This window comes from Phalacrocorax aristotelis, chromosome 9, assembly GCF_949628215.1.
Source record: "Phalacrocorax aristotelis chromosome 9, bGulAri2.1, whole genome shotgun sequence".
NCBI classification, from domain to species: Eukaryota; Metazoa; Chordata; class Aves; order Suliformes; family Phalacrocoracidae; genus Phalacrocorax; species Phalacrocorax aristotelis.
The window spans coordinates 9,792,156-10,022,317 of NC_134284.1; the positions used below are offsets into that span (position 1 = coordinate 9,792,156).

General features: G+C 42.6%; 6 protein-coding genes across 17 annotated transcripts; 3 read left to right on the top strand and 3 right to left on the bottom strand.

Annotated features, from left to right (window-relative positions):
• Positions 1-31,112: 31,112 nt before the first annotated feature.
• Positions 31,113-54,415, bottom strand: LOC142061837 (uncharacterized). 7 transcript variants are annotated; one of them, XM_075103361.1, is made up of 9 exons: positions 54,031-54,128; positions 52,831-52,928; positions 42,571-42,692; positions 41,355-41,512; positions 40,376-40,497; positions 38,587-38,697; positions 34,256-34,362; positions 32,799-32,889; positions 31,113-31,333 (listed from the first exon to the last, which is right to left on the bottom strand). In XM_075103361.1, exons 3-9 carry the CDS (start codon positions 42,657-42,659, stop codon positions 31,217-31,219), a joined length of 795 nt encoding a protein of 264 aa, XP_074959462.1. In that variant the 5' UTR covers positions 42,660-42,692; positions 52,831-52,928; positions 54,031-54,128; the 3' UTR covers positions 31,113-31,216. The 7 variants fall into 7 exon arrangements, with proteins under 7 accessions (XP_074959462.1, XP_074959463.1, XP_074959458.1 ...); XM_075103362.1 differs by lacking the exons at positions 52,831-52,928; positions 54,031-54,128 and adding an exon at positions 54,292-54,415; XM_075103357.1 differs by lacking the exon at positions 52,831-52,928 and having other exon boundaries at positions 41,355-41,493; positions 54,031-54,210.
• Positions 54,416-54,444: 29 nt separating this feature from the next.
• On the top strand, positions 54,445-92,523 carry LOC142061835 (signal recognition particle subunit SRP54). 4 transcript variants are annotated; one of them, XM_075103353.1, is made up of 17 exons: positions 54,603-54,776; positions 57,985-58,093; positions 59,557-59,648; positions 60,228-60,312; positions 61,133-61,237; positions 62,440-62,506; positions 62,591-62,648; positions 63,358-63,508; positions 64,414-64,562; positions 65,964-66,064; positions 66,177-66,263; positions 66,667-66,740; positions 66,991-67,099; positions 67,845-68,015; positions 68,443-68,538; positions 89,361-89,458; positions 90,273-92,523. In XM_075103353.1, exons 2-17 carry the CDS (start codon positions 58,016-58,018, stop codon positions 90,483-90,485), a joined length of 1,734 nt encoding a protein of 577 aa, XP_074959454.1. In that variant the 5' UTR covers positions 54,603-54,776; positions 57,985-58,015; the 3' UTR covers positions 90,486-92,523. The 4 variants fall into 4 exon arrangements, with proteins under 4 accessions (XP_074959451.1, XP_074959454.1, XP_074959452.1 ...); XM_075103351.1 differs by lacking the exons at positions 89,361-89,458; positions 90,273-92,523 and adding exons at positions 56,452-56,751; positions 69,205-69,662 and having other exon boundaries at positions 54,608-54,776; XM_075103350.1 differs by lacking the exons at positions 89,361-89,458; positions 90,273-92,523 and adding an exon at positions 69,205-69,662 and having other exon boundaries at positions 54,445-54,776.
• A 761-nt stretch (positions 92,524-93,284) lies between these two features.
• PPP2R3C (protein phosphatase 2 regulatory subunit B''gamma) lies at positions 93,285-112,691 on the bottom strand. 3 transcript variants are annotated; one of them, XM_075103356.1, is made up of 13 exons: positions 112,674-112,691; positions 111,722-111,849; positions 110,503-110,607; positions 109,789-109,901; positions 108,852-108,949; positions 103,160-103,230; positions 102,338-102,470; positions 101,122-101,177; positions 100,973-101,048; positions 100,163-100,299; positions 98,406-98,543; positions 94,902-94,961; positions 93,285-93,724 (listed from the first exon to the last, which is right to left on the bottom strand). In XM_075103356.1, the coding sequence occupies exons 2-13, from the start codon at positions 111,812-111,814 to the stop codon at positions 93,536-93,538; spliced, it is 1,269 nt and encodes a 422-aa protein (XP_074959457.1). In that variant the 5' UTR covers positions 111,815-111,849; positions 112,674-112,691; the 3' UTR covers positions 93,285-93,535. The 3 variants fall into 3 exon arrangements, with proteins under 3 accessions (XP_074959457.1, XP_074959455.1, XP_074959456.1); XM_075103354.1 differs by lacking the exon at positions 112,674-112,691 and adding an exon at positions 112,490-112,620; XM_075103355.1 differs by lacking the exon at positions 112,674-112,691 and adding an exon at positions 112,205-112,344.
• A 25-nt stretch (positions 112,692-112,716) lies between these two features.
• Positions 112,717-165,797, top strand: PRORP (protein only RNase P catalytic subunit). Its single transcript, XM_075103348.1, has 8 exons — positions 112,717-112,847; positions 113,420-114,838; positions 117,164-117,211; positions 122,628-122,760; positions 136,611-136,718; positions 161,830-161,978; positions 163,486-163,681; positions 165,393-165,797. Exons 2-8 carry the CDS (start codon positions 113,835-113,837, stop codon positions 165,522-165,524), a joined length of 1,770 nt encoding a protein of 589 aa, XP_074959449.1. The 5' UTR covers positions 112,717-112,847; positions 113,420-113,834; the 3' UTR covers positions 165,525-165,797.
• Positions 165,798-167,923: 2,126 nt separating this feature from the next.
• PSMA6 (proteasome 20S subunit alpha 6) lies at positions 167,924-180,181 on the top strand. The gene is made up of 7 exons (XM_075103365.1): positions 167,924-168,243; positions 172,574-172,668; positions 173,421-173,502; positions 173,758-173,913; positions 175,843-176,021; positions 178,199-178,293; positions 179,973-180,181. Exons 1-7 carry the CDS (start codon positions 168,168-168,170, stop codon positions 180,028-180,030), a joined length of 741 nt encoding a protein of 246 aa, XP_074959466.1. The 5' UTR covers positions 167,924-168,167; the 3' UTR covers positions 180,031-180,181.
• A 28,639-nt stretch (positions 180,182-208,820) lies between these two features.
• On the bottom strand, positions 208,821-212,678 carry NFKBIA (NFKB inhibitor alpha). The gene is made up of 6 exons (XM_075103347.1): positions 212,236-212,678; positions 211,779-211,887; positions 211,062-211,272; positions 210,483-210,571; positions 210,093-210,353; positions 208,821-209,560 (listed from the first exon to the last, which is right to left on the bottom strand). The coding sequence occupies exons 1-6, from the start codon at positions 212,505-212,507 to the stop codon at positions 209,513-209,515; spliced, it is 990 nt and encodes a 329-aa protein (XP_074959448.1). The 5' UTR covers positions 212,508-212,678; the 3' UTR covers positions 208,821-209,512.
• Positions 212,679-230,162: the final 17,484 nt, after the last annotated feature.

Consider the following 230,162-nt stretch of genomic DNA (forward strand, 5'->3'; position numbering starts at 1 on the left):
TCACCTCTGAATCCAGCTCTGTTCTTTAAAATCCACAAATCCAGGCTCTGATTCTGCTCCCACTAAGGTCAGCAGGAACTACAACAATTTTTTATGACACCAGATAATGTCCACTAAGTGGGCACTGAGAATTCAATGGAAATTAATTCTGAAATCAGAAAAAGGTTCATTTCCTTCCATGGGAATATTTATTGTATTTTTGCACTGAGTTTTATTTTTGCAATAATTTGGGCATTTTAAGACATCATTGAAAGTATAGTTTTGATTCAAGATACAAGAATGGAATTATTGATGAGATTCAGTGTGTCTGTTGATGTGGATTTTGCCACAAAGTGGCAAAAAAGAAGCTGCTTTCTTTTTAAAAGATGACTTGTACACTAACAGCCATAATAAACAGAGTTCCCTAGCCAGGGAGGCTGCAGTTCTCATTCACAGAACTTGAAAAATAGTTGTACTGGGAACATAAAATCCTATAAAACGCTTGGTCTCTTATGGTTTACAAGGGTAGAACAATTTCCTAGGGAGTGTCAGCCCAGGCTCGGGGCAGCACCCCAGCTGCTCCTTCAAAGCTCCCCACAATTTGCGAATTTTAAATTTCTTTTCACTTGTTCCCTGCTTTATCACAGACTTCTCTCCCTGTCCTACCCTACTTCTTCCTGTCTTTAAACCACCAGGAACTGCTTTACACAAAGATACTCCAAAATATCTATTCATATATTCCAAAATATCTATTCAGCTACGTCCATTACCAAACAATTCTGCACGTGACTATTGTTATTCTGGAACAAGTAGAGCACATGGAATTATTTTACTAGAGCATTGCCACTTTAAATTCACACCTAACTTTATACTGGAATAACTGATGTTTAGCCAATTCATATACTTGGAACCATGTGAAAGCAAAGATCTTACTCAGTTTTACCTGTATTTTTTTTTTTCTGTAGAGTAGCTACTTGCCCACTTGCTTTTTTGTGCTTTTTATTTTCCCCCCAAAGTTGCCACTTTGTTCTCCCAGGGTTTGGCGGAAGTCAGAGAAAAAAAATTATTTGGTTTCTTCATAAAGAGCTTCCTCGGACTTCGAATGGCATGCTAGGTTCTCAACTCTAATTTTTGTAAAAACCATATGGTTAACAAGACAAATGTTGAAAAATGCACTTAAATGATAGAGTGCTAGTGAGTTGCTCAGTCAAATGACATATTATCAATAGTCATTCATGACATAATACCAATCAACCTTTTTGTCAGTGGACTGCAGCGTGTAAAAAAGAAGTGTAACATATATGAAAGCATCGACTCATTTTAATGTACTGAGTAGATTTTTTGGGGAATAGTATCATCCCTTTTCTTTCCAAACACTGTTTTGAAAGTCCTTCTTTTCAGTAATGCAAACAAACTGTAGATAATTTCTTCAAAGCTTACAGCACCCAGCAAAACCACCTTATTTATCTGATTATGCATTTTATAACTTACCGATATAGCTTTTTTTCACCTTTTGCCCTTTCTCCGCCACCTTGCTGAGCCATTTTACTCTTTTGATCATATATCTTTATTTAGACTTTAAACTATGTGAGCAAAGACAATATGCTGGTTTTATCAATCCGCTCCAGCTGTGGGTAACAGTAACATTTGGTCTATTGTCTTTTACTGGCTGTAAAGTGCTAGGCTCAGTTTTTAATAACACACTCACTTATAAATAACATACTTCAGTCAGAAAAAAAAGGAAGAGATACACAGATGATTTTTCACAACACATTTCATTTTTGTTTATTCTAGCTCAGTTGTATTTCAACATGCTTTTAAGGCAGTTCTGTAATCACAAGGATAGGAGGTTCCTTATTCTGCAGCTGCTGGACACATTCAACACTTGTTGCTTTCACATGAGTCACAAATAAAGGTAAAGAATCAATCCCTGTGGTCAGTTAATTTTTGGTATAGTCACATTTTTTGGTAGTTTCTTAATACCTAGGCATTCCACAGCTGCAAATGCAGGTATAATCTTTGGGTCTGTTACTATCATAGAGGGCAGTAAGCCATGGCCAGGGTCTGCTTCACCTATAGCTGAAGTTAAATAACACCCAATACAGCAGGGCCCATCCCTCAACAAAGCCCTCAGGGAGCACCGAGGTGTTTCTTAGATCATCAGAGTTTTTCTACAAAAAGGCATTCCATCCTCTTCATTGTTTTTCACAGTTCAATAGGATTTAGACATACAGTTCTCACTGCTTTTAATGGATATTGCATGTTTAATTTCCATGCAACTCCAGAAATGAAGAGATGTGTTCCTTTAAAGTTTACTTTAATCATATCCTATTATTTCCCTCTTAGAAAAGGCTATTAAATGTATTTAAGTTGATAACCTTACACTAGTGGGGAAGAACTCCGACCTCATCTACTTTGCAGCGATGACCATGTATGATTGGCCTCTAACCTGATTACAAAATGGTAAAATGATGTTGTGAAACCACTATCCATTTCCTAATAGTGTCTCTGAAACCAGCTTAAATTCTGAAAGGATTGGTACTGCATTTTCTTTCTTACAGTTTTAGTGCACAGCATACAGAGTATTGACACTACTGTAATTTTCTGACACTAAAATGTGCTGAATTTCTTATTGCTAACCAATATTTAGAATGAATGATGACTGATGAATGGTTTTGAATGAATGATAGGTGAATTTGCTGTCTTTTGCTACATATGCACATTGTCACTACGGGAGTGATGTATAGCATTTTACAATAGATTTAAATACCCTGCATCAGCCTTCTTGAAACCTGATTCTGAATCAATAAGATATTCTTTATGCAGTCAAATTTAAGGTTTAAAACTCTCAAACTGCATAATACTAACCTACCATTTACTAAGTTTGCATTAATCTTATTTGAATTACTTATATTGAACAACTTCTCTGTCCACTTGATGAGTAGAACCAATAATTTAAAGGATTTTACTTTATGATTTTATTACATGACTGTACTGTCCCAAGTTTGTTGTGGGTTTCCCTCCCCCCCCCAGTAATATTGGGATTAGACAAACCTGCGTGTGTATTGAAAGAGATCCCATGCAGCGTAGTTTCTATTGAGGAGCACATGAAGAGAAGTTGGCCCAGTAACTGATCTGGCTTATTTAGTCAAAGATTACAGTGATGAGCCAATCTGAAACATATAATCCTGCTCAAATACAGACCATGCTGGATTTTCATAGAGTCATTCATTCGACAAATGTGATGACTCACAACTATGACTAGCATTCTGACTTACTTAACCATTTAATATGAGACTCCTTTGGCCCCCACCCTATTTTCTTCTGTCCTGATACTTCAGAGGGCTTTAGGAAGGATAAGGTAAAGAGATTAACTATCTAGGCATTATTCTGATGGTAGATGCCAAATAAGAGCAGAGTTGAAAAAGCCAGTAGCTGGCTCAACGTGGACTCTGGATGTCTCCCCAGTTGACAACACACAGGCGAGTCACGGTGTGTGCAGGTGGAACAGCCCCAACATGATGCTCCTGCATGTGCTTAGACCCTGGCCACCACTTCAGCCCAGGTAGACGAGGGCTGGAGTAAAGAGGTAGCTTGCCCTGGGTACAAAATAAGCTGCAGTTTTGATTTCATGCTTTTGCAGGACACTGCTTTTCCATAACTGCTTGTATTAACAGGGTGCTGGCTGAGTCCTAAAGATGGAGGGAAGCCCACTATACTACACCACAGCCACAGAATATATTCCTTAGGGGAACGCTATACTCAAGGGAGGTCCTCTGAAAGGCCTACATGATCATTCTCCCCTCTCCCACAGATCCAGGGACAGGCATGTCTTAGGTAGACACTGCTGTCCCAGCCCATGTTGGGGCCTCACACCCAAGAGGAGGTGAGATACTGATGGAATTTCTACATTTCTTAAAAGTCAGGCACTTGTTAATGTGTTTCAGTTGTATAAAGCATGCATGTAGAGCAGAACTAAAGGAAAAACACCTTCAAAGGTGGCAAATCCAGTGTGTTCTTTGGTCTTGCTGGCTTTGGAAGACCTAGGACAGCTGGAAAGTTAGTTGGATTGTTACTGTACAGTTGCTAAGCATTCACAGCAAGGAAGAAAATGTAAGCGTTTTTGTTTCTGGTACCAATTTAGCGCAACAATTGATAGAATTAAATTGTTAAAGATTCAGTAACTTGTGAATTAAGAACTGAAAATTATTTCAGTTGTAATTTCCAGTCATCCAAGAAGTTCCTAAACAAAAAGCAAAGGCAAGACTTCACAATCCTAAGACCACCTTCACACATGGAAGTTGTAGTACCTAATACTTCATTCAGTGCAACCCTACAGTGTGGACATAGATATAATGTTGTAAAAATGCATATATCCACATAGATTGTTGTTCTATGGGAACACTTCCTAGTGATACAATTGATCATTATGCATCTCTAACTGTACTGATGTTTAAGGTTGAATTGGTATAAATATCTCAGGATAAAATACTTTTTAAAAGTTTGCACCCTAGTTACCGTAATTACAGAATGTCATAGAAAAAATTGTATGCAAATCCAGGTTTACAGAAACAGTAACACTTAAAACAGCATACTGACTATCCTGTTGTCCCCCAGAAATCAGAAAGTTACTTTTAACAACAAGCCTCCTTAAGAGCAAAACAAAAGGTCAGCTACAGCTCTGCTTAGTCCCTAATAGGTGCAATGTGTTAGACCCCTCCTTCAACAAAGCTTTTAGTTACAGTCAGTACCACTGACTCATCAGAGGTCCAGCAACAGAAATGCAGCTAATAGCGAGAAAAAGGAGAAAGTGTGCAAGATGGTTCTTTTACACCTTGTCTCAGTAAGTACCCTCAGTAAAGTCAGTACCAAGGACAAAGGTTAAAAAGGTCAGATCAGGTTTAAAAATGCCCATGCCTTCCCATCACTGCCCTGAACTACCGTGATTTTTGTTTTCTTATGTCTGTGAGTGGGTGTGTTGTGCCTCTGTGACAAAACTAAAGTTCAGTGAGAGAATTTCCTGCTTCATAGATAGGTTTTTAACCATGCAAGGCATACGCATGACCTCAATTCTCCATTTCTTGCCTGTTGTGCAACTGAGAGTTTAGCAGCAAAAGGAGTTACAACCTCAGCATTATCTAATACATGCACATATTGCATGCGCACATGCTTGGATAAAAATGTTTAACAGCTGACATAAGTTGAAATAAAACACTCCCCCCCCGCCCCCAAATTATACTTCATTCACACAGTCTGAAGGAATCTCCTGGCAGGAGGACAATTTGTTGTAAAAATTGGGAGGAGGAAAGGGAAAGGTATGCCAGGAAATGCAGCTTGGGTCTGTGCCGATGGTCAGATTCTCAATGAGTTCCACAACAGCCTGTGACTACAGCCCATCTCTGAGGCCAACACATACAAATTCTTCTTAATGTTCACATAAAACCTGGTTACAAAACCTTGTGACTTTACAGAAGCAAGCAGTAGCAGTGATCTGCTGGCTGGCAAAGCTCAGTCCGACTGTGTTAATGAGTAAATGCTGCCAGAGAAATTGTCTTTGCTGCCATCAACTTGTATCTTAGCGTTAGGCCCATGCTGCCACCCCAGTGGGCACCAGCTCTTCAGGCTGGCCCATCAGTGGGATTTGGACAGAGTTTGGTGCTAACTGTGGGATCTGGAAAAAAACCACTTTGGGGAACCACACGTTTTCTGACGAGTGCGGAAGAGGCCAGAGCAGCTTCTATGCCAGTCAGTTTTTAACAGCCGGGGTACCGCCGCAGTGCCTGTGTGATGGAGGGAGCTTCCAAGCATGGCTCCCAGCTTCCCTGAGGAAGGGCTGGCCATCTGGCTGTTTTTGTGCCCCTCCTTGCCATTTCACATGTGCTTAAACCACAAGCAGTTTGGTGCTGGCGTGGGGACAGGAACATCCATCCGCCACAGGGCCTTGAGTCCTTCAAGCCACCAGTGCAGTGAGCGTCTGGGGGTGGGCAGCAGGGAGGAGGCCAGGCTGGCAGAGCAGGCTGCTGCCTGAGGCTCTTCGCCTTCCTAGCACCAGCCTTGTCAGCAACCTGGCCATGGTTGCGCATGCAATACCAGCAATGGCAGCCCCATGGTGTAGCCCCTCACAAGCTGCTCATCCAGGGCAGCCTTGTGGTGGGTGGAGTGTCCATGTGCTTGCCTGTAGATAAGGCGGCTGGTTAAAGCTTAACCTGAGCAGGCTGAGGAGGTGAGCGTCAGCAGGAGGAGGTGTTTTAGGGAAAGCCCTCACAGTCTGTCTGACCCATCTTCCACGGGGTGCACGGGAGGCTGAAAGTCACCGCTCCCCAGGCAGCCTGCCTGAGGAGGAGGGCTTGGGGCTGCATCTGCCACGGAAAGGCCGCACATTCTGTCACCCCAACCTCCTCCGTGTCTCTGGTGCATGTCTCCAAATGGGGGGGCTGGGAGCCTGGGCAGCCGCTGGGGCTGGTGCCAGCCCCGGCGCAACAGCCGTGCACAGTGGTCCACCGTGAAGTAGGTCACCCTGCCTGAAGGAGGGCCACATCCCTCTCCACCTTTAAGGCTTTTGCCAAAATTGGGTAGGAAGTGTCTTTTGGCTCCAAGCCATGTGAAATCTTTGAAGCCCGTGGATTACATGCACTGGGTTTGGCCACCCTTCCAGTTGATGGTGAAAAAGTGGCATTTGGATCGGTGCTGCGAGCTGCACTATTCCCCATAAACCAGCCAGATGATGTCCAGCGCTCGGCATCAGGGCATGGTGTATATAAAACCTCTCAGAATTAGGAGGTTCTTCTACTGAGAGTTGTAAAATGTAATCAGTTCCAGTGGGGGTCAAAAAACAAAATGCTGCTGGGAATAATTTGGACTTTGTTTCTTCAGTTAAACCAGAATTAATCTATATAACTACTCTTTCATATTTGCATGATGTATAGACCATGTGCATGTGTCCATCCTTTTTTGCAAAATTAAGTCTGTCCCTTTATTTTATAAACTATCAATTCATAGGGATTTAGGGAAGGATAAAATCCCCTGTAAACTGCTACAATTTCACAGTTTTAGGGGAAGTAGGAGGGAACTTCCCTGACTCCTCTTTTTTTTAACACAGTCTACTCCTAAATCCTACTCTTAGATGTCTTCTGAGCTTTGCATGCAGACCAGACCATGAACTAGTTTAACTAGAGTTCTTTTGGCATCAGTTTAGCTGCTGTGGTGGGAACTGTCAGGTGGACACACTGAGAAATGAGGTGTAAATGTTATATTAGCACATTAACAGAGGGTTTTAAAGGTATTTAGTTGAGTAGGCATAAAAAGTGATCCAGATGAGCCAGTGCAAGCTTTGTGTGTAGACTAGTTTTAGCATTATTTGGAATTAAGTTCCTTTTGTCTGGAGTTTGCCTGTGTAGGAACTCTGCCTAATTCTGTATCAGATGACTGGTGTAAGTATATGCTTGTCCCACCAAAGGGAGATTTGCCTTGAAGTATCTGAAATAGGTGATATGCTTTCCTCCTATAGTCTTAGTAAAGCAAAAAATCCAGCTCTATCAGCTGACTTACACGATATTTTCTTTATACCTGAATGTAATTTATTAATTCCTTTTAGATAGTGACAGTCATGTACTTCAAGATGTAAGTATTTTCCCCATACAAGTATGTTCCAGAGCCTTTGCAAAAAGTCTGTGAGAAGAAAAGCTCATTAGTGTGATTGAACTCCTAAAGAAGTTAAAGGTAGACTGAGGAGTAAGACAAAAAGGTAACAAGAAGGAGGGAATGTTACCCCCATAAGTCCAATCATACTAAAATTGCTCTTTAGTTCATTATGAAACCTGATTATTTCTTCCTAATAAAAATAATATGGATTAATATGATCTGCAATTTTTCTGAAGGAGTATGTGAATACACACATACACACAAACCCCTTGTGGGCAGGATCTTTAAAGATTCAGTGGTGTTCAGTACGCCAAAACACTTGAGCAGCTGTAAGATCAGAACCCAAAGGCCTATAAGCAAGGATGCAGCACCTGGGAGGGTGATTGCAGTAAAGTGAAAAATGCTTGCATGGGTCCTATTGTAGTTGATATTTAAATAATCCTATCTGAACTTAACCATTGTACTAAAAAAATAATCAAGTCTTGCAGGTTACTTGCACTTACGCAACTTGAAAACAAAATCTATCAGTTGAGCCAGGTCCTTGGCACTACTCCAATAGTTCAAAACAGGTCTAGAGCCACTTAACTGCCCCAGCCATAGCTATTTTCACTTCTCCCAAGAATAGCTTTGCAGGGCATAGACCCACTGAGACAGCCTACACTCCCCTACTTCTGAACTCTGACTTCCAGAAGATCAGCAAAAAACCAAACGGCACGGGCAGCATGTGCCCGCTCTCCAGTGCCTCTCTGCCTCAGGAACACTCCCCCGGGCTAGGAGCAGCTGATTAATTCATTAAAAAACAAAACAATCCCCAAGATAGTTAAAAAAAAATGTTCACTGTACCTTTCCTTCCCTCACCCCTCCTTTTTTTTTTTTAATTCTTCATCTTTGGAGATAGGATAGAATCAGCATTGAGAAACTATTATTCTTTGAATGTCAATTGATAAGGTGCGGGCATGTTTGCTTTTCCTTGGTCCCTAGTAAATAAGCCTAGGTATCACTTTAGAGTTCCTGTTGCTTTTTTTATACAAACACGCTCTCAAAACTTCTGTCTGGTGAGGAAGTAATGAGAATTTGTGGAGTAATAAAAGAGAGTCAACATTTTACAATGTTGAAAACTGTTAATAATCAACATCAAAAGGCTTTAATCTATTGACAGTCATAGACTTGATTTATACAGCTGGCTGCCCTACTGGCTCTTCTTTCAGGCTAACTGGAGGGTGCTCTGAGATACATGTCTTTGTACAGTGATAACTCTGGAAACATTGAGGTAGCAGCTATCCAAAGCAATGGGTTGAATCTGAAGGCCTGAGCAAGAAGTAGTTCAGGCACTATGTGTGATCACTACGTGTGATTTTGCAAGGTTGATGTGAATGAATTAAGAGCAAAGGCACTGCCTCCAGCAGCCAAAAAAAAAAAAAAAGAAAACAAATCCAGCCTCAGAACAAAAGAGAATGAAAACCCAACCCTCTGTCTAGCAGTTCCCTCAAGCAAAGGGACAGAAATTTTGGTTTTGTGTTCCTGTTACCTGGAGTCATGTAAAACCTTTGCCCTTTTACAGCTAGTTACAAATCCTGGGGCTGACTGGGTATTAACCTGTGTGAGAAGGAACAGGAAAGAAAAGAGAGAGAAAGAACCCTTCAGGGCTTTGAATGGGCCTGAGGGCCAAGCACAGGGTTTGGGAACAAGAAATTGCTTACTGTCTATTTTCAAAGAGTTTAGAGGAAGGGCTAGAGCTGGTACTACCCCTTTGTCCTTCTGACAGACACACTATTTCAGAGACTCCAATAATAACTTCTAAAGCCAGGAGGAAAATGTTATCTTCCCCTTTTACGACAATCAGATGTTTGGTGGGAGGAACACTCAATGTGCATCTATGAGATAGGTGATGCCAGTTACAAGGAGAAGAGTACTTCACATTCTCAAACTAAACTAGTTTGCCAGTACAGTAAGCTGCCTAAACAATGCAGAGGTAGGCTTACAGTCATTTAAAGTGTAGTAGGTAACACATAAAAATCTTATTTAGAGACATCATAAACTTGCAGGCCTTGCTTAGCAAAATGAAATGATGTCTAAGGTTCTCCAAACATGGGCTAGTCTCTTTCCAGGTTTGACTGAGAAGGGAGCAGAACAAGGATACCTGAGAGAGATGATTATTTCAGCTGGTTTAAAGCTGCTTCACTGGTATAAGTGATGATCACATCCTGTCCTCTGTTTCTGCAGGTGCATGAAAACCTGTTTCAAAGAAGGATTTTCATCAGTACTGTATTTTGGAAGGTCAGGCAGCAACAAAGATGAAAACGTGACAGACAAAAAATTAAAAGGCAACACAGGTACCTGTTTGAAAGTACTCTTTTCATCATTTCAGCATTCATCTTCTCCTAATTTGCTCCATCTCCTTATTGCTTCACATGAACTTTGTCTCATGAGAAGATAAGAAAAAGATTATGCACCAAACGATTCAGCTGACTCCCTATTCTGACACTCTGCAAGGAGAGTGGTATATAAATGTTATTTGTACAAGGTGAACTTCACCTTGCTTTTCACCATCCAATTTCAAAAATATTGGATTTATAACACTTCTGTTAATGCTGCCCTTTTCAGCTTGCTGGTTTTGTTTTTTTTTTTTAATGTCTTTGAACATGTTAGTTTCCTAGAATTTCTAGTTCCAGAATAATTTATATCATTAGGAAAAATAAATTGCTAGTATTACTTTAAGTACTTTAATTCTTATCAATCAGAAACACAGCTCAGTGTTGGACTGTCATATCCAGTTTTACAGCAGTAGCGTGTATCAAAAGTTAGCTTGCTCTGATGTTATAAAAAGTTTTTGGGGGAGAAAGAAGTCACAGTTCCTTGGGATATTTATAGTATTTAAGAATCCTTTTAAGTAACTTGTAATAGCAGATGCCATCGGGTACTCTGTCATAAGTGGTTTTCTTATTCGTAACATGTAATGCATATTATGGCACATTTCAAGCTAGGCCCACATTAAACTTTGTAGAAAAAATAAAGACCATGTCTGTATTACTGCATGAATTCCATTTGGATTTTGTTAATGCCACATTGTATTTCACTTTTTATTTTGAATAGAGCTCTTAAGTGGGGTTTTTAGTCATCAGTTTGGTAGTATAGCACATGATGGACTTCAATGGATTATGTTTAAAGCACCAACACAGGTATCAATAGCACACACTGAACGGTGTTACCATGGGGTAGAAAAAGGACTTGTTACGACAGGACTAACCTTTGAATGGCTTTGGCAAGAGGCCTGCAGAGTGAGATTCCTGCCTTTCCAAGTGCTGGCCCCTTTCTCCCTGTCACAGGAGGCTACCTCCTCCCACCTCTACTATACAGCCTCTTCCCAGGAGTGCATTCTCTTCCCCCGGGGTACGTGGTGGTGGATTGCTGCCCCAGCAAACAGGGAGATGGCTACAGCACATCCTGGCTTGGGTTAGAAGAGCAAGAGGGACTTGGAAGACCACTGAGAACTCGGAAGGGCTGGGATACCAGTTCTGGGATCTAAACAAGCTCCCACTGTTCCAGAAGGATCCCAGATGTGGAGCTAACAGTTGGCAATGCACTGGAAAGAGAGAGTTAGGAATTATTGACCTGTAAGTGATAGATCAATTCACAACACAATAAGTCTTCCTAGAACATGACCAGGCCACATTCTAAGAAAAATTGCCAAATTTGACCAGATTTAATGTTTCATTCAGGCTTCTCCAGGCTAGAAAGCCCCACTCCCTTGGAAATGACAGTGGCTTCTCACACTACATGTGTGAGTCTCCTAGCACTACTGCAAGAGTTTTTACCTTCTTTCAAACAACACATTTCTTTCCTGTATGCCCCACTCCCACTTACTGTCTCCCTGGCCTTACCTTTGCTTCCAGCCCTGATCTCTTCCAACTGCTGCCCTTAAGCATCCACTCCCTTTTAACACATATTCTCCATTGCCAGCTTGCTTTTCTTCTTCTAGAATGGCTGTGGTCATTGATTATTCAAAGTTATACTGTAAATGGCAAGTAACAAGTGATTTCACAGCTGTTTCAAAAACTTCCAAGAAAATAAAATTGGAACTTCAGGGGCACGTAGATAAAAATATTTACAGTTGTTGTTATATAGGTTTAAAAGTAGGTCATTCTTCTTTTTATTTCTTCTCTTTCCTCTGCCATTTAACATCGTCCGAGGATTTTTCTTTTTTTAAGTTACAAAGCTGCCTTAATCACCACTTCTCTCCCTTCTCATAAAACCCAAAGAAACTGGACTGGGAGCTTCTCACAATGTTCTCAGTTGAGGCTGTAGTCCAAATTCCATCTTAAGCACTGTTATATGATCCTCTCTGGGAAGATGCAGTTCAGCTGATTTCTGGATTTTTCTCTTTTTTTTTTTTGTTTTAATTCTTTTACATAGAACTAAGCAGATAAGTCTCTGTGTGGTGTGCCTCGACATGCTATTTGAGTCATTCTGACTTTGTTGAAGGACTGAATTGACATCTGTCTTGGTTTACTGTGCTATTTGTAGCTGCTGGGTCCTGCCTATCACAATCATTCCACAGCCTCATAACTCAACAACCTGTCCTTTTTCCTGTCAACACCTCAGTTCTCTAAAGAATGGTGTTGACCAAACAAATACCTGCAGAGAGGATGAGACTGCTATTGCATGTGTAGCTTTTTAAAAAAGTCAGTCATCTGCTGAGGTGATGGGAATTTGGAGGATTCTGTGCTATAAATACACAGATGTTTATACTACATATATGGCTTGCTTGTAGACAAAGCCAGCACTCAGGAGACTTCAGCATATATAGCGAAATATAAATAGGAGATGTTTAGTTCTGTCCTAGTGAATTACGTACCAGACACAGAGACTGGGGATTCTAGGATTATTTCTGCAAAGTCCAGTGTTTGAGTCCTACCCCATTCCTAAATTCCCTAAGTGAAGCAGGGGCTGAAAGAAGAAAAGTCAGATTCCAGTGGCAAAGGAAATTTTTACATTGCTGCTAGCCTACAGTTTTCAGTTACTGCCTTTAATTATTCTTGAATCGTATCATATTAGGCATGGCTTATTCACATGTTTCTCAAGGGCAATGAGTGTTTTGTTTCAGCAAAGTGTAAGGGTTACCGAAAAAGTGACTCCCAGCAAGTAATAATTCAGTACAGAAATGTAGATTTCATTCAGAGGAAACTATTTTTGAGATGTGTCATCACCGACAGAACAGACTTTGGTTGGTATAAGCTAGTTATTAATGGCTTTCTGATGTTAGGCACGGTATAGGTCTGAATGTGATTAAGTTAGCAGGAATTCTGCCACTCTTTGGCGACAATGACACCAAGTCCTGAACTGAAAAATAGGAACATCTTAGCAGAAGAGTCGCTATTCTGAATAATTCAACTAAAACATTAGAAAATTTCTGGGTAAATGGAAAGAGCAGACCTCATCACGAGTGATTAAAAGGAACTACAGTTGTTAAGATCTAATTATTATGCAAATATTGAGAAGCTTAAAAAATCCCTAATGTTGCAGTTTACCATTACTAGCCTTTTGAGTACCTTATTTTTAGGTGATGGCATGATTATCATCTAACTATGAAGGCAGCTCAAATTCCTTATAATACTGCTTTAGCTGTTAGTAATGATATCAGCTCAAGCAGAATCCCCAAACCTAGTTTTCAGCATATTAGTACAGGAAGCATTTGTTTCTCAACTGTTACTTTGAAACATATTGATTTTTCAGCCTACAGGTTTTTACTTGTTTGTGATCTTATCTTATTCAAATTTCAGAACCACACAATTCACCGCTAAGATAAAGAATGCAAAATTATCCACCCAGTTTGGCTTCAGACAAACAAATGCAACTCCACACAAACAAAGGGAGTTGTATCCAAGCGTTATTTGCCAGTGTTCTTAATATTCAATACTCTGTGGAAGAAAGCACGTTGGGTAACAAGCTCTTTTGACTTCATATCCAGTACACTTTCAGGTTTCTCTAGTCTCCAAAGCCAAGAATCTAGTCTAAAAATGCCACAAAGATTCAGCATGCTTAAGGCAAGGCAATGCCATGCTTTTTTTCAGTCTTTGTTGCCATACTTTGGAATAAAATAAAAGTTTTACTGTAGATAAAAAGAAAAGCATGTCTGAGATGTAACCTAAAACTTCTACACCTTTTCCATATGAGTTATGCTTGGAGGAAGGAACCTTGGGTTGGAGCTGGTTAGATTTGCTTTTTCTGCTGACCCAAGCTATGAGCTTGAAGCATTTCATTGGAAGCACCCTGCTTTGATGAACTTTGAGCAATCCAGGCTGAAACCAAGCTCCCCAAAATGGGGCACTGCACCCGCTGGGTCTCCGGTCTCCAACCCGCTGATAAATGGTTTGTGGTGATGCAGCACCCAAATCATCCATCTTGATACCAGCAGACACAACTTCCTGAAAGGGCAATTTGTGACTTTTCCAGGAAAAGCTCAAGCATCACAAGTGTGGACATTGGCATGTGACTGTTTCTCTTGCTGTCATGTAGGAAAAGGGGTCAGCATTGTAGAGAGCAGCCTCTTGAGTGCTCTGGGTTATTAAACCGGCAGCTTGAAAGCAAGCCTCCCGCAGCCCCAGAAACATCCTCACGCGAGTTAGCAAGCCTGAACTGCAGCCCTGTGATGGACTGCACTTTCTAGCTAAGTAAACGCCTTTTTGATTCCTTGTCTTTTAGTGCAGTTTTATTTTGGAGTGACTTGTTTGTCCCCATCAGTACCAGGGAGGACAGGACCTGACTTTTTAAATAACTTTTGTTTGTCCCCAGCAGGACTTGACACTTCTTGCCCATCTTATGCAAGGCTGTTCTACCCTACATGTGACAGCACTGTTTGGCAAGATCTACCCTGACCTTTCTTTACAGACAGGGCCAGTCTTTCAATCCTGACTGAATGGAAGGTGTTTGCCAGTTTGTGTGTTTTAATTTCCTCTGCACAGATCTGGAGAGTGCCTGCCTATAAGTGCCTGCTTATAGGGTGCTTGGGGAACCACTGTTTTCTCCAGGGACTAGATCCATGTTTTCAAAGTCATATCTCGCCATGGAAACAGACAGGTAATGAAGGATCTGAACTGGATTTCTCTGCATCAGAATCTCAGTCAGTCATTCAACCAGGTGGCAAACCCTCATTACAAAATAAAGGCTGCAGTCCAAAATGAAGGCTACAGTCCAAAATGAGGGCTACAGTAAAAGCAGGACCCCAAAACCAAAGGGTTCACAGTTTAATAGAGATAAGCAGTCTTTTCCAAGTCAAACTAAGTAGTGCAGTGGTACCTACTATATATGATAAGGAAATTTTCAAGTCTTACTATAACAAGGTTTACAATCAATTCTGAATGCATTTCAGATTGGCCTATGAATTAAAAAATGTATATTAAAATAGAGACCAGAATGTGTGACTGAATTCTGATTCAGTCTTTGCAACTGAATTTCAGACATCATAGAATGATTTTCAAGATGTTATTCAACGCAATGGAATATGTATTTTAAAGGGAGCTTAATCTTGCCCAGATTTTGCACAAAATCATTTGGAAATGTGTGCTATTGCAGTTTTTTATTAAACCTTAATTTGTAACAGTATTCAAAAAAGCTATTGGAAATTAAAGGCTACAATCCTGCAAGTATCACCATTAATTTTGACAAAAAAACCACCAGTGTGTTATTAGGGGCTGCTAAATACCAAGAATTAATAAATAAACATTTTCCTTAAAAGTTCTTGTTGAACCAGAACAAAACTATGTCAGCATTAACAATAAAGTTGTTCAGATTTTTCAGGATGCTATTGAAGTTATAATGAATTTCTGAATATACAGATCAATCAAAAGAACCAGTTTAAAAAATGAGGGTTTTGGGAAAGACCAGACCTTTATTTGACAGTATACCACACTGAAACGCCTAGAACCCCTGCAATGGATGTAAAAGGTCTTCCACAGTACATCTCTCTGTGCTCTTGATCAGAACAAAAGACAAAGTGTATTCCCAAAAAGTTCACCATGTGTTTGACAGCCCTTAGTGAAGACTGGAGAAAGACTTTAGAAACCTGACTTTGTCCAGGCAGAGCACACGGTTTCTATCAGCTTTAGTAGACCTTGTTATAATAAATCTCACTGCATTATTTTAAAGATTATCTAAGAAACTTAATCTATAATAGTAGCTTACGGCACTGTCGCTTCCGGGTAAGAATTACTAATTGCTTGGTGCTGTTAATATATGTTAGCTAACTGGAAGGTGTTGCGGAGATCAGAGAGAATGTCAGTAGAGAAATAATCTTCTTATCTTTTGCTTTGCTTAGCCCCTTTCCCTCTTTTGCATAGAAGAGTAGTGGTAACATTTCATTCCTCATGCTCATTACTCCACAGAATTATTATTTTGTGTCTGATCATCACTCAGCCCGGTTTGTTCCTTGCTCATGACACTGGCCCAGTCAAAAGGGTGGTAGGAGCATTCTGCCAGAAGGTAAGGAAAAAATCGATAGAAGGACTACCTAAGTGAAAATGTTTGAAAGTCAAAGGAAGGGCACATGTCTGACTTCACAAAAGAAAATGCTGGTTTCTGTTGCAATGTTGGTTACACAATCACATAAGGTTTTATTTTTAAAAGCAAGTAAAAAAATTATAGTGCATCAGCTCCTTGACTGGTGTAAATCAACATGGTTTTATTGACTTTGATGGAGCTATGTCGATTTATACCAGATGAGGATTTGGCCCACTGTGTGGAGATATTTTTATTTCTCTTCTCACTCTATCAGTTAAGGAAAGGGTAATAATCAGCAAGCTGGAAACAATTATGTGTGTGTGAGGAGGGGGTAGTTTCATAATAGCTAACTTGATATTATTTCCTGTAAAATGCATCAGGAGAATAGAGACTGGAGCCTGCTGACCAGTTTGTTTTGTAAAGAAATACTTGTTCAAATCTGTTTGTAATGATTTGTCAAACGATGGGCACATGCAGCTCAAGCACTTGCCTTCCACTGACACCAGAGGTGGCAGTTCTGGTGCTGACCAGGGCACCAAGTGGCAGCTGGTGAGGAAAGACCCAGGCAAAGTTTGGCTTCCCCTCGCACCCGCGTAAATCTGGAGTGATTCTACCAAAATCAGTAGAAATATTTGCTATTTACAATAGTAAGCCTAAAAGCAAAATTTGGCAGAGTTTTCAACTGAGCATTTATAAGCTGTTTCTGGCAGCAAATAAGAATGGGGGAGGGGAAAATTATTCATTGCAGATGCTTTGTAAGATTAACAGAGGCTTTCTGGTGACAATAAAGTCTACTAACATAGTCACTTTTGGAAAATGCTTTTTAAGATGTGATTTGAGGGAGTTTTCTGTCATCCTTTAATTCTTAGAACATTTCATGGTGGCAAAAAGTGTTAACCAAGACCTCAAGTGAAATGATCTTGTTTCTCTTTACCCTGGTGAGGCAGAAGAGTCCCGACCTGTGATACCAAGTGGGCTAAAGCAGTTGATGGGAAGCTTAAGATTTCTACGAAATAATTTTGGATAAATGCATTTCATAAGGTTCAGCTTCAATAACTGTTAAGCAGCCACATATTGACATGGGATGATTTAAACATACTTTTGTAATGTTTTTAACTTACAAATATCATTAAAATTACTTCACACCCTGTTAGAGTGGATGCACTTATACTACGCTAACAGTGCTTCTACCACTGTAGCTTATACCCATATGGCTACCTCTTTCTGAACTGATCTACAGTTAAATTAATCCCAAAAAAGGCACGTGGGTGAACCCTTAAGCATTAGCAGACAACTCATAAAAGACTGGAGAATACACAGTTCAGAAATTATTCTGGAAAGATGCATAAATGGAGTTCTTGCCCCGACTACGGAGACCCCCATGGAACTGTGCAGCCCTTCTTCCCCACACCAGCCTGCTCCAGCCCTTCCGGCTGTCTTTCCCTGAGAAAGGTCAGGTAGCCTATTAATCATGCTCTTGTCTTTGATTTGTGGCCTATATACATCCACCGCTTCCTGGATCCTTTTGAAGCATGGAACAATGAGCAATGTTCCAAGGAAAGAGTAGGTTTGCTTATTTTGGGATTCAGTTTTCATAGCTCAACTACAACCTCCTTAAAACCAACATAAGGTAAGGCACCATTTCGGCTAGGGCAGGTGACAGTGATCTGACACTGAACTTAAATCCACTTTCCCGTAGTGAACACTTAACTTTAGGTATAAGCCGCTACTTTTTTTATTCTGTCTGTTGTTACAATGCATCTTTCACCGGTTTTGTTACTCAGCTTTTCAACTACTCATGGAAATTAATGGGGTGTTTTTTCCCAGTAAGTTTCAAATGTCAATGCTGTTCTGCACTGGAAAAGACAACTGCAGGGTCATCTTTTCTAGTGAGAACACAGAATTGAAAAACAAGTGCAGTATTGTAACCACCACTACCTCTTCATTGACTGAGTTTCTACGGTTATGTGGATGGAGCGAAAGAATTATTCTCTTTTTTATAAATATATGCACCAGATCCTTTTTGCTATTTAATATATGGCACAAAACATAACTGCTTACGCACAGTATTCCTGGAGTCAATACCACAAAATCAATTCACACTAAGGATAATTTAAAAAGGATGAGAAAACTTTGAGCATGACACGTCAGTGAAATGAAGGTAGGCTCTTTTCATTATTTTTCTGCTTAGGTTTTAGATCTTTACAGAAAAAAAAATGATTAGAAGATCATTTTCAAATCTGCTATGCGCTGTGAAGACGATGTCCCAGCTAATTTTGATGTGGACAGAGATTATGACTGAAGTCAGGAATACACAGAAGATTAAATCCTAAACCATAACCCTGTTTTCACAGAAATGTATTAAGGAAACAAAATAGAATTACATACCTAAACCAACGCATTTCTAAGTGAGGCATCTGTCAGATTTTTCCATGAGGTGTAGGCAGTTTGAGATGTGCTGTGACAGTATTTGAGATTGTTGCATTTTAGTATTGCTCAGCTTGCAGGCTAAGGGTGGTCCAAAGCCTGAAAATTAATTTCAGGGACAAGCTGAGCAGTAGCTGGGAGAAAGGTTAATATTACAGTAACTACCAGTTCATATGTGTCAGCTAATCTTTAACTTGAGAAAACACTAGACAAGGTCATCATTAAACCAAGCAAAGCTTGAATGTATGAATGAACTTGAGTTTGGTGTCAAACTACATAGAGGATCAGGTATTATACCAATATCTGATCCTGTACATGCTACTGGAGTTAGTGGTCAGCACAGCAGAACTTCAGGCTGTAAGCACAAATTCTTATAGGCAGTATCTGTGGGATGCGGTGCATCCCTATTTGGTCTTGATCAGGGACCAAGATAACTGTGTCACCAGACAGAACTGAAGCCTGCTGAGAGATCTCCGTAAGGCACCTCTCAGGGTTCTGCATGAACTGGCACTAATCACTTGCTGCTTTATTCACTCGCTGTTACCCAGGCACAGGAGGGAGGGGACCCAAGTACCAGCTGAAACCCCCAGCCAGGCAGGACTAGGGTAAAAATTGACAGACTACCACAAGTTCCCTTCCAAGTGCTCTAGCCTGATCTGACAAGAAATATTAATCACATCTCTGCTGTCTAAAATAGAGCTCAGCTATTCTGAGGTACATATTTAAGGTTCTGGAAGACTCCTAAGGTTTTTTGTGGGTTGTTTTGGGTTTTTGTTTTGTTTTACTACATACGTAGTTAATTGGTTTACCGGTTGGAAATATATCTTTGGAAGCAAGAGGCACCCACCTCTGATCATCATGTTCCCATAGATATTATGAAGAGTGGAAAAAGTAGGGCTGGAAGGGATCTCTGAACGTCATCTAATCCATCCTCCCTTCTAAGGCAGGTTGAAAAGCCAAAGAAAAAAATGCTGGAATATCTTCTCTCACATTATCTGTTTCTAGTGTGCAGCCTGTGTCTGACTCTGCTACAAGGTTTTACAAAAATAATTCGTGTGGGACTTACAGCTCCCTGGGGAAGAAATGAAAACAGGAGTGGAAGTAACAGAATGACTTCTAAAATGCAGTTGCTCAGCTTGGCCTCCGAGTATCAGTTTAGTAGAACTGTTAATTAAAAAAACCTTAATTTGATTACTCTGGTTAGTCCTGAAATTTAAGAAGCTAGTGTCAAGGGCCACAGAGCCTGAGACCAGCTGCAGTCTAATTACTAGGCTGGAATTTTTAAATTACTACAGATAAGAGTATTGGGGGAAAACTGTCATGATTCAGAATTCAGAAACCACATCCTCCCGATTTTCTAGCCATCCCACTCAGCCTCTGAGAGGGAGTGTTGAGAGTGTAGTAACTGGAGGCAGATAACCACATCCCCAATCTGCTGTCATCCTCAGACAGCAGAATTTCCGATGTGCCTTCTGCTTAACAAAGAGAAGTGATGAAAACAAAGAGGATGTAAGTAACCTCACTCGTTAACAGGTGCCTTCACAATAATTACTTGTAGCTGGCCTTTTGCCAACAGGCAAAATTTCCATTGGCGTTTTAGCAAATTTCTGCCATGTGTCCACTTACAAAGCTCAAGATAAATCAGCTAAAGGCATGATGACAACATGAACAAGTTAAGACATCTTAAACCCTATGTAAGTGCTCTCGTTCAGGAGCAAAGGGTCTGCAGAGCTCTGATGGATCTCCCCTTCCAAATGTCACCTTTGTCAAAAAAGGTTTAAGCTACCATAGTGATGAAAAGTTACTGCCTCTTTTGCCAGGTAGCAGAGTGGGATTGAGGCATTTGAGAGGGACAGCAGCTTGGTGTCTTAGCACAAGCTCACCTTTATTATTCTCTTAAGCTGAAACACTGGGCTGTGAATGGGAAGGGGCAAGGTGTGGTACCAATCCTGTACTGCTCTGGGGGAAAGAGTAGCAAGTTGGTTGTGTTAATGCATTAAACTGCCTAGCTAGATGCGGCAGAGGGTGCTTGTCCAAGTTTTTGGTTCATTATAAGCAGACCCTACTAAACAGCATCACACTAAAGCCACTTGATTTGTAACAGCAACCTCTATCTTGGGACTGAACACATTTTAAGGGCTCTGGCAGATGGGCTCTGTTGGCTTGAACAGCAGCAATCTTTAACACTTTACATCCCTTGCATCTGCTGTAACCCTCTTCCAGTGCCATCTGTCCCAGGAGCAGGGGAAACGAGCAGATGCTGATGACGGTGAATTTTGCTGCCAAGTCTGGCCTGGGGCTGCATGGGCTGAAGCAGCAAGCCCCTGCTTTGGCCACTGCTGGTGCAGAGGCAATGACGCCTGGCAGCAAGGTGGAGGAGATGGGAGGTAAGCAATGTGTAGCCGTCACTGCTCAACCTGAGAGAGTGCAACCATGATGTCTCACACTCAGCTGATTTGCCAAAAGCTTCCATAGCCACATCATGCTGGCAGCTTCTTCACATGCATAATATTTGACCACAGTGAAAGTTTTTGCTTAAAGCAAAGCATAAGAGAGTGCTGGTACAGTGCAGGCAGAGAGCAGAATGGATTTAAAAGCCCTTTCACAGCTTTGATCTTAAACTTTTTGGGTTCCACTAAACCCCTTTTGCCCTGCCAGCAGCGATCCCCCCCAGGAAAATGAACATGGGCCCTGTCTCCTCCCTCTTGCAACACCCACCCCCCTTGCGTCTGGGCATACCTGCCAAGTTTTGCGCATCTCTGTGTCTGGCACCTATGCAAATTAAGCAATCTGTATCTAATTTATATGGGGTCATAAATACAGCTTCTGAAAAACACTGGCTTTAGGGGTGGTTAAAAGCATTAGGCTGAGCCTAGGCTTTGCAGGGAGAGCTCCTTCAAGTACCGGGGTCTGAGCACAGGGGAGATGGGAAGGAGCCTTCTTGCTAGCCAGCCTGGAAAGAGCAAGTTTTTGTGGAAAACACAGATCACAGGTGAAGACCAATGAGCACAGCAGGGGAAAGACAGAACCTGAAAGCGGGCTGTTCCCTACAGGAGGAATGCTAGCTGCTATCCCATGCTGCGTCCACGTTAGGTGCTGCCAGTCCTCTGCTGGCAGAGCCCTCCTCCTGCCAACCGGCTCCTTGGCCCCTCTTCCCTCTGCATTGGATGCCCAGTGCCATAATACTGCCCTGGGAATGGGAAGCACCCAGAGGAGGAGAGGAAGGCTGTCTGCCAGCTGTGCATCACCCCAGCTCCTAGGGAGAGATGCAGAAATCACAGCCCACACCAGCCTCCTTGCCTGGAGCAGTTTTCCCTAGTTCTTTCAGAACAAGTCTTGCTGCTCCCGTTTTCTCCTGCTTTTCCTTCTCACCTTGCCCCTCTCCCACCTCCCAGGGAGGCTGGCTGGGAACCAGCATCCAGGTGAACCAGTTTGGGCAGAAAGTGATCCCAGTCTGTTGACCTCTGTACTCCCAACTCCCCTTACTGAGGTGCGGGATAATGGGACAGCCTGCATGCATCTCCGAAAACACTGGAGAAGGAGTAAAGGAGGGAACATGATTGGGAGATGTGGGACAGTTCTGCAAGGCAGGGGAGAGAAAACTGGATGGATCATGCAAGAAGCGAAGTGGGAAGCTATGGGGAGAGGCCCTAACTTAGCAAACCCCGTGGCTGCGGCAGCAGAAGGTTGGATTCTTCAGGGCTATGAGTGGGCTCAGCTATGGTGCGGCGCTAAACAAGGCTCATCCATAGGCTCAGGTCATCACTGCAGTTGTAGACTTTACCTCATCTCTCTGGGGCATCGAGCAGTAAATTGCTACTTTCCCCACCAGATGACCACCAAGGTGCTCTGGAGATGGTGAGAAGTTTGCACCTTATTTCTCCTGTGCTGTAGTCACAGCAGTGAGGTGAGCCCATTCCTATGGGCTGGAAATACTTGCTTTGGAGCCTAGATAGCTCTGCCAGTTAATCTAGGCTGTGAGCATGGATGTCATCCACACATACAGGGTACTTGTCTGCTCTCCTCTCTGCCAGGGTGCTTTACCACCACTGAGGCCTGCATGGGGCCAGGGGGAATTAGTTTCTGACCAGCTGTGTGACTTCTTCACTCCCGTCATGCCCTTACAGTCCCTTGCAGTAGGACAAAGGAATAATATCAAGTCTGGATATCATAACACTATAGTTACAAGACAGTAAAAAAACATAAATCAATATTACTGAAAGGCCAGTAACTCTGGGTTGAATGGTCGTCTTCTAAGTCTCAGTAAAATACCTCTTTCTAGCTACTATATAAAACCTTGGCCCTGTTTTTGTGAGAGTTAAACCATATGTACAGTTATGATGAAATGTGGGTGCTGCAACTAACTTCTGTTAATTCAGAGCATGAATATCAACTCAAACCAATGAGTGGTAAGAGGAAAAAATAGTAAAACACGTAAAAACATCCTTCTGTTACCAGAGAGTTTCAGGGTGGCATCAACTGTTCTGAATACAAAGTTTGGGCAAAATAATTGACCAGAAAAAACCCCACCAAACACAAAAACAACAGACAAAACCAAGAAGGGCAGACTGCAGTGGCTCAGAGAACATGGAGTGTTGGACTGTGTGTCATAAATGTACTGTAAAAGAGGATCAATTTGAAAGGGTTTGGAAAATTTCACAGAAACCATCTTGTTATGTCTGTAAGTAAAAATGACTCTAATTCTCATGCTGTGCTCAGTCATGCTGTTCCTGTGAGCAAAGCCCTCTCAGAACTGAACAACAAACTGAGTAATTTTAAGGTTCTTCTTACCTGCAGAAAAGCCTGAGGAGGTTGGGAAGTAAGAAAATAGTAGCCTTAAGAGGTGCTTTCAGCCTTCTAGACATTAGCTGGCAGTAGAGACCCTGGGATAGCTGATAACCAGCTCGTATTTGGCTATTCTGCAAGTTAAAGTGTTATTTATTTTAATCAGAGCAAGCAAAATAATACAGATATGGAAGAACTTCAAAGGTAGCTTAAAGCCATTTTTTTACTTTCTCCCTCAGCCCACACCGTTGGCTGTAGCTCAGGATCCGAGTATCTGTGCCTAAATAGGTTTAAAGATCCATCTTCAGAAGTCTCAGTGCTCTGAGTAAAAGGTGGAGAGCCAGACATTCAGCTGATAAGAACTGAAGGAAATTCACTGAAGTCTTGCAAGCATGGAGTTACACCAGCAGGCACCTGAACTGGCACCCTCCTCTTCACTTTTATCTATCAACTTCTGTGCTCAGAACCATCTGATAGGTCACGGTGGCTCTCATAAAGGGCAAATGCTTAAATTGTGCAGACTTCGTGCTGCACAGAGATGCTTCAACTCGGTTACCTGATGGGAAGTGATGAGCAGCCTGCAGCAACCTCATTTGCTGGTGGCAGTCTTCTGGCACCTGAGCCAGCAGCTCTCCCGTTCCCATGCGCGCCTCCGAGGCACCGGTTCCAGGGCCGCAGGGCAGCGTGCTTCACTGCAGAGGCACACCACCATCCGAGACGAGGCACGGAGCAGAACACAAGCTAAAAGCCTGCACTAGGCGTGAGCTGAGGCTCTTCTCCAAAGCTGGCACTTGTCAGAAAGCAGTAAACTAGAGCCTGGGGCTTCGGAAACAACCCTGCAGGGAGGCAGGGTACAGCAGAGCAGGCAGCAGCCAGGAACGGGCCAAGAGGCAGGGTCAAGCCAGCAGGTAAGAAATGCTGAGAGGTAAAAGCCAGGACAGTGTGGTGGCAGCAGGATGTGGCCTGAAAGTCACCTGGGAGGAGAGGACGCCATACTTGGAGCCTGCATGAACAAAAAAAGTTAGCCAAATCTGAAAGGTAGCTCCCCAGCTATATCCCACAACTGTGCATGCACAAGTAACGCGGCAGGGGTAGCACTAAAAGCCTGTATAACACCACCACAGCGAAGCGTCAGCAGTAGCCTGAAGAGGGAACTTCACTCTGAAAAATGCATAGCTGTGAAACCCATAGACAAAAGTGATGTCTGCTTCTATTAGCACCAAAACAGCAGTTTGACCTGAATAGCAATTTCTGTTTGGCATTGAAAGACAAACAGAAATAAGGTCCAAAATATGAGTCATTAAAAAATAAAAAAAAACGCAACAACATGCACTGAACTCCACAATCAGCCCCTTTCTGAAACTGGGCCAAAAGCTGTACGTATTCTGGAGTCTTCTCTTCCACAGCAAATCTTAGTGCGGCTTCAGAATTTTTGGCTGACACCTTGATGACACTGAAATAGAGTTAGTCTACGAAGCACAGATTTTTAACTAGGCAGTGGAGGTCCTTACTAATACCAGGAAGTGCATTAGAATTACAGATTCACAGTATTGCACCACCACATGTTGTACTTATATGTGCAATAGTTTTGATCATAAAATCCTTGAATGCTTACTGTGACCCACTCATTGCCTTGCTCTATTCTGGATTTTTTTTGCTGATGACCTCCTGGGTTATTGCCCTGCCAGGAACAGAGCTGTAACAATGACCTACCAGTCATCGGTCCAGTCTTTCTAACGTGCCCAAGTGGGAAAGGATTAGGGAGAATGTCTGAGATGCTCCTGTGCAGACTTCTGAGGGAGACACCCCTCGTACACATACATAGTGTAGTTCAAGATTACCTGAACTTACTAGTTTGAGTAATCATTTTCCCTAATTGTCACAGTTCCTAACTGAAACTTACTTAATATTCAAAAATCTTTTTAAAATTACCAAGAAAATGTACCAGTTTATGGACGTCCTCAGCTTGCACAGCTTATGCAGGACTGAAAGAAAACATGCAGGCATCTACTGTCTCTAGTACAGAATACTGCTCCTCTGCATCCAGCCCTAGCTAGCTGGCAAGCCTGCGACACCATGCTTCGTTTTAATTTTAAGACACTAAGCCTCGTGTTTTGTTAGCTTTCTGTTTAACTTACTACTAAAATTGTTAATTTTTTCCTTTGTTTGTTTCTTTGTTCAAGTAGTTGGAAGCAGACTGCTCCGCCCAGATTCTTCTTTTCATTACACCAGTGCCCTTGCAATGTTTATCTGTGTGTCAGCTTGGTGCCTGTATTCTAGTGTCTTAAACGTTTTGCCAGGAAGCTGTCAGTGATTCTCCCCTCCCCTCCACTCCTCCCTCCCCAGTAAATTGTGTACTATTTATCTTCCTAATTTATTTGTAAAATAGAGACTGTTTATCTTAACAGCTATGTGTATATTTTCATGCTCACAATTGTAAGTGCCTGAATATATTGACCACAAAAATTGCACTCACCGATCCTACCGCAGACCATGTGCGTGCAATTACCTCATCTACACAATCACAGTAACGACACAGAATTCAATGCCCCATCTGGAAGATAGGAAATAATATTTCCTTTCTTCTACTTTTGTCCATGTACATAGTAGACTCTTGAGGATAAGCAGAGTCTATTCCGTGGGTGGATATATACGCACACATACACAATACACATGCTCACACAATACTGCAGGCAGTTGGGCCCTGATCTCTGTTGGGGCTGCTAGCAACTCTGGTAAAACATTCTGCTTCAAATTTTGGCATGAAATCTCCTGCCGACTGTCCCGATCCTTGCTATTTCCAGCCTGGGCTGACAGTTTTGGCTGTCTGCCTTCCACGCTCCGGCAAACCTGGGAAAGCACAGCTGAGCAGAGGTGGGAGTGAGAGAGGCAGGGGTTCCCCTCTCCCCAGCTTGCCCCACGGGCCTTTGGTACGGCTTGGGGCAGGTGATGGAAAAGCGAGCCCTCCTGGCCATTTTCATACAGAAAGGGGCAGATCAGGAAGAGCCCAGGAGGACTCTGCTGCACCCTGTGATGACAAATGGAAACTATTTTCCTCTTCTTTCTGTCCCATCAAGCAGGAGAGGAACCTCCTGAGAAGAACAAATCCAAAAATCCCTGAGATAGGGTCTACAGGTAAAGAAGTACCACAGCTGCAGGAGGGGCTGGGACATCATGCAAGTCATGCAGCAGAAATAAAAATGGCAGGAATGCAAAATGCTTCATAGAAAAGACCTGCAACTAATAGGGGACTTTTGGGTTTGGGTTTTTAAGATCTTTGTTTGCATTCCTGAAAGAGAGAAGTGGGGACTGCCTCCAGCATGCGTTCACATAGAGGAATCCTACATTACTGCAAGGGACTGTGGTGGTGATCAGCTCCAAGCCTTCAAGCATACTACCGTGCTTCTCTCGGAAAAGACTCATCCCTAGGGCTACACAAATGTTTCATTTTTTAAAATGTGGCAATCTGCATTGAGTTGCAGGAATTAAAATACATATATTTAAGCATAACATTCCATCTCTCTTCCTACCTCAAATCACTGTGCCACATTAATCTGCCCTCAAATAATGAGTGGAAGTGGACATTTCCAGAAACAGCATTTAACATGCATTTGTTGGCCAAGCAGCATTGCCTCCTCTTCCACTTATTTCTACAAATACATGCCCCTTTACTGCAGAGGGATTGTGACAGCCCGAGGGCAAATTTTGAGAGGCCATTTGTTAAAATGCTGGCAACAAGCAGTGCCATTGTACGTAACAAGCTGGCTTTACTGAGGTGGGGGAGCCAGAGCCTGGTCTGTCATGATGCCTCAGAGATGAGATGGAGCTGGTTTGGCCCGTTTCTGTGGAGTCCCTACCAAGAATTCCTGGAGAGTGTGAAGCAGCCCCTTAAAAAGTCTTCCATCATTACTCCAGTCAGTATTCACCCTTAGAAGTTGCTCAGCTGAAGTTACTGGCTACATTTGCTATTGTTGTCTTCCAGTAAAGGAGCAACATGCAGGCTGCAGCCACGCTCAGGTGGAGCTTCTGCATGCCTCCTGATGCACCATGGGCCAGCCCTGGCCCTGGGAGCGAAGAGAGAGAAGTCAGCTGAAAAGAGACAAGAGACAGGAGAAACCTAAGAAAGAGAAAGAAACGACAGAGATGGTGAGGAATGAAGGAGATGGATTTGGTTTTTTTCAGGCTTGCCCCACTGTCAAGTTTTCCCAAGCATGGGGCATTAGACCCTTCCAGTACTGCTTACTGGGAAAAAGCACACAAAGGAAGTGACTCACCTTTGAGAGCTAGGCTACCCATACCAGGCATCGCATGTTTTTTCTTTTCTAAAAACACAGTCCTGAGCGAAAATATTTCCAATGTTTTGTCTGCAAAATTAATCTATCCTTCTTACCACCTGACAGTTTTTGCCCTGTTACAGTGGATCCAGAAAGTCTTCTTTGGTTTACGGAAGTAGTTCTTGACGGATTTAAATTTCAGATAGCTTATCCTGCAGAAGCCAGAGTACTACAGGGAAAGTTATGCTGCTAGGGAAGAGCGGAGCTGCTTCCCGTGTGTGCCAGAAACTCCCAGTGATTACAAGCAGCACTGCAGATGCACAGCTCCCTCAGATTAATTTGTTCTAATTCAGGCCTACAAATGTGAAATTTTGTGATTTATGAGTTCTTCACGACCACAGGGTTTCCGTATTGTAGCTGGGGTTAGGATCTCCGTCAGGTCCTACACGGAGCGGTCTTTCATGGGAAGATGTAGCACACTGGCTGTGCAGCCCAAGAACTGTTTGGAGAGCAAGCGGCTCAGGGGCTGGCAGCTTGCAACAGCCACCGTGCCATCTGCGGCAGCTGTCACGGAGCTGCCCTCCACACAAAACCAAAAATCTGGGTACCAGTGGGGGTCTGGGGGGTTTGTTTCTCCCCACCTCCCCTCCTCCCAACACCAGTGGTCATCGAACAGCAAGGACAGTGTAAGAACTGAGGGCACTACAAAATAATTATTTATGCATTTTCAACATGGTAGTGTGGCTAATCTAGGCTTCCCTTTCAATGCCGTCTTGTGAAAAGGGCCAGAGAGTTTATCGCAGAGAAGCACTGATATTTCCTTTGCCTTTCAGGTCTTTTCAATTAGGTCAGTTTACAAAGAACAGCTTGACTGTTTAGCACTTCTTATGTGACAATCTCAAAGCAACTGATATTAAATTAATTCACAACCTTGCTCTGATTTTGGATTTGTTATTCCTACTTTCACAGTAGACACTGAGGCAGAAAAAAGTTCAATCATCTGCCAAATACTGCATAATACAGCAGCAGCAGAACTGAGAACAAGGACTCAGCACACTGCATATACCCTTGGCAGCTTCCTTGAGCCAAACAAGCAAAGGTATTGGCTGAGGCAATACACACACTCTTGGGAGGATTTCAGCTGACACCCGAGGCCTTCTGAGCGCATACAGTGAGGACAGATTTGCCCACTTTCACACAGGGTTTTGCAAACCTCCTCACACCTTACTTTTGCTACCCTTGTGTGTGGGAATCGGTAGCAGGACTAAAAGGGGCCAGATAGTGAAAGTTAAAGCTGGAAAAGGGACAAACTCAGTTAATTCCTTCTTTCACACACTAGTTGTTTCTAGCTCTTCAGCAGACGAGTTAAGCAGCTCATACCATCCTTAAGACTGGCCCTATGTGCTCTGGCCCTATGAAGCCCAGTTAGCAAGAGATGTCAAAAGGGACAGAGAAGTTGTATTTCTGAGTATCAGTTCAACAAAACCAAACTGAACTACTGCCACCTCTTCTCTGTGAACATGCCAGGGTGTGGGTTTAAATCAAGGACCTGTGAAGGGCAGGAGAGGAAGACAGAAGTTTCAGCAGCTTGAGCTCACCTCTTGAGTTTCTCCTGATGTCTAAAAAAGACTGGGGGAGCTTCCCTGTTGCACCCTCTAGTTGCATATGAGCTCCAGATGCGTGCATGCTATTTCCAGAGTCAGAGGATACAGATGTCATTAAATATGCTGGTGATCTGCCCCAGTCTATTGAAATTTTTTTTATCTAAGATCAACACCCAAAAAAAGTATTTGAAGACTCAACATGAAGAGGGGAAACAACTGCAATGAAAACTATAGTTCCCATATTACCAAAACAAGGTGCAGGGCACAGATTATACCCAGTATCGTGAGCCAAAAGTCCTGACAATTGATTCAGGAGATCTTGCAGAACCTCTAGAATAAGTAAGCAACATTCCGACTTGGTGTTTTCTTCTCACATGATAGTAGGGTTATGAAGTAGCTTTTTAAGACCCAGTCAGTTTTCCTTTTATAGCAGCCTATTTATACACTCCAAATTCAGTCACAGCTTCCACTGTACTGTACTGATTACTACAGTGCTCATTTCCTCATTCTGAATTGCGCATGCATTTCTTTTCTCATTTTTTATTCTCTCCTTCTTAGATCTACCAGCCTTGCGTTACCTTCACTCCATTGCTTAGCCTCTCCTAGGTTCCCTTTCTAGGGGCATTTGTCTCATTGACAACTAAGTAACCACAGTTCGGTTCTTGTACTTCAATAAAATAAATGTTTTAAGAAAAGCTTTCCATCTTTGTTCATTTTGAAATGCATGAAGAATAGATTTAACACAGTATTTGAGCAGCAGTTCAGTATTGCTCAAGTTAAAACATCCTCCTCCACTCCAAACAGACCATGAAAAATAAGACTTCTTAAAACTCCCTTCACTTTCTACAGTACCATTTACTTACTATGTCAGTGAGTGCCTAATGGCCACTGCTCCTTTTTGCTTACAGCATATATTGTCAAGTTCACTGACCTGTAAATCATTTGAAGACTGAAATCCAATTTTAAATTTTCCCATTTGCACTAGACATAAGTTGTGTAACAAACTTTTAGGCACTAACAATGCTTCTAAATGCACAACTCAGTCCAAAACTCTTGAAGTTAATATTTTTGCACTTGGATTGTTAATGTTTGCTAAAAACCGAAACATTCTTCAGCTGACTAAAAGCTTCACATCCTTAGAACGTAAAATCTAAATATAAATGTGGTGGGCGTATGTGGATCTTTTCTCTCTGAGGAGGCTCTGTTACGAATTTCCAGTGTTTTACGCCACCACCAAACCTCTGCTAAGCCGTGACACCTGTTCAGAATTTTCAGCTTCTTAACCCCTTATTACACTTCCTACCATCCCCAGCAGAAATGCAGGAAGCGGAACAGAGTTCTGTCGTCCCAGACTTGCTGTATTAATTCTCAATAGCTCCTCGGTGTCCTTCGTTATTTTATGTTTATAGCCACCTTAAGGACAACTAACTAAATGGAAGGACTTGCTTCTCATAACTGATACCAGCAGATGCTCTGGTTATCAACCAGAGCCTGGGAAGAAAACCTACAAATTCCACAGGAGGAACATTAGAGATAATACTGTTAAAAATAAATATTACTACTGATAATAATAAATGGTCTATACCAAAACAAACCAGCAAGCTCTAATGTACTGCAGCTTTTAAGTAACGTTATGCTAAATGCATTCTTATAATTCACATTAATAATGATCCGCTATTCTTAGGTTTGATATATTTAGCAAGTGTTAGCAGTGCATAATGCTAGTGAATAAAAATTCTTTAAGCATCAGTATGTAGCCACTCGTTCTAGCAGTTCGGCAAAGATTAAGCCATAAGGATATCTCCTAGCTAAAAGTCAATATACTCTGTTGAGACAGAATGCCTCCATAAGAAAACTTGTTTCAAAAGACTCTTCTTCATTACAAACCACAGATACGACAGATTAATCACAATAAGAATTTTGACCTGATTTATTCACACAAATCAATCCAAATTCATTTTAGATTAAAAAAAATGATATTACAAGGATACTAGTAAATTTTTCCAGGTACTAGAGAATCTTGTATAAATGTATTTGTTCAAGTGCTTCTCTGTCAAAATCCTTTTCCATATACACATCATAGTTTAGCTGCATCTCTTCGACCCATTGGCTGAGCTGTATATCTGTCTGAAACAATGAAAACAGACTCTTAAATTAACACAACGTTGAGAAACATAGCAGGAGTGTCAAGGTCAGTACAACATTCAGAAGGCAAGACATAATAAGAGAGATTAGTCATTCCACATTATGCAGCAATGATAAATCAATTTCTGGAAATGCCATTTAACTTAAGTAGGAGAGAATAAAGATAACTTTTAAAAATTATCTCAGTCAATAGTCTAGATACTTGCTAGCATGTTACAAGGACTTCTCTATATGCATTTGTGTAAGCCTTAAGCATCTTGATCAGAGGGCAACATTCTGACAGCGGTGTTGACGGAGCAGCTAACCGTACCATGGAAGAATCACAGGTACTTTCTTGTTTTACACCTAGGGAGTATTGTATTAAGGGCTTCTCAGCTGCTGTGTAACCACTGCCTGCTCCAAGAAAAGGTCAAACGACACCACTGCTGCTCCTGGGGCTTCCATCAGCATACAGGCAACAAGTGATTCGATTTCTCTAAAGCAGACTACTGTGGTGAGGAAGTCACTTTATAAATAACCTTGTCATGTATGATCAGCGTTTTGTTTCCTAACTAATGCCAGCCCACATAATGTGTCTAGGCATCATACACACAACAACTGTAATCTACCAATGACCTATGGCAGAATGGACACAGAGCAGAGGTTGGTCCATTGGGAGTGGTGACTACTCAGGGAACAGCAGCAGCACAGGACATTCAACACCTTTGAAAGCTGCACTGTCATCGTGTTTGTTTCCAACTGCAATTTAAAGCTATGTCACTGATCCAAGGCACCTGATGGTAATCACTTGGCTAGTTGGGAGACCACATCTCTCCCTAATCTGTATTTCTAACAGCTCATACTAGCATATTATGAGTCATTTTCTACGCTTCTGACAGCAGGTCAGAAGACAGAGTATCCTCAGGGATCCTTCTTTAATATGACCCTTTCTCCCACTGGCTTAACAAAACAGTTTGCCATGTTTCAATGCAATGTGCAGATGTAGAGCTACGTAAAAGAAAACTTTTCAAGGTTTTGCCTCTAGAAATTTGTAGATACATCTATACTTCTGAGGTTCTACACTTATACCTGGACGAAGTCTGATGGAAGTGGATATCACAGAACTTACTCACATCATAATATGGCTTGCTAATGTTTTGTGGGTTTTTTTTTGTAACCTCACAGCTAAGGTATTGTTAATAATACACACCATAATACAATGATTCATGCAGCCTATTGATATAGGCTGGGATTTCCATTTTACAGGTGGGGACAACCAAAGTGCAGGAAGATGTGTTGGTGGTCAACCCGGAAATAGAATCCAGAGTCCTACATCTTTTAATCTACACACAAAATTATGTATCCTTCCTCACAGCAATACTGGCAAGCAGCTAACCTCAGCTACAGAACTGCTGCTTTCATAAAAAGAGACAAAATGTGTTGGCTAAAAGTGGCTGAGGGAGCTTACCTGGAGCTTTGAGAGCGATTCTTTAAGGCTTGGAACTGTCACTAATAAGGACCCTCTTTTCCTTACATTACAAGCAATAAATTCCCAGGCTCTGGAACATATTTAAAAGTAGGTCATCAATTTTTAGGAAGAACACCCCACATTTGATATAAAACGAATCTAACGCTTCTACAGTTTAGTGGCCAGAGGTAGACTGCTGTATGTGCTTATCAGTCACTATTAATATCTATGCAAATACCTTTTTATAAACAAAATCAAGCTTTATATTAAAAGCAGAGAGAATATATGGTCTTACAATGTTAGATTTTGTAACTTTTCAACTCTGACACAAAGTTGCATGTCATTTTGTACTGTCAACACCTTCACTTGGGACTACGATTAAACATCGACATTTGGTCCCTTTACACTTTCGAAGAAAATCCAATCTCTGAGTGCACTGTTTTATTAAGCTTAACAACAAGCTGCTCCTTACATACATACTTTGCAGTCATGACAAAATACTTCTCTTAAGACATTGGCAATCGGAGTATTTAAATACAGACCCCAGCATTCCTTTTTTCTGATTTTGCAAGTCAGATCATTTCTTACAGCACAGCAATTCGGGCTAAAAAGGATTTAATTTCCAGCATTCTTCAAATGTCATTTGTCTTCATGGTATTAAAGCAACATTAAACCACTACCCCTGAGTTCTTGAAGAAACAAATGAATTCTCAGTCATGTGCCTGGAAACAAATCTGGCAATTCGAAACACCCATTACCCTTTACCCATCCAGTCTGTGCCTCTCTGGTTGACATTACCACTTGGTATCAAGGGCAGTGGGACAAGCCTGAGCTGAAACTGCTAGCGAATGTCGGACTGTTGACTGGGATGGCGGAGACACAGGGACCCTTCTTTTTGACTACCTGCTCTAAAGGCACAGTAACTTTGGATGGTAAAGTTACTTATGCTTTAAACTGATACTGCTGTATTAGCAAAAGCTCATCTGTGAGTGTCTTGTACCTGAAAGAGAAGCACCTTAGCCCACGTTTGTTTGCTACCACATCCTGATGAAGATGTATTAGAAATATCATTAATAACCATGTTTTGCAGTGCATCTATAGTACAGCTCTGACATCCCAAGTCAGTGACCTGTTTTCTTTCTGAAGATTAAGCTTTATGATGATACAGTAATTTCAGATCCTTTAACAGCAAGATACTATTTTAACAGATCAGTACAAGGATTCAGGGCAAGGTTTGGGTAAACAAAGCAGCAGTGTTTAGTCGGTTTAACAACAAACAGCTGCCATAACACCTTAGCAGTTAAGTATAACAATTAAGTGTAGGCAGTTTAAAACAATTTCCTTATGTAATTTATGTATGTGACTTCAAAAAGCACAACCTTAAGGTTTTCCATAACTCACAAGGTTACACACACACTGCCAAAGAAATAGATTACTTGTTTGGACACATAGCTTACCTGGCTTGTTCCTGTCTGTCAAGAAAATATTCAAAGACATTATTCATTACAACAACATCAGCCTTCTGAAGAAGTGAAGCCTGAGTACAAATGTCTGCGTGAACCACCTGAAGGAGAAAAATTTCACAAGGCATAAATTAATTTAAGAGGCAAATACAGCCTTCAAGTAGCCGTGAAGCCTGTCAACATAAAGCAGCACTTGCTACCACCATTTTGAACCAGTCACAAAAATGGGTATTTCACTGGCTTCACAGTAGATAAAACTGAAGTAAATAACCAGAATGAGCGTTAAAAAAAATTAAAAAATAAAAATCAGATTTATCTCCTCTAGTTAAAATAGTCGATTCATTACATTAGAGTGAAATAAACTACGTCTGACTTTTGGTTTAGAACACTGTGTGCCATAAAAGAGGAGATGATGTATGTGATGGCTGTCACATTTCGCTTACCTATATTTTATCACAAATGCTCATTGATTTCAGGAAAGGCACTAAGCTGGCTAAAGCTTTTTTGAGGATATTAGAAGGCATCTCAGGCTCACTGGGTTGCTGAAGGATTGTAGCTAGAAAAGACACTACAGACCCTGGTTTGACAGCTGAATTCTCACAACATATATCGGGACTGGGAATGCTGGAAACGCAGGATGCTCAGTGGCACTGGAGGACAGCAAGTGGTTTGCCTTACCAAACAACTGCCTCTCCAGTCAGCATAGGAACTGATCTGATTTCATCTACCTTCACCTACCAATAAGGTTATTAGCACATCATATAATTTTCAAACAGGTGAGATTATAGTGATAGGAGAATATGGATGCTCATTAACACTCTGACAAGATGTGTTTGATTTCTTCTTAAACACGTAGAAATACATCACATCCTAAATGTGAGGCAAAACATAAATTGGAACATCTTTTGAAGGCATAAGGGAGAGAAAGCCAACCCGAGTATTACTAGTATTCCATATTTTTTTCTGAAAGTGCATCCCTATATGTTGAAAATGGAGAAAAAATCTGAACAACTTCTTTTCCTTTCTCTGTGACCTATTACTAGGTTGTGCTGGGAATATACTAACCTGATGGATTCAACATTTCACATTTTGCCAAATTCCTTCAATATTGAACAGACATAAAAAGGAATTCTTAATTCTGTCAGGAAAGCTGAACATTTTTATAAAAGACTAAAAACACTTACCTGTTGAAAAACCTTTTGCCCACTTAACAGTATTATCAACACTTATTGGGACGGTAAATTATGAATTTCCTCCTCAAAACGAACACACAAAGCATGCTGTTCTGGTTGACAGAGGAAACGGATACTACCACCCCTGCAACTTTTAAGGGTTCAAGCGCGGAAGAGATAACAAGCTGCCACAGTTTATGACTCCAGTTCATGCTATCAGAATGCATTAGAGCAATTCCAATTATAGCCAAATATTTCAGTATCAGTAATAACAGAAACAAAACTACCATTCATAAAATATTAGGTATCACGGCATTTAATCTCTGAGAACTATATTCCATGGGTTCTCTGGAAGTGCTCCAACTCTTAACAAACAGCTTTATCTCTTTAAACATATACAAGTTTTTCACCACTGCCTGTAGTAAGTAGAAAGGAAGCAACTGTGTTCTTGTACCTTACCCAGAACTGGCAGGTTAGCATTTGAAGGCCCTATCTCGTTGAGAAATAGGGACAGATTAGTTGTCAGAATGACTGGTCAAATTTCTACTTTCTCCTCTAGTGTGTGGACATTATCCACTCCTTCATGAAAGTTAGAGCTTTTTAGGACAATTAAGATCAGCAATAATTTATCTTAAAACAGTGCACTGTAAATTGTGGCATTACAGAAGCTGATTAAGAAGTTGTTCAAGCATTCAGTCAGCAAAGAAAGAAGACAGACCAGTCAGGCCACCATCAGCAGTAGGTCCTGGTTGTCAACTCATGTCCTCTCCATAAAGCCACTGCTAACTGTAGATTAAAATGAAAGACCATAAACTGGGGTAGTAGAGATATTATGGATACAGGCTTGACTGCTGACATGTACTGCAGGCAACAGCCTCCTGCAGTGGGGCAGGACAGACAGCTAGGGGCAAAAGATGCCTCTACTAGATCTGCCAGAACTCATGTATCAGAACCCAGATTTACCTAGCCTGTAAGTGGGATTTGGATCACTGTTTCTGAGCCTAAGGAGACATTTTACTTTACTTTCTTCTTTTCAAGGGGCAAAAATAACAAACCCACAATATTTCTGTACAAAAGACCTGAGCAACAGTCCTTTAATCCAAATGCAAGTGACTAGTGGATTGTTCCACCAGTGGGCTTCCGGCAGCGCAGGAAGTCATGACTAGCACTAAACTTTCTTAATGTCCTATTGATGGCAGTCCTAATATTTTAAGCCTCAATTCAGAAAGATGCTTAAACTGCTGGGAAGCTTGGAACATGTGTTGATGTTTCCTTGGCTTGAATAACACTTAAACCTTAACTTAAATTTAGTCTGCATTTACAGAGTAGGTGACCGTGCTGACTAAAGTCACTTAAGCACCCCGTTCTCCCCAAACACATCCTCATTCCTATTGGGGAATGTAGGACCACATCAGCACGTGTGGCTGCACCACAAGCCAGACGTGGGTATTGCTCCAGCCAAAACACCACTTTTTTGCTGGGTTCTTTTTCAGCTGGACCAACCAGTTCCCTGACCTGCCTGGCTGTGGGCTGGCACAACAGAGGGGGCAGCAACTGATTTTAAAACAGCCCTGTTGCCCAATGGAATACACACCAAGCCTTTCATGATTACAGGCAATTTCTGAATTGAGGTCTCAAGTTTCCTAAGATCTGTTGAACTGTTTACTTTCCTCCCAGCATCTAAGTGTTTGCTCAAATGGCAAAAGATGCTGAGCAACTTTCTATGTACTTTAACAAACCAAATGTTGACCAAAGGAACACAAGGTTCACTCAGAGATTTAGCCACTAAAGATATCATTCCACCCTGCTGTCCTTTGGGAACATACTGTAATAAAAATTCAGAATATCCTGAAAAAACAATCATTGTTTAAGAAGGGTCTCTTAAGTGTTTTTCCAATTTCTGTCATAAATAATGATTAGCAACTGGATTCTGACTATTTTTCAAGCTGGTATGTATCTCTAGAGAGGATTCATTTGGGGGCGAAACAGAAGTCTAAGATTGAAATGTTCAAAGCAGTGTGATAACAGGAGTCACATGACTAAATTAGCATCTAATGAGACTCAAATAGCTCAGTCCTCAGGCACTGCTTTGAAAACGTATTATTTTCTTATCTTTATGCTCTGAAATGAATACTTCAGCAGAATTAGAAGGTGTGAAGGAAAAACAAAAAGGCTTATATTAAAGAATATATAAGGCTGAAAAGCATACATATTGATCTCCAGCTCCACTGAATTAACTTGACAGAGTTCCTAACTGCACTTTTAGTCTCATCACAATAAGACGTTATGGACACAAAACATATGCAAAAACCAAAGGTTATGGATAAACTGGCAGCAACTGGGATTGAATTGGGCAACCCAATGATACTGCTTACCCTTTATTATTTCTTTCCAGTTTAAAATTGGTCACTTTATTTCCCAAGAAATTATTGCACCCAGCAGTTTGTGTGATTCCATTCAAAAGCACATGCATACAGCACAGGATTAAGTCAGTATTCTACTCATCATATTCTACTTACCAACTTTTGCTGGTAACAAAATAACTGGTATTCCCCAGAAAGGGAAAAAATATTTTTTTCTCATTAAAATAGTAGTAGTTATTTCCATAACAGGACTAGGGAAATGGTTCCCATAATGATATCCCATTGTTTTAAGCCCATTTGGTTTGTGGAAGGTACATATGCACTGGCATTCCAAGAAAGGAAATACCAATAGCCATAAGTCCTTTAGGTCTCCTTACATGCAAATTTGCATATCCTACAACCATCTTCCCGCTAACATTAATGAAACCCAGGCATTTAGTTTTGTTGTTCATGACATAACTCTTTATACACTCAGTTTCACAGAAGTTAATGGCAATAGCATCATTGATTTCACTGAGAGAAACAGCTAAGATATATCTGTTTTGCGTGAGCCAGTAGGTAAGTCCACTCAGGAAAAAGGCTAAGCGATTCAACACGTTATCATAGTTTGATAATTTCCCTCTTCCTCTCTGCTATGAGATTTTTTTTCCTAATGCAAAGCTTTTGTTTAGGACCAAAACAAGCAAAGGCAACAACAACTCAGAATGCTAATTTACCAGCCACTCACATAAACAGGATACCTACTACACAGTGGTTAAAAATATACTCACTAAACCATATACTTAGTTACCTTTATTCTGTCAATGAACTGGTATTTTGTAGTCATCATTTCTTGCAACTGGCAAAAGTCTGCATTCATTTCTACTCCATACAGTTGGGATGCTGAGCTATAAAGATAACCCTACATTAGGAAAAGGACATTTAGTAACTGTGATGCCTTTAAAACAAATTCAAAAATTTCAATTAAAATGGAGAAGATAAAACATGGGTTAAGATTAAGAAAGCATTTTAAAATAGCAAGCTGAGAAATATCTTTCAGTGGACATGACATGCTTTTCAGAGCTAAGCCCCTGATTTGGCAATTCTCACTCCAACTTCACTTCAATTGCAAAATAGATAGAAAATGGTCTAGGAAGGAAAAAAGCAGAACAAACCAAGTTACAAAAATAGTGTGAAAAGAAAAGACTCTACACATTTTTGTTTCTTGGGAGAATAGAAGAAGAAAATAGCAAGAGAAAAAAAAAACAACCATGAGACATACACATAGTCAAAGTGAGTGAAAACGAAGGACAATGTACCAGTAATTTAATGGGATATTTTGGTACAGAGTCTTTGTTAGCACCCCTGAATATTGTATTACTGCCATTTTCAGGTGCTTCATACAGGTACATATGAAAAAAGATAAATTATCCCTTAATAATAATACCAGAATAATGGTTCAGTTTCATACTGAGATTTTGGAAAGTTGTTGGGAAGTGTTAGGAAAAAAGAAAAGTACAAATACTTGACCCTACAGGGCCCTTATGAAGATACTGCTTTAGGGGGCCATTGTCTCCATGGAACACCACAACTACACTTCCCTAACAATGGCAAAGGCAAACAAACAATGCTAAAATACAGATTATCTGAGATAGCTATGTACTACAACCTAATTTTTAATGTTTTCCGAAACCATTCCACTCAGAGAGTAGAAAAGCAACCTGTGAAGGTGAAGTCACACCCTTCCTCCAATACAAGCCAAGAACATGATTACGAAGGAGAACTGTTTTTTAAAAATGTTTCCCCTGCTTTATCTTGAGACTATCTTCTACTATAACAATACAAGCATGTTAGTACTTTAAAACAAATTCAGGCTAGCAAAAGTGTTACCATTTAAGGACCCAACGCTGCAAATATTTACAAATGTGAGTAACTTTCCTCATTTGAGTAGTCCCAAAATTAGATTATTCAGATGAGTAAAATTACATGCTCAAGCATTTCCAAGATTGAGCCCTAAACAGCCATTGACTTTTGTAAGAAAGTTGTAATGCGTACTTTGCATTGCTGTTGGCCATATGTTGCACCAGCCATGCCAAAAGCAATCAAAATTGCACTCAAGTTTCTCGATGAAGTATTTTATGTGCATTTTAAAACGCAGAGCAGGACAATATGTTTTTGGAGACAAATTCATATCAAAGTCTTCCTTTGTGCAATTTAACAGTTTTTCAACTTCATAAAGGAATTTAACATAACTAATCTATATATATAGACATGGTCAAGACACAGAGGACAAACTTACTTACAAAGGAGGGACAGAGCAGGAACTAGCAAAAGAGCAGCATGTGTGACAGCAATATGCTACTCTGTTGGACAAATAGACTTTTCCTCTCCATAAGCAAGATCATTTGTATCCCCTCTTGTGAGGAACAGAACAAGAACTGAAATCACTAGTAAACAGCACCTTATACTGTTCAGAGGGTCAGATCAGAGGTGCCTCTTAGAATGACCCGTCCAAGATGGAGTAACGCAAGTAGGCAGTCAGAGAAGAGGGAAAATGTTTGTCACAGTAATAAAATATGAATTCCTGTGCTGGAAGTTACCGCAAATAGCACTGCACCAAGCCTGGAGCCAACGTCAACCACTACCTTTCCTGTCAGGTCAGGCAGTACATGTTGATAAAGAAACTTCAGTTCCATGAGGGAAAAGGAATGCGAAATAAACTCTGGGAAATAAGAACAGAACAAAGGTGTTGGGTGGGCAGTACTAACTACTGTGTTATTAACCAATGAAATATTAATCTGAAGAGTTATCATCACTGAAAACCTGTACTGTTTCCTGCCTGAACTAGTGATGGGGACCCTGGAAAACCAGGGTTTGCTGATCGGAGGTAAGCTGGCCAGTAGTCTGTCCTGAGTCTGGGGATTCCTTGCCTTACATGGAAAATTTTTAAATCCTTCATGAAACGGAACTACTTTTTTCTGCACAGTGACTATATGAAAGAATACAAAACAAAGTAACTTGGAATTGCTTAAGTGAAAAAGGAAACATCGTACCTAAGGCTCAACACAATTCATGCAAACCTTTTTATGGGCAGACATATTAATAGCTTGAATTTCAACTCCAAGGTTTTAAGGAACAGAATGTTCTCCATATAAACCATTCCTCCTTCAATGCCTGTGCTATACTGGTGACAGCACTGATCTGTACCACACCACACACAAGCTTTAAGACAGATGGTGTTTTCTACTGCTTTTCAGCGTGTGAGAGGAGACTGAGGCTACTGCATGGACTCCTATAGTATTGTCTTCCTCTTGCATCTTCCTTTTCAGTGGTACGTAGCCCTGCCTCTTCCCTGGCCAGTTTTTGTAGGCAACTAGTTCGCTCAAACACTGCAAATTAATTCAACTTACATGTGTAGGAGTCTCCTTCCATTGGTTACGGGAGATAATTCTGGTCTGTGTACTGTACCAGTCTGGACAGTCCTCCATCAGCTGGATGTTATGCTGTCCAGCTGAGTCACTGCAAAACCAGTTTAGTTAAACCGAATTTCTTTCTCGTGTTCCCAAAAAGAGCACTTACCTAAAGATGCGGTCTTGTATGAGCCACACTCTGTGCAGTAGCTCCTACTCATTTTCCCCTCCTCACACAATGAATCAACAAAATCATCATCATAAAGGAATGCATCAACATGAATCATGGGCAGCGGATGCTCGTGTATCTGAGAAGAGGAACAAAACCTAAGAAAGGCAGAACCAAGTCTCTTAATTTCACTTACACACTGCTACACAGTTAATTGTCCCACCATCTTACCTTTCCCAAAGTCCCTGAGAACCAAGGTTTTCCCTACTCAAAAGTTACAAATCAAAATTAAACCATAGAAATCCTGCGTGTAAAGTGGATCATCAAATCCCACTGAAATAACTGTAAGTGGAAGGTGACAAAGGAAAGCAAGCTGAGTGGGAGATCTGCTATGAATTTTGTCTCCTTAGTGCTTGCTTGGCTATAGAGGAGGCATAGGGTAAAGGAAGCTTTTTCTCTTCCACTTTAATGAGGAGAATGTAACTTAAATTTAGGAGAAATGGCGATTTTGATTCTCAACTTCAACTGTCTCAGTATTTTCATCTTCATGCCTTATGTCTCAATCTAGAAACACCCCTGATTAACATGGGTATCATTTTCAATCAAAAGCATACCAGTTGGGATGCCTGCCTTCTCATCGTTTCAAGGGGTATCATCTTCTTCCTCCTACTCCTCTTTCCTCCCTCTCCTGGGCTTGCTGCATGTGGCCAATCCACCTCTCCCGTTTAAGAGCCACACACCACTTCTCTGGGAAATGCGTTAACTTTCCACCTATATCGACAGCTCAAGTAGAAAAGGTGCTCTCCCCTCCTACACGACTCACAGCCCACCCCTTTCTGAGCCATCAGAATCTGAAGAGAGCTGTAAATCATTTCTGGGCTGCCCACATTGTGGCAACAACAAAACACAGGCCCTGTATTTCTGTTTTCTTGAAGGGGGCTGTTAGAATCTATTATGGAGCTAGCGTTAAAAAATCACTGTGACAGGTGCCATACCACACAGAATGAAAGCTATGCCAAACAACTTAAGATCAAAGCATCAAGAACTGTGAAGCAACTTTCTTGGGATCACACAATCATGCAGCAACAAACTGAAATTAGATATACCTCAATCCAGTGCTCATTCTCTATTACGAACTACTACCAAAACTGATATCAGCAGAGTCCCCAAATAAATTATGTGGTTCAGCAAAAGGCGACCATAACGATTAGCTTACTTTCTGAATAGCTTGATGTTCTGAATTAAACATTGCCTCAATGGGTAAACAATTCCGCAAATCTTCAGCGATATTTTTGAGCACAACATCGTTGTTACTCACCACAAGCTCATCAAAGTCATCTATAAATAAAGATAAAAAAAAAAACCCTGAACAATCATATGTACATCATGTGCACTAAGTGATGACCAGTACAATACAGTTGCAAGACATAAACAATACCAGATGGATAAGGTTTTTACTTGAAATGCATTTTTCAGCCTTTGTTAGCTTTTCCAGCCAATGACAGATTTGGATTGTAATAACTTTGCCACTTAAAATAAACGTAGTGCTTTTTTGAAATCTCAAATTGTTTTCATATTTATAAACTTATAACTCACATATGATGGTCTGGGCTGCCACCAAAGTGATACTGTTTCAGCTTAAGATATAAAAACATCAAAGATGTTTTTGAACTATTGGAGAAATTACAAAACTCAGTTGCCTGGATGCAGGCTTTTTTTTAATACAAGTTTCTTTTTATACATACCATCTTTCTAATAAAATGGTTACCAAAAAATCAGGGATAATGCACAGTTCAACAGTTCAACTCACAATACATTTTACATGACTTAAGACTATCAAAATATTTCAAATGTGAAAGAAAATAGTAATGGATGTAAACCAGTATGTTTTTGCAAAACCACACTGTAAATTCTTGCTGTTTTTCCAGGATATTCCTGCATTACTTTAACACCACTTTTTTTTTTTTTTTAAAGACATCTAGAAAAAAGATCAAGAGGGAACCTTGGGAAGCCACCAATCCTTTCTTCTTCCAAGGTTGAATCAATAATAAGTGTCACTGCTTCTCCAAACTATTCTTTTAAAAAAGACTGTTAATGCTGGAAACTCCACAGCCTCTCTTAGCAATCTATTCCAGTGCTTGACTACACTTACTATTAGAAAGGAATACTTTTCTTAATAACTGATCTAGATTTCCTCTGCCACAATTTAAACTCGGTACTGTCTGTCCCACTCAGAACAGAAAGAGAAAAGTTTGTTCCCCTCCTGTATATAGCAACTTTTTACTTCTTTGAAGACTTATCATGTGTCCCATCAGTCATGTTTTCTAGAAGAAATAAGATCCATTTATGTAGCCCTTCGCTGCATCCATTCTAGAAGTCTGATCATTCTCATCACTCCCCTTTGGATCTCCTGGACTTTCTCATCCTTTATGACCTGCCTGCAGGACTAAGAACCAGACACATTAGTCCACCTAATGGTTTATTTGCACTAACCAGACTTCACATCATGCAGCCAACATCCTGCTTACACAGCCCAGTTTCATGTTAGCCTTCTTCCCAGAGCATGATGTTCCTAACAAGCATTCAGCACGAGATCTGCTGTACACCTGTACTCTCTTCCTTTTCTATTACATTTTCCTCAAAAGAAGGACTGGATTAAATTCTTTTTGTCTGGACATCTCACGGCTCTGAGAGCAGTGAACTGGTTCTAAACAAAGGCACATCTCAGGTCAAAACTACATGCCTGTAAAAGAAACAAAAACCACACAACGAAAAGGAACCACAAAGCTAATCCTGAAAAATATACCAAACCCATCTATTGATTCTTGTCTAAAAATAGACATGTTTGTCCTCTCTTCCCCACCCGTTCTGGTTTGTTTTGTGTCCTATTTAGACTGCCACCGTGTTGGGCAGGGAGTGTCATTTTTATATATACTTATATCACTCACCAAAAGAAGATGTGACAGCTTTTAGAGGTGTTCAGAAAAAGATAATGTTTGTTAGCATTGCTGTCCCAGGTGGGAACATTAGTATAGACAAGCTTGATGGCAAACAGGTTCAGAATAAACCTATAAAACATGCTACAAGTTTTTCTGTGCTAATATACTTAATCTTCCCTGTGGAACACAGGCAATGCTAGAAACAGTGAGAAATTTTAAGGCTAGTATAAGAAACAGACCAGCCGCTGTGAAACGCTTCTGAAATGCTTTTTGCTTAAGCACTGTAGTGAGAACAATATGATTAAAGAAACCCTCATTCATTAGTGCAAGACACTCTTCTTAGAGTGTAAATCATAGAATCATAGCATCATTAAGGTTGGAAAAGACCTCTAAGATCGTCAAGTCCAACTGCCAACCCAACACTCCCATGCCTCCTAAACCATGCCCTGAAGTGCCACATCTACAGTTTTTGAACATCCTTTTTTGAACTTCCAGGGACAGTGACTCCACCATCTCTCTGGGCAGCCTGTATATCTTAACTAACCAGATATTTTACTTCTGTGAAATTTATTGCAAGTAAGGTCAGTTTAATGCTCCAACAAACATTAGCTAACCACAGGTTCAGGACGCCAGGCAGGAACTATCGTTGCACAGCCAACTTAAGAATTCTTAAGTTTTAGAATGTAAATGGTTCTTTCAACACATCCCCAAACTGACTCCAACGGATAACCCTGAATCCCTCAGAGTAAGCAGCAGAAACTTGAAATCATCTGGATTCCCTTAACATATATTTGGTTTATTATTTATTAAATGTATAGCACTAATGCCCCAAGGCCCCGATGGGCACAATACCATTGGTAGCTGCTACACACAGGAAGACAATTTGCTGTTCCAAAGAGCTCACAGTTAGGTTCTCCAGAACCTCCGCTCCTGAAGAGATGCAGACTTCGCATTGAAGAACACAGGAGGGATAGAGGCGGCGGCAGCTGCAACAGCAGCAGCACGAACAACACAACAGGTGCAATGCAGCAGCTCCAGCTTGTCAGCATTTTAATTTGAAACCTCTAACAAGCACCCATCTCCTGTTAACCTCAGTCCATCCAACAATTTGCAGATTTGTTATGAACATCCCAGAAGCAGTAAGTGATTTTTTTGTTCAGCTCAGGGAAGATTTCTATGAATCTGAAGTAAACAGAAGTAAACCCAGAGATTATGGGAAGGGAAGGTGGACAGATTTAACTATTACTTAACTGGGACCATCAGCACCATGACAGGCCCTCAGAGTGCAAAGAAGCCAGAGTTTGCTGAGGTGGATAACATCTGAGGAAGCATGAAGGAGAAAAATCATGCTACAGACAGAATGAGAGAGCAGAAAGCTGATATTAGCAGCTGTACAGACCAGTGCCTGTGGGCAATAAGCCCCTACATCTGGCACATGCTTTAAAACAATACTATTACTATGCAAGAGAGCTCATCCAGCTGTTATACTGCCTGTTAAGAGTATCAAATTCATATATAGCATTTAATGAAATGCAGGAAGTGTTCATAGACCACCAGGCCAGCCACATCACACTGTGAATGCGGAACTTCATCTCCCTTTCTCCCGAGCTGGTGCGTCAATAGGATCTGCTCCCTCACGGCCTGGGTGACCTTTTCTGGCCAACATTAGCGTTGGGCAGCTCTCTAGACTATTCAGTGTCCTGGCTCTACAGTAGAGAAATGGATACTTCCAGTGGGAGACACCCATCTTCCTCAAATCCAGCATGCCCCTTCCCTGCTGTGACTTCCATTTGTACAATACTTGTCACAACACTGACCATCTTACACAGGGCCCTCTGAGCTCTTCTTACGAAACAAAGGATGACACACAAGAGTTCTTGTGGATGCTCTATATGAAACAGGTCCTAAGGAAAATCTTACAACACATATGCAGCTCAAATGAAAAACTGTTGAAACACCGATACTCAAAAATACATAACAAATGGAAATGCTCCTTCCCAGCTATCAGTTAATACTGCAAAGCTTAAGCATGCAGGAACAAAAAAATGAGAAGGTTTGAACACACTCCTTCCGAGATGACAAAATGGCAGCTTCAGCAGAAGCTGCACATGCAACTCTGCACTTGTGTGTTACAGTCTGTGACTGAACTCAGTCGCCGAGTGTCGCCTCATTCCTGTCAAAGCAAGAAACAGCAACAGCTACCACAGTAACTCATTTACTTTTGCAGTATGTAAATATTTATAGATTGCCATCAAGTACATAACACAGGTGCCAAACATGAAAATATGCATTTCTCTCTCTGCTGGTACAGTTTTATCAGCTCCACCCTTGTGTTTAACAAATTGTTCGCTCTTGAGAATCTCAGTATCACCTTACAAAGCATCGTCAAAGAAGAAACGAAAATAGAAAACTATTTTTGATATAATTTTAGTGCCTGTTATGAAATGGAGAGTGTGCAAGCCAACCCCTGCGTTCATTGAACAGACAACTAACCAGGAAAGAACCGTACAGTTCATGAAATACTGCAAGATGAATCACAATCATTTGTTTATGGAGGAAGTCTGAGTGCATAGTGTTTGTATTTTACTTCAAAAACCGGTTCCACTGGATCTGCTCAACATGCATTTATAAAACTTAATTAACACATTGCAAAAAGCCTAATTAACACCCTGGCGCTGGTCAACCTTTCTACAGCAAATATAACACAAGCTAAGAAAACATCACAAAGCCTCACACCAGATAGAGAGCACCGCTACAGCAACATCTAAATATCCTGGCACTGCAAAATACATTACTGAAGACGAGCAATGTATGATTTCCAAATGACAACAGAAGTTTACACATCACACATAAAGAAGCAGATTTATCAAAGGCGACCGTAACAGCAAGCACCTTATGGTCTTCTAGATATATATTCAGACTCACAGAAATAAAAAGCAAACATTAACATCCATGTTACTTAAGAGGAGTTTAATTTAATCACTCAGTGTTCTTTAACAATACTGAACTGAGAGGTCAAGTACGAAGTCTCACATCTCTAAAGCCTTACTATCTCCATTTTCACTAAACGATTTGAGGAGCAAGCTGTGACCTCAGTAGACCAACTTCTTCAGGAACTCTAAATACTATTTCTATCCCTAAGCATACTTAGCTATTGGTAGAAAGTAATCAGCTTTTTCCAATAGGAATATAGCCAGAGCTTATTTTATTAGTTCTTCTACATTCATAAATTGAAGGAAGCTTCAAAGTTAAATTTTAAACAAGGTAAGCCATATACCTATTTTACAATCACTAGTTTTCCCCATCATTATTAACTTTCAGTGACTAACAACTTAGAAATCAGTATTCTTGAGACCTCTCTCACAGCAGTATCATTTGTCACAACAAAGAAAATTAATGCCAATTTCCAAAGTTGGTGATTCATCAAACTACAGGTAACATCCCATTTTAGTTTACCAAACAGCAGAGTAGTGGAAAAGATTTTTGGAATGGCATAACTTAGCAAAGAAATGCATTCCAGTTAACATGGCTCTGCAACGCTAATTTGATCTCTTCTGAAAGGGTATTTTACTTTGATAAATCACTTCTACCAATTTGGGTACGAAGCCTTGTACTAAATTGCCTTACACACACACACACAAAATTACATACTATACTGATTGTATTGAAAAACCTATGTTTTCACCCTTTTAAAGAGACTCATTCCGCTTTAGTTCCAACCTGCAGTAACAATAGGACTGAAAAGAAACATTAAAGACCAGTTCCTGTAAAAGGGCCAAGCTTTTTCTTATACTACTTCCTATTCTTGTCTTGTGAAAATTATCATTGGAAATTTTACCTAGCAGGTTTGGGCACACAATAATGCCTAGATCATAAAGTATGTAATAGAAAAAGCTGGACAAACTTGGCCTGTTCCTAGAAGTATGATAGGAAGTTTATCCTCTATATGCAGAACACTGTACTAAAGCAGCATGTCCACCACATTCTGGTTAAGATAATTTTGTTGGATACCCCTCCCTCACTGCCTGTTAAAAGCCTGAACTTACAGCACTGACTGCCCTCAACTTTCAAATCACAAGACTAAATACTACGCCAATCTCTTAAAAAGCTAGTGTGATCCCAGTACAAATGAATCCACAAGAAAAATTAATTTGTACTTATTATTTGTACTCATAGTAATAACATTATTGTATGTTGTTTATCCTTAATTTAGAGGATTTGCAATATTTTTTTATTCAATGATTGTTTTGAGTAATACATCACCATATGAACAATCAGCAATGCAGACCAGTACATCACTTTGAAATCTTAGCTTTACATTTAAATATTTTTAATGAAATGCATAGAATGGAAAAGTTTGTATGACTGTTTTGTTTTACTGTTACATGCCTGAAAAAATATTTTAAAGCTAGTATTAGAACCACATCAGTTTCATCCCTGCTGAAAAAAATATTTTTAAATCCATCTTACACTCTGGGACAGTATAGCAAAAAAACCAAAAAGAGGTCTTTTTTTCACCTCATCTGTGCTTCACTGACATGAATTGAGAGACAGGCTTTTGTAATTTGCATTAAAGCTCCAAGTACAGCAAAAATGTTCACTAGTTGCGAGTAAATAGAGTGGTTTGGTGACTTCAATCTCAAACTTGAAATTAGGATTCCTGTGTTTACTTTCTCTGATTCCTGTATTGCTGTTCATGTATATAGATAGCTTGATCAATTCTGCTTTCACTGCTTGTCTTCTCCAGCACCCATTCTTACCAAATGCAACATCTCCTGCTACCAAAAATTCTTAAGAGTTTGGGTACTGGAGGAGACAGAGGCAACACGACCATGCACACATTTATATAGAGGCTATACATCAAATGCTGGGACCCAACTGAGGAGGGCTCTTCAAAGGGGGGTTTCCCCAAGTGGTTTGAATTAGCTCTTGGGCTTCACCCAAGTTTTCTTAGCCAGAACTTCTGGAACGTGGTTATTGCAGAAGGATATTAAAGCATTAATCATTCTATTATAAAAAAGTTCACTTAAGACACCAAAGATTCCTGTTATTCTTTCCAGCTCTTATTATTTCATTTTCTTTGAGATCTAAGACTAACTCAAAAGAAAAGCTGGAATGCAAGTCACCGTGAAATGACGTACATTTCACTGCAGTGCGTGGGAAGAGCTGGCTGATTGCGAAACAGCAAAGCAGTGTTGCTAAGCAGCTGCCTTAAAACAGTAATGTCTTCTTCCATCATACATAAAGATTTGGAATTTCTAAATTTGCAATACCAGAAATGAAAAAAAAAAAACAACCCAAAAAAGCACGACTGGTTATTTTGTTCTCTATTCGTACAAAGAAGAAAATGAATAGCATCTTGCATACACTTACATTCCTGTAATTACTAAAGAAGATTAGTCAGAAATCATTAGGGTGAGAACTTGTTCAATGCTTTCTCAGTTGCACACTTCTAAGGGTCTCTACTTTACATCAGATAACTTGCTTTCCTATGAAGTAATTTGTCTCTTCCATGGAAAAGTTCTCAGTAACATTGCACGCATACAGCACGCAAGTCAGAGAACTCCAAGATAAATCAATAAACAAGGCTGTCTTGCGACAACGCTTATCCTAAAGGGCAACCACTATATGCAGGGCTTTACTCTAAGGCTGCATGTACACCTTACTTGGGGGACAGGCATGAGGGAGGAAAAAAGCCTGACTACAGCTAACACTGGAATCATGCCCAGTCCTCCTCAGCTGGAAGTAAAACTGTAAGCTCAACGTCTTGACAGAAACAGGAATAGGATGGCAGTAAGGGGCGGGGGGAACCCACACACCACAGAAAAACAACTTGTCTGTGCAGATGCCATTTTTGTTTCCATTTATCCTATACATGTTTGCTTACAGTTTTTTTCATTCAGAATATTATCCCCCCCATCCTCACAACTTTTTTTCTTTTGTTCATCAGAGGTTTGTTTCTTTCCTATATCACTACTACCAAAGACTAGGCATTTATTTCTGTGTGGTACAGAGATCCTGTAACTTTTTAGCATCTCCCATAAAACTGTTTTCTCTCTGCACAGAGAGAACCCCAAATTCCCTAGCTGTATTCAGGGTACAGCAGCAGAAACCTAGGTACCAGCTCCTCACTATCCTCTGTCCAACCAGTATTAATTATTACAGCACTACCTGGGTGTATGGTGGGCAGTGTAATCACTCAAGCACAACAATTCTGAGGGGAAAAAAACCCACAGTAAAATTTACTGTTAGTATGCAGCCACAGAAGCAGCACACAAAGAGAAGCATCGCCAAGAATGTTGTGTTGGGGACATCACCCAAAATATTTGCAACTCTGGGGAAATTGCAAAAAGGGTTAATGGAATGTGACCTTCTGGACAAATGCCTCTGCTTACTTACTGTTCAATGCTGCAGGAAAATAAAACCAGTAAGAGAGAGACTTTTACCCCATTCCTGTACTCGCTCAGGGTAAAGAAAATGAATGCTGGAGGTAAACCAGAAGGACACAGCCATTCAGAAAAAGCAGAGTGGAAAAACATGAGCAGGTAAATGGCCCAAAGAGGCAATGAAACATATCTTAATTGGGTAACAACGAAAAGGTCTTACAAATAGGCACAAAGCTTTCTAATTCCTTCTCTCTAACATATACCTACATGTGCACATATATGTACATTAGAGGGGGAGGCTGCTGCACCTCAAGATAGCACAAAAATTGGGTAAGCATTAACACTTCTACTTAAAACATCATAAGCAACAGATTCAGAAAATGCAAACTTCTACAAGCCGTAGCATGAGACCAAATTCTACAGGCTCTAAATTTTTTCACAAATGTGGCTATCTGGGAAATAAAATTAGCCTAAGTCACACGTGTCCCCGATGACTCATCTGGGAACAAATACGGTTACCTATAGCTTTATACTGCATCAGCACTTGGCAAAATACAATCACAAGCTGTAAGGAAATGCCAAAGATGCAGATGCCCAAAGTGCAACTTCATTTATCAAAAATAAATAGCATCCAGGCAGGACATTAACAATAACTTTTTTCTGAAAAGAGAGAGAAAATTAGTATAAATTGTTATCAGAGCACAAGCCTGTAAACAAGGGCAATAAAGTATCATGGATTGTGACTACGAGAATCCTAAAACAAAAAAAAATTATTTAGACCGTCTGTCAAGGAGACTACAGAGATTAAATTATATTCATTACTCCAGCTGCTTGATCCTGACTGCCCTACGTATCCTGTCTACTCTGTCCTCTGATCTGCAGCACATGAGCTAAAATGCCACTGAATGGCAACTACAAAACTAATTATGTTAGTTTTAAGATGATGCACATAGTGAAGCAGCAGCCATCAGCACTGATGCGAACAATACAAAAATAGAAGGACACGGATTGCTCAGATACACCAAGCACAAAGTAGTCCAAATTTTGGAACCTGAGCTACACTTTAGCTTGTACCTTAATTATGAAGAGTAAATATGACGCAAGAACATATATTTCCTTTCAAAGACCTAGGCATGGATCTTGATCATTCAAGTTCAGAAAAAAGTGTTTGAGAGATCACAATCTAATAAAGGCTAGGAACCACAGCATACTTGTCTCTCACAGAAACTATGAGAATTTTTGGAAGCCGTAGCATAAAAAGAAAGATTTTAAACGTTACTGACAAAGGATTTTTGCAAGTCTACACGAACTATGCCATTGGCTAAAAATTCCTTTGGTAGAGGTAAAGCACGATCACAGAATCAAAAAGGAGCCAATAGTAAGTACGTGTTTCCTAACTGAAAGAGTTTAGCATTTTCAAGTTTCACTAGTAAGTTCCCATGTGCTTTACTGTATTTGTAAAGGAGCCAGTAAGCTGAGAAAGCCATATATCCACATCACACAAACTAACACAGCATAGAAGGAGCTGTAAGGATTTACGTTAAGTGAACAAGCAATATGAATGATTGCATATGAAATTCAATGAGATTTTTAAATTAGAGCATATTGGATCGAAGAAAAACACTTCTTACAAGATTACTTACAGGAACCCAGGCACTGTTTAGCAAGCAGAGCATGCTGCTGCCTCCAGACAAGGATTCAAAAAGGAAGGGATGAAATACTGCTTATAGCACATTGCTCAACCATTATGTTTATACACACATATGTGTAGACATATACACGTGTATATGCATGTGCATACATATACGCACACAGAAAGTAAGAACGTTTAGTTACAATTAACACTAACTACATCCATCGAACTTCAGCCTTCAAGTCTACAGTAGTCCCATCTCTGCTCTAACCGTGAAGGCTGACTCGCAGATGCTCTAAAACATCTGGCAACGCCTTTCCTAGGCCAGAACCGGTCGGGGGGGAGGGCTGCGTGCCCACCGAGGAGGGCGAACGCCCGGTGTTCCCAGCCGGCTCCTTTCCCGTCATGCCAGCAGAGGGCCGGCTCCGCCAGCGAAGGACCTTTCCTGCCTCTCTCCGTCTGGGCGGCCGTGGGAGCTGCAAACCACAGGGCAGGAGTAAGTTTGCAGTTCCAAGTACCTGGATAGCCGTACCACTTCTAGGTGTCATAGCTGGCCTTTGTGCAACGGTCCTCGTGTGTTTGCTTATGAAGATGCTTCTACCTGAAAGCTGAGGTGCTGGAAGAGAAGACCCGAACAAGAATAACCCTAGCACAACAGGGCATGACGTGGGCAAGTAACATATTGCATGACAGTTTTTTCCCACCTGACACATTATCAGCCAGGAGTGGGTTTACTGTCCCGGCAGGAAATGATTAATAAACGGGACACACATTTATTGGCTGCTTGCGACTGGATTAAAGGATTCGGGGGGGCCTTGAAGATTCCTATCTGCAATAGCAAAATGCAAATATACCCACAGACTAAGCAGCACTTAATCAGTTTATTCAGCACGATGTGCCCACAGCTTTAGTGCACCGCCTATATTCAGGTTTCCCACATCATCGTTTTGTTCAGTTGCAAATTAGCAGCTTGTGCGCTGGCCCACATTTCCTTTCTTCATCTGTCGCGTGATGCTCGATTGCAGCATGTTGATGAAATTATGCCGCGGCACAAACAAGAAAGTAAACATAAAGCTATGTTAAGGTGACATGAAGTGGGGAAAGCAGCGTTTGCGAATTAGCGCTTTTCAAGCTTCTAAAAGGCTGCTGTGAGGATGGGTGAAGTTGAACAAGACTAACGTCTAAAAACCTCTAGATGAGGCAGGAGCCGAGCACCTCCCTACGAGCTGACGTGCCACGCTGGGCAGTGCGACAGGTCGCCGCCGCAGCCCCCCGGCGGCGCAGCGGGCAGGACGGCCAGGCGCCCGCGCCGCCGCCGCCGCGCCCCGAGCCCGAGGCACGCCGCCACCGAGCCGCCAGCCCGCGGCGGCGGGAGCAACCGCGCCGGCGCCAAGGGGCGGCTGCGGGCACCGCAGCCCCCGCCGGCAGTCGGAGAGGGCCACGGCTGCGGAGCTGCCCGGCCTCCCCGAGCGCCCCAACCCCCCGGACGGCCCCCTTGCTCCGGCCAGGCCGACCCGACCCTCGGCCTGACGGAACGGGGCGCCCAGGCCAGAGCGCCGGGCCCCGGCGGGGCACGGCTCAGGCCCGCTGCGTCCCCCGGGCCTCCTCCGGCCACCGGGACCTGCCCGCGGGGCCCCGCCGGCTCCCGGGCAGCGGCCCCCGGAGCGCAGCGCCCCAGCTGGGCCGAGCCAGGCCGGGCCTGGCTAGGCCGCGCTTACTGGTGTTGCGCATCCAGTGCAGCAGGCGGGGCAGGTCGGCAGCGCACGTGCCCCGCACGGCGGCCAACACCGCACGCCGCGCCGCCGCCAGCTCCATCGCACCGCGCCGCCGCCAGAGGGCGCCGCCAGCCCCGGGTGTGGGCGGAGCCTGGCGCCGCGCCTGCGCGGACCGCCCGCCGCCTTCCACCACCCTCACGTGCCCCGGGCGCGGCGTGCTAGGGGAAAGCCCCGCCCCCCCGCGCGCGCACCGCCCGCACCTACCCGCCCGTGCGCGTGCGGGAGGGCGCCACCGCCCCCTCCGCGCATGCCTAGCCCGGCCATTAAACGCCCTCTCTCCGCGGGTGGCCAGACTGCCGGGCCTGCGGCCGGCCCCGCCTCAGGCCCCGCCTCCTGCCCCTCCTCCTCGCCGGCCGCGGACGCCCGTGGGGAAGCCCCACCCTCTCCCCGCCCGCCCCTTAAGCCGGCGCGGCCAGGCCTGGCCACCCCCCCCCCCCCCGCTTCTATCGCCGGCCGGCCCTTCCTCGGGGCCACCTTAACGCCACAGCGGGCGCGCGCGCCCCGGAAGTGGAAGTGAGGTAGGGCCCGTGGGGGTGACGGCGAGTGGTGACGTTTCCCTTGGCGGCGGCGGTAGCGGCCGCCGGTGGAGTCTCGCGGTTGCTGCGCAGTGCTGGGTGGCCTCGCCTCGCCTCGCCTCGCCTCGGCGGGCTGGGCCCCTCTCCGCCGGCGGACCCCACGCCGTGCTCCCGGTGAGTGCTCCCGACGCCGCCGCCACTGACTGCGGCCGGTGGCGGTTTCCCGAGGCAAGGCCCCTCGGCCCAAGGCTGGTAGAGAGGGCAGGCGGGCGACCGGACCCTGTCGGCCGCAGGAACGGGCAGCGGGTCCCATCTCTGGCAGCCCGGGCCGAGCCGGGACCCGCGGCCTGCCGAGCCGCTGGGCGGTGGCGCCGCCCCGGCCCCGAGGGAGCGAGCGTTGGGGCTCCTGGGCGAGCCCCCGCCGGCTGCGGCCGGCCCTGGGGGCGCAGGGGGAGAGGCAGGGGCCGGGCGCGCACCTGAGGCTGGGCCGTTACCGGCTTTTACTTTTTCCACGAAAAGGGAGGCTTCAGGCTGTAAGCGGGACAGCTGGTCCCTGCTGCGGCCCGGGGGAGCCGTTCTCCTACTCTGTCAGGTAATCTTAGAAGGTGGAAACTGGTAAATTGGGGTTGAGTGTTGCTGCAGTAGCTCAAGCTATTTCGACCTGTGAGTCAGCCAGTTTTGGGGCTATAAGACTTAAAGCAGCTCTTAATCCGTGTATGTTTAGTATAACTTTAAAGACTTTAAGAAAAAAGAACACTTATTATCTTTCAAACAGATACTATCTTTTAAAACGACTGTTTAAATAGCTGTTATCTAGTAAAAAAATACCGTGCATTGAAGAGTGCTGCTAGGTTAGCTAGGCAAATTTTAGTTAGATGTGTATATGAGATGGACAGGCAGTCTGTCTCTTCAGAGTTGCCTCACTGCAGTTTTGCTGTGGCATAAGAAAATCCCCACTGCTTGTGCTGCCCCGGTATTCCTGAAGTGCCTGCCTTCCAGCAGCAAGTGGAGTGAGCTTGGGGCTCTGTGCAGGAGAAGGATGACCTGGGAGTGCAGCAGTGTGGTGGTGCCCAGGCTGCTTCTGCTGAAGGCAGCTTGGACTGTGCAGAGCTCACAGTCTTGCTCAGCATGAGGCCTGCTTGATACAGCCTGGCTTGTTTGCTGTGGGGCTCTGCCAGATTTAAATATGTTCAGTGCATTTGCAGAGTGCTGCATCAAAGCTAAAAAGCTTTTCCAGGACTACAGATGCTTTGAACCCAGCATATACGCATTCTGCAGCGCAGTTGCTGCTGCCCTTCTGGCTACCTGCCAACCCAAGCTGACTACCTGCTGAGACAGCTTATGTGACTTCTTGTCTGTAGTGTGGCTCACAACTTGGGTGGGCTGAACCTGAAAAATTACATTAATTTCTATACTTGGTATCCCTTAGTAATTCTGATGGCATATAAATCCTTAATGTGCTGGAGAAAGCAGTTGATACTGAAATGCTTCAACTCATCGCCTTAGCATAGTATGTACATTATTCTATTCTAAGGCTGTGTCGTGGTTTAGCCCCAGTTAGCAACCAAGCCCCACGCAGCCGCTTGCTCACTCCCCCCTGGTGGGACGGGGAGAGAATCGGAAGAGTAAAAGTGAGGCAGCTCATGGTTTGAGATAAAGACAGTTTAACAGGTAAAGCAAAAGATGCGCGCGGAAGCAAAGCAAAACAAGGAATCCATTCCCTCCTTCCCATGGGCAGGCAGGTGCTCAGCCATCTCCAGGAAAGCAGGGCTCCATCACACGTTAACAGTTACTTGGGAAGACAAACACAATTACTCCAAACGTCCCCCCTTCCTTCTTCTTCCCCCAGCTTTATATACTGAGCATGACGTCATATAGTATGGAATATCCCGTTGGTCAGTTGGGGTCAGCTGTCCCGGCTGTGTCCCCTCCCAGCTTCTTGTGCACCCGGCAGAGCACGGGGAGCTGAAAAAGTCCTTGACCAGTGTAACTGCTACTTACCAACAACAAAAACATCTCCACATTATCACCGCTGTTTCCAGCAAAAATCCAAAATATAGTCTCATACTAGCTACTACGAAGAAATTTAACTCTATCCCAGCTGAAACCAGGACAGGCTGTTGGAAGAAGCTTTTGGAGTTCTCTAGAGGTAACATTTGTTTATTAGGACATAATTAACTTTCTGTATTTGGAGATATGTAGAACTTCGGAAACTAATTTTAAATACTGAATGTTCACCTGGGTGCTGTATGTGTACGTGTATCATCCGATTAAATTTCTTGGATATGAGAGCTAAGTGTTCTTAAGTTTTGTCCATGGCTGCAGTTTTAGCAGCTCAAAGCTTACTGAGATGCAATACTATTTTAAAAGGGATTTTTTTTTAGCATTATTTTGATTTTAATGGGAAACGAGCTTGAACATTTTGAACATCTGGTTTGCTGACACTCTTTGGTAGATTATGTAGATGATAGTGCTTTTTTCAGATTTCTTCTGCAAGAATGTCACTTGTATGCCCTGTAAGGAAAACCTGGAGTTTTTCCACTTCAGGTATCAGGTAGAAGTCTTATTCCAGCAAAGTAAGGAGTCGGACATTCATATCTGTTCATGTACTTATCTGCAAATATTTTGCAGGCAGAGTTCTTCAGGAAGCATAGAATAATCTTTTATGAAATATCGACATGTCATGGTAGTGAATGTCACTTTGGAATTGCCTGTACATTCAGTGTACTTTAAATCTACAATGTGTGAATATATATATAAGGAGACAGACATTCATATCTGTTTGTGTACTGATCTGCAAATTTCAGGGAGAGACTGGTTTTTCCAATGAAGCCATTAAAAAAATACAACGTGAATTTTGCTTATTAAAACACAAGTATGCTCACAGGTTTACTAAAATGAGAAATTCGGTTTGATTTAGCGTAAGGTAGAGAAGATAGAACTGATCAGTAATGTTCTATTTTGCTAGCAAAAAGTTTTGCTTCTGATGATACTGTCTTTGCAAGATGCAGAGCTTCTAGGCTATTCTGCTTGATTTTAGTCTGCCACGTAGCATATTGCTGATAAGAAGATAAAAAGCAATCAACATTCTTTCTGGAAGTCTGTCTGGACTGTTTTTTCATGGTGAATTCAATGCATGAATATTCCAGACAGTAAAATACTTCCTAATTGCAGTGTGGTATCTCTGTTTTTAAGTAGGCCATCGGGATAGCCTAAAATTAACTTCAGGCCAATATTTGCTAAAAATAACTCTTAAAAAAAGTAAAGTCTGTGCGCTTTCTGGAATGCAAAGCAGATTTCTTAACCCAAAAAGTACTGGAATAATTAATTTGCAAAGGCATAGCTTAACTAGTTTTAAATTTAATTTTTAATTATTTTCTAGATTCTTCTGAGTTGTACTTGAAGCCGCCAAAATGGTTCTAGCAGATCTTGGAAGAAAAATAACTTCAGCATTACGCTCACTGAGCAACGCCACGATTATCAATGAAGAGGTATGTAGTACGTGTGTGTGGTGGCACTAACGGTTAGAAAGCAGAGTTCTGAGAAGTTGTCAAAGGCTGATGAGAAGATGGAAGTAGGTTGATGTTACGCTGAAGCTCTCTTCTTCCTTCAGGTAGAATTTCTAACTAGAGGTTTTAACTCCCTGATAGTACTGCCAAAACTTAGAACCAGATTTAGACATGTATGATCACTTCAGGCATAGTGGGTCCCACAGTCAAAGGGTCCTTGAGCCTGGTGGCTGTGCTTAACGGAGATTAGTGCTCGCTAATGAGGTGAACGCTGGAGGAGGTGATAAGTGCCGAAGTGCGGGTGGAAAGTAGACAGTGGGACTACTTGGAATGATCTGACGTGTGTGTGTAGCCAGACTATGGAGATGTGTACTAGGCTGCTAGAAGCTGAAGCATGGAAGAACAAATACCTTTCAGTGTGAACTTTGCTGTCTGAAATGTGAGGGTTGTATTATGTTTGCTGCCCTTATATTCAAGTCAATACAGTGTGTGGTTCTGGAAGCTGTCTGACTTGGTATAGTCTTTGTTTTCTTTAATTAAGAATTTTCAACTATGAATCTGTTATATGGACTGAAAAGCAAGATGCAAAACTAACTGATGTGATGGCTTAGAAGTGCCTCTGAATAAATAAATTGCTAGAAGCTCTTCTCAGCTAGGCAGACAGGTGGCTTAAAGTAACTAAAAAGTAGGCTTATCAAGGGTTTTAGGGTTGGAACTTGTGCATAGAGGAAAGGTTTTAACAAATCTTCAGCTGGGAGACAACAAATCCTTAACTGAATCAAATATAGCACAATTAATATTTTTTTTTTTCAGCAGTAGAAAGCTCCTGCAAGAGCTCAAGCTGTGCAAATGAGGCCAGTTATGCAGGTGTTACTTTAAAAAAAAAAACAAACCTTTCTGTTCAAGACTTCTCACTTTGAAAAGTCTTAGAACTACTGAACTAGGTTCCTGAGGCACCTGTTTGCCTAAAAGGCGTACGCCAGAGCAGCAGTTCAGTTTCTGCTGAGACTGCAGACAGCAGCATGTCCATCTTGCATTTAAGGAATACTTTTATTTACAGAGATTATGTTAAGAGATTCTTCTGTGGCTTTCTGTTACAGCTGTCTCTAAGGAGTGCCTGTTGGGAAGTTTAGGAATTCTTGCTACCATCCAAGCTGTTGCTGTCCTTAATGCAATAGGGTGCATTCTGTGTTACTTTGTTACCGTGTACATATTGCAAATTGAGGACCCTTCTTTTCCAGTATTACTTTTTCAAATTTAAATTGCGTTTACACAGGAACAAATGCATAGACTTTTTATGCGGCAGGCAACATAATGATAGGACTGGATACATGTAATTTGCAGAAGCTTTGGTTACATCATAAATATACTTTCACATTCATTTTTTGAACTAATTCTGGCCTAGTCAAAACTGCATTTTATAAAAACATTTTTCCTTTCCAAAGGTTTTAAATGCTATGTTAAAAGAAGTATGTACAGCATTACTGGAAGCTGATGTTAATATTAAACTTGTGAAGCAACTCAGAGAAAATGTCAAGTAAGTGAAATAATCAAAATGCATTTAACTTCTAACGTTTCTAAAAGTTGCAATTTGACGTTACAGAAGAATAATGAACTTCTGACTTTATATGGTTTTCTTAGACACACCCAGTTTACCTTTAACAGGAAAATACAGTTTGAACTAAATGTCTAGCCAGTTCCATCAAAAGAACCTGAAAGTTTAGCCAGTTATTGCTGTTATAGTCTTGTTTCAAAAAAACTGTTGCTGTTATCAGTTGAGTAGTATGATAAACAAGTTCTGTGTTAGTTCCTAGACACCTCATCTTCATGTGTTATGTGGTGGATATAGAGATATCTGTGTACATGACCAGTACCGTTACTGTGGCTATTTTCAGATGTATAATTCAAGTAGATGCAAGTATTTCAGAAACCTGGTTTTGTCCTGCATACAGCAATAATGTCTCCAATGCATGCCTCTTCTTAAATACATCCTATCTGAAAACTCAAGGCAAATAAGAGTGCTGTTCCAGTTGCAAAGATTTCATTTATTACTAGGTTACTAGGTTAAAGTGATGCTTTAAGTTATACTAGTGTTTCATCGTTTTCCTAAACTCAGGTCTGCAATTGACCTTGAAGAAATGGCATCTGGCCTTAACAAAAGAAAAATGATACAGCATGCTGTCTTTAAGGAACTCGTTAAGGTAGGACTTAAATTCTATGTTATGTCACTTTTCTTGTAGAGGCTGTGGAAGCAGGACAGTAGCAAGCCAAGCTTTAAGGTTATTGTGTGGTGCTTACAGTTATGTTTTCTGTTGTAAGGCTACTTACTACTGTAAACACTAGTATTTTTCTGATCAAAATGACTTCCTGGGCATCTCTCAGACTAACCTTGATTTAAGCTTCAAATCCAGCTATTCTTACTCTTCAACTAAAATCTAAAGACAAAATAAGGGTAAAGTACTATTATCTTCTGGACTCTCTTTGGTTGTCCCAGAAACACACCTTTGCTACCCAAATGAAGACTTGTTCAAACTGCTTGTAAGCCTTTCGAAAAGTGTTAGGTAAAAACCCAGCAATTCGTGCCAATGTTTCTCTTTAATCTGCCTGCTTGGTCAGATCAGCACCCGGGTATCGGTATTCTGTCCTCTTTGCAGTTAACAGTGTAGTCTTCTGTTCTTCTGTAGTCTGTGTCCACCCATATGGTGGCTCTCTGAAGTGTACGTACCTTCTGGTCATTCCAGAAGTGAGGCAGCAACCCTAAGAAGCCTTCTGTACTCTAGGATTCTCACCAGAAGAGGTCCATCTTGAGCGGTGATGGTGGGGTGGACATCAAGTTTCTGTGTTGTTACACTTGTGCCATATATATAAGCCACCCTGACTTCAGTGCTTGATGTTAGAAAGAAATTATTAGTGTTACTGTTACAGAGTTATTATGCATAACACAATATAATATAGATATCTGGACACACTGTGTGCTTCTGAAATTCAGTTCTGCAACATATGTTCTGCTTTGTTCTATAGCTTGTAGATCCTGGAGTCAAAGCATGGACACCTACCAAAGGAAAACAGAATATTATAATGTTCGTTGGTTTGCAGGGAAGTGGTAAAACAACAACCTGTTCAAAGGTAACTTGCACTGAATCTGTTTGTGTGGGTTTTTTTTCTTGGGGGGTAGGGGTGGTCATTCGATTCCTTTGGTAGGATTTGCTTGTGATCTGTGCTCTTCCTCTTAGTAGGAAAGTACTAACTGATTACAATGTAGAGGTATTTTTGTAGTGTGGTTTCTGAGATGAGATGAACGACCGATTCTTTTGGGGCAATTTATGGCTTGTAGGACTTCCTTCAAGAGTTTTTTTTAAACTAAACTCTTGATGAAACAGTGCTAAATATGGATAAAGATTCTTTCTATTCCTTGTTTTCTGGGTTTAAGACTAGTACTATGAATGGAACCTGTCTCATTCCGTTACCTATTTAGGGAAACGAGTGGAAGTTGGTCCCTGTGTCAGGTATCTCAGTTAAGTGTGAGTGGGTGGTATGAAACCTGTTCTAGCCCCAAATTAATTGAGGAAATTTGGATCTGTATCTTAAAGCTAAAAAAGAATGCTGTGAATCAACACTTAACCTACTTATGATGGAGGCTGGGAGGAAAAATTATCCTGTGGAAAAAGACTGATGCATCTTTGTTGGTTTTTTTAGTCATCTGCTTCTGAGATTCACACATAGGCTATACCGAATATATCACTGCCTGATTTCATAAGACTTTCCTAGTGCTTCTGTAGGAGAACTATATTCTGGGAGCTTGTCTTTGGTAAATCAAATATTCTATGGATGTGTGTTATACCAGTGAACCTGAGTGTTACAGGAAAGTAAGGATTCCATCTGTTGCTTTAAACCATGTCCTTGCAGTGGAAATATCTTTGTTCCTCTGGAAGCACAGAAACAAAGAGCTGTACAAGTTGTAGCCATTGCAGTACTTAATATCGAAGTAATTACTGCTTTGGGTGGTTTCTAAAAGCTAGTCCTCTCTGCAGTACTAACAGTAAGCAGAACTGAGGAGTTAGTAAAGTGGGAACTGGAATTATTTGTAGTCATTCCTAGCCCAGGAAACTGAAATCAGAACCAGAATTGAGCAGCTGTTTTCATCTTGCCATTAATAATATACTTTTCTAAATAATGGAGATGCTAACACTTGATACTTGTACAGTGCTACTAAGTGGTCTCAGTTATAGGAAGGCTGGCTTGACTTTTGTTCTGTGTACTTCAGTAACTTACTCATGCTTCCTAGTGGGATTTTGGTGTGACTAGTTGTTTTGGATTTCTTTTCACAGTTAGCATACTTCTATCAGAGGAAAGGTTGGAAGACATGTTTAATATGTGCAGACACATACAGAGCAGGTAATAGTCTTTAATGATGTGGTTCTTTATCTCTAATACTTACAGATTTTTTAAAATAGTCCCTTGACTATACCTGTCTTACAGGTGCTTTTGACCAGTTAAAGCAGAACGCCACGAAAGCAAGAATTCCCTTTTATGGGAGGTAAGCGTCTTCCAGAATCAGTTTGGAGAACAACTCAACTCCAACGAGATATTGTCCCTTATTGAACATCTCACACTAAGCCCCATTAAGTGTTGCCTAATTACTTAAATTCTCTTATAATATTTGTTCTGATCAGATGAAAATCGTGCCTATTTCAGTATATTGTCTGCCTGCAGTAGCAGGCAGGGATAGTGTAAGAAGAGATCAGGGGGATAACTCCCTAGAACATTCTCTCAGCATATAACAGTTTATAGGCCTCTACCAAACACATCCAGATTTTGAGGAAGTGTCCTTACAGATCAAATGATTTTTGGACCCTTAATTCTTATTGTCAAGTAGGGGCAGCAGTAGACCTGAAATAGTCTTTATAAAAGCAGTAAATAACTTTCCCCTAAGCTTCACTGGAGGTGTACTGTCTAGGTGCTCAGTTAAGTCTTATTTCAGAGAACAGCTAGTAGAACTTAGTGCAGTCTTCAGCAGGTGAGACAGACAGTCCCTTGTGCTTCGGTTCACTGAGGAGTAAAGGCAAATTGATTAGGAAGGCATATTTTTTAATCAATTTTTGCTTGACATAAGAGGAGGTCCCTACTGAAATCCAGACAGATTTATAGTTAACAAGTTTACAGTCAAGTGATGAAAGTTTGAATTAGTTTCTTTGGAAACAAAGAATTGCTTTTATATATAGATAGATGTTTCTCTTTGTGATCAGTTATACAGAAATGGATCCTGTAATTATTGCCTCAGAAGGTGTTGAGAAATTTAAGAATGAAAACTTCGAAATAATAATTGTTGATACAAGTGGACGTCACAAACAGGAAGACTCATTGTTTGAAGAGATGTTACAAGTTGCTAATGCCATAGTGAGTAGTTTCAAGAGATACAGTAACTTCTCTTACAGTAATTTGACTACAATTCATTTATGTTTATCTCCTAATGTTCTATGTGGATTTTGCTCCTCTGGAATGCATCAGCACTCCAGAGAATATATTAGAAATTAAAAACATATATGAATAAAAACGGCTGGATGATTAGTGCTTACTAGTCCTCTGTCATTTTTAATTCTTGTCTGTAATTCAAGAATGCTTGCACATAACTAGACTACTGTTGCTGCTTTAGCTTTTGCTTTTCAGGGTTTCAGGATTGAGAAATTAGATAAAGGAATCAGTCTGATCTGTGTTCCTGCGGCTATGTGTATTACGTTTTCTGTGGTTGTCATGAATATTCGCTCTAAAATAGAGGTGATTGGATAAATGTCAACAGTTCTGATATGTAAATGAAGCTGGTATTTCTTGTATGGGTGTAAAAAGCCTGGCTATTTTTCTTGCTTCTGTGGTCTTGTGCTGGATGTGTCATTTTGTCATGCAACTCCTGCTAATGGCTAACTTGTTTTCAGAGGAATGGATGTCTTAAATCTCTTAATGTAAAAATGAATGGAAGATGTCATTAGCCATTAATTGCTTGTTAGATACTAATGAGCTTACTGTCTCGGATTATGGCTAAAATCACTCAAAATATAACAACTGTAAACCTATTAAATTTTAGTGTTCTGTGTTGTAGATAAGTCTTTCACATAGTAACACAGCATCAGAGTTTTCAAATGGTCCTTAGACAATACTGTTCATAAACCAATTGCCCTTTTGCTTTAAACTGCACAGCCTTTATATACTTACTGTTATTGCAGTAAGTTCTGCTGGTGATTATAATGTGTGAACACTGCTTAAGAAAGCAGGAAATGATTATTTTGTGTATCTCTCTTTTCTCCTAGCAACCAGATAACATTGTGTATGTGATGGATGCTTCCATTGGCCAAGCTTGTGAAGCTCAAGCTAAAGCTTTCAAAGATAAAGTAGATGTAGCTTCTGTTATTGTTACTAAGCTTGATGGACATGCAAAAGGAGGTGGAGCTCTTAGTGCGTAAGTATTGCGATATAATAGCATCCAACATCTGGCCATGCATGGACAACCACGAAATATGTTAGTGTCTCTGAGAAACCTGCCCTGCGAAATTGTCAGTGTTACGCTTCACAGAGTCTGAGATTTAAGTTGGTAACAGTTACATTCTTACTGTACTTCTGGTGGATAAGATCACCCATTGATACTTAATGTCAGTCAGAATCAGATATTATGATACGTTTCCAATACAGTAGTATGTATTGTCACATGTCATGCTGATGTCTTTAGAGTACAGCATCAAGTGATTATACTTATTGCATTTTGTGTATGAGCTTTTACCAAAAACATAGATTTGGACTTGATAGATATGGCTTACCTGAAAAGTTTTGCTTCTCATTTAATGCTCAAGATTTTTTTCCAAAAGGGGAAAAACTCTAGCTAGTCATACCTAATGTCCTTAAAACTGCAATGCAAGTCAAACTTCTGGATTGCCAGTGCCCAACAATTTGGTAAAAAATTACTCTGCAGTCATACGTTCCCTGAATTCCATCCTTGTTGGACTTCCTATATGCTGTATCTTGACAGACTCTATTGACTGGAAAACCTTACATTTTATCTTCAGCCTTATACGTTGGCATGTCAGCCTAATCTCCAGCTGTGTTTCAATGATACAGTTTGTATGGAGCTGAGACAATTTGTCAAAACAGTCAAAGTTAACTGACACCAGCTTACTAAATCACTGGCTGACTTTGATCTCGTGGCAGTTTAAGAACTCTAACACTTACGTATTTTGCTGTTATTTATAGCATAGCGTAGTGATGGAAAACTCCACTTAAGAGCAAAATAAAAATACTGAAAGTTTGTTCCAGTATTCATGAGCTTGTTTATGTGTGTGAAGTCAGCTGTGTTTTCTCTATACTCTCTGTAGAGTGGAAGCTGAGTTCATCTAAAAGCTAGTGCCAGTGATTGATTGGTGAAAAGGTTATGATTTTTCTTATGTCTAAGCTTTTTTTTGTGTTGACAATGACATTGCTGTCTGCTGGAGGAGGTACCTGGAAGAAAAAGTAATAAATGCCTGTCTCATCTGACTTCCCAATATCAGGATAAAGTAGAGATGATTTATTTTCTCTCTTTCAAGTTTCTTAAACTCAGCAATGAAAATAAGCAACTTCTATTTTGGTTGATGATTTTTCAAAGCAGAGTTTATATTTTGCAAAGTACTAATTTGAGAAACATCTTGTCAGTTACTCCCAGCTACCCATCTTAGATGCTGGATGTTTTTGCGTTAATAGTTTGAGGAGTAAGAAAGATAATTCTGAGAGGATGCATTGTGTTGATGATGCCTAGCTGGTTATGTTAATAGGTGGTACAAATGATGGGTGAGTTTTGAGAGGCCATTTCATAAAATATATTTTACTGCAGAGTTGCTGCCACAAAGAGTCCTATTATCTTTATTGGAACCGGTGAACACATAGATGACTTTGAACCCTTTAAAACACAGCCTTTCATCAGCAAACTGCTTGGTATGTACTATGTACAACTGTACTCGAAAGACACTTTGAATTGGATAACTGAAAGCCAAAGCATAATTTTTTTAATGCCATCTTCAGAGCTTTTTTTCTTCCTCCCCCCCAGGTATGGGTGATATTGAAGGATTGATAGATAAAGTAAATGAGTTAAAGTTGGATGATAATGAAGCACTCATAGAAAAGCTCAAACATGGTAAGTTATTCCCAAGGCCTCAATAACAGGTGTATTACCATGACCTAATCATGGCAGGTTCTCTCAGGGATGTAGACCGCTGAGTTAATTTGTTATACATGTGCATAGTGAAGAATGGTTATTCTTCCTCTAATAAATGTGGCAGGCAAGTAGATTGAGTTATGTTTTTCAAGTGAGAAGTGTCAGACTATAACTGTCTATAACTGCAGAATAACTAGCTTAACTCCTAAGTGTGTGCCATCTAAAATGGTTTAGCGGTATAACAGTGGAGGGTTATTTATCTACTTATCTATGTGGTATAGTATTTACCTTGTAAATATAAAGAATAATAACTGAAAAAGGACAGTAAGACTAAAATGCTAGAGTGGCTTCTGCTAATCTTCTTTTTTTTGTTGTACTTCAGGTCAATTTACGTTAAGGGATATGTATGAACAATTCCAAAACATCATGAAAATGGGACCATTCAGTCAGATCTTGGTTAGTTATTCCCAAAGTAATTTTATTATCAGATTTTTATGTATATTTGAGAAACTTCTGCTGTAAACTTAGAACTTTTCATTGAAACTGGTGCTAGAGTCTGTGCTTCATGTTTTTGAAAAAGGTGAAATGATTTGCCTACTACAATATGTAACTGCTGATCTAAAGCTTGCTGTCCATATTTCTGGCTGCTTAATTAAAGTTACCTTTGCCTGTTCTGACACAGCTTTTTTTCCATTTTTAAAACAAGGGTATGATCCCTGGTTTTGGAACTGACTTCATGAGTAAAGGCAATGAACAGGAATCAATGGCAAGACTAAAGAAACTGATGACTATAATGGACAGTATGAATGACCAAGGTAAAACAAACTTCACCCATTGTTTCTTTTCTCCGTTGTTTAACAAGCTTATTTCCAGAGCTCTTCCTGGAAACAAGACAGCATCTACAGTGACAGAAAATGGCGAGGAGCATTTATCAGAGTTAGAAATGGCAAGAGTACATGTGTGTCTCAAAGTTCCTGAATAAGTCTAAATATTTAGAGAGGTACCTTGACAATTGCCTATTGCTGCTCTATCTTGTGTAGAATAGGTGGTATTTTGAAGCATTCTACTGGAAATTAATGTTTGGGGGTTTTCATACTGTAACTGTGCTTTTTAAATTATTAATGCTATACTTGCAAATTAAAAATTTACGTTCATCTTTAATCTGTCATTGGTGTCTGTCTTCCTACCCACCCTCAAATTCACTTGGTGACATAGCCTGGTCTCTGGAATTCAAGGTGTGCTGTTTCTAATCCACCCATAACTGTTGCAGGAGAAGCATGCCCTTACCCTCGTGCTAAACCCATTAATATTTAAGACCAAGTGTGCTGAGAGTATAACTTATTCAGGTGACTTTTTCTATCATGCTGATTAACATACGAACATAACAGCTGTAAAATCTCAACTATTTATGTAAAATTTGGCATTGTCACTTCTAAAACTAGTTTTTTGTTCTCTGGCTCAAAGCTAAATTCTCAGCAATGAGAACAAGTTTGCTACCAGCTGTAACAGATTTAATGTCAGTAACTGAATGCATTTTTCTTTCCCACACTGTAATTGCAGAACTTGACAGTACAGATGGTGCCAAAGTTTTCAGTAAGCAGCCTGGAAGAATCCAAAGAGTAGCAAGAGGTTCAGGTGTTTCTACCAGAGATGTTCAGGAGCTTTTGACCCAATACACTAAGTTTGCACAGATGGTGAAAAAGATGGGAGGCATCAAAGGGCTTTTCAAAGGTAAAAAAAAGGAAAGCATTAACTCAGTGCAGGAGGTCACTTGATGTGTGAACATGGGAAATGTAAAAATGTAGATGAGGTGTTGGGAGAAGAGAAGGTGAGTTGTAGTTCACTCATTTTCATGTTTGTAAGCTTTTATTTAACTGGTAAGAGCAGCACTGTTCATGACACTAACGTGTAACTTAGTGAAAACTGCTGTATTTTTGGCTTTATCAATGTAGACTTCATTACTGTTATAATACTGATGCTTCAGTCTTATGTGGGGGGCAAGGACTGTTGATCCTTAAATACTTAAGTGGCTGATGTGGTAACTTCTTATCATGGACTGGAAGGGATTTCAATCTAGAATTAGGAGGTAAAATTCTGATTTTATCTTTAGCCCCATATATTAATCCACTTTCTTACAATTGCTTATTTCATTTTTTAGGTGGCGATATGTCAAAGAATGTAAACCCATCTCAGCTGGCCAAACTGAACCAACAGATGGCAAAGATGATGGATCCGAGAGTTCTTCATCATATGGGTATGTGTTGACTTTTTACAGCTTTAAGAGAGGACTACTGATTTACAGTGAAGTATTTGAAATATAGAAGTGAGGAAGGTGATGTGAGAATGTATGCGTTATATATCAGCATTAAGCATTGCTAGATTTTCTAACAAGAATCAAAGTCTATTCCATATGTTACGAATGCTTTTCTCTTACCAGTGCTTTATCTAGTCTCTTCATTTGGATTTAGCTCTCAAAATGAGCAATTGGAGAGGTGTCTGATGAAATAGTGAAGTGATGAGTCAAAGCATGATTGTGGTAAAGCTAATATACTCCTAAACTTTCCTTCTCTTCTAAGCTCTGCCTCAGATAATTAAATTCGACAAGAGCAGCTTTACTTCAAGACTTCCCTACTGGAACCTTACTAATTGATAATGGTCATTCCTTCAAGGTTTTTTCTTTCATCTAGATAATAATGCACAGGTCATCTTAAAACCCACTTTAAGCCTGGTGGTTTGCAGACCTTTCTGTAATTACTCACGCAGTTGTCCATTTTTGATAGCCATTTAAACCTGGCTGGACAGTCTTGGGCTTTTGCATTTGTATATTATTGAAATAGTGTGTGTGCTGTAATGAGGCCTTAGAACCAAGACAGCTGTGCTTCAGAGTTAACACATCTGTCTTCTCACTTATTTTCTGCAGGTGGCATGGCAGGATTGCAGTCCATGATGAGACAATTTCAACAAGGTGCTGCTGGGAATATGAAAGGCATGATGGGATTCAATAATATGTAAAGAAGCCTTAATAAAAATGGACTTGGTTGACTCTTCATTTCAACTTCAGTGAAATAATTTGCTTTCTTCCTTTTTACAGTGATGGGGGGACTGGTCTTTTGAAATCTTATTCAGGCTTCTCAGTTTCTACATCTAATTTCTGAAAACTATTTTTGCTTAAATTAGTTCTTCTCTAATACCTAATGGCACAAAGAGTAATTCAGTTTAATAAAATAATGATGTAAAATTTTAAATATTTAGAGACACTTTTTAATTGTTTACATCAAATGGCAGCCATTATATTTGTAAACAACCCTGATCTTTGGTTATAGTAACATAAAATGTCACAAATATACTGTAAAATAAAGTTTAAGTGGTTATAAACAAGGGAACAGCCTGTTTCTTCAGTTCTTTTGTAACTGTCCTTCATCACTATGTAATGAGAGGATTTCCTTAGTTTGTTTTTAATCACTCTTGTAACTCGCGTTTGGCATAAATACTGTAAGAATAATTCAGTATCAAAAACGTGCTGTTGCTGCTTGGGTGTTCTGCGTGGAGCATTTTTAGAAGGTGGATGTGCTGTGCTCAGGTTTGTACAAAACGCTGTTCTCAAGAATTTTATCATTCTTTCCCTGTACGTAAAGAATTACATGACTGAAAACATACAGGTATGCAGATAATCAAGCTGTCTCGTATAGTGAAGATAATCTTCATAGCAGGCTGTCAATTAAGCAGTTTGTTACAGAGGTAGTTTCTAATACATACTAGCTGGAATTGGGTGCTGGTACTGAATCTAAAGTAAAACAGCCAGATAGCTGTATCTGACAGAGCATATTGCTCCAACTGAGCGACAATCTGATCTGAATTTCCTGTAGTATTTCTTAATATTTGAGTTCACTGTGTTGGTCTCAAAATCGTGGCATCTACAGTCTCGCTTCAGAAACTAGGTAGATCAGATGAACCTTGAAATCCAACATACAACTCGGCAAATATGGAATCTTCCACCCTTATCTTAAGGCAAGAGGGTATTATGAATTTAATATACTGTGTGCGTTGTAAGTGGACACCTATCTCTGCTTAGATAAGGTAAAAATTAAATGCAGTAATTGTGTCCCTCTGTCAGCCAGTACTTTGAGAAGGTGGCAGCTAACGCAGCTGACTGAATAGTTTTAGAGGTAATTATACTCTTGTGCTAATAAAGCAAAGTCTGCTGTAACTTAGCTTATAATGTGGAATTATCTTTTGTGATTAGTGGTACATGTATTCAGTGTATGGAGGATGCTGAAAAACCTGCAGGCATGCCATTTACCTACAGCAGTCTGTTATGCACAGTGTTAATCTGTAAAAGGAACAGCTAGGTGGGTCTTAGTATTTTAAATGTAACAAATGAGCCCTTGCACATCACCAGCTTGGGGGAGCTGTCCTCACCTACTTAAATCAGTTTTAGTAAACACACACAACTTACCTTTTTTTACAGTATTTTCAATTCTTGAGCAGTACAAACCAATGCAATATACAAAATAATGCACCAGAGAGTAGCAAATAAATCTGGTTTGGAATGTAGTTGGTAGGAGAGAGTTAAGTTGAATGCTTTTGATGGAAATCAAACTTGAATAGGCATATTGAGGATGAACAGTGAAGCACTGTGCTTCTGGACAGGCTCAGTCAGACTGTTGAGTTACCAAAAATTAACTCTTTCTATGTTTAGTTTTAGTCTTTAGTTCACCACTGCTACCAGACAGGAACTGAGAGCTGCCACTATCTGTGTGTTGGTAGAGGCAAGGGTAAGTTCAGAAAACATTTCCTTTAAAGTAGAATATGTGTCAATTGTTATTTCTAAGTTTAAAAAAGGAAAAAAAATGTTGGAGGCACTTAAAAAGGAGAGTTCAGCTGTATAGGAGTGCCTATAAAATTCTTTCATAGCTTTATAGGAGAACATCAATTTTAGGGAGTGTGGCCAATATTTTTTTTTCTGTTTGTGGATCCTGCAGGCCACAATATGTAGAAGAAAATACTGAAGTTGTTGCAGGAGAACAGAAGGTATCATGTCCTATGTGTTCTCTCAGTTTGGCACTCTGAACTGGAGACTTAATTGCACCAAGCCAGGAGAGGCCATGAGTAACAACTCTCCCAGCACCATTTTGTTGTGTTAGGCTTCTTGTGCTTGTGCTTCACAGTGTCTCACCATGTTCTGCAGAAAAGTCTTCCCCGGCACTCAAGAAGCCTAAAAAGTTAGAGGCAAACAAACTTCACTGGAAATACTTAGAAGACTGAAGTCTCTCTGTATATCTTACTGAAAGCTGTTGCTGCTGCTCAGACAAGTTTGCTGTTTCTGTGTCTGGACACATGGCTAAATGAAGTTTGTTGAGAACTTGAAGCAGATAAGGAAGGGTTTGGGTAACTGTAGCGCCCGGAGAAACCACTAGAAGGAGCTAATGGATAAGAGAGTAACGTACAAAATCGGCTCAACTATTTCTGTTTAGAAGTGCACCCTTATTTCGAAATCAGTGACACCCTGCAACATTCACCCTTTTCTTTGGTTATAGGATGTTAATAAGCTTTGACGTCCAGCACACTAATATAGAAATAGGTATCTGTTGCATGTTTGCCTTTTTGGAAGATGATGGTTGGCCTGTAAAAGTGGAAGACCTAGCTGTGGAATAATCATGTATTTATTGCTGGTGCACGTTTTATCAGTTTGCTGCATTTTTTTTAAGGCAAATCCTGCCCATGGGACTAGAACAACAGGTTTGATGGATTATTTTTTTTTTTACTCCTCCAAGCAAGAGGAGGACCTTGGCAGTTCAAATATAAATACCCTCTTATTGCAGCTAGGGCAAAGGATGCGTGTAGTTCATGGGAACTATTCTTAAGCCTGTCTGCTGAGAAGCCTGCTAAGAGGAAACAGTTACGATAGCCAACAGGTAGCTGTGTGATAGGAACTGGACAATAAATGTCAGCACGCACAAATAGCCATGGAAAGGCACAGGCATGGGTTTGTTAACAGTCTTTGCCCTTCCTCAGGACTTTCAATATTGAGACACTTGCTAAATCTATTAAATTGTCTAAGTTGCAATTGCTAATTGTTCAGGGAGGTGAAAGATTAACTTCAGTATTACTGTACAGCTGCTATAATTGCAGGACAGGCAAAAGACCAAGTTGGCTAGCTGATGATTTAATGCTGTTCTTTAAAAGCTGCTACCCTATTTCAACCAGTCCTTGTTAAACAGAATGTAGACTCTACTGAAGGTTATATGTACTTATGTGCTCCTACATTAGTTTCTTTGCAGTTTTAAGTAATACCTCTTACATATGAAGTAGATGCTCAGTCCTGTAGTATCTAAAATAATACTCTAATCTTACATTCATGTGTTTCCATAATCACACATTCTGTGTTTAGCCCTCTTCATAAGGGGAAAATTTTCTGCCTTGTGCTAGTGCAATTGTAAATCTGGTACATCAGTACTTTACCTGGGACTTTAAATTGTCATGGAATAGGGATAATGGTTTGATAATAGGGCTAAGAAAGTGCTGAAGAGCCCATCCATGCTACAGACTGTAAGTCTTAGGAAGCTATTTGTAATGACACAGGACTGAAGTATGGCTCTTGCTGTCATGTAAACAAGTTCAGGTTACAGCCCTTGGCTCCAACCTTAAATAAAAAAAAAACTAAGTCCCATAAAAAGGATGTTTCAAATGCTTCCACATCCAACTGTTGTACTAGTACTTGGCACTGGCTCATGTGCCTCTGGCCTTAGGTCAGCCCTGGCCGCTTGTCCAGGCCGGGCCATCACCTGCAACAAGGTGGCCCCAGCACAGACTTGGAGGAAGAGGCCTCCCTGGTCTTCGCTGCGGCCGCTGTGCAAACCAACTATCTGACAAAAGCTCTTCCCTGCCTGCTGGGAATAAACGTTATTTTCTCACCCACACGCATCCCAGGGGCCAGGGCACCCTTGGTTTGCATTTCTGTCTTGTTCTGTGGTTTGTCCTTTAAAGTGCCTTGAACTGCCTGAGCCACCAGCAGGTACTGAAAGGCTTGGCAAGCTGCCCCTTCCCGAGGCGGGGCTCTTGAATAGTGTCCCGTAACTTCATGTGCTTCTCAAAATATTCTATTTTGCAGATTTTTACAGTATTCTAGGAAGATGATGCGTGTATTTCCTCACACCACGCAGAGTCTCCCCTCTTTCCAGAGGCGGTGTGCTTCCTTCCGTGTATAGGTACGGCAGTGCTTGGTAGCCCGGCCGCCTCCGCTCTCTTCCCGGTCTCCCTCCAGGCTGCGGAGGGCAACGACCGAGGCCAGTACGGGCTCGGTGCCTGGCCGGGGCTTGGGAGGGCGGCCGGCCGCGGCGGGGTACCCCAGCCCTGGGCCGGCGGGTGGGCGGCGGCCCGCAGGCCGCGGCGGCCTCCGAGCGCCGCCCCGCCCCGGTGTGACGGGCGGTGCCGCCGCCTGCTCACCTCCCTGGGCCGCGGCGGGCCCGCTGCCGCCCTCCCCCGGCGCCGCGGCGGGCGGGCGGGAGGATGGAGCAGGGGCTGTCCGCCATCACCCTCTACTGCACGCCCGCCGTCGGCCCCGCGGCTGCCGCCTGCGCCATGGAGCCGGAGCAGGTGAGCGGGGCCGGCGGAGCGGCCTCTCCCCCCGTCCCGTCCCTGGTCCCGCCCGGCCGGGCCGCCCCGCCGCGGGGCCCGGGAGGGGGCGGCTTGCGGGGGGAGGGCGAGGCCCTTCGGGCCGCCGCGGGACGGGCGGTGGTGCTGGGGCCCGGCCGGGGCATGGGGCGGCGGCGGCGGCCTGGGCCCGCCGTGGGGCTGGCGGGAGCGGGGGCCTGGGGAGGGCCGGCTTTCCGCTGCGGGCGGAGGAGGTCAGTCGGTCTGTCCGCCTGTCCTGCCAGCGCTCTGCAGCTGCCGTCAGCGCGGCGGGCACGCCTGTCGGTCGCGGGTGTACCCTGTTCGCGGCAGGTAACGCCTTTGGCAAACGGGCCTGGCAGGTGTTACATGGAGGCAGGTTTCGGCTTCCCTCCGCCCGGCCGAGCTCGGGGGCGCCGGCTCCTGGCGAGGCTGCGGCCTGGCGGGCTCGCCCAGCCTTCCCACAGACGTCCCGCGCCGCGGCCGCGCGCCCAGCGCTTCTGTGCCCTCACCCTCGCCGGCTGCGGCGCCTTCCCAGGGCTTCCTTTTCCCTGGGTGTCTTTTCTTGCACTCGTCCTCTGATTTTTCTTGTCTATTGCTTCAGAAGGGCTCATGCTGCTTAATTTCAGTTGAAACGCTGGGGTGGAAAGTCAAGCTTTATAAAAAAAAAAAAAAAAAAAAAACCGAAACAACCCCCCCAAAAAGCCCTAGTCAAAAACAGGAAGACAAACGAAATTAGTAAGGCAAGTAAGATAGCATGGGTAGAAATATTTGTCATGAACTTTTACTAGCCTTCTAGTAAAACCTTCAGGTCAGTATATCTATGCAAATTGAATTTCTCTTCTTTCTGAGGGAGAGCAGGCATCACAGACTTTGGCGTTTTGTGTCATAAGCTCCCATAAGGATACCTGAGTCTGACAGATGCCAAAGTGATTAGTCTGCTCTTCGTATTACTTTTTGCTTTTCTTCCTCTCCTTGATGAAACTTTACATTTTTGCATCACCTTATATTAGTGGTGTGAGCTCTCCTAGCTTACCTGCAGGTGTCCTGGCACACCTCATCCTTGATTGTAGTTTATTTATTTTGGCATTTTGGACGTGGACTGAAATTCCATTGCAGTAGGTATTGTAACAGCACGCTCAAAATGTGCCCTTCTCTCTCCCTCTGGCCAAAGGTTGAAGTAAGAGGGTGGGTGTAACAAGGGTAAACAAGGAGCAGCAGTTTCAGATGCTGACTTCCTGACAGGTGAGGTTTGTGTCGGTGCTGTGGAGCCAACGAAAATTCCAAGAGGGCATCTAAAAGAAAAAGGAAGTTGCTTTACAGTGTTGACAGAGGCCCTTCAGAGTGTTAGCTAGTGCGGCAGGAAGCATAAGGGTGACTGTCCTTCGTGTCTAATAGTTGCCAGAATAGAAGCCAAAGTAAATGCTTTTATGGCATGAGGTTAAGACAAATGCCGAGTCTTTCAAGAGCCATATAATGTGTTGGAGAGGGACGAGCCTGTGGAAAAACAAATGAGGTGGCAACCTGACCAAGGCAGTGGAGAAGGATGATCTTTGTAACAACTGTAAAGGAAGATCAAGTGTAAAGCCTCAAATAGCAGATACAGTGACATTTGAGCTATAAAGTGAGTCTAGCTGACAATTCTAGAATAGGTCTGCATTACCACAGTCCTGGAAAAATGAATAAAAATTACTGATGCTGGACTTCCCGCACATGGCTGGGAGAGTTGGCTTTTATTGATGTTGTGCATGTAAAAATTAAAAGGACAAATGTTACAGTGATGACACAAACCTGCATCCAGGTTTGTTGACTAGGTGATAACCAAAGCAACAGCTGATATGTATTATTTTGCTTAATAATTTAGGACTCTGAAGCAGATTACTAAGGGAACCAGGTTCATTGATCCTTGATGAATCCTTACTGTCTTGAACTACTGCATTTGTCTGAAACTTTGCACCGGTACCAGCTACGCGGAGCTGCTTACTGTAGGCGGCGGAGGTGGAGAGTGGGATGGGTGTGCAGGGAGTTAAAGCCAGCTTTTTAAACTGTAGACTGTGCCTATAGAGGAGCTCTAAGGAGAGGCTCGTGTTGCTTGCTGTTATTAATCGCAGTAATACTTGTGGTGCTGTGTCGCAAGAAATAGTGCTCTTCAGCACTGTGACTAAACATGAAAAATGGTGGCATTGTACGATGCCAATAAAGGAATGTGAAATGTTCATAAAAGGCTGGTTCTGTGGTGCCCTTTGCTCCAAAAAATACAGAACTGAGTTGCAGTAAGTGGTGCCTGTTCTCATAGCGGCAGCAAGGAGCACTCCCTGTGCTTAAGTTGCTTCACTGTTTTCAGCGTTTGTATTTCTGTAGCTTTGCTGTTCTGATCCTGCTCTGTTCCCAAGGCTGCCAACACAGCAGAGAGAGTGTGCTGGGCCCCAGATAGTCTATTTTGTCTTTCTACATGAAAATGTAATTCTGCATGAAAATGTAATGCCATTTCAGCTGAATTACCCCACTGAAAACTTGCCGCTTCATTCTGCTCTGCTCCTCCAGGAAAATGCCTGAAATGTGCCACGGCAGCTAAGGAGATGCTAGGGGAAGCTGAAATGACTTGCAGTTTTCAGAAGCGGTGATGTGAGGGCTAGGAGAAACGAGGAATGTGTGCACTGCTTATCCACACTGTAGAGCTCAGCATGTGATCTTTACCTTCCCTCCCTCTCCTCTATGGGCATGAGAAAAATCTGTTGCCTGGAATGAAGGAAGCTGTTCTGCTCCCCACGGCCCCTTCCTGCCCGTCTCTACCATTCCCACTGGCTTTCCCAGCTAACCAGGCCTGTTTGCATTGTAAAGCTAATTCACGTAATCTAGCATGAGAGACGGAGATGGCGATGCTGTGCTTGTAGTGGTTATGGGATGTCTTACAACTCTGTGATAAAATATGTATTTCTGTAAATAATTTTGAATTGTCTCTGTGGAGACAAGTAAGGTTGCATAGACTATGAGTCGAAAATTAGAATGTGCCTGTTTCATGCAACCTGAATTCTGTGTACATGTACCCATATCTTGCTCCTTCCAATATGGTTTTAAGTTACATGAGCTCATGCATTTTTAAAATCCTTTGTGGCTGGCATTTCCTAACTTCTGAGTCCTTCTCTGCCTGACAGAAGTGCTTTCAAAACAGTTTTATGCATTTGATGCAGTAATATCTAAAAGCTCTACCAAGGTGAAGACTCTGTTTTGATAGGTACAGTACAAAACCTTACTAAAATTCTCTGGCTGCAGGAGTTGCTAGCCTGAAGAATTATTGATTGGCCTTTGAACTAGAAGTATATTTTTTTAATGCTTGTGACCCAAAGACTGCATTGTAGTATTTGGCAGCTGGAAGAACAAAACCAGACATTGTACTTCTCTTTCTGTATATCCTTAGCCACAAAACTAAGTGTTGTTCTTTTAGCATGGTCCCTTGTACTAGTGATTGCTGAGGAAAGCCGACCAAGGTAGATGCCTTGACTCATCTTTTTAAAGCTTGAACCTGGCTGCTTAGGTATCCTTCATTCAGTTCTCTTTTGTGCAAGAGGTGTCTGTCTAATCTTGCAAAGAGGTGGCTACAGCCTATGAACTACTTGATTAAATTCACTAGATCTTCATTCCGAAACCAAGGATACTTTTAAATATTAACACTTATGTGCTTATCAAATTATTTAAAGAAAAGAGACCTGCTAAGAAACTCCTACGTAACAGAGTGCTCTTCTGGAATAGATGTTTTTAATACCACCTGCCCACACAGAAGTGGAGGCGCATACCTGTTTGTTACTTTTAGTGAAGAGATCAGTTTTTATACATCTGCAAACAATAAGGTTTCAGCCTTTTACATACACCTAAAAGATTTTAAATCTATAATGAATTTTTTTAAGAGGGAACTTTTCCAGTTCTAGAAGCATGTACTTGAGATAATGATTTTTTTTCTTGTTTATAGCAACTTGGAAATGGAGATAGAGGCTTTGAGAATGTGGAGCTGGGTGTCATAGGAAAGAAGAAGAAAGTTCCAAGGAGAGTTATTCATTTTGCAAGTGGAGAAACAATGGAAGAATATAGCACAGATGAAGAGGAAGATGAACAAGAGAAAAAAGACCTGTTGCCACCTGTAGATCCTGTAGGTATTTTGCTTTACAAATTGCTACTTCTGGTTTACTGGGTAACTACTCAGATTTTATACTTTAATTTTGGTGTCACAAATCTGATTTAGTATTTAGTATTAAAGATTCCCTTAATTTGATTGGCTCTAGGCACTGAGAAATCCGTGAGAAGTATTTCTGAGAAGTTTTGTCCTGGAGTCCTCTTCCACTAAAAAAGCCCCATTAATTAGAAATGGGATAAGTTTCTTCATGATTCTAGTCTGTCCTCTCCAGCATTTCCCCCTCTAATAGAATTAGATGTGTGTCTCCTTGATTCGTACTGTTGTTTAAAAAAATGAGGAGGGAAGGCATTTGTTTCCTTCTGTTTGGTGACAGTGTAGAGTTGAACCTGTAATTTAGTGTTGCCGTACCAGCAATTTGATGTAATTAAAAGAGCACAGAAGGCAAATAAACAGATGACTTGCAAAAATAAAGGAAAACTAGTGTAATTAATGATATATCAAAACCAGGTTTTAAAGGACCTACCTGGTCCATGTATGACCTGTTCATCTGTCTTGTAAGCTGTTAGGATGTTGCTTGACCTGTGAATCGAGTCTCCATTTATTGGTCCAAATTCAAGCGGAATTTTGACAATTAAAGCTGTCTCCATTAGTGTGTATTGTAGCTGCTAAAATATGTTTTCCTTTTTGCCAGTGATTTTGGATCTATACTTAGAGGTAAAATGAAATATATAACCTGTTTGTTGGCGTGTCTGACAATATGTTTCATAGTGACAGTGTATTTGCAAAGCTCGCAGCCGTGCGTGCCAGCACTGGCAGCGGCAGCTCCCTGCCTCCTGGCAGTTAGTCCCAGAAAAGATTTGCATCCATCTCTTCATCTCTCCTCATCCCTAGACTCATGTTTCTTTTATGACACCCCCATGAACTGGTGTCCCAACCACCTCTTTACTCTACCCTTCTACAACAATTCTTACCCCAGTAAATTGGGTCTGCAGTCCTATTGCCTGCTTGCCAGCAGGGCTCCCTTCTTGGCCTTCTCTGGGCTTGGTTGCATGTACTGAGCTAGGGGTGGAGACTCCAAAATTGGCTGGGTCCTTCCTTATGTGCCTGGAGTGTGGTCAGGCACCTAGGAGTCGTTGCTGGTTGCACGCTGGAGGCAGATGTAGAGCTTCAGATCAGAGTCTTTGCACGCGTGGAAACCAGCGCCCTGTTTTCTACTTGATATTGCTGTTGAAATGACTTCTGCACCATTGTTTGGGAACCTGTGATTAAGAAATATTGTGCTTGAAGCTCTCTCTTTACTGCACAGTAGCAGGCCCCGTATTTATTTATGTCCATCCTGGGAGATGCCATCCTTGGCTTTCTTGAAGGGACTGTGGTGAAGAGTTTGACTTCCTGCTCATTCTTTTCTGAAGAAGTGGTGAGCCGTAAGGGGTTTGCTTTGGGAAGAACTGCCAATCACTTCTTTTCTTCCCCTCTGTAAAGTGAATTTATGTTGGGGGCGGGGGGAAGTGGTTTGAGGACTGAGCTGCAGTGAGACTATGGGAATTCAGCTGGGATTGGGGTTCCTAGAAATTCACAGGCAAAGCTGTTGTGTTTCATCTTGAATGGATTGATGGTACCACTCTCTCTTTCTTGCTAGGCAGTTCACGTATACAACAAAAAGTAACGTTAGCCTGAGATCGGGTATGATATCATCAGTATAAAATACACCTGAATTTTACAGTTTGAAAATAAATGTATTATGCTCACAAACAATGACTATATGTTCAGCTGCCTTGCTGGGAGTTAGGTTTTTTTCCTCTGTAAGGATCTACTCAAAGAAGTGCAAGAACTGTGAAACTTACTGAATATTATGGTAATATTCAGGTATATTCAGAGTCAGATCTGTTCCCCACTATGCAGGTTGTGTTAGATATCTGTGGATGCATATGAAGAAGACTTTTTTCCCCCAACTACAATTAGCAGGGGACCAGATCTATATAGAAATAATATAATTTTTTGTGCCATTTCTTCTCAGTAGAAGACTTCCAGTGTCGTGTAGAGATAGAAGGCTCAGGAGCCTTGATGTATGTGTTCTGAGACCAGAGACGTGCATGCTGCTGTACAAATGGACACTTAACTAAAGAGCTCTCAAATGGGCACAACAGCTGGGAAGGCTGTGTGATTATTCTGCTTTCCTAATACGGATTTTTTTATGAATACCAAAAAGTATGTTGTATGGCACAGTTAAGATTGCTTTATTCTCCTTTTATAGTTTTTGAAATCCTTAATTTTTATTACACTTTTTAATAAAAGGACACCCCCCCCAGACTAGAATAGTTTATTGTGGAGCCCAGTATGGCTTATTATGTATTGCTTTTTACCTTGACAGAATAAACTTGATTAGACCAAGGGTTGCCATTAAGTGAAGTTTACCTTATCTGCTGCGTGCTTCATGTATCCCAGCTGAGCCAGTAAATTGAAGAAATGTTAGTCCAAGCTGAGCTTTGATGTTTTAGCCAACAGCTGCCTAAAAATGTTTTTTATTGTAGGATTTCTATAAAAGCAATTAACTAGTCAGTTTGCTGAGACCAGCATGTCTAAAACTTGTTATCTCAGTTGGGATACAAAAAAGTATGTTGCAAGTAGTAGCTGTTTCTGGTCCAATTTATTTTTAGAAAAAGAACATTTAATATTTTGAATAGAAACTTTGCATCATGAAATTTCAAAGCTCAGCTGGTATTGGCATCCTGGCAGCTTCTGTATGAGTTTAAGGGATACAAATATTGTGCTGTGTTGTAAAGAAACTTCTTCAGTAAGAACCTTTGTTTAATTGTTTTAGAGCTAAGCAGACAATGACAATGTCTTTCTTACTAAGCAAAGTAATATGCATATATCCTGGTAATATGATAACCAAAGCACTCAGTGTGATGGACTGCTGCCACTAAGCAAAGCGAATTCTCAAAAAGAACTGGGTCTTAAATTTTGCTTTGAAGCAATGATTCTGATACTTGCATAGGCCAGCACTCAGTTCATTAACATTCTTGGACTGGAGTGTCCATTCTGTTGTGTTTTGGTCTGGATGTCTTAAGAATGAGTTGAATCCAGAACACAGCATATGCTTAATAAATTTTTCCCTGGATTTTTTTAGATAATAGCAGTTTTATCTGACTGTTCTCAAATTAAAACTTAAATGCTTTAATAACATAAATGCTTTAATTTTAACTGAGTCTTCTATTCTGTCCTAAAATTCAGATGCTTATGCTTAATATGTAAATCTCCTTTTGCTACTGTCCACTAAACCTTTATTTTGTAGTAATTAGATTTCCCTAACCTGTTCTAGAAGATAGCCTTTATCCCTGGAGGGCCACTTGCTATAAACTCTTTGTTGCTTTCACCTATTACATGACTAGGCAGAAGGAGTGTAAGTCTTTGCAGAGCAACTGTAAGCAATATAACTGTTGGTGATAACCTTAAAATTCATCCTGAGAACATCTCTACAACAAAGCTCCAGACAAGATTGAATTTTATTGACCTTCAGTGCTTAGAAAGATTGCAACACATTCTTGCAGGAAGATTGTCTTGATACCCTGTAGTTAAAAGGAGCTTAACTTCAAATAGCAGAAAGTCCTCTCCTGAGGATCATCGAACTCTAATTTTCTTTTAAGAATTTGGGGATGAGGGAGAAAAATAGTCACTGACCAAGTAATAGCTACTCGTAATATGGTACCAGCTCTTTGATGCAGGATGGTGTGCGTGTTTCTGATCTTATTTTCACTGGCTTGTCTTAGATGCCGCAGTTTTACATGGTGCATACACCAAAGGACTATTATAGCAATGACCAGTCAATAATTAAACTAATTTAAAATGTATCTTGGCACAGTAAATAATGGAAATGTATCTATTTGGTGGTGCATATTAACTCTTAAATACAGGATTTTTTTTTTAATCAGGAAATTATGCTTTTCCTCATCTTGCCATTTTCTCTGGCAAAAAACCCCGCTACGTTCTTTGGAAAGTTCAAGTGTTACTAGGGACTGAAATCTGACAAAAATAGATACATATGTGGATTGTTTAGGAACATGGTGGACTCAAGTTCAAGGGAGCATGCGTGTGCTCCCTTCGGCAGCCCCATATTAGGAAACAAAATCATGTCCTGTTGTTGAATCAGAGCCCTCTTGGTTTTATCAACGGTCAATCCATTATCATAGAATCATAGAATGTCCTGAGTTGGAAGGAACCCACAAGGATCATCGAGCTCCTGTCCCTGCACAGGACAACCCCAAATTCACACTGTATCTCTGAGGGTGTTGTCCAAGTGCTTCCTGAATATCGCCAGGCTGGTGCTGTGATGCCTCCCTGGGGAGCCTGTTCCAGTGCTCCACCACCCTCTGAGTGAAGAACCTTTTCCTAATAACCAACCTAAACCTCCCCTGGCACGTCTTCCTGCCATTCCCTTGGGTCCTGTCACAGGTCACCAGAGAGAAGAGATCAGCACCTGCCCCTCCTCCTCCCCTTTTGAGGAAGCTAGACTGCAGTGAGGTCTCCCCTCAGTCTCCTCTTCTCTAGACTGAGCAAACCAAGTCCCTTTAGCAGCTCCTTGTATGGTTCCCCCTCTAAACCCTTCACCAACTTCATGGCCCTTCTCTGGACACTTATATCCTCAGTGTACTGTGGCACCCAAAACTGCACACAGTACTTGAGGTGAGGCCGCACCAGCGCAGAGCAGAGCGGGACAATCGCCTCCCTCGACCAGCTGCAATGCAGGGCTTGATGCGTGGTTGGCCCTCTTGGCTGCCAGGGCACACTGTTGCCTCATGTCCAGCTTGCCATCAACCAGAACCCCCAGGTCCCTCTCTGCAGAGCTGCTCTCTAGCCTCTTGTTCCCCAGTCATTATGTACATCCCGGGTTCCTGTGCCCCAGGTGTAAAATCCAGCACTCGCCCTTGTTAAACTTTACATGGTTGGTGATTGCCCAGCTCTCCAGTCTGCTCAGATCCCTCTGTAGGGCCTCTCTGCCCTCAAGAGTGTCAACAGCTCCTCCTTGTTTTGTGTCATCAGCAAACTTAATTAGCATTCTTTCAAGTCCTGTATCCAAGTAATTAACAAAGACATTAAAGAGTACTGGCCCTAAGATGGATCCCTGCGGAACCCCACTAGTGACTGGCCACCAGCGCCATGTAACCCCATTTACTATGACCCTTTGAGCCCAATCAACCAGCCAATTGCTCACTCACTGCATTATGTGTTTATCCAGCTCTATGCTGGACATTTTGTCCAAGAGGATACTGTGAGAGACAGTATCGAAAGCTTTACTGAAATCCAAAAAGATCACATCGACTGACTGTCCTTGGCCAGCTAGGTGGGTAACCTTGTCATAGAAGGAAATCCAATCTTTTAGGGAGGACTTACCCCTCGTGAACCCATGCTGGGTAGGACCAACAACTGCGTTGTCTTTCAGGTGTTTTTCAGTAGTATTCAATGATCTTCATGGAGATCACTCTCCATAATATTACCAGGCACAGAAGTGAGACTGGTGGGCCTGTAGTTACCGGGGTCGTCCCTGTTGCCCTACTTGAAGATTATGTTCATTCCTGCTTAAAATGCAGCACTTACATTAAAATTGTACATTAAGAATTTCTGTAATTCAAAAAACAGTTGTCATAACTATTGTGTTTTCCATTTTAAACAACAAAATAAAGTCAGGACAATCGAATAGTATAATTAAGCATTATAGAAACACATACTAAAGAAACTGATGGCAGGAGAAATACCGTCCCCTTATGATAAACCAGTGTCCTGTGTTTCATACTGGTACCCCTTATTTCCAATCAAGAAATACAGTATTACTGTGTCCTTGTCTTGACTAAAGACTGAACATTAAGGCTTCTCTAGCCAAAGGAAGTTGACGTACAGTATCTGGGGGTGTGGTTCTTACTGAACATTAGTAGGACCTGGCTTGGATACTGTTTTCCAGTGTTGCTCAGTGCACTAAAGCTATTTCATGGAGTAGGATTAGTTTGTACTGAGCCGTTGCCTAACAGCCCTGTTCTCATCACCTGAACAGTTCTGATTTTGTCCTGTACTTCTTCTCACCTCACGTTTGCCATTCCTGCTTTGATGTATGAGATGCTCTGGGAAACCACCCAACCTTACCCTGAGGAAGTAAGGGGGGAAAAAAAGGAAGATTATTCCTTGGATGTGTTCCTTTTTTCTTGGTTGTTCTTGGTGGTTTCCTCTCCAAGCCATCTCCTTTCTGCTGTTGCATTTGTGTGAAGTAGCTTCTCATGTGGTTTTATATTGCCTTTTGAGACACTTTACAGAATGCTCCTTTTTTACATTGCGGGGACTGGCAAAGCCTGGCTTGGTGGGGGTGAAAAAGTGTCTGGCTGGGCTTTGTCAGAAAGCAGAGGTTTCTGTGAACTTAGGAGTGCTCCTGATATACCAAATTGTTCTTTAATTGTGTCAGGGAACAGTATTCCAGTAGGCAGAACCTCTGTGTCTGCCGAGCCTCAGGTGTTCCCTACATTTGTGTTACTACAAACATGTCAGAATATTCTTTTTCAGAGTTACTTGTGTCATGTTGAAGTTCAGCTTGTCTTTTCACTCTTAAATGTTAAGGGGGCCCTTCTAGCTTCTTGCCTACAGCCACACAGCAGGCCCTTGTTTGTCCTGTGCACTGTGTGAATGCTTTTTCACCTTGTCACCTCATTATGAAGGAGCCTCATCAACGCCATTATTTGCACCTGTGGCAACAAGCTTTTCCAGCACTTTTCTTGACTTCTTCAACTGAACAAACTTGGAAATGATTGTTGTAAGCCTGTCTGCCAACTGAGCACAGAATCAACAAGCTGGAGGTGCTTTTGTGCAAGCAGGATGGCAGCTGGTTTTGCTTACGCTTTTACCTTGGTAGGACATTTTCCATACCCACTGCCAAAAATAAATAGCATTTGGCTTTTTTCAGCCTGCCCAACTTGAGTTTCTGGCTTGACAGATGATTTCTTGCTGCACTGATTTGTAGAGGCTGTGTTTGGAAAGCACTGAAATGTGGTAGCTTGCGTACATGCATACTGAGGCTATACCAACTAGTCAATGTAGCTGTATTTTTTACAATAATATTGGTTGTCTTTTACAGATATCTGTTAAATAAGATCACAGAAAATTGTTACTATCAGACAGTTTTTAGCAACAAGTTATAAATACATATGTAACTGAGTGGAGCTAATGGGTTTAATTTAATAAAAGCTGACACTTATAACTGCTACTTTCCAAAGCGAAGTACCTCTACAGATGTCTATACGGGGGGGAAATATATAACAAAGAGCTTGACTGAATACAACAGACTGTTAACTATAAAGATGTTTTAGTTCACTATGAAATTTAAGTTTGCCTTTTTACAAAAGTGAAAGCCTACTGCTTTTTCCCTGTAGATTGGAATCTGCTTTTCCCTTTCTTCTTTTTATTACATGGCTTGTTCTTTGCTTTATTTTTTTTTTAAAGAGATACAGTCTCTTTCCTCAGTGAAGAGGACAGCCTATGTATGCCCATTAATTTCTAAATTTTCTTTGAGTTCCTGTGTGTAAGTGTCTCAGTTTGTCTGGAGGCTGCAGTACTTCCTCTGTGGTGGTGAATATACCATAGTCGTGCAAAGGGCAACTCCCCCTCCTTGTCTTCTCCACTTGTTTTCCTAAAGGGTCTGTATCCCTCCACTGCAGCACTCCAGTCATGGAAGCTGTCCACTGCATCTCTGGGATCCCAAGAAGATCCCAGCCCTGCAGTTGCACACAGATCTCTGATCCCTCATGCTTACGCCCCATGCTGTGTGCCTTAGTGTGCAGGCACTTTGGAGAGACTTCCTAGCTTACGTGCAAGCTTTTGCATGTATTACTATGTGCTATGAACATACAGCTATACGTGTTCATACTACCCTTGTTCTTACAGACAACGCTCACATGGGGACCCTACTTGTGGTTTCACATGCTGCGAGTTGCCACATCAACCTTATCAGGTATTGCTTTATTTAATTCTTGGGTAAACCAGTAATGGAATGTTGAAAGTTGCTTTGACAGGCTGTACATCATTGTTGTGAGCTACTGGCTGTTCTTTCGAAAGTATGAATGAACCTGTATTTTAATCTGTGGAGACGTACACTCTTACCTTAGTGGCTTTTTTTACTTTCAATCAACAGCTCTTGAATGGAAGAACCAACAGAAAATACCTTTTGCTGAACATTTTCTTCCCTTTTTCTCCATATGAACATAGAGTGGTGTTGGCAAGGGAGTATATCAGATTTCTGTTAGGTTTTGTATGGAACTGTTTTGTGGGATGTTATCTGAAAAGAATGCTGTTTGGAGTAACTAAACTAGCAGCTTTTATGAAGAAGACAACTAGTAATTATCCCAAGGACACATCCAGTCTTGTGCTTTACAACAGACTTCTGAGGTTACAAAATCAACAAAAATAAGACTATTGTCAAGAGTCTTAAACTCACTGCATAGAAGTTTATTTGACCCATGGACCTCATAAAATTTTGTGAAGTTCTAAAAATGCTTGTCCTAGTCTGTGTTCTTCCCAAGGTGTAAAGTATTTTTATTGGGTTTTTTGACAAATATTATGGAGTTTCTGTCATTGTACACCTAATTTTGAATATTTTTAAAAACACCTGGCAGTCTATTCTATTAAATAACCTATCCTTATTTTTAGAAATGCTTTAATGTACAGTGTAATTCTATTCCTTGTCATATCTGTTCTTCATACACAAAGGTAGATAGTGCTTTCGTCTTTTCAGAACTCTTTTATGAATTTGTAGATTAGTACTCCCATCTTCCCGCTTCAGTTTTGCCCGGTATTTTGCACAGAGCTCTGGATGGCGGGATATCTATAAAATTTGTTATTGTGAATATCCATTGAACCATTCAATTGCTAACTTCTAACCTGTTTTCCCTGAAGATGACTAACTCATTTGCATCCTTCGGGCAGATTTGCAGTGCAACATATTTGACTTCTTGCTTGCCTTTGCTCAAGAATCAGTGCTGTAGCCATCACCATGGTAAAGAGACCGACTGACACAAGCCCACCTCTTCCATACTTCAGACTGTGCACTACCTGTTCTAGCAAAGAAGTGCTGCATGTAGCCTCTGGCTTGAAAGATGAGACAGCTGAAACCTAAATATTTTATTAATCCATTAGTATGCAACACAGAACATCGATAAAACTGCTACTGACTTGAAGCATGCATACATCAATAAATAACTCTCTAGTTTGCTGGCACTGTTAGACTGAAATGCCAATGCGGTTGGTAACGATGCATTTTTGTCTAACCTTAATTTTCAGTTAAAGTTCAGTTAAAGGCTTATTCTTTAACTGATACCCTAGCAAAACAAACCTAGATCCAAAACTAAAACTAGCATAATTATCATACAGAATCACAGAATCCCAGGTTGGAAGGGACCTCAGGGATCATCTAGTCCAACCTTTTTAGGAAGAGCGGAGTCTAGGCAAGATGGCCCAGCACCCTGTCCAGACGAATCTTAAAAGTGTCCAATGTGGCCGAGTCAACCACTTCCCTGGGGAGATTATTCCAGTGGTTGACTGTTCTCACGTCCAGTTGGAATCTCCCCAAGAGCAACTTGTGTCCCCTTGTCCTCTCCATGTGACTCCTTGTAAAAAGGGAGTCTCCATCTTCTTTGTAGCTACCCCTTAAGTACTGGTACATGGTGATGAGATCCCCTCTGAGCCTCCTTTTCTCAAGGCTGAACAAACCCAGCTCTCCCAGCCTATCCTCGTATGGCAGCTTCCCAGTCCTTTGATCATCTTGGTGGCCCTTCTCTGGACCCCTTCCAGCCTGTCCACATCTTTTTTGTGTAGTGGGGACCAGAACTGTACACAGTGCTCCAGGTGTGGCCTGGCCTGACAAGCACTGAGTAGAGCGGGATGATGACTTCTTTCTCTCTGCTGGTGATGCCCTTTTTGATGCAACCCAGCACCCTGTTGGCTGCCTTGGCCGCTGCAGCACACTGTTTGCTCATGTTGAGCTTCCTGTCCACTAGGACCCCCAGGTCCCTTTCCACAGAGCTGCTCTCCAGCCAGGTGGGTCCCAGTCTGGGCTGCACTCCTGGATTATGTTTTCCCAGGTGCAAGACCTTACACTTGTCCTTGTTGAACTTCATGAGGTTCTTGTTGGCCCACTCTTCCAGCCTATCCAAATCTTCCTGCAGAGTGGCTCTCGCTTCCAGAGCATCTACTTTCCCACTCGATTAGCTGTTGTCCTTAAACTTCATCAGGCTACACTAGATCCCGTTATCCAGATCACTTATGAAGATGTTGAATAACATTGGGCCCAATATTGATCCCTGGGGGACTCCACTAGTGCCAGGTTGCCACTTTGAAAAAGAGCTATTTACCACCAGGGTGCGGCCTGTCAGCCAGTTCCCCACCCACTGCACAGACCACTTGTCTAGGCCATAATGCATTAATTTCTCCAGGAGGAGGCTGTGGGGAACCATTATCAGAAGCCTTGGAGAAGTCCAGGTAGACAATGTCCACTGCCCACCCCATGTCAACCAGGCAAGTCATAGAAGGCCACCAGGTTTGTCAAGCTCGATCTGCCCTTAGTGAAGCCATGTTGGCTTTTCCCAGTCACGTGCTTCATTTGACTTGTGATGGCCCCCAGGGGGATTCGTTCCATAACTTTCCCAGGGACTGAAGTAAGGCTGATGGGCCTATAGTTACCCGGATCCTCCCTCGAGCCTTTCTTGTAAGATAGGGGTAACATTTGCCTTTCTCCAGTCCTCTGGGACATCCCCCGTTCTCCACGACTTCTCGAAGATTATGGAGAGTGGCCTTGCGATGATGTCAGCCAGCTCTCTCACAACCCTTGGGGTGATGGCATCAGGGCCCATGGATTTGTTGGGGTCATGCTCCTGTAATAATTCACATACTAACTCTTCCTTTACTGATGGTGGGTCAGTGTTTGGATCAACCGTCAATTTCATTCCCAAAGCCTGGGACCCGACAGTGCTGGTAAAGACACAGATGAAGAAAGTGTTGAGAACCTCTGCCTTTTCAGCATCGTTTGTGACTGACTTGCCTTTCAGTTCAAACACTACCACCATCTAGATTTTCGTTGATTTCTATGTTGTTCTTTTGTTGGTTCTTTATTTTAAAGAACAATTACTAGTACATTGAGCTAATAGTTGCATACAAATAGGTTAGCCTAGCAGGCTTTGGTTTTGTCTTTTTAGTGAAGTAGGACTATGGGATACCATTCAGAAAAGATGATACCTTTTAAAGCAAAACTGTACTTAAAATTAGTATCTAGAAGAAAATTCCTATGTAAACCTCTCTCTGTTTTTTAGTATGTGATTTCCTTGGGGAAAAAATTGCATCTGTTCTGGGGATAAGCACACCAAAATACCAATATGCCATTGACGAGTATTACAGAATGAAGAAAGAGGTATGTGTGCGAGGTCGGGTTCTTGTACTCTTTTTTTCCCAACCTGCCTTCCCTGGTATTTTAAAAAACTGACATTTGTATTCCAGCATTAAAATGAAGTTTTAGAACCTCTATTTCAGCTTGCCTTCAGTTTTCATTTGACGCATGATTAATGCTAGGTTATCCATCAGCCTTTCCTCACCAGCTCATCAGTCATAGAACTGGCTGGGTCCTGACCACTGCTCTATTTGCTTCTCTTGTACAGTGCATTTCAAAGTCAACAGTGTGAGAAGATTGGATGGAGCAGTTACTGGGCACTGTAGAGAGGCGGATGTGAGGAATATGCTTACCAACTCTAAACTGAACATGTTACCATTTGTTGTAAACCATAACTGGAAATGACTGATGGGTAGCCAGTGCTTTACGCAAAAGCCCCTTAATTTATCTTCATTTGGAAGAGGTGGGAAACATATTTAAAGCTTTACTGCTTAATTTTATTTTTGATAGCTCTTTATTATAAAGAGCTGAAAAAGCTTTAGAGAAGGTAGACCTATCACTATTGCTGTGGACTAAAAACTGCGTATCTAGACACGTGACACTTTTTTTCTGTGTTTATTTAACACAGTTTAATCCTTTTGGCATTTTTTTTTTCCCATAATGGGAATTCTGGAATATACCTCATCTTATGATCAACTAGTGACTGTTTTCTGGTGGAACAAATGTCCTTGCCTTGTAATAGGAACTGGTATGTTCTTAGGGAAAGACATATGGTGAAGTAAGTAAGTAAGCGGTAAATAGTAAGTAGTAGCTTATGAATTTGATTATCTATTTATAGGAGGAAGAGGAAGAACAGGAAAACAGAATGTCAGAAGAAGCAGAAAGACAGCATCAGGAACAGCAGAACAAGCCACAAGCTGAAGCTCCTGTCCAGACAGACCAGCCTGAAGCAACAGCATGCACTTCATTCGTGAACGTAAACTTTGAAAATGAGGGAGATTGCCAGTCCATTGGGGAAAATAAACAAGATGTAGTTCCTGTCCCTCCTTAAGTGTAAAGCTCTGTATAATGTAGGAAATAGGAAGTGTCAGGTGTCAGAGTCCGGCCGTAAGGAGCAGGAAAAATAGGATTATACTTGTTCAGTGAAATACAACTTCTAGCATTCTTATTGATCAGGAGAGAGCTATGCGATGTCTGTTCAGTCTGTCTGCCTAATAAAGGCTGAGGCATTCTGCTGAATTGGCACTTCAGCTAAAATGAAAATTGCACTACAAACATTTGGTCTAAAATTGAACGTGTGAGTTAATTTCTGTGTGAAGCAAGTAAAAATGTCTTGTCTAACACCTGTGGATTGCAGATGCAGTGCTATTTCCTACTTCTAAACACCTATTTCTGATTTGCACATTGTTTGCAAATCAGCTCTCTATGAATAGATTAATAGGAATCAATACCCTGTAACTCACAAGTCACAATAATAGTGTCTGATTTCCCCTATTTATTGTCACTATTGTGTGCATGTATTTTTTTCTGTTGTTGTTTAACACAAGCGATAATGTTAGATTTAATGTTTATTAGATTTAAGGGTCCACTGACTTTTTTTATTTAAAAAAAATCCTTTAAAGGAGGCTGTAAACAACCTTAACTTATTCACAAGTACTGGCACTCTTGGAGACTAATAGTGCTCAGCTGCTCCATTCAGTGCTGCAGCAAAGTACAGAACTAGCATCAGCGTAAGATGTTCTCACGTCAGGTCCAAAAAGTGAGACCCACCTGCTTGAATACTTTACATGCTCTGAATGGTCCTGGGAAATAGACTAAAGTCTTGCTAAATTATACCGAATGCACTGGATGTTGTATATGGTACCAATCCAGAACCATGGAAGCTTTTTGGACATTGATTACCTGAGTTAGTGTGCTTGATTAACCTAAACACGCTGTTTAACGTTAAATTACCAGTGAGGGATGTGCCATTGCAGATGTTTTTACCCCCTCTAGCACAGGACACATAAGTAATTAGAAATCACAAAACCAAACTTACGATTCTTCCTTTTTGTTGAATAACCAAAACACTTTGTTACAATACTGCAACAACAGTAATTTTTGTCTAAATGAAATGCAGGTAGCTCCAGAGCTTTTAAGCAGCCCCAAATACCAATTAAGGCTATTTTACCACAATGACTGTCGTTCTGCTTGTAGCTTGTAAAAGGTGAATGGTTTATGTTGCGACAATCAGACGTCAGTGCCCCAGTCACTTTCCATAGAGAATCATTGTAGATAAAGGAGCAGAGAACCTGCACTAGTTACTGAAACATTACTTCTGTCCTTGAGATGTCTAAAAAAATTTTTTAAAAATACTCTTCAGTGAAATTTTGCATTGGGTGTCATCATAGTTCCCTGGCCTTGGTCCACTACCACCTAACAAAGGAGCCTGATGCAACATCAGAGGCCAGGTAACTGAATTTTCCAGAATTCAGTTACGTATTTCAGACAACCCTCTGCCTGAACCAGTATTCTGTAGAGCACCGACTCCATCTCTACTCATCTACTGTTAGCATTCCAGCACTACAGAAAATTGTCCGTGGAGGATTCAATCATCAGCTCTATTCCATGTTTTGATACTCTGTTCTTTGCTTCTTTTTGAATTGTAAGACAGAGGGTGCTGACAGCTGTGTAAAGTCATTCCTTAGCCCTGAACATCTGCAAGAGAGAGCTTGGTTTGACACCTGGGGGATACACAGAAAAACAGCTTGTTGGGAGTTCTTACACGGTCAAAGATAGGAAGCCTCACATAGCTTAAGCATAAAACCTTTACAGCTGAAGGATGCTTTGGTTTTCTGCCAAGAAATTAATGTCAGTTCCACTTTTTTTCCCCCCTCTCCCTACTATCTATCTCTTGCATCAGAGATGCTCTCACTGCCTTGGGTTTAAACTTCTTTGTATAAAATACTGTATTACTCACTGTGCCTTAACTTAATCCTTCCTTCAGTTTTTTGCAAACTGTATGAAAGTGGTTACTTTCTTAATGGTTTAATTTTTCTGTAAATGCATTAATTGGTTATTTTATATTTAATATAATTTTTGAACTGGAAGTTGGCTATGGCTTTTCCTTTGGAACCGTGTGGTCTTTGAAGCTTTATGCCTGCACACAGGAGCACGTGCCTGATCACTGTTTTCGTCTTTACTGAGTCACATATCCTGGTGGAATATTCAAGTGCTGAAATTCAAAACCATACTATGTCCACCAGTCCCTTACAATATCATGTAGTACTTGTTAACATACTCAATGTGTTCAGCTCTACCTCAGACCAATAAATAATGCAGGACTGCAACCACCTCTGGCCTGGAGCTATTGTAATTTTATCTGAAAGTTGAAACATGTCTACAGCTTTGTTAAAGAGAATTTCACTGCTTTAACTACTGCTATAGCTCAGCTGTACAATTAAGTTAAATTAACATAAAATACACAGGAGGTTAAGTTGGTGAAAGCCTTTATACAGGTGTTTGGATTAGTTTTAACTAGACCTAAAGCTAGCACAGTTTTATTTCTGTTAATGAACCTCTTAAGGATTAGGTAACTGTTCAGTCAATTCAGTAGTTATTTACTTATCCTTTCTGGACACATATAGAAGAAAAAGGCCTGAACTCTTTACTTCTTACTTCTGCCTTTACAACAGAATGCTCAACAGTGCTATCGTTAGAAGAAGCCATACAGAATGCAGTGGGAGGCTTGGGATGGCTGAGTGCCAGCACAGAAGATACCAAGAACCACATCCTTACTTTCAGGGTAAAAATCACATTTAGAATAGGGTACTCAAATAAGAAAATAAGAATAGGCCTTAGTACACAGGGAAAAAGTCAAAAAATATTTATTTAAAAAAAAAAAGATATTTTTTAGCTCTTAAACAACACTTGCCTTTTTTTTTTTGTTTCAGAAATTAATTTTGCGATTCCTGTATGTACCATGTTTTATATTATATGAGGGCAAGGGGAGAGAAGTCAAATGGAAGAGGCATTGATTTGGATAATGAATGTTTCCAGCTTCCAGCAGCTGGTGCATCAGATTGAGATATCTCTATGGATACAGTCTGCTCCTGTTCAAAGTCACGTATCATCAACATCAGCAGTGGTGTCGTTATCACTTGCCACAAGGACCTCTCTGTTCTCGTATGTCCAGAACCCATTCAGATCAATTAGAATGCTGGTAACAGTGTCTCCTTGACTGCTATTGATTAAGTCTTGAAGAGAGATTTTGTAAGGATCCTTAGGCTTCACCATGTCAAAGATTTCATCCTATGAAAGAAAAGTCAAAATTGAGGAAAAAAACCCACACATTAACGAGCAGAATAACGGCTACATTATACCCTAGACAGAATGATCTTTGGGTAACTAGTGCCACCCATGCTCATGTACAAAAAAACCCAAACCAAACCAAAACCAAAAACCCCCACAAACCCCAAACCAAACAAACTGTTAAGTCCCAAATCATTTAAGACACAAAGCACAATAATGGGCTACAGATAGGAGCAGTGTGCTCAGCTCCCACATCTCAGATAAGAATTTGCTTTTCTGGGGAGGCTTTGCCCTCAAAGTGGCAGCATGAAACTCAGTTTGCTTGTATGAGTAAAGTTTTATAGAAGCTTCTGTACTTTTTTTAAAGTACTAAAACTGCCAAATGTAAAGTAGGCAGTAATAAAGAGAGTTTTATAGACAGGTTTTTTATAGCTACCAGTCTGCCTCCCCCTCCCCGAGGGATGATCCTGAACCACAGAATAGACATACCAAGTATCTTCAAGTGTAAGGCATGGCAACATGTATTTAAAACAGGTGCTTTGTCTATTAGTAAGGAAACTACTAGAACAGTTGCATACCAGATTTCTTACAAAGCAATTGCTGAATAGAAAGACATTTTCAAACCTAGAAGTAGGACAAACCAGTTCATCTCTACTGCTCTGCAAGTAAACATACAACAACCTAGAAACTACAATATAACATACATATCCTACGAGGACAGGCTGAGAGGGTTGGGGTTGTTCAGCCTGGAGAAGAGAAGGCTGCAGAGAGACCTTATAGCAGCTTTTCATTAGTTAAAGGGGGACTAGAGGAAAGATGGGGGCAATCTCTTCAACAAGGCCTGTTGTGACAGGACAAGGGGTAACGGTGTTAAACTAAAGGAGGGTAGATTTCGACTGCATACAAAGAAAAGATTTTTACTATGAGGGTGGCGAAACACTGGCCCAGGTTGCCCAGGGAGGTGGTTGATGCCCCATCCCTGGAAACATTCAAGGTCAGGTTGGACGGGGCTCTGAGCAACCTGATCTAGTTGAAGATGTCCCTGCTCATTGCAGGGGGGGTTGGACTAGACGGCCTCTAAAGGTCCCTTCCAACCCAAACTATTCTGTGATTCTATGATAAATTATGAAAGGCTTGTTCAAACATTTCACGTAGTACTCTATTCGGTAAAACTAACCTTGACATCCTGGAAAGAAACTGGTTCTTGTCCATGGATTTTCATTTGTTCCTGAATAGCCTAGAAAAAAAAAAAAAAAATTAGGAATAGGTAGTGCAGTATTATACTGACACTGTATGAAACTTCTTTAATTCTTCTGCACTGCCCTGTACAAAGCGTTCATAGTACTGCTTGCAGTCAATTCTCTTCCACAAGGGAGGCATGGGTGAGTTAAGGCATGATCAGTGATATGCATCTCTAGGTTCACAGACCTTAGTCAATATGGTGAGAACCCAACTTTCATTCCGGCCAGTGTTTGAGCACTCCACAAATGGGACATGCAGATACCTGAATATTATCACTCTACACTCAAAGCTTAAGACAGTAATACACTCAAACCAGAAGGTTAAGTTTTCTGACAAAGTGTGAAATGTAGACTAGGGAAAGAGAGAAGGGAAAAGACCAACCAGCAGACAGAAGAAGCAGTGTGGCTACTCACACTTTCAATTGCTTTGAAAACAGAACCTGTATTATGGTTGATCAAATAATAATGTGAGGGAGACGATCTGTTTGTCTATTTGAGCAATTGTCCATGCATGGAAGAGCTCTCCCAGTTCATGCCATAAGTGGACATTTCTCATGTGGAGCAAAATAGTATTGCCTACTCTCAGTTCTTTTAATGTGGTACTATTTAAACAGCTCCATCACCAAACCTCTGCCTGCAAATAACAACCATGAACAAAACTGTTTGTTTCACTGGCACAAGCTGCATAGCCTTGTCAGCACGGCTGTATCAGCTGCAGACCTACCCACACTTATGCTAGCAGAAAATCAATTATTCAGAATGAAAAGGAACCGTTCTGATTTCAAGAAAAACTTAGAACATTCCATTTCAAAAAGTTTAAAGGAGGGACATATTCTGGAGTATGATCAAGCATCTGCTGTAGTCAAGGAATCTTTTCAGTAACTAAGCCATAAAGTATGTAACTGGAGACACGCACAAAAATAGCTATGCAACAGTAGCTTATAATACAGAATTACCTTGTTAAATTGCTTTCGTATTAGAATCACTTATGTACTATGACAATACTAAAAATTCATGTAGAACTGTAAATTAATACCCTTTATTAAAATCAGAGTCAGAGACAGCTGATGTGGCCCCTGGCCTCCCTGAGCCCTACTGCCACATGAACAGAAGTGGAGAAAGAGGTGGGAATGGTGAGCTGTAAAAGCAGGGAGAGAAGACAAGTCATTGCTTAGTTTCTCTAGGATGCTTAGTATTGCCAAGTCATGGCCTACAGTTGCCCATCAAGTGTACAACACAGCTACAACAACTAAAGAAAGTTCATGATGAGGTTCAACAGGCACATGCACAAACCCTGCCTGCGCCTGCAGCAGAACAACCCCGTGTAGCAGTACGCTGCAGGGGGCCAGCTGGCTAGAAGCAGCTTGGCAGGAAAGGTGCTGGAGGTCTTGGTGCACAAGAAGTTGAACAAGAATCTGCAGGGTGCCCTTGTAGTGATGAATGCAGTTAAATACTGGGCTGCATTAGTACAAGCAGGTTCAGGGAGGTGATTATTCCTCCTGACTCAACATTTGGACACAGTACTCCAGATGCAGCCTCACAGTTTTGGGCTCCCCTTTATGAGACACTGACAAACCAGTGAGAAACAACTAGAGGGCTATCAGGATGCTTGCGGGGCTAAAGCACAGCACAGCTGAGATGAGAGGCTTGAGGTGGGGATTAATTCACCCATAGAACAGAAGGCCGGGGTGGTGGGAAAAATCTAATTACTCTTTTTAACTACCTAGCAGGTGGTGTAGCTGTACGCTTCTACGGGAGAACTTATCTTGGGCCGCATATCTCCGGGACACAGGGCTCTACCCACCCTGGGGACAGTGTTGCACAGACATCAATATGATGGGTACAAAATGTCCGTTTATTTAGCTGCGTCACACGCTTATATAGCTCTTGCACTTCCTGTTCCTGCCAATCCTATGGGGAGGAGTCTATCTTTCCGTCACATCCCGTGATCTTCCGGTCGCCAATCCCTGTCTATTCCCCTACAGGTGGTTAGAGACAACAAGCGGCATTCCAATTAGACAAAGATGGGAGGAAGGGTGAAAGGAAGGGAGAAAAGTTGTCTCAGTCAGGGTGGTCAGACACCAGAACAGGGTGCCCAAAGAGGCCGCAGCCTCCCCTCCTTGGAGAGTAGCAAAACTTGCTTGGACAGGCCCTGAGCAACTCGACCTAATCACGAAGCTGCCCCTGCTCTGAGTAGATGCTGGGAGCAGGTGACCTCAGAAGGTCCATTCCACCCTAAATTATTTGATGCTTCCAAGGCACTAAAAGAAAAAAATAAAGTTGTGAGCTTTTGGGGGAGTGTTGTTTGTTTGTTATTAAAAAAAAAGCCTTTCCTTTTTGGAAGCGGTCTTCCAGATAAGAAGTCTTATTTTTACAAAATGATATGGTTGTAGGCACTATCAAGGTTCATGTTCAACCGGAGACTTATTGCGTTATAGAAATAAAGTGGGTATAAGATTATGCCTTGAGCAGGCCTGAATGATTTACTTAATGAGCTGAATGAAGTATGTACCATGTTTGTCGTACTTTGAGCGTATGGCTAAGTACATTGAAATTGTTTCTTTTTATAGTTACAATACAAAGATCCACATAAAGAAGACTGAAGTTCTTGTCCCTGCATATGAATAGATATCACTGAAGGGATCTTGTACATGAAAAAAGCATCACACTCGTAACTCAGCCTGAACTATCCACAGCAAAAATAGTATTTTACTGCACGACATTTCCCTTCCCAAGATACCTCAGGTATCTATTAAAAAACCAAGACAAAAACCCAAAACATCTGCCCCCCAACCCTCAACCCAAAACCACCACAAGCCAGAAGAAAAACAAAAAAACCACTCTCACACAAACCACAATTTCAAGGAAGAGTTTGCAAGCCTTAGGTTAATTTTAACAGCAACTAAAAAATTATAAGCTTATTTTAAATCTATTCTAGGAGCAATAGATAAAAATACAAAATATGAAAAATACAGGAAGCTTTTTGCAATCAATACACTGAATGAAAAATCCACAGCTGTTCAGGCCCATGACTGCATTTCATTATTTTCATTTCTTCTACTGAATTTCAGGATTACAGTGGAAATTAAAACCATGGTCAATAACCAATTAGAACCATCGTAAGAGATTTTAATAGATAATCATTAGGCAATTTTAGGATATTTTCAATTAAAAGAAAAAAAAATCAACAGAAAATATTTTTCCCAAATGAGTTTCATAACAGTTAATTTCAACTGCAGATAAAATGTTGAAAATACCTTTTGAATTCTTTCCAAGTTTTGGAACATTTTTTTAATATTTTAAATCTTCTTAGAAGTAGTTACTAGCCTCCCAGTGGGTACTAGTAATTTAAAGTGATTTCCTGCAGATCTGCATGCAGAAGCACACGGGCTATAACACTATAAACACAGAAAATGGCCTACCTGTAGAAAGAGACTTACCCTAAAGAAATAATTAAGGGAAAAGACATTCAGGTATCCTTTGTTCTCTATATCAAGCAGTTTGAAAATATATTGCAGAGCTGCAGGCTCCTTTCTGTTTTCTAATGCGAGCACAAAGTCCAGGTAGGTTTTATAGTCCTAAGAGTAGATACAATCATGTTTATTACAGTCTTCTTTCTAAATTGATTTTGCAAGCAGGAACTTTATAATTGGCGGCTATTTCATTGTAGGGGATCAGTCTATTTTCTGAAAAAGACAACGTGAAATAGAAAATGGCTGCTACCACCGATATGAATAGAAAAGCTAGGTTCTAATGACTGCTGACAATAGGAAATCCTGCCATCTTAGAGGTAAAATGGGATTCCAAGCATAAAACCAAATTAAACATACTATATATGCTTTTAAATAATGATTAATACATCTTTAGACTGCTGAACATACCCAACTAGTGAAGAAAAGCCATATAAAAAGTTTTTCATTACCACAACTCAAACATCCAGTGGCAGCAAGCCTACCATTACCAAGCAGTGAACTATATGGCCAATTAACGTATATAATCCTTAGACCAGAGTAGGCAGGTTTGCAAATCATGCAGTAGAAGCATTAGTAGACATCACAAATATGTATCACACTTTTCTTTTTCATTAGTACTGATTCTTCGTTTCCCGATCAAGATACAGTTGTGACAAGGACAGAAATCCTTCAGTCCTATGTGTATTACCCTGCCTACCTTAAACACCTGAGTTGTGCTGCCATTCAGAGGGAGCTGGACAGGCTGGAGAAATGGGCTGACAGGAGCCTCATCAAGTTCAACAGAGCAAATGCAAAATCCTGCATCTGGGGAGGAATAACCTCATGCACCAGCACACGCTGGGGGCTGACTAGTCAAAAAGCAGCTTTGCACAGACAGACCTGGGGGTCCTGATGGGCAGCAAAACTGAACACAGGCCAGTAATGTGTCCTTGTGGCAAAGGCTGCTGAGAGCATCCTGAGCTGCTGGAAGAGCTTTGCTAGTAAGTCAAGCAAGGTGATCCTTCTCCTCTACTCAGCACTGCTTAGCCCACATCTGAGTGCTGGGTTCTGTTCTGGTCTCCCTCAGAAAAGAGAGAGCTGGACCTACCATAGCAAGCCCAGCAAAGGGCAACCCAGAGGATCTCTCATGACCGCAATGATTCTGTGATTCTACCAAAAACTGCTAAGGCACTTTTAGAGTTCAGCCATCTGAATACAGACAAAGTAGCAACACATTAAGTAAAGCTTTCAAACAGATATAAGTTTTTATTTTAACTCTAATTTAGTTAGACTCCCCATTTTTCAGAGCTATAGAAATCTAGAAAATCCACTGTTGTCTTCGTGAGGAAGTGGACAGATTAGCTAACTTACACTAGTCTCAAGTGTGCCACTTGTCTTTGGTTCTCTTTAAATAATTACTTGTAACTAAAGCATTGCTACATCTATACATTTTTTCAACATGCACTTTATGTTATTGAATCTACAAGAAGCTTTATCCTGGGCTGTCTGAATTTTGCATCACCTCTGCTTTTCCAAACAAGCAACTTGTCTTTAAGCCACTCTGCGATCACCTTGCTGTTAAGAAAATTAATTTTCTAATCTGCTGCATGGTCATTTGTGTGCACAATGATAAACAAATGTTACCTCAAGGTACTCTTTATTTTAAAGATACTGATTATGAAACATTTCCCATCTCAATAAGCCAAAGCTTTTATATAGTGAACAAAGTGAAAATATGTTATTACCATTTCACCATCATACGTTAAGCATTCCTGAAAGACACGATCCAAAAATATATTGGTCAGAGTCCCTGTTCCATACCGGGACAGTTCTTCTTTGCTGAGCATGCCATTGTGATCTTTATCAAGGTTTAAGTACTGGCCTAGGAGGAGATAGAGAGAGCAAAACATAATATACCTATATCAGCAAAGAACTGTTTCAACAGAGAAAGAAAACGTAGCACTTCTTTAACGTTTATTTAATTTTCATCATAAAGTTAATGCAGTTAAGTGGGAATATGCTAGATCCACAATAACATTCATAGAGCATCATAAATGAGCACAGAACATGGCAGGAGGGGAAGTGGGATTCCCATAACGAGGTGTTAGTAGTTCTACTCCAAGGTAAAGGCTCAAAAGTAAAGGTTGTGTATACACAGAAAGGAGCAGAAGGCTAAGAGCATATTATTTTAGAGAGATCTGCTCTAAGAATGAGAAAAGAGCCAAAGGTGATGCAAAAGCATGAATAGAACAGTCAAAAGAGAAGGTTACAGAGGAAACTTGTGCCTTGTGCAACAAGCACACAATGACAGAGGATCAAAGCATGGTAAAGAGCAACAGTGGGGAACCAAAACTGTAAAGAAAGTCAAGAAGATATACTGAAAGGATGGCTACAGGAGTTGAAAATACGTTATCAGGAGGATTTAAAGAGAGAAAACCAGAGGAAAAATAACACTAAGAATGTGACTAAGTCATGCAAGGTGACTAAGTCATGCAAGGAGGGGTGGGGGGAGGCCAAAAAAAAAAAAAAAAGCATTCACATATAAAGGAACCTACCATAAACTCTTAATGCAGAAGGAGCAGAAAACCAATTTGTTTCCTGACTTTCTTTAGAAAGTTCTTCATCCCTTAACTAAGTGAAACATAAGATTAGAATTCAGAAAGAGTAAATTAAAATACAATAGTATATGCTAAGAGATCTTTACCTCCAGTAAGTCATCCAGGAAGCTACAAGCTAAAATATCCTGTATCTTTATCTTCCCTGCAGCAAGAAAAGGAAAACACGTTTTAACAGTTGCCCAGCCAACATGTCCATTTGACTGTTCTCATTTAGATGGTTCTGCTTAAGAAAGAAGTATTCTGAGCAGAAAAAAAAAAAAGAAGCCTTTTTGAAAAGAGAAAACTAACTTCTAACATCAAGGATAAGGCTGTAATTTAAGAGATACAATAAAAATAGCTTTTAAAACAACTGAATAAAACTAGCCTCATACTGGCAGAAGAGGACTTATCCTGAAGCCTTAAAAGCCTAAAAAACCTGATGAAAAACATCAGTTCAAAATGTAAAGTAAAAAACACAAAGAAAGTATGCTTAAAACATTTGTTGGAATAATAGTCTCTTAAATGATGTGATATTTTTACACCTTCAGAAACTACAAGCGTGACACAAAGCTAAGGTGGCAGAATTCACTGTTCTGCTGTTCTGCTGTTTTAGCTTCAACTGGTGGGCAGACACGGCACAAATAGCTGTGCAAAATAATGGCATTATAACTTCACACACCCTCTCTCTACTGTTTGTAATTACCTCTACCAGAGGCTACTGCCCACACAACTCTGACATCTTTGAATGGCACAGCTAGATCTTGAAAACACATACAGTTTGTGACTTAAATCAAGGGCGTAAGAAAAAAGCAAGCTGTTCTCTAAGGGAGCTGCATCTGTAATAAGGACTAACAGTCACCACTGCAAACCTTTTCTAATGAGTTTACATGGTGTACACAAATTTAATCACAGGAGGAGCACACCACAATAAGCATTCTTGAACGTTTCCACAGCTCTGTGGATGTCCTGCCAAGCAGTTCTGTTGTTAGTTGCTGTTTTCTATTCACCCTAAACACTTATAAAATTAGCTACTGCTAATGATGCATTATGATGAAACAATAACTTATTTGTCAGTTTCTATGAGATAGCTCTGCAGTACCACAACTGATGGGCATCTCAGAAATTCATTAGCTGTAGAAGTGGATTATTAGACTATGTAGAGACTCATGGTCTTCAGTGGAGAGTAATCTTCAAATACAAATTGCTGAACAAAAGCCTACAAAGACAACTAGGTATTACTTTGAAAACACAAGTAGCTTCCTGGAAACATTTTAAAAATGAAAATACTCCCACATATTTAAAATTTTGAAAAATAGGACCTACCTGTTCTGAGAGGATCCAGAAAGAAGAAGAACTTTCTAACTGCTGTGCAGACATAGAAGGAGTAAAAAGATTTTTCTAAACCATCCAGTTGTGGCAAAGTAGGAATGAGTTCCAAAATATAGTTTTCTAAATCCTGCAAGAATTAAGAAAAGAAAAGAAAACAAGCTTTAAATACTACTATTGTTGCATGTTTGCTATATTCCACCCTGGCTTGCAAGTATATTTTGTTAAAAATACAATCCTGCAACAATGCAGGAAAGAGCATGAAAGCAGGCAAAAAAAGCTTCTGTCTCCATGCAAGAAATCCTAGCTCATAGACATGCACATGTGATGCCATGACTGAAATAGTCTATGAATAAAGCAGAAAAGTAGACAATATTTACATGTAAATATAAAGGCATTCAACTGTATGTTTCAAATACCAGCGCATAACTCCTAATTGGAGTGGCAACTAGAATCTTACTTATTTTATAATATTAACTCCTGTTAGATCAGGAGAATAACTCACTGGGGCGACTCTAGCCATCCCTTTTTGTCATTTCTACTATATCCTACTAAATCTAGTAAAGTGCTCATGACATGAAACCTTGATATCTACAATCTCTTTTTCAGAGAACTACCCATATGTTAAAAAGGCTAGCAGCACTCTCACCACCAAATCTCTAGCACACAGAGACTGCTATTTATCCAAACATATGTGCCCACCCCAAATCTAGATTATGATATAAGCTTTTATGAGATAAGACTGGAATAAAAGTGAAGCCTTTCTGATGTTCTGTCATTTGACTAAAGACACATTAAGTTAATCAAGAATTTACTTACTGATTCTCTGAGGTAGCCCTGTCCTGCCACGTCATATAAACTGAGACCTATTCTTGTCTGATGAAGCCATACTGTAAAACAGAAAATGGAATCACAATGCAAAAACCGAGAGGTTTTTTGAGGCCTCACCAAAATTTGAAGTTATTCTAAAGGCCACAAGGCACTGTTGGGTGTTAAGTGCCTCTATTTCCCATTTTTTTGAGATTTAAGCAAAGCCATGATACATACCAGCCCTGCTTAGAAATACCATTTCAGTCTCTAAGTTGGTAAGGAGTCACTGGCGATATACGGTACACTGTGGCCAAGACTGCCTTATAATAACTAGATGGGAGAAATGCCTGAGCAGGCACATTTTATCTGGTACATGGAATCATATGGATTTGTTCTCTCTTGCTGACCTAGATATGTGTAGCATTTCATTTTCACTGCATTAAAAACAGCTGTACAATATAATTTACAGATTGATTATCAGATTACTACAGCTCCTTGTGCAGCACGAGACGTTGCAGCTACAGCCAAAGGTCTTGCCCTCACTTCTGAGTTACAACAGAATTAGAATAGCACAAGCATCTATTTTTGCAAATGAGAAGGCACATTAATCACGTAATCTATAGGACAATGTGCTTGAGGCCATTGTTAAAGCACAGTAACAGAGATGGAGTACAGATTAGGCACAAAAACTATTACTCACGTTTCACATTAAATTTAACTTCAATTTTATGAAGAAACAGTTTAAAAGTTTCTCTTACGGAATATGAGCTGTGCTTCATACCAACATTAATCTCTTCAGGGTAAGTATTTGTCAAGGTGGACTGAGTATCACTTAGAGATGACAGAGGCTGTACAGTGAGGCTGTTTCTTTGTTGGCTGAAGTTTAAAGATAAGAGTATCATACAGTCTGAAGTGATTCAAGACACTTACTAGGCTTGACTTGTTTGGACAAAGCCAACAGACTTGACCGCCTTTCCTCCTGAAGGGGGGAGTGTTAGTGGAGACAAATGGTGCTTTGGGAAATGCTTCACCATTATCCAGTTAATGTCACCATTCTCTCACCCCCTCCCAAAAGGGCTGTGTAGATCACTAAGAAAGAGGAAGAAAGACTAACCCATGGACTGTAGGAACTCCTCCAGAAGCAGGTAGGAAGAGAAAGACAGAATGCTACATGTTCAGCACAAGTGTGTGAGTACATGCAGCTATTCCTAAAACTTTACCAATCATATAAAAGAAAAACCCCAAAAGCTCATTGATGAGTTCAGCTGGTTGGAGAATACCATCACACACGCAAAGCACAGCAGTTTAAGACTTTTTTAGCTCAGGATGGTATGGCCTCTTCCCTGCTGCAGCATTACTCTGGAGGCTGACCGCTCTGCTGCACAAGTTTCATCAAAACAAGGTGAAATGTGGGACTGCACTGCCCCAACTTGGACCAGCTCAAGCAGCTGCAGAATAACTCCCTTCATCATCCGTGACTTTCCTCTCCTTTCAGTGACACACTGAAGGACTTTTAGCAGTGAATACAGATGGAAATCACTAATTCCAATCTAAAGTATTAACTGAAAGTTCCTACAGGAATTTAAGCCTTTTCATCCTTTAATACCTGGCCTGGTCTTAGCCCGCACATGGAATGCTGTAAAATAGACAATAGAAATGATCTCAGCTACTGCACAGGCATACTACTGGGCTGACGTCATTAGGCAATTCCAGTGCTAGCAAAACTAAGGATCCTTATTCAACTGACACAAGAGGGACTTGCAGACAATCACTGCGATGGGACCTTATGCTGGCCAAAGTCTGAAAACAAAATCTGGCTGACATGGGACATGCCAAAAGGTTTCCAGTCTCCAAATTTTTTTTTTTTATTTGTTTGGATTTTTTGTTGTTGGCTTGGGGGTTTTTGCGCTGTTCTTTTTCCTTAAGTCTTTTACAAAAGACTTAAAACTTCTGGGTGAAATAAATGAAATAAAGAGCTCTGAAAGAACCTCTGTTGTGTCCATCTCGGTAGGCCTTTTTGAAATGCATACAATTTTCACAGACTTCTTCGCAAGTCTGCTATCTTGCAGCTTTTGGGTTTGCTGCTTCTTGCAAATGGGTCTATTACTCCTTTCTTGCATACTCTGCATATCTACTCAGCAGGTTTCCTGCTCAACTCATCTCTCATCCCTTGCACCACAAGATTTTAAGTTAAACAAGCTGAGCTGCTCTAGGGAAAGGTGCTATTCTCCCCTCCTGAAGGCTCTGCCAGACCTAAGAACACAGTAGCCAGTGGACAAGGCAATGAGGCAATCTTCCTTTCTGCTATGCAGCCTCAGCTTTTTAAACAAGATTTAAAAAAAAAAAAAAGGCATTTTTCAGCCCAAGTGGTTATTTATAACAAAAAATAGCTGAAAATATGGTAAGGCTATAGTGACAAGCACAAGAATGTATTGACATATTTGAGAAGCACAGTCTGAAAACACAAATACCACCATTCTGTAGAAGGAAATATCGCAAACAAAGCTATCTGCTGGACAGTCTCTTATCTGCTGGACAGGCCCAGAGGAGGGCCATGAAGTTGGTGAAGGGTTTAGAGGGGGAACCATACAAGGAGCTGCTAAAGGGACTTGGTTTGCTCAGTCTAGAGAAGAGGAGACTGAGGGAAGACCTCATCACAGTCTACAGCTTCCTCACAAGGGGAGGAGGAGGGGCAAGCACTGATCACAGAATGGCAGGGGTTGGAAGGGATCTCTGGAGATCATCTTGTCCAACCCCCCTGCTTCAGCAGGCACACCTAGAGCAGGGGGCACACAAACGCACCCAGGTGGGTTTTGAATGTCTCCAGGGAAGGGACTCCACAATCTCCCTGGGAAGCCTGTTCCACTGCTCTGTCACCCCCACAGGAAAGAAGTTTTTTTCTCGTATTGAGGTCGAACTTCCTATGTTCCAACTTGTGCCCATTGCCCCTTGTCCTGTCATTGGGCACTATTGAAAAGAGCCTAGTCCATCATCCTGACACCCACCCTTTGGATATTTATAGATATTTATGAAATCCCCGCTCAGTCTTCTCTTCTCCAGGCTGAACAAACCCAAGTCTCTCAGCCTTTCCTCATATGGGAGACGCTCCAGTCCCCTGATCACCTTGGTAGCTCTCTGCTGGACTTGCTCAAGCAGTTCCACATCCTTCTTAAACTGGGGGCCCAAAACTGGACACAGTACTCCCAATGTGGTCTCACTAGGGCAGACTAGAGGGGGAGGATAACCTCTCTTGACCTGCTGGCCACACTCCTTTTAATGCAGCCCAGGATACCATTGGCCTTCTTGGCCACAGGGGCACACTGCTGGCTCAGGGTCAGCTGCTTGTCCACCAGCACTCCCAGGTCCTTCTCAACAGAGCTGCTTTCCAGTAGTTCAGCCCCCAGCCTGTACTGGTGCATGGGGTTGTTCCTCCCCTGGTGCAGGACCTTGCACTTGCTCTTGTTGAATTTCATCAGGTTCCTCTCGGCCCAGCTCTCCAGGTCTCATTGGATGGCAGCACAGCCTGCTGGTGTATCAGCCAGTCCTCCCAGCTGGATATCATCAACAAACCTGCTGAGGTTACACTCTATCCCATCATCCAGGTCATTGATGAATATGTTCAACAGGACTGGACGCAGCACAGACCCCTGGGGAGTACCACTAGTGACAGGCCTCCATCCAGACTCTGCTGGATCACAGCCCTCTGAGTTCTGTTGTTGAGCCAGTTGTCAATCCACCTCACTGTCCACTCATCCAACCCAGACTTCCTTAGCTTGCCTGTGAGGAGGCTAAGGGAGACACTGTCGAATGCCTTACCGAAGTCAAGACAGACAATATCCACTGCTCTCCCTTCACCAACCCAGCCAGTCACGCCATTGTAGAAGGCTATCAGGTTGGTCAAGCATGATCTTCCCTTGGTGAATCCATGGTGACTACTTCTGATAACCTTCTTTTCCTCTACATGCCTGGAGATGACCTCCAGGATGAACTGCTCCATCACCTTTCCAGGGATGGAGGTGAGGCTGACTGGCCTATAGTTCCCCAGGTCCTCCTTCTTGCCCTTTTTGAAGACCAGAGTGACATTTGCTGTCCTCCAGTCCTCGGGCACCTCTCCTGTCCTCCATGACCTTTCAAAGATGATGGAGAGAGGCTCAGCAAGAACATCCACCAGCTCCCTCAGCACTTGCGGGTGCATCCCATTGGGGCCCATGGATTTGTGAGGGTCCAGTTTGCCTAGGGGATCTCTGACCCAGTCTTTCTCAACTGATGGTAAGTCTTCCTTTGTCCCAATTTGTCCTCTCCTCTCTGGGGGCTGAGATGCCTGAGGGCCAGCTTTAGCAGTAAAGACCGAGGCAAAGAAGGCATTCAGTAACTCCGCCTTCTCTGCATCCTGTGTTACCAGGGCCCCTTCCTTGTTCAGCAGTGGGCCCACTGTATCCCCAGTCTTCCTTTTACTGCTGATGTATTTAAAGAAGCCCTTCTAGTTATCTTTGACATGAATTGCCAGATTTAGTTCCAAGTGGGCCTTGGCCTTCCTTGTCACATCTCTGAACACCCTGACAACATTCCTGTATTCCTCCCAGGTGGCCAGTCCCTTTTTCCACATACTGTGAACCTCCCTCTTCCATTTGAGTTTCTCTAGAAGCTCTTTGCTCATCCATCCAGGTCTCCTGGCTCCTCTGCCTGACTTCTTCCTCCTGGGGATACACCAATCTTGAGCTCAGAGGAAGTGGTCCTTGAATACTATCCAGCTTTCTTGGTCCCCCCTGCCTTCCAGAGCCCTAGCCCATGGGATTCCTCCTAGCAGGTCTTTGAAAAGGCCAAAGTTGGCCCTCTTGAAGTCCAAGGTTGTAACCTGACTCATAGCCCTGCTTCTACCTCACAGTATCCTAAACTTGACCATCTCATGGTCACTGCAGCCAAGGGTACCCCCAACTCTCACATCCTCAACCAGCCCTTTCTTGTTTGTTAGGATAAGGTCGAGCATCACATCTGGCCTCATTGGCTCCTCCACCACTTGCATCAAAAACTTGTCCTCGATGCTTTGCAGGAACCTTCTGGATCGTGCATGGCTCATGATGATCTCTTCTCTCTGGTGACCAATGACAGGACCCAAGGGAATGGCAGGAAGACGTGCCAGGGGAAGTTTAGGTTGGATATTAGGAAAAGGTTCTTCACCCAGAGGGTGGTGGAGCACTGGAACAGGCTCCCCAGGGAAGCAGTCACAGCACTAAGCCTGATGCTATTGACGAAGCACTTGGACAACGCCCTCAGAGATGTGGTGTAAATTTGGGGTTGTCCTGTGCAGGGACAGGAGTTGGACTCCATGATCCTTGTGGGTCCTTTCCAACTCAACATTCTATGATTCTATGTCTGATCACAGTGGTTAGGATTACACTTGCCACATTACTTCACTGTTTTGCTCTTCACAGTATTGCCTGAATAAAGGAAATCAGAATGACAATATATGTAACAAACAGATCAAGGATGTCTCTGACTGAGGAGAGGTGGATTTCAGAAGTAGGGTTAACTCCCACCTACTAATAACCGGAAAAAAATCCCAAGTCTCCAGGAAAACAGCATTAGCAATCAAGGGCGAGATCTCACCGCTCTTGAAGAGAACAGCAAGTAATTAATAAAGCTTAAAATAGACTTGAAAATAAAAAAACTTCTCATCAACACAGAATAAGCGTCAACTAACCTTTTCGCATGACATAATTGAAAAACTGCATGATAGATATCCTCCCGTAAGGATCATTATGGAGTAATTTAGCAAAGATCTTAGCTGTGAAGAACTGCCTGTAAAACACAAACACAAAGCTACTTCTGTGCATCTGATTACACTACACTGACAGGTCTACTTACAGCATCCAAAACATACGGACACTTTAAAGTACTGTTTTAATGTTACAGAATGTGTATTCAAATACTGTGTATTCAAAGACATTAATTTGCTACACTACACCCATCAAGTGTACAAGTAACCTACCAAGTAACAACGGTAAACTCAATAAAAAGCAGCTGCCTTTGCTGCTCATGAAACTCTTCAGTGATGACAGAGTCCTGAGAGCTTTCATTCAATTTACTTTCTCTTTAGTACAATATATTTGGTAGCTTCCAATCTTCTACAACGATATGCACATAAAAGGAACTGCGAGTACTGACAAGTAATCTGCTCTGCCCGAACTCAATCACAAAGCTACGTGCACAACAGCAGTCTCTAACGGGAGCATAAAGAAGGAAAATTCACTATATGCCGTACACAGAACACCTGGTAGGCAATTTACGATCAGAAGATATTAGGGAAGGATGGACAATATCACTAGAGACATGATTCCCTCTTCAAATACAAAATGTGCTGTTTATTGGCCACTAACATTGTAAAAATGCTCATGCTGGTAAGAATTTCTTCTTCAAAAGGATGCAATACTCCCCTTGCAGACACCTCTATCAGAAGTCCCCTCACAGATGTAGGGCAATATATCTTTGCATGGATGCAAAGCAACTAGCTCATTAAAAACTACATAGACATGATTTTATTGCACCAGTATCCTGCTTCTGTCTATTTTAGCAACTGAAAGTTACGGCAGCACTTAGGTTTAGCCAAAGTAAGCATACACAAGAGAAGAAAGCCTTACTTGCACTTAGGTCCAGCTTTTTCACCAACTTTCAGGAAGTTCTCATAATTGATCATTGCTTCTTCCCCAATCATTGGTGATGTCTGATGTTTGTCCAGTAGAAACCATAGATTCTAAAAGGCATTTATATTTCGTTAAGAAGATGTATCTATAGAGATGTTAACATGCTTAAGACAGAGCATCTAAGAAATGCAGCAAAAATGTGGTTTTGCTGCAAGGCTATCTCAGTTAACGAGTACACATTGTCAGTTCAGCCAGAAAAGCAAGCAAGCAGTATTTCCACTGCACTAAACTGGTGTTAAACCACACACAGACACACACACCCCCTCTCTCACTCACTAGGACTTCTAGGGTCACACCCCTTTTTGTCTTTGCACTACAGTAAACGCAACCATCTTTGGAGTCTCTCTCAGTGATACTTAAACAGTGCTTGTTTCTTCTTCTGGGTGCACTAGCGAAATTGTTGGAGTGTGCTGGAAAACCAGAAACCATAGTCCTCACACGTATCATGATGAGGAAGCTTTACACTGACATTAGCAGCCCAAGACTATGCAGCACTTCAGCTTTAGCTAGTGCTTCACAACCAGCCAATGTGCCCAAACACAAAGCACCATACCGCACGGGTCTGCAGACAGATGGGAGATAATCAGACTCTGCAGAAAGAGGAAGTCTATTCAGAAGCCATTATGAAACATACAGAAAATATTTTCCTACCTGCAGCTCTTCGTTATCCAACAGCTCTCTACTTTTTCTTTGCAGAAAGACTGCTCTAGATTCTTCTCTTAATTTCTGAAGCAAGACTTCATCTTCAGCTGGCAGCTAGAAACATTGTGGTGTTTTAAGTTTCCATACAGCGGTACCATTCAAAAACTACACATCTAGCAAGTACTCTTAGGTAGTATTGACTCACGCACTCTGATGGAGCTGTTACCTGCCAGAAAATAACAACCTATCTACCAGAATGCTATATGGTGCCTGCTTCTTCTACAGGGATATCACTTGCATACTGTCTCAAACTAATTCAATACTGAAATATTTATTTAAAGCAGGACATCTTTAACAGGAGAGAGAGAGACCTGCCTCATACCTGATAACCCACCCAGTAAGCACTTCCTCACAGCTGCTAGATAGGAGGGCTCACACATACAAGACATTTAGTACTGTGTTTTTACTCTCTAAGTGTGACTATCTACTAGACTTGTTTTGGCCAACAAAACAGATGGAAGAACACTTAGTATGAAAGTTCTGCCAATGTTTACAAGCAAAACTGTACAGCAATACCAGAACTTGAATGGTCACGTACGTATTCATCAACTGAAACATAGGCACTTAAGAACTTAATTGGCAGAAACTCATGATCCTAAGGAATATGGGACCGTGCGAGGTTAGACAGCAGCTGAGTGGTCAAGCTGACAAGTGCCAGCAATATCGAGATGTCAAACTTGTGCTCCCATATTCCCCCATCCCAGTCCAGTTCATCTCACACATACGTTGCCAGTCCAAGCATTTCTTGGATGATGGAAGCAACAGACCTATCTTTAGCCTGCAAGACCAATGACCCACCATTTTCATGAAGCAGCAACGCATTGTGTCTAAACAGAAACAGGAAGGTATGTATTTATAACACTGGCACGTCAAAATTTTGTTAAAGAAAGAAGTTTCTCTGAAAGAGGACTTCCTGTCTTCAATAAACAGTCAAGCCTACTTCCTGATTAGCAAACTGTTTCATGGCTTTTGATGAGATGCTTAGTAATTATTTGAAACTGCTGAAATCCACAATTGTACAAAACAAAAAATTATGCTTAGCAATCCACATCATTCAGATTTCAGTCTACTTAAGCTTCTGAAGCTGAAGTGTCCCTTTGAATAATCACAACTTTCTTTATAACACAGTATAGCCTCTTGCTGAAGTTCTTCAGGATACCTCACTCACCCGGTAGTAAAATCGTGGTATGTTTGTGTATGACGTATCACCACTTTTTCTTCCTCCTTTCCATTCCATGTAATATTTTGTGAATAATTCCATTTCTTCATCTTTTAGCTCTTGTTCGCTCTTTTTGGCTGATTAACACAGAAAAGAATTTTTGCATTGTACTCCAGAGTTTTAATGTAACAAGAAGCTCGAGAAAAGCTGAGGTTTACACAGCTATGCTGTTTAGTAACACAAATATTAGGTGGAAATAAATGGAGCACAGGCCTATTATGTAAATTATATAACAAATACATCAAATAACGTCACATATCTATTCTATTTGAGTATCTAGGAAGCGCCTCTTTCAGTAGTTGCACACACCTGATTCTGCACAGGGTGTGCAGCTGTAACAGACACATGGTTATGACTGACAAAGCAGAAGCCCTCTTGTTTTACAGTGGTAGCATAAGAGCCTGCTCACTGCAAGCAGCAGCATGAAGTCACCTTTCGCTCTGTGACGCTAGGGACGCCATTGTACGCCGCACACGCTCTCTGTGGGCTCGCTCATGAATGACGAGTGACGAGCCGCAGCCGTCACAGGCGTGACGTGTACCCTGAGCAGCCCTGGCCCGGCCCTGCTGCCGCGAACCCCCGAATCAGGGTGTCTGCCTCCCCGCAGGAGGAGCCCCAGCCCCGCCGGGCCCCCACAGCAGCAACACCGGGCACGCCCCGCCCCGCCCGGCCCCCGCCCCGCCGGAGGCGCCGCCCCCACCCGCCCCGGGCACTCACGGTGGCAGCGGGCCGCCAACCGGCCCCGCAGAATCCGCTGCCACTCCATCTCCCGCCACCGGCCCCGCGCGCACGCGCGGTGCCCCACCCGACGCGCCCGACCCTCGGGACGTCCACGCCCGCAACCGATATGGCGGACCGACCCCCATCCTAACAGGGCGCGCGGGATCACGTGCAGACCAACCCCCTACGACGCGATTGGCTGCAAGTCCAGGCGTAGGCGCGGCAGCGCTTCCGGACTAGCGGGGGGGGCGGGGGGGGGCGAGTGGCCTGGCCGCCGTACCGCCGCCTTCGCCCTCAGCGTCTCCCCGCCGCCTCGCAGCGCCGAGGTACCTATGGCCGCCGCGCGCCAAGCGAGGTAGGCCAGGCCTGGGTGGGGTAAGGGCGCGGCCCGCACCGGGACCGCGCTTCGTTACGCTTCGGCAGCGTGAAGGGGGAGAAGGGAGGGGGAGAGGAGAGGGGAGGGGGAAGGGGAGGGGAAGGGGAGGGGGAGGGGGAGGGGGAGGGGGAGGGGGAGGTTTTCCCAGCAGGCAGAGCGCTGCTCGGCCGTGCCGCTGTGCATGCTGGGAGTTGTGGCGCCCGGGGTCCTCCCGGCGGCCGCCCAACCTCCCGGTATTTACCTCCATAACCACACAGTTACCTGGGGTTTCAGTGTAGTCACCGCCAGTGGTGTGGTACCGCCGCTTTGGCAGTGGCGGTACCAAGGATTTACGGTTGGGGAAACCGGTTAAATGGAAGTTTGTCACAGGTTGAAAGGTATAAGAGAGCCAGCGTAGGAACATCCTGTGCTGGGACTGCCTGAGGGATCAGGGTTGGGACTCCTGACCTGACGTTGTCGAGGTGCTTGGTGTTTGCTAGCATGCAAATGTAAACGTGACAGGAAAGCACGGAGCAGGCTGTGATGTTGAGGTGTTTATTTTTTATTTTTAGGAAACTTTCTGACTCCACTTGGAGGAAGGCAGGAAGAAGAAAAACCTGCGCTTTTTGCCGAGTTGTATCAGAGTTGCCTGTCTGTGTACAAACTGCTCAGTACTCATCTTTACAGTAACCAACAAACAGAAACAATAAGCTGCAAACCTGAAAAGCACCTCTTTAGAAAGAACGATATGTTCATTTTGGATGCATCTTCTCACAGTCTAAGAAATTTATTTTTGTGAAAAAAGATTTTATCATTCTGTGTTTTCATAAGAGGCAGAAAGGACTCATAGAACAAGCATTTTGAAACTCAAGCCTATACAGCTTGACAGCCCTTGGGTTTTTGTAATAAATGTCCCCATGCAAACTGCATTTTCCATCTTACAACTTCGTTAGATACAGTGAGTTAATAGTGAGATAATTTCTTCTCATGATGGCACTCTTTTCTCAAACTAGTCAACAGGGTTTTCATGCTTTGCTATGGAAATGTGGTACACTCTGGCCTTTTTCAAGATACCAACAACTGTTTGCTGTCTCTTTCAACATCAACAATGGAGAAAAAGCTAGCTATTTCAGTTTTATGACATCTTCTAGCACTGCATTACCAGTGGATCCCAAAGGAACTGATGTCGTTCATACCAAGAAAAGGTCTGAAATTGATTATGAAGAAGAAGAAGGATGGGATGAAGATGCTAAAGGAATACCTGAAGAGAAACTCCACTTTCCTTCCTCTGCTGGAGCTCCGAAGAAACGGTTGATGAATCCAGTTCTTTCAAGGCATAGGTTTACCAACATACAGCCTCCAGAAAAACCTTTGCAGGCTGAGGAATGGAACAGGCTGAGGGAAAGCTTTTTGTCACCTAGAATATTTGAAGAAGTTATGTTTAACAGTATGGTCAGGTGCAACAGCCCCATTGATGTAGCTAAGTCCTTGCTGACTCACGTGGCAAAGAGTAATGGTGACATTGCATATAATTTGTTGGTCAAATATCTGGCATTGTGTGTCCAGCAGGGGCAGACTTCAGAAATTTGTGATGTGTATGATATAATGAAAACCAGATTTAAGATTTTAGAAAGTGGGGCTTACAACCTTCTTATCAGAGGGCTGAGTAATTCAGATCAATGGAGAATGGCCTTGACTCTTTTGGAAGAAGTAAAAAAGATTATGATTCCCTCACGGACGAACTATGAATCTTGTATCAAAGCAGCCAGCCGTCACCAAGAAATGAACCTCGCATTTGACCTTTATCATGAAATGTTGGCTAAGGATTTGGTCCCAACGTTGGATGTCCTGCAGGCCTTTTTTGACTTCAGCAGGGGTATGAAAGGTGCTGAGTTACAAAAAGAGCTGTTTGGTATCCTCTTATATTTGAGAGAGAATCAAATATACCCTCACAGAACATTTATGCGGAGTATAAAGCTATGGTTTGAAAGGTAAATAATGTTTCAGTAGCAAGCTCCAGTTCATGAGGATGGGGTTCAGATTATTCCACAGATCAAGTCTAATAACATCCCTCAATATCTCATTTTGGTTGTTGCTTTTCCACAAGAGACACATTGTCCTGAAAAGATGCATTTTATTTTTGCTCCCAAATTAGTGTAAAATTCTTGCTGATTTCACCTTTTATCGAAAGATTTTACCTGTTATATGTTATTCCTTGGTACAGAAGGTAGGAAATTGTGATGAGTCTTGGCTGTCCGAAATGTCTCACTTCGTCTCTTTCTGGGATTGGTACATGTGGAATATTGACTGGTATGAGGGTTTTTTGTGTAATCTATAAGTGTGTAGAAGTACTAAGTTATTTGAAATTAGATAGTTTCTCTCTTTAAAGGAAAGAGGTAGCAAATTTAGCTTAGGTTAAGTGAAGATTAAATGTTGCCTTGGTATAGCTTAATCTTAATTATTCTATAATAAAGGAGAGGAATAATCCTAATAGGAGGCTCTGTTTTAACACAGTATTTAGGAGGCCATGCAGTTTGTTTTCATTAGTGAAGGTCGGACTCCACAAATTACAACTAGTTATGCTGCAAATGCACAGTGTAGCTCACCTGAGCCGATCGCATATCTGTCATGCCGTTGTATGTGAGCCTATGACTTTTTTTAACTGTTGGCTTTGGTTTATGTAAGCTACACAGCCATTTTACAAGCTGGTCTTCCCAGATGGAAAACATGGCTGTGGGAATGCACTACGATTATTAGAATGGTTTATACTGCTGTCCCTTAGCTATTTTCTTTCCTGAGAGCTGCTAGGGAGCAGGCAGAGTAGCCTTCAGTCGGGATGAACTGGTTTAGTGGGTAAAAATCTGTTTGTGGGGTGCTGTTTTCCCAGTGAGTAGAGAAGGACTTACCTGTAGGTGTGTGCTGCATGTGCCCAAAACTCAACTTAATAAAAGGTCCTTGGCAAGGAGACTGCAGGGGCAATGAACGTGTTGAAGAGCTGTATATTGCCTGTATATGGTGGAAAACCAGTGCTGCAAGCTGAAGCTAGACAAACTCCTGTTTTATCTTTAATATTGTGTTTGACTATTAGAACAATTCATGAAAGATTGAGGTAGACGCGTGTTTTAAGATCAATGTTGGGTGTTTCCCTAAAGGAAGTAGTGTTTCAAACATGAAGAAGAAACAAAGTCCGTAAAAGAGGGGTGAAAGTAGGTGATCCGTTACCCCATCTAGGGTTTTTTTGGTGAACCTGTACAAAATGCTCAGTTTTACCCGTCTCTTCCAATTGCTAGTGCTGAACTTGTATATGCTGGTGGTTGATAATAAATAAGCCGCTTATGTGGAGCTACCAAAAAGAAGTAGAATCTGACAACTTCTAGCACTGTTAGTCTTGCAAAACTGATGCAGATTGGGACATAACTTTTGCTGACAAGGGAAATGGGTGGTACGGTAAGCAGGGAAGTGAACTCTGTAAGTGTAACTGAGTGGGTGTTAGTTTTAAACAAACAAAATAAAATTTTTCTGAAGAGCAGACCAGCGCCAACTTCTAATAGTAAATACAGCCAGATCCAATACAGATATCTGAGTGTACAACAAGGAATCACAGTATTTTCTGTTGCCTGTTGCCCTTTTAAGAAGACTGAAGAACTGCTATGTATCAGGCTGAGAAATGGGAAAGGAGAGCAGAAGCAGGGCAGTTATTCCAAAGCCCACAGCATGTGTGATCGCGCAGTCTATGATAGTAAATACAGTGGCAAAGGGAGAGGTGTCTGCAGTTGTGTGTTGGCATGGGTATTTCTATTCTGTAACCTATTCTCTTTTGGATCTTGTGGGCAAAAAGGAATACTTACACCAGCGGGATGGCAGCTGTGGTAGTGGTTGTGGTGGAGTCAGAAAGTCTCAACGCAGCATTTTGGTACGAGCATATCTTTCATAATCTCTCAGGATGACATCTGCATAGAAGTCTTGATTCCTGCTTTCTTATCTGGCTTCTGAGGTGCTTTATGGGTGTATAGGGCAGCAACTTAAAAACTGTCAGTGCAGCCTGATTGTTTGTATGGTTCTTAATATTTGGGGACAGCATAAATGGGAAGTTGATTGTGTTAGTTCTCTGAATGTTGTTAAATGCTGATTCTTTATATAATATTTTCAGGCATTGCTAAATTGTATAGGAATCTTTGTATTATTTCTTTGGGGGTAAATGATTGGTCTTCTATTTCTAAATGTTGACGAAACTAGCATTATTCTTTATCTGTAATTCAGGCACTGTTAAATAAGAATCTAATGTTTTTATTTATCTTTCCCTGTGTACATATTAGTATACCAGGAGGGAACTGGAGAGGACACCTGACCAACATTAAAGACAGGTAAATACCACATTTTATTTAAAAGTGAGACATTGTCTTTGATTATTCTGTCTTGAACTCTTCTTTTGAAAATATGAAAAATAGCTTTCCTCGTATAAGAAAATACTTTAATCCTTCAGAACATGAACCTTTGTTGTGTACATATGATTTCCCAAACTCTGGTTTCCAACTCTTGTGCATTAAACCAGACCCAACATGCACAGTTGGAAAGGAGTTGTACTATGCAGAGCCAAGACAGAAAAACACAGAGAAAAATTAAGAGCTACCATTTTACTGGGTGGCTTAGTTGGTTCCTGTTTAGTAATTAAAGACTTACTTTTTTGGTTGACTTTATAATGCCATCATTTAACAGGATATTTAACAGAGCAGCTTTGGTGTGTAAATGGATGTCGTCTTGAAAACTGATACTATTCACAGATCACAGTTAATTTGTACAGATGGAAGGGTTCTCACTTCCCACCCAATTTTCAGCAAAGACAAAATTATTCTTATGTTAGGTTTTCACAGGGATAACTTGGGTATGGGTTTCTGTTGCAGCATAGTTTTCTTAATGTCTGTAAATTCCTATTTTAAATGTTATTCTATTTGAAATGTCGTTCTGTGTTTTTATAGCAATTTAGCAACTATAACGGTATTAATTATAAGAATGTCTCCAATGGATTATGGGTTTTTTTGGTGGTTTATAAAAATGCACTGTGTTGCATACTCTGAAGTAAAAGCACGTATACAGTCTGCTGCTTTTGAAGCCCCGGAAAGAACAACACAACTCACGGTCCTAAGAGTAAGGGTTGTTCACTGTACGATAGATTATTATTATTATTATTATGTATTAGTGTATGTGTTACTATACCGTACTATGATAATTAATCAATTTCTAGGCAACCTTTCTCAGCCTTTAGAGTTTTAAAATTCTGAAGTTGATTGTCTTGGTTAACAGGTAGCTTGTTTTCTTACTGTCTGTAAACTCTCTTACAGACTTTGAGAGCTGAACTAATTTAGATCACCTCACATTTTATCACAGATTAAGAATCTGTGATCAAAGTGGTGACAAGGTGCTATATTATAGTTATTTTGTGATAACTGTATGAACATTTTTATTATGAAATAAACAATTTTGAGGTAGCCTACTTGGATAAGTATTTGAATAAAATTAAAATGGTTTCAAGGAAAGAAAAAGAATGTAAGAGTTTTGTTGTTTAAATTAAATGGCTGCTGACAGCAAAGATCCTTAGGATTTCAGAAATGCAATAAAAAAACCTGTTTGTTGGTTCTTTTGGGTTTTTTTGTGGAGTTTTTTTGTTGGTTCTAAGCATAAAGGACAAAGCCCTTAAGGTGTCTCTGAAACTCATGTGACCCTGACTAGACTCATCTCTGCAGCTGGCATAACTGATGTCTTAAAACATGAATCTTGAGTTAAAAAATCCAGAGGAACTATTTTTTCCTAAACTGATTTTGACAGTTTAATAGGCTTATTCATATGTTATTCAATTTTGTATAAATACTAGCAGTTATATCTAAGATGCTCAAATCCAGGATATTTTTTTCTTCCTCTAGCACTGAGCTCCTAATTTCTTTGAACTCTGATAGTCAGAAGCTTGAACCCCCTGCAAACAAACGCTGGCTATTTTTCTTTGAGAGTTACAAAAGCTTTGGATTTCCAAAGCTGGCTATAGAAAGCTGCAATTCAAGTTTTGAACCTGCATTCAGATTACTGTAGCATGTCTGACTTCACGCTTGATATGTTGGTGCCATGATACTCCAAATCTATCTCAAAAAAAATAGTTAAATGGTCAGTTAGCTGTAAGGACAGCTATATATCCTGCAGAGGTGAAAGCCATTTGTGTGGGAATTTCTTGGCATGAAATCCTAAAATGATCAATGAGGAGTTACAGAATTTGCAAGATAATTTTAAAGGTATGGTTGTGAAAAAGCAGCACTCAGACTAAGAGTCCAGTCTTGCAAGATGCTGGTTGTTTCTTGTGCCTGTTTTGCCTGTGCTCCCTTTGGGAATCCATATTGAGAATTCACAAGAAGCAACTGGCTTCAGGAGATTTGGTTTTTGACAGGTGATTGGGTGAGTTGACTTGTTGGGATATGGGGAGTTGTTTTTTCCAAGTAATCTGAAAGTGGTAGTTGCAGAAGGATCCAAGTTAACTATGGGACAGGTCCTTAAAGTTTAGGCTTAATGATTCTGAAATAGTCTCATAACAATTCGTTAGGCCTTTCTCCTCTGTTGCCAAACTGTGAAGTTCCTTAATGCTATTAGAGGTATTTAATGGTAACTTTACAGGTATATGAATAGCCAGTCTCATTGCTTATATTAATGTGTAGGCTAAGGCTGCAGTGGCCACAGTGGGTTGAACAACTGGAGTGTATTGTGTGTATGTAGCAGTGAATGTCCATTGTTGTGATTCCATGCGTGACTTCTTTTGATTCAGTAAATGCACTGTCAGCATTGCAATTAATGCAGTCTTGGCTTCCAGTATGTGCATTAATGTATACTAGACATCAACTGTTGGGAGAATTTAACATTTCTGATTGCTGTGGTTTTAGAAAATTACAATGTCTTAGCTTTGGCATCTCTAGGATCTCTCTGTGGAGGTAGCCAGGGGAGAGTAACTCCTTCCATTTTGACACTTAAAGCTCAAATCCTGTGATTCAGTTCTGAGATTGGTCTTGTGAAAATAAGATATTTGGATGGATTTAGAGAAGAATGGTTACTCCTTCAGTTCAAACTATGCCCAGTTGGGTGAATATAGGCTTCTGAACACAGCATGATAAAAAGGAAAAATGTGAAACATCAGCAACACACCCTGCATATGTGAGAAGCTTAAGTGGGAGCAAGCAGCATTGCTTGTCAGCCAGGACAAACCAAAGGCCCATTCAGACTAACTGTCATTTTATCGCCTGCTGGAGGAGCTACTAGATTCTGCTTTTTCTTGGTACTGTGGCTGGAGTGTCCGGTGTGGCGATGAAGATTGCAAGCTGGATCTGATGTCTAATATCATTGGCAGAAGTATTTGAGAACAGACATGACTGACCGTGAATTTCCTTAGAGTATGTTAATGTCCTATCTGACCGTTTCTTTTTCCTTTTTCATGTAGTTACTAAAGAATTAAGCTTGGAAAAATTTCTAGGTTTAACCCACAATCAGAGATGCAAGTCAAGAAGTGTACCCATGAAGTCTATGTATATTTGTAGTTCATTGTTTTGTCTTTAGAAAGTGTATTTGCAAAACTTTCAGATAAGTTTTTTAGGAAAAACAAAAGGTTCACAATTTAAGCACAGAGAGGCAGGTTGTTTTGTCTCATTCTCTCACTGTTACCCCACCTTACATGCTGGTTTTGTGGTGGGCCCAGAGGTTCATGGTAATAATGTATGACATACATTTTTCACATGGGTATGGAGTTGTGCATTGAGTTGATTATGTGTTTAGTTTATAGGGGCTAATGGAAGAGACAGCTAGGAAAGGAAAGAATGAACAACTGGGACATGGAAGTGATGATAATTCAAGTCTGATTTCCTTCAGATTATGTGTTAGGGCAGAGGTCGTGGCTGCGGGACATGAAACAACAGAAAAGGCCAGATACTAAAAAATAGGTTTGTTCTTTCTCTCAAGGTATAGTTCTGGGGATCATACAAAAATCTAGAGGTGGCCACAGAAGTTAGGCCTGTCTTGTTTTGCTTCCCAACCATAGCAGTTGACATGATTCTCTTGGTTGTGGTTTGTTTTGATGGCCTTTCCCAGTGCTGGGGAGTTTTTGCAGCACTAGAGTGGTTAGAAAAATCGTTGGGCCTCTTGGCTGGCATGGGTCTGTGTGTTCTCTGTAGTGTTGCCTCACTCATGCTGTTCTGGAAAATTTTTTCCGGATCTGCTATGACGTGCCTAAAAGAGGAAGAGGAAACCTAAAGAGCTTGAGGTGTGTTTTTTCACGTCCCCCATTGTTCTGTTCTGTAATCTTTTATGATGGATTTTTAGTCTCTTTGGTCTTTTAGTATGAAAAACATGCATGAACAGATCAACGGAGAGTTCTTGTCCGTGTCAGAGACAAAACAACCTATGATTCAGGATTTGCAGAACCACAATTTTCACCACAGCTGCTGACTCTACAATGGGGAAACTAGGAGCACTGAGAAGTGGACAATGTGAATGACAGAGGAAACTGTCCTGGTGCTGCAAAGAATCATACAATTACTGACACAGCTGTGCATGATGGAGCGATGTTTCTGGCTCTCGGAAATGAACACTAAATGATGGCACTGGGTGACTGTAGCTGCAGAGCTCTTTCATCTGCAGCAGTCCACATTCCTAGATTCATGTGATGATATTTAGCCTGTGCTACAGAGCAGGAACTAAAGTTTCTTAGCAATAAAGAAACAAGTAGTGATTAGTTGCCAGGAGATAGCAATGTAAAGCTGCTTTCTGTTTGGGTGCAGTCAGTCTGATATGAGAAAAACTCTGGTGGAATTGGGCATCATACAGACGCACAGTGCCAGTGTTTTCTTAGTATTGCTGAGGGCTTTCAAAGCAAACAGTATTTCTGTTTTAGTCACATTCTGCTCTCAGTCTGTTCACTTTGACCGCCTTAGAGACATCTGAACAGTCTTAGCCTAGAAATAAGAAGGGCCAATATCAAAAGACAGGTGGCACAAAGAAGGCAGATTTGCTCATTATTTGCTTTTCCAACTACATGGCAGATTTGTGTTACTACTTTTTTTTTTTTGGGGTGGGGGTATTCCTACACCTGTGACAGGTTTGGTTATTCCAATCCTTGATTAACCAGGCACAGATTGATTAGCTTTTTTGTAGGAGCAGTCAGTGGCAAAATAGTGGAGCATTTCACTGGTACATTTTCTTATAACACTTTGGAATGGATTTATAGCTAGACCAAGGCTCTGTGGCCCATCTGCTAGCTTCAACTAGTCTGCCTACAGCTACTTCTTATGCTCTGGCCAGGCCAGTGCCACTGCATGACTTTCCCATATTGAGATCTGGGCTGTATGTGTCCATGGTGACTTTCCTGTGTAGTCAGGAAACTTCCAAATATTGCAGATGTGGAGGTTTGTGGTAATGCTGGGAATTGAACCCTGACCTCTCAAGGCCTAAATAAATGCTGGCAAATATTTAAATACTTCCCCCCACCCCCCATGTTCTCGTGCAGAGTTTTAGTCCTAAATCCTCAACCATCTCTAGAGTTAAATCTTTGATCCTGATCACACTAAATCACATTTCTAGTGACTTCAGTAGGTTTTGGATGCATCCCAGAAAGAGTGCAATTAATTTTCTGATGATTGTACAGTGTTGGAGTTCTTGTAAAGAATTGTGCTCATACACTCAATAAGTTAGTAAAAATTTAAGGTATTTCTTATTTAAAAGCCTTTATCCTTTTATTTTTTTGTTTTACTATTATTACAGCGGACAGTGCCCAGTTTGCAATCATCAGCTGGAGGATAGTGACCTGACCGAAGAGGAGTATAATAATCTCAGAGAAAGAATAATAAGGGATGTGATACATGGAACTGACACTTTTAGAAAGACAAGCCCACAGGTAGGTCTTGCACGCTGTCGGGTTCGTTGGCTAGGATGGTAATATACAATTAATGTTTGAGTACTTTGAAAACACCACAAATCTTTTTTTCTTTGCTTTAAACATTAATAGCCCATTAGATACTGTAGTATCCTATGTATTTTTTTCAGTTATGTTTACAAAATGGGTCTAAATCTTGACCACTTTCATATTGTCTTTGTTCTTATATTTTCAGTCAGCTGTTAATGGATACTGAAATAATTAAAATGTGATTATTTTTTTTTTACATCAAAAAATTTAAAAGGTATGGAAATCTTCTAATCCTTCAAAAGCTAAATTTTAAATATGGAATAAACCACAGTAACTATAACAAAATAAGACATCTAGTATTTTGAGCTTGCAAAGAAGTAGAAGTCCTAGTGTTTCTTAAGTTTAGTATCATATCTGAATATTTGATTTTTCAGTTGGGCAGCTGTTTGCCAGAAACAATAAAGAACCAATTATAATTTTCTTCAGTTGGCTTTCGCAACCCACCAACCAAGCAACTACCCCTCAGTTTTAAAGATATGCTTTCATATTTGTAATTATAGCATACATCAGGAGCATGAAGCTTTTCAAAGGTCATTGTAAACGTATGAGAGGGCATAATTCCTGGACGCTATAATATATTGCAGTTCTATTCCTTACTCATTTGGTGTGGAGATTAGTGGTTCAGCAATACCGGTACCGATTGAAGCTGAGCTCCGCTAGATGGAGCCCGCGCTACATCGCAGGGTGGTTTTGCTTTACCTTTGTTAAGCGTTGATGTCATTTTGCTGCAGCTGGCACCTCAGTTCTGCACCAGTTCTGAAAATACGGGAAGGGACAGCAGGTTTAATTCTTCAGGCTTTCTGCAGACACAGACATTGTGCATGTGTAACAGTTACAGAAACTTGAAATGGTTAGCGTTGGGGTGCTTGTAGTACATGCAGCCTACTGTTCAGACATCTGATTTCCACACAGATTTTCTCCTCAGTTCAGGACTTTTAGCTCATCTAGCTGTGAATTGTACAGGAGAGTAAAATTATCCTGAAAGTAGCAATAATTTTAAGTATTTAATGGGTACTGGTGTTCTATAATATTATTACTGGTATATAAAATTATAAGATAAACAAAAGGATGTATTGTACAACTAACTCTATCTGTTCTCTAAATGCCTTTGTGAAAATTATGGTTGAGGTTGGTTTATTAAAGGCAGCGACAGCAACAAAGCTCGTAATTCTTTAACCAGTTAACTGTGTAGTCTGTGAAGTTTCATTTCTGTTCCCTTTGGTGACTGCGGCTTGAAAACTCCAAATTTGTCAAGTACACAGGGCTAGATGAGCAGTACTAGTTGAAGGCAGGGAGATTTAGGAAGGGAGTTCTGGGTAACAGGACATTTGTGCCCAAGCTGAGCAGTAGTGGAAATTATGTTCCCCCTGTTTGAGAACCTGACTGATCAAATGAATGCAATCTAATGAAACAAAGACTCAATACACTATTTTAAGTTTTGATGTCAGTAGATTTTGTTAGTCTGTGTGATAGCTGAAATTCCATCATATACCACTCTGGGGCCACCCACTTGCTAGTTCCAAGCTGACCTTGTTCCAGTTCCCTGTTGGTAGGCAGTCACCAGGAGGCTGAGTGGAGATGAACTTGGTGTGTTTACTGTTGGCCATACAGCTTAAAGTTTGCTCCCTCAGTGAATTTTGAGCATGGATGTGGGGGCAGAGGCAAAACAGTGTCGTGATGTGTCAGAGGTTTCTAGAAATAAATTTGGGACTTTTTAGTTGCCTTTGTGCTGTGAAAGCAGATGTGGTGATGAAAATATGCTGCCCATTTTAGGTATGCCAGACTGTGTGACTTCTCCTGCAGCCAGGGTTTTCCAGGGGGGAAACTAGGTGAAGTGGCTGAAAATAGGATGCAAGCAAGTATATGAGAAGGGGGGGTTTCCATTTTCCAGTCAGTCACTTTTTTTGTAGTAGCCACAATTCAAATAGGAAACATTTTAGCTTTCTATTCCTTCTTTACTCCTAATTAGTTTTCTTCAGAGCATCCGTGTTTCTTGCAATGAAATGATTATTCAGGGAAACAGTCTGAGTTGCTTTGAGCTCTAAACATTTTTTTCCAACAATGTTTCAAACTGAATATGTCATGCATTTGGAATATTTTTTTTTTCCTACTGAGGAATAATTTTGTCATATGTCTTACTTTTGCAACAGTATCATTGCTTTATTTGATTTTATTTCTCTCACTTAAGAATAAGTGCGATCAGAATAGAAAATTAGGAGCAAAGATTTGGTTTGTTGAGGATCCCCCAAAAGTAGTCTGTTGTGCTGTGATTTAAAAAAAAATCTTTTTTATAATTAGTTTTAGGAAAGAAAATCAAACAACTTGGGTTTGTATATCAGAATGGTAGTGAACACTATTTACAAATATGTTGAAATGATGGCTTGCATGAACTATAAAACTGATTATCTGTGATAAGGAAATACCACATTAAAAATAGACACCAATTCAGATTTCTACACACAACTACTGAATGGTCTATTAGGATGTCATATGATGATCTAATATAGCGAGCTGCAACCTTGCAGGCTGCTGTAGAAAGAAAACAATTGTAACAAGACTGTCACCTTTTGTACCAATATCTATATGATGTTTTCAGTTGGATGCCTGTTTACTCTGGCTGCATTTAATTGGGAGCTCTGCCATTGGGCCCAAGATGTTATAATTGGTATACTGAGAGGCAGTATTCAGCTTCTGCTATGATGACTGTAGTGTTGCAGCAGCTCCCAGGTGTTTCTCTCAAATACGAAAATGCAGTAATCTCATTCCCTTCATGGCAATTTCATACCCCTGATAAGGCTGAAAGGACTGTTGTACAGGGGGAAGGAAGCACATGGGGGATGTGTATGTGCTGTCAAGGCAGGAATAGATGGGTTTTGGGGCATGTAAAGTCCCCACACTAGATCTGGGCTAAGTGTGTAAAGGGGTTTTACATATTCTTCTAGAATCTAGAGGGGGAAAAGGAAGTGACCCATTCATCTCTGTGTTGTTTTTGCAACTGAATGAGGTTGTGCTGTTTCCAAGGAGCCTTGAAAATAAAGCTCACTCTCCTACTTTTAGATTGATGCTTTTTCTTTTCTATAATGCTTTGGTTCTCCTTCCACATACACATTTCCCCAACTCCATGATTTGCCCCAAAGCCATATGTGGTATATGTCAATCCTGTTCCTGAATGGAGTAGTTTATTACTTCCAAAACTCCTGTGTACTCCAGACTCTAAGAAAATTGTGTCTGACAGTCTACCATAACCCCATCTGGCAAAGCCTTAACTCCCAACTTCCAATGTGACCTTCTCATTCTTCTACCTGCTTTGTTGACTCTAAACTTGTGGTCAAAGTCAGCTAAATTGCCTGTACTTGAGCTGTTTCCAAGATGAGCTACCCTCGCCTGCCCTGAGATGCCTGGGTGATTATGGCTGTCCATCTTGCACCTGGATGTCATGGCTTCTTTGCCTGAGCCCAGGGAGAAAGAGAAGGCTGGCTAATTCAGTTAGGCCTGCTGTGTCCCCTGAGAAGATCAGAGGCTGAAGAGGAGAAAACCCTTTCCCAGCAAAGAGTTGATACTGTGTGCACAGTGCTACGTGCTGCAGCCCAGGCAATGTGTGCCATTCACCTCCTCTACCTCTATTCCCATATATGTTACCTCTTCCCTGCCACTGCCAGGGAGCAAAGAACTTTCTGACAGGAGGAAATATGGAAGGAAGAAGAAGGCTGGGTGGAATTTCTCCCATGGGTTCATGTGCCCCCTTCCCTCCCAGATATGTGCCGCACTGCAGCAAAGGGTTCAGGTTCCCAGTTAAGTGTCTGTCTTCTGCAGTAGGAGTGCAAGAACTTGGCATGTTGGTGAATGCTGCAAAGCCCCTTGCACTGGGATGGGGGCAGGTTTGGGCAAGAACAGTTCCTGTGGTTTCTTCTTGGGTGGGAATGACTGAAAGTCCGCTTGTCAGTTTGGGGTGGGGTGTCACTTTGCTAGGGTTCAGTTTAAAATGAGGGCAATTGGATTCAGAGCTAGAACTTCTGCAAGTTCTGTGCTGGCAGGATGAAAATCCTTCTGATGCCATCATGGGCTGAAAGCTTTCTGTTAGTTCTGGAGAGGAATGTAAGGGTGGTGAGCTGTAGTGAGGGTTAGGAATAGGGCTAAGCCTAACCTTCAAGATGGTAGAGATTTCTGAGCTTGCTTGTTCCCTTTCCCACAATGCCTCCTCTCCTCTCCTGAGGCCTAGAGTAGGATGAATGCTGAGGTTGGCTTAGATAAGCAAGTTACGACTTAATTTTTGGATGGGTATGAGCCACTGGCTTGTAGGTAGGCTGGGGTTCAGGATGGCAAGGATGGAAGAACCTGTTATTGCTGAATCTAGAAAGTCCTGAAAGTGTGGTGTTTGGGGATTAGTGTTTTGGATAGCAGGTGCCAGAGAACTTAAGTTCTTTCTGGAGTCTTACAGGTTCATTAGGATTGAGTGAGAGCTAATGCCGGTGGAGATGAAGGGCTTATTGGTAGCCTTTTGGGTGCGTGTTGGTGTTGGGCTATGACTAAGACTAGGGTAAGAGTTGATATTTGAGCGTTAAAATGCTTTAAGCACTTGCTTAATATGGCTGAGATTAGGCCAGAGCATTAAATTAGAGGTGGCATCGGTAAGGACAAACATGTTATCTAGTCTGCAACAACACTGATCAAAAAACTTGCTTACAGCTATTGTTTGATTATAGGATGGCCAGTGCTGAACAGTTTAATTCTACAGGTCTTGCAGAATAGCAGATCAATGACTAAGTTGTTGCCTTGTGGCTAATTTTTAGTTATGGGAAGGATAGCTTGTAGATAAGGATAGGGTTAGTATTGCAATTAGAATTAAATACACTGTTATCAAGCTTGAAGACTCCTGGATCATGAGGATGTGCAGTCATAGGTCTAGGGACGCCTACAAAGATGAGACAACATTTGCAGATAGGGTTGAACAGCTGCTTTTTTTTGTTTGTTTTCAGATCTCTGCTAAATATTGGCAACTGGACTCTGTCAGGGTAAGGTTAGTATTTAGTGGGGCAGAATCCTGCGTTGCCTTAAGAACCAGGTTTGCTGCTGGATCTTGTAACATCCACAAGGATAGAGAGCTTGTCTGAGTGGGGCTCAGGATTAGCTGTGAGTTTGTTTCAGTTGCAGTGGTTTGGCTAGAACTAGAGTTAGTTTGGGGGTTAGAGAGAATACTAGCCTTAGAGCTTGGTACACTACTCAGTCTTGTAGGTCTAGTAGGCACAGAATAAAGACAAGTAATGGTTTATGGCAGTTGTTGAGACAATTGCAGTAGTAGAGTGCTCAGAGTCGGAGTGCACTGCAGTCTTTATCCTGCCTCCATTTAATTCAGGGTGGATTGTTACACTCCTTTTGTGATATGATCTGCTAGAGAGGAGGGAACTTTCTGGGAGGAAGGAAAAGGAGGGGAAGAGGGGAGACCAAATGGGAAATTGGTGGTGAGAGACAAAGGCAGCTGGGATTTTTTCTAAGGTTTCTTCTTTCTAAGGAAGCAAACAGAAGCGCAGAGAGTCTTTTGGCAGGAGCATAAAAGACTTAGCTGCTTCTTTAGCAGCATGAAATAGATCTGGATGAAGACATAAATTCAGCGCATATTTCTTTCTGTCAATTACCTCAGTGTTAGAGAATCTTTCTTAGGCGTGGGTCAGATCATCTGGGGTGGTCCACAGTCCTCATTTTCTCGATTCGTCTAGCAAGAAATGACTTGGGATTTTGTCCAGATCACTTGGTCTCCTTTGCCATCAAATGGTTATGCAGCAAAATTAGGCCACCCTGCAACACAAGAATACTCTTTTCTTCCAATCCACTGTCTAAACCTCTTTGGTTGTCCTCCACAGTCTTTTTAAACTGCCACTTTGTCACCTCTGTATTTGGAAATTCTCCTAACATGATAGATTCTTCATATTGCAGTTAGTGCAATTCAGTAAGAAAAATCTGGTTATCTGGTTCTAATTTTTGTTTTTTGAACGCTAGTTGCTTGTTTAAAATACAGTTGCTAACCTTACCTTGTTTCCACTGTACGTTATCTGAAGATCTTGCTAAGGAAAATACAAATGTGGTTTGCTGATGCAGTGATTTTTCTCAGTTCTGTATCTTCCTTACATTAGCTAGAATGTATAAGAAGAAATAGAGAGAAATAGAAGAAACTGAATAATTTCACCAGGATTTAAGAATGGCATACCTTGATAAAGTATTTCTTTTTTCCTGTTCGTTAGCTGCTCAGAGGCAGACAGGACCATAAACATGAAGTCAGAACAGTAACTTCTAACGAAAGAATTAAAATAATCTGAATTATTTGAGTAGCTGATTTTTCAGGAGATTATTTTATCAGGAACTTCTTGGACACACAGTCCTTTACTTGCAGCTCACGCATTCCATTAAGTAGGGTCTTGAGACATGGTTATGTAATGCAGACTGCATACACTACCATTCTTTTTTTAAGTGTTCACTGTCTCTGAATATTGCTAAGTTCTGTGCTAATACTTCTAAAGTAAAATTAGTGTAAGCACATGTTGGTTTAAGATACTTTGAAATGTTACCTCTTGGAACTTAAGCATTATCGAATGGTCCTTTACTATTTGGTCCTTTGGTGCGTTACCAAAGGTCCTTCTAAGTTGAGGAGCTGGTCTCCACCTGTGGTCAAAGACAGATTGTTCTGATGCTGCAGAGGCCTATGTGGAATGGTCTAGTATAGGGCTTCATTATAATTTATGATAATTAGAATAGCTTAACAAGTTGTAATAATTTCATGTTATCTATCCAATGCCTTATCTCTTCGGATTTAATTAGGTTTGTTTTAGAACATCAGCAATCTGAGCAGATGTTTTTATTACACTATGATGATCATTTAAGTTGATACAGTTCCTCCAGAAATCTGTAAAATATGAGTGTACTTTCTTCCTACATTATGCATAATTTCATTTTTCTGATGCTAAATTTAATTTGGTTTTGTATTCATCATTGGTTTGGCTTCTTCTGTGCTATCCCCTTTCCTAAATATCTGTAAAGTATTTCATATATATTGGAATTAGTACAGAACTTTGAAAGATGCTGCTAATTTTTATCATTACCCTTTGTTTTTTCTTTTCTGCCTTTTTTTTAATGCTATAACTAGTTCAGTGTTTTAGTAATTTGTTATGAAGTCTTGTGTCAGGTTTTTTTGAAAATCGAATTCATGCCATCTGGTTCTATTTTACCTACTTCTTCTTTGACACAAGGAAAGAAGTGTTAGAGCTACTCTTTTGCATAAGATGCGCACATTAAATTCTACCAGATCATATTATTCTAGAGGATTTGCACAATTTCTAGTGATCGGTTCAACTATATTACAGGTGTACAGATGCTGGGTGCATAGGTTTATAATTCTCTGGATTGTTTCTAGATATACTAAAATAGGAGTAGAACATGTGGAGCCATTCTGTCCCCCAGAACAGTTGCTGTTTCTTTTGAGATTGCAAATCTTAGTGTAAGCATTTGGTTGCAGTGTGACTTTAAACCTTACCACCCTGCCAGCTGCTCATTCCTGCCCCCTTTGGCCCCTGCAAGTGTGCCAGGAAAAAAGGGAGCACAGCCCCGTGGTAAGCAGGGCACAAACCTAGATGACAAAATCATGTTTTGTTTTCTTGTGTGTGTTTTTTCAGCTAGATTGGTTCCTTGTTAAGATTTGCTTCAAAACATCCGTACCAGCATAGCAGAGAAAGCAGCATGGAGGTATATCTGGCTGGCTGATATTCATGTAGCATTTTTTCACATGGATGTATGGACTGTCTGTAGTTCAGTGCTAGTCTGCCTCGCTTACTTCGGACGTTGTCTTTTTTATAAAGTTCATGATGCATTGCTTTTATATTATTGCACTGTCTTCCTATAATGCCCGTTACATTGTATTTAAGCATTCAAGTCAATCTTTTCCTGGTTTAACATTTCATTAGGTGGTTTGCCCTAAGATGCAATGGTTCCAAAATAGTGTTTTTCATTTTGAAAGCACTGTGAATTCAAAATATTTCTGCCTTTGCAAGGTTTTTTGTTTGTTTGTTTTGAAAGAAAGCTTCGTATGGTCCATTTCTATACTCTTGTATTTGTGATGGCAGCCTTGCAAAGATGAGGGCATTTTTCCACTGAGGACAACAGCACAAACAGCTTGTTCATCCCTCCATATTAAGTATGCTCAGGAAGGATGTTTCAGAAGTGTGCTGCCTGGATTGTTGAGGTCCAAGTTTTGCATTGGCTTTATAAGTGACCCTCTGCTGTCTGGTGTGGGCAGGCAAGAACAAGTCCTGCAATGACACTGCCTGCTGTTGATGGAGGAGTATGAATAGGCAGCGCAAAGCACACCTCAGCCAGGTTGTCAATGTGCCTGCAAGTACTTTTCTGTTTGTGACAGTATCTCTGAAAGCTACAGCCACAGGAGTTTGTGACTCCTGGATTATTTGTTCACTGGGCATATAACAGAGGGCAAACAAATTGTTGCAATCCAGAGTACATAGTGATAACATAGACAATACTGAGAAAAGCCTTCCTGCTTATAAGGGTTCGAAGGGGATTTCCAAGCTTGGAAACTGTGGGGGAAGTATTCAAACCCTTCAGGCATGTAACAAACAGATTTAAGAGTACTTCAACAAGGCACCTTAAAAAAATTGGCTGGATTTCAGTTTGACAGCCGAATTTTTTCTCACACTCTCATTCCTGTGTTTTTCCTCTGATACCAAGAAACATTGCTGAAAACAAAGCAACCCCCATCACTTTTTGAAACTGTTAAAAGTGAATGTTTTCACTTCTCTAAAAGCTGCTCTTACAGTGCTAAAAAACACCCTGTTGGATAATAAGGGTAGAGTTGTAATATTTAAGTGCAGTATAACATTCTGCTAATTAAAATTGTTCTTTCTTTGCACTTGAATATATCGTCATTTAATACGGAGGGGGAAGCCCTGCTTTTTCTCTTGTACAAAACTTAAACTATTGTGAATGCTCCTGGAAACAATATATGTTGAATACTGTAGTTTTGCACTTTTTAGTTTGACTTTAGTGTGTCTCCACCATTTCTGATGAGTGAGCATAAACTTTATTGTTTAGAAGAAGTGACAAGCAGCCCTTTCTGCAGTGATTTTAATAGGTTTTGGTGGTTTTTTTTTTCTTTTTCCTTTTTTTCAAATTCCATGTGTTGGCATGAACATAACAGCCTTTCCTGTATTTAAAAATCCTCTATGGATTTGATCATGCGTCTCCTTTGTATGTTATATTACTTTGTTTTTTGGCATTTAGATCAGTAAATATTTTGGACTGTTGAAGAATTTGAGCAATTTTTATTTTAGTTGCCAACATATTTCCCATTTAGACTTGAGGAGAAAAATGCTCAAGTGATCTAACCTTTCTGTGACCTGAAGCTTGTCATACTCTTAATCTGTTACATACTTTAAAATTATTTCATAATACTCATTTAATTACAAACCCTCTGTGCTCTGACCTAAACAGGGGGACTGGTGAAGGCTAAAGACTGTTATATTGGCTCAGTTCAGCCACTTCAGTCTTTCCTCTTGCGCCAACAAACATGTGTGTATAGGTAGAGGAGTGGGCGAGGCTAGGAATTAATGGCTGAGGGGAAGGAGAAGGTAGAAACCCCTCTCTCTGTGGCAGCACCAGTACATATCAGTATAAAATGATGGTGAAATAGCGCATAAGCCATCCAGCTGGTATGGAATACCAAAAAAAATGCAAGAGTTTTGTGCTTTTAATGAGATATGAATGGACTTCAGCCACCCACACCCTAGTGGTTAAACAAAAAATTATTTTAAATGTCTTTAATTCTTCACATCAAGATACATTTCGTCATGGGTTTGTTATGGCTGGCTCTTCCAAATTGATTTAGTCAGTGTGATGTTCATTTGCAAAGGTAAGTTTTCTTAGTAGAAGGCGCAGTGAATCATTTCTGACAGTTGTATCTTTGGCATTCCCCCATGTTCCCAGCTAGGCAATGAATGAAATCAGGTGGGTTTTTTTAAAATTCCCTTTTCTTTTGTATGTGGTGTGAAACAGGGTATCACTGGAGCCTGCCTTGAGCACCCTGCTGCATTGCACATATACCTGTTGCAGGGAGGTGTGTTCACACGGTGCATGGGCTGCTGGGGGAAGTCTTGAAGTGAGGTAACAGCCTTGCTGCATTGCAACACTTTCCTGTGGCTCCCAAGTGTTAGGAGAGTCATGTCAATAAGCAATGCTGAATGTGGTTTTAAAATTCTGTCCCTTCAATTGCCAACTCTGTTGAAGCGAGTTTGTGTAGTGTTTCCAAGGCTAGGAGAATGGACTTTTTCTCAGAAACTTTGTGAGATTAACCCAGTAGGAAGGTAGAAATCAGCGTAAGGTTTGCTGTGTTTGTTTCGGTGCTCTTACTGAGAGAGAGAGATGTTTCACTGCTTGTTGAAGGGGTTCATCAGAAGTGCCCCTCGTCATGTTCAGCAGGAAGTTTCCATGTAAACATTCCTGTGGCATACGCAGGGCTTTATATAGATCATGCACTGCATCCTCCATTTGGAAAGGGAAGCCTGTGTGAGTAGCTCACTTCTTTTTGCCTAAACCAACCTTCACATTATCGTTGTACTGCACTGATGATTATTGTGTCTGGCTTCTCTTGATCAGCTGTATCCTAGCTGCAGCTGTGCTCTACTTCATTTACTGCTTATAAAGAAAATCTTCAATTTCTTCTTACAGTTGGCTAGTGAGGGGGATATCTTCAGAGAATTGTGGGTGAATCATCTCTTTATTACTGTGGCTGCAGCTAGGATTTGCATAAAATCCAGATAAATCCTGATCTTTGAAAGATCACCATCCTTTGAATTTTATACTTTCTCTCTTACAGTGTAAGTCTGTGTACATTTGAGTAACCTTTTGTTCTGCATCTGGATGACGTAGCCTGCTGCTTATTCCCGGGCTTTGCCCTTTTCCTTCCCCGTGTCCGAAGAGGATGGGAAATATGGCGGCTCAAAAACTGTCTCTCAGGGGAGCAGATCTGGCTCTTCTTTGTGGTTCTTTATGTAGTTTTTTTTCTGGAAAAGGAAAGGATTGCTGTTTTGTGTTGCTGGGGAAATAGGGGTGGTAAGGAGAAAATTAACAGATCTGTGGGGATTTTCAGTGTGTCTAAGGCTTTTTACTGGAGTCTTCTGTATTTGGTGACAGAAATTAAACTTGGCCATTTGTCTTCTGCATTTATTCTGCTATTAACTCCTATCTCCCTGTGTGGATAAGTCTCCTGTGGCACCAAACCTTCTCTCCCTACTGTATTGCACAGTTTACTGGTAGTGAGGCAAAACAATTGAGCAGATTTGGGAGTCTGGCAGGGGCATGCTGTCAGGCATCTGTTGAGAACGGAGTAGGAGATGTGGCCAGGAGGAGATGGCTGGGAAATGTGGGGTGGCCAAGGGAATGACACTGAAAAGGCTGCAGCTTCTCCCCAGCTCCAAAAGTAAACCCCAGAGAGCCAGGAGCTGGCTTCTGAAAGGTGCTGAACTTACCTGGTGCCTCTCAGCAGAACCCTCCTGGCAGCTCCTGCTCCATCTGCTGTGCTGGGAGAGGAGCGGGAGCCAAGCAGAGTGGGCAGAGGGGAGCGCTGACCCACTGAACTCCTCTGCTGCTCTCCAACTCGTGCTGTGGCGTTCCTTTAACTTTGCTCTGCCTGTCAGGGAAAACCCATCCCTCCAGGAACCACTCTAGAACTATTGTCACTTCAGTTAATATACAAATTTACAAATTCTCAATGAAGTGTTTGGTTTCTGTTGAACCAAGCCCTTGAAGACAAGATTACATGTACATTATACTTTATAAAAATACCTACTTGACTGTAACCATGTTACTTCAAATAATGCTGGCATTAGGAAAATTACACTCTATGGGATTGTTTACCATGCATTTTCACCTCCTTCCACTTTCTTTTGTCTTTTCCATTGCGCTCATCTTTGTCTCAGAACTCTCCTATTTTACCTTCATTTGGTCTGTGTGTGTCTTCCTTCTTATCTTCCCCACATTTCAGATGGCCATCCAGTATTACAGTGATGACTCATCTGATTTTGAACCATGGGGAAGTCCACAGGATGGCATAAGTCCAGAAGGAATCCTTGTTGTCTGGTTTTGCATTTGTTTCTCTTCCCGCTCCCTGCCACTGCCTCTGCCTAGTGACTTCCTTTCTAAGTCTTGGTGTCCCTTTCAGACGGCAATGAAAGTATTTATTCATCTATATAAAATACATTAAGATTGGGACTGGGAGCACAGGGGGAAACACTTCACAAGTGCCAACAATTTCTTTTTCTTTGAGATGATAATTTTCTTGCTCAGCTTTTTATACTTTCTCAGTAATAACATTTATTTAAGCCATGGAGAAATGAAAGATCACAAAAAAGGCAGTTGATTCTGGTGGTGCTAGACTGAGCCCTGTGTTGTCTGTGTTCTCGTCAGTGTGCTTTTGACCAGTACCCCTCTGTTCACTTGGAAATTCTACCTGAAATTTTAACATCTGAGTGAGATATCCTTATCTCATTTGCTTGGTTTTTACTCTTAATACAAGGAACCCTTTTCCTAAAATAATTTGTCATAAGCATTCTGACTAAATCTGCAGTTTGTGATCATTTGTTGCTGCCTGACAGCAATGTATTTTCTGAACAAATACATTCTTTCTTTCGTTTCTTTCTCCAAGAAAGAATTGTACGTGCTGTATAGGTTTTTGTTTGGGTGCTGATGGGACATTTTTTCTTAGGTATTGCTATATGGCTACATGGGAGAAGGCAAGATTAGAAAAGTACTTCTTGAATTGTGAGCAGAAGGCATGAAATTTGCAATTGTTTGGAGTTCCTATGAAAGTTCATTTATAGCCTTGGACTGTGAAACCTCTATTACCTGATAAATAAATCTTGCCTGTTACTAGAAAGGTAATTTATAAAACAAGGTCACTGCCCACCAGGATGAATTAGGGTTCCTGTGCCTATTAAAAACAGTCAGAAGCAGGAAGTAGAAATCTAATGCAAGTGTCTGCTAAAAACACTAAATCTTTCCTCAAAAATCAAGGGGGGAATTTCTGAAGATTTTATTATTCCTTTGTATTTTGTCCTCCTCCTGTGGAGTCTCAAGCCTAAAGCAATTGTGGTTTTCTTTCTCTTGGAAAAACTGGCTGAATGCTGTTGGTTTGCTCAATCAGTGTATTTCTGACCTAGTAAGAAATTTCATTGTTTTAGTAGCTTTAAAGCTGTGTATTTCTCACAAATGGAGTGCTGTGTTTCTAAGTGCATGTTGATTTAAATAAAGGTCTGTTATCCAAAGACTGGCATACAGAGATTCCAGAATTCTTACAGAGAAACTAAATATAATGCTTATTTTACATTTGGAAATGTTGAGAGTTAGCGATAGTGTCACAACCTATGTGAACTTGCTTTGTCTTGCAGCTGTTGTGTAACAATGACTATAGCATGTATCTTTATAGAAGTGTACAGTTTGAGTTTGTATTATAATTTTGAAAACCTGGATGGCTGTGAAGTTTTGGTTTTCAGTTGTAATGCAATTTAAAATTACATTGGAACTATCCACTGCAGCACTTCAGGATTTTAAAGGGGGTTTTTAATTATTATTTTTTTAGCAAATACGCGAGTGAACATGTGAAATGTAGCCAACTAAGGAAAAGAGAGAGATTTAGGCTTTGTTTCTTTTTTTAATAAGAACTGAATGAAAGCTGTTTCTGTTAAACTCAACATATTCTTCCCCCCTGTTTGTTTATTTATTTATTTCAGGAATTTGAAGCCTTTCAAACATTTGTGGAAAATCGATTTCCGTTTGATATTGTTATTGATGGACTCAATGTTTCCCACATAAAACCCAGAAAGATGCAGTGTGAAAATGTAAGTGCTTGTTAAATATTCATTGAGAGTTTTGTGTATGCTTAGGCTGATTGTAAAATAATTAGTGCCTCATTATTACTTATCCTCTTGAGAAGCTGATCAAACATTTTTGTAGCATGTTACAATTAAGTTTGAAGCATTATTTAGACTACACAAACTAAAAATGATCAGTGGGAAGGTGGTACTTCTTTCATATTTGACTGTTAATCATACCTAAATTTCCCTGTGTATGCAGTGATCATAGTTACAGGTAAGTTATTGATAATAACATTATTAAGGCATATGTTGTGTGACTGTGTATGTTTTCATAATAATGGGGATTTTGGGGAACAGAGTAAATCTACCATAGAAAATCTGGTCTAATGTAGTTATGCTGGCAAGAGTTCTTCTTAAAACAACGCCTGTCTTAGTTCAGACTACATCCTGTACAAGTTTAAATTTTATTTCACTTCCTATTACCTTAAGCATTTGAGTCCTGTTCTTAGAAGGGCAGCTCAAACTGGCTCCAGTTCTTTCCACTTGGTGATTTTAGAAGAATAGTACTGCTTTTTTACCAATACCTATTTTTGAGAATTCTTGGACTCCCCTGTAGCATTTCACTCAGAAATGGCTTAAGGTGTTTTTTGGTTGGTTTGGGGTTTTTTTTGTCAATCAAATACTTAGTTTAAATTAAGAATAATGAAGTAGCTGCTCATATATAGTCCAAAGCCAGAATTTAAATTTTCATGCTCTTGAAATTAAAACTAAGTTATAAATGAGCTTGATAATCAAGGAAGTAATTTATTTCTAGTAATTACAAGAAATACTTTTTTGTTCTAAGAACTACTTTAAAACTACTCTTAAGAAGCAGGATATGATTTCGTATGTGTAGATAAAAGCAGCTGAGCTAGGGAGGTTAGATAACTTGCTGAAAGATGTTTGTTTGAGAGCTGCAGTGAAGTTTCAGGAGATAGTGGCTCACGAAGAGGGTACTTTCCTTACTATGAAAACAGAAAAGGAAGTTTACAAGTTGTTTACATGGGATCAGGGAGGAAGTGTGGATTATCTGAGAAGAATCCCAGGCACCATGTAGTGTCACAACATTTTAAGACTTAGAAAGATAGATCTATGCTGCCCAAGAAGGGGAAGAGAAATTAACCTCCTTCCTCAGTGTGCCTGTCCCAGCGTGGGAACTCTGAACAGGATCCTGAATGTTTCGTAAAAGCTGGAAGCAATGGAGAAAACAGCCAGCCTGGCTTTGCAGGGTAATTACTGGTGATTTCTGATCAGAAATATTATTACGAGGTATTAGCATGCTGAGCAGCATAAACTGCCTTTGAGTTCTTCCTTAGCTTCTGCTGTATAGGGAGGGCTTTGGCATCCATGATGCCAGGGAGCTCCAGAAGGACCATATTGAAGGCATCAACTTTCCATTTAGGTTAGTCCATATAGATACAGGTCAGATATCTCTTGAATCCCAGGTATTTACAGATTACGAGGATTTGGGGGAAGATCTGTGTTTCCGTCCTGCACAACAGAACAGTTACTTGGGCTCACCCTATTTACCTTCAGAAGAAGATTATCTTAGGTAAAATTTACTTGTTCTACGAGTTGTGTTGCTGTTAATTATTATTGCATTTTGTCATGCACAAAAAATGTTAATTACTGGAGCTTCTACCAGCTAGTCTTTTGCTGCTCCTGTTATCTGGATCCCGTTTTTGAGAGTGTGGGATCATTACCTGAGATAGGATCGACATGCCCATTACTCCTGTCTTATACCTGTAGATATTCACTTGCTGGATAGTACCTTTTTTTATTATTTTTGGCATGGGAAGTGTATATTTATTTGCACTCTAAGCAACAAAATAGCTCCTATACTGCCCTCTTCCCCCCCCCGGCAAATACTCTTCTAGACATATGAACTACTAAAGACTTTCCTGTATTGAGCCTCTCTATTAATTGAGATAGGTTTTTTTATGATATATGTCTTTATACAGGATTACAGTGTTAACTATTGAGTTCACAGTTTTTTTCCAACTGGAAACATTGTTTAAGAGCGAGATCATGCTGGATGCTAGCGAATCCTGTTTGATTTCTTCATGACTCTGAACTCCAGTCTTGTAACATGTCAGGAAAGGACTGTGTCTTTGTTCTTATTTTGGATAAGATCTTCTGACATGAATCATGTTTTCTTATTTTCTTACTCTATTTTCAAGACTGCTAAAAATAGAAAGGAAAGAAAAAAAACCAACCAAAAAAAAAAATCACCAAACCTGCAAAGCAGAGCAATCATTTCTTCTGTCTCCAAACTTTTCTTCCAGCTGAGTGAAATGAAGGCCACAGGAATCTCTGCCTGTGTTGCTTTCCTGGTTACTGGTGTTCCTGCCAAGTAGTCCCCCATCTGTGAATGCTGACCTCTTTGAACGCTGTAGTCCAGCCTTTGAGGGCTGACTGCCACAAAACATACTCTTTTGGAGGCTGCTGTCCTCACACCAGAGGCAGCTGAATGGAAAATGTGGAGTGGCAGGTCTGGGGCATTCACAGCCTGCCTTATTAAACTCTTCAATACACATAGGGACACATAGTGCAAACTGAGAGGATGGAGAGGAGAAATAAATGCAAGAGAAGTTGGTGGCAGAGCACAAAGGATGGAAAAAGGCTAAGAGTGAGGGCTGCTGAGGTCAAGCTGGGTGGCTAGGACAGCATGACTGGCCCATTTTGAAGAAGAGGGCCATGCTGTGACTCATTAGTGACGACTTCTGTTTGACTTGAGAGATAGTAATAAAGGAGCAGTATTTCCAAGGACTTATATTAAAAGCTGTCCAACTCGTGTTTTACTTGTCAAAAAGCTAAATTATTTTAAGCCTCCAGGTGGGAGTCAGTCTGTGTTCTTTTCAAGGGTTTATTACTGCAGCTGTTAGACCCGGTCAGGCTATTGTTTTACAAACTTTTATGTTCCAGTGCATAGTTTAGTACGCAGTGGTGGTGGAAAGAGTAAATGAGATTGTTGCTCTCCATTTATAACACACTGTAAGTGTTACTACATGAAAATTGTTAGGTTTTGGACCATGTCCCTTATGTGCTTTAGAGAGAATAGCAAGATAAAGGGCATTGTTAAACACAGGAGAAGGCCTAAGATTTATGTGACAATAATATGGTAATTTAAATGCATTCTAGTCTTTATTTAAATTTAACAAAAAAATACTGTTCCACTTTGTGATTTAGCTTTAGGAACTGTAACTGTTTTGCTGAAGACCAACTTTATCTAACTTCTAGTCATATGATTAAAACAAGAAAACATTAATAAAATATTCCTTTCTTTTTTCAGACATCCTAACATTTGTAACTCCATTTAGTCATTCCTTAGGCATCTTGGTAAGGGGCTTGGTTGTGTCAACAAGGCACAAGTACCTTAAGGGGTGAGAAGAGGAGGAAAAAAAGCAGAGGTTGAAGGAATGATTTTTACTTATTTAATCCTCAAAGTGTTCTGACATTCTGGAAAACTGTGTGACCTCCAGGAGCCCCAGGCAACTTCAGTGGCACAGCCAGCACGCACTTAGCAGATCATCATGAATGTTAGTGACTTGGCAGATTTACAGGAATATTCTGTGGCTATTTCTCTAGCGTATGACACTGTTGGTTTGTAATTAAAATCCCCCTTTTTTCCAGGTTGGTTTTATACTGTCTGTTTCCTGGTACAAATGAGCATGTGGCTGCATCAATTACTGACAAAAAGGGGAGGTAGCATGAGGGTGAGAACAAAGATTTTTGAGGGCTAGGGAATGGTGAGATCATCTGTTTTGAAGGCACTGCACACACAGTGACTGTAAAACTGCACCACTGGACATTAGCCAGCACTTCTTTTCAGCTGTTTGCTTCCTTACTGCAGCATTTTAAATTAGACATTAAAGTTGACCTCGAACTAAAAGATATAGAATGGAAATTATTTTTACTATATAATCCAGATAATAGAAACAAACTCCCATAAAGTCTAAAATCAGTCTTGTCTTTTTCCAGTTTCTTGTGCATTCTGCTGCTGTTTAAGATTGTACCTGATACGCATTTGCCTTGATGAGTCAGTCACTGTTTGTGCTGCAAACATGGTAGTTTATAAACGGAGATATCCTTGCAGTTTAACTGAGCAAAGTTGATTCAGGCTGTATCATGACGTTGAGTTAATCCTTTCTGCCAGATGTATCTAATTACATAAAGCCTTAGCCAGCATAATGACATTTGGTACTCTGTCCTCTGCTGCCGTAACTCCCCGTAGTGCCCCCACCTTTCACCTTGTAAAGGTCAAGAGAGGGAATTTCCACATGCTAATTGTCCAGTTCTCTTATTAAACACAAACTGTGATATAATTCTTAAATGTATTTTTCCTGTTTATCACAATTTTCTGTAGAAGTATTCCTTGGAAGTGAAGGGGAATCCAAGTGCAAGCAGGATATCTAGGCTCTGGAGCATCTCGCTTTGCTTGCAGGAGAGGAGTTGAGGGTTTCACAACAAGCTGTGCTCCAGCTACCCCTAGAGTGTAAAGGGCTGGGGTGGGGGGTGAGAGAGGGGCAAGGGAGTGTGAACAAACCTGCTCAATTTAAAGAGTACTTCACTATTTTTAATTTACATTGAGATTGGCATATTGTAAATGAGGTATGCAGCCAGCTCCTTTTTTTAGCTGTACCCATCTGGTGTTAGACATAACTGAATATAGATTTCAGATGTGTGTTGGATCAAAGCTAACTCACAATTCCCTTATTCAAACAGTTTGGCAGCTGGGGTGAGCTCTGTCCTAACTTTACCCTCTCTAATCTCAGTATTAAACTCAGACCTCTAAAAGATTGGTAAAATAGTTCCAGATTGAGTTCTTTAAGGCTGACAATGCACAAAGGCATATTTTTTGCTCTTGGTGAGTAGTTCAAAGTGGTTGCTGTCAAACTTAATGAGCATTTCTATAAATGGACTACGTAAGTTCATGTAATTCCCATGTAAATTACAGTAGGCCTGTACAACAGCTGATGAAGGCAGATGCTTGCTGTTCCCCTCCCATCCCATTCCAGACTGGAGGCAGCAGCTGGCACGCCACCCTATCACACCTACTGCTTGCAGCAGCAGTCAGCTTCTGCCAACAAAGCCACCATACCTGCCCTCCTGCACCTCTCAAAGGCTTCCATAAAAAGCCAGGCTGTGACTGCTGTAGTTGGTGGTGTTCTGTGACAGGCAGAGGGGACAGGACATGCCTTGCAGCTATTACTTGTCTCTTCCAGGGGAAAAGCAGCAGTCTTGCTCAGTGGAGGCTGCTCTCTGAATCGGAGAAGGGTTCTTTAATTAAAATAATTGTGTGGTCACAAGTAGCATAGTAATCATGTGTGACAGAATATTGCATTTTGGTTTTCAATACGTTAAATATTTTTAAAATAATATTTATCAAGGGGAGTCAAAGTTTAAAACTGGTATTATTGGGTTAATTATTCTAGTGATTCTGTAGTAGTTATTCCCGGGATGCCTGCCTACTGTAGCAGTATGGAAGAGCGGGTAGAGAGAGGTTGCAGCCTTGAAGGGAAAGATGGGAATGAGAAAAAAATCATGAGGACAGGGGAGAAAACCAGGATGTAGGGAACTAGTCTACAGGAAAATGGTGAATGATCGTGTTAAATTTTTTAAAACAGTCCAACTGTGGCCATAGAATAGAAGAACCTTGATGAATTACACTTTGTAAATGCAGCTCAGAACCATTGTTTTGGTATGCACTTTACTTACATTTTCAAGGCTAGTTTTCCAAATATAAAGACAAATATAAAAGCAAAAATAATAACTCTTCAAATAAAGTTGAAGTTAAAAAAGAGGAAAAAATGCCAAAAACAGGGCATCTATGACCCATCATTCTCCTGGGTTAGTAACCCAAATTAATTTTGAAGCATAATTTTGTTTCTTTGAAATATCTTCTCCTGTGCCTGTAAATCCTCTATGATGAAAAAGGTGGGGGGAAAGTATTGGAGCTTATAGCCTTTGGGGAAAATAGTAGGTAAAACTTTCTCTCCTGAGTCCTGCTTACTAAAAATTATCTTGATGCTACAACACACAAATAACACCTGTGCATAGATAAATAGTTGACAAATACACATACTAATAGGCTCAAGTTATCATGTGGTAATTTTTGCCAGTCTTGCAAGTCTGTCTTAACTGTGCAACATGCATATGAGAAATCAACTGCACAATTAGGCAGTGGTACTTCGTACAAAATGTGAGCTATCCTGCAAAACAGGCAGTTATTAATAAATTTGACCCCAAAAAAGTCATGCATGGAAAAGAATTTTTTTCTTCTTTGACTCATTTGGCAGCATCTGTGATTTGTTCAAGTACTTTACTGTCTGTAAATGAAGCAAGAATTCAGTAGATCCATGAGTCATTCTCTGTTCAGAATCAATACATCCAACAGAGGTCTTATTTGTCATACTGTGACATTTCATCAATTCTTCCTCCCACCAACTCTTGTCTTACCACTCAGTAAAGCAGTCAGACATCAGACGTGTGTTTGTTCATTTGCTCCCAGCCTTTTCATCTCTCTTTTTTTTTTTTCTGTCTTCTAATGGTAGTCCAAGTTTGGATTTCCGCGATAACAAAACATTTGCCCTATTGCTCAAGATTGGAGAGGTTTCTGGTTTTGCAACATGTGTTTCATCCTTTAGATCTGTACTTTAATTTCCTTTAAGTATTGCACAAATCGTAAAGATGAAGATTTTTGGTGTTTTCACTGAAAATCACCTTCAGCCTCTGTGAAACATGATCTTAGAAGAGGAAGGAGCTCAAGCACTAAGGGGTACCCTCGAAACTTCACCTGTTTTTAGTGTTAGAGATGTGTGACTGCAACACTCAGCATTGCATTCATCTCTCATCAGTTAATTTCTGGGGTTCCTTGAATATCTCAGCAGGTGGACTGAGTCAAGTTCTTCTCCAGAGCCACATGAGGTTGATACTGGTATGCTGAAATCTTCCCCCTCCCCTCCTATATGGGGGCCATCCTAAAATAGAATAGAGCAAGCCAAAAATTTTGGTCACCAGATCTAGAAGCGAAAGGCTCTTAAGCTTCTCAGGAAAGGTGAAGGAGACTAGATTCATTTGCCTGTGAAAACTAGGGGAAAGGCCTGGCCTGCAAGTCTTCCTTCTCTCCTTGCAGTTTTTCTGAAACCTGACAGTTTACATTTGTGGCTAAAGGAAAAATAAAAAGGGATTTTATTCTGCTTTGTATACCAATACACAGTAAGTGAAGGTGTATTGGACGTGTGTCATTGGTTCTAGAAGTACTCTTGCAAGTTGTCAGCATGTATGCTTCCACTGAGGAAATGCACCTGTTGACTATATACCTTGAGCCACCAAGTTTGGCTCTTCCCAGAGGGGCATGTTCCAACATCCATTGCTGCTTTTGCAGCACTGGGAGGGGAAAGTAGGAAGTAGATAGGACTTCTTAAAGGAAATACGAGATCAAACTGGCTACCTGTGAATACAGTGAAACTTTCTCAAAACTTTTCACTTCACAACATTGTGAAATGGGGGGCGGGGAGGCTGGCAGGATTCCCTCACTGAATGCCTCAACAGTCGACTCTAAGCAGCTGTTTTTCCTTTCAAGAGGTTTCCAGTCTGATTTTGTGTTTTCTGGTGAGAAGGATAGAGCAGCAGAAACTGAGCAGGTTAAAAAATCTGACTCAGTCATTTTGACAACTTCTCCCTGTTGTTTCCTCCTGAAGTCAGGTAGTTCCTGGTGTTGCTTCCCCTTACTATTTGCAACTTCTGTTGCTGGCTATAAAACTGAATAAACCCCATGTGAGTAAGTTAACGATCTCTACTGGTTTCTGTCTGGTATTTATAATTTCTACCTTTGTATTTGGTGGTAGCAGCAAATCAAAAGTTAGGTAAGTACAGGAGCACCCAAGCACCTTTTTATATAATAGGAATTGCATCATATCTTTCATAACAAGAATTCTTCTAATCACTAGGAATATAAGCTTGAAATTCAGCAGAGTAGAATGAATGTTCCTTGATGATTCATGTCCCAGTGAACTTGGTAACTGTAGCAACAGGTTGTTTGTTGCGTGTTGTAGAGATGTCCTGCTAAAATTTGGGAGATGAAGTCAAACGAAGGTATCTTCTGGGCTGGATGAGTTTCAGTCTTGCTGGTTTCACTTCTCCGTTAGAAACCACAAGATGAGTTTTCTTTGGGCAGCGTGACTGATTCACCTGTTCATGGAATTGTTATCAGTGTGACAATAAGAGGTGTGCTTGGCCTCCAAATCGGAAACCTGGTCTTTAGGGAACTGAACTGCTTCTTTAGGAGTGATTCTTGTATGGAAATTCTCCATAATAGTGAGAGACTATAGTGCTGTTAAGATGTGGGAAGCAGGCCAGAAAATGTGATGGTTAGGTTACTATAGGCCAATTCTGTATAAGAATAAATATTTGATTGGAGCCTGAGAAATGTTGGGGGTTAGTGTTGTCTTAAAGGTAATGTAGATAAAATGCTCAGAACAGCAACTGCATTCATTCATGTACATCTGGGTTTATTTATATATTTTGAAAAGCAAACCCTTTTCGGTTCACACTTGGCTTTTACATCTGATAAGCTATTTTTAGTAAAAGTAGGAAAGAAAACATATTTGGAAGCTGTGTTATCTGAAGGAGAAAAGGTACAATGAAACAAAAGCCTAAACTGCATTTGGATTTATTTATGAAGTTATGAAAGCCTAAATTTTTTTAACTGTAGGTTATTCCCAGGGATTTCAGTATATTGACATGCTGATTAATGATCCAACAATCTATTAAGCTGTATTTGTTGTTTTTTATCTAGTTGCATTCTACTTGTAGAGCAAGAGTGGAAGAGACATTTATATATTGGTAATTAATTATTTCAATTGAGGTTACAAAATTATTATAACCAGCAGTGAAATTTAAAACCAAAGTTAAAGTAATTTTTTAAATTATTCTTAAACTCATAGAAAGTCAAGTACAATTGTACACAGCTTTTAATTGAAATCTCTTTATAAACTGATCGTTTCATGTTGTCTGGAACATGGAAATAGGAACTCCTATTTGAATCTAAGAGATCAGTTTCACCAGAATCAAAATCCATGCTGGGAACACGATTGCGCCAGCAGTATACTTGCTTAAAACCAATTCACAAGAATTCCTATTTCAAACTGAACTTCTGAAAAAATGTAACTCTTAATTCTTATCCAAAATACTGTTGCCCTTTACAGGTGACCTTCTGCATCAAACACTCACTATAAAAAACTCACCTTCTTCCAGTATTTATTTTGTATATCAGATGCAGAGGTGACAGGCAAGAGCCTATCCCTATTCTCTCTTTTACTTATTTTCTTTAAGGGTATGGTTGTGCAGTTACTCTGAACAAGGGAGGGGGATAGAGTCAGGGCAAAGAAAAGTCAAAATAAAATAGTCCCCAGACTTATGCCTTTATCTGTGGTGTGAATCTAAATTACATCAAAGTAGATTAAACTAGTATGTTTATGTGTGCTAATATAAAGAGGAGATCTCATTTAAATACCTGTCACTTCTCTGTAGGCTGCTACCAGGACCATGCTGTAAATGGAGTCAGTTTCTGGAAATTATAAGAAAATTTTGTATCCTCTTCGCTATTAAAAAGATAGGAGCATTTGTATTGTTTCAAACTGAAGTATCTTACCTGTCTAATCAAGACAGTGGTCAGAAGTGAATTAGGAACGCAAGAACAAGATGTTTGGCAGGATGATTCAAGTTGTTACAGTCTCCCAGATTTTGTTACTGATTTAGGAACTTCTGGATGAAGGAAGTTGCATCCCGACTAGCAAATTTAATTGCCATTGATAGAGTTTTCTTTAATTATTTGATTTCATTACCTTCCCAACTAATTTTTGCCTTTGGTTTTCAAACCATCCTATGGCAATGAGTCCCCAATTATATAGGATATGATAAGCACATGATAACACATGCGCTTTTGTTTGTTCTAAACCTTAATTTTGTGTGATGTCCTCTGCTGCTTGTGCTGTGAAATGGTGAATAGTCCCCATTTGCATTTTCCAGCTAACCTGACATTTTACAGGCCTTCTCAAATAACTAGCATATATTCTTTTTATAAATTATCTGGAATAAAAAATTGCATACAATTGTGCAAGATAGATATAATGCAGATTTTTGTTTCTTTTTCATTTTTAACTATATTCCTTTCTTGATAGGGTGTTTGTGCTACCTACACGTGTATGATGACAATCAGGGCTACTATTGGGCTAAGCCCCTCAGATTGGACTTGGGAGACCAGCATTTATTGTGTGATGGTTGATCTCCTGTTTGACTGTGAGCAACTCGTCTGAAGTATCCTGGTCTTGCAGGTTACCTGTAGTTAATCTAACAAATCAAAGTTTCATGTGGATTTTTCACTTTTTTTTTTAAATACATTCTTATTTGTCATAGAATGAAAATTCCTAATAAGCTTTTTTTTTATTTAAGTGTAAGAGATGGGATGAAGATAAGATATTAAATAAAACCAAAAATTAATTGCGCCTCAGAAAGGTTTGGGAGTTTGTGTGTGCCACTGCAGCAATCCATTGCAGTCTCCCATGGCTGATGTGTGGTGTGGCTCTGAGGTGGTTGCATTATAACACAGCAACGGAGATAGCAGGAGCAGGGAACGGTGATTTGGCATCATCTGTCTAACTCCTCACTGCCAGTGCAGTCAAGACATGGTCTGGAAGAGTAGAAAATCTGAGATGCCTAGAAGCCTTGCAAGTATGTCTATTAATGGCTATAATCAGACCTGATCTATCCATACAAAATGTAATTAAGCTATTTTTGTACGTGCTGGGACTTGTAAATGATTTTGTTGCTTGGTATCATGTAAGGAACAGGAGTGATATAGTAAGGATACCAGTACCAAGAACATAATAAGAAAGCTATGGCTACTTTTGCTGCTGCTGTTCTTCAAATTTTCAGGAAAAAAAATAACCTGGAGGTTGATCTCTAGTGCAGGCAATGCTAATCTACATGGGTACTTCCTCTGTCATATAGAATGAACTCTGGGAAATACAGAGAATTTTGGGACTGCTTCTAGGAGAAAAGCCATAGCAACATGACCCAAGCTGAAATAAACTGCAGTGGAGGTCCTGAGTTGCAGGATCTCCTGAAAAGGAGCCTTGTGTCTGCTAGGTCACTTATGAACATCATGCTAGTGTAGCAGATCAATGGCTTACTGCTGCAGAGGTCATTTGTGTGTGTAAGGTCATCCCTATCACCGTGGTACTTCCAGAAACTCTCTAAACACTTTTTTCCTTATTTGCTTCTTAACCCGATATCCCCTGTTGCTTATATGACTTTACAACTTTAGATCTTCTGGCTTGTATTCTTCTAAATTATAGTGAACGAACTGAAAATCTGAAACTGTATATATGTATTTATCTGTTAGTAGCCATGGTGCTGTTATACAATAGAAATCTTCACTCCCCATCCTCCCAGAAAGATGCCTACCTCAAGATCTTAAAAATTAGTAATTGAAAAACAGTAGATGAAGAAAGAACCTTTTAAAGCATCATTTGTATGAGTTCTCCTTTTTATGTGCATCTCCATCAAATAAACATTCACATTCTCTATTCTATAAATATTATTTCCTAAATATGATCCCTCAAAATTAAGCATTCAAAGTGATTTAAAATGTAATCTTTGGCATTGTACTTACTGCCCTGTCTCATTGTTAGGAAACCTTCCTCTTCTTGAGAAATTCTCTATTTCAAATCATTTACATATTTCATACTAATCTTTACAAGTATCTACTGGTTTTTCCTTTCCACCCAGAGATACTAACTTGTGATGCTGTTTCTTCCTGATTTATTATTCACCAGTCAGTTCTTTAATGATCCGAATAGTTCTTTCACAGTTCTACCTGGAAACATGCGTTGAAGTTCTGAGTCAGGTGAGGCAGAAGCTAAAGAGATTGTCAAAATTATGTAAATATAATATACTCTATTTCCAACCAATTTTATGAAGTACGAACTGATACTTCTGTCTAACTTTTCCAAATAATTTCTACAATTCCCAGCTGCTGCATTGTCCTATCCTTGCGCAGTGTTTCCTATAGTGACTGTTAAAACTGGACCTGTGCTTCTGTCATAATGACGGTACCAACTTGCCTATTACGTAAATCAGGAAATATTAGCGATGCTTATGTTTGTCCTCATCATTGTCCAGCATTCATCCATTTACATGCTCACTTCTATAATCGCTGAAAAGCAAACAGTGAGTTGGCAGTAATGTTTCTTCTGCCTCTAATATTTTGAATCTTTCTGAGTCTTCAGCTTTTAAGGAGTCACACTGACATGGCTCTGTGAGCAAGCTGTGTATATTGTGTGCCATAAGCTCTTGAACAGAAACTAAAAGCCAGTTGTTCCTGACTTACATAGTATACCAGTGTGGGAAACTTGCTGATGCTTTCTCTCCCTGTTATTTTCTAGTTGTGTGATATTTGGGTAGACTAGGTAGTGCTTACACTATACACAGGGGGTGTGGGTGTGGGTGTGTGTGGGGGGGTGTGTGTGTAAAAGTAGGATGCAGGTTCTTGTTAGAACTGTGGTTCATTGGAATTTGAGCTTCTACATTCAGTGCAAGTTTGAGGAGGGCACAGTGGAAGATAGGTATTCCTTGAATACTGCCTATACTACTGCCTGATTGATTGATTGATTATTGATAGGAATTTTCTTCCACCACAGTTGCCATGCATTTGAGTAAATAAAATGAAGTAGTAGTAAGAGGGTTGCAAGCGCGTAGTCATAGAGCAGAACCAGTCAGTCTTAATGATGTTGATTTACCCTGCTCCTCATTAGGAGTAGTTATCCTGGGCTTGTCTAATGTTAATGTTCACTACACTGCTTTCAGCATGTGAAGCCCTTTACATGATATCCCTGTAAAACATTGCACTGCACTGTTTAAATCCATTTATGTATGATGGCCCTAAGTCTCAATAGTTAAAGGAAATGGCCTAAATAAAAGAATTTAAGGCTTTTGACATTTTCACGTCTCATTGATATATATGTATCTCCATACTTTAATGCTTTGCAGAGTGAAAAGCTCTAACTTTCCATTGAATGGGCATTCCCAAATGGGCTTTCAGAAATACAAATGCTATAGGTTAGGGATTTCTTTTTTCTCATCCCACTCATTCTCATTTCCACAAGTCCATTCACTCTGCCAGCCTAGCTAACATAACCAGTAATACTATCACAGAATTTTAACCCTTAGCTAGCTGATAAATTTGGTAGACAAAATACTTCTGAAACTATAGCTCTCTCTTGCACTTGAGCACTGCTGTTCGGTCCTGGGTGCTCCAGGAGTTGTTGGGTGGGTATCTGCATTCTTTCATGGAAATGGACAAAGGAGGGAAAGATAAAGGAGAATTCCTCAAATGTGCTCGCTGGTATAGTCAGGTACTGATACCTGGAAACCATAATGCTGAGTCCCCAAACCAAAATGTGCTTAAAAAAGATAGATCTTTTTATTAAATTGGGGAGGGGGTGTGTTCTTATTTGGCTTCTGTTGTCCAAGCTGTTCTGGTGGTCCTATTTTCATATTCTCAGGCTTATTTCTCTTGACTACAGGGGCTAAGTAGACAGATTTTCATAAAGCCAGCTATTCCCAGGAAGTGGAGCTTTTAGACAAATGCCATAATTAATTTGTAGGGGCTGACAATGTTACCTGTTTGTCAAATTGTTGTATCTTATCTCCTGAGTTAAAAATACTTTAGACAGTGGCCTTCCCAGTGTCCAGCTGTTGAGTATTGCAGACTGTTATCAATAAACTTATATTACAACCATTGAAGTAAATGTGATCTCGTGGATTGCAGCTATTGTGGGGGTCTTCGAGATCTTCATTGCCTAGGATCTCCAGGCATAGATACTGCCTGCAATGTTACCAGTAGTAAAATGGCATGAGTTTCCAGTGACGTACAAAGTTAATGACTGTGTTAAGAAAAATAATGCTGACCCATAGTCTACATTCACTTGTGATACACCCTGCATCAGATTTTTGCTGTTCTTGCAGGAACAGTGTGTTACTTACCAGGCTGTGCAGCCTTGATCCAAATGAGACAGTTGAACCTCTGCCTCATGAGACTGGCAGTGCAAGGTGTACTGGTATCTATAAAAGTCCCCTAAGTTTTCTCCAGCCTGGTAAATACCAGTTATGCTCTTACCAGTATTAAACAGACTCCTTCCTTGGTCCGTCATTGCTGAAAGCCCTGGTGCATGGGCTACCTGGAGTAGGTGGGCCTGACTGACCGCACAGCTGCTCCTCCACCTCAGACCTTTGTGCTTTAGTTTGCTTCTGCTGATTTTTGTCCTGTTGAAAAAGAACATTTTATATGTTGTCTTTCATATTAAAAAAACTTTTTCATCTTTCTGACCTTCAAAGAGAAATTACCACTCACTAGAGTAGTGTTTGTTGATGTATTTATTTGTTGTATGAACTGCAAAATTGTTCTTATTGGAAAAATAGTTTTTGAAGGTAACCTCTTTATCACTGAATAGTAATCTGTAGCAGGCAACTGGAAAATAGGACTAATAAGAAACAGAAGAAAAGCAGAGTGAACATTGTGTCATGAATGTTTGCTGCATGAATGTTTGCTGCATGAATGTTGTAGTCCAATTCTTTTTTTCGACTACAAGCAATCAATTTACTGGTGGGTTTCCTTGGTTATTGTACCATTCTACATGGATGATAAGCCTGTTGACCTGTAAGCATAGAAACAGTCTTTATTTCAATGTTTTTTTGAACTATCAAGTTTATTAAAACATAGGATGTCACTGCAGAAGCATAGGTTTAATGTGCGTTGAACAGCATCATGCCTGTGCCTTCTATAACAGTGATCTCCCCAGCTGCTGCGGCACCTTTCCTCAAAGAATGAAAGTACCATCTGGGACTTTTTGAACCACAGATTGGAGAGGGGGAAAACACTTAACACCAGACTAGGTCAGTGACGCTGTGCAGACATCTGCATAGGACAGTGATGAGAGCTAAAATATTGGTATCTTTTAAACTGTCAGTTTCAGTCTTACAAAGCTGATTTCAGTCCTGCACCAAGGTATTTCCTATCTATGGAAAGGATCAGTCAAGCTTGTGCTTTCATTTTCGTAACACCCCATCACCACCACCGCCACCACCACCCAGAGATCCTGCTCACATTGTGGATTTTCAGTACTTAAATATAACTTTAGACCCACACTGTGAAAATCTAAGACTGGCACAGCTGCATTTAGTTCACAAATGTTCCTTTCTAATAGCTAGCTTTTTACATTGTTTCTAAAATGAGAAGTGATAAGAGAAACTCTTAAGGCCTGTCGTGGTTATACCCCAGCCAGCAGCTAAGCCCCACACAGCTGCTCACTCACTCCCCCTAGGTGGGATGGGGGAGAGAATCAGAAGGGTAAAAGTGCAAAAACTCATGGGTTCAGATAACTAACAGGTAAAGCAAAAGCCATGCACACAAGCAAAGCAAAACAAGGAATTCATTCACTCCTTCCCATTGGCAGGCAGGTACTCAGCCATCTCCAGGAAAGCAGGGCTCCATCACACATAACGGTGACTTGGGAAGGCAAACGCCATTGCTCCGAACATCCCCCCCCTTCCTTCTTCCCCCAGCTTTATACGCTGAGCATGACATCATATGGCGTGGGATATCCCTTGGGTCAGTTGGGGTCAGCTGCCCCAGCTGTGTCCCCTCCCAGCTCCTTGTGCCCCCCCAGCCTCCTTGCTGGTGGAGTGGGGTGAGAAGCAGAAAAGGCTTGACTCTCTGTGAGCACTGCTCAGCGGTAATGGAAACATCCCTGTGTTATCAACACTGTTTTCAGCACAAATGCAAAACGTAGCCCAATACTAGATGCTATGAAGCAAATTAACTCCATCCCAGCCAAAACCAGCACGTGGCCTTGTTCTGGCCTTGTTGTAATCAGCCACTACAATAATAGTAGAAATGTGAGAGTACTAATGTAATGATGTCATGACAAAGACTGGATTTACAGTGAAAGATGGCAGGCTCCTGAAGCTGTGACTTCAGCTGGGCAATTATTCCATTTACAGTTAGTGGCTCTAAGAGGTAAAGTTTCAGTTCTGAAGGCTATACAAAAATAAATAAAACCTCATACCTTTTCATTTTTGTGTAACTTGCTTCCTCACCAAAATAAAGATGATATATGTAGTACTTGCTGCAATGAAGCAACGTGTAGTGATCAGTAAGAAAATACTGCTGAAGAAACAACTCTGCAGGCAGAAAGAATTCAAGGATGAGAACAAAGGATAGTATAGATATGTGGAGATGTATAGGTAATGCTTCATGTCCTTTCAGCTTGTACATACTTATTTTCTTACTCTTGTGTAATCACGGATAGACAGAATCACTTAGCTCATCTCGTCGGTGTGGAGGGTTGATATGGATAACTCCTTTTTAATACTTTTCAAACCTCCAGGTTTTGGTACAAAACAGGAAGTGCTCAGGAGAGATCTGGATTAAAAAAAAAATCCGTATACAATGCCCCATATGTATTGTCAAGATCTTGATATTTATTCTTTGTTGTAAGAAAGATGATGAGTAAGAGGAGAGATGAAAGTAGACAATGGTATCAGCTACATAGAAAAAGTATCTCAGAGAAGATCAGGAAAAGAGAAATATCTTTGCCCTTTTACATGACTCAAGAAACGAGGACATTCAGAAAATTCAAATTAATGAAAGGAAACATCTGACAGCCAGCCCATAATTAAAATACAGAACTTAATAGCTGCTAGGACTGGGCTATAGTTAATTGTGAATTGAATGTTTCCCAGTTGCTGTCTTATCAAAATACTACTTTGGATTTCAGATTCACCCTTTCTCTTCCATCTTTATGCCTACTTCAAAATTGCTGAGCCAACATCAAAGGGTCTGCCTTCATGTTTAAACCAACATTATAATTTTTGTAAGTCATTGGGAAAGAAAATGGTACTGTAGCTGGTTAACAAAACTTCTGGATTGAGAAACTTGACGGGCACGGCAGTGACTTACAAAATTGGACTTCCAAAAATGCCGTTATGCAACTGAAGAACGTTTGTTTGTCCACGTATGTCTTGAATTGTTGTAAGAGTTAGAAAAAATTGCCTGTTTCTCTCTTTTGCAATTTATACTATAAAATTCAGCAACTCCCCAACTGTCCATTTCTTCTTCACCATCATTTCCAGAGTTCTTGGCATTGTTCATTTAATAACATGCTGTGCTAACTATTGTCACTACCCATTTTTCTTTCTTTTATTCATGGTTGACCTTTATTCATCTAAAGATCACGATGATGAGAATACTACCATTCAAAAGGAGTGACATTCAAAGAGTGTGACCAAGAATGGTCACACTGAAAGGTTTCTCAGGTGTGAGGTCTGTCAAAGTGGCTGAGATCTTTTAAAAGTGACAATCCATTCTGAAAAGCCAGTCTCCAAAAAGCTAGTGTCTCCTTCTCCTGATGATCCCACTCGTGCCTCCCCAGCCTTCATATCATACACACAATTTAAATACTGCATAGTAAGTTGTATATATATTTCTTTGATCTGTGCATGCATCCTACCTTGATTCTGTTAATTCTCCTAGGAAATACTGCTTCACTGTCCATCAAATCTCCACTTGTCATGCCTTTTGGGAATAAACCAGAGCAAGATATGGCTGGAATTAGATTATATATTAGAAAATATCTATGTCAACCTTTTTTCTGATATGGCTCTTTGCTGGGAAGGATAGGGACCTATCCCTATCTTCATGTTGCACAGGAGAAACTTGTAACAGTCTTTCCATACCTAGTTAATTTACACAGGTTTGGTTTGTATTGTGCTGTTCTCTGAGCTGGTCAGTAGAATAAAAAACAAGGGTGGCTCTTCAAGCTTGTTTGAAATTGGAAAATTTACCTATTGTTTATAATATAGCAGAATATAATGTCAGAGCCTAATGACACATATTACTTCTACATTCAGAACTGTTCCAGAGATTATTTTGAGCAGGTTCAACCTTCAGTTGAAATCAAGTAGAGTTGTAATTAAGGATCTCTCTGTTACTGGCATAATAGCTTGGCTACCATGAATATAGGAAAACATAAATTATGCTATTGCTTCAGTACCTGAGCTGAATCTGTTTACGGTTACTCTGCTTTACTCTTCCCACTACCCAGGACTGGATGCTCGATGCAGTCCATGGAGTATCCTTTTGTCAGCTTTGACCTGGAAGTAATACGTCTACATTCATCCAGTGCTGCACTTGAGCCAAATCCTCCAGTCAGTGGGAACACTGGACTGTGCAGAGGCACCAGGTGTCTTAGTACAGAGGCAGTTTGGACCTGGCTGCAAAAGAATCCTCAGGACGCCTCTGAATACAAACTTACTCTGCAAACAGCAGAGCTATATTTAGGCATCACCTCATCTAAGCAAACTGAGGCTAGTGTACCATCCTTAATCTATATTAAACGAACTTGGGTATCTCTGCTTCTGTGGTTTAGTTTTCCGGCTCAATCAGTAATCTGCCTTCGATTGAGTTGACTGCGAAGTCAAGAGCAATAGCTGGCATCCAAAAATGAACTGCAACTTTTAATGAATTGTGATAGGGAGTTAAGACATATCTCCAGTGAATGTGTAAAGAGAGGATAAGTCAATTCTAGGTGTGGAGTCAATGTAGACAGGTTAAAACATGTTAAACATTTTGTGATTGCTGTCATTGATCTGTGAAGTGCTGCCACTGGTAGAGTTTTGCATGGTGATGTGTGTTGCATCAGTCTAAATAGTCCTACTGTAACACAGGATACAGATATTCCCAACAATATTGTTTCTGCCATATTGCAGAGATCCCAGGGCTGTAAGGGGTATTTCCCAAGAGTTAGCTGTTGGCTGTCTCAAGAGCATAAAGTAAATGAGGCTGATTAAGCTTAGTGACTGTTAGTTACTCATCCATTACTGCTTTCCCTTCTATGCAGCTAAACCCCTTGCTAGTCATGAGTAGATCATCTCTAGGGGATCAAGAAGTAGCTATGCTGCCCCTGCATTTTTGTAAAGAGGACTTTGGGACTAATTTACACTGTGTCATCAGTAATAATGCAGAGAATGTAAGAAGAAGCTTCCATTGTGTTTGGTTCTGGGATAATGGTATTGAATCTGCTTTGGTGAGATTTACCAGGCTCAGTGAGGAAGTCCAGCCTTTCTTGCAAGCAGCACCCTTGCCTTCCCTGGACAACTGGCCATGCCATGGGAAAAACTCCTGCTTCCCATCTTGTCTTTCTCCTGTGTGTGGTACTGAAGTACACAGGTTTTTTGAGCTTCTTTGTCTACAGTATGTGAAAAGCTAACTAAAACTGATGAAAGTGTAAGTCGAATGTGGTGATGGTGAGAACTGATTCCTTGCTGACCTTTAGAGAAAATGCTCATGCTCAGTGCACCTGACAGCATACTTGTGGTAGCCCTGTACCTGTGGTCAGCATTGGGGTTTCCTCTGCAGTTTCACAGCTACAGTGTTGGGTGGGAGGCCGCACTAACGACAAGTGAAAATAACAATAAGGGCAGTTTGTTGCTGTTATTAGCAGATAGCTGATTGTAGGTGTGGTTTGCTTTTAAATAGCAGTTAATGAAACCAAGTGTTTAGAAAATGGCAAACATCATTTATTAACAACAATTCAAACTTTTTTTGGGTGATTCATCCTTCATGCTATACCTGTATACAGGTGAGCCTCGTTTTGCCAAGTCATTGAATGGTGTGCCTCCCAGCAGCAGTGTTTCAGGGCTTACCATCTGACAAGTGGGAATGAACCGGTAGTGTCCCAAGGAGAAAGGTTGTCCCACAGCAAGCTAACCTTTGAAACTGGGACATGTGCCACAGCGTGATCTAGTGATCAGAACAGGTGACTGGCAGTGAAGCCTTAGGAAATCTTTATCCTGCTCTGCTCATAGTTCCTTGCATAAGGTAGAGTAACTATTTTGTCTTCCTTGTGCTCCATTATGCACTTGTGTAAAATGGAGAGGTAATTAATTATGCGTTTACTTTATAAGGCTCTTGTGAAATTTAAAGAATGAGGATTAATCTTGCAGTGTGACAAGGATTCCCTGCTCTCCCAGCTTAACTCCTATGTTTGATCCCCATTAAATTGTGCAGAATTGTGAATGTGATGTGGGTCAGTGCAAAACTATTTCTAGGAATTTGCAGAAAAGTTCCCTTCTGAGGGAAAACTGTTAATATTTATTCTTACCTGAAAAGTGGTTCTTTTAAGGTATAATTGGCCGATTTTTAAAATGTAAACTAGCAGTTACAGTATTTTTGGTTGCTTTATTTAATATTTGCAAAGCTCCGCCTTTTTACATGATAGGAGTTCAACATCAGCATGATCCAGTGAGGTATGTGTTCTCTCTCCTCCCCACCTCTTTTCACTCCAGCTCCGCTCTGATCCAGAAGTTCCTGCCCTGCTGTGTAAGCACAATTGTGATTGTGCTGTAATCTGGTTGACAACATGGCCCAACAAATAGATTATATCAGCACAACAGAAAAAAAACCAAAAGGTACATTGTGATACGAGGGCAGGAGCTTGATGGCGGAGGGGAAATTCCATAAAATGGCATTGCTGCAGAAACAAAATGAACTCATTTACGTGTGGGGAAATCATTCATATCTCTGGGACAGTCCCAAGGAAAGATAAATGTATACGCTCAGCCAAAGTATTGTACAAGTGTGCTAGTTTTTCACTGATTCACAGATTAGGGTGCAGAAATCAGAGTTAGAACATGCACACTGGATACATATATACGTTTAAATCTGGATTATTTATAATAATTTTAATAACTAATAGAAAAATTATTAGCAGTGTGCTTAGAAAAAGCATTGGGACGTTGGGAGATACTTGATACAGTTGTGAACAGCTGGCTTCGACTCTTCCACTGATCTCTGTGTAGTTTCGTACTTCTTTTTGGCTGCATGCTGGCTCCATCAGTCATTTGCTGAAGTGCTGTGAACACAAAACTGTTTGCATTTTATGTAAAATGTTACGGTTTAGGAGAAGCTTGAGAAAGATCTAATTAAATAAAGACTGAGACAGCACAGGAATAATTTAAATGTAATTGATAAATGATGAAAGGGATCGCAAGCAGAACAAATTCAGCAGGTGCTAATGAGCATTAATCTCTTGGAGGAGGATCTAGTGATCTTCACAAACAGTTGATTAAAATATCTGTGTAGTTCAGAAAGAAACATGGATCCTGATGTGCCCTGACAGGTGAAAAGAAAGTAAGACTGAATGCAATGATAGTTATCTCTATAATCCAGTAGTACTTCTGGTGCTTTGTTGTGTGGCCAGTGATTTGTGCAGAACAGCAACGATTCACAACTTCTTGCTACTCTGCCTCAGCCACATTTTGTCATATGAATTAAAGCAGCCAGTCTAACTATGCTTATTTTCCCTTCTGTGCAGAACGGCATGTTGTAGTTCCTGTTTTCAGAGAAAATGTGTTTTTATATGCTGTGCCGTCCAAATTTGAAAGATACTAATATTCATAAAAGGTCATTCTTTCACTGATTTTGTAATCCTCATTCTCAGAAAAATTAATAGCATAGGGAATATGTGCTGTATATTTTTTAATGTTTTACACAGATCGCCTTTTGAAAAGATTATCCAACTGAGCATCGGGTGTTTGCTGCCTAAATAACATAGGAACATTCAAAGGGTGCATTGACATAGAGTTTATTGCATATAGCATATTTGCACTGTGTAGTGGCAGATAATAATTTTTAGATAACTTTTGGAAATACTAGATTAATAAAATACTCTTGTCTTTTTAAGTCAGAGATCACTGCTGCTGTTTTTTTGTTAACAGTGTTATGTTCAGTTTCCTCTATGACTAAAACAAGTGTTACTGTGTGTCTCATGTCTTCCTTTCTTGAGAAGCAGCCAGGTGTGGGAGTAGACATACTTAGGAAACCCCCCATGTAAGTTCTGTGACTCCCTGTAGACCACCCCTCTTAAGCACCCAAGCCTGAAATGAAATAAAATGCTCTTTAGTAAAGTTGCATTGGGCAAGGGAGTGTGCAGAAGAAAATAATTTTTATCTTATGAAAGGAAAAATCATTTCTATCTTCTGTGTTTTAGATGTGTAAGTAAAGGTTAAGCTTTGTGGTAAGTAGAGGAGAGACAGTGTGCATGGTTATTCCTGTTAATTTTATTACGGTTTAAGCCTGTTTTGAGTTTTTCCATTGCAAAACTGTAGCTAATTTATACCAACCCCTCAACTTTTTCCCAGAAGCACTTCACACTAGAAAACCTCCTATGCTAATAATAATGTAGGAGAAGAAAGTCCATATGACTAACAGGTACAAAGTGACACCAGTTATAACCTTCAGAAAGAAAGACAGACTTAAGGGAGCTGGATCCAAGCCATTTACATTTTTTATAAATTTGGGAATAGCTGCAGTTGAGCAGTCTGTATCTGGAAATCCAGGTGCCTTTGTGTTGAACCATTAGTGCAATTAAAAGGTATTTCCTTTTCTTACTGGGGGCAAACTCCAGCAGTTCAAATACCCGCAATTCTTTGCAATACCACTAGTGCAGCTATGTTCCTGAGACTCTTTTTGACTCATAGCCTGCTTTTAGCAGTTGTTTCTTCTGTTGTCCCATCAGGATGCTCTTGCTGGCAAGTTTTTCTTTGTGGTGTGGAATCAGCTTCTGGAGTGTTCTTTGAAAAATTTTTAAACTTTTGTTTTTCCACATGACTTTCTTCTAACCTTCCCTTAATGTAGCAAAACATCCGACAAGAAGAGAAAGTATTTTTATTTGGAATTTTTAAGAGGTTGCTTAAGTTACTCATGGTTGATATTTCTTCACTGTTGACTTCTCTACATGAAAATATATATAAAAGTAGTAGTTACATTTGTAACTTTTACTAAGTTTAATGAACTCAGTTTAACAAGCCTAATTCTCCCTTGGTATATGTATCCAACTACTTGCAGGACTGGGCCAATGCATGAGAACTGGAAAATAAAAGTGACTGTAAACAAATAAAATTGATGAGCCAATTTTTACTGCCCAGATGAGACATTCCAAAAAGAAATGTCAATACTGAAAAACTGAACTTCAGTTCTTCAATTTTTAATAACCTCATAAATTAGCAATCAAATAAATTTTGTGACAGATGAGAAGATACGTTATTACTTAACATAGTTACTTCAAAAGCCTTCCAGTAAAATAAAAATGGTGGCTTTCGTTTGTATCTTTCAATTCTGTGTTCCAGTAAGAATTCTGAAATGTACCTCCAAAGATTCAGAGCGTGCAATGGAGAGAATGCCGTTTTTATTTTTACCTGCTGTTTTATAGGCAGAAACTACTGCATTTGGCCTTTTCCTGATCACATTATGTCCTGTTTGTTTTAACTAGGGAAAAGTAGATAGTGTGCAGAGAAATAGCCCATGTTTAGCATGACCTCCTGGAAGCAGGAAGGCAGTTCTGATAGGTACTGGTTAGGCTCTTGTGCTTTGCATTAGAGCCAAGACCCTAATGTCTCCATGAAAACAGAGCCTTCAGTCCCTCAGAGTCAATGCTGGTAACAGCATTACAGTTGGTAACAGTTAGAATTGATGTAGAAAACCTTCTGGCCTCCTCTCTCAGATCCTCAGATCCAGATTCATGCTGTACTTGATCTACCTGCAGGTGCTTTGCTGATAGGGACAGTCCCATGCTTCCTGTCCTCACCATCTCCAGCGATGTGTTTTCATCAGTCATTGCCTTTGACTCAGGCCCATCAGTTGTGTGGCTGCAAGCTCAACCCCGCAAAAAAAGTCTTTTGTTGGATCAGTGAGCTCATGTGTAGTTGTGACATTGTTAGATCTGATGCAACAGGAGTGGGAAGGTGCTGCTAAAGAGAGGATTGAGTGGGACCACCCTTTCCACTGCTACTTGCAGGTAGATCAAACTAAATGCATTGTAAAATTGTACCCAAGAGTTAGAAAAGCAATTCTTTCTAGCCCCTGAAAAAAAGGATAATGATACCAAATGGTACAGATCACAAATGGAAGGAAAAGGAGGGGAAAGAGTAAGAGGAGAAAGGCAGCTGGGGGTACTGCAGGGAGAAGAGATAACAGGGAAGAGGAAATAGCTAGAAAAGCAGGAAGAAGGATTAGAGAAAAATCAGGACATTATATATTGACAAATAGCGGCAGCAAATGCAAGTAAAAATTAGGAAACTCCTTTCCCTGGAGGTTGAACATACTGTCCTCAGCCTTCAAACATGATGCTTCAGTCTCAAGAATGGGCAGAATTGAAATGCCATTGCTTTGTGAGCAGTCCACAGTAATAAGCTGGATGCTGAAAGCCAGGATCTTTGACCTCCATGAGCTCTGTCTGAGCGAAGCGGTGAGGGAAAGCCACAGGCACAAGTGTCTGTCCTGAGAAGCATTTATTGCTGAACAGGCACGGCCCTAAGAGGCTGATGAAAAGTCCCTCTGAAGGAAGGGACTGGCAGTGGGTTTGCCACCTCAGGATGTTGGTTCATAAGTGGGAGGCCAGCCTGGATGTGGCTTTCATAAACGCTTAATCCTGAGGTCGCAGATTTCCCTTTACTGCTGCTTGCTGCTTCCCCACAGGGCAGACCAGATCACATGTAGTTCTCCAATTTCGACAATAGGTGGGGCTGGAAAAGCAGTGTGATTTAGGGCTCGGTCCTCCTCTGATACCAACAAAGGCTTCAGTGCTGAATCATTTCCAAAAGCAGGTATTACTGAAATCTCAATGTGATTCAGTTCCCTCAGCTGACTGTGAATTTCTGAAATCTCCATACAACTCTTCCTGAGTTCATTCACGTCATTCAAGCTGCAAAAGCTGGGAAAGGTTTATAGTAGCAATATATTGTCTGTGCGTTTGAGAGCAGCTTCCTAGAATGAATTGGGTTTGTGGTTGTTTTTTTTTTTCTTTGTCATTAGGGAGTTAAATTAGTTATCTACTTTATTTGTATTGCAGCTAAGAACTATGGGAAATGAGGGTGTGCTAGAAGTCCCACTAGCTGAGACACAGATGTGAAAGTGTTTCCTGTCAGTCTGTTTTTACAGCTAAGAAAATCTTTGGTTTTACTTTGTTTTCTGCAGCTATTTGATGCTATCAACTGCCTGGCAAAAGACAATGTCCGGTTGCTTGTGCTGGGCCGCAAACACATGCTGATTAACTCTTCGAATTGGCAAAGAGACATTATGAAGGAGATGCAGAATAAGGCAGACTTCTTCTTTGCTGAAAATATGTAAGTTTAAGAAAATGGCTAAATGTAATGGAGATCATCACCTGATTTATGTGCATTTCAAATCAGTATAAACAGCCGTAGGTTTTAGTACCATTACTAGTATCTCCGGCTCTGTGTGCGTGAAAGCAAACATATCCCTTGCTATACTTGCTTAAAAAAACAATACATATTAAAAGTTGCATTATGAAGAATTTCATCACTTAGAATCATGTTGACATCTGTATGGTTTATTAGGATTTATAACTGTTAAAACCACCAAGACCACAGTGGCCTGAACTTACAGAATACCTGATAGCGTCAGCGTACAATTGTGGTCTGCTGTGTTAGCCCTGCTTGGGGGAGGATGAAGTTCGTGCCTGGCCAGTGTTGTTTGGTAGCCCAGGAGTGTGGAGAGTCTGGAGCGCTGACTTCCTTGGTGCTCCCAGAGGAGAATATTTCTGTGAGTGGAAATAGACCCTCTGCCTCTCTAAGAAGCACAACCCCCTTGCTCTCGCCCAGTCAAGCCTGTCTTTGGTTCTAAACTAGGAACATGCCTCCACATCTGTGTCCCCTCTCTTTGCCCGGCTTTCCTCAAATAATGAATCTCAGTTTTCCTTTTGTTCCAGCTCCACCTATTCTCCATCTGAGCTGGGCACTGTTGATCCTTCACCTGTCTCTGCCATTTCTCCTGTGACCCCAGTTCCCAGAACTTCTGACCAAGTTCCTTGTCCCAACAGCCAGTCCAAGTCTCTTCTGTCTGCCTCCTTGTTTCACATCTGTTCCTCACCCCCTCTCCAGTTCTGGCTCTTGTTCTCTTTGCTGTTGAATCACATTACTTTCTTTCCTGCTATGCAAGCACCAACAAAGGGAGCTCTGTTACCCCAGGTTGGAAATCCTCGCTAATCTTGTGTCTTGTCACTTACTACTACAGTAATATGCAGCAATCAAAAAGTGGTTTCAAGCAAAGTTCTGCTCAGCTTCTCCAGGGACAGGGTATCTCATGCCCACTACAGATGTATTTTTAGAGTTTTTTTTTCCCTAAAATTGTTTCAGTTTAAGAGCAGCTAATGCTGAATATATTTTCCAAATAATCGTAGTATCTTTTGGAAGTATATTTACCCATGTAAAGACAAAGATTCAGAGATTTGTGCTGTTGCCTACATTACACTTTATTTTCAGTTGTGATGATAGTTTGTATTCCAACGAAGTTTTGGGGCTACCCTTATGAGTTTTAGGAGTTCTGTTCCACACAGCACTCTTAAGTTATGTGGCAGAAGATTATATTGTTGTATTGTCAGATTTTGACAGGAGGGAAGAACACGCAGGGTAGCATGCAATTAATTTTTCTTGCACTCTAACTTTTGGTGCCCTGTGGTAAGCAAAGGTCTTTTTTTTACCAGGAAACTAGAGTAGTGATGGGAATTTTCAGTGTTGCTGATGAATAAATCTCAGATCAGCGTTTGATTTATTTCCTGCAACCACTTACTGCCTTGTGAATGATATCTGCCTTTTCCATTTGTTTGTTAAGCTCTGAAGATGATGCCTTCTTGTTATATGCCACTCTTCGATCAGGCAAGCACTGCAAGTTTGTTACTAGAGACTTCCTCCGGGATCACAAGGCTTGTCTTTCTGACAGCCTGACGCGTCATCTGTTCCGGAAGTGGCAGCGTGGACACCAAATAGCGTTTTCCCCTTCTGTAGAAGGAAAGCGTATAAAGTTCTTGGTAAGTTTTCTGCTGAAATCAGAAAGCGCACAGAACATATTCATTAAAGATACAAAATTTTAAACTCTGGAAGCAAAAAGATTCTTGTTGGAGTCTAATAAATTGACTTGTACTAATGGACTCAAAACTCCCATGCTTAATGAAAATCCACTGTATCCACAAAGCATGCCACAAACATGAAAACTGTCAAAAGGACAAGAAATGCTGCCTAAATGTTTAAAATGTAAATGTGCATTTGTGTATACAAATCTTTCAATTTCTGTAAAACGTAAGTGCAAATATTTTTTCATTTATTTTAAACTTTGAAATACCTTATTCTCCTCTGTGGTGCTATTATAAAATACCATGCTTCTAACTCTAGAACAGAATTTCTTTCATCTTCATATTAAAGAAGCAGGAAAACACAGGTATTTCAGTATTCACTGTAATATTAGCCTAACATATGTATAAAGTTTCATGAAGGAAAGCCCAGAACAGTCAGGTTTATAGTCAGTATTCAGCTGTGGAAATTACAGTCTTCCAAGCATAATATCATCTTATAGCAGAATACTACTGTTATTGTCTAGGAGACATGCATCCTTGTGGGCCACGAACAGTACATTAACAGGAGTGCAGCTGTTTTAAGATTTTTCTAGGGAAAAATTCATCACATGACGTTCCGTATCATGCAGTGTTTTGTTATCTGGTCCTTCTGCATTGTTATTGCCTACTTAAAGGAATGCTGCGCCTATGCAGATTTATTTTCTTGCTGCTCTGGTTAAAATTGCAAAATAATATTAATCATTACAAACAGACCATAGAGATACAGTCTTATAAGAACGACAGCCTTTCATTCAATGTTGCCATATATACATTTATTTTTATGGAACCAAATACTGAATGTAGGGTTACCCGAGTATCACAGCTTTAGCTACACCTTGTTTCTTTCTTTTGTACAAAAGGGCTAGTAACTTTCACATCTTAATTCCCTTAGAAGTGATTTGGATGATTGATATTCCCAGTCATAGCTGTCTTCTAGGTTATTCTGGAAGCTGTCATGGAAAGCAGACTTCTAAGATTATACATACAGAGTGATAGTATGTTCTGAGAACCGTAATTGCCAACCAGTAATGTTTCTTTTGTATTTGTGTTATATATGTTGAGTTAGTATACCTGTAACATAATAGATCAGAAAAATAGTTTATTATAATTGTTCGACTAGATGCTCTTTGAAAGTGTTAGTGATAAATCCTTTTCTTACATCCTCCTCAGCACAGAACAAGTCAGTTCTGTAAAGAGGTACACTGGAAGAGCAAGCACAAGATGTCATTAATGTAATTAAATCCTATCAGTTCAAGCCTATAAACTCCACATCCTGAGTTAATTCTCATATGATTTCATTTAACCAAAGAGGAAAACAATCATTTTGCTATTTCTGGAAATTGAATGCATTATGTTCAAATTGTTATTATCTGGTGGAGATTGAAGACAGAATTTTAACCATTTATAATCACTCCTAGACCACAAAATACAAAAAGATGTCTTAGTTTTTCCTCCAGTACTGAAATTTAGAATTTTTTTGGTGTAAGGAAGTAAATGAGAGTTGCTATAGAGATGAATCTATGGAGATATCTAAGGTAAGTGTTGGAAGTTATAACTCCCTGTAACTGGTATTTTACTAATATATTCTGTAAAGACTAAAAAAATCTTGTTATCTGTCTTTATCCAACAGCCTGCGTTCTGTTATGACTGTGTGGTACAGACTACAGGTGATACATGGCATATCCCCTATAAAGAAATTTTTGAGAAAAAATATTCATATGAAGTACCAAGAAAATGGCTCTGCATTCAACAGAAAGGATGAAGAATGTAATTGCAAAAGCTGAAGCTGCCTTTTTTTCTAATCACTGTTGCTGACTAGGAGAACTCAGCAATACAATTATGGGATTAATGTGTGAGGCCTATAACTAAAGAAAACTCAATAACTGCATTTTGTCAAAATCATTCCTGCAGTAAATCTGTTAACATCAATGGTGGTCCCGCAGGGATGAATTAGGTCCATTATTTCCACCTTTACACACGACTTCTGTAGCCTCTCAATGTGATTTGAATTAAAACTTGTTTTTCCCTCTTGGAATTTCAGGTTGTATTTTTTTAATCTTTTTTTTTTTCTCAAGCTTTTCATTGACACTGAAATTCATAAACTCTGTACTTCAAAGAAATTAAGCAGAACTTCCAAAGTAACTTCAAAATGGGGACGGCTGACCTTGCAACAGTGTCGCACAATGTCTGTAGCCAACAAATGGAGCCAATGGGGCCAAATGGTATGTTTACCATTTTACAGACACACATAGCCTTAATACTTCCTAACAGTAACTAGAATTAGAATAATTTTATCACATATAATGCAAAAGATTTGTTGTAGCAACATGTTAAGATTTTGATTGGAAGAATTAGGGAACAATGAGTGGGATATCATGTGGCTCTTTCACACTCTTAAATTTGCTGCTTCTGCAGGATTTCGTGTCACTGGAAGAGTTTGCTTATGGCAGTGCCTGCATTTTCTCAACAAAAATTTAACATAACTAGAATTTCTTACAGGCAGTAATAGGACAAAATTGAATTTTGTATAGATCTACTGTAAGTCCACATTGGATGACTCCATCACGTGCATGGTTTTGAGCAGCTATTACTCTTTCTTTGGTCTAAGTCAAATACTGAATCTTTGATTCCAAACACTTAAGTATTTTCTCAGTTACTTTTTGGCAATCTGGCTGAATGCTTGGTAAATACTTCCATTTCCCTGTCCCCTTTTCCTCAAGGGAAAAAAAATCTGGCATTAAACTCCAGTGTTAGAGAGCGGGATGGCTTTGTACATGGAAGGACCGTGAGGGCAGGAATCCTCAGCCAGGAGGAACAGAGGTCTTAAGAGACACGGAGGTTGTAAGAATCATCAGTGTTGTGGAGGGGATGCACAGGGATCGATTGCTTGCTGTCTCTTCCAGTACAAAAGCAGCATCAAATGGTGCTGGCAGATAGAAGGTTCAGATAAAAGGTGAGGTTTCAGGTGAAACCGCACAACGCGTCGCTGTGCTGAGCAACTCTTTGCCGCGGCATGTCATGGATGCAAGAGGTTCACATGAGTTCAAGGGGAGACCAGCAAGGGCTGTTAAATAACCAGACACGATCTGTGCCTTGGGAAGTCCCTTCAGAGGGCTGGACGCTGGAAGAGGACTCAGAGAGTGTATCATTAAAGGCTCTCTGTAGTCCGAATACTTTACCTTGGGCACCTGCTTCTGGCCACAGTTGGAGACGCGGCACAGGACTAGCCAGGCTCTGCGTCTGACCCAGCCAAGACCTTGTGTTCTCTCATTCTCTGTGTTCCAGAGCTTGCAGCACAGCTTTCAGCATTTCATGTCTGCCCACAAAGTGCTTCCCTAATGAAGTGGACACGCTCTTGTCTCTTGTAATATGTAGCCAGATGTTTTATTCTCCCATAGTATTAATAAGCAAGGGAAAGTATATAAAAAAAATTCAAGAAAGCAGACTTTTAATGTATGGCGTACACAAAAATGCACCTGTAATCTGCTATTTCAGCAAAGAGCAAGCTCACCTAATAATACTCTTTTAAAACAGAGGTGTGGATACCAAAACACAGCTTTTCCAACCCTTTTAATGATGGACTTTAAAAGAAAGCCTTCCCGCAAAGAGTAGGGGAAATCCAAGATGCTTGAAAGGCAAAAAGAGCAGATACTCATGCGTTTAAATTCGGGGAATTTCCCTTTGTACTGGACACTGATAAAAAGCCTTTTAAACATCACATTATAACGCAGCTGTGGCAACAGTTACTCATTACGAGTATTTTAAATACCTTTTTTGAGGTCAAGGTATTTCTTTGTTTTAAAAGTCTACTCACTGAACACGTGAAAATGTTTTGTTTAGAAAATTAAGAGAGGTTTTGTTTTCCTGGCCGTCTGTACAGCTCACGGCCATGTTTTTCTCCAGTTTTCTGGTATTTCCGTGCGCATTCCCTAACGCGCCCCCAGCACGGTTTGAGGTTTTCCACGAACCATGTCATTTGATGCGCCCCCGCTCGCCGACCCGCGGCCTCCACCCGCCTTTCCGCGACGCAGCCGCGGCGCGCAGGCCGTCAGCCCCGCTGCTTTAACGCCCTGTTGCAAAGGCCTCGCATCTCGCTCACCGTGTAGGCGACACGCCGCCAAAGGACCTGCGCGCCGGCGGCGAGCGGCGCCTGCGCACTCCGGGCGCGCGCGGCCGCCCCAGCGCGCATTCTCGGCAGAGGGGTGGCGGCCGGGGGAAGAAGGGCCGCCGCTCTTGGGCATGCGTAGTGGTGGAGGCGGAGGTGACGGTGCGCGAGCTGTGTGCGCTTGGGCGCCTGCGCGGGACCCGTACCCCGGAAGCGCTCCGCTGTGCCGTGCCGTGCCGTGCCGTGTCTGGGGAGGCGGCGGGGCCCTGCACGCTGTGAGCCGCGCGCCGCGCCCCCGCCATGTCCCGAGGCTCCAGCGCCGGCTTCGACCGCCACATCACCATCTTCTCGCCCGAGGGCCGCCTCTACCAAGTCGGTGGGTGTCCGGCCCCGGCGATGCTGGCGCTGAATTGCCCCGTCACGGGCCCGGCCTGCCCGCGCCGTCTCCGCCGCTCCCCGCCGAGCGGGGCTGCAGCCACCGCGGAGCGCCTCCGCCGAGCCCAGCTGCCTTTGCGTGGGGGAACGGGGCGCCTCCCCGGGTTGGGGAGCCTCGGTCTCCCGCCTGGTCCCGTGGCCTGCGGGGAAGAGCCGCCGCGGCCCCGGTCCCGCCGGCGCGGGGGCTTGGGAGTGGGGTCCCCGCCTGAGATGAGGATAGGCTTAGGGCAGGGCGGGCCCTCTCGAGTGTCCCCTGCCGCGGGGAGGCACCTCCGGGGGCTCCACGGTGCTGGATTTCAGGTGTTCGAAGCCCACGCTAACAGTTATGTAGAACCTGTTTATTCCCCACAAAGCATCTTTCAGTTCATCGTGCCTGGGCTGTGAGCGTTGTGCTTTGCGATCTCAGAACTGCAATAGCTGTTTGAAATGGGACTTGAACCTCCTCAAACACTGCGTGCCAGAGTAACAAAGCCGGTGTTTGGAGGTAACCTCCGGTCTGTCTTGTTAGACCTGAATGCCATGTGTTCTGTATGTCATGGCCTGTGAGACAGCAGCAACCGTCTTTTATTTCCACGCTTGGAATCACAGAATAGTTGGGGTTGGGAGGGACCTTTAAAGGTCATCTAGTCCAGCCTCCCTGCAGTGAGCAGAGACATCTTCAACTAGATCAGGTTGTTCAGAGCCCCATCCAACCTGACCTTGAATGTTTCCAGGGGTAGGGCATCTACATCTCTGGGCAACCTGTTCTAGAGTTTCACCATCCTCATTGTAAAAAAAGTTTTCCTTATATCTAGTCTGAATCTATCCTCTTTTGGTGTAAAACCTTTATCCCTTGTCCTCTTGCTACAGGTCCTACTAAACTGTTCTGTAATTAAGCTATAGCCTAGCTTCATTGTTTTCTGTAGGCCACGGAATGTTTTATTCTTGTTTTTACAGTGCACCAGATTCTGCAGAAAAGCCTCATAGTGCCCCTTCTGCAGAATATTCCAACAGCATAGTCAGCTCACAGTCCGGCAGGACAGTTCATTGAGAGTGCTCCTGAAGGATCCTCACAACAGGGCCAGATGAATTGTTTCGGCAGCATCATCCTGATGCCATCTTCCACTGGAGCTTAGTGCCTCTTCCCCAGCTGCAGTGGCTTCACTGCACGTGTTGCGTGGCATGTCCATGCATCCATCTGTTCCCCAGGGAAGAAGGCTGCTGGGACCAGATAGCATGAATTGTCCATGGTAGCCAGTAGTTTCATTTGTGTCTGCCCTTGAGTTTTTCTCAGGAAGAAGGCTATGTGGAATAGGCCTCGTGGGTAGGCGGGCCAGTGTCAAGCAGTTCTTTTTCCAAGGCACGCCTAGGAAAGTGTCCATGTGTAGGTGTCTATACACAGATAGAAAGTTACCCGTACTAGATACCTACGTACAGGTGATGTCTTATGTGGAACGTGTATAAGGCTTGTATGCAGCTTGCATAGTAAGCCTTCTATGTATGGGTGGTAGGGGCAGCATTTCCTCATGCAGGGTGTCAGTGGCTCTGTGATGGAAGAGTCATGGGCTCTGACCTTCCATTGCCATTAGAACAAGCTGGTTGGTCTGCGTCACCTTTCTGGCTGTTTCTCTGTTGCAGTTCTACTTGCTGGGAATGGTTTCTGCGTCCTGTAGCAAAGAGGAAACAGCCTTGATTTTGTACCTCCTGGGTATAGCCAACCATTAGATTAATGTGTGAGAAATGTGCAGTACCTCCATATCTTTTACCTATGTCTTAGAAGCAAGTATCTGCATGTGTATTTGAGAGCATCTGCGCACAGCCTGAAGCCGTCTTAAAGATAATTTTGAGTACCTGTATGCTATGGGAAATAAAATACGTAGGTGTGTGTATGTAACTTGAAGCAAGTATGAGCTCACTCTGCCTGCAGCCACGCTGAAAACTCAGGCGTGGTGCCACACTGGTGTCTCTGTTGGCCAGCATCTAGCCACACCATGGGCAGAAAGCTCATGTTTGCTTGTGGACAAATATCCAGATGTAGCTTTGTTCGTTCTTTTGTTTATTCTTTTTGAATCCTATACATCCTTGTCCATGTGCTGCCAAGGATGGGCATGGACATGTGTTGCTTTAAGGCTGCCAGTAGGCTTGAGGTTTTTTCTCAACGGTTTTCTGGAAACACTGAGATTTCCAGCATAGCGGTATTGGACTGAAATGCCTGTGCTTTGACATAGATCTGTCTTCTGCTTCTGAAGCTCAAAAAGCTCATGTACCTTTGAAGGAATATCATATTAGAAGAGTAACAGTTATTTCATCTATATTTCTTGTTGCTGTGGTTAAAATCCTTCAGAGTATCAGTGTTGTCTTGCCACCTATTAGTTCCAGTCTTGAAAAGTGATGTGTCACCTAAGTGGAATTTTGGGAGGTGAAGAAAATTAGTATGTTGAAATATCTGGTTGTTCTGACATATTTAGAGAACAGCAAGGGACTACTGCTTTCAGAAAGAATGGGTGTGCAGTACTACTGAAATACTTGCATAGCAGAAAACAGACTTAAACACCACTACCAATATATGTATTTGGATTTTCTGGACTGTAAGAGGCCTTTTGGCTTGCCTCTTTGAAAACTGAGTATTGCAGGTAGTGATAGGAACAGGGTGAGAAGAGACTGCTGTTCAGCGAGACTGCTTGTCATTACTTGTGAGAAAAAAGTTTGCAAAGGCACCTATTCTTCCTGCCTAAATGTCACAGAACAGTTGAGGTTGGAAGGAACCTCTGGAGGTCATCTGGTCCAACTCCCTGCTCAAGCAGGGCCATCTAGAGCTGGGTTGCCCAGGACCACATCCAGGCAGCTTTTGAATATCAACATGGATGGAGACTCCACAACCCCTCTGGGGACTTGTGCCAGTGCTCAGTTGCCCTCACAGTGCAAAAGTGTGTTCCTGATGTTCAGATGGACCCTCTGTGTTTCATTTTGTGCTTGTTGCCTCTGGTCCTGTCACTGGGCACCACTGAAAAGAGCCTGGCTCTGTCCATCTTCTTTACACCCTCCCTTCAGGTATTTGTACACATAAATTAAGAAGTGTTGCAGAGCCCTGCCCTGGGCCTTCAAACATGACCAGTTTGTGGACAGTGCTAGTTCATGCCTCACTGGGATCTGTGCTTTGCTGCAGGCTAGCACTGATCATCCCTGGGAAGGTGAGTGAAGAGGTGAGCGGAGTTGTTCATCTAGCAGAGGGAAAGAGGGAACATTGTTTAAGGCATGTTAGGGTAACCAGTAAATGCTCTGGTGCCTGAGAGTAATAAATAAGGTGCCATAAATACATGGCAATCAGCCCTTCCACGGCACTGACTGAGCAGATTGGACATGAAGGTCCTGGTATTGCAAGATGTGTGTTTTCATTTTCAGATTATTCATCTCCTGTTGTGCAGTCTCTTCTGTAGATTTGAATACGGCTTTTAAAACAGCTGAGTTTCATGCTCCTATTATTTTAGAAGATAGTTTTTCTAAATTCCAGTCTTAATCACATAGCTAACAACAAATTCATCAACATAAAAGATTTTTAAAGCTGTTGTTCTTCAGGCTTTTGGAACCATTGATCAGAGGAAGTTTATTTCATGGATCATGTCAGGTAAACCTTAATCCATGACATTTATCTGAATATTTCTGTTTAGTTGGCATGTGCATAGGTTTAATTTTTAAAAGTTAATAAAAGCACAGTGTTTGAATGTCAAGTCAGAAAATGTGATAGTAAAGTTAAAACCCATCTTCTGTGCCTGGTCCATTATTTCAGTTTTCGTCTGTATCAGTTAAAATCTACAAAAGAAAATTATATCCTTGCAGTGATGATAATGCTTGACATACTAAACTTCTGCGTGCTAAAAAAATCTTATTTAAGGATTTACCGTTACTGTAGATTAAGGTTGGGCTGTTTTGGTCAAGTGCAGAACAGTCTTCTTGTTTTAAAACAAATTCTGTTGCTGTTAAGCATTCTAACGGAACAAAAAGGCATATTAGTAGAAGTATTTGAAAGAAGCAGTGATTTCCTGGTTTAGGAACCAAAAGTGCTTTTGTGCAGAGAGTCAATGACTTAATTCTCATCAGAAAGTTCTTGTATGCATTGTACTAAAGACCTTAAAGACATTTATTGCATATTGCATGTATTGCACAAATATTAAGGTATTGAAAAGGCCAGGATTTGGTGAGATTTGGTGAGATTTCTGCATTGAGGGGAGGTGTGTCAGAGTTATTCGTACCAATATCTCTAACATTGTTTTAACTTTTATGTATTTTTCTAGAATATGCTTTTAAGGCCATAAACCAAGGCGGGCTTACATCTGTAGCTGTTCGTGGGAAAGATTCTGCAGTAATTGTAACACAGAAGAAAGTACCTGTAAGTAGTCAGTTTTTGAGGGAGAGGCTGGAAGGAGATGAGAAAAAAGGTGGGGGTGAGACTCTGCCACAATGTTGTTACATTTATTAGCATTGACATATATTGCTGTTTGAATATCTTACTCTGATTCTGCTTATTACAAGTTCTAGCTCCTTCTAGTGCTCATTTGTACGTTTCTTCACCAAGTACTGTAATATTGGGTTTCTCGGTAGTTGTTGAAAGGATAAAGCTAAAATACAAGGCTGGTCCTGCTGTACTTTAGCATGCGCACATTACTCTGGCTTGTAAGGGCTGAGTTGCCCACAGTCAGTTTCGTGATTTCTTTAATTCCTACTCAGAAAATGTTATACCAATAGCATGCGGGACAGATTTTCCTGAGTGTTTCAGCACAGCAGTGATGTATTTGTTGACAAAGGGGGAAAACCCTTGCGTTTGAAGGGCAGCATGCAATAAGAGCACAAGTTTTTGTATGTGTGTTCTCAAAGTTTCATCAGAGGGAAAAGGACTTTAATGTTGGTCATGCTCTAGCTGCCATCCTTTTCCAGGTATTTCAGTTTATCTTCCCTATTCTCCTACATCTTCCTTTGCATGCCTTTAGCAGTAAACCATGGAAAGCCTGAAAGACAATTTTCAGCTGGTAATTGATTCTTTGGGCTCTTCTGTAGATACCAAAGCACCCAGAGTCTGTCTTTTGGGTTTTTTGTACTTGAAGGACAGTGTTTTCTATTAGAATATTTCTATTTCCTTTTTAGGACAAGTTACTGGATTCCAACACAGTGACTCATTTATTCAAAATTACTGAAAATATTGGCTGTGTGATGACAGGAATGACAGGTATTTAATTCACCGTCGTCTTAAGTATGTGAAGTGTGTCAGATTTTTCATGTAGTTCACTATCTTTGCATCAGATAAAACAAATAAGTGCTCTGGGAGATTTGTCCCACTCAGTCTGCTTTTGGAGAACTTGTCTAGTTCTGATGTGTATATTTAAAGACAACTTAAAGTTGGGCCTGGAATTTGCATTCTCAAGCAATGCCAGGAAAACATGGTACACGTTCAGTGAAATTAATATTAGTTCTTTCTGTCTAGCTGACAGCAGATCCCAGGTGCAGAGAGCCCGCTATGAAGCTGCTAACTGGAAGTACAAGTATGGCTATGACATCCCTGTGGATATGCTGTGTAAAAGGATTGCAGATATTTCTCAGGTCTATACGCAAAATGCTGAAATGAGGCCTCTTGGTTGCTGTAAGTACAGTGCATGAAGTTAATCTTTTCTGTTTATTGTCTAAGCTTGCCAACTTCAAGTATAAGAAATTCTCATCCATTTTCAAATTGTGTGAGATATGGTTGCAACTGAAAGAGAAAGAGCCAAATGAAAGAGCAGTGTTGGAAGTCTTGAATTGGGCCATGATTTTACCATTGGCTCAGGGTTTGAACTGGGGTAAATGAACTAGCCTCTTTAAAACGTGTGATACTATTTCACCTAAGTTTTTGGGGCCTAGTCTGTTTGCAATGCACGGTGTTGTCTGTGAATGGGAGATGCTCTTTTGACCTGTGTCTGCGTAAATACCACTGTTAAAACAGACATAGGGAGAGTGCAATTATGCTTGTGCAGATCTTGTGGTTTTTTTATCTAAGTAGTATGTATAGGACAAAAATCTGCATAATTTTTGCTCTTAACCATGATATATGTAATGTAGAGAAGAAGCGCTTAAATATTTCAGTTGCAAGTATTTCTACACCACTCTTGTAACAGCAAATGTAGCTTAAGTTAAAAAAAATAAAAAAGTGTGTAAAGTTGTTTTTTGTAGATACTCCTGGTCACCTCTGTGTTCTGAGGTTGGTTCTGACTTGTTTTTTTCTCTTATATTTGGCTGTGAGCAAATTACAACTGTACTGTTAGGCTGTCCGGGAACTGAGATAAAAGACTTAATGTTTCCTCAATTACTTTTTCATTAAACATTCTGTCTGGGTTTCTTTTTGTTTGCTTGGGGTTTTTTTTTTCTTTTAAGAAGAATAGTTTCAGAATTGATGAATCACTTCTCGTAATCATAGTAGACACTAGCACTTCTCACTAAAGCAGTAGCATTGAGGGTTGCACCACAGTTTCCATGATGGGGCGATTTTCCCATGCTTGTAATGTTCAGGAATGATTATTTCTTTCTTCCCTTGGCATTTCCCATGCCTTGATACTACTGGAAAGTGATTATTTTTTTTTAATTCATGAATAAAAATGAATTTTTCTTAACTTCCCTTACCCATTTTTCTGAAGAGATGATGGGAAATTTTTTTTCTGTTGTAATAATAGCTGCTCAGAAGCTTATCAGCTACAACCACCAGTTAAAAGTTACACAAGTGTATGGAGAAAACCTTGATCCTGTTCTGTTTTGGGGATTATTTTTTTTTTTTTGGTAGGTATTGCTTTCGAGTTATTTTTAATATATACATTGCGATTATACGACAGTAAATCTAGAAGTGTGGGTGAACATAGATGCATTTCAGTGATGTGACTAGTTTGTGTTACTTGAAGTCTGTCCAGCTTTAAAGCATTTAGTCAAATGATCTTCAAAGACTCAGTTTTGTGTTCTGATACTTCCACGTTTCATTTCAGATGTTTTTTTTCCTTAAAAGAGGAAAAGATGTAATGTAGTGCTTTTCAGGATTGCAGTTGAGAAATGTAAAGTTGATTTTATTTTTTTTTTTAATATTTCCATTAATTTCAATGTATTTGTAGATTTGCTTTCTGGTAAAAGGCACATGTTAATAGAACTATTGTTTACACCTTTAAAGTGCCATAAAATACACAGGAAATGAACTGTGGCTGGGGTAACTGTATGGGGATTAAACTTTTGTATTTCCTGACTTTGTGGTTCTCCACACACTGAGCATAGCAAAAATGTTTCTTTGTTTAGCAAGTAGCCTTCTTTGGGAATGATAGAAATCTAGTTTGCACTAAATTGAGTTGTGCATCTGGTAATGAGATGCTGGTAAGAAATTACAAATTAGAGAGAAAGAGGAAATCACAGCTCTAGGTATTGGACTGGTTCCCAAAAACGTACTGCTGTGCATGCACGTGTTTTATGGGAGAGGAGTATCTATTCTGTTCTGTTCATTGAGTTGAATGAAATTGCTAAAACTGGGGAAAGAAGTAAATAAACAAATTTTCTCTTCAAGGTATGATTTTGATTGGTATTGATGAAGAACACGGCCCTCAGGTATACAAGTGTGATCCGGCAGGTTACTATTGTGGATTCAAGGCCACAGCTGCAGGAGTTAAACAGACAGAGTCAACCAGTTTTCTTGAAAAGAAAGTAAAGAAGAAATTTGATTGGACATACGAACAAACAGTAGAGGTAGGCCAGCAGAGGGAAATAAAGACTTGTTAAAGTATTTTTAATGATACGGTGTATGTAGGCCTGTGATATAAAGGAACGCAGTTGGGCATTTCCTGTTTTCTTACAGTTCTGTATTGCTGCCAGAGCAAGTACAGCTGCCAGAGCAAGTATAGTTATTCCAATGAGAAAATTGTTTTATTTTGCAAGTGTTTAAGTGGTCATCTTATCTGCTTTTTCTGCTTTACATTAGCTGAAGCAGAATTTATAATTGTAGGACTCCCACTGCAGCTGGTGGTTGGTTACTACAGTGCTTGATTCTGAGGATACCAGTACAATTTTCTTTTAGTGGCACTTACAACAATCTTCTTGTTAAAAACCATTTCAAACAGGATGGGGTAGTGCTTGTCTGTCAGTTTCGTAAATATAACGCAGTTGTTACGTGTGAAAATTGTTGTTCAAGGCCTATTATAAAAATGTATCCTATTTATAGACTACGTCAATGAACTTACTCTGTAATCTTCCCTACTTTTTCACTTGCACTGTAGAGATGTGCCTAAACAGTCCTCTCCATGGCCCACCTGTTTCTCCTGCCAGGCCTTGTTCTTTTCTCGTAACGTTGTGTTTCCTGCATCACAAGATCAGCAGTTGAAATGAGGAATAATAACCTAAGCAATTGATCCCCCTCTAAGATTAAACAGAGTATTGTACTAAGATCCATGTGAATGCTGTGCAGATTCAGACCTTCAGCTAAATTACTTCTGAAGTCTACATTACTGTGAAAGTACCATTTAAATGGAAAGTTCTTCAGCATAAATTCTTGAGTTTTATGTGTATCTTAATAAGTACTGATTTCCTTAATATGTGTTCCTTTAAAGATTAGACCCCGAGAGAGTTGAACAATCATAGCATACTGAAATTGAATGTATTTGAAATTCCCTCAGAGACCCTTTTTTTTATCCTGGCTAAATAATTTTTACATTAAGTGTATTTTTCTGTCACTGCTTGATTACACTGTGCATGTCTCTTAGTTGAGCAGTTGGAGGTAGATGAAACAATCTTTCATATTCTTGTTTTTAATTAATAAAATTTATATGGTATCATGCAAATACTTAATTGGTAACTAATCTGCCAGTCAGCTCCCGGATGCGCTTCTATACCTTTTTGTTGTCTTTGTTAAACTGCTGAGATTGTGAATGTAGATCAGAGACTGCTGCTCTAAAAGTCAGCAGTGATGGGCAGAAGCAAGTCTGTCAAGCAAATGCAAGGATCACAAACATGATGCTCTACACACACAAAAAAAGAGCGTTTTCTGCCTTTTTTTTTTTTTTTTAAAGCTTGTGGTGTGTTAGACATGATGCTCCGTGGATGAGAGTTTTGGGGGTTTTGTTGTTCGGGTTTTTGTTTTTTTAAAAAACCTGGCAGTCTCCTGATAAGCCATCTGTAGTCTTACAGATTTATTGCATTATCAGTGTATTTTCACCATATTGAAAATAAACTTCAGAAAAGTCTTGTCTGGAGTTCTGCATTTCCTAACAAATTACTGATCAGAATTAAAGGCCAGCATGCCTGAATAACTGATTTGATAAGCATCTGGCTACATAGCTGCTTTATGGAACTTCTTTTTGTGCTCAGTCATCATTTTATGAATACATCTTTAGCATCTTTATGACCCTACTGCAGGGTTAAGTATGAGTGAGGTTGCAAAGAACACCTTTTAAAACAGGTGATGATTAGCGTGGAAAAAAAATAAGTTAAGCCATGAAATGCAGCTTTTAAAAACAGCTAACATAATTACCAGAAGAAAAGCCAAAATGGAAGCTATGCAATTGACATGTACTTTGAGTAACCTTGGACTGTAATGATGATTTGCCACTAATGAAACGTGTTCTGTCCTTGGGACCTGGGGTTTTAATCTTTGTATGATAAAAAGTTTTGGTTTTGTTGTGGTTTTTTTCTGCTACAGATATGACATGTCCCTTTGGGTTTTGTAGATTGGGTTTTTTAAGGAGAGGACCAGAAAGGAACTGTATTCTGTAAGAAGGGGAAAGTATTTGAAACTTTTCAGCTGAAGTTTTGAGGTGGAAGGAAATAGCTTAAAACTGGAAGGAAGGGTAGTTGTTAATGCTATATGTCTATTTAAAAAAAAAAAAAAGCCTTAGTGCTGTTTAATGATAGGGGGTTTTGTCATCTTTCAGACAGCAATAACATGCCTGTCTACTGTACTATCCATTGATTTCAAACCTTCAGAAATTGAAGTTGGTGTAGTTACAGTGGAAAATCCTAAATTCAGGTAAGTGATCAGTGTTGATAAAACTTGGTGTGTTTCTCTGGGTATGTGTGATTAGTTTTAACTTCTTATGTAATGGGAAATTGAGGAAAAGAGTAAGTGTCAGAAGTTGGAAGTTTTGGAGTTTTGTTTTTATTTGTAACTCTTCAAAATGTGTAGGGGTAAAAGGCACTGTAAAAAATATGTTAACACAATTTTAAATATTTGACATTTTAAGGGATCCGGTAGAGAAAAGTGTTGTCTTTTGTTTCTTAAAAGGGTATTGCTTTATGTGATGACTAAAATGTAGTTACATCTGGTCTAGAAGGTTTTTCATTCTTAAAAGAATAAAAAATTTTCTCTGGAGTTCACTTACAAATTATAGTCAGCACAACTGACACAGTAAAGTCTGTTCTATATTAGTGAAAATTTTGCAAGTCCCTTTTTTTTTTTAATCCTTTTCAAAATGGGATCTTTAAATGACTCTAGCTCATCTTGCAACTGCAGCAGTTTTTAACATCTCCAGTTAATAGATTATTAATTTGTATGATTTGAAATATTCTATTTACATTTGACAAGATAAAATGATCCTGGATTTAAAAGTCATAGCAGTGATTTGCAACTGGCTGAACCTTTACTTTCTGAGTACACTGCATTCCCACCTAGCATGAAAGCAGGACACCTGCAATTTCCTCCCTCCCCGGTTACTGCCTGGATCCGAGTGCAGCAAGCACACTGTGTGCAGCAGGGTTACTTGGTCAGTCTATCGGGACAACACCTGGAAATCTTCCTGCTGAGGGCTATACCTCACATCAGATACAGTGTCCTTGACAGCCTTCTCACATCAAAATGTATAGCTGCGGAAGTATGCATGAAATGTGGGATAATAAGTTTTGGGGCTTTTTTCTTAATGCGAAAGGACCCTCTAGGTATGTCTTACCCAAAATTTAGTTAAGGCTGGCTTGCTGCAGAGGAGTTCAGTTATTTCTGCCTTAGTCTTTCATTACTTTTTTTTATTAAAAAAAAAAAAATAGAGGAACAGCTAGGTGGGAAAGAACAGTCCTCTGCTGCTTTAGTCTAGCTGCTTGGTAGGTGGGGACTGGAGACAGGCTTCAAACCTTTGGGTCCTACAGGTGCAGTCTTTTGAGTGATTCCTAATGTGTTTAAAGTTGATGTGGTGGTGATGGGTGGTTTGCATTTGGTGGTGTGTGTTCAGGACAACAGAACAGCACAGCATTTTTGAGAAAGCATGCAGGAGCTGCATTACCCCTTCTCTACTGCTGCCTAAGGGTCAAGCGTTAGCTTTCTGCCAAACTTAATTGACCAGTCCTATGCCCTTTTCAGAAAGGATGGATAACAAGCAGAGAGAGGAGGCTATGAAAACCTGTGTCCCCCTTGGAGTAATAATACCAATTACCATGCCCATTCTTCTCACCAGGTCCCAGCTTGAAAATACGTTACTCATGAGGAATTACCTGTTCTTTTTCCTACCATTTATTACCTCTTTGCTCTCCAGCACCTTTGATTCTTCTTCTATTACACAAAAAGAATTGGAATTGTCGGCCTGTGGCCCTGGCAGCAGGGTTTTAAAGGGCTGAAGGATGTATTGTATAAAACTTACTTGTGTAGATACTAGGTTGTAATATTGAAGGTTAAGGGGAAGAATCATTTAAGCTATTAAAGATTTCTTTTTGTTCTTTCAGGATCCTTACAGAAGCAGAGATTGATGTGCACCTTGTAGCTCTGGCAGAGAGAGACTAATTAGCATTCCCATTTCCATTGCCTGTGCTTCAGGCCAGGTTATTTGGTGCAAAGAAAACACTTGCTAATGGCTTTAGATTATGAGTGGAAAACAATGTTTGCTTTATGTTGTATTTTACTCTGTACAAATAAAACAGAGGTTTTTGAAATACTTGGTGTCTCCTTTTAATGTAATTTTTTAAACTTTCAGTTCTATGAAATTCTCACCATAATGCTTGATGATTTTGAATGTTTTCTGTGATTATTGCTTGACTTTTAGTTGTCTTTTAAGGTAAATTTTATACTCTACGCTGTATTTTTCATCTGAGCTATTTGGCACCTAGTGTAAAGTTTTCTATCAGATTATGGTGTGTGTGTGTCTTGAGATAATGCTTATATTTACATGTATTCTCTTCTTGCCCTAATGTTGAAAGGCTTATAACGTTACTGGTTTAACTGTGGGGAAGTTAAGAAGATCTTAATGTTTGCTCAGGTGTATATGAGGATATAGGACAAAAGTTGAAGGAAAAACTTGAGCTGCGATTCCCAGTGCATTCCTTTAGACTGATGTGTTTGGGGTGCAGGTAGTAAATTTAATGGACAATTAAACAGCTCTGAAGCTAACATTTATTTAGGGGAACAGATTCTGTATGCAGTGTACTTTGGGATTTTGGCTGTTTGTCACTGTCATGGTTTAACCCCAGCTGGCAACTAAGCGCCATGCGGCCGCTTGCTCACTCCGCCCCAGTGGGAGGGGGGAGAGAATCAGGAAAAAAGAAGTAACACCTGTGGGTTGAGGTAAAGACAGTTTAATAGGGCAGCAGAGGAAGAGAAAATAATCATGATAAAAGAATATACAGAACAAGTGATGCACAATGCAGTTGCTCACCACCCACCAACCGATGCCCAGCCTGACCCTGAGCAGTGGTTGCTGCCCCCCTGCCAACTCCCCACAGCTTTATATGCTGAATATGACATCCCATGGTATGGCATTTCCCTTTGGCCAGTCTGGGTCAGCTCTCCTGGCTGTGTCCCCTCCCGGCTTCTTGTGTACCTGGCAGAGCATGGGGAGCTGAAAAGTCCTTGACTGGTGTAAGCACTACTGAGCAACAATTAAAACATCAGTCTGTTATCAACATTATTCTCATACTAAATCCAAAACACAGCACTATACCAGCTACTAGGAAGAAAATTAACTCTACCCCAGCCAAAACCAGGGCAGTAACCTACCTGGTTTTGAGGCTTTCAGCAGTGCCAGAAACAATATTGGGGCTGGGTGGGGCCAATAGACAAGAATGTCTCTGGGAAGCAATTCCCCTTGCTCCTTCAAAGGTTCTGTGTTAGGAGAAGAGAGAAGACTGCAAAAACTTGAGTCAAGGTGAAGTAAAAAGCACTTTTGTTTTGCTGCAGTTGAGGTTTCAGCCTCAGCAGCAAAAAGGGAGACTATGAGGTTGTGAAGGAGGAAGAGACACTGAGGGGAAAAGGGAACATTACCAGGCATTTCTAGCTGTTGGGTAGACATGAGAGTCGTCTTGGAAGAATGCCAAGCTAATACAACTTAACTCCTTGCCTTCATTCCTCTGCTGTGCTCTTCCTATATTGACTGAATTACTCCAAAATTCTCGTTGATTTTTTTTTTTGTTTTTTGAGACCTTTGGGGAAGGCCTTGTAAGTCATCAGAAACTGGGATTGCTTAATTTTTTTCTTTTTGCTTTACGGTTAAAGCCCCTTGAATGTGTACTTTTCAAGTTCATTGTAGTAAAAGAGATGCAATTCATGACTGGTGGTTTTAATAAAAGATAATGCCAACCTTATGGGATAACTGGGTTGAGGAGATTCAAATGTACTGTGAATTGTCAACTTCACAAAGCTTCCTGAATTTCCATTAGTGCCTCCAAATTTCAGCTTCCCTCATGTCACACAGTGTAGTAGAGATGCTAAGATGAAGCCACCCTTGCTTCTGGTTTGGGGTTGGTTATCTGAGAATCCTGTGTGGTTTTCTGCAACAATTGGCAGAACAAATACTAATTGCACATTTGGAAAAGTCTGTGTCGTTCCAAGTGACAGCTGAGTTTCTGAAACTTCCTAGGACCTTTCTTCCTAATACTCCAGTTGTATAGCAACCTGGAATTTCAGTAGACTTAAGTCATCATTTACTCTGCCATAAAACGTCATCCACTGATACTTTGTTCTTGATCAGCTTCAATTGTGTATGTAGAACTTCAGTAATGACTTCTTGAACAAAAATTAAAAGGAAGGTGACTGTTGGGGAGCCATGTGACTAGAGCACATTTGCATAGTATTAAAACTCCTTGCAACACCTTTAGTTCTAAATTCTGGAGCTTGTATGTGATTGTATAATTCAGGTGGTGGTTCTGAGAGCAATGGGTGTTTGTTCATACCTTACACTTTTGCAACGCAGAGCATCGCATCTTGGGTTCGGAGATGGTGAAATAAGCTGTCTACAATATATTAGCTGGGAATGTTGCATCTTTTTTTTTAATAAGCAAAGTTAAAAATGTACCAACTGAAATGTAATTTTTGCTAGTACTTTGTCCTGTAGTGAAAATTCATGGGTCTCCTTCCACACTAATGATGGGGATTTTTCTGTTTTAGTCAAAGCTTTTTGTTGTTTAAGATAAGGCAGGTCTGCAGATGGGGATACCTGACCTAATGGGAAAACCCCATGTATTACACATACACGTGATCACATTCCTCACACCCTGGAGCAGACAGCACCTGCAACCAAGCTATTGGCCATGGCTAGTGTGGAACTGTACCTGGTATCACCTGCTGTTCCAAACCTGGCACCTGTAGAGAAACAATAGAGTATGTGTGATATGATCCTAAGACTTCTGGTTTGGGTAGAGCTTATCAAGAGTGATACCAGACTTGGGCTCGCTCCATGTATTTGTGGTTTGTTGTGCCAGTGCTGAAAGCTCTGGTAGATGCAGTTACAGTGTGAATGTTTGAGTAGTTACGCAGGAATATTTGCAAGTCTTATTTGCATATTAGATGCAGATCAGTGTTAGCTGTGCTAAACTTGGGTTGGCTCTACACAGCCTTGCAACTGTCCATGTTACATTCCCAGTGCTCTATTTGTGGTGTAGAGTGTAAGGATGCAAATGCCAAGTACATGCAGTCAGCTTAGGTAAGTCAGTATTTATTGGACTCTGAGAAAAGCATCTGGATTTCTTATGAGCAACCGCCTCCCCACGGGAGCCCCAGAAGCAGTAACGGCATGTCTTACAGACAGAAATAGCTTAATAGGGTATCTTAACATAAATGGTCTGTGGGTCATCACGAGCTGCCTGTGTATTCATTCTGGAAACAAGATGCAGTAATGAACCTCTCTAGGATTTTAGATACTGAAGTGCAATGTGTGGTACTGAATCAACTTGTAATGCACAAAGGTAGACCATGCCTTTTCACTGTAAAGCCTCCAGTGATGACGGTCTAAGCACAGAGGGGTAGACGGGAAGTTTAGGTGGAATGAGTACGTGTAGATATTTTACAGCAGTTTTAATGACGTGGAATAATAAGCTGCATTCTTCCCTGCCTTTTGTGTCCTGTTTCTCATTAAGCCAATGTCCAGGTGTTTCAAATAAATATTTTTGTTCAGTGCAAATTCTTGGAAGTAAGATGAAAGAACTAGATCTGTAGCTTGCTGGCATCTGAAGGAAAAAAAAAAAGGAATAATTTTCCCATTACTTCTTTTTGCCCTGACACAGAAGCAAAGCCTGCTGGTTTGAGTTTTGCAAAACAGCAGCCTTGCTGGCTCATGAGATCAAGTTTTGTGAAGCATATCCGTGATGGTATTCATGCTTTTTTCTAGAAAAAACCCTACACCACCAGGGTAGTAACAGTAGGGGCATTGCTTTTCATTTTGTAATCAGTGAGTTTTTTTCATAAGGGAAGTTCTTAAATTGTCGTAGCTTGTTCCAGCCAGTTCTTGCTAGTAACAATTTGTTCTGTCCTCTTGTTTTGCTGTAACCTAAACTATTTGGAAACAATGCAAGACATCCTGTAGTTCAGGATCTGTTGGAACACTGAAGTTAAACCTCTCATGCCCGAACTAAAACAAGGATCATCACATGCTTATGCAAAGCTGCTTAAAATAGAGTCTGGATTTTGTTTGTTTATCATGATTCTCACATTTTTAAAACCCCAAACAACACTTTCTCCTGTCCTTTGTACTATGCCTGTACAGATAAACCTGCATTTCTTAAATGACTGTCAAAGCTCTCAGTTAATAGCAGTATTTGCTGCTGTTCACCAAGCTTTTCTCAGCATAGTAATCTTTTTTCTAGTGGTAGTCTTACCTGTGTCACCATCGTCTATGAAAATTCTGTGGTACAATGTTAAATATGGGAACTGTAATGTACTTGACTGTAAACCTGGTGAATAAATGGACACAGCATATCACTAAGTCAAAATTCAGCTAACTGCTTTTGGCAGAATTGAGTCATCTACAGAGAAGCATGTGTTTCCATTTTTTGGGTTAGCGTTTTTCTCCCAGTCCTTTTTAGAACCTGTCAGCTGCAGCTGAGCTTCCTGGTGCTGCAGATGCACTATGCGGCCTTGCTCTGCAACTCACTGTGGCTTAGCTGATATAATATATGTTGAACCACAAGCCTCTGGAGTGAAGTTTCCTAGCTAAGGCTTTAGCAGCATACAGTGCGGTGCAGATTAGTACATAGAAGCCAAGCTGTGATTTTTTTTTTGCCAGCAAATTATATCTGTTTGTTTTCTCTCCCAGAAAACTGCCTCTTTTGACACCTACTGGCGTAGAGAGTTGTGAACATAAGATATTTAATTCTTTATGGGATTCCTTGGACTAGAAAGCAACCCTCTGTCAAGTTAGAGAGTCAAACTTGGTAGTTGTGGGTGGAGAAACATGTCATGAATATGCATGGCTGGGATTGCGTGGTGAGATGTGGGAATTCCCTTGGGTGACATCTGATGTTGCTGTGATGTTTGCAGGTACACTCGTCCTCCTCCCTGTTTTGGTCCCAGCTTTGTCCACCCTCTTCCTTCAGCCAGCACTGGTGCTCATTTATATTTGTAATGAGCTGTTCTGTTTAGTAAACTGATGGCAAACATTGTTTTGTTCTGTTTTGTTCAGTTCTCTATTGGATTAGTGACCTGAATTGGCTCACTGTAGGATCAAATCAGCTGTAGTGCTGGTGTAAAGGAGAGAAGAGGGAAATGGGATTGCACTGCCTCTGGTTTAAGCTGCCGTGGAAACCACAGCGTGCATCACCAAAGGAACAGGAGTAGCCATAGCTCATTATCCTCCTGACTACTCTTTGAGTTAAACCTATATGATGACACCTACCTGGTGCACCAAAGGGGTATTTGCCTCTGTCAGCAGGTGACACAAGCCTTCATTTGAGCAGCATCAAGACCACCCCTTGACTAGCCAGGGTCTAGTCTGAAGTAAGATTCTTTGGGGATGTTGCTGTTGCAGCTGCTCCTCCCCAGTTCCTCTGCTCCTGTACCCGTTGTGTAGCCCAGACATTTCCAGGGCTACCCACGGAACCCGATTTGGAAACGAGTCTATGTTTTTTAAAAAAATACAAATAAATTAGAAAAGCCATCCTGAGAAGTAGCGTGAACTCAGTTTGGACACTGGTTTAATCATGATCCTGGTCCTGCAATAGTACTACCAGCACGGGGGCAGCGCAGGACAGGATCCGTAAGCAGGGTCCAGTTAAACTAGTGGTGCATCTGGTAGGAGCGGCAGTCCAAATCCTGCCTTGTAAGCAACTCTTTTTCCTCGGGGAGAGGGGGGTTATCAGTTCTCTGAACCTGTCGAAGCCTCCTTTCTGGAATCTAACTGGAGGTTGGCATGGCCAGCCAGGCAGGGGGTCGGTCTGGGCGGTGCAGCCTTAGGGTGTTCAGGAAGGTAGAACTTCCAACAAGGTGTCAAGAAAACGTACAGCAAGTTGGCTGCCAAAGGGGACAGCTCCCTGGGACTGGGCTTTAGCACAAGTGGGATAGGCAGCGTGGTTTTTGTTTTTTCGTTCCCTTTCCATCTGCATCCCTTAAACCGCTTGTAGCTGTGCATACCTTCAGGGTGTTGTGAAGGCATTTATTTGCATTGAATGTTAGCCTAGTTTCAGTTAACAGTATTTGGAAATGCCTGGCTGACAGAAAAGAACTTTTCTCACCTAAGGATGTGGTGAACCTTGAAAATAGGCTACCAGGTTAGCTTAGTTACTCACTACCCCCAAAGGTAACAGGATGTCCCTGTGAGAAGGCTGGAGGGTTGCTTTCAAGGCTGTTAGCAGAAGGGATGGGAGAGAAAGGAGGATTTTCAGTGATATCCAGGAAGGCTGCCTGACTTGCCACAAGGTAGTGGCAAGTTGCCTGAACCCTCAGTCTCCAGTGGATTTCTCAGCCTATAGCTCCCAGCTGCTCTGCCTTGTGGGTGTCTGCGTGCATGAGATGTTTGTTGAATACCTGCTAGGAGATCGGGCAACGATATTCCCTGTTCTTATCTCCAGGATAAGTTTCCATTACCAACCTCTCTTACCTAGCAACAAATCAAGTAAATACAGTATAGAATAGTGTAAAATTAGCTTTGTAAGTGCATAGTTATATCCCTTGGGTGACAACAGTACTCACCAGGAAGTAACTTTTTTTAAACTTTTTTTCCTACTTCGAGTACCTTGCACTAACACCTACAACTTTCTCACTCCAACGCAGGAAACAGACCTGAGGTCTCATATAGGTAGTTCAGTGGGGAACATCTGCCTCAAGTGCAGTAATGGTCCGTAAGTTCAAAGGCAAGAGTTACAGAGATGGACGGCAAAATAAGTCTGGAGGCTGGCGGGGGGAACCCCATATGTTGTGAATGTCCTGGCATCCAGGTGAGAGTTCTGATAATCTGAAAAAGGGCACAAGGTTGTCCAGAAAAGGAAGATAACAAAAAGTATTAGTGATAGGTAGCATTACAAGTGGTCTATATGACAGGAATAAAGTAGCAAAGGTCCTTCCCCCTTTGATTTTAAGAGGGGGATTTAGTTATTAATAGAGAAAAGAGGATAAAATGGATTTTTCTGCTCTCTGATGCTAGACCTATTGACAGGCAAAAGCACATGCAATGCATTCAGCAGGAGGATGATTGAGAAACTGCTTCTGTTGATGAAGCACATATTTGCGAAGTGAGGTTACAGCCTTTATTTCAGATGCAGATAATCAAGGGAAGGGCATGGGTCTACAGCATCTTTACCAGATTTAAGCTGGAACTGACTGCCTTCAGTTGCTGTGCAGTCCCATGACAACCCTTGTGCCAGCAATGGCACCCATGTGATTGCAAGCTGACCCAGTTCACGGAGTCCATCCGGGCCAGTACTTGTCACTTCTCCACTGCAGGATTAACTTTTGTCGGGCTCAGCTCACCAGCTCACCAGCTCACCACACAGTTGCATGAGCTCCAGTGTTTATAAAAGGGAGAGGATAAGATCTTGTAGAAACAGGGAGGGTAGGGCCCAATTTAGCACAGGCTGACGTTTCATCATCCTGTCAGAGTGCAAAAAGCGCACCCCTCAATTTGGTTGTGCCACATACTGTGGGTTGCCATGGTTATATTGTGTTGGTATTTTAAACCATTTTGAGTTTGAGTTACCTAGGAGAATAAACAATTGCTCTTTGCCAACTTCACACACATCGCTAGCTCATGACACTCTCCAGCAGTAAAAGTACAATCCTCCAGAAGGTACTTCAGTCCACTCTGCAGGTACCTACTCATTCACACCCATACAAAGCGTGTGAACTCTTCATGCATATGCTTCTTTCAGTTTTGCGTAAAACGGGTGGTTGAAAGAGCTGGATTTAAAAGTTGCGGTTACTGCCTGGAATAGTTCCTGCTGGTGAAAGGCTTGAGCTCCCTCCCTCTGCTCTTGACAAATACCGTGGAGCTGCTGAGACAGGTTAGCTGTGCTGGCTAGTATGTTGTTGCCTGCTCTCCCATGTTCTGCCTCTGATTTGCCTTTGGAAGGTCTGTTGAAAATAAATAAATAAAATAAATTGAAAATCTTGAAGTACTTCTATGCTGAAAGATACTCATTTAACACAACTTGAGTATTCGCAATAACTGTGAACAAAATCTGGGCACTTGGTTTTGTACATCCATTGATTTTTTGGAGCTGGGAAAGAAAACAGCGTTGTCCTCAGTAAGCAGGGTCATGTGAGGATAGCCAAGCTAGAAAGGAAGCCAGCCCAAGCACCGCTGTGCTCTCACGAGCCTTGTGCCACGGGCTGTGGGAGAGGATTCAGAACAGCGATTAAATATAGTTGCAGCAGAACCTGCTTGGCTTGTTTCTGCTGGATCTGCGCTTTAAAATTTTGATTAAAAACATCCTCATGTGGTGCAGTCTCGCCACTGATAGCAACAGGACAGGCAGTCTCCACCAGGCTTTGAGCGCTGCCTGCTCACCCTGCTGCAGGCGGTTCTACGGGGCATGGTGGTTAGCTCCCGTACGGCTGCAGCACTATGCCGCAGGTGGCTTCAGAGGAGCCCTCTGCCCCTGTTACCATCATTCCTCTTTTCTTCCTCTTAATCGTAAATTATGATTATTCCAACCATTTTTAACATGATTAGCATGATTTAACATGATTAGCATGATTGTCTCATGCAAACCGACCAACTTCTAGAAACTGCTCTCATTTTCAGGTGTCTTTAAAACCTCTTACGCCCAGATCAAAGGCATACTTTTTGATTTGAGAGAAGGGATCGGTGTTCGTTTTTGGAGACACAAATGACAAATTCTGCAGGAAATAAGTTATAAAACACCAGGATAAGGACAGTTTAAAATATGTCAAATCGGCGCTTGCCCCTCCAACTTCCATACACTTAGCAGTTAATTACTCCTCTACAAAACTGTAAACAGCAGCAAAATTTCAAGGCAATTTTCCCCACCCTCAGCGGCTCCGAGGCCCACCCTGAAAGAAGCAGCAAAAACCTGTGCTTGCGTTTGTTGGTACCACACCTACAGCACAGGGCTCCACCCTGGAGGGAATTCCCACGCTCGCTAATTGCACGGCAACAGTACGGCCAAACATCCAACAGTCCCAGGACAGATCTTGATTGCAGATCCTGTAAATAAAGTAGAAGTCTTCATGAATGTGCACGGCATCTTCAGAGTCCTTCCCCCTCTGAAGTTTTTCTCTGCTAGTGCCTTTGAATCTCCTGCAGCTAAGCCGAACGGTATCTGCTCAGTGCAGAGAGGTATCATGGCCTCTGCAGCTGGGGCAGTGTGGGTTTTCTGTTTTCACTTTTTTTTCCTCTTTTTTTTTTTTTTTTTTTTTTTTTTTTTGGACAAACAGCTAATAATGGGTCTTCATCTGCTAGGACTTGAGCGGTCTGGTTTACGCTTTTATCTCTTGTGGTCAGATGGGCAGTGACATCTTTCCACCTAGAGATTGTAGGTCAAACCTAACTGTGTTTGAAATACTACAGATAATGGCTTCACAGCAAAATTCCCTGCTGAGTTAGCTCCTGCATCTGAGATGAGTGCTTAAATTTGGGGGTTGGCCTCCTCAACAAGCCTTGTAAAAAGGCCTGCTGGGACCAAATTAAAAGGCAGATTAGAGTCAGAGGGTGTGAGTGGTGAAGTTTTGCAGGCTGTGTGGGGATGGTGTGGGCTATCTGTGCCCCTGCAGATATGCACCCCACCCTGCACTCCGCTCTGTGCCATGGAGTGGGACACACTCCCATCCCCTTGCAGGGACAAGGGACAGAAGGGCACTCAACAATCCCAGCTGCCCTGTGGCGCCGTAGGACAGGAGATGATGGGAAGGACTGGTGGGTGGGATGCTCGCTGCTGGGGACCCACTGCAGGCTGGCAGGGTGCAGGTGCGGATGGAGCTCATGGGTCAGTCCCACCTTCCCCGGGGTCACGCATCACTCATAGCCCTGCCAGCAGCATTTCGTAGTGTCAGCATGTCCATGAGTAAACGAGGCAGGAGGTCGTTTGTGCGCTTCGTGTGCACCTCTCAGCTTACAGTGTCCTGCCTGGTTTGCATGGGCCTGCCAGGTGATTGCCGTGGGCTGCCTGGGGTGGGGAAACCACCACAGCTTCAACTGGGATCTGAGTTACTGGCTCAGCAAGGAGAAGTAAAGGTACCAAAAACCCCTCCTGGTTTCCCTGTTCCCAGACTTCTCCTCCATTCAAAAGTACCATATATAAAGACAGTGTCACAGTCTGGGAAACCCCTGTCTTGCACAGTTTCCTTCCTCTTTTCTTCTTCCTAAAACGCCATGGCTTTGTCATTACACAACCACACCAGCAAGGAAAGGCAAGAGCATGCCATCATCCCAGCCAGAGCGAGCACTGGGTGCTGCTCCATTCATGACAGTCTCTGCAGACTCACCTTCCTGAGAGACCCTTCTGGTAGGAGGAGGAGGGAGGGATCCTCCTCTTACACTCAACCATTTTGCCAGAGGAATGGGCAGTGCCTCCAGGTACAGGCAACTTTTAAAAAAACACAAACTTTCTGTCTCTGTTTGGCCAAAATGTTCCTGATTTTAAGCAGATAAGGAGCAAGGGAAAACAGACTTAGCACACAAACAGGGGAGAAGAGATGCTGTACAACCAGCACGAACAGAGTGTTAAACTTTAGTAGAAATATATTTTTCACAAAGAGGAAAATCCCTTCAAATCCCTCAAGCTTGGTTAGTCAGTAACAGGGTCTGGAGAGTTGGGGGCTATGAACACATCAGACTGCAACCCTTGATTCTCCTCCCCCTGCTATCAGCAGGACAGGGACCAGGCATTGCCATGGACTGTGTGAAACAGTTCACCCTGGTGAAGTGCATTTGCTGCTCTTCTGGAGGTCAGGGATTATTTACCGACTGCTGAAGGGAAGCTGGTTTAGCCACAGTGCTGATTACCTTCCTCTAGAAATCCCCCTGAGGAGAAGCTGAGTAAGCTGAACCAGTGGATGCTGAGGCTAGAGCAATGCTTTCCTCCTAAAGCAGCTGTAGCCACACACGCCAAGCAGAAGAAGAAGAAAAAAGAAAAAGACAACCAAACAAAAAAACATGGAAAAAAGGAAGGGAGGGAAAATATGCCCAGGGATATGTTCAGGCACCGTGTAGGTCTCTTGCTGTGTTCAGCTGCAAGGCAAATCTGGCTGAAAAAATGGGAGGAGTGTGCCTTTTTTTCTCATAAGGGTTGTGGCATGTCCATCCCGCAGTTCCTGTGGGCTTGGTTTTCATCCTTTTTTCCTGACTAATCAATCTGACTTTTAGATGTGTGTGTTTTCTGCTCAGTCCTGCAGGCTTGCTAGAAATGTCCTCAAGCACTTCCTCCTCCAGGCCAAATGATCAGCAGGAGTGGGGGAGACCCCAAGTGACACATGGATTAGGGGAAGGTGTCTCAACTCGTGGAACAAAACTTCTGCTTCCGCAGTGTTTCGGAGCAGCAGTGTGCTACAGGGGCATTAAATGGGGGTATGTCAAGGGGACTAGGATGGGGAATACAGTGGGGAACACAACTGACCATGACTGACCTTCCAGTCAGTGTGTGGCTGAGAAGAATCCTAGGGAAACGGGCATTAACCAGAAAATGGCTTAAGGCACCTTATGTGCCTTATTGTGCTGTGTTGGATTGTGCCTCCACCTGCCTGGAGACACCTCTGTGTGGGGAGCCATGGGAGCATCCCTGCCGCAGCCAGGCGGCTTAGTCCCAGCTCAGACTGGAGAGCGGCGGAGGACACTGCCTGCCGGTGTTAGGGAAGTGAGAAACACTTTAATAAGACCTGTCAGGTGTGCGCTGTTTGCTTTGGTCTGGGTGATTCCCCAGAAAACCACAGTCCAGGCCAAACGGGTGGCTTGGTGCTGGCGCTGGCATGGCTCCGCTACTGCAGCCTGCCATGGGAGCCGCGACAGCAGCCTCTCCCCTGCTTCTGTGGCAGCCCAGCACCCCTAAGGAAAGAAAAGAGCATAAGAACAGAAAGATGATCCTGCTGGCTGCTCCTGAGCCCACCAGAAAGCCCTGCCGTCTCCACAGCGTGTCCTGTCAGGGACTCCCCCTGGGGGGCCATGGAAAAACATCTTCCTTCCAAACCTGAGAACAAGAGTTTGTCTTTGCATGTTACCACAGGAAACACTCCACTGTCTGAGCAAAAATACTAATAGAAAAGCATCTGTGTGGCACACCCATTTGCACTGAAATCCAGTACATCCAGCTAGAAATTGCATCGGCTTGATCCAGGGGTAATTTTGCTTTGTGGATAGCGATTTTAGGCAATGTGTTCATCTGTATCTCTCTGCCCTGATCTGCTTCGGCTGCCTGAAAATTGCCTTCCCCCATTGCTCAGAGGTTCTGCAAGTTTCTGTGTTTCTGCCCCCAAACTTGGCCTTTGCTGAGCAGTCTTCCTGGGCTCTCACAGAAGTTGTGGGTAATGTCATATAGTTACCATCCCAGCCAGGCTTTGTCTGGCTGCCCCAAGGCAATTCCACACTGGCATCTGCCTTTTGCTCCTCCAAAGGCACATCCCCTCCCACTTCAGGGTTCAGATCTTCCCTTTCACAGTTCTCTCCTGCAGTGCCCGTGCTCAGTGCAGCACATCATCAGTTACGGTGGCTTCAAGGCAAATCCACCCTGTAGCTCTCTGCCTTCTAAGGAAATGGAAGAAAGAAGAGCACTGACAGCTCAGCTACAACATAAAGCATCCATGAAGTAGAGAAGGTGGATCAGCTCAAACATGTGCCTAGCTGGCTTAGCTAATTGGGGTGGAAGGTCATGAGAGCTGAGTCACCAAGACACCTATCTGTCAGTAGGTGATTTGGGAGATGTTCAGCCATCTCTCAGAGGACTAGCACATGTGATGGCACGTGCCACTCACATTGCAGATGTTCAAAGAGATCAGATTTAACTGAGCATGTTAGTGAGGCACTGGAGGGTGGCCGTCACACCATGATTAACACAAGAAGCGAAGGGAGTCCTGCATATAGCACAGTACAGATACACTTACTTTCAGCACTGGTATTGTTTATACAGCCTGGGTGTAGGCAGGAACTCCACCAAAACAAGTTTGCAAAAGAACATTTCATTTGTGGAAGGAATCTGGAATTTCCCAAGGTGAAAGCAGTGGGTTTAACTGTTTACATTTCCATCGAGCAGCTGGCATCCTTTCCAGCACCTCACCGCAGCCTCCCCAGTGTCCCTGCAGGTGAGAAGGACTCCAGCTCCTCCACTTGATGGCCAGACATGGAACTCATGGCCCATCTACATGGTGCCAGGCTTGTTTTCAAGGTGAGCCCTCATACGTGAGCAAAGGCAACACCTGCATACTGGGAGAGCCGTGACGCTTGTCTCCTCTCCTCTCTGCTGCACGGTGGCCCGGAGGGCTGCAGAGGCTGGAGACTGATGCCACCAGTCACCATGGTGAAGCACTGAGAGCTAGTGGACTCACCTCCCAGTTTTCTCTATTTTCTCAATTTCAATACAGCAGACACTTAGTTGTGCAAGTTGCCATTTTGCCTGGCAGTTTCTCATGGCAGCCCCATCTCCCAGCGTGTCTGACATCCATTTCCCTGGTGTCCTCCTGGCCTTGGCTGCTCCCTTGAGGAGGCCCTCTCCTACCTCTGACCTGCTCTGTGCTTCCAGGCATTTACAGGCAGTCCTACCAGCTTCTCCTGCTCATTCCCATGATAAGCTTTCAGGGCCGTCTCTGTCTTTTTATACAGAAAGTGCACAAACTTCACCTTTGCACTCCTCTGAGCTCAGTGAAAGCCTCTTTGACTGCTGCTAGGAAGGGATGCTGCTGCTGCCCACCCTGGTAATTTGGTAGATTTCTAGGAGGGGTTTCCCACATGCACTGGGCCACAAGGACTTTCCTTCTCCCAGACCCAGCTTTGGAAGAGGTTTTTGGTCTCTCTGCTCTCACCTATCCCTCCCACTGGAGGTTGTTCCCCTCAGGTGGCTGGTGGAGTAATTAGAGTGCAGTTCCCTCTGTTTGCTTCAGGCAAAATTGTATACGTTAATAAACTTGCCTAAGCCACCCTGGCTGGTTCTGTCTGAACTGAACTAGGGGAAAGCTCATGCAATCTTCTCTGCCAGCTGCAACGCAGGTACTGCAGTGGCTGGGCAGACCAGGGTCACCAGTTCTTCTACCAGCACAGCTGGGGCTGAAGCAAGCCCTGGTTATGTGCTCCTCCATGACGGACTGCAAACAGCAAACCAGCACTGTGCTAAATGGAGCCACTAGTCAGCTGGAAACACTAAGCACAGGGTCTGCCTGATGATCTGCCTCTCTTAACTCCCAGTCTTTCAACCCAGCTGTGGCTGGCTCTTTCCTAGGGTCTGGTGTGAACACTGCTGCTCTTTCACAGTTTTTCTCTTTTCCCCCTGAAATATGCCAAAGCTAACAGTCTCCCAGGTGAATGTAATAAACTTCCAGCTAGGGCACTTACCCACAAAATAGTTTTCTTGCCCCTCTGTCTGAGGACAGCTGGGAACATTTGCATGGAAGGAGCCCCAACCCCTGGGCAGGAGAGAGAGTGAGAAGAGGGGACACACTGTGTCCTCTCCTTCCCTAATACCAGGGATTCAGGGTGGTAGTGTAGGGTCAGGAGCAGAGATGGAAGATGGGGCTGACTGTAGGATTAGGTTGCTTGGTCATGAGGGAGGATATATCTAGCAGTCCCTCTTCCCAGGAGGGTGCGTGCAATGTCCATTGAAGGGTCCTCGGGTGAGGCACCCACCCCTGCAGAGCCCCAGCTGCCTGGGGATTTCAAGGCAAGCAGAGAGAAGTCACTAGTGAGTTGTACACGCTGCAGGAAGTAGGGAGCTGCTGAGCACAGGCTTTCCAGATGGTGGCTTTGGATACAGGCTTTCACAGCCTACCAGCATCGTGATTTAGGATTTTAAATCTCTTCTGGGATCCATGCCCAAGTGCTGACTTCCGCTATGCTACTGGTGATCAAGTAGTTCTTCCTGAAGCTGGGGCATAAGAGATGCTGTATTTCTGTGGCACTTCAGAATGACACTTCTGTAAGCACTGCTGCATCAGCTCCAGCTGGGATCGGATTATACTCCTCTTAATTCTTCTGCTGCTGCATAAAGATAGTCACTGACATGGGCAGAAGTATGTCCCTGCATCAGTTTGCACTACTAGTTGCCTAGGAGCCCAAGGATGCCAAGGTTATACCCCAGCATTTCCAGCACTGATCATGGCTGAAGACAACACACCGGACTGGAAAGACCTCTGGGTTGGGTGTTGCGGTGGCCTTATTAAGTCTCAAACTCAGCCTGTTGCTCAACAAGCTGTTTTCTTCATGTAACCCAGTCTCCCTGACACAGCTTGAAATAGCCTAGCTAGCAAATAAATTGCAGTGTAGCAAGCAACATGAGCAACTCCCTCAGTGGCTCTGCATGCGCCCAAGGCTGACCATCCCCAGAATAAATTATGGGTTTGCTCAACTCTGAGGACGAGGCCTCTGTTTTGCAGTAGAAGTGTAAGAAAACATGAGCTCAGATTGCCCCAAGCCCAGCTTTGATTCTCACGTTGCGCAAGCGCTCGGCAAGCACGTGCAGCTACTGCAGTGCCTGCCAGAAGACATGCTGGGGCTGATCGAGAAGGGCGACCCTGGAAGCTGTCATGATGTCCTGGATGCTCAGGTTGTTGTTGCAAAATTGTCTGCCGGGGGCTTCCCTGCTCTTGTAACTTTTGGCACTGCATTCCTGCCGAGTTGTCTCTGGTGGCCAATTGAGGTTGCCAAAAAGCTTTTCCTGCGGCAAAGCTTCTAGGAACAGGCTTGTTTATCCCCTTCAAGCTGCTAAATCTAATCAAAGAAAGCACAAGAGTTGAGTGAACTGATGAACCTACTCTGCACAGAAGCTTGTGTGAGCAGGCTGCTGGCTGTCTGAAGCCAGGACTGGCCATGGCTGGCAGCTCCAGGGTGGTAGCAGGCTGGGAGAAAGAGGGCATTGGGATCAAAATAGCAAAAGCAAACCCTGGAAGCTGTGTTTCCTTGCAGGTAGTTCTGCAGCCAGGGTGGGTGTCTGTCTCTGAGCACTGGTATTGCTATGTGGCTGTAGCATGTCCCTACAGGTGTCTTGCCAAGAGCCAGAACTTGGCTGATGGCCCATGGTTTAGGAAGGTGACTTTATTCGGGTGATAGAAAGGTTTGGGGGTGGGGGATTCCCAGCTTTACATGTCATTTGAGTTTGGACGGCTGCAAACTTGTGGCAACAAAAAAAGCAAGCTGTACCAGAATTAACAACAAGATGCTCAATGTGCAGCCCTGGCTGCTGAATTATTGGCAAATTTCTGTCCAAGCCAGGGCTCAGACCAGCCAGGAACACGAACAGCCTGCTGGCACATGTGTGTGGGGACGTGGAAAGTGCCAACGGGGCAGTGCACAGCTCCATCCTCGGCGAGCGATCTGCAGGGGAAGCTTCCTCTGACCTTTTCCCTGGAGGAGATCTGCCAAGAACAGACCATTCACCTCGTATCTGCAGCCTCCCTGGATGTCCTCACTTTTCACCCTTGGAAATTCTGACTGCGCTGAAGCTGAGGACTTTGGCTGGCTTATATCAAGCAACCCCAGCAGAAGAGCAGCTGTGACCAGTCACCCGAGTGTTTGGAAATCCTGGACTCTTGATTGCACAAGTGCAGCTAAAGTGCCCTGGTTGTTCTGCGCAGATCCTCATGTGCCAGAGATCCCATGAGTGCAACCTGCCGAGCTTACCGCACGCACACAGCTTCTCTTAGCACAAGTGCCTTTATTTCAGGCCAGGAAACCCCAAACACAAATAGGGCAACCCCTGCCTAACCTAGAAGCTTGCTGGGATTTCTCCCTAGCAATGCACTGGGGGTTTTTTGCAGCAAACCATTACCCAGCCTGCTTGCAACAAGTCGCACGCTTTTCCTTGCTGCAGAGCCCAAGGTCAGACCTGGCCCATTCGGGCAGCTTGCAGAGGCAGGTACCATAGTGTGCCTGGCTGCCGGCTAGAGACGCAAGGGCTGCAGCTCCCAGTTGCTTTGGCAGAGAGCCATGGCTGACACGCCGGGCTGCCTGCCCCAGAAGATCTTAGCATTTAGTCAGGTAGGAGCAGGCTGAAGTGGTGGAGGGAGCGTTAGCATGGAGTTCAGCTCCTGGCTCTTTAGCTGAACGTTACCTAAGCCTTGCTCAAAGCATGTCTAGATAAAAAATGCTGGATTCTTCTAGCAAGATATCTATTCCCCTCCTGAGGGCAATTTGTACACACGGGGAGTTGTGGTTATGCATTTTCCAGTAGAAGAGAGAGGGTACAAAATATTCCAGCTGTTTCCCACCGTCCTCTCTCATTCTGCGCAGGGAGGGTTTCTGCTACCCAGTATTACAATGCCTCGGAGCACGCCTCACGCAGTTATCCTGCTACAGGAAGGGGACAGTCTGCAGAGTCCTGTGCTATCCCAGGGTTCGCTCCTTTCTGCGTGCCTCAGATCAAGCGGATGAAAGGAGAGGACACAGAGGCCACGGAGAGCATTTTTCACAGCACAGCTCTGCCATGAATTCTGATCCTGATTCACGTCCTTCTCCCTGCTGTGCTGGCCAGCCTGAGGCTGGAGGTGCACCTCTGGCCTTGGCATTCCCCTTTGCTTGCTTAGGCAGGTCCTTGCTACACGTCCTGGGCACTGGACGTGCTCAGTATACTCCAGCAAACAGGCAGGCTTGTGAAAGGGAGGCAATGCAATGCCTATCATTGCCACATTTACGCATTTCCAAGGAGCTGGTCTTTTATCTCCCAGCACCACATCCCACTACCTAATGCATCTGTACACACAGAAAAGTCCTCTGGACTGAGAGACTTCAGCAAGTAAGAGGAACTGCCTTGTTTAGAAAACATCCTGCTATTCACTTTGCCAGCTGGTCCTGGAAAACTGCTCTGCATGGCTCTGCACTTGCTGTGATGTGGTAAACAAACTTCCAAGGAGCAGCATGAGAGATGGGCTTTTTCAGCAGATACAGCTAGGTGCAGGGAAGGAGCACGCAGCAGGGACCCAAGAAGGGAAGGAAACAGGAAGACCCATCACTGCTGTACGTTTTACTCTCAGAGTAGCAGTTGTCTTCTCTATTTCCCTTAAAAGAAAGAAAAGGCAAAGATGATTCATGTCCCATTCCCCGGCTCAGCCTTGAAGCAGCGGTAGTGTGACTAAGGTCCTCGCTGCATCATTTCTTTCTCCATCTGGTGCTGAGAAGGTGGTAGCAGGGCAGGCTGTGATTAAGTGGAATTTCTCAGTGTTGAAGGACGTTTGAGAATGGTCCCAGTGATTAATAAAATTACTTGAGGGGCCATAGGAAAATCTGATCCTATAAATTTTTTTCTGAAGAGCATGAACCTTTTGAAAGTCCCCTGTGTGAAAGTTTAGAGATTGACATTTGCATAGAGTGCGTTGGCCAGCAGGGCTGAGCAGAGGTGGAACCCGTCCAGGGCCCCCACCCAGCAAGAAATCGTCCTAAATTTCCATGCAGCTCTGGTACTGGAGTCCACAGCCTTTTACCTTATTGCACACCACTGACAGGAGTCTGCTAATTTAGTAGAGCCTAAAGCACCCGAGGGAGGCCCCGGTGCACAGGTGACAACCGAAATCTTGGCTGTCCCAGCAGACATCAAAGTTGGTACATTTGCAGCTGAAAGCATCAGCTCCTTTAACACTGTAGGTCCTGGTTTTACCAGTTCGTATTCCCTGTGGCTCCGCAGAGGAGGGGACTGGTAGTACGTACTCTCCAGGCAGCCTCACAAACACCTATTTAAAAGCAGTCCCTGCCCCGGGGAGCTCACAGCCCAAAGCCAGGGCAGAGGTGCTGCAGGCCACAAGCCCGGTGTGGGCTGCGACTCCATGTCCTACGGCAGGACTTCACGTCTGCTGGATGGCGGTGCCCTAAGGCGCGCGTGCAGCCGGCCCAGGCGAGGAGCAGCAGAGCCGCACGGGGTGGTGGCGGCTTTGCCCCAGTCACATACATGGTGAGCGGCAGAGACAGAGCCAGCCCCAGCCCTTGCCAGACCATGCCGCCTGTTGTTACCAGAAAGTACTTTTAAGGAGAGGTGATGTTTTACTTTCTCGTCGTCCTAGATGTTTTTAAGGAGCAGGCTGAGCCTTCCTACGCTGCAGCATAAAACACTGACTCTCTGTACCTCAGTTTTCCTCACTGGGAATTTACAGCATTTGTACTCTGAGTATTTTGGGAGGATAATACCACATTCGGTCAGGCTCACTGGTGTTATTGCAGTTCCTAATTTAAATTGCTGGCTGTTTGCTAGCAAAAACATTTCCTTTCCTCTCCCTCATTCTTTTGCTATTGATCAGCCTGTTCTGTCCTGGCTTCTCGCAAAGAGTGTTTCTCCTGGGACATCTGCAGCCCCAGTTGGCAGATGCTGGAAGCACACAGATCTCATGGAGGCCCCTCCTGGGGACTCTCAAAAATGTGTGACATTGCACATGAGATCTGTGAGGTGCTGTGCAGGGGCAGAGGGCCCAATAGATTGCCAGTTAGCAAAAGTGAGATGCTCTGGGTTTATGCAAGAGCAAGTTCATTAGGTGTATGATTGCAGCTGTGCAAGCAGTAAGAGAGAGACATCAATGTAGCTGCCACACTACATCTGAAAAGAATCATCCTATCTGCAGCTTGATGCAGCTCATAACGCACGCACACAGTTCAAATAATTTCCTTTCTTCTACATTTCTTGTAATGCCAAAAGCAGCCATGCGTGTAGAGCTCTCACTTCTGAGCCGATCTTCAGTACGTATTTCGATAATGTCTGAGTAGGAGCCAAAAAAAAAAGCCCCAATCGATGTTGATGAGATAAAGGGCCTTACTTCCCAGCCAGGAGAGCGGTCAGTCATTGCAGCAATATCCATGTCAATCGCAAGTCACAACCATGCAGCTCCCTTATCCCTGTGCTCAGGGACTGCAGAGCTGAGCAGGTTCCTTGCTGAGGCCTTGATGTCCTGCAGATATTTGCATTTACCATCACTGCTTCTTTTTCTCACCACCACTTCATAAAACAAGGTAAAATGAAATACCATGCAAAGCAGCTCAGTCACTCAGAGTCAGCTTGCACTTTCCTTTCTGAAGAGCTCCTGGAGGCTCAGTTCAGAGGTGGTGAGCTCCAGCTCACTTCAGTGGAGGTTGAAAGCACATGGTGCCTTTCTGCTTTAACCCTTCAAAGGGTGACATCTGCAGTGCTGGCACTCGTTTTGAAGCTTGCTTTCTTCTGATTGTCATGGCTATTTACATCCACTGTTGGTGAGTTATGCCCTGAACTCTGGATTTCCACACACCAGTGGCAGACTGATGAGGTTAAATGGGACCGTGCCCTGCATGATTCACTGATCTCACACATCTCGTCTTTGACTTCCTCCTGTGGTTTGCTGAAGCAGGACCCCGACAGCTAACAGGATAGGGCTTGAGGGCTAGGTGCTGGAAAACTGCAGGGATGGGGACCCCTCCTGCTCCAGCCGCAGGCTCTGACATCAGGAGTGCTTGTACCTGATGGCCGGCCCCAGACAGGGACCGAGCTGCCACCAGGAGCAAAGAGCAACCTCTCTGCATGTGTCACAGCACTGCTCTCTGGGCTAAGTGATGATGAAAAGTGATTAAAAAGTCTGCCCTATCACTAGGGCACACTTGCCTTTTAGCTCATCCTTAAAAGCTCTCTTTGCGATGGGGCCCAGCAGTGCTGCATCCTTCTTCACCTCTGTGCTGGGCCAGGATCATACCCAGCCTGGGGCAAAAGCTGTTGGTCTCCCTGTGGTACCAGTGGGCAGACGTGGGGTAAGGGACACCAAGGGACAGGATCACTTGTGCCGTGCCAGCACCCTGCGCAGCAGCAGCAGCTTCTTCAACGCAGCATTCGCCTGCACACACCAGCTCGGGCAGGAGGCTTGCCACCACCTAAAAGGGGGCTGCTTCCAAATGAGTTCTTTGCTGTCCTCAGAGACAGAACTCAGACACTCTGAGGACTGGAGATGAAGATGATACTTCATGTGCCATTAAGCAAAATGGTTAATAAGGCTACACAGAGCTGTCTTTATCCCGTGTGTACAAGCAATATGCCATTTCCATTGACAGCATTCAAGGGCCCAGCTGTAAACTCAGTGAAGGGGAATGGCTACAGAGATAACATTTTTCTTATGGTGATGTTGAGAAGCCATGTGCAGTGGTATTTGTAAGTGACAAACATGCTTACAATGCAAGGGACTTGTATCTGGAGAGAGGACACACTGAGCTGTGTTTGCTTTATTGATGAATGAAAGCATCAGCATGGGAAATACCTAACACTCCCTGGGTCATGTGCATTGGCTTCATACCTTGGGTTGAATCAGTCTCCAGACGTGGTCTAAGTCATGGGCAAAATGTCTGGCAGCAGGACACAGGTTGGTGCCAGAATCAGCATCAGTTTGCCTGCCAGAAGCCATACGCTTGCAATGGATTGATTTGAAGCCCCAAAACTTTCAGCATAGAAGTGCCCTTAGGATCAATTTTTAAAATATCCCCTCCTGTGAGCGGAGTTTTCTTCTCAGTATATTTAGAGCAGCCTAAAGATGGAGTCAGTGGGTAAAGGGAATAGGATGAATGCGTGTGAAAGGGTTGGACGTTGTGACGGCAAGAGGCAGCCAAGCAGACCTGATGGAAGGCTGCCAGCTGTAAGGCTAGCTGAAGACTTGCCCCTACACAAGCACGAGAAGTTTAATAGCTACTATATAGATGGCAATTGGATGCAAATTTGGGGGTTGGCTTTTCAGAGATGACACGGTAATCCCCAGGTCGGAGGTATGCCCAGTTCACATGACTCAGGAGAGGAGTGGGAGAAGAAATTCTGCTATGTCGCAACTGCAAAATCTTAGGAGAACAAATTTTTCAGGTGAGTGAGAAAACAAACACCTGAAGTTTCCAATGAGTAATAAAAATATGAAATAAATTCTTGTTTTCTGAGTCTACAGAAGTAATCTGTTTCAGTTGGGAAGTTCTCAATATGATTTTAATCATATTATTTTTTTAAACAATACATTGTTTCTAACTGAAACAGAGCAGAGCAAAACATTTCCTTTGCAAAATGGAAAAAAATGGCTATTTTGAATTATTCCACTTGTTCTTAAATTCAAAGCAGAAAATTTGGAGATATCTGCACTCATTCCCTGGATGCTGTGGTGTGGCTGGGCTCACACCTTCTGCACACACACCCCTTTGTGAGAAATGTCTGTGGTCCTACTTGTGACACAGAGCTGCCATGTGCTCTACTGAGATGCTCTTCTTTGATTTTGTGAGGTGCATGGATGCAGCTCAGTCCCTTTTGTCTCCTGCCCCTCAGCATGGCTGTTTTTAGGAAGATACTTCCCAGAGCACCATGCCTAGGGAGGCTTGGTCTTGCTGCCATGTGCCTGGAACTGCTCATGGAAGGAAGCCAGCTGCCAAGTAACCTGCACCGTTTCCCTTTCCTACTTTGCCTGGACTTCTCTGAAAAAGGAAATGAAGAGTTATCAGGTCCTTACTCCACAAGTCCCTCAGATACAGGAGTGGCTCGCAGAGGGAAGCGGGTGACCGGATCACCTTGGGAGTCAGCTGCGTGGAAAAGAGGAACTGGCTTTGTGAGCCATCACCCAGGGGCAGAAGAAAATTCTGGCCAGAAGTCACAGCCTTTCCTGGACCTGCTCACCTCCCTACCCCTGGGACGGAACCACAGGAGAGGATGCCATGGGGAAAGCTTAAGCATTTCTGTGTAAAAGGTGCTACCATGGGCTGTGAAGGGAATGAGACAACCTCAGCAGTGGACCTGGGGGACCTGCTGGACCCGTGTCTGCTGCCAGTGGTGTTTAACCTAGCTTTCATACCCTGGTGGCACTGCTGCAATTTCCCCCTCTGCCATCTTGCCATTTCACAGTTGCTGAACATGCCCTCATGCTGTTTGATCACCTGGTTAAACCTGGCTGACTGCAGGCAAAGCCTTCCAGCCTCCCACACCGCTGCCAGCTAACCCAGTTTCCACCTAATTATTTAATTTTCCACAGGTTTGAGCTCTGTCCTGTGAGAGTGATTGTCAAGGCAGGAGACATGGCAGTTTGCAAGCTTTCCCTTGCCATGGTGGTGTAGTACAGCAGCTTGGCACCAAGTGTTTCAGCCTGCTGCTGCTGGGGGTCAGGACTGCAAGGATGGGAGCATGGAGAGGTCTGGGGTGGATGGACAGGCAGATGATGTGGGACATTTTACGACAGCTCAGGAAATTTCATAGACTGTTTGAGAGGAGGTGGAGGTCAAGTGTGCTCCGGGGCGAGTGGGTGGTGTGAATCCCCCTCTGCGGGAGGGTTTTCCCCAAGCCATGCTCAGCACAGCCCAGGGCAAGGTGGCTGTATGCAGTTGCTGGTGGGGGGCTTGTTTGTTTACTGGGGCAAAATGTCTTAGAGAAGCTGCTGCTAGGAGTCAATTCTAAGTTTTTAGATTAAATCCAGAAACATCAGCCTTGACTCACACTGGAATGGAAACCCATCTACTTAGAAAAAAAAGAAAGAAGAGGGTGATTTTGTTGTGTGCTGCACAGGCTAGGCAGCCATCCTCACCGACCCTAAGCCCTCAGCTCAGCACATATGCAGAGCTTTGACTGAGACATGGCGTGTCCTTTTCCCATGCAGAGAGGAAAAACACCACGCAGGTCCTCCCACGCTGCACGAGCAAACACCATGGGCTCTTGTTTAACACTGGCCAGTGCCCCTCCCCGGGGTGCTGCATCTTGCTCGACCCCTGGGCATTCCCCAGTGCAAAGAAGGAGGGTTGCTGAAGTGGAACAGCAGTGCTCACAGAGATCTGCTGTATGGACTTGGGAAAATCCCTCCTCCAAGCTACTGAAATCCAGGGGTAATAATTAACCGAGTTCAGTGTTGAACTGTAATTGTAGCCGTGTGCTCTTCATGGGGTGCGTGCATGTTACAAATATTTGCATTTTAAGGCTCTTTCTTGCAGCACTTTGCACACATTTGCTCACATTTTGCTTTCAGCTGGAGGCATGAAAAGCTTCCCTTGAAAGACGTGCAGGAAAATGAATCTGAATTAGCTGAAACTGGGATGGGGAAAGGATTTGAATTAAAGGGGTGCAGGCCTGTTCCTTTGGAGCAGGGAAGCCCCTGGGGCTGGCGGTGGGCAGGCAGGCAGCACTCCCACTGCTGGAGAGGTGATGGTGCCCAGTGCCATGGCTCGTGGCTGCTATAAAGGGGTAAAACTGCAGAAAGGAGCAAGCGGGGAAAACCCCAGCTCTCTTCCAACAGGGACTGGAAAGTCCTGTTTGGAAGATTGGACAAGGAGATGGTCCTGGGAAAATCTGAGTGCTGGAACAAGGGGAGGGAGGGCAGTCAAACCTCCGGGGTGTTGGGAGAAGTTTCTGTTTCAACCCGTTGGGACTTCGACTTCTTACATTATGGCCTGATAAATGTGTCAGCTTTTAAAGGGATCTTTTTGGCCCTGATGTTCATGCTTCAGAGAGCTGTCTGAAGGGATGGGTTGGGTGAGAGGTGCCAGCGCTGTGACAGGCACTTGCTGGAGATGGGGACAGGCTGTGCAGTGGCCGTCTCTGCGGTGTGTGCTGTCCCGGCTGGCAGGAGGGGATGGGACTTTCCTGCTCCCTTGCCCCATGGGGTTGTGCACAGCTCTCACTCTCCAGCAAAGCACCAGTGCTGGGAGCACAGCCATGCTGGAAAAGCCCTTTCTCCACCCCCTTGAAGTAAAAGCGGGCTTTCCTACAGGGAGAGGGTCCTCCGTGCCATTCTTGCACTCTGTTCTACTATTCTTTCTTCCAGGAACAACCATATGCTTAATTATTTCCACTGCTCAGCTTCTGCAGAAAAATGACATGTGCTGGGCCCCTGCCCGGCGCAGAGTCCATCATCACTGAAGATCTTCCATCAAAACAAGTCACAAATGATACTTGTCCTCTACCTTGGAGATCACGGTGTCTTTCCTGAGGGTTCATTCCTGGCTCCACCTTTTCCTTTCCTCACCCAACCATCTTGCTCATCCACAGCTGAACTGAAGCTGTGAGGCAAAGCCAGCAGCAGCAGGGCTGACGCTTTTGGGGATTAATTAAAGGTGCTGGTGGCCTCACTGCCTTCTGGTGTGCCGAGTCCTTCTGGGGCGGGCAGGTAGAGGTGTCCACCAGCTGGATGTGGGGCGCATGGTTGGTAACACTGTCCATTGGCCCTGGTCTGGCCCTGCAGTTGTAGTGTGTAAAATGCCAAGTAGTCAATAGGGCACCCCCTCCTAATGTCAAAGGGCCAAAGGATGAGGAGAGCAAGAGCTAAGGCCCCCAAGTTAGGACTGTGGCCCCTCATGATGTCCAAGCCCATTGGCAGGGTGACCAGCAGGCAGCTCCAGGGCTGCCCGTTCCACCTTTCTCTGCTGAGGGAGCTGAGACACCCACACCTATGTGTCAAACAGCCCACACAGCCCAAGCTGTGCAAGAGGAGCACGCTGCACCATAACCTGAGAGCAGGCGGGGAGGACGGTGAAAGGTTTTTGCTCTTGACTGCAAAGGTCAGGCTGGTGCTGGAGCCAGTGGGAGGATGCAGCCTTCCCTCACACATCCCTAGGTGCAAGGCTTCCTTTTGCCCTTACTTTTACACTTTCCAAAGCTGCAGCAGATGCAAGAGAAGGATTCCCAATTTACTGTGGGATAACCAGGATCTGGGCTCTGCTCTCCACCATTGGCATCCCATTGCATTTTTTTCTGTCACACCTGTAAGGTTCTTGAGAAGTCCAGGGCTGATGCTAAGGGAGCCGAAAGGCAGGAGAGCAGGGTCTGAAGGTGGCCCCTGTGTTGTGGCTGGGGCAAGGGAGGACTGCAGGGAGCTGGAGTGTGAGGAGGAAGAGGGAGGCCTGCAGGGAGCTGGAGTGCAAGGAGGAAGAGGAGGGTGTGGGAGGAAATGGAGAGTTCATCTCTTTGCATGCAATATAAGGAAGTATGGGAATATCCCTTCAGGATTATCAGAGAAATTTACAAGAATGAGCAGCGGGGAAAGTCTGGGAACAAAAATGCAGTCTCATGCTGTGCAATGTCATGATGGGTGATTGCGTTCATGATGAGCTGGGGTTGCTGGAGAAGGCGGGGGACACCTGCGGAAAGGCACTTGCCCTGGAAGGGAGAAGAGAGCAGGCAGAGGCGGATACAGGTGTGGAGGGCAGTAAAGAGCAGAGGACACAGGCATGGCAGGAACTGAGTAAAGGAAGGAGGCTAATGGAGAGAGGGTCAGAGTCAGGAAATGAAAACTGAACTTCACAGGACCTTGATATGCACCAGCATGGCTGCTCTTGAAGCTTGCTGAGCCACCCAGGGCAGGTGGCAAGGTGCTGGGAGAGAAATTTGAACTCTGGGCCAGTGCAGGGAAGCACTGACAGGAGCTGAGGCGAGGAGGCAAATGAGCAAGAACAAGCTGGCATGCTCTGCTAATAGCAACTGTGGCAGCTGAATATGGAAAAAGTGGTGCTGGCAGAATAAATGGGTAAGGATTTCTTGCTCTGAGAACTAAAAGTGGGACTGTGCAACATATCTGCCAGAGTGCCAAGAAGGCAGCATGAAGGCAGGTTATCACCAAAACCACTCTCAGAAGATCTTTCTAAAGGCATAGGTGTGGAACTGCCAGAGTCAGTGTGGGCATGCAGGAGTTAAGGGCACATATTCAAAACTGGGAGGGGGTGCAGGGGGGTGACCTACAGTGGACAATCTTGTTATATCATCAAGTGAACAGGGAAAGCTCTGCACAGAATAGCCTTATGTTAGCAATGCACAAATACACAACATGCCCTGACCTATTTTGCTAACAAACACATATTCTCACATTAATCTCCCTCCTACTTGCTTTACCTGTGGTTCCTCCGCATACAATGCTTGGTTACTTTTGCATGACTCGCAGAAGCAAACAGTAGCATAACCAGTACATGGTACCTGGGCAATGATTTGTTTAGCTGCAAAACTTTCTTGTACAGTAAAGCATTTACTTAATTTATTAAGTCATTATAGAACTTTTGCAAGATTGTAGCAGCACCTTTCTAAGATACTCTTTGTCTAAATGTTGCAATGGGCAGTAGAGAACATACCAATGCCTCCGAATCTACTGGGCCAACCTGGTCCTACTGATAACTGCACTTTCCTCCCTTCCTCTGGCCTTTGAATAAAAAAGTATTTGCATTCAGATGATATCTATTTAAATATTTGCATACCAGGTCCAGCTGTAGCTGAGCACTTCCAGAACACTGAGATCTATAGCTGGTGAATGCCTCCGCAGGGCCTTGACAGCATTTCCAGCTCCTGTTTTGCAAGGGGGAAGCTAAAGCATAACTACGTGAGAGGAACATTGCCTTTTCTATTTCCAGCTGTGGCAATGTTGTGTTTAGTCAAGAAAGGCTGAAAGTCACTCCGGACTCTTTGCTGGTGAAAAACCTGTAGCAGCACGTAGATAAACCCCACAGTCCCCATCCCCAGCTGAGATTTAGCGGTCAATCAGAGTGCACGTTGAGTCCCCAAGAAGAAGAGGGGTTTGGGACAGTCTCACCCAGCCCCACACCTAGAAAACTTTGCAGGTTTACAATGCAGGCATGGCCCTGTCTGCCAGAAGGAAGTTTCAGCACATATACCTGGGCTATGCTTATGCAATGAGAGTGGAAGGGAAATAAAAATGACTCAGGATGACAATTTTATATAATGCTTTCCACAATGGCCTTTGGCTCCCATGCAAATTAGGAAGCACCCATTCAGCTGTGGTACTCTTCCTCATACCAGAGAGCCCTCCTTAGAGCAGGTCATAGGTCAGGAACCCCTCAGGAAGAGCAGGGCAGAAAAGGGAATGGGTATCCCTGTGCAGCCTAGAGCCATGGTCTTCTCTGGTGGCCTGAGCCAGGCTGGGTGCCAGCAGCACAGGAGTCCCCATGCCAACATTCTTGGCAGAGCTCAGTCCTGCGTCAGCAGCTCTGCCTCACCCCATCCCCATCCAGGGGGTTACAGCACAGGAGGAATGGGGCATGGTCACCCTTCACACAACCTTTACATGGTCACACAATGGGCTAAAATCTGTGGCTAAAATTAGTCCTGCGCTGTGACACGCTGCAGAGCTAACCAGGTGCAAGTGAGGATTTGAGCAAAGTGCTTCAGTCTGCCTGAATGCTGGGGAAGAACACGGGTTAAAGCCACATCCTCCACCACTGTGAATTGGACAAGGAGAGCTGTAGCTCCCGCAGGAGGGAGCAGGGGAGGCCCCGTGCCTGAATTTCAGGGGTGGAAGGCAGCAGCAGCACGTGTTCCCAGGCATGTGCTCCCTCTTCCTGTGGAAACCCCCTTTGGAAAATCCGAAGGTGTCCGAGTTCAAACTGGAGCTGGGTGATAAACGAGAGGGCGGGCAGGCGCGGGACTGTGCTGCAAACCTCCAGCCTCCCCGGGCAAGTCCCAGCAAGAGCTGCCATGTACTGGAGCTGGAACAAAAGGTGCCATGACGGCGGGCGGGTGGGTGCTGCCGCAGCCAGCCTCGAAACCCCTCTCTAGCAGCCGGGCAGCCTGGTGCTTGCGTGATAGAGGGGGAATCCCAGCCCCTCAACACGCCTACCACAATGGGCACCGGAAAAGACACCTACGTCTGCTTCCAAAATTAGCTGCAGCAGAAGGGCTGAGAGCTGCTTAGATGTCTTACCGCTGCTGAGGTGAACCACCTAAAACCCCTGAGCCTGTGACCCCATCAGTCTAGTAGGTGTTAAATGTTTCTTAAAAAGCAAACTAGGTGGATTCCCATGTATCTCAGGACAATGAGGTGGGCAATGAACCATTTCACAGACCAGGTACAGTAATCTGACTTTTTTTAATAAATACATATCTCACTTGTACCAAAATAATTATAAACAAAAATGTACAGTATTTACCCAATATACAATTGTTAACAAGTTTAGCAATTATGACACACATGGTGTGAAACAGAGTTTCCAATGCCCACAGTTAACATTATTTCTATCTTTCTCCTTACAGCCAGGAGGTCACCAGTCCCTTGGTTTGACTCCTCCACCTGGGACACCCCACTGAGAGCAGCTGAGGTGGGTAAGTAAGGCCAGGGAGCGCCACGAGCCCAACACAGATTAACACAGTCTCCAAGAAGATGGGGCGTTGGTATGCGCCTGCCTTGCCATGAGAGAACACGTGTTCCTCGTGGTACTTAATGCCACAAGATAGTTTTCTGTAACTAGCAGGTTGGATGTGTAGTCTTGTTACCTTCGTAGGGTTGAGAAGATTGGCTATGTGGCTCTTTATCAGGTGGTGTGAATAATCACAGATCTCTACCGATGTTACACATCCCACTCCTGTATTTAAACACAGACCAGAACTTGGAACCGTCCAGTTACAATTACATGCTCCTTGCTGGGCAGCGTAGTATTTCCCTCCGGTTTTGTCACTCTGCGTTGTGACTTTCTTTTTAAATGAAGAAAATCTTTTTTCTATACATATGTACACAGTCACTTCTTTTTACAGAACCCTCTCCTTTAAAATGACAGCTGTCGTCCTCCAATAAGGCAGTCATCATATATAAGCTGGAAGAAAGAACAAAAGGCTGTTACTGCAAAACTCTTACTGGGAGTATTGTATCCACTCTGGGATAACTGCCAAACACTGCATGCCCTGACTTTGGCAGTGTATAAAATTTCTACACCGAAATAGTTACGTTTGCCATTTAACAGCACTGAGAACATTAGAAAAACAAATGCTGGGGAGGAGAAAACCACCCACTAACTTGAATTTTATCTCACAAGGTTCTGTAGGTATCCACAACAAAATGACATTCAGCAACTCATGTTGTGTGAAGTTATTAACCTCAGTTCCCTCATGTATTTTTTGTGTTTTGTTCTTAAATTTATTCTATTTATATGCTTGCCCCAACTGCCACGTTGCTGATGGCTGACAGCGTAACCTTAGTTTATGGGCTATTTATACCTGTCAGTTATATAGGTCAGAGGCCACTGGAGCATGTCACCAGAGTGGCACCACCAAAAAAAGACCAAACAAACCAACCTACAAAGGGCAAGATTTTCCCTTTCTCTTGAAAAGGTGCAAACAGCTACTTACTTCATCCTCTGTGAATTCAGGCTCCGATTCACTGCTCTCCTCATCCTCACTTTCTGGCAACATCTGCAGGTCAGCTGTGGTCAGCTGCTTCAGCTGTTCCTGTATGCTGGAGTTGTCTCTTCCCCACGTGAGCTGATAGGGGGAATAGCCCTGGTAGGTCACTTTGTTGACATCTGCCCCATGTTTCACCAGAAGCGACACCAGGTCTGAATTCTGCAGGTCGACAGCCAAATGTAGTGCTGTTCTGCCATTGCATGGCTCCTATGTGAAAATAACAGAAGGTTGGGCATTTTAGGAGAGCCAGAGCCAGTTGATTCTTACGAACAGAACCTGTTGATTCTTACGACTACACAGCTCTGCTCGGCTAAATTGACAGTGTATGTTACATACCTGAGCATTTACATCTGCTCCCAAGGACAGCAAGTACTCGACAATAGCCAGGTATCCTTGAAGAGACGCCAAATGGAGACATGTATGTCCTGCAAAACATGAAGGTGAAATTTGAGTAAGTCTAACATAATGCCCTATCATTTGCTTAAAGTCAAGATGGTAAGACTGGACGATATCTAAGTTTGCAACTCATCCATGGCAAAAGGGTGTTTTCCAGAAGTATTTTCCAACTTCCAGTAAGTGTGAATAATAGGGGTGGATTTTGGAAAGATTTCCTAGAGGCTTTATTCCAGTGTTTGACTGCACCTTATTTTAACAAAAAAAACCAAGAGGAGTACTCGAAAAGTACTCACTAAAAATGCAAAATTCAAAGCCATGAGAGCCAATAATCAACAGTGAGGAGGCCTACACAACAGTGACATTTTAAAGAAGTCAGACATTGCTGTGTGCTTTGGGCTCCTCAACTCTCAAATGGGCATAATGATCCTTCACCTCTCCAGGGATCTTTGAGCTCTGCGGGACAACAACTCTACCCGCGGTACAGCACACTGACATCGACGTACAGCAGCATGCGCATACCGTTGTAGTTGGTTGCCTGCAGGACAGCAAGGAGGTGGTGTGGCTGGCAGTACTGTGTGAGGACACTGACGCTCCTCAGGGAGCCCTGCTGGCAGGCAATGTGCAGGGGGGTGTTTCCTCGGAAGTCCCTGATTTCCAGGTCGCATCCGGCCTTCAGAAGGTGCTCAGCAATTTCAGGCTGATCAGTGATCACTGCCAGGTGAAGAGGAGTCTGCAGGCAAAAGAGAAAACGCAGACCTGTAAGTTACACCACCAACTTGGCAGCAGCGTCTGGACAAACAGACCCCTTGACCACTTGGCGACATGTGCCTCCAATTAAAAACACACCCCAGAAACTTTCTTCACGCTTCCCAATGTATTGTATAGTTGCCCTTTAGTCTGGAAGTGACGAGCTCTCTGGATACCAAACAGTCAATCCATATGAAGGGTATCATTAACATCCCAGTAAAGAGGGATGCAACCCATTGCATCATATTTGAAAAATGCGGTTGTCAAATGCCACTCTCAGAGGCGAGGAAGTGTACTAACACTGGCTGGAACCAGCTGGGGACTTTCCTGGATGTAGGCTTCGATTTAATATCCATCAATTAAAACCAAAAAAATTTAAGGACTTTTTTTTTTGGGGGGGTGTGGTGGTGTCTGTGTGTTATTCCCCAGAAGGCTTTTGTGGGGGCGGCAGTGGCTGATCCGGACTGGGGTCTGCGGATGTGAAAGTACCTGGCTGAGGTTGTTCTGGAAGTTCAGGAAAGCGCGGTCCCCGGCCGTCTGCCGGATCACCTCCAGGCTCAGGGATTTTTCCTCGTGAATAATCGCCAAGTGGAGAAAACTGCAGAGGTGGAGGGGGGAAAACAAAAAATTAAACGACTCACATTAAAAACCCCCGAGATCGGGCGGGGGGGCGAGGCGGGCCCGGGGCAGGGCCATGCGCGGGTGTCGCAAGCCGGGGCTTTCGGCGGCCGGGGCTTTCCGCCGCGGCGGGAGCCGCCTCTCCCTGGCGCCCCTCCAGGGACTTTCCGCCCTCCGCTCCCCGCCGCGCCGCGGCCCAGCCCGGCGCCTGCCCGCCGGCAGCACATCCTGTCCCCTCCTCACCGTGCCGCCTTCCCCCCGGCCCGCCCGCGTCCGTGGCTGTGTCCCCGCGTACCCCCCACCAACCACGGCCTCGACCCCCACTTACGTGTCCCCGTCCTCCGTCAGCTGCTGTGCCCAGGCGGGCGGTTCGCGGGGCTGCAGGCGTATGTCCTCCAGCTCCTTCACCAGCTGCCGGTACTCCTCTTCCTTCATGGAGTCCAAGCCGCTATCGTGGCGATCGTCGAGCGGGAACCCGCCTTGACGCTCTTTCTTGGGTTGCTCGTAGCCCTCCATAACCGGCGGCTCGACGAGGCGGCGGGCGCTGATCATGGCGGCGGTTCGCTGCGAGTGAGCGGCGGCGGCGGCGGCGCTTGGCATATACACCCCGGCGAGGGGATTTCTGCGGGGGAGGAGCCGCCGAGGACGGGAATTTCCAGCCAGTCAAAGCCCGACCGACGGGTCTGGTCCTGCTCGGCGCCGCGGGCGGTGGCAGGGAGGGCGGATCGGCTCGGCCGGCCTCCTCCCTCCCCGCCGCCGCCCCTCGGGAGGGGAGGGAAGAGGTCGCCCCGGGAGGAGATTTGGCGTGTTTCCACGTCAGGGGGGAAGTACTCGCCTCCCCGGCGTCCCCGTCGGTACTTCCCTGCTTCGCCCTAGGCGGCTGCCCCTTGCAAGCTTTCCCGAGGGGCTTTCCCTGCCCTGCCCGGTCGTGGGGCTCCCGGTGCCCCCTCCTCGGTAGCTGCGGGGGTCCCCTTGCACGCTGTGGGGGTCTTTGCTCCCTGTGAGGGCCCCCCGCACGCTGCTGGGGTGCTTGCTCCCTTGCATGCTAAGGACCACGTACACACGCCGGGCGCTGCAGGCCTGGATTGCACACTGCATTCCCCCCTTGAGTTCCCACCAGGTTGCTGTTTGGTAAGAGGGCCTGTGGGATGTCTCTGTCCAGAAGACCAGTCTGTAAGCGTACAAAGTGGCGGTCATCGCGCTTGGAGAAGCTCCACCACCCATGAGGTGCAGCGTAACGTGACCGCTCTCCCCCATAGCTCTCCATGGCCCTCGTCTGCACAATGGCAGTTCCCTGAGCGAAAATCATTTTGAAGGCTGGTGAGAGGGCCTTCCTCAGGAGTCATTAACTAGCACTCTCCTTTGATGAGCAGGAACAGGCTTCATAGCCAGCCAAGGGTAGCAAGGTCATGCGAAAAATTTGGGGAACTCAACACCACCCAGAGCTGCAACTGCATCAGCGCGCTGCCTGCTCTGCTGTTGCTCAGGGTGGGGGGGTGTTATGGCTTTCTGGAGAGATTTAGGTAGTGTTGCACATGACTGGTGTTACACTGTAAGGATACCTGCAAGTGTGCAGGTGCTGCCTCAATGTTTAGAGGATTGGGCAACTCTGCTGTGGAGGTTTTCACTCGGTTTCAGTGCAGTGGGAACAGGAATGATGGGGAGAATTCTGCGCCACCCTTGTACATCCAGTTCTGGTCCAGGGCTAAACAGGCCTCTTTGCAAAAGGTACATATTCATAACTGAGCAAACCTTTTTAAGAAGAAATTACATCTTCTGCTGTTACTCTTATTGTCTCTGGCCATTCCTAATGATTCTTTTCTGCTCCTTTTTACTGCTGTCATGCCATCTGTGGGTAATGAAAACTGGATAAATGCAGGCTCCCACATGGATAAAAGGCATTGTCTGTGGGCTGACAGGGCTGAATTTTTCCCTGGTGAATTTTTGCTTCTACTTCTCAGATGTGGGGAATTCCCACACAGAATTTTTCTTCTCTTGCAACTATTGCTGGCCTCACTGAGTAACAGTGCCTGATCTTTTTTTCTTTTGTCATTTTCCCATGGGATGGCATCCCTTTGAACAAGAAGTTATGAGAAAATCCAAAGATGAAAGGGGGAGCCAGAGGAGAGGGTGAATGCCTGACTTTCTGTGAGCAGATGTTCCTGATTTTCAGCCCAGCTGTGCTACTCCTGGACTTTTTTCGTTATTCATCACTTGGCCTGGGACAACCCAGTGGTGCTTTTGGGCAGGTTTAGAAAAAAGCCATACAACTCTTTCTTTTATAGGTTAAGGGTTATGAAAGTTTTGTGAACTTCTTGAAACAGTTTCCCCCTTTTAATGTAAATTGGCAGGGGAAATTTAATTAACAAATTAATCTCTACCTACCTGCTTCCCTGCAAAAAAGGGAGGATGGGAGTTGGAAAGCAAGCTCCTGCTCTGACTAGCAGGGGAATCAAGCCCAGCCAGGACCACGCTCCCACTGGTTGGGGTTTTGCTAGAACCATGTAGAAATTAAACTTTAAAACTTCCTGTCCTCACTGCTGTGGCTGGAAACCAAGTTCAGCAAAGCGAGTTCTTTGCCTCCTATAAGTGACCTCCAGCTGCTCTCAGAGGCAAACATGGAGCTATTTTTAGCAAGCATTTGCCAGCAGAAACCTCTTTTCGGAGGCACACGAGTTGCTTTTATTTTGTGTGCATTTTAACTCGGCGGTACTGCAGCCAATGTAGGTGGCGGAAAGGAGATGGAAAATGTTTTCTGAATGGAAAGTCATGCCGAGGCCAACCCACTTCCTGCCCCAGGGAGATGCTGCCTCTCTGCAGCCTGGCCCGAGCATCGCCACGGGGCCCTGACATGGGTCAGCACCTCTGGGTATTAGGCAGCCAAAATCACAGATTGAGAAGGCATTCAGCCCTAGACTCTGATCCACATGTAAAGTAGCAGCCAGCCATGGATGCCGGGGCAAGCAGAATGGTCATTAACATTAAAACAAATAAAGCTGCTGCCTTCTCTGTAGCTCCTCACAGCTAACATTTGCCTAAAGGGATGGCATATAGAAGATAGTATAAAGCAATGGTTTTGAAGAGATGGTGAAGGTCATTGATGCTGCTTTTGTGCTACTGAGGTGCTGTCCTTTTCTGTGAAAATTTACACATTCTAGCAGTTCTGTACAACTTGCTACATGGTCCACAAAGAGAAAAAGAATGGAAAGAAACAAACTCAGCTTTTGGATATATGGTTTTTGGATACATGGTGGAACCTATCACAACTCTGATTTCCTATGTGGCCTCTCACGCAGGTGCTGCAGTTCTGGGAAGCTCAGACATGCCGCCAGGGGATGCAGCAGCCATATCTACCCAGGGACAGGGTTTAGCCCTACTGAAACAGGAGCAAAACTTTACCAACGCTGCAGTCATCTGTGCCAAACTGAACCCTCTTTGTCATCTTTTGTATTCTGGTTTAATACCTCTGCTATGTCTGCATCAATTTCGCAGAAGTGTTTTTAACACTCATCAGTTTGAGAGGAGGTTAACTTTCTCTGCATCTGTTTATTTGGGATTATGTTAGCAGTCTCCACTGCCCGGTCCAGCAGGCACTTCAAAACCAAGGGACTACCTAAAAGTCACTTCAACAATATAAAAGACTGTAACCACAAGAGGCGGTTTTGCACTTGATACCTAAGGGCTAGATTTTGCAAAAGCCTCCTCCACTCTGGGTGCCCTGAGCACTCAACTGGCAGGGCTGTGGGGCTGCAGGGATGAGATGTTTGCTTTTATTCTTTCTTGCAGAAAGAAGCTGGCAGGGCTCCGACAAGCAGCCTTGCGTGCCTGAATACTGAAAAGGGGCAGTAGGGTTTTAATCAGTTTTTAAAGTACATGAAAGATTCTCATGCGGCTTCCTCCAGCAAACACATTAAACTGTAATTTCCTGATTGCCACACTAATCAAGAAGACTGACTAGTGATGTCACTGTGGTGCTGTTGATCTACCAGAGTTGGTCCCTCAACTTCATCCTTTTGTGATTGCTGCTGCAGATACCTACTAACCGTTTCCTCCCATTTAAACTCGAGGACTATGCATGGCTCGCAGTAAACGTACCAGGAAAGGTAGTTCACAACATCCAGCAGAATCTTGGCTCATGCTGTTAAAACCAAAAGCAATCAGTGAAGCAAACCTTCTGTCTGTATGTGTAGGTGCATGTGCAAATACCCCTTGGACAGGACTCCAGTTTATTGCTCCAAAAGTCTATGGACCTTGCTAGTGCGTTGGAAGCCAGGGAACACTTCACGTTCGTTGTCATTCTGCTAACATTTTGCAATTAAAGCCTGCATATCTCAGGCTCCTATTTACAGCTGCTGTAGAGATAAGGACCAGATATCTCCAAACAATTAGTCCAGTGGTAAACAAGGAAAACGTATTTCCCTCCTGCTTTCTAATAATATGACTGTTACTAATTTGAAAGCTTTTTTAAAAATGGCCCAATGAGAAGAAGGAAAGTTAAGCAAAGTCTATTTTTGTCAGCTGAGATGAGGGTGTTGCACGTGCCACATGACCTGTATCCCTAACTCCTCAAACTTTTTAATTGGAGGCTATTATGGGACAATCAGACACTCCAAAAAGCAGTGTGGTAGATGCAGTAGGAAGCATTTCTCCACCTTATTTCAGCTGATAGAATACCCAAGCAAACAGTGTGGGGGGCAAATTTTGGCACATACAGCCAAAGTCCAAATTATGGCATTTAAAATTCTACCCACAGATACAGAAATGGAGTTAACTAGGGTGTCCTGGCCAGAGTCTAATGGACCTAGATTTCTGGCTGGCTACAGTAGTCTCTGTTTTTATTTTTAGACTGCAGCTTATTTTTGGCATCTCTTAAACTGATGTATTGTGTCCCTGGGAAGATCTACATTTCTCTGTGTGAACTATGGGCTGTTTATGTATCAGTTGGTTGCATTTCTGGGGATCCTTAGGGATGAGATATACTATATCAATTTAAACTGCTTTTGTTGTTATGCCTTAAGGGTAAATATAGGTAAAGTAATTTGAAATCGGCTACCACTTATAAGACAAGTTTTCTCTGGTGTCATTCCCATTTCTCACATGGAAGTTTTTTAAAGCATGTTGCTTGCAAAGCTTTAAGCTGATGCTCGCTGTCTGGTGCAGCAAAGCTTGCTGCCAGGTGTTTGATGTAGGAAAGAAGAGACTAGGGCTGAGGGAAGAGAAGAGAAGCAGAGGCAGGTCTCTTGAGCTTGCTGTACAACTTTCCCTTCAGCAATATGAACAACGTTGCTCCTCATCAGTAAAGCCCCCTCTGTGGTTGCAGAGTGGAAGCACCTGACAGGGAAAGTATTAACTGGGAGCATGCTAATAATCAAAAAGGGGCTTTCCCCCTGCAGGCAGCTGTGACATTTGGTACTCTTACAGTCTCTAGTACTTCCCAGCAAGTAGGAACCTTGCAAATGTGGAGAGAGCAGCGCAGTGGGACTGTGCAGAAAACCAACCCAGCGAGAATTCAAGAGGGAGAGCTCTGCCTGGCAGAGGGTGAGCGCGGGCACCCAGCGGGGCCATGCCGAGGAGGGAGCTGCTTTCCTTTCTGTTTGGATTACGGATCCAGAAGGTTAAAACTGTATCTGGATAGAAATTTCCCTGTGGTACTAGATGATATTTTGAGCAAACTGAAGACCTGAACTGAGTTATGCTGGGCTGTCCGAGCAGGAGGCTGTGCACAGGCCGCAAGATCTGTCTGTCTCAGCACATAGTTTGCTCTGCGCCTCCTCATGATCCTGTGCAACACTTGCAACCCTTGTGCGTAAAGCTGGTGAGTGCAAATCATCATGGATAAACATAAAGAGCTGCTCTGTGAGCAGTGGGAGCCAGCTGCAGCAGACATGCACAGGGCAAGCCGTAATTAGAAGCTGAACTGCGTGTGGGCCCAGGGATTTCCCTGGGGACGGATGTGGCAAACACAGGGGCTAATGCACTGAGTGCTGTAGCTGTGTGTCTGAGTTAGCAAGGGAGCTGCCAGGGGAGGAAGCAGGAAATACTAGACAATACTGAGAGCATAACCCTGAGAAGAAAAAAAGAAAACCAAACAAAAACCCAACAGAAGATGAACTTTGGGCTGGGTGCTTCCTGAAAAAGCCCTGGGACTGTCAGCTGAGGGACTGTCTTGAGGTCAGTTCCACACACACACCCCCCCCACCGTGCACGCCCTCATTGGAGGAGGGCAGGCTCTCTGCTCCTTCTGGTGAAAGTCCTTTGGAGCCCTGAAGCCCTGCAGACTGCATGGCTCTGGGAGGGGTAATCCTGATCGGCCACCTACGAATTGCCTGAGGCTAGCAATGGGTGTCAGCAGCAGCTGCTGGTGAGATAGAGCTAAGGGGGACTTAGCTTTAAGTATCTCAGGGCAAAGTGCCCACCAGGGTGCTTCATGCTCTGCTTGGGAAATTCCCAAGGTTTTAACCTCAGTTTTTTCTGGAGTGGTTGTGGCCTGTGCTTGGAGCTGGAGCATTGGCTGTGCCAGCAGGGAGTGTGCACAGCATTGCCAAGGGCTGGATGCACGTCTGGTGCCGTGTCCTGCTCCAGCCCATCCTTCCTCTACCTGTACAAATGGCTGTGGATGAGAGCAGGGCTGCAGCACCTGGGGTAGCTCAGTTATTCTGTGCAGGAGAGCAAGCTGCAACAAGAGCTCCAAGGGCAGCAAAGAGCTAGGCTGCATTTATAGGGTTGTTAGGTGAGCTCTGGTTTACAGAGAGAGGCTAAAGGCAGGCATAGGGGGTTTAAATGCAGATTCTTCTGAACTCCAGACATCCCATGCTCTGCATGCTCCGGGTATTGCCTGCACTCCTAGGACACAGGTTCTCTGGACTGATTTATAATAAAATCCTAATTTCCTTGCACAGCTCTTTTTCCCTCATATTCCCATTTATTTTCATGCAGCCAGCTGCTTACTCTGAGCATGACCTCTCCCAGGGCAGGTGATGGCTGGCAGTGAGTTCGGGGCCACCACCACTTGTGGGAGCCAGGGTACAAGCAGTGCCGCTTTGAAGGCTGCTTCACCTCTGCCACCTGGGCCTAGCAGTCGGAGGGTGGCCGTTCCTGCTGGTCCTGCAGTACCTGAGCTGCATGTAGTAAACCGGAACTGGAAGCAACAGTGCATCTTTCCTAGGGTGTCAGGGCCAGTGATTCTTTACTGGATCCATGTTGGGAAGGAAGAGGGAGCAGATGGAGACAGCACGCAGATTTTCCAGCCTGGACAGAGTTTAAATTTATCCCTCTCCAAGGCTGCATCCATTCCTGGGATGATTTCCCATTTAGTGTATGCCTTTTAGGGCTCTGATTTCTTCAGATTTCGTGGGTGTTGTTTACTAAGTTATGGCTGTGGTGTTTCCCAGACAGAAATACCTCTCTGGGATAAGCTCCTGCTTTTCTTGGACAGATGGTTTGTGCACAGGCAGTAAATTAAGTTCTTTTGCGAACGCCCTGTCCTGTGCGTGAGCTGTGGTGATGTCTGGAGGGCCTGCACATGGCATAGCCCTGTCAACACACAGCGATGGCCTCCCCTAAACGTCCAGGAACCCTGGATAAATGGGAAAAAAATAGTGCTCAAATTCTTCCCAGACCAGATTTCTCAGAAGGGAAAAATATAACTTGCTTGGGAAAACCCTGACCTCTGGCAACACAGACATAGGGCCAGGGGTTTGGTTTTATGCTTGAGACAGGAAAATTCATGTAAGCTCTGAAACACATTTGTGGGAAAGCCAGTGAGGGAAGTCAGATGGGAGGGGGTGATTTTCCCCAGAGCACTGGAGAGAAGCAATATCGGTCCCTCTTTGAAACAAGTATTTGACAGTCAAGCTATTTAAGTCTTCTTTTGCCTGTATCCACAGACACAAACCCTTTTGTTGGCTGCATCCCCTGGCTCCCAAAGCCCAGCATCCCACTATGGCCATCACAGCTACCTCCTGTATCCTCACCAGGTGGCAGTTCTTTGCCCCTGCAGACCTGGGAGGTAGAAGGCATCACAGCCAAAGTATCCTTAGCTCCTAGGAGCCTACTCCTTGTGGGACTCAGCTGGCTGTACTATTACCTTGTGTCTCACCCTCTGTGTACACAGCAACACCCTGTCCATCACATTATATTTGTATCTCATCTTCTAAGGAGATCCCTCACTCACCCACACCGTCTGCCGTTCCTGTTGTGGTGGTATCACGTGGTAAGTCCGCTGTCCCACTTGCAATTCTGTCCTCTGAGGTCTGCCCAGAACAGCCTCCTGGCACTGCTCAGCAAAGCCATATGCCTGTGCAGACCCACACTTCTTTAAGATATCTGGGATGAACGAACAGCAAAAGGGCGTTTGTGAATCATGTGCGTGAGGTACCCTTTCCCAACCTTCCTAACAAGCAGTGTCAAGTCACTGTTGCATTGAGGTCACCCAAGCTGCACGACCACAGAGAAAGCCTGAGCCCTCCTGTGTGGGGCTGAGCAGCAGCTCCCCACTCTCTGGACTGGGGGTGCAGCCCCCCCATTTCTGCCCTTTGGGTTGGGTACTACCTGCAGGTCTCTGTGACTCCTTCTATATGTTTGGCTTAGCTGATCTCACACAACAGAAAGCTGAGCCAGATCACCCAGTTTCAGGTACAGCATGACTGTAAGACCTAGTTACACTTGTGTACACCTTAGTACCTTCCCTCAGCTGCCTCATCTAGAGGTCTCTGATAAACATTGCTTTGATGCTACCAGTCCCATGGAGCACACCAGTGGTCCAGGGAGACCTCATACCTGGAGGAAGCTGTTGATTGCAGGGAAGCAGGCATGCATACATCTTTGCTGCTGGAGCAAGTCTGCTCATTTGGGCTTTTCCAGACAGCTACAGGTGGGAAAATTTTAATACCAGCTCTTGACTTTTACATTAGCATGGTGCTATGCAGGCAGAGCCTTCTTATCTGTGCCCCTCTGAACACAGGCAGGGGTTAAGGGTGGGGGCTACACAGCCCCTTTTCCCTTATGCTTGCCTGCAGGGAGATGCTGAGAGGCTCAATCACCACATGAGCCCCCCCTGTATACAGGCACTGCTCTGGGGCTGGGCTCAGCCCTGTTGCTCCAAACCCAGGCTGAGCCCCTCTGTGGAGGAGGGGGCAGGGAGGCAACATAAGTGGGGTCATTTCTTGTGGGGGCAAGTGTGGGTGTGCTTAAGAGGGTGGAGGAGGAAATACCTCAGCTTATGTGGGCTGTTGCACTGCTGCCCTCACAGGTGGCACCCACTCAAGCAGAGTTTGGAAAAACCCCACTTCAGCTTAGTTTAGCTCAGTTTTATTTAACTCTGATGGGGTAAGCTGCTCTGATAAATCATCCCACATATGAAGCATGCATTGGCAGAGGCAGGAACAGTTCCCAAATAGTTTCTTTCCTAAGGACCATCCAGAGGGACCCAAATGCATTGTCTTATAGGAATGATGGAGCCTCTGGGAGGTGGATTAGGCAGCATAAAGCCTGTTCTTGGGAGCCCAGCTGCAAACTAGTTTCAGCTGCATCATCAAAGTGAGTCATTCAATAAAACCAATTAGCTGAAGAAATATCACTAAACAGTAATAATTATCCAAATGTCCTAGCATTGACCATTTAGATGACTAAATCCACACAATCAATTGTATTAGTGAATGCTAATTCAAATCTAATAACCTTCTGGTTTATTTGATTACATATAAAGAATTCACCTGCAGTGTTGTGACAGGATGTGGCTGCAGAGCAGCTGGGTGCTGGGGCACCTGCCTGCCCTGTGGCCTCCATGCACATGTTGTCCCTGGGCTGCCAACAGCCAGGCGGTGTCCACCAGTCAGGCTGGGGAGCAGAAGAGTGGTGAGATGATGTCTAGGGGCCCTTTGACTGTACAGAGAGCAACTTTCCTGGGCTTTGGTGGGACTTGTGTCTGCACAGAGATGTGGTGTGGCCTCTCAGGAAGGGGCTATGTTCTCCTTTCTGCCTCCTTGCCTGAAGGGTCTCATGGGGGTGTGAATCTCCTAAACTGGATGACTGGGCAAAATCACAGACATTAGAAATCTGAAAATCAGGGGTATGGAGGAAACTCATGCTTAAAAATTATGAGTACCATTTCAGCCAAGAGCAAATCACACTTTGTACCCATGTTGGAAACAGACCCTCTGGTGCAGGCTTTTACTCTCCTCGTGTCCTTGTGGTACCTAGGCTCTGGATGTGCAGAGGTCTTCTCTGAAGTGTTCTACTCTATGGATGGGCTGTGTTAGATGGGCCATTTTGTTATGTATTGGTGTTATTTTGTTGTGTCTGGACATCAGCATCATGCTTGCCACCACAGTACCTGGATACCTAGAAATTATGGATGTTATAAATCCAGCAGCTGACTGCTGGAATTGCCCTCAGTTTTTTTCCACAAAGGCAAAGTGACCTCCTCCATCGCAGCTGCCAACAGGCCAGCTCTTTGTAGCTAATATCTGTGAGTGTTCTGAAGAGATGAATTCAGAAAAGCTTGAGTTTTATCAGTATTTCAAGAAAGGAATCGGCAAAGGTACCAAGAAGGAAGCTTGCCCTGAAAACTGATGTCTGCTGTGCTATTTTCACATCTCTGTACAAATTGTTATGTTTAGCTCTCCTCGTGCTCTGCAAACACAGGAAAGAGAGAGCACGTCTTGCATGAGCAAGAGTGAGCAAGAAAAGCATAGGGACTGGTGACGCACTTTCGCGACGCGGAGTGCCAGGGATGACGAAAACCCGGCGCCTCTGAGGTCAGCAGCCATCAGGCTGCACTCATGCCTCTCCTGCTGGTGCCCCATCCATTGAACCACATTGTTCCCCTTGGGTGAAAAACAGTGCAGGCGTCAACAAGGCAAATTTCTCCCACTGCCTGCTATCTGTTCTCGCTATGACATTGCAGGGTTTTCTAAATGAGGCTAATACGCAGTGAATCACCATGATATGCCACAGCAGGACTGGCTCAGCCCTGCTTGCAACTGGCATCCACAGCAGGTCCGGCAGCGGGGGCGGGAGCTGCCCCGGGAGCTGGGAACATTCCGCCATCAGCTGAGGGCACCTGGCCGTGCTGTTGGTAGCACTTGGGGGCAGCAGGAGTAGCCCTTGCACTGTGAGGGCAGGGCTTCTCTGCCTGTCGGCTAGTATTAATATTCATTTGCTCTCTGAGGCAGGCTGGTTTTATTTTTTTTTTAGGTCATTTTGTGTAACATAATCATATTGGAGTAAAATTCTTCTACCTAATCAAATGAAACTTCATGTAGTTAGTAATTAGCATTTACTAACGAATGTGATTGTGAGGATTTAGTTTCTCACATGGTTAATAGGAAGGCATTTAGATAATTACAGCTGTCTAGTGTCTTTCCACTGCTAATCGCTTTTACTGCCTGGTTCATTTCCAGACCAGCAAGTGAAAATCTGGCGCACAGTTGTGCAGGGAAACTGCCCCTGTGGTTATGCGTTGCTCTGTCCCTGATATGATGCTTTGTAGGTTTGAAGTCAGTTCCCAGCTCCACCCTGTTTCATGTGAGGTTCCCAAAATCACAGCCTTGCTGTGATCCAGCTTCCCCACTTGGCTACACCGTGCCAGGCCACATAGTCCAGCACCCTATCCCTAACACTGGCCAACTGAAAACACCTAGGGAAGAAAAAATATAAGCAGATGAATATGTAATGGTCCTGCTCCTGGACTGCACGTCCAGCTTTCAGAGCTTTAGGAGCTTCCCATGCACCTGTGTTTAGCAGCTACTTGTGGATTTAGCTGCAGTGAATTTATCTAATCCCTTGGTGGGCTTCTCCACATCTTTGGTCTCTACAATATCCTGCGACAATGAGATTTAATTATACGTGTGCTGAAAAGAAAACTCCACCAAAACTTCCCGGTGTTTGTTTTAAAACTACTAGGTGGTATTTTAATTGAGAAAAAGGAATACTTCCATTATGTGAAACAGGGAATGAGATTTGTTCTTCACCTTTTTAGGCCACATGCGATGTGACAGAGCTGTCATCACCCTCTGCTGTCTCCTTTCCAAGCTTCAGCCAGTTCTGCTTCTGACCTGGCTAGTTTTTTTCTCATATGAAAGCCTTTTCATACCTGGTCACCTTTTACAGAACCTATTTTTTTCTGGCTATTTCTTTGATACTTTGATACTCAGGTGCTGTATAGTAGCACTTGTTGATGTGGAATTTAATGCAAAATCCAACTCCTTATTGCTCTGCTACATCACATTATGAAATATTTCTGCACCTCTTCTCAGCTGTAGTTTAATCTTTTCTGAATAATTCTCTATCAGCTGCAGCCTTTGCTACTTTGCTCTTCACTCCCTTTACTAGGATTTATGGATTTACCACATTTATGGATGTGGTAAGGAACTGGGCATTATTTTCTTTAAAGAAAAAATTGAGGGAAGCTTATACAAGCTAAGTGTGGTATGTTATAATGATGATGATGATAATTCTCATAAACTTTTGTGTCATTGTTCTGTCCTTTGATAGCTATCTTGCTAGTAACAAACAAATCAGTAACGGTACTGTCTTTTTAGGAGCTAAATGGGTCAAGGGTTTCCTGCTAGCAGGGGAGATCTCCATACTGGTAAGATGGAACCAGGAGGAAGCTGTTTCTGCCTAATAATGAAATTAAGAACTGTGCCCACTGGTCTGAGAGGGAGTTCCTGTGTACCCTCAGAAACTTTAGCATCCCTCTCAGAAGTTGCTTCTCAGTTTATTAGGACTTTAATTTTATTTTTAATAATGATGGTTTTATTTTATTTTATTTTATTTTATTTTATTTTATTTTATTTTATTTTATTTTATTTTATTTTATTTTATTTTATTTTATTTTATTCATTACTTCCCCCTCGCCCTTTCCCGCTTGCTCCCGTGCCGGGGCCCTTCCCCAGCCCCGCAGCCGCCGCCCGCGGCCCCCCCCCGCACTCTCCCCGTTCCGCCGGCCGCCGCCGCCGGGGACCTGCCGAGGGTGGTGCTGTGTTTCCCTCTAGTGGTGCCTGAGCCCGGCAGGAGAATGAAGCGTCCGCGACAAGGGGCTGGCGCTGCTTTGCGGGAATGGCTGGGTTTCAGACCTCGCAAAATTCATCTTTCCTTCAGTGAGCGACCCACGGCGGTGGCAGCACGTCTCTGGGCGAGAGCTGTGGCTTTACAGCAAAAAATTTAACCCTGTTTCCTTCACTAGACTCCTAAGGTCTGTCCTTACGAAGCTTCCTTGTACATGTGAAGTCATTTTTCGTCATCGTGCTCTGGTTCGACAGCAGCGCTGTCTGGCGCAGCCCAGGTCCGCTGGCATTTGGCACAGCATTCGTGGCACAGCTGAAAAGCCTGTCTCCAGGAATCTGTATTTGGATGAGTTAGGATGCTGAAGCATCAAGTTTGTTCCCGCTCTCCTGGTGCACCTTTGGGGAAGTCCATGTCAGGCTGTGTGACTTTCTCGCTGATTTGCTGTTATCTGGTATTACAAGCAACAGGCAGAAACTAAGGAGAATTGGTGAAAATAAGCACACTTTAAATCTCCGGGGACCAATGCACTAAACATATCGGAACTGAGGTAAAATACCTTGCACAGACAAGAAACTTCACAAATAACAACCGACGATATTCCTAGCCACTACATAAGCTTCTAGTAAGCTCCTTCTCCACAGCTACTTGCAGGGCCTTCCAGCTTTCTAGAGATGTTCTGGGTCAGGGGATTTTCACACCCTCTGGAAAATATCCCATGTCTCAAGGCAGCTGGAAGTGGGTAGCTAAATCCTCCAGCCCCTCTTAGGTCTAATGCCAATGCCATCAACAAGTGCGTTGCAGAGATCCTTACTATATGATCTCGGGGCTGTAGGGAGCACGCTGGCTTGAGCCCAAAGGTGGGGAGCCCGTCCTGCCCAAGGACAGGGTGCCCTGTGCCCCACCTTCCTGAGCAGCTGGGAGTCACTGTGGGCAAGCGTCATCTCATGCCTGCTGCTCGCTGCCTATTGACTGTGAATGCTAGGAAGCCTGATGCAGGTGTTTGTAACCTGTCCTGTGCAACATTAACCAAATCAGAGACTTGGGAGGGGCAAGGTTCTGGGCCTGCAGACCCTAGCTGCCAGGTCTGGTTGCATTAGATCATTGCCCTGTGCCACTGCATCACTGTGTTTCAGAGTAAACCTCTCTCCCCTTCTCAGTCTGACTGCACGGTCTCTTCTGAGACAAGCAAGACTGTGGGCAGGGCAGAGGTTGAGGGAATGCCACCTGTTGCTGATCCACATTTGACCATCTTGGGCCCCTCATGCTGGCAGTGCCACTTAGGTTCTCCAGTACTGCCCTGTCCTCGCTTCCTCCATCCTTTCCTGCTAACCTGGCACCTCCCTCTCAGTCCTTTCAGCAGCAGCTGCTAGAAGGTATTGAATGGCTGCGCTCTTCTCATCAGTGTCTTGGTGCAGCTCCAGCTCCCTGAACCACAGGCTGCACTGACTGCTGAACTGCAAACCCTCTTTCTGATTTTCTTGCATATGTGCTGGCAGGAAAATGGCATTTTGCAGGGATTGTCAAAAGCTTTCCCTAGGAAAGCTCCCTCAGCATAAAGCATCCTTCTTGACATCTGGTTTTCCTCTTCCATTTCAGAAAGACCTAGACTGGGGGAGACTATGTGGCATACTTCATTGATTTGGGTCGATGAATATGTGAAAAGATTATGTGGGTCTCCTGATGAGAAAAGGAAACATTATTTTGTCCCTTGACATCTGATAGGGGAAGCAGGTCATTTTTCTGATTATTTATCTTAAAATTAAAAAGCTATTATGCATACTTTAAGATGTTATTAGTGTGTTTAAGTAGTAATGTTAATAGCTAAAATAAATAATATTGATGCACGTTCATTAAAGTTATATCTTTTAAATATTATTGTTATTATATTAACTCTTGTAGAAACTGCTTTAAAGGTTCTTAATTAGCTTTTACTTAGGCAAAGCACCATCACTGGAAGAGCAGAGCAATGACTAGCGGATGTGCATCCAGCTCTAGGAGGGATGGAATCGTGGGACTCAGACAGAACTCAAGATGCTTCAGTTCAAAGCTGTGACGATGCGAACTGCCTCTCAGCGGCTGTCTGACCCCAGCCTGAGGTCTATGAATGACACACTTCCATGTGGCAAAGGACTTCAGCTGCTGAGAGTCTGATGCGTCAGCCCCCACGCAGACCCAAGGTTCTCCAGGAGCCTCAACCCATCACCCTGCAGAGCCTTGCTAGAGTGGGCTTGGTACACCAGAGGCAGCTGGTGCTTTCTTTCGAAACAACGTCCGCTCTCTTTTCACCAGGTCAGTGGTTAATGCACTGGGGGCCCTGGGTTGCATCCCTTCTTTCTGCTGTGCCCTGAGAGAGCACCCAGGCCTGTGGGTCTCCCATGCCTCGCCTTTGGCAGTGCTGCTTCCCATAGACTCTTTGAAAATTCTTTTGCTGCAGAAAAAAGAGCAACTGGGAAAACCTTTATGCGGAAGAGGCGGTGTCAGCTCCAGTCCCTGCTCACGGCTACCCAGCGACTATTTTGTAGGAAACACATGCTCTTGCTGGAGCATGGCCCAAAGCCCTGGACACCCGCTCCCCAGGTGAGAAGTCCCACTCCTTCTCTGTCTCTTGCGATCTCCTGAGGATGCTGAATGCTTACAAGAGGTCACAAGTGAATGGATGGAAAAGCCAATCTATTAAATCTATTAAATACAAAGACACCACTCAGGAATCTCCTGAGCCAAAGATTTCTGGCTGTTGAGAGGATATTCAGAGAAACTACCACTTTATGCTTTCCTGTTCTTATACTTTTCCACAAGCACCTGCTTTTGGCCACTGTAGGAGACAAAATACTAGGCTAGATGGGCTTTCAGCAAGCAAACAATATTTTTAGGACAGATAAAGTTACACAGGCCTTTCTCTGCTGCCTTCTTGGTAGCGTGTCACAAAATCCCATGGTGTTTTTGTGAACGACCCTTTGGCAGTGATTCTAGTTGCATCAGAAAGCAAAAAAAAAACCAGATAATAAAGGAACAACAATGAGAATAACAGCAAAAAGGTTGCAAAGTTAAGCACTTTGAGGGAAGAAAATGTCAAAATAAGGGGGCTTGTAATGATCTTAGGATTGTAACTTGTTGAGCATTCCCCATCTGATGCCCCCCTGGGTATACTAGGAGATAGATTTGCTTTACACAGTAAGTAATACTCTTATTTTTTTCTCTGTGCTCATAGCACAGGGTGGGGGTGACTAGAGTCACATGTGGACCACAGGGAGAAGGAGAGAGCAGCCTGCAGTCCTACCTCATCCTGCCTGCAAGCACAGATGGGCAAGGTAGGAGCTTGTGGGCAGGGAAGGGAGCTGCTGGTGAACACCAAGGACCCAAGGACTGCTGCCGAGTGCCATCAGACCCTGCCCCTGAGAGGGAGCCAGTGCAATGCTGGATGTCTTGAGTGAAACGACACTTTTCGACAGAGCGCATAAACAGCTTCTCCTTTGTGGGTGCTAACTGAGGGCATCTGGTGTATAATTGTAGAAATGTTTGTCCCCAGCACACCTCAGGTCAGCTAAAGCTGTGCGTGGCTGGCAGCTCCACTTATTATCTAGTGAATTTGTCCTTCAGGGTTCAGTTCTAAATTTCTTTTTCACAGGAAACAGGATTGACTCACAGTATATGTAAGTATATATTCTGAACGATATATCTTTGTTTACAGCAGTGTCCATGCAGTCATTTATAGTTAGGTATGTTAATATAAAAATAACACGAGAGGAAGTGTTTTGATGGTGACAGTACTGAAGCCAGAATGTTGTCTAATACTTTACATGTAAATACGTGTAAAGGGCTTCCTTCCAAAATCAGGTGTTTTGGTATAATCATTCTTTTGCTGTGATCAGATGTACTTATACATGTCGCTTGTCATGTTGCCAGCCTGGTAAATCTGAGCAGTCAGCAACTGATATGAAAATGGTCTGTCCTCTGACAGACAAGCACTATTTGTGGTGTCTAATGCTGCAAAGTGAAGAAGTGATGGGTAGCCCCTCTGCCCAGGAGCTCCCCAGCCTGCTGGACAGATGTCCTGGCAGCCTCTGGCACCTGAAAGGGGCTTCTGTTCCCTTAACCCCCAGTTTGTCACATGTCAACAAAGGTTCTTTGTTCCTGTCATCTCTCGTAATATTTTCACTTCCTTGTTCAAGTCTGGTAACACTTGCACTTACCTTAATAGTTGCCTTCTCGCCTCAAATGTAAACTATTTTTTTTTTTGTTATCTTTCAGGGTCATGTTTGTCAGCTTTCCCCATCTCCCTCTCTTCTGCTTGGGGAGGCTTCCCTCACTGGTGGCACTCCTGGCCTTTGGGGTGAGGTTAGGGTTCAGGAGTGGGTTACTAACACCAAATGTCACTCATGCCTGTACAGGCTTCTTGCTCTGCAGTAAAATTAAGGGGATTTTCCTTTGGGACACCCATGTACTGGAAGAAAACACAGAGATTAAAGGTGGGTTCATGATGCCTAGACTGAGTTGCCTGTGGTCCAATCTGTGTCACAGAGAGACCAAAAAGGCTGTCCAGAAGCTCTGTTTTAGGCTATGGTGAAATGCTCCAAAGGTGTCTGTCTCTTCACTGAGTGTGGAAGGCGTTTAACCAACTGATTTAGATTACATGCCTATTTTTTAAGTGGCTAACATTTAACTTGAGGAGGGACACCTTGACCTTACGTTCCTAGAGTTGGCTTTTGTCACATTAAAGGTCCTTCTTTCTTTTAATTAAAAAAAAAAGCAAACAAAACCCCCAACCAGTTTCATAATCTATTAAATGACAACTGAGAGCTAAGGAAAATACTGTATTTTTCCAATACGTTGCCATAGTTGTATCTTGCCTGAAAAAAAAGTCACCATGACAAAACACACCTGCAACTCAACTTGAAAATTGCCTCCAAACAGTAACTGAAGATATCGCTTCCCTCTGTGATGAAGTTAAAATGTAATTAAGGTTATATTGCTTTGGAAAAGTTCATTGATGATGTGGTGGGTAGAGGAGGGCAAGACTGCAGAGATGAAACGTGCTGGAAATTAGCATGAGGTGTTATGCACTCACAGCACTCTTTCGCATGTCCTGGCGGTTTGTCATGAGGGTGCCTCTTGAAGGAGGTGATGCTTTGGCTGTGATCCACAGTGTGAAAACATGCCATAAACTGGAAGGCTGGTGTGATGGGGAAATATCTAGAGTATTAGGCCTAAATTTAACATAAACAAATTACTGGGGGGGGGGGAAGT

Coding starts and splice junctions, on each gene's coding strand:
- LOC142061837 (XM_075103357.1), bottom strand. CDS start 54,127: ATGGAGCTGGCGGCGGCGCGGCGTGCGGTGTTGGCCGCCGTGCGGGGC. Junction 38,698..40,375: donor TTGGTGCAGTGCTATTTGCG/GTAACTTCCAGC, acceptor TTCCTAATGTAG/GGTTATCTTTATAGCTCAGC. Junction 31,334..32,798: donor AATCGCTCTCAAAGCTCCAG/GTAAGCTCCCTC, acceptor TCATTGTTTCAG/ACAGATATACAGCTCAGCCA.
- LOC142061835 (XM_075103353.1), top strand. CDS start 58,016: ATGGTTCTAGCAGATCTTGGAAGAAAAATAACTTCAGCATTACGCTCA. Junction 62,507..62,590: donor TGCAGACACATACAGAGCAG/GTAATAGTCTTT, acceptor CCTGTCTTACAG/GTGCTTTTGACCAGTTAAAG. Junction 68,016..68,442: donor CATCAAAGGGCTTTTCAAAG/GTAAAAAAAAGG, acceptor TTCATTTTTTAG/GTGGCGATATGTCAAAGAAT.
- PPP2R3C (XM_075103354.1), bottom strand. CDS start 112,538: ATGGAGTGGCAGCGGATTCTGCGGGGCCGGTTGGCGGCCCGCTGCCAC. Junction 111,850..112,489: donor GTTGGCGGCCCGCTGCCACC/GTGAGTGCCCGG, acceptor TGTGTTAATCAG/CCAAAAAGAGCGAACAAGAG. Junction 102,471..103,159: donor AGGGCTACCTCAGAGAATCA/GTAAGTAAATTC, acceptor TAATTCTTGCAG/GATTTAGAAAACTATATTTT.
- PRORP (XM_075103348.1), top strand. CDS start 113,835: ATGATGGCACTCTTTTCTCAAACTAGTCAACAGGGTTTTCATGCTTTG. Junction 114,839..117,163: donor ATAAAGCTATGGTTTGAAAG/GTAAATAATGTT, acceptor TGTACATATTAG/TATACCAGGAGGGAACTGGA. Junction 136,719..161,829: donor GAAAGATGCAGTGTGAAAAT/GTAAGTGCTTGT, acceptor TGTTTTCTGCAG/CTATTTGATGCTATCAACTG.
- PSMA6 (XM_075103365.1), top strand. CDS start 168,168: ATGTCCCGAGGCTCCAGCGCCGGCTTCGACCGCCACATCACCATCTTC. Junction 168,244..172,573: donor GGGCCGCCTCTACCAAGTCG/GTGGGTGTCCGG, acceptor GTATTTTTCTAG/AATATGCTTTTAAGGCCATA. Junction 176,022..178,198: donor CATACGAACAAACAGTAGAG/GTAGGCCAGCAG, acceptor GTCATCTTTCAG/ACAGCAATAACATGCCTGTC.
- NFKBIA (XM_075103347.1), bottom strand. CDS start 212,507: ATGCCAAGCGCCGCCGCCGCCGCCGCTCACTCGCAGCGAACCGCCGCC. Junction 211,273..211,778: donor TCCAGAACAACCTCAGCCAG/GTACTTTCACAT, acceptor TTTTGCCTGCAG/ACTCCTCTTCACCTGGCAGT. Junction 210,572..211,061: donor GCAGGCAACCAACTACAACG/GTATGCGCATGC, acceptor CATGTTTTGCAG/GACATACATGTCTCCATTTG.